Source organism: Schistocerca gregaria, chromosome 5 (assembly GCF_023897955.1).
Source record: "Schistocerca gregaria isolate iqSchGreg1 chromosome 5, iqSchGreg1.2, whole genome shotgun sequence".
Taxonomy (NCBI): Eukaryota; Metazoa; Arthropoda; class Insecta; order Orthoptera; family Acrididae; genus Schistocerca; species Schistocerca gregaria.
Genome location: NC_064924.1, coordinates 74,783,552 through 75,071,909, shown reverse-complemented (window position 1 = coordinate 75,071,909; position 288,358 = coordinate 74,783,552). Strand labels below are relative to the sequence as shown.

The 288,358-nt window shown below is 41.1% G+C and overlaps 1 protein-coding gene across 1 annotated transcript; it reads right to left on the bottom strand.

Moving 5' to 3' along the window:
* Positions 1-110,293: 110,293 nt before the first annotated feature.
* Positions 110,294-245,428, bottom strand: LOC126273022 (coiled-coil domain-containing protein 112-like). The gene is made up of 11 exons (XM_049976399.1): positions 245,418-245,428; positions 235,439-235,693; positions 235,253-235,356; positions 234,784-234,859; positions 227,130-227,292; positions 220,205-220,349; positions 178,910-179,121; positions 134,043-134,138; positions 133,566-133,708; positions 120,112-120,351; positions 110,294-110,634 (listed from the first exon to the last, which is right to left on the bottom strand). Exons 2-11 carry the CDS (start codon positions 235,681-235,683, stop codon positions 110,601-110,603), a joined length of 1,458 nt encoding a protein of 485 aa, XP_049832356.1. The 5' UTR covers positions 235,684-235,693; positions 245,418-245,428; the 3' UTR covers positions 110,294-110,600.
* Positions 245,429-288,358: the final 42,930 nt, after the last annotated feature.

Here is a 288,358-nt window from a genome sequence, read left to right as displayed (position 1 = left end):
GTCCCCGCCCGGAGATCCGAATGGGGAACTATTTTACCTACGGAATATTTTACCCAAGAGGACTCCATCATCATTTAATCATACAGTAAAGCTGTATGCTCTCGGGAATAATTACGGCCGTAGTTTCCCCCACACTGCTGGCCATTAAAATGGCTACACCACAAAGATGGCGTGCTACAGAGGCGAAATTTAAGCGACAGGAAGAAGACGCTGTGATATACAAATGATTAGCTTTTAAGAGCATTCACACAAGGTTGGCGCCGGTGGCAACACCTACAACGTGCTGACATGAGGAAAGTTTCCAACCGATTTCTCATACACAAACAGCAGTTGACCGGCGTTGCCTGGTGAAACGTTGTTGTGATGCCACGTGTAAGGAGGAGAAATGCGTACCATCACGTTTCCGACTTTGATAAAGGTCGGATTGTAGCATATCGCGATTGCGGTTTATCGTATCGCGACATTGCTGTTCGCGTTGGTCGAGATCCAATGACTGTTAGCAGAATATGGAATCGGTGGATTAGGAGGGTAATACGGAACGCCGTGCTGGATCCCAACGACCTCGTATCACTAGCAGTCAAGATGACAGGCATCTTATCCGCATGGCTGTAACGGATCGTGCAGCCACGTCTCCATCCCTGAGTCAACAGATGGGAACGTTTGCAAGACAACAACCATCTGTACGAACAGTTCGACGATGTTTGCCGCAGCATGGACAATCAGCTCGGGGACAATGGCTGCGGTTACCCTTGAAGCTACATCACAGACAGGAGCGCCTGCGATGGTGTACTCGACGACGAACCTGGGTGCACGAATGGCAAAACGTCATTTTTTCTGATGAATGCAGGTTCTGTTTACAGCATCATGATGGTCCCATCAGTGTTTGGCGAGGTCGTGGTGAACGCACATTGAAAGCGCGTATTCGTCATCGCCATACTGACGAATCACCCGGCGTGATGGTAAGGGGTGCCATTGTTTACACGTCTCGGTCACCTCTTGTTCACATTGCCAGCACTTTGAACAGTGGACGTTACATTACAGATGTGTTACGACCCGTGGCTGTACCTTTCATTCGATCCCTGCGAAACCCTACATTTCAGCAGAATAATGCACGACCTCATGTTGCAGGTGCTGTACGGGCCTTTCTGGGTGCAGAAAGTGCTCGACTGCTGCCCTGGCCAGCACATTCTCCAGATCTCTCACCAACTGAAAACATCTGATCAATGGTGGCCGAGCAACTGGCTCATCACAATACGAGAGTCACTACTCTTGATGAACTGTGGTGTCGTGTTGAAGCTGCATGGGCAGCTATACCTGAACACAGCATCCAAGTTCTGTTTGACTCAATGCCCAGGCGCATCAAGGCCGTTATTACGGCCAGAGGTGGTTGTTCTGGGTACTGATTTCTCAGAATCTATGCACCCAAATTGCGTGAAAATATAATCACATGTCAGTTCTAGTGTAATATATTTGTGCAATGAATACCCGTTTATCATCTGCATTTCTTCTTGGTGTAGAAAATGGTTCAAATGGCTGTGAGCACTTTGCTGGTGTAGTAATTTTAATGGTCCGTAGTGTAGTATTGACAATATGGCAGTAAGACCCCTCTGACGTTCGATACATTGACAGTTCGACAATGGATTGAGCGTCCCTTCAGTCGAGTGGTTGGCGCGCATGGTGGATAGAGCTAAGGAGGAGGTTGCGGGAGCTGCGTCCGTCGCAGGTGTGCGCCAACGGGGATGGCCTACGGCGTAGGTTAAGCTGCCTGCCTGAGTAATGTTAAAAGCCCTTCCCGGGCAACGGGGCGGCTGTTTTTTTAAAACAAACTCTCCGCTACACTCCGGTGAGAGAAAGAGACCTCGGCAACGAAGTTAGGACCGGGAATCGGCGAATTTGTGCGAACGCAAAGTTGTCGCACCCGCTGCAGAGCCGTGTCCTCTCTGCTGCTCGCGGAAGAAAGCGCCAGGGAGGGCATTGGGCGGGAGGTTGGCTGGAGGGGGGAGGAGGGGGGAGGCGCATAGGCGTCCCTTGCTCCCCGAGGGGGAGCGGACATCCCGAGTAATGCAGTTAAAGAGGGCGCATGCGCACAATGAGCAGCCACTCGCGCGCTAACCGGGTTACGGCCGCCGCTGCTGACGCGGCAGACGCAGCCGCGCCGTCTGCCGATCTATCAGCACTTCCGGTCACGTCGCCGGCCCCGGGCCACCTGCGCTCCACTCCCGCCGCTCGCCTTTCCTCCTCCCCCCCCCCCCCCCTCCTTTCCCATCCACCTTGCCGTGTCGCTTCTAATGGAGCCGATGTCCACGAACACAGCCAGACGGCACTTTTCAGCGTCCGAACCACATGCCTCTCGGGAGCACAGTAAGTGGGCTGCACCTGTTCTACTTCGTTCATCATAACAATAAACCTGCTGTAAAGAAACACAAACGCTGTGATTCGTCTGCAGCCTTAGCACACATACACTGGTGTTTTTACACTCTTGAAAGTACCGGGTGATCAAAAACTCAGTATAAATTTGAAAACTGAATAAATCACGGAATAATGTAGATAGAGAGGTACAAATTGACACACATGCTTGGAATGACATGTGGTTTTATTAGAACAAAAAAAACAAAAGTTCAAAAAATGTCCGACAGATGCCGCTTCATCTGATCAAATAGCAATAATTAGCATAACAAAGTAAGACAAAGCAACGGTGATGTTCTTTACAGTAAATGCTCAACATGTCCACCATCATTCCTCAACAACAGCTGTGGTCGAGGAATAATGTTGTGAACACCACTGTGTGGTGTGCGTACTGTAAGACCTTCGGTACACACACCAGCAGATTGTTTGACTTGTCGCTCTAGCGAAGTAGGCGAGTGTCAGCAATATGTCTCGTGGTCTTATCTTGGCGGGTTTATCTTCTGCCGTTAGGTCAGACGATGGAAATGCCACTTGCACGCTTAGAATAGCAGATTGACGGTGACCAACTTTAAACAGAACTTGATTAATTTTCACACACATTTATTAAAATAATAACAATCATAAACCTTACTTAACTTGATTGTGGATGCTGTTTATAATTGACAATGTGAAGTTCCTTTGGTCTTGGTACGTTTAATCTTATTCTCACATATCTCTGAGACTTGACAAAGCGTCTATACATTTCTCTTCAAGGCTATGTAAAGGAATATGATAATCGTATTAGGCGCAGACTGAAACTTCACTATAGACTGGTACAGACTAATGCAGACTGACTATTCGGAGGTCTGTACACTCGTTATAATACCTAAAGCATTCAGGTATCACTGCGCGAGTGTGATCCGAGAGGAGAAAAGGTTCTACGTTAGCAGCAATCTCATTGGCTGCGTTACATATTAATACGCGGATCGGCGGAAGCAGAATGTGGTCCGTCTTTATGGCAGCGCCATCTCGTAGAGCGGAGACGGACGAGCGCGGCGCCTGCGCTGTTGTGCTCATCGTGGCGCGCCCTATTGGGAAAGTTGTGTTTGCGCTGACTACGCGGAACTATGTACACAAAACACTGTGAAGCATGTCCGAAGTTATGGTGAGGCATTGGCGCCGGATGTTGTCTTTCAGCATCCCTAGAGATGTCTGTCGATCACGATACACTTGCGATATCAGGTAACTGCAAAGCCAATAATCGCACGGACTGAAGTCTGGGGACCTGGGAGGCCAAGCATGACGAAAGTGACGGCTGAGCAGACGATCATCACCAAACGACGCGCGCAACAGACCTTTCACGCGTGTAGCAATATGGGGTGGGGCGCCATCATGCATAAACATCGTATGTTCCAGCAGGTGTTTATCAGCGAGGCTGGGGATGATGCGATTCTGTAACATATCGCCTTACCTCTCACCCGTCACGGTAGCTGTTACAAAACCAGAATCACGCATTTCCTCGAAGAAAAGGGCCAATAACGGGAGATATGGTAAATCCAACCCATACCGTGACTTTCTCGTCGTGCAATGCAGTTCCCACGACAGTTCTAGGATTTTCGGTAGCCCAAATTCTGCAATTGTGGGCGTTGACAGACCCTCGGAGCGCGAAATGAGCTTCGTCGGTCCACAACACATTACTCAACCAATCGTCATCTTCCACCATCTTTTGAAAAGCCCACACCGCAAATGCCCTCCGCATCACTAAATCTCCAGGTAACAGTTCACGATGGCGATTGATTTTGTACCGATAGCATCGTAGGGTACGCCTCAGTGCCAACCAAACAGTAGTGTATGGAATTCCAGTGCGACGTGCGACTGCACGACCGCTGACTTCCCTGTGCATAGACGAACCCGCTACAGTCTCGATTTCTTCCTGAACTGTCTCAGCAGCATTACGCCTTGCGCTCGGTCGGTCACTATGGGGTCTATCGTCTATACAACCCGTGGCTTCGAACTTCGAAATCATTCTCATCACAGCTGCATTTGTCAACGGACCTTTACCCGTTCGAATCCCCTTCCTATGGCGATAGGATCGTTACGCTGAACTAACACATTCCCCATTCTGATAATACAGTTTCACTAAAAGCGCCTTTTCAGGTAACGTCAACATGCTGCGACTGCTGGCGCATCTGATTCTCTCTTTTTTTGTTCTTTATTGTTATTTTAAAGCCTGTACAACAGGCTGGCTGTCAGCAGCGTTCTATACTGCCCTTCAGCCAGAGGATACACAATGAGAAAATACAGAAAGAAACACGGAGCCGTTCACACTCAACGATAATCCACACTTGAAACTGTTGACACGACGCTCAAACACTGAAGACGGCGATGGCACAGGTGAACGATGGAGTGCGACGGGGAACACTGAACACTAAACACGACGGCACACACGAGACACTGATGGCGATGATCTCCGGCGCGCGAAAGTCCATGTAGCATGTGCGAGTCCGGGGACCTGCCAAGAGGGGAAGAAGGGCGGGGGGGGGGGGTGGAGAGGGGAGAACAAAGACGCCAATGGCTGAGGACATGGGAGGAGGAGTAGAGGGACAAGTGAGGGGAAGCCCGGCGGAGGAGTGGGGAGAAAGGGAGGAGGGAGGGAGGGTGCCCAAAGGAACAGACGCAGGAAGAGGGATGGGGGATCAAAGTTGGTAGGAGGGGTATATGGAGGAGGACATCATCAGGGAGGTGGAGCTGGCGGAAGTCACCTTGGGAGAGGGTAAGGAGGGTGGAGAGATGGAGACCAGGTAAGATGTGGGAATACAGGCGCGGCAGCGGATGGGGGTGGGAGAGGATGGGCGAGACAAGAGGGTGAGGAGGATCGAGTTTGCGGGAGGTGTACAGGATCTGTATCCTCTCAAGGAAAAGGAGGAGGTGGGTGAATGGAATGAGATCGTACAGGACCCGAGTGGGGGAGGGGAGACGGATGCGATAGGCGAGGTGGAGAGCATGGCGTTAGAGGATTTGGAGGGATTTGTAAAAGGTAGGAGGGGTGGAGATCCAGGCCGGATGGGCGTAACATAGGGTAGGGCGGATGAGGGATTTATAGGTGTGGAGTATGGTGGAGGGGTCCAGACCACACGTACGGCCGGAAAGGAGGTTGAGGAGACGGAGTCGGGAGCGTGCCTCGGCTTGGAGATTCTCTCTCTCTTTACAGCTCCTTTTATATGCGATTGTCATGCGCAGTCACTGACGTTTTGCTGTCCAGCGCCATCAGTCGGACATTTTGTGAACTTTGTTTTTTTTAGTTCTAATAAAACCCCATGTCATTCCAAGCATGTGTGTCAATTTTTACCTCTCTATCTACATTATTCCATGGTTTATTAATTTTTCAAATTTATACTGACTTTTTGATCACCCGGTAGATCCTACTCCTGTATTAGATATCTCACTACTACGTTGCGTTAAATGAAACTTTAACATATTCCTACATATCGACAACCATCAACACTTTCTTAATCATGTATTTTTATTACAAAAATCCTATACAGTCGCAGTCTCTGTACTGTTGTGCTCTGACTGTCATGCTGTTAATGTGTGTGTGAAAAACGCTAATGCTGTTTCCGACTCCATAGTGCAACACGCGTGTGGAACACCGTTAAAAAGTGGCGAGAAACAGATAGTTCTCAATGTTATCCACAAATATACAGGAAAAATCGGCTTTGAAGTTGTTTCGCTAAATTTAAAACGTTTTTGTGAATGTGATTTGCGAGGTCACAATTATCAGACTACATGAAATGAAATCGGCATAACTTCTGAACGATTTGAGTTAAGAAGTTCAAATTACACGGTTGGCCGCAGGGCATAATGGGTGTTACTATGGTTTGTTTTAGCGACGAAGCCCACTTTCATGTGGATGGGTTCGTCAATAAACGAAATTGGCGCATGTGGGCCACCGAGAACGTGCATTTCGCGATCGAGAAGTCTCTTCACCCTCAACGGGTCACTGTGTGGTGTGTAATGTCCAGTAACGTAATAATCGGTGCGATATTTCCTGACGCAGTGACTACCGAACGGTACGTGAAGATTTTGGAAGCTGATTTTATCCCCTTAATCCAAAGTGGCGCTGATTTCGACTGGATGTGGTGCATGCAAGACGGAGCTCAATCTCTTCGAAGCAGGAGAGTGTTTGACGCCCTGGAGGAACAATTTGTGGACCGCTTTCTGCCTCTGGGGTACCTCGATTGGCCCCCATATACTCCGGATCTGAACACATCCGACCCCTTCTTGTGGGGCCGTATTAAAGACAAGCTGTACACCAGTAACCCCATAACCGTTGCTCAAATGGAAACAGCCATTCAGAAGGTCATGGACAGCATCGATATTCCGACACTTTAACGAGTCATGGAGAATTTCGATATTCGTTTGGGACACATCATCCGCAGTGATGTCAGGCATAGCCAATACGTCATAACCTAAATTCGAATATCTGTAGTGACGTTTACATGTTGTACGTGTTGAATAAAGTATGTGCGAGCCGTAGTTTGTAACTAATTTACGTTTTTTTTTTCCATATAGGTCAGTAATTGTCACATTGTGAGTCAATCGGTTAATGCGGTACGTCCATGGATCGCTAGATCAAATCTCGCCTTAGTGTATTTTTATTCAAATTGGTATACCTAATAAAGACTGTTTAAATTGAGAAAACAATAAAAAATTAAATTTTAAGAGCAAAAATGGAAAATCCATTACTGTTTATTTCGACTATGCCCACTGTTTTATGTCTGAGCTGTGGTCTCACAAGAGCCATAGCGATAAACATAGTTAGAAATGTGGAAAATAATAATTTTCGCTGCATCGAGCACATCGTACAAATACTGCATTTCTACAGTTGCCACCGTTGCAGTACAATACGAACCGAGTGGAAGTGATCTGGAGCCAAGTCATGAGATTTGTAGCGAGAAATTACAAGACATTTTAACTGCCAGACGTACTGGAACAAATGCCCGCAGCTTCGTCACACGTCGGTGCCGAACGCTTTTGGGATACAGAACGACACGTCGTAAAAGAGGAGAAACAAAGCCGCTTTTGTGGCTTCGTGGATTCTGTTGGTGATAGGCTCGTTATTAACGTACCGCATATTCGAAGAAATCCCAGAAATACGCTTTTAAGTCACACATAGCTCGCGCATAAAAATTACCCAGTGTTCAAGTTACAAGATTTCATCACTCTTGTGTCCGCCCCCGGTAGCTGAATGGTCAGCGTGACGGATTGTCAATCCTCTGGGCTCGGGTTTGATTCCCGGCTGGGTCGGGGAATTTTCTCTGGCCAGGGACTGGATATTGTGCTGTCCTCATCACCATTCATCCTCATTGACTGCGGGACGCTGAAGTGGCGTCAAATTGGAAGAACGGCACCCGGCGAACGGTCTGCCCGACGGGGGGCACTAGCCATACGATGACATCAAAATCATTCTTGTTTTACAATGCTATGCTAGCTAAGAACGAGACCATGTTATGCTTTCCATCTGCTCCCCCAAATAGCGCGCAGTATTGCCGGAGTTTTGCCAAATACACTCCTGGAAATTGAAATAAGAACACCGTGAATTCATTGTCCCAGGAAGGGGAAACTTTATTGACACATTCCTGGGGTCAGATACATCACATGATCACACTGACAGAACCACAGGCACATAGACACAGGCAACAGAGCATGCACAACGTCGGCACTAGTACAGTGTATATCCAGCTTTCGCAGCAATGCAGGCTGCTATTCTCCCCTGGAGACGATCTTAGAGATGCTGGATGTAGTCCTGTGGAACGGCTTGCCGTGCCATTTCCACCTGGCGCCTCAGTTGGACCAGCGTTCGTGCTGGACGTGCAGAACGCGTGAGACGACGCTTCATCCAGTCCCAAACATGCTCAATTGGGGGACAGATCCGGAGATCTTGCTGGCCAGGGTAGTTGACTTACACCTTCTAGAGCACGTTGGGTGGCACGGGATACATGCGGACGTGCATTGTCCTGTTGGAACAGCAAGTTCCCTTGCCGGTCTAGGAATGGTAGAACGATGGGTTCGATGACGGTTTGGATGTACCGTGCACTATTCAGTGTCCCCTCGACGATCACCAGAGGTGTACGGCCAGTGTAGGAGATCGCTCCCCACACCATGATGCCGAGTGTTGGCCGTGTGTGCCTCAGTCGTATGCAGTCCTGATTGTGGCGCTCACCTGCACGGCGCCAAACACGCATACGACCATCATTGGCACCAAGGCAGAAGCGACTCTCATCGCTGAAGACGACACGTCTCCATTCGTCCCTCCATTCACGCCTGTCGCGACACCACTGGAGGCGGGCTGCACGATGTTGGGGCGTGAGCGGAAGACGGCCTAACGGTGTGCGGGACCGTAGCCCATCTTCATGGAGACGGTTGCGAATGGTCCTCGCCGATACCCCAGGAGCAACAGTGTCCCTAATTTGCTGGGAAGTGGCGGTGCGGTCCCCTACGGCACTGCGTAGGATCCTACGGTCTTGGCGTGCATCTGTGCGTCGCTGCGGTCCGGTCCCAGGTCGACGGGCACGTGCATCTTCCGCCGACCACTGGCGACAACATCGATGTACTGTGGAGACCTCACGCCCCACGTGTTGAGCAATTCGGAGGTACGTCCACCCGGCCTCCCGCATGCCCACTATACGCCCTCGCTCAAAGTCCGTCAACTGCACATATGGTTCACGTCCACGCTGTCGCGGCATGCTACCAGTGTTAAAGACTGCGATGGAGCTCCGTATGCCACGGCAAACTGGCTGACACTGACGGCGGCGGTGCACAAATGCTGCGCAGCTAGCGCCATTCGACGGCCAACACCGCGGTTCCTGGTGTGTCCGCTGTGCCGTGCGTGTGATCATTGCTTGTACAGCCCTCTCGCAGTGTCCGGAGCAAGTATGGTGGGTCTGACACACCGGTGTCAATGTGTTCTTTTTTCCATTTCCAGGAGTGTAATATTTCAGTCTGTTTAAAAATTAAATCGCACTCGAAAGTATATTGTTTCTCTGCTCGTCTATTTTTACATCTTAACTGCAGCTGTTCACATAACTGCAGGTTAGTTGGACCAGCTGGCTGAGCATGCCGTTCAAATTAAATGTGCCGGTAAAGTTGGTACCCCGTAATTTTCGCTCACTCGATGTGCACGCAGAGTAAAACGTATCCCTGCTACTATATTTGATTGTACTCGTGACAGCTTGGCTTCCACTCCACGTGAAACGAAATCCAATGAGATCCCAGAAAAGGTGAAATAATGCATGGCCTAGTGTTTGCATCAGGTTTTGTTCTTACGATTTTATTTAATCGTATGGCTAAGTTCCCCCGTCGGGCAGGTCTTTCGCCGGGTGCCGGTCTTTCAATTTGAGGCTACTCCGACGACCTGCAGTCGATGAGGATGATAGGATGGTAATGAGGACAAACCAACACCCAGTCCCTGGGCGGGGAAAATTCCCCGACCCAGCAAGGAATCGAACCCGGGCCCAGTCTGTCACGCTGACCATTCACCTACCGGGGGCGGACGTTCTTGCGATGAGCACAGTATACAGTATTTTGACTTGGTTCAAGACTTCTGGCAGGTAAAACTAAACACGTCCTTCTTAATGGAATGGAAATGGAAATGAGCCCCTAACGGGCAGGTCCGGCCGCTTTGGAGCAGGGCTTATTACAGTCGACGCCACACTGGGAAACCTGCGCGATGAATGGGAATGAAATGATGATGAAGACAACACAACAACCAGTCCCTGAGCGGAAAAAATCCCAGAACCAGCCGGGAATCGAAGCAGGGCCCCTTAGGACGGCAGTTCGCCACTTTGTCTTAATGGAATGAAGTAACCTGATATAAAAATATTTTCGGGAATATCTCAAGGGAGTGTTGTTGTGGTCTTCACACTGAACACCGGTTTGATGCACCTCTCCACGCTACTCTATCCTGTACAAGGCTCCTCATCTCCACTGCGATCTACACCCACCTGAAACTTCTTGCTGTACTGATGCTTAGGTCTTCCTCTACATATTGCCTGTTGGCTTCTGCCTCGGGTTATTCGGCCGACGTTTGTTCGACGAGCGGCTTCATTGTCAAAGCTTGATCCTCTATTACTGGTAGCGGACTTAGATCGAACTAGCGACCAGTGCTTATACACTAACGGGAAAAAAATCGCTACACCAAACAACAATAAATGTAAAGTAATTAAATTTCGGAAATACATTTGTCTAGGCAACATACACTGATCAGCCAGAACATTACGACCACCAACCTACTATCGATATAAGTCCAGGCGATAGCAGCGTCACCTGGCGACGAATGACTGCCAGTCAGGCAGACGCACGGCGCATGAAGTGCCAGTGAGAGTGCTCTCCGTGTTTAAAATGGGGGAGGCGCGCGATCTATCTGAGTTTGACCGAGGGCAGATCGTGATGGCCCGGAGGCTCGGCACGAAAATTTCGGAAATTGCACCAGGTTTCGGGTGTTCGAGAAGTGCTGTGGCGAGTTTTTTCAACACGGTGAAACAAAGTCCAGACGTCGTTTGGTTCGGCGATCACACGTCGTTACAGATAACGGAAGTCGTAGGCTGGGCAGACTAGTAAAATAGGGCAGGTAGAGAAATGTGGTGGAACTACCATCGGACTTTAACGCTGGGCAGATACAAGTGTTCTGAACACGCAGTGCACCGAACACTCCTAACTATGGGCCTCAGAAGCCGACGACCCTGCATGTGCCAATGTTAACACCGCGACATCGGCAACTACGGCTTAAATGGGCACGTGGCCATCGGCACTGGACGCTGGGGCAGTGGCACAGCATTATATGCCCTGATGAATCCCGATATCTTCTTCATCATGCCGATGGGAGGACACGAACCCATCGTCTTCCATGGGAACAGCTCCTTGACACCCTTACTGTGGGACGGAGACAAGTTGGCGGCGGCTCCATTATGCTCTGGGGAAAATTCACGTGCGCATCCATGGGTCCAGTGGAGCTCGTGCAAGACACCGTCACTTCCAAGGAGTATCGCACATTGCTTGCAGAACACGTACAGCCCCTCATGACGACCATGTTTACCGACGGGAGTAGTACCGACGGAAGTAGCATTTTTTAAGAAGATAATGCGCTATGCCACAAGGCCAGGAGTGTGATGGCATGGTTCAGAGGAGACACAGCGGTGAGTTCCAGTCGATGTGCTGGCCCGCCATCTCGCCAGGTCTCAACCCGATCGAACACATCTGGAAAGTGATTAAACGTGACGTCAGAGCTCATTGCCCTCCTCCCTGGAATCTACGAGAATTAGGTGACTTTTGTGTGCAGATGTGGTGCCATTTCCTTCTAGCTACCTACCAGGTTCTCATTGCTTCCATACCATGACGCGTCGCTGCTGTTATCCGTGTCAAATGTGGATATACTGGCTATTAGGCAGGTCATCGTAATGTCCTGGCTGAACAGAATATGTAAGTGATGGACATTGAAATATCAAAGCTTACCGTAAGCGCGAGATAAATTGATCCCCATCGAAAAAGTTTTTTTAGCTATTACGAGTGGGCGTTTTAGCCATATGATATTACACTGACGGGGGAAAAAATCGAAACACGAAGACACAATTAATCTAGAGGAATGAAATTTCTGGAATATATTTGTCTAGGTAGTATACAGGGTGACACAGAAAAATGGGAACATCCAATGAAACTAGAAGTGATGAAGGAAAGAAATTTCATTCATAGACCTTACAACTTTGCCATTTACGAAACACTGATAGCATTTATCAGTTTTTAAAAATTACGTCCTTTAGATTACGTCCTCCTGTACGAATAGATTCGTGAAATCTGCTGTTGAGATTCATCATTGATCGCTGCGACATCTCAGCTGCGATACTGTGTACTGCGTCCCGAATTCTGTTTTAACTCATCCAGGGTTCTTGACCGAGTCGTATAGACTTTGCTCTTGAAGTAGCCGCACAAGAAAAAAGTCACAAGCTGATCAATCTGGCGATCTAGGCGCCAGGGAATGTTACCGAATCGTGAGACCACAGAGTTGCCAAACAATTCTCGCACATATGCCACTGATTGCCGTGCAGTGTGTGATGTCGCTCCGTCCTGTTGAAACCAGGCTTCTTCAACGTTTCAGTAGTTGTTGGATGCAGGTGTAACGAAAGTTCGTAACATCTCCACGTAACGATCGACATTGACAGTTATTGCGTTTCCTTGTTCATTTGCAAAAAAATAAGGCCCGATAATCCCACGTGATGAAGCACCACATCGTACTGTCACTTTACTAGCCCCTAAAGGGCGCTCATGAACGTCATTGGGATTTATGTTTGGCCAGTAACGGTAATTCTGTTTATTCATATAGTCTGTGAGATGAAAATATCCCCCATCTGACATCCACAACTTGTTTAGAAATTCATCGTCATTGTTGACTTTTATCATCATTTGTTGACAGAATCCTAATCGTAACTGGTAATCGTTGTCCTCCAATTGTTGCACCATCTGTAGTTTGTACGCATGAAATTTTAAATCAAGATGAAGAACTCTGCCAACACTCTCCTGGGAGATTCCAACCACTGCTGCTTCCTTACGAATTGAACGAAGTGGGCACCGTGAAACAAACTCGCGTACAAATCAATGTTCTCTGAAGAACGCGCACCTCTTGGTACTCCTGTTGCTTTCTTCTTGAGGGCAGATTCAGTCTCTTCAGAGTTATTAATCCAACATTTTATCGCGTGCTTCGACGGAATGGCATCGTGACGTCCTAAATTATAAAAACGTCGAAACTCCCTCTGTGCCGCTACCAAACAATCATTGTTTTTATAAAATATATTCTTTGGCTTCTACGAAAAAGTGGACATGGTAACTCTTCACCACGAGAACTGCCATGTCGGCGAATTTTGTTCCGGGGTCAGTCTCACACAACGAGAGCTTCGCCACGGCTGATTTCTCCATCAGTCCAACCCCGTAGTACCATTATTGTTCAGTCATCCTGGTATTGATGGGTCATCCACTCACCCTCACACAGACTTTCCCACATGTGCACGGAATGAGGTGCATTCCCGACATTGCGAGCTCGTCCCTTGTGTCACTGCTCATCTGAGATACTCTTCGATCTACTTCGTCTGTTTGTAAATAGTCTTTACGCTGCCTTTTCACAGTACATGACCGATTCCGTCCGGCAGCCTGGTATGGCAGAAAGACTGAACCCGAGAAGAATAAAGCTTCATGGTGAACGGGTCCTGGATTCCCGTGCTGCAGCGAACGGCCATTGCAGGTAGCAAAGGTGAGAACCACAGCGGAATAATGAATGACCAGGGAAAGGCGCTCAGGCGTTGATGCGACAGGTACAGCGAATCGGGAGGGGATGCCTGTATGGGTGAGATGCCCAAAGGTGCCGTTTCCGTCAGGTGGTGACAAATGGCGACACCATTGTGTAGGGCACTAACTAACTGCAGTGTGACGGGAGGGCAGCTGCGTAAGTCGCTGTGCTTATTGTTTCTTCGCTTTTAACCAACAAACACAAGGTAAGAGCTGAAGCGGACTGCTTCTTAATGGTGTACCGATATTTTAAAAGTGCTTACGAGTGTATAAACAGAGTAGAAGAGACAAACATTAGGCATTTTGAGCATAGCGGCTGTAGTGCATGTTACCATCCACATTTCCCATGCGGCGGACATATTGTGAAATGCAGAGAAAGTGGCATCTCACCCCAACCTTCGAGGCAGATGTTACTGCTTTGTTGGGGTAAGATGACGAATTTTGTTCCTTACTTACGCAGGCGTTAATTTTTGTAGGAAATGCCTCGGACGTAAGTAAGAGCATGAAATGGCAATCAGTGGTCTGAAGAATCCCTACAAATAGCTATGGAGCATGTAAGGACTGGTGGAATTAATTGTTTTAGAGTTTCCCAAAGATATGGCATCTCATACAGAACTCTGAAACGACGTCTGGTGAAGAACGATGAAAAGAACCATGCACTGGACCCGCAAAGTAAACAATATTATATTAATCATGTTTTCCGTGATTAGGGAGCAAAATGAGTGTAGTTTTTAACCACAATATTTTATTAAATTAAAAATTAACGATTCAGAGGCAAAATTGTTCGACATTTACTATGGTGCTCTAACTGCACATTTCCAATTTCTGGAAACATTTCTCAGTCTTGAATAACTATCTCGTTATTATTATTATTATTATTATATTTCTATGTAGCCTTGGTGAAACAACGAGAAACTATTGCTCACCTACATAAATAAGTTCCAGATGTGTAGATCTCCGTCAGCCGGAGGAACTCTGCACAGACTGATATTCGAGTTTGCCCAAAAAATTGTAATACATCACAGTTTTCCAAAGAAAATTAAGTCGCTGGTTGCGACTGGTAACAGTCCTTTCTGAAACGTTACCCGCATCTAGCTACGAGGAAGTCTCTATTGACAACGTTATATCAATAAATAGGAAAGCATTTGCAGCTTATTTTTCTTTATTTCTGAACGCATTAACAGCAAATTCTTTACTGGATAAGCCTGGGCGCCTGAACAATATGGACGAAACTGGCTTCTAGATGAATCCTGGGCCAGACAGTGTTAAAACAGGAACAGTTTCTCCTACATTACGTCAAGTAACTACTGGAGAAAAAGGAGAAATCGTATCAGTTAACACTTTTTACAATGCTGCAGGCCACTTCATTCCTCCGGCGTGCGTTTTTAAAGAAGCTTGAATGGGAAGATAGACATCTGAATGGCTCATTCGTATTTATAAATGAGACTCAGAGTATGTCAACTCTCATATATTCACCATATGGATGGAAGACCACTTTTGTCCCAAGAAACAAAGAAAAGTGGTTCTGGTTCTCGGTGTTTGTGCCTCACACTTTGCTGGTCCTGATATGCTACAGCCTGCAATAGATATTGATGTGATCTTTATTTATTTACTTTCTCATTCAACGCACTGTCTTCAGCCTCTTGATAGTTGTGTGTTCATATCAGTGAAATAAGATTTTTTACAGAGCAATGCGCGGATGGACAATATCACAGCCTGGAGGTAAAGTTTCAAGAGTACAGTTCCCGTTCTTCCTCAGTGAAGCATGGAAGAAACCTGCAGTTCCATTCAGTACTCAGTCTGGGTCTGAAGCCTGGGGCTTGTATTTTTTTCAACGTAGTAATAATTCCAGATGAGGCATTTCAAATTTCTGGCATGGTCGCTACTGTTGAAGCAGACAGGAATGATGAAGGCAAGCTCGACAGCAGAGGATGTCTTCGGGCTCTTCTCCCATGGATAGATAACAGCACACTTGAAGCAAAGACTGAGAACGACCCGACGCCAGGAACATCCTTTAAACACATTACTCCTGTGCCGACCTTTGATCCGTTATCATCTAAGCGCAGAAAGAAAACAACTGAAGTTCTCACAGACCACAGCTGAAATGAAGACGCATGAGCTAGGTCACAGCGAATTGGGTCTAAAAGCAGGAAATCCACTGTAAGGCAATCCAGGATGAGAGAACCAGGCAGTGATTATTGTGCCCTGTGTGCCATGAACTACTACGATAAAAGTGGACCACAGTTAGACTTGATTCAGTGTGTCATGTATAAAAAATTGGTCGCATGAAACCTTTACAGAAAAAGAAAATGTATAATATAACTATATAAAAAATGTGATTTAATGTGGAAGCAATCATGTTATTTTCTAGTTTCCTAAATCCACTTGTTTATTTTATAGTTTCGCTATTTTAATGTATTTAATTTGTTTTCCAAATTATGTATTTAGTTGCATTGTATCGTACATCCACAAAACAAGCGCTGGAGTCTGCTTCCGATATAACTGCCATCTCACTCCGACGCTCGGAGTGAGGTGCCCTAAGCTACACTGTTCATAAAAACATTAGAAACATATGTAATTAGTAATGGTAGCATAATACCAACTGGCCTGTACACAGAAAAGGTTCTTCAGTGAACAACAACTTAGTGTCGAATCTACACTCTCAATTCTAATAACGTTTTGATCCTCCACAACTTAAGTTCTGCATCTTCCCCCGATCTACTCTATATGGAAAATTGTACTGAAATGCAGGAGGATCTGCAGCGAATTGACGCATGGTGCAGGGAATGGCAATTTAATCTCAATGTAGACAAGTGTAATGTGATGCGAATACACAGAAAGATAGATCCCTTATCATTTAGCTACAAAATAGCAGGTCAGCAACTGGAAGCAGTTAATTCCATAAATTATCTGGGAGTACGCATTAGGAGTGATTTAAAATGGAATGATCATATAAAGTTGATCGTCGATAAGGCGGATGCCAGACTGAGATTCATTGGAAGAATCCTAAGGAAATGGAATCCGAAAACAAAGGAAGTAGGTTACAGTACGCTTGTTCGCCCACTGCTTGAATACTGATCAGCAGTGTGGGATCCGTACCAGACAGGATTGATAGAAGAGATAGAGAAGATCCAACGGAGAGCAGCGTGCTTCGTTACAGGATCATTTAGCAATCGCGAAAGCGTTACGGAGATGATTGATAAACTCCAGTGGAAGACTCTGCAGGAGAGACGCTCAGTAGCTCGGTACGGGCTTTTGTTTAAGTTTCGAGAACATACCTTCACCGAAGAGTCAAGCAGTATATTGCTCCCTCCTACGTATATCTCGCGAAGATACCATGAGGATAAAATCAGAGAGATTAGAGCCCACACAGAAACATACCGACAATCCTTCTTTCCACGAACAATACGAGACTGGAATAGAAGGGAGAACCGATAGAGGTACTCACGGTACCTTCCTCCACACACCGTCAGGTGGCTTGCGGAGTATGGATTTAGATGTAGATATTATCTCCTGCCGCGAGCTTGAATCAAGCCCACCATCAGCAATGGAGGGTGAAGCTTTGACGATGGTTCAAATGGTTCAAATGGCTCTGAGCACTATGGGACTTAACATCTCAGGTCATCAGTCCCCTAGAACTTAGAACTACTTAAACCTAACTAACCTAAGGCCATCACACACATCCACGTCCGAGGCAGGATTCGAACCTGCGACCGTAGCAGTCGCGCGGTTCCGGACTGCAGCGCCTAGAACCACGTGGCCACCGCGGTCGGCCTTTGACGATGCCAGACATTCGTTTGAAACGTCAGAGAAATCGTCAAACAAACGACGGCTGAAGAACCTGAAACAAAAACCAACTGGAAATTTGTCCCTACAATTCAATTCAGTTAAAAGAGATGCCTGGGTGCATGTAGTAGGATTTTGCTACGATTCGTAATTCAATAAAGCAACTGGCAAAGGTTATGATTCCTTGACAATAACTTTTCATCATAACTGTCGACATTCAGCGGACGGATAAGGAATACTGCCTTCACGGAATGATCTCAACGAATAAATGCATAACTATAATCTTCCAAAAGTAGCATCCTCTTCCACCACATCAAGTGGAATTTTATTTCATGTCTAGCAATATCCTTTACTAGAAGGGACGATGCTTCGCTAGTCTATCGTACGTGCAGTGGTCGGAACGGATCTTCAAAAGTAGAGCCCTGACCTCTAGGTTTAATTTAGCAAAACACCAGCGAAATGTCAAGGAGAGATCCGTGAAGGCCGTATGGAAAGTAAATACTGTGTTTACTAATTTATTTGTTCCGCTTATGGAGATCACGATAGGCTCTTTGAAATAACATGCGTTTCATCTACGGTTTTGTTATGGTTGTATGTCATCAAAAGAAAGAATTTCCAATAGTTTATTACAACAAATCTCAGTGTTGATTACAAACGGGACATGATTAGCCTACAACAGTTTAAATTGTATATGCATGAACACTTACGTCAGCAGTCAAATTTACCAGTAAGGAATCGAGTGGGAAAAAGGAGAGAATATTTTAGCCGGACCGCCTCTATGAGAAAACTACGTTAGTGATTACAAAGAAATGGGGGAAGGTTAAAATGTAGCTACCACTGAGGATAGATAACCCCGGAAACAATTCACTGCAGGGAAGGAAAAGTAGCGAAGCAGGATCCCTTTCGCATGTTATTCACATGATCTGTAACTTACCGCAATGCAAATGATGCTTCCTCAGCCATGAACAAGCCATACTAAAGCCAGTCACTCACCAAGTGGTGCTAGGGTCAGCAACAAAGCAACAAGATCATGTCTCGCGAAAGTTAAGGGTTATAAAAATATTCACTTCACTCGCAAAGTATTCAATCGAATATAAGACAAGCTGAAGGGGAAACAAATCCATGAAAAGAGGATGAATTTACTTGATGTGGTTATCAAGCGCCCCCATGCGCATGAGATCTAACTAACGGACAGAGGCTCAAGTGCTGAGTCCAACTCAGCTCAACATTCGACGAATTTCACAGGCAAAAGGACAAAAAAAATTGGGGTAAGAATAGATAGCAGAACAAGAAAGCGCTGTTGCTTTCAAGTTTACTGAACTCCTGACCTACTACACGCATCACGCCCGAGCCTAAACCTGTGCCCACTAGGAGCACATACTAACCCATCGACGGCACGAACGCATCAGTTCTACCTAGCTTAGTATCTCTCCCTGGTTCATAGTGGAGACGTGACAATGTGGGTGCGGAAGCGTGGCGCACGCCATTCTGACCAATGAAGTCACGCATAATTGCTGCGTTAACTATTTGCTGTTCTGCCAAGTAATCCGAATACAACAGGACGACTCGTGATTCGCCAAAATTTAGACAAGGGGACTTCTTTACTTCACCATACATGCAGGAGAGGAACGGTTTCGAAATTTTGTTACTGCTTCTTGTGATATTAAATAACAAACGCTTTTTTGGCCCAGACATGCCATTCAAATGAACAAGCCATGGTTTCAAAATAATCCCTTTGCGCGGGAAAATGACTCCATTATGGTTATTTGAGAGAGACTGCAGTTTTTAAGAGAATAAAACAGGAATACTTCGCTCTAATCCTCTTTCAAATATTAGTGTGGTTTGAGGTATAGAAAATTAAAGACCAACAGGGCATGATATTGACAGATGAAAAATGGCAAAAATGCCTTGCAGGATTAAATATTATAAAAAATATGTAAGGAGTACGGAATAACGCAAAATCTCACAGTATCACCTTATTAGTTACCAGATCTACCCTTTAAACTGATAGCATTTTTCTCATGCAACACTTGTGAAAACTTTCTGTTTTCTTCTTGCCTGAAGTGTGTATCGTCCACGTTTCAGTTTCATGCAGAGGATATACGCCATAAAAAACGATGACAAAAGACTTCCAACAATTAAATATATATTCGCTTTGATTTTATCCATTATAAATGGTTGGTGAAAGTCAGCACATGCAAATGCAATGGATTTGTTTATAAAATAAATTTGTCTGCTGCCAGTCACGGTGTTTCTTTTATTTATTCTTTTGCACAGCGCGTTTCGTTAAGTTATACTTTAAATAAGAAAAAAGTGATAAAATGATAGATTGCTATTCGCCATATAGCGGAGATGTTGAGTCGCAGACAGGCACAACAGAAAGACTACTAAATCCGTACGTTTTCGGCCAGAAGCCCTTATTCTGGAATAGACGACATATACTCACACTTTCACTGAAACACAGCTCACTCCACATTACCACTGTCTCTGTCTCCCATGACCAGACCTACATAGAAATAAGTACCTTTGTATACATACATACACAAACAATGATCCAAATTATTAAGAGAAATAGCTTCTGTATAAAAGACTAGCATATGATATCCTGTGGAAATCCATTACGCATTCTTTGCTGAGTGTATGTAATAATACCATTACCACTGTTTTGTTTTTGTATATGTTTAATATGCCATGAATTTCTGCATAATTCGGATACTAGAAAGTCATAAGTAATAATTTTTTCCACGTTCGAAATTAACTCTGTACAAGGATCGATCATTAATTACAGAATAGTGCGTGTTTACAGGGAGACAATTACTGACCTACATGAAGAAGAACGTAAATTAGTTATAAACTGCACACATGCACTTTATTCAACATGTAAACGTCACCAGAGATATTCTGATTTTGGTTATAACGTGTTCGATATGCCTGCCATGCTTGGCAATGAAGTGGCGCAGACGAATTACGAAATTCTGCATGACCCGCTGAAAGTGTCGGAACATAGACACTCCCGATGGCTTCCTGTATGTCTGTGTTCAGCTCAGCAATGTTTTGGGGCTTTTGCTGTACACATTTTCTTTAATACAGCTACAGGAGTGTGTTCAGATCCGGAGAATATGGCGGCCAATAGAGGCCTATGCCAGTAGAATGGAATTTATGTTCTAGCTCACTCACTGGCTCAATACCGCAATTTCTGACTAACTCAACAGATTTTTTAGACTCAGTCTATTTAAATCATTCCCACCGATTTCTGAGCTCTAGCTCAATACCTGAGATTCTTACTAACGGCATAGATTTTAGTTATTACCTTATTTTTTTCGTTCCCCAACCTATTTCTGAATTGTTTATTTCATATAAAAGGTGAACGTAAGAAAATATATTTAATGACTTAGTTCCCTAGGTGAAAGTCAGACATTAAATTTAACATCATTTTTTTAGAAAAGGTGAACATAAGAAATTAAGAAAACCTGCTCAGTAGCTTGCTGAGAAATATCATATGCCGCACTGCTTCAATAACGAAAAAAACATAGCCGGTAAAAAATCGTATTATAGGTTTATTAACGATCATCCCACTTTGTCGCAGCGAGCTCTCGAAGCAATATCGATGGCATGAAGGAAGGGATTTAATAAAGGGCGCGTTAATGAGTTTTTTTATAAATATGAGACAGTACGAGATGAACACAACTATACTGCTGATCAAATATATAACGTGGATCAAATTGCGTTATCCACGCTTCACAAACCGCCTCAAGTAATTGTCCGGAAAATCCAAACACCAACTGGACGTAATCACAAACGGAGAAACGGGGCTTACAACGACATGTGTATGTGCAACGAAAGTAGCAAGCGATTTCATACCTCCGACGTTAATACTCGCATTTAAGAGCAAAAGAATGAACTATGTCTGAAAAATAGGGACTCCACCAAACACAGCATTTGGATGCTCGAAAAATGAGTGGGTGACATCAGACTTGTTTTTCCGATGTCCGCAACATTTCATAAAATGTACAAAAGTAGAAAAAACGGGACCAGAAACAAATTTTGTTTTTGCTAGATTGACGTAGCATACACGAAAAATTAAGAGGCAGTTCAGCTCTCTTGTCAATAGGGTATAACCACGCTATCACTTCCTGCTCACACGACTCATCATCTACACCATTGGAGAGGGCGTTCTTTAAAACACTAAAAGACAACTACAATGAAGCTGCATTTCTGTGACTACGTTCAAATCCTGGCAGTGTCATAAAACAAGCTAACACTGCAGAATACTTGGGTAATGCTGTCACCACATCAATTTGTATGGACATAGATAGCACTAAACGGTTTTAAGTCAACTGGCTTGTGAGCATGTGATATAAGCGTCGACAAAGAAAAGGACAGTGTAGCTACTAATGTACATAATGTTGATCAATCAGACCAAGAATCGGCTGACGGAACAGAAGCAACAATGGGAAAATACGGAAGGCCGTCTAACGTTGCAGCACCACTCAATAGTCAGTCTGCGCCTTCTGCATTGTCTCAGGTATGTGGACCCGAAAACAATATTGCAGCACTTGCTGAAATTAACAGTCAATAAATAAACTATTACTTGAACGTTTTATCTCCTATCCCATGTATAAGAACAGTAAGCATCAAGAAAAATACTAAACACCAACAATGAATCTAACATCAAGTCATAACAGGAAGGAAGTAAAGCCAAAGAAAAGGGCAATAAAAAGAAGAAACCTGTGCATAAACCTATAAAAAAGGGACAGATCGATGAAAACGTCAACAAGAAAAACAAAAAATAAAAAATAAGTGAATTAGTTATGTCAACTGTGTAAGGAAGATAGAGAAGAAGATGTGATTCAGTGTATGAAATGTAAAGGCTGGTTACATAAACTATGAGCTGGCGTGGAAAGTAAAATTAGAAAATGTTTCTAACCAACCGGTTTTCGATATGCGAACTGAAGCAATTTAATTTCTTAAGTATTTGTATTTTGTTTCCTACGTGCAATTTCATTAAGTGTAACTACTGAATTAAAGTTACGTTTATAGTGTCTAATTTGTTATTTGGCGTTTTATTACATTATTCTATGGATTTTTTTATCTTGTCGCTAAGTCAAAGTTAAGCTATCAGGGGTACAGATTAGGAAACCACATGCCTTAGTGGTACCAAAGGTACAAATTTGAAAAATAGTTGAAAAGTCACTTTAAGAAAAGATATTTGTATGTGTATGGATACTGGTTAATAGCTTAAAAAAATAAACATTCAATGTACTCAAAACAAATTATGTTATATAAATTACGCTACCGAATAATTCTCCCATAAGGGGTGTGACATTAGCAACCTCGAAACTTCGTGGCAAATTAAAACTGTGTGCCAGACCGAGACTCGAACTCGGGACCTTTGCCTTTCGCGGCTACCGACTTTTTTTTTTTTTTTTACTCATTTTGTTCAATATAGTTCGTTGCGTTTGGTGGGGCCGACGTCACAAGACATCCTTTCAAATTGTTCGTTGGTTCCTTGACTCAGTTTTTTTTTATTACAGAGAGCACACAGCCCTCTGACCGAACACGCTGAACTACCGTGCCGGCTGTGAGTTACCCAAGCATGACTCACGCCCCGTCATCACAGCTTTAATTCCGCTAGTACCTCGCCTCCTACCTTCCAAACCTTACCGCACCTGTCGTTGAAAATATATATAAATGTTTTCTTTTATGGCTTTGCCGTGCAATAAGTTTCCTTTCTTCAATTATGGTTACAAAATAGTAACAAAAATGGTTCAAATGGCTCTGAGCACTATGGGACTTAACTGCTGAGGTCATCAGTCCCCTAGAACTCAGAACTACTTAAACCTAACTAACCTAAGGACATCACACACATTCATGCCCGAGGCAGGATTCGAACCTGCGACCGTAGCGGTCGCGCGGTTCCACTTAGTCCTTCATTTTCGAGCACTGGTTCCTAGCGATCACTGATGACTATCTTCTCTAATTTCCAATAAGTTTTTTGCTGTGATTGTTGTTAAATGTTATCTGACATTTACTATTATTTTTTGTAACACAGTCATTTTCTGGAACATTAATTAAGACTTGAATATCCAGAGCAGACCATCTGACAGCAGACACGACTATTGCAAATCAAGGACATGTATCTGTTGACAAGACATGAGAGAAGACTAATTTCTATTGTAAAATTGTATTACCACAAGCTAGCCATAACTACATCGGCCAGGACTAGGAAACAGCCTGTGGGTCAATGCAAAAGATGATTGGAGAATGATGCGAGGTACATTCAAATTCCCCGTCCAGCAGTAATCGCCTGCTACAATAAAAAGATGGGTGGCATAGACCTGACTGACAGGATAATGAATTTTTACAGCATCTTCACCAGAGCCAGAAAGTGGATGGTAAAAAATATTTTTCACTTCTTAGATGGGTAGATCACGTAACTAATGAAGATGTACTGAACAGAAATGGGGAGAAGAGGAATTTGTGGCACAACTTGACTCGAAGAAGGGATCAGTTGGTAGGACACGTTCTGAAGCATCAACGGATCACCAATTTAGTACTGGAGGGCAGCGCGGAGGGTAAAAATCGTAGAGTGAGACTAAGAAATGAATATAGTAAGCAGATTCAGAAGGATGTAGGTTGCAGTAGTTACTCTGAGATGAAGAGAATGCACAGGATAGAGTAGTATGGAGCGCTGCATCAAACCAGTCTCTGAAACGAAGACTACAACAACAGAATTACAAATAGCCGGATTCAGTACAGGATTGATCGAATTAAGAATTATGAGCCAAAGAAGAGTATCCTGTTGTATCTTGATTTCAAAGTAAGGAATGCAGACCATTTAAATGCCCAAGAGGAACAACATGCTGAAGAAGAAGGTGAGGACTTAAGTCCTAAAAGGCGAAGACTAATGCACATACAATCACCTTCAGCTACTGTAGCCCATTTGCCAGAAATGACTAAGCTGGAGATAGCATGAGGTGTACGAACACCGGCACCACGAAGAAAACCAAAGTAAAGTGCCAAGGCTGTTCATCTTTCCCCCGTGTTTCTCTAGTATCATCAGATATAGAAGTGTCACAATTCATGTTTTTTTTTTTAAAAATATATAATTAGTGTGCAAGCTATATCTTCCCTACACGACTGTATTTTTTAAATAAACCAACAATAAAGTTTTTTTTTTACACTTTTCACTTTCTTTCTAATGCTTACTTAGAAGTCAACAAGACCCATCGTCCACTGTAATGGACACTGCTGAAAACTACGAATTTCATTTTACTCCCTCCTGTTTATAACGTCCATAAAATCTGTTCCATATAAATTCATGACAACTGCCGCCAGATCTCAGGAGAGTCTACACAACAACAACAGTCTGCGGACAGACTCTTCCATGTTCCACACAACAACAACAGTCTGCGGACAGACTCTTCCATGTTCCACTATCTCCTGGGTTTGTATAGCTTGGAACCAAACATTACTCTCCATTTAAGTTGTGTAACAGATGCAGTCGCGACATTACCCCACGTTTTCGTTATACGCCTCGACAATAGCGCTCCCAGCGCACTGTAAACTACACTTCTGGATATGATATCGGACGAATACGAATATTGTCGTAGGTACTGATTTGTAACCCAATTTTTATAAAGAGTTCTTGGTCGCGCAACATCGGGGAACGGTTTTTGTGGATTTTATGTCCGTTTTATTCTTTTGACTCAGAACCTTTGGTTCCGTGGCTAAGTTGGAGAGAGGATGACCTCAAATGGTTAAGTGATTATATTTTTTACATCAGATGATGGAACTTTAAGTGTTTGAAACAGGTCATGTACACAATAAAAGACTATGAATTAAACTGCTGTTGTGCGGTTTCTTAATTTTTCAAAAAAAAGAAGAAAAGTAGTTTTTTCAATGATGGTCGCATGTAATGCGGTAAAAATCGTCAATAACTAAAAAATGATGCTCCATTTGTCGTTCTTTAGTTTCCAAAGGACCATGTGAAGCAGGAAACTGTACATTATACTGTGTATAAATTATTTACCACAGTCTACAGATAATTATTTACTGAAAAATATCGTTTTCGTTTAAGAACAGAAAATGGCTAGTAAACAGCAGAAAATCTTAGTAATATCTACTCCACAAAGTGAAGTTGTGTCCACCACCGTAAACAGAGTGTACTTGGACCCAAAAAGTGAAAAGTTTTGTACATTTAGTACCAAATTATAGTCTACAACAAGAACTTTTTTTGATATTCTAAATCCTTTTATATTTGTGATTCTTTCAGGCAAAATTTAAATTTTTATTTGTGTGAATTAAATAATTGAAAATTGGGTTCAATTAACTCCTGCGTTTGTGTAACTTGAACCCAAGCATTACTCTCCATGTAAAAATCAATTTCAAACTGCATCAGGTGCAAATAGGATTTGTACTCTGGAAATAAATACATTTACAGAGATTTTGATTTGAAGAATGTTCATTTAATTTGACATTAAATTTGAAAACATTCTAAAAATACATAGTAAACTGTGTCTGGTCGAAAGAAACATATTAGCACACGCTTACACTTTGCGCATAATTAAGTAAGTTTATATTACCACTGAGAACAAGACCCCTTCTGTCCGCAGCTCGTGGTCGTCCGGTAGCGTTCTCGCTTCCCGCGCCCGGGTTCGATTCCGGGCGGGGTCAAGGATTTTCTCTGCCTCATGATGACTGGGTGTTGTGTGACGTCGTTAGGTCAGTTAGGTTTAAGTAGTTCTAAGTTCTAGAGGACTGATGACCATAGATGTTAAGTCCCATAGTGCTCACAGCCACTTTGAAACCATTTGAACAAGCCCCTTCTGATTAAAGTGAGTGGGTTAATTTTTGTTTTTATGTCACACCACTTATACAACAAAACGTCCTCTTCTGGAGGTCAGTTCCATGCTTTTCTGGGCGGTGTCGTGCAGTCAACAATGGCACCGTTATCGGAGACGGTCATTATTTGACCTGGAAATAATACATTATTCTAAGCGCCAATATGAAAATCCTGTTCTTGTAAGGAACCTTATAGTATTTCTTCATCTTTTTCATTTTAGTTGTCTCTAAGATTACTATTGGCTGCCCAATAGGGTAATGCTTGCCGGAAAAATAAAACTAATAAAAAGTTCCTGATGTAAACGTCGATAATTTGTGCAATAGTGCTGCATAAGATCCCATATTTCGCTGAAGTTCTCTTGGGACAATGCTACTAGTAACTAGTCCAATCATAGTTACATACTCAACTGATTTTAAGAAAGATTATTAAAGCACCTAGACTAAATAACTTTAGAGTCCCATTCCCACTGAAATTGTCAAATGAGGGTAATAACTAGGTTACCTTCGTCCATGAAGATCGCCTTAAGGAGGGAAGAATGCAAAAGTGAGCAAAATTGTGAAAAAACTTTTATTGGCTCTTATTTATTATATGGTATTTAAATTTAAATTCCTGAATAGTACGTGTCAACTGCACTCCTAAATGTGATAGAAATAATAATTGTCAGAAGCTTTCGTGGGGCCATGCCCCATTCTTTTCCTGTATTTTCTTACATTATTTATTCCTGCGGCGTTTTCTTCCAGTTTTGCACACACAAAATGAAGGGAATGTTTGTATAGTAAATCAAAAAGGCTGTGGAATAGCAGCAGTGCCACCTGTTTTCTATTCTTTGGTTTATGGTGTTTGTTTACAAGTGGCTGCAAAGGATTAAATTTCATCAAAGTTGTGTGAAGCTATGCTATTACAGTCTGCATCATGCTACATTCTAGTTAAGTGTTTAAAAAGGTTAACAAGTCTTATTCTTCTTGATTTCCTAACGGCAAATTGTAAACTAGCTCACTAGTAAAGGATGAAGCAAAAAAGAAGTGCTTCAAAGAGAAAAACTGATAGTGGTATATCACTAGATGATTGTGGCCCAAACACTAAACTGCTAGTGATTTTAGGCTTGTTGATTTCAAAATATTATCCAGTACTATATCAATACCTATGTTTGTGTTGACTGTGTCTTAAGATCTTTGAATCTTGTATGCTGAAAAAGACGGAATAGTGTATAAGGCACCCACTTAGATACAGCTTTTAGGACATCAGTGGCAAGTAACAGGAGATATGAGGCAAATGTGCTACTACTATACTTTATGAGATATAGGCAGCCAAGATACCAGACTTTTTTGTGGGAATATGAACGTACCACAACCCAGAACTATGTATGATTAGCAATGGAAATAAAGAACAGATAAGTGCTATTGAAAACGAAGTGGAAGAAAACTTAAAACACTCTACACAAGGAACTGTGAAGTTAAATAGTGATACGAAGGTAGAAACAGATAATACATGAGATGCGGATTTATGGATCTCATGTGATGGAACATGGATGAAGCGTGGCCATACATCGTTGTCTGAAATGTCATCCATAATTAATGATGGCGCTGGAAAAAGTTCTGATATTCAGGTAAAGAGAAAATATAGTACAAGCAATGCCTGTGCACTCAAAAATCAATCTGATAATGAAGAGAAAGTAAATCAGTGGCACGCTGAAGAAAATAAAATGTGCTGTAGAAATTATTACAGTTCTACAGCTGGAATGGATCTTGCAGGATTAATTTTATGTTTCTTCGAAGCGTGGAAAAGTGTTGGGTACACGCAATACATAGGTGAAACTTCCTGGCAGATTGAAACTGTGTGCCAGACCGAGATTCGAATCCGAGAGATTTGCCTTTCTGAGGAAAGTGCTCTACCAACTGAACCACCCAAGCACGACTGATGCCCCCTACTCACAGCTTTACTTCCGCTAGTACCTCGTCTCCTACCTTCCAAACTTCAGAGACGCTCTCCTGCGAAACTTGCAGAACCAGCATTCTTTTCTTCCCGGAGCGTTACTTCTGCAAGTTTCGCAGGAGAGCTACTGTGAAATTTGGAAGGTAGGAGACGAGATCCTGGCGGAAATAGAGCTGTAAGTGTGGTGCGTCAGTCGTGCTTGGGTAGCTTCGTTGGTAAAGCACTTGCTTGGGAAAGGTAATGCTCCCGAGTTCTAATCTCAGTTTGGCACACAATTTTAATCTGCCAGGAAGTTTCATAAAACCGCTAACTGCGGTACAAAGTAAAAATTTCATTCTGGAAATATCTAGGTGATGGTGAACCAGCACATTCAAAACTTATGGAAAGTAAGCATTACGGTCATAGCTGTACTGTTGAAAAGTTGGATTGCATTGGTCACGCGCAAAAACGAATGGGAGGTGGACTTTTAAAATTAAAAAGTGAATTGAAAAGTAAAAAATATGAGAATGGAAAACCTCTAGGTGGTGCTAACAGACTCAAAGACGAAGATTCCATTCTATACAAGTGTACCATGGGGAGGCCAGAAGGGACAAAAATGGAAATGTGAAGAAAATACAGAACAATGTGCAGTCTATTTATTCTCATAAACTATCTACTGATGACAAATCTGTACATAATTTGTGAGATATGTGATAGTGCAAATTCAAGAAAGCTGACCATGATGGCACCAGCTATTCTCATAAGTACAATTTACCTGAGGCGGTATTAAATACAATAAGACCAATATTTAGCTGTTTAACAGATCTAGAACTTCCACAAGAGTGTGTGCATGGAAAAATTGAAAATCCAAATGAAAGTTAGTACCCTCTGACATGGAAGTGACGTGTCAAGAAAATATTTGTTTCCACAACTGCTATTGCAATTGCAGCATATGACGCTTGTTCAGTTTTTAACTGCGCTTATCTTGGCAGAATACGAACTCTACTGAGGCCAGTGTTTGATTTAGGAGTTTTCGTACTGTCAATATTGAAGGAATTCTATAACAGGAGAATTGTACAGCTGACATTATTGTTACTCATTTATAAAAGCAGGTTAACCAAAGAAGACAAGCAAAGAAATGTCTGCTAGAGGATGAAAAGGAATGTGCATCAGTTCACTCCGGTAAGGTAGGGCCTAACTCAAAAACCGTCAAGTCTTTGATTCAGGTTTGCCGCAAGTTACATTTTGAAAAATTTTACTACCTTTTCCACACAAACAACTGACGTCAGAGTACTTAATGTGGTGTCACCGCCAGACACCACACTTCCTAGGTGGTAGCCTTAAAATAGGCCGCGGTCCGTTTTAGTATACGTCGGACCCGCGTGTCGCCACTATCAGTGATTGCAGACAGAGCGCCGCCACACGGAAGATCTAGTCTAGAGAGACTCCCTAGCACACGCCCCAGTTGTAGAGCCGACTTAGCTAGCGATGATTCACTGACTTCTACGCTCTCATTTACAGAGAGGACAGTTTAGCATAGCCTTCAGCTACGTCATTTGCTGCGACCTAGCAAGGCGCCATATTCAGTTACTATAATTACTTCAAGAATGTATCCTGAACAGATAATATTGTGAATCATGTACCGTCAAGAGCGACGTTCATCAGTAAGGGATTAAAGTTAAGTATCAAACTAATTACGTCCGCTTTCTGAATTCGCATTCCTTGTCATGTTCCAGACCTCACGTCTGTATAGTTCTTCCCTCCTCATGCCAGCCTGCGTGAGCTAAAACGCGTGCATTTCGGCCTCCACTCGTAACACGGTGTTGGCTCTTCTGCCAACACAGTACCTAAATTTGGCATTCAACTAATCAGTACGGTAGTGAAACATGCTGTGTAAAGAATTTTTCAGTCGGTGCAATAGTAAGGCATTTATGCGAGAGAAAAGCCTTAACATTTGGTACATTTTCTTCACAAATAATTGGAAAAGTGTAAAAATTCACCAAAAGAAGACATCAAAATTCTGGCCCACAGAATCCATATTACTAGTTTTCCGGAAAGTCTACGATACGGTGCACCATTGCAGGCTGTTAAAGAAGGCAGGAGCATATGGAATAGGATCACAGATAAGTTGTAAGTAGGCTGTTTAAGATTTCTTATTGGTAACGCCACATAGCGCTCTGTATGAAAAATCACTGGCTGTGCTGCGCGCAGTCTGTGGCTAGTTTGCATTGTTGTCTGCAATTGTAGTGTTGGGCAGATGGATGTTAACAGCGAGTAGCGTTGTGCAGTTGGAGATGAGCCGCCAGCAGTGGTGGATGTGGGGAGAGAGATGGCGGAGTTTTGAAATTTGTAAGACTGGATGTCATGAACTGCTATATACATTATGACTTTTGAACACTGCTAAGGTTAATACATTGTTTGTTCTCTATGAAAATCTTTCATTTGCTAATATGCCTATCAGTAGTTAGTGCCATCAGTAGTTCGAATCTTTTATTTGGCTGGCAGTAGTGGCGCTCGCTGTATTGCAGTAGCTTGAGTAACGAAGATTTTTGTGAGGTAAGTTATTTGTGGAAAGTATAGGTTAATGTTAGTCAGGGCCATTCTTTTGTAGGGATTATTGAAAGTCAGATTGCGTTGCACAGTCTTGTATAACTGTTCAAAGGGGACGTTTCATATGTCGACCCTTAGACGAGGATACCTCACTGGAATCTTCTGATTTTTTCCTGTAGTTTGTGTAATTAGTGTAGCTTTTGTTTATTGCTAGCGCGTAATAATGGAGAGAATTTCCTTTGTAGTTGCAGTCTTTCATTGTTGTACAGTAAAACAGTTATGGCATGCATGTAGTTTTGCACGAAGTATTTCGCAGCTGCGCTTGCAATTAACTAGATATTATTTTCAGTGCTATGTTAATGTTTCTCTTAATTTTGCTCTTCAAATTGTGCTTTTCTGTGTTGTCGTGTGAAATATTGTGACAATAATGGCGTGTGAAAAACGTAAGACTAGGCTCCATAGTAAACTGAGAAATAATAGTGACGACGAGCGTAGCTTATCAGCACCACTGTGTAGTGAATTAACAGACATTCGAAGTAGTAATTTGGTAATTGTGCGTAGGGAAATGGAGCAGGCGGAAAATAATGGTGTAGACAATGAAACAAGTAGTGAACAGGGAACCATTATCGATCGGTCGGTCGGCAACAGCTCGCCTCATGAATCCGAAATGACAGAACACAATATTGCAAATACTGTAGACTTAGGTTATGAGTCCTCATAGTTTTCTCAAATGAGTCAAGACACGTTTTCTGCTTGTCAAAATGTGAATGTTGCCGGTGCAAAATGCACTTCCGAAAAGCATAGAGGAACAGATTCCAGGCACTAATACATTATTATTGCAATTAATGCAACAAATGAAACAAAATCAGAGACAAACACAGCGATAGTTAGACACAATGGAACAAAATCAGAGACAAACACAGCAAAAGCTTCAAAAGTTAGACACAATGGAAAAAAACCAGAGACAAACACAGCAACAGTTAGACACAATGGAACAAAATCTTCGGAAGTTAGACATCACACTTGAACAAACACGTGAATATTTAACTACTGAGTTACATAACATTGAATCGAAATGTCGAAAATCTGTAATGACGTAAAAACACAAATTTGTGAGCATTTTCAACCTATTTTTTCGCGGCATGAAAATGCATTACATAATCACGAAGCAGCCATAAAAGAACTGTAAACTATTGTTCGTGAAAATCACGACACCTTGCAAGCTAAAATGGACTCAGTTGCATCCACCGATTCGGTTACGCAACTTGCAAGAACTCGGAAAAACTTAAAGGACACAGTAGATTCGATTTAAACACAAATGGACACTCTGAAACTTGGTTCGGAAAAACACACTGAGGAAATGTGTTCACTATCTGAGAAAGTAGCCGAACTTTCGGATCAGTTCACTAACTTATCTACAAAGGTAGATGATGATCTGAATGACACAAGCCCCGTAGCCTTCACTGACACAGAAGAGTATGAACAAATTATAAAATTCAAACAAAATCTGAATCAAATCAATACACAGTACAAAAGAGAAATCCGGGAAGTACAAGATCAGTTGACGCAGGTAATACAAAAATTACATATTTCAGAGGACACTCGCGCTCCAACACTGGAAGATGGACTTAGAAATACGGAAAAGCCACAAAATAATAACACAGGGCATTTCGGAAATTATGAAAGAAGTTGGCAAGGTGCACCGAATTTTGAGATGGAACCGCCGACACGACGTAACAATGACCGACATGCGATTAGCCGACACGATGATTTTGAATATAAGCTGTTCATTACTACACGTAAATTCAAAACATTTAAGAATGCTGACAACGACATTCATCCACAAGCATGGCTTCGTCAATTATCTCATTGTTTTCCTCCCAACTGGTCATTGGAGCACAGGTTAGAATTTATGTGTGGCTACTTGGAGAATGAACTAGCTGTAAGAATGCGATCGGTCATTCACGATTGTCACAGTGAAGGAGAATTTTATCATGCCTCCCTCTCAGCGTACTGGTCTCAAGCTACACAAGACCGAGTAAAACATAGCATCATAATGATGAAACATTTCGAACAATCTGAATTTTCCAGTCTTGTAAAATATTTTGAAGACATGTTACATAAGAATCAGTATCTGTCAAACCCATACAGCCCCGCAGAACTCATCCGTATTTGCTTAATCAAATTACCTGAACATTTACGGCATATTATTTTAGCAGTACGTTGCAAAGACGATCTAAACATTCATGGTGGTGTCTGTTTGTTCTATATCGTGTCTCCCTACCACTTTCACGCAACGACACTCTGAGCGTGTTTTTAGGGAATTGACAAGTTTGAACCTGGGACTTGTTGCTGGTAAGGAGACGCATGACATGTAGATTTCAGAAGAGTTCAGTGAGACTAGCGATGATATAACCAAATACTTAATGACCTCAGCGTCAGCTCCACTGCACTCCCCGTAGAAGAATCTTAATGCTTACTAAATTAAATGGAAGGGGTTCAAGGCTTTCCTATTTTTAGTTAGCTGGTAAAATAACGTCGAAAAAGCAGTTAAGTTTACCATTGGAAATTTTATTCTACTCACAAAAATTGTTTATAAATTGCGCTATTGATAAAAGGAAGTGTTTTAATACAGGATGGTAAAAACCAACTGCGTTCAACAAAAATGTGAACGAATATTCCCTGAATGGGTTTCCAAGTTCTACAATGGATCGAAGGGTGACCTATGCCATATCACATCTATAATCTAGGTTTAAATTAAGTTTCACAAAAGAGAAAAACTATCAAATGTTGTATAGTGACCCTCAGATATCTTTAATAACTTATCTAACTTGTCGTAAATTACAGTGGCTGATGTGGCTTCTCAATGACTACAGTATATAACAGAAACATCATCGCGTTTCAGATCTTTACTTCAAGTGGCAATTGTAAACACCGTGAGTTTTAGTTAACGATTGACACTAGTATTACGCAAAAAGGAAGTGTAACAGATGAGACTTCTGCAGTTCTGAGTGAAGCCTTATGCGCTCAAAAATGCGGCATCGCGTGCGTTCATTACCTTGTCGGTGTTTAGGCAGCGACAGGGCAGCGGCGGGCAGCACAGTTCCGCTCACCTCGCCATCTCGGAAGAAACTCCCCACTAACTTCTCCGTACTACAATTTACCGAAGTTGGTTTTAAAAAACTATCTGACTGTGTTTTCATCTGACCAATCAGGGTCTCAATGTTAACCTTAAGCTCCGTCTACAAAAATTCTGTCTATCCAATGAGAAACGTTATACTTTTCGTGGTGGGGCAATGTTTTTAAGGTTTGCAACGTAACAGAGACGCGAAAAAGTCTCACGCTAAAACTTGCAGTTGGTGTGGTCCTTTAAGCGCTATCGTAAGATCTGTACTGTTCTTCTGGAGGGCTCTATCTTTTAACATGGGCTAGGGGGTGGTCCTAACGTAACAGAGACACGAAATGTCTCACTCTAAAACGTGGCGGTGGTGTGGTCTTAGCTGTAGGCTGGCAACGTGGGTGTCCAGTCCGTCCCTTATCGTAGGGCCTTCTAGCTCTCGGCTACTGTTCTCGTTTCTCCGCTCGGAACTGCGTCGGTCTCATGGTGGGAAGGTACGACATGCATTTAGGCATTCTTGTGTTAGTCTGTGGTATTCCATTTGCTCACTCATTACTCGTATTACTTTGGTTAATTTAATGTCACGATTTATTCGGAGCTATGTGACATACTACTGGATTTGCTTATCATGTCAGGGTTTTCATGGAGGGTGTTGGATTTGCTTGACACCTTACAATGACATTGAAGCTTTTCAGGGACTGCTACAAGAACTGGAAATTGACACTGACAATCGCGGAAAGCGAAAACAGGAGAACAACAATTACAGGTCACATCTGTCACAATTCCGCGATGACAGAAATATTAACCAGACACGAAAAGACTATTCTTACAACGCAAATCGTGACCAAAACAGACACCACACGTATGACAACCGTTGGCAGAATAATAGTTACAAAGAAAGATCGCATTTCTGTAGTAATGAATATGACAGAGATAACCATAGAAACAGACAATATAGGAACTAAAATAACTATTATCAAGGGAGACAGAATAACTTCAGACGCAACGGTGCACCGCGCAGTTATGATTCCGGGAGAAATTCTCCACCACATGACCGACAAACAGGAAACTGTGTAAACTACCGACAAAACGACAGACCTGAATTTCATCAGAACTGGCGTGGTTCAAACAGGGCAGGGCCCTCTCGACAAGGTGAATTTGTAGAAGTTAGATCTCCAAATCCCAATAACGACGCGCGCCAACAAAGAGACAGGCAAGGACTCACACCGCAGGCAGCCACGTGCGCCGGCTTGCTCAGCGAAAAACAATATAGACGCTAACCTTGAGAAAATTTTTAGCATTCCTTACCGACGTATACAACATGATAATTGCTGTGAAGTTGAAACTCTGCGTACTAGGAAGAGTAAAGGTTTACACCACATTTCACATGTAAAACCGTTTATTGAAAGATAATCAGCTTTTTAACTTTGTATTTGCCATATAACTTTTCACTTTACATTACTAGTATGCTTTGTCAGATTTATAATCTGTTAACATGCAACAATGTTTGGAGTTAAATATCCAATCAAGAACCAAGAGAAGTTATTTAAACAGAAATTACAAATGCATTGTTATAGTGAACAGACGACACAGTGTAATTGTGTGTGTACTTTCTTACCTGTTAGTGGCACGATTACATAACGACCATAAGGCGCACATAGAACATTTACCAGTACTGCTAATGAGATTTTAATGCAACATTTTGGTTTACTTGAAAATACATTCTGCATTTAAAGTACTTTCTGTGAGATACCAAATGACACAGTGGTTAGTATATGTGACAGGTACACGATTATATCACGACGCTACTAATGAGTGACAATTTACAATGTAGATTTAGCGGTGTATGTTTTATATCTGCATATCTGGAAAGTAAAACATGTTTTACTAGTAAGTTTTGTGGTATAGCTACAATGAGACAGCCTTTTCCGTAGCACAATAATGCGTTACATTATAGTACTTTCTTGATCACGATAAGGTACGTAATAACTACGATATCTATATGCATAACATTTCACTTTTGTTTATCATGAGGTAAGTACATTGACTTCTGCAGAGCTTAGTTTTCGGAGGACGATAACTACAACACTTCCACAGAGATTATCTTACAATAAGATTCACAGTTTAGCGCTACAGTACACGTATTTGAGTGATTAATTTTGTACTTAAAACATTTATTTTTAAAGATATTTGAAATACAATGATACAAAGGTTTTCCGTGATACATTTCATTCCATTGCTCTAATCTGTAACACCTGAAGATATAATTACATTAATCCTCATGGGGGTAGACGCTTACTTTGTGTACCATGTGTTTGGCAAGCACAAGGAGCCCTAGCTAATATGGTATTTGCTTATACAACTTTACACATCGATACCATGTTTCTCTAACACATCAATTACACAGCTATCTGATCATTTAACTGAGAGACAAACATTTTTTACTACATCAGTGAAACATGTTTACACAATTACACAGTTGGATAACTTCAGACTTATGCAGTTGTATTTTGTCTGTACTTTTTGAAATGTTCATATTTTTTTCAGAACCGTTGTGATACTATGAGAGCATTGAATGATGTATTTGGTATGGGAATATGATTTTTAAAGTGAGTTTGAGGTAGATGACACTATTGAAATGAGCAGAGAATTATTTTTAGGTTTTCAAATTATTGCAGAAAGCTACGGCGATTTTGAGAGTTGACTGAGGTGTTATGATGTTATTATTACGATGACTATGTGTATTACGCTGTTGCGGTATGTTTATGATCAATAAGCTGATGCTATATGAGTTATTTGATTAAGCTACGTATCTGTTATTATGAAATATTGAAGAAGTGTCGACGAATAAGGTAAGGAATAATGATTAGTGGTTAGGGACTCGGGTTTGTGAAAAAGGTTGTTGGAAACCAAGAATAGTACTTTAAGAGTTATGAAATGTATGTAAATGCGTGAATGTATTACAATGCCCACAAAAAATTTTTGGCCAGTGTTATATTTATAGGATTTTATTTTCTACGCATTTGTAACGCAAATTCTCAACCTGTGAAAATATTTTTATATGAGACTGTCACTGTAGCGGAAACTGCTGTCGTAAATTTTTCAGTAAGAAAGGTAAGTGACCACCTGCACGTAATACGTCGTAGGCAACCAGCTGCACGACAGTTTCCTGGAAAAAAGCCATTAGTGTGTTCCTTTCAGAGGCACAGCTGGAGAAAACAAAAAGAGACCATTATCCTCGCTATTGACATTCCTTTGTAGAAAGCATCACAAATACGACACGCTCAAACTTGAAAACATATGATTATACTGTGGAGCTCTTAATTTATGATATTTACTAAAATGCCTAATGAAACGATGAGAAATATTTCACGGCTATTGCCTTGCTAGTTGAGAGAAATGCCATATGGCTTACTTTATGTATTTATTTACTCATTTTGTTTAATATCTAGTTTCTAGTTGCACTGCAGCATTGGTTAAAATGAAATTTAATAGATGTACTAATATAGTTATTTTATGCCTACCGATCCAGTCAATAATAAATTTATGATCTACTTCCAAGAAAACAAGGGTACATAAATAGACATTTCCCTTCATAGGAATTGCATAAATAATTGTTTTACGATTTGGCAACTTATCTGCTAGTGTAAGTTCTCGTGATGCGTCACCCTAGTGTTAAGATTTGACATAGGTATTAAACATGGCCATTTTTACTGTAATATTTTTTCTGCTTGAGTTACGTAATGTTTAGATATAAGTTATTGCATTTGCTGCTGCCGTTTGCAAGGCATAATGCTACTAAATTTCACTTTGCATTACTCTGGTAAACCAGTTTTACTACTGATTTATTTTTCTTGTTTGCTGCTCATTGCTTTATATTAGTTGTAATATTGCTGCTTGCTTTGTCAATTTGAATTTTGTCATTGCTGTTTGTGTTAATTATTTTGTGCTGCTGCATTGCCTCATCCCTTAGTTTAGCATCTGAGCTCAGTAGATTTAAGTTAGCTTAAGATGGGGTAGGCCATATAAGAGAACAAGTTATGACGAATTGGAAGAAATGCATTGAAAAGTTATAAGAAAATGGTTTGGCCAAAAAAGTAGTGTACAGTGGAGAAAAACTATTTTTGAAAGAGGATGTGAACAGAATACAGAAAGCAGGCTTAGATAGGACTTTTTGGGAATAATGATGAACGAAGGGAGATCTCTATGCAAAGTACTGCGGTATAACAAACCCTGTCCTTTTCTTTTGTGTTATCCCTCTATGTGATTGTGTACCCTTGTGTATTTGTATTTTTCCTGTCTTTGTGTGTTTAGCTGATACGAGTTATGTTGTAGAATTTTTCTAATACTATGTTATTTACCTTGTAAAGATGCTTAGACATTATTTATTCCGTTTTTTTAATGCTCATGTGTGAAGTTGATGTTTCAAAAGTTATTCTGATCGTTTATGTATTTCCTTATGTCATAATTCCTGTAACACTGATGTATATGTTAATTTCTATTGTTTTGTAAAGCCTGTATTACTACAAATGTTAGCTGTATTGTTATGTTCTTTAATGATGTATTTTGTACCTATGTTATTGTATTCTTATGTTACAAAATTGTAATTGACACCAGTTCATCAAATTAAGTAACTTGTAAGTTACATTTCACTGCACACATTTCTGTTGGTCGTAGTATATGGACAATATGTGAGGAGTTGGGACAGATTGTATTTACATGTGTGTTACTAATTCAGCAAGGGACTGGTTAACAGCATTGCTGGTTCTAAGGACAATTAGAAAAAAAACTTTGTGAGTGCACAAGTGCTGGTTCAAGGACTTGTGATATTGTCTGCAAGACTCTTCGATGGTGATTGTGCACCTGCACAGTCGCAACGGATGACTGCTAGCTATCTCTACAAGAACTACAGTGGGTCTGCGGCTTTGATGGCCCACCAATACCATTATTTCTACAAGGACTGCACTGGGTCTGCACCTCTGGTAGCCCACCAATACCGTAACCTCTAACAAGACTACACTGGTCTGCTCTGTGATGACCTACCTACCAATATTCTTCAAAACTTCGACTGACTCTGCTGTGGGATTGCTCTGTTGTGGCCCATTACCTGTCAGCATGTCAAGAGTCAGCACTATCTTTCCGTTGCAAGGACAACACTACTTCTTCAAGACTGCATGGAAATCCACTACTTCTGTGTGCATTTTCTTTTACTGCTCAGACTTTGAGAAAAAAAAGAAAACTTGCAATTTTACTGTGATGAATGATCAGGACTGTCTTTATGGACTGTGCGAAAATTTTAGTTTTTGACCAACATTGTATTAATAATGTGTGCATTTGATATCTTTCTTACTGTAATTATGAAATTTTTTTTCAAATCTGTATTGGCCAGTGTACAAAACAATTTGTAAAATTTTTTGCTGGGAGCATGGGAGCTATGTAAGTAGGCTGTTTAGGTTTTCTAATTGATAACGCCACATAGCGCTCTGTATGAAAAATCACTGGCTGTGCTGTGCGCAGTCTGTGGCTAGTTTGCATTGTTGTCTGCCATTGTAGTGTTCGGCAGATGGATGTTAACAGCGTGTAGCGTTGCGCAGTTGGAGGTGAGCCGCCAGCAGTGGTGGATGTGGGGAGAGAGATGGCGGAGTTTTGAAATTTGTAAGACTGGACGTCATGAAGTGCTATATACATTATGACTTTTGAACACTACTAAGGTAAATACATTGTTTGTTCTCTATCAAAATCTTTCATTTGCTAACTATGCCTATCAGTAGTTAGTGTCATCAGTAGTTCGAATCTTTTATTTGGCTGCAGTAGTGGCGCTCGCTGTATTGCAGTAGCTTGAGTAACGAAGATTTTTGTGAGGTAAGTGATTTGTGAAAGGTATAGGTTAATGTTAGTCAGGGCCATTCTTTTGTAGGGATTATTGAAAGTCAAATTGCGTAGCGCTAAAAATATTGTGTGTCAGTTTAAGCACAATCTTGTATAATTGTCAAAGGGGATGTTTCAAAATGACTCGAAGAGTTCTTCAGTTATAGAACCAAGTACGTTATTCTCGGTGGCGAGTGTTCCTCAGAGTCAAGAGTATCATCAGGACAGCCCCACGGAAGTGTGATAGGACCGCCGTTATTTTCTATATACATAAATGATCTTGCGCACAGGATGGACAGCAATCTGCGGTTATTTGCTGATTATGCTGCGGCGGATGGGAAGGTGTCGAAGTTGACTGACTGTAGGAGGATACAAGATGACTTAGATAACATTTCTTGTTGTCGTGATGACTGCCAGCTAGCTGTAAATGTAGAAAAATGTAAGTTTATGCTGATGAGATGGAAAAACAAACCCATAATATTCGGATACAGCATTAGTAGTGTCCTGTTTGGCACAGTCACGTCGTTTAAATATCTGGGCGTAACGTCGCGAAGCGATACGAAATGGAACGAGCATGTAAGGATTGTGGTTGGGATGTCGAATGGTCGACTTCGATTTATTGGGAGAATTGTAGGAAAATGTGGTTCATTTGTGAGGGAGACCGCATATAGTATGCTAGTGCGACCTATTCTCGAACTGCTCTACTGCCTGGGTTCCTACCAGGTCGAATTAAAGGAAAACATCGAAGAAATTCAGAGTTGGGCTGCTAGATTCGTTACCAATAGATTCGAACAGCACGCAAGTGTTATGGATATGTTTCGGGGACTCAAATGGGAATCGCTGGAGGGAAGCCGACGTTTCATTTCGATGAAGCTGACTGCAGAACGATTCTGTTGCCGACAACATACACGTAAGGACCACGAAGACAAGATACGAGAAATTAGGGCTCATACAGAGGCATATAGTCAGTCATTTTTCCCTCGCTCTATCTGTGAGTGGAACAGGAAAGGAAATGACAAATAGTTGTACGGGGTACCCTCCACCACGCACCGTACGGGAGATTGTGGAGTTTCTATGTAGATGTAGATATTTGTAATAATGGCACATGAAATTTCGTAAAAAGTGCATTAATTTCTTCCTGATAGAACTTTCAAGAAAGGAACATTCGTACTCACCTTGTTGGAAAAATTTCAATGCTTTACAATTAAAAATGTATAACGTTAATAATCACGAAAACGTACATGTGTAAGCATTTAAAATTTATTAACAACTATGACAAATTTAGATACATTATCTTCAAAACTTTGGACTTGTAAAGGTTTTTTCCAAAGTATTTCCATTGCACATAGTCCCCCCTGTTGCACATTGCCACAGTTTGTAAAACAGTATACATCTTTATACTGGTGCCTCCAAAACCAGTGACTGTCAGAAACGCATAGTACATTCCACGGTTGCATTAGTCTAGGCTTTTCAAATTACCATCAGAGGCAAACGGTAGAATCTGGTGCGGTACTACGATAGCGTGTTGAAAACTAATGCCTCCAAATTTGTATGTAAAATTCTTAAGATGTTTTAAATAAAATAAACTTTATTAACATTCTAAATTTTTACTCTTCATGTGTACCTGCTTGGCTGCCGGTGTGGTCGAGCGGTTCTAGGCGCTTCAGTCTGGACACCGCGCGACCGCTACGGTCGCAGGTTCCAATCCTGCCTGGGGTATGGATGTGTGTGATATCCTTAGGTTAGTTAGGTTTAAGTTGTTCTAAGTTCTAGGGGACTGATGACCTCAGATGTTAAGTCGCATAGTGTTCAGCGCCATTTGAACCAATTGAATCTACCTGTTTATTCCTTCTGACAGTGACTCTGATTATGAACACATATCTCCCAACGAGAGAACAGTTTATTGATATCGTCACTGTAGAATGATTGTTGACGGAGCGTCACAACTTCACCTCTGCTTGCAGCTTCTACATCTACATTGAAGAACCAAAGAAACTGGCACACCAGCCTAATATTGTGTAGGGCCCCTGCGAGCACGCAGAGGTGCCGCTACACGAGGTGGCATGGACTCGACTAATCTCTGAAGTAGTGCTCGAGGGAACTCATTTCATGAATACTGTAAGAGTACGAGGTGGTGGAGATTTCTTCCTAACAGCACGTAGCAAAGTATCCCAAAGATGCTCAGTAACGTTCATGTCTGCGGAATTTGGTGGCCAGCGGAAGTGTTTAAACTCAGAAGAGTGCGTGGGGCATCGCATTGTTCTGTTGGAATTGCCCAAGTCTTTCGGAATTCACAATGGATGTGAATGGATGAAGGTGATGAGATAGGATGCTTACGTACGTGTCACCTGTCAGAGTCGTATATAGACGTATCAGAGGTCCCATATCATTCCAACTGCATACGCCCCACACCATTATAAAACCACGACCATATTGAACAGGTCCCTGCTGACATGCAAGTCCTTGGATTCATGAGGTTATCTCCATACCCTTACACGCCCATCCGCCCGATATTATTTGAAACGAGGCTCGTCCGACCAGGCAACATGTTTCCAGTCATCAATACTCCAAAGTCTGTGCTGACAGGCCCAGGCGAGGCGTAAAGCGTTGTATCATGCAGTAATCACGGGTACACGAGTGTGCCTTTGGCAACGAAAGTCCATATCGATCATGTTTCGTTCAATGGTTCGCATGCTGACACTTGTTGATGGCCCAACATTAAAATCTGGAGCAGTTTGCGGAAGGGTTTCATTTCTGTCACGTTGAACAAATCTTTTTAGTCGTCGCTGGTCCCGTTCTTGCAGGGTCTATTCCGGCCGCAGCCATGTCTGAGATCCCGTGTTTCACCGGATTCCTTATACTGCCGGTACACTCGTGAAATGGTCGAACGGAAAAATCCCACTTCATCGTTACCTCAGACATGCTGCGTCCCATCGCTCGTGCGCGACCATAACATCACGTTGAAACTCACTGAAATCTTGATAACCTGCCATTGTAGCAGCAGTAGCCGATCTAACAACTGTGCCATACACCTGTCGTCCTATATAAGTGTTGCCGTCCACACTGTTTACGTATTTCTGTATTTGAATACGCATGCCTCTACCAGGTTCTTTGGGGGTTCAGTGTACTTACATACTCCTCAAGCTACTGTTCGATTCGTGGCGGAGGGTACCAAGTACGACTACCAGTCACTTCCTTTCATGCTCCACTCGCAAATACAGCGAGTGGAAAACGATTATCTATTTGCCTCCATGAGAGCCCTAATCCCTCCAATTTTATCTTCGTGGTCCTTACGCGAAAAGTCCGTTGTGGGATCAGAATCGTTCTGCAGCCAACCTCAAATGCCGATTTTCTAAATTTTCTCGACATTCCTCCTTGAAAAGAACGTCGTTCACCCTGCAGTGAATCCCATTTGAGTTCGCCAAACGTCTCCATAATATACCGGTAACAAATCTAGCAGCCACCCCTTCCCCTTTTAATCCAACCTGACGCAGGTCCTAAAAACTTACACTACTGGTCGCTAAAAATTGCTACACCACGAACATGACGTGTTGCAGACGTGAAATTTAACCGACAGGCAGAAGATGCTGTGATATGCAAATGTTAGCTTTTCAGGGCATTCACACAAGGTTGGCGCCGGTGGTGGCACCTACGCCGTGTTGACACGAGGAAAGTTTCTAAACGATTTCTCATACACAGCAGTTGACCGGCGTTGCCTGGTGAAACGTTGTTGTGATGCCTCGTGTAAGGAGGAGAAATGCGTACCATCACGTTTCCGCCTTTGGCAAAGGTCGGATTGTAGCCTATCGCGATTGCGGTTTATCGTATCGCGACATTGCTGCTCGCGTTGGTCGAGATCCAGTAACTGTTAGCAGAATATGCAATCGGTGGGTTCAGAAGGGTAATACGGAACGCCGTGCTGGATCTCAACGGCCTTGTATCACTAGCAGTCGAGATGACAGGCATCTTATACGCATGGCTATAACGGATCGTGCAGCCACGTCTCGATCCCTGAGTCAACAGATGGAGACGTTTGCAAGACAACAACCATCTGCACGAACAGTTCGACGACGTTTGCAGCAGCATGGAGACCATGGTTGCGCTTACCCTTGACGCTGCATCACAGACAGGAGCGCCTGCGATGGTGTACTCAACGACGAACGCGGGTGCACGAATGGCAAAACGTAATTTTTTTGTATGACTCCAGAATCACGCCCGACCACATGTTGTAGGATACGGGCCTTTCTGGATACAGAAAGTGTTCGACTGCTGCCTGGCCAGCACATTCTCCAGATCTATCACCAGCTGAAAAGTCTGGTGAATCGTGGCCGCGCAACTGGCTTGTCACAATACGACAGTCACTACTCTTTATGAACTGTGGTATCGTGTTGAATCTGCATGGGCAGCTGTACCTGCACACACCATCCAAGCTCGGTTTGACTCAATTCCCAGGCGTATCAAGGCCGTTATCACGGCCAGAGGTGGTTGTTCTGGGTACTGATTTCTCAGGATCTATGCACCCAAATTGCGTGAATAAGTATTCACATGTCAGTTCTAGTATAATATATTTATCCAATGAATACCCGTTTATCATCTGCATTTCGTCTGGTGTATCAACTTTAATGGCCAGTAGTGTATTTTAATGCGACCTGACGCAGATCCTAAATACTTGAACAGTATTCATCAACCAGTCGCACTATTTACAAGTGAACGACACTCTCCTAAAAATCTTCCAATAAACCGAAGTGAAATCGTTGAAGGTATCTTTCAGCTTTTGAAACAGATGAAAATGGGATGAGGCCGAGTCGGGATAGTAAGGGGAATGATGGATTGTTGCCGACGTATCAATGCTCATGTGCGATCTGGTTCTATCTCGCTGAAGGAGAGGTTGTTCCATGTGTGGACGAACTGTTCGAACTCGTACTTCCAGGTTTGTGAGGGTGTCAGAGTACCTTGCATCGTTTATGGTAGTGTCTTTGAGGGTAAATTCTAAATGCACCACACCTTAAACACCCCAGAACACTGTGAGTAAGACTTTGCCTGCTGATAGCATGGTCTCGAACATTTTGGCATCGGTGATACTTTTGGGCTCAAATGCGTTGATACTTTCTTGTTTTGGTGTTAAAATGGTTAACGCAGCTTTCATTCATCAGAAAGTTGTTAAAGAAACCATCACCCTTAGACTCAAAATGTAAAAGAAATTGTTGATTTCAATTGGAGGCGCGTTTTCTGCAGGTATAAATTGAATTGCAGTCACTGTTTCTTACGAACCGGCATAGGTCTGTACACACCGCCATGATACACACTAAAGTTCAGAGCACTCTAGTGGCTGACGATTCCAACTTCCATCAGCGAAGCAGGAAAGTCAACCGAGTGATAAGTATGATGTGTAATACCTCAACTGGTGATGAGATCAGAATAAAAAATTTGGAGGCGTTAGTTTTCAGCACGCCCTCGTAGAAATTGCGTTTTTGGTTATGGGTGACAACAATAGGGTACCAGTACTGTTTATGGAAAAATTAAGCCACCCAAGGTCAGTTAGTTAAATAAGATTGATATGATTGTAATTAATTTGTCCTTGACATTGATCTTGGCGTCGAGTTTAATTGAAATTTATGACCCTATGGGAGCGAAAGGGAAATCACGTGGCGCCCCATCCCCAATTGGAACCCAAGCCCCCTTGGTAGGACAACCCGTGTAACGATATCGATAGTCGTTTTATATTAGCCTAGAGCGCTTGTGCTACTCTAAGTGCAGCTACTGTATGCGACACGAGTACTTAAGGTATTGCAGCTCTAATTATATTTGTGTGATTCTTATCACAAGACAGAAGCGACCACACAGAACAATATTGATATTCTGGACATTAATGCATGTTTTTTAAGAGCAATACCTTGAGGAACAGGGATGAAACTGGACCCCCTCGTAATGTGAGTAAACATGGATTATTGTGTGTTGCCCTGTTTGTTAATATGAGTTCCTGATTGATGTTCAGTAAGCCTCATTTGTTGTCCTGAAAGAATCCACAAAGCATTTTAAGTGGTACACGTATGGTAAACGTGCTGTTACTGCTGACACTCCACCCAGCATTTTGTAGGCAATTCACGTTCGCTGATGTTGAAGAAACATGTCACCGGGACTGACGTCACCCCTACATTTCTACAGCGGTCTATGTCTGTCATGTTGACCTCACAGTGGAGCTCCTGAAACACAAACAAGAAGACATTGTAGTTCAGTTGTACTGCTGCTTCAGGAAGGCTTCCATCTCTTTTCAAAATTCGACCTTCCAACTAGAGGAAGCTTGCACTTGGAATTGTTAAATCATCTTGATGCTGAATAGGGATTCGTATCTTGTCACTGTTATTAAAAGTTGTGGAAGCAAATGGTTTATGTGAATGATATTCATAACGGCTGATTTCGTCATAAAATCGAACTGACGATTTTATGTCGAGCGCTTCTGATGCCATTGTGTTGTTTCATACCTAACGATTTTAATGACTTGAAATTCTCCCTTGTTGTCAGTACATCACAAGTGATGTACTGACTGCTGTGTGCTTGGTTTTATAGCTAACGTCCATGTTGCTGCTTGAGATGAGGCTTTGTCACAACTTCCTCTCCTCGAGAATCCACAAGACGACCATCCTGGTCAGCCAAGCTCAGCTCAAGAGAATCTCGTGCCTGAACAGTTATGAGGATGTATATAGGATTTGCTGGAGCCTATACGAACTTTTATCCTGGTCCTAATGTTGAAAAAAATCCATAAACTGCATGATTTAATCGATAGTTAAGGTATGAATTCTTGGCAATGCTACACTCTACACAGATAGTGCTAATTGCAAAATCTCAACTGTTTGATCCGACTCGTAAATTTTATCAGCATATTTCTTCAAATTCCTTTTTACTGAACCCCAGCAGCAGACCAGTAGGCTCTACTAGAGTAAAGTCTACTTCATACTTTGTAGTTTCTATTTCGATTTTAAATTTATTAACGTTTGCTCATACTCATATATCATGTCCTTTCACAGTTTGCACTCAAATGATCAATACTGTAAGTTACAGGCGGTATTCTCAAAACTTTGGTTATGCTGTTTATTGTTCTTTTCAGTAATATTAGGTAAATTGGAATACGTCTCCAAGCTTATGAGCGCTATGCTCCAGCCTCCTCTCTTTGTAAAAGCCTATCCTGCGGCATGACTATGGGGCGTTTTTGTACTTACGAACAATCAAAAGGCTGTGATCCATATGAAGTAATTAGGTGCAAGCCCGACGCATTCGGAAATGCAAATGCTGCCGATAATCCTTACGGAATAATTCCCCTGAAAAATAAGGTTAGCGGCCTGATGAAAAACGCGATGGGTGGATCGTTGATGGTGGAGTTTGTGAGGTTGAGGGCAAAGATTTATGTATACCCTAGTGATGAAAGTGCCATCCAAAGATGGGACAAGGGTGTGTATCATATGGCCTCAATGGCTCTCACAATCGATGACTACAAGAAGTGTCTGATCGAAAGTTCTAGTGCACATTCACATTTGGTGCGCCATATAACTGGTCAATTGTGAAAACACGAGGCAGTGCAACAGAAAAAAGCCTTTTGAGCATGACGTCAAGTATTGAATCAGTTCAGAAGTGTAGGGTCTCTGTTGTAAGAACTCTATTTTCTCCCTCCTTAGTGATTAAGCGTAAATACAGGGTGAAGCGAAATTCGCGCAATCGGGCTTCGCAGCGCAACTCCTCACATGCCAGCGATAAAAAAATGTCTCTCACAAAATTTCGTCTGGCGAGTATATCCGGCAGAAAAAGGACGTTAAAGAGAGGCAATCTGGCAACGCTGTAACCACATGTATGGTAACTACTTCTGTCAGCACACAGCCCTTGTGCTGCACAGTTGGTGTAGTGGATAGTTTTTGGTTAGCATGCAGCAGGTCGATGGTTCGATCCTGGGTTGAGGTCTATGTTTCTTACTTGGTAAATGTAGTGCAGGGTATCTGGCGTCTTAATCGTGAACAGCGATTGCAGCGGCTCCTAGAAAACACATGCACTCACATACTACAATCGTAGAAATGGAAAATTGGTCACCTTTCAAAGAAGCCCTTCCTCTTCCAGTTGTCCCAGAGATTAGTAGCAACTATTATTCTTGCCTCGTTCAGGCCCCCACATTTCGTTAGGGCCTTACGTTACCAATAGAACTACCAATGTGCTTTGCGAATAATGTCCAAACTCTGTTACTATTTGTATGTGTTGCCACTACGTTGCCATGCCTTTCAACACTGAGTCTGGTAACCACATGCTGTTTAGTACGCATTTTAATGCACTATTATTGTCATTATTATTAGTCTATTGATGGGATTGTGAAAACATCACCGCTATTATCGTTAGGGACAAAGTGTAATTCGAAACATAACATTTCACAATTAGCTATGTCGGTATGAATCATGCAGAACAATATCTGTCAGACGGGTAATGCGCATTACATGGAACAGGCGCATGTTTAGAATCTCGAAATTTATATTGCTTTTATAGTTATTCTATCCTATGACAGGTCATTTGCTTCAGCTGTCTTTTTCTTATTTGTCTAACCACGTATTTCTTACGTTCATAGTTACAAAATGTTGTAAATTTAGCATACATGTGACCTAAGAAAGAGCGTATATTACAGTATGAAATGTCAGAATGAAATAATCAAATAACAAAAAATGCGCCTCATCCTAGGATCGAACCCACGACCTCCTGCATGTTGACCAAAAAACCTTGTCCATTGCACCAGCTGTGCAGCACAAGAGACATCTACCGACAAAGGTGGTTACCATAAATGTGGTTACAGTGTTGCCAGATTGTCACTCTTTAACGTCCATTTCCTGCCGGATGCACTCGCCGGACGAAATTTTGCTGCAGTCATTTTTTTACCGCTGGCATGTGAGGAGTCACGCTGCCAAACCCGAGTGCGCGAATTTAGCTTCATCTTGTATATACGGGGGAATAGTGAGATGAAACATTTCTCATAGATTTATCTCTCTACCTCTGTATTTCCATCTCTCTATCTATGTATATACATCCCAACCAATGAATCGGTTTAGTGTTCTTCTTCTTCTTCCACCAACTGCTTCACCTGCTGCTGAGGAAGTCATCTAAACAGTACCCAGGAAAAAATGTAATTAATTACTTGCCTAGTATTTAAGACTGTATCTCTGATAGTGAAATATCCTGCAGATTAAAACTGTGTGCCAGACCGAGACTCTATCTCAGTACCTTTGCCTTTCATGAGCGAGTGCTCTACCATCTTTTATTTTTATTTATTTATTTATTGCATTTTGTTCGTTGTGTTTGGTCGCTGCGGACGTCACATGACATCCGTTCTAGTTCGTTTGTTGATCCTTCGAATCAGTTTTATTGCAGAAGCCCCCCTGCTCTCTGACTGAACACGCTGAGCTACCATGCCGGCAAAGCTATCCTGCAGACGTTGCAGAACTAGCACTCCAGGAAAAAAGAAGTTTCATAGCAGCACACAGTCCACTGCAGAGACGAGTTTCATTCTCGATCTCTGCTAATGTTTATGTTTGTGAAATAGTAGTATGTCCTCTGTACATAGTTTGAAAAAAAAATTAATCTCTATTGTACATAGTTCTAAAACAATTTCTATAAAAAAGTGTCACTGTGGTATATAATTCAAAAGAACGGTGAGCCGTGCTCTCTCCCAACCATGCTTTTTCGTGAACTTCGCTGTCTATCTGTGTTTGGTTCTTCTTTCTTCTACGTGTGGCAGCAGTGATGTGTATCGATATTTGCGCCGTGTACCATCTTTGGTTTGGTGCATATGGTTTCCGGCAAGGGGGTCTGGAGTCAGTCGGTCGGTTATTGCGGACGAGGGAAGTTATCTCCGAGCAGTGCATGCGGCTGGGGCCGCTGGCAGCCCCTGCGCAGTGTGGAGCTGTCCGATCGCTACGAGCTTCGTGCTTCACCGACCCAGGACGTCAAAGTTGAGTAGTGGTTTCAACTGCCCGAGCCACGTCAATTCATGTTGTGGTGGTTCGCTTCAGTGGTTTGCTGTTGGGGAGGTTTTCCAGTGAGCAACACCGAGTGGTTCTACGGCTGAGATTTAGCCGCCATGATTTGCAATTAACTATTTTAGTCGACTACGATTTGAGTGCACCAGTGGAATTACCTGCCTTGTGGTCATTAGTGTTCTGGTTAGCTGCCCTGGGCACTGACGTAAATTCAGGCAGTGTTCTTTTGAGCGATGTTAACTATTATCATGTTTTAAATTCAAGTGCACTAGCGGAATTTTCTGCCTAGTAGCCGTTAGTGTTCCAGTTACCTGCCCTGGCCACTAACCTAATTTCAGACAGCGTCCTTTGCTCACTTGTTGTCGGTCCAACATGCTGTGTAATTTTGACAGCTAATACATACTCCATTGCGGATTATCACGTTTGTAACATTGCCGGTTTGAGGTCTCATGTACTGATTGACAGGAAGCAAGTCGTTGTGTCAGTCGGTCCTTGGCTGCCCCCTGATTGGGTTCTGACGGATCAAGAATAGTTCAGCTCACCACCTGTCTCACCTATGTGAACGAGAGCAGACCGACTTCTCTGGAGGCCTTCTGAGTGCCACCGGTGTTTAATTATCTGTTGTCAGCTATTTTAAATTTTAGGCTTATGGTTATTTGTTTTGTTTTCTTAAAATTTTGCAAAATTAATTTTTAAATTTATATTTCAAGCTTAAACACTATGGCCTACTACATTTAAAGATTATGCTAATATATCTTAAAATTTGGAAGTTTAATTGTGGCCCTCAGCCATTGGTATTGCACCTTGCATAAGTTGCTTCTTTAAATTCTTTTATTGTTATCTTAATTTGACTTTTATCTTGTTGATTAATAAGATTTCTTGTTGTTAAACATGCTGGCCTTCTTCATTTAAAGGTCTATGGTAATATATTCTGAAGTTATGAAATTTAATTGTGGCCCTCAGCCATTTGTATTGCACTTTGCGTATGTTGTTTTCTGAATTATTTCATTGCTATCTTAATTGTATTTTATCTTGTTAAGATTTCTTGTTGGAGGCCTCCAGCCAGCAAGAACCCCTGATCGTTTATTCTACAGATACACAGAGCAAGTATGATTATACACACATATAATTGGAGCTACTCCCTCTATTAATACCAGTAAAAACTAATGTCAACTCTTAGAGTAGCACAAGAGCTTTATGGTAATATAAAATGACTGTCGGCATCATCAAGATGGCCGTTCACAAGGCGGTTGGGCCTTCAAGGAAGGTGATGGTGGGTGGGGTGCCTCCCCTTCCTTCCCCTATGGTCATAAACCTCAATTAAAATCGACATCAAGGTCATGGTCAAGGTAAAGGAGAAATGAACTAAAATCACGTTAATCCCCTGCAATTAACCTTTGTTGGCCTCAATTGGCTTAATTGTTCCAGAAGCTGCCCTGGTACTGTACTGATAGTGTCTCTATGCTTCCTTCTCAGTGACTCTTTAGCTTATCTGAAGGCACTTAAAAATTTTAGCTCCTGTTTGACTGATAACCCCATTGAATGCTGGGTTATCTAATACTGGAATAACACTTGAGTAAAAACTGCTGTGACATGGCATACCACCTGGACTGCATTCCCAAGTAAGTAATGTACTACACAGACCAAATGGAAATGGGAGGAACAACAAGACATAAAGGCAAGAAGTACGGACAGTTCATCTGTCGGTCCCCTATTCCACAAAATTTGATACCAATTTAGTGTCTAGGCATCTCACCTCTTAGAAAAAACATCAACGGCTAATGGAAACAACAAGAAATGCAATGTAAACGTGAACCATCAGATGTAAATAAACCTGTCGGTTCGAAAGCAGTAACGGCGCTATTTTTATATCAAATAAGTTGCATTATTACTGTAATGTTATATATATGTAGGTGAGTTCCTCGGCTGCACAGAACTGGAATGAGGTAAGATAAATTTGTGAGGTCGAGTGCTAGCGAGAGGGCACAGGGCGTGGCATGTCCACCCAAACCGTGCAGCCGATGATAGCCCAGGTACCAAGGCAGTCAGTGCATAGCAACAAAGCGATAAATTTCAGAGCAGGGAATTTGGACAGCACCTCCTTGCATGGCCCATGTGCAGTAAGTAGATGCACCAGAAATGGTTAAGTTTAAGGCAATCTGAAATATGACTACTTAAAACTACCAGAAATTCAATAATAAATTACATTTCCATAAAAAACTAAATCTGAATACAGTATCCTAAAAACTACAAAAGAATTTACAGTCAACGAATATTGGCCTAATAAACGTTAGAGTTAACAAGTTTTCAGTGCTTCATGCAATATCAACAAACAACATCTTAGGTGGCAGCATTGCACTATAGATATCATCCCTGAAACCTTCCCATTTCCATAGATTTCAATTATTGACTTATTAAGTCTTTATATCCTTTTCATTATGCAAATGTTTGTCAGAGCATTGTATCCTTCACAATAACACAACAGCACAAATATCTCATAGCTTGCAAAACTTGTATAGTTATTAAAGGAATATATTACTAACTTCCCCAGTGATTTTATTTGAATATGATTACAATCGATATTAAAAAACTAATCCAATTCAAAAATGATTAATCAGATATGTCAGCTGAAAGCAAAATAGCAAAGAGTGCCAAAAGAAGTGCCAAACGATGCTTCTGTCAAGTAGACACAAGCAATTGTTTAAACAATAACTGACTTTTTGTCATTTAATGTGGATGCACATGTGCAAGAATACTGGCTTATTTATTTATTTGTATTCATTGTAAATGGTCTGAATGTGATAGAATGTTTATAATATTTCTTTTATTTAAATATTGTTGTAATATATTAGCATAACACTGAAGTTGGTCAAGTTGAGTCAAATCATGACTGTAGAACATAAGACTGATGTATTTTCGGTGGGGTGGCCTTCAGCCAATGGAGAAATAATCAGGGGTGGACCACTAAAATTAATTTACTGTGTTCTTTTCTTTTCTGTGGTGCCTTCGCTAAGTTTATGTGTTGTGTTTGTATAAGGTCTGTTCATTTATATATTTTCCAGCATAATGCATTCTCCGAAAATTATTTCGAGCAGTTAGTCCACGAACCCACGCGAATTGTAAATGGTTGCGAAAACACACTTGACCTCTTGGCCACAAACAATCCAGAGCTGATAGAGAGCATCATGACTGATACAGGGATTAGTGATCACAAGGTCATTGTAGCTAGGCTCAATACCATTTCTTCCAAATCCATCAGAAACAAACGCAAAATAATTTTATTTAAAAAAGCGGATAAAGTGCCACTAGAAGCCTTCCTAAAAGACAATTTCCATTCCTTCCGAACTGACTATGCGAATGTAGACGAGATGTGGCTCAAATTCAAAGATATAGTAGCAACAGCAATTGAGATATTCATACCTCATAAATTGGTAAGAGATGGAACGGATCCCCCGTGGTACACAAAAAAGGTCCGAACGCTGTTGCAGAGGCAACGGAAAAAGCATGCAAAGTTCAGAAGAACGCGAAATCCTGAAGATGGGCTAAAATTTACAGACGCGCGGAATTTGGCACGTACTTCGATGCGAGATGCCTTTAATAGGTTCCACAGCGAAACATTGTCTCGAAATTTGGTAGAAAATCCGAAGAAATTCTGGTCGTAAAGTACACAAGCGGCAAGACGCAGTCAATACCTTCGCTGCGCAGTGCCGATGGTACTGTTATCGACGACTGTGCCGCTAAAGCGGAGTTCTTGAACGCAGTTTTCCGAAATTCCTTCACCAGGGAAGACGAATGGAATATTCCAGAATTTGAAACACGAACATCTGCTAGCATGAGTTTCTTAGAAGTAGATACCTTAGGGGTTGCGAAGCAACTCAAATCGCTTGATACGGGCAAGTCTTCAGGTCCAGATTGTATACCGATTAGGTTCCTTTCAGATTACGCTGATACTATAGCTCCCTACTTAGCACTCATATACAACCGCTCGCTCACCGATATATCTGTACCTACAGATTGGAAAATTGCGCAGGTCGCACCAGTGTTCAAGAAGGGTAGTAGGAGTAATCCATTTAACTACAGACCTATATCATTGATGTCGGTTTGCAGTAGGGTTTTGGAGCATATACTGTATTCAAACGTTATGAATCACCTCGAAGGGAACGATCTATTGACACGTAATCAGCATGGCTTCAGAAAACATCGCTCTTGTGCAACGCAGCTAGCTCTTTATTCGCACGAAGTAATGGCCGCTATCGACAGGGGATCTCAAGTTGATTCCGTATTTCTAGATTTCCGGAAAGCTATTGACACCGTTCCTCACAAGCGACTTCTAATCAAGCTGCGGAGCTATGGGGTATCGTCTCAGTTGTGCGACTGGATTCGTGATTTCCTGTCAGGAAGGTCGCAGTTCGTAGTAATAGACGGCAAATCATCGAGTAAAACTGAAGTGATATCAGGTGTTCCCCAGGGAAGCGTCCTGGGACCTCTACTGTTCCTGATCTATATAAATGACCTGGGTGACAATCTGAGCAGTTCTCTTAGACTGTTCGCAGATGATGCTGTAATTTACCGTGTAGTAAGGTCATCCGAAGACCAGTATCAGCTGCAAAGCGATTTAGAAAAGATTGCTGTATGGTGTGTCAGGTGGCAGTTGACGCTAAATAACGAAAAGTGTGAGATGATCCACATGAGTTCCAAAAGAAATCCGTTGGAATTCGATTACTCGATAAATAGTACAATTCTCAAGGCTGTCAATTCAACTAAGTACCTGTGTGTTAAAATTACGAACAACTTCAGTTGGAAGGACCACATAGATAATATTGTCGGGAAGGCGAGCCAAAGGTTGCGTTTCATTGACAGGACACTTAGAAGATGCAACAAGTCCACTAAAGAGACAGCTTACACTACACTCGTTCGTCCTCTGTTAGAATATTGCTGCGCGGTGTGGGATCCTTACCAGGTGGGATTGACGGAGGACATCGAGAGGGTGCAAAGAAGGGCAGCTCGTTTTGTATTATCGCGTTATAGGGGAGAGAGTGTGGCAGATATGATACACGAGTTGGGATGGAAGTCATTATAGCATAGACGCTTTTCGTCGCGGCGAGACCTTTTTACGAAATTTCAGTCACCAACTTTCTCTTCCGAATGCGAAAATACTTTGTTGAGCCCAACCTACATAGGTAGGAATGATCATCAAAATAAAATAAGAGAAATCAGAGCTCGAACAGAAAGGTTTAGGTGTTCGTTTTTCCCGCTCGCTGTTCGGGAGTGGAATAGTAGAGAGATAGTATGATTGTGGTTCGATGAACCCTCTGCCAAGCACTTAAATGTGAATTGCAGAGTAGTCATGTAGATGTAGAAATGTTTGTGTAATTTCTGTCTATATTGTACTCCAAATACCGTAATTCAGTCTGTCTACTAACTGTGTATTCTATACATTATCTATTACTATTGTTTTACTATTCTTGTCTCCTCATAATCTCTTCATTTAAAATATGCCTCACAATAGTTTGCTTTCGGTTGTGGGGCTGATTGATAGTGGCACAAAATATTGTATCTATCGCTATGAGTTTCCTGTTTATGTGGAATTGGTGCATCCATTACCATTTGTTACTGCAATGTCAAGGAAATGTATTAACTTTTTGTCTTTTGCGGTATGAGATCGAAATTAAGTCGAAATGCAAATGGTAAACCATAAATTCCATCTATTCATTGTACAAACTGATAACTTCAAAGAGTCATACCCGAGCCACTGAGTGTTGTCAGATCAACAACGTTAAAAAGATATCAGTGTAGCCATTGTGGCTATTCTTGGCAAAACTGACACTGTGAAATCAATGGAAAAATTAATAATAACATCTGTCTATAATGTACTCAGTAGCGTGTCGACTTTGCTGGTGTACATATAGAAGGAGAACTTCATCATCAGAGCTTCAGCTGATTATCGAAGGAACTTCATTGTGATGTCAACTCACGCGAAAACGAGCCTCTGTGAGCATTATAGAGCGTTATTACTGTAATTTGGAATGTTGTGGTGGAAAATATTAAGAATTAAGGAAGAATATGATGTATGTAGTTTCACTGGTGGGCAAGTATACTGTTAAGTTATTACAAAAATCCCTATATATTCTCCTGCAACTCTGCGTATGTTCCACCATAACTTCGAAAGCTGCAGTTAAGGACGCACTATAACTCCAACAGAAAGGCGTTTGTGGCGTGTTACTATCACAGTGAATGCTCTATGACAACTGAACCCTGACAATGAAGCTATGCTTCTAAATGATCACTGTTGAATTAAAAATACTACCAGAAACACAGTAGTACGTTATAAAAATAATTTTCAACCAATTCCTAGATACATGGGTTTTGCCTCTAGCAGAAATGTTGCCAACATTAAAGCATATTTACCGAAATCTTTAATTTGTATTCCCAGGTACACGTTAATTTTATCAGTGTGGCAAAGAAATGCGTTGGATATACTCGGAATGCATGAACCGACCCTAAAAAGTGCAAAAAAAAAATGCAGGATTACCCGTGTCTGCATGCCACAGGGAAGGATGAGGTGAAGGGGCTGCGACAGGGCTCCCCACTCCGGTTCCCTCCCTCCCTCCCATCGCTCAGCTTCATTAACAGAATGCGCGGGGAATCACCTAGAAAATGGGATTCCCAGCGAGCGAGAGAGACAATAAGCTCTAAAATTGAAACCTAATCAGATGTGAACGGCCGAAATTGATACGAAAGCGCCAAGACGGGTGCAGGAACAAAGGGTTTTAACCTGCCGGGAGGGTGCAATGCGGGGATCTTCAGGGGATTCCATCCCTCCACTCCGTCCCCTCCCCTCCCCTCCCCTCCGCTCCCAATGGTGAGGAACTTCTTATAAAGAAGATTACGCTATGACATTGATATTAACGATAAAAGCCTCGTGAACGGTTAAAATTGAATCGACTCCCCGGGGGATTTAAAAAAATTTCCTCTGAGACATCCATCGCCGTCTCCTGCTGCCGCTACAAATAATACGAACTAAATCGTTACAGAAAGAGGAAAATCCTGACCGCATAATCCGTAGCAAGCTCATAATTCAGCTCCTCGTTAACTTCCGCATCACTGCTAAATTGGAACAACATGCTTATCAAAAATTCCTTGCTTAGCAAAATTTAAAATTTTGAGCACTGTAACTTTTAGCACTCGTGTTTACAAAACTCATTGTAGCTCAAAGAAAGAGTCATTTAGATCACACCGTATTACTTATCCACAATAAAATTTATTTATATTTCGGCTAGACCATCGTCGGCCAAAGTAAAAGACAAGACAATCTATATAGCCTCACTGATAGCTTCTAGCTGTACAGTGACTCTTATTTCCTAATATATGAGACGATGTGAGGATTGCGTATCTATGCGAGAAACACAAACAGGAATGCTTCAGTTTGACATGGATACAAAACAGGAAATATTATGTAATAAGGTACACAATGTTTTAAGGTATAAAGATAAAGAGATTAAATCCGTAAACCAACTGATTGTCTAAAGTCTTTAAAATAAAGATGTCATAAGCATTCTGAAATATGCACAAAAAAGGTATGCAGGAGTAAAATTGATGTTACATTGTACTAAAAATTAAATGTTTGTAAACTTATACCAACGTTACACCAAGTGTGTACTGGCACAGGCTATTGTAGTTACATGGACAAAAGTACAAAGGTTGGTGAACGTGATGAACAAAAAGAATGGGGCCATTGGGAGGGGGGGAGGAAAGTGGGGGGGGGGAGTAGAGTCCGTAAATCATGATCTTGCAATACCATATGTATGTTCAAATTCCCAAAGTAGTCAACCGAAGAAAGGAAATATCATTCCCTGTGATACAGGAGAAAGAGAAATTTCAAGGTAGAAATGTTCTCCACTCGAAGGATCGGTACCTTCTCAGTCCACTTCCGTCTCTTTGAATAATGGCTTGTATTACACTTAACCCAAACAACGCATCTGCTTTTATTAGACTCTAATTACGCCAGTCAACTGTGAAAAATAGAAGGCGTGAAAATCGCTCAGTAAATCCACAAACATGATCTTATGTGAAGTACTGTAAGAGAAAGAAGTGTTATATATGCCATCAAAGTTGAATAACCATTTCTAAAATCTATATCCTTTTTGTTGACTTGGAAAAGTATTACTCAGTGACATCTCTGCAGGTGTTTTTATTAACAGCAGTGTTTTCTCAAGTTTTCAGACTTCTTCGTATTTCAGATTTTTAATTTTCACTGTCAAACTAACATTAGTGCTATATGAACAATTATACAGGTAGTGAGTATTTCTGGATTTATTTTCTAACTTTTCGGTGTGCTGTCTTTAATCTAATGGATGATTTCATAGAGTTAAATCGAAAATGTGGAATGCATAATACCAATACATTTAGTATACTTCCTGTCAAATGTGCTGCTGGGGCACACGTTTTCACGCTCAAAGAAGCAGTTATGTCGTAAACGGCTATTCTGGTAATTCGTCCCATTGTGGGTCAATTTCTGTGGACACAGATGGAATGTTATGATTCATTATAAAGGCGAGAACTACCGAAAGGCTTGATTGTGAAAACACTTCACGAGCATGTGCGATTTTATTTTTTTGCTCTTTTCACCGAATCTGGTCATTTACAAAAGGAAGAACATTTATGAGGTTACCAGTCACTATGTAATGTACAATAACAGAGAGAATTCTGTAGCAATGAATACGGGAAAACCACGGATTGAATACTAGCACGTGTAGATATAATACTCTGTTAGTCGCGGTGTTCTGACACATGCAAATGCACTTGTTATCTCAGGAAACCAGAGACCAGCAAGAGTCTCGCTATCCTCTCCCTGTGTCAGGGAGTATGTTTCTTATAGTCCGATTAAAATTACTTGATAGTTGATGTCTATCATTTGCCACTACAGCGTTGCCGCAGGCTACCGCTCTGCTGTAGCTGATACGCAAACACGGCAAGTCATTCTACATTTGCTGTTAACTGGGCCCAATGTTGGTAGCAGCCACTCCGAAGTGTGACGGAAATGCGAGATATTTCGTCAGTAACTATTTATAAGTACCCAATGACTGAACTGTGGCAGATGACCCGTTTTGTAGCCCTGAACTTAACCCTTTCTGCGTCTGCGATTCCAAATGGCATCATTAAGTATTCCTGGCTTTTTTGAGCTTCCCAATGCTTCAATGATACCGATTGATATCGCTTCACGTAGTTCCAAGTTTGGTCAACAGATCACAGTGGCGTTTGCTTTCATGACTCGCCGTGTGTTTGAAGTGCAGAACAGAAAAGTGTCGTGAGTTGTGTTACTGCATTTCTGAGTGAACAATAACTGTTGTGTTTAGTTTTATTCTGTGTATACTGAAATTCTTGGTTATGTGACCAACTTTACTTAGTTCCTCAAGGGCAAGGGAAAGAAATACGGTAAGTTTACAATACAGTTATGTATGCATTTTTTGAGTAATTATGTAATTTCTAATGATGCCATTTGGAATCATTATCTTATTTATTAACCAATAGCTTCAAAAGAACTTTTGCAATGGATATGGCATATGTGCAACATATACAGTAAGTATTCATCACAAAACAATTTCCACAATTTTTTTCTAAATGTGAAGTACAAAGGGTTAAGCTCATGTCCTAATCTAACCACTCAAGATATGCAATGTGTAAGTAATGGGGAGCGGGAATGGTAATTACGACAGTAAAGAATCACTCGCTCTCCCGTCACTTACTATGAATACTTTTAGTCTAGCAGCATATACAGAATGCGTTTAGCAACGAGTTCATACTACAGAGAATTGATCTGGCAAAGGTATAGTTGCTCTTGCAACATTAGAGAAGTGATATTATTGGGGAGGGGGGTAGAACCAGTGGTTCTAAATCCCCATAAATGTATGCGAGAAAACGGCTGTCAATCAGTGGCAGAAATAAAATCATAATCACTTTGTTCACGGCGTTTAAACCTAACCTCTACGAGAAAACTCAAGACAGAAAAATTTCAGTTTCAGCGCTAAAAAACTAATTTATCGCTATTTTTCATTGATTACCTGACACTATCCTCACACTGACTACACGAATTTCCGAGTGTCCAATCAGTGAGCAGGCCTGGTCGGCGCGTGGTAGCAGAGTATAGACGATGCAGGCAAATTCCAAACGAAAAAAGAATGAGCGAAAAAAAAGAAAAAATAAAAATAAATAATAGAGCAACTAAAAAAGTCAATACGATAATGAAAATGACGCAGTAAAGCATAACAAATTTTAAAAAATTGGATTTAAACCATTTAACTGAATAAAAGTAGTAAAGAAAGATTCATACATTTTTTTAAAAAATTACTGCGCTATGCCTCTTAGACACGCGAAGTTATTACAAAAAAATTTGTGGTAAGGTCTTGTGGGACCAAACTGCTGAGGTCATCGGTCCCTAAGCTTACACACTACTTAGTCCAACTTAAACGAACTTACGCTAAGGGCGACACACACATTCATGCCCGAGGGAGGACTCGAACATCCGACGGAGGGAGCCGCGCGGATCGTGACAAGACGCCCTTAGACCATGCGACTACTCCGCGCAGCGAAGTTGTTACATTAATAACCCTGGTGTTCCAGCAGCAACGATGAATTGCAAAAATTTGGCTTCAGGTAATGTCGTGCAAAGCCTATCTAGTGTAAGCCAATTCTCTGTGGTTCTAATAACAGTACATAAGGCGGTGAATCACGTATTGTGCAGAAGGACCCAGTAGTGTCTGGTTAGCGCTGTGTATAAAACGGGTGCATGTCGTTAGCATCGTTGTGCGTCATAGAGTATAAATATCTGGGGAGTGCGCATTTGAATGCGGAGAGAGATAATTTTTTTTATTACGTCGCTGCTACAGCCAGATCACCTTCAGAAGTATAGAGAAACATTGTATTCGCGTTTTCCAAGCATCTTAATTTGATACCAGGAACTGAAGTAGGCTTAAAGAGCTGAAGAGCAATGGTACTGTGCTTTTTCGCCACACTGTCATAGCTCAGATCCCACTTCATTTCCGTTTCTCAATAACAAGGTAAGAAGTGACAGCCAACAATACTTTTTCCGTTCTCTGTCGGGTTTATTCATATTGACGAATCTCTATTCTAATGAATTACGGTACAATGACACTGTAGTCGGCACCAAATGTCACCAAAAAGCAATGTGTCAGGAAATATGAAACTATTTAGGTAAACACGGTAAGCGATTATCATCACCAGCTTGTCTATTATTATTTTCAATTTTTCTTCCTTTACCCTTCTGCTTTTCATATCTATAACGTTTATTTTGCCGACTCATTAGAACAGTAAAACCATGCAATATGCACAAAAAAAAAAAAAATAGAGGATCAATGCTCGAATTTTGAAATGCTAAAAGAAGTAACAGCTGACAATATTTTTTGCGTCTTCTATTGCACTCATTCATATTGTCGAAGCTGTTCTAATTAATTACGTTACAGCGACACTGTATAGGAAACTGCCTCAAGAAAAATACTTAGATACACACAAGATTTTGAGAACCAGCATAAATTCGAGGAAATAAATGAGACTGTCATGTATAAATTTTATCTGCATATGAACATCGTGGACATTTACTTGTTGACGAGTATGAAATGTCTTTAGCTAGCGTTTACCTGTAGATTCTTTGGGTGGCTAAATAGTCCTGTTCATAGATTCTCTCGCAGTAACGACATACCCAGTTGGTGTTGACTGAATGGTGTGACAGGTTTGTTCCTCTCAAAAGCGCTTGTTCTGTTCTGCGATCTCTCTTCCTATTCTACTGTAGTTGTCTCTGCTTTTCAAAATTAAGTTTTCCTTGGTGAACAATTTTTCGCCGTTTGGATCTATCTAGGGCTGTAGTTTCCCAATCATTTGTGTTTATTTGACATTTTGTCATATTTGACTTGATGACATCTTTATATCGTTTCATTTGCCCTCCCTGATTGCGTTGGCCATTCTTCAATTGGAAGAACATGATTTGCTTAGGGAGACTCGAGTTTCGCATGCGGATGATACGACCAGCCAAGCGAAGTCGGTGTATGACAATTTTTCCTTCAATGCTGGTGGAGGTGATTTCTTCCAAAATGCTGTTGTTTGTTCGCCGATCCCGCCACATTACTCGCAGTATTCTCCTTAGGCAGCGTTGGTACTATTTTTGTAAGGACTTTAAGCGACGCCTGTAGGTGGTCCAGGTTCCATATCTATAAAGAAGTGTAGGCATGATAATGGCATATTAGACAGTAAGCTTAATTCTAGCACTCAAATCCTGGTTATCAAACACTCCTTTGAAAAGGCTATCATGTGCAGTACTTGCACACTTTAGTCGGTATAGTATTTCTGCATCTTTATTTGGATTTGCAGAAAGATGGCTTCCCAGGTATGGCACTACTCGACAATTTCAAGAGGTGTTCCATCAACTGTGATAAATGGAGCTGCTGCTGTGAAATTTTGGGCTGTGTTAAGCTCTAGACCAATGGATTTGTTTGCCAGACTGAATGTATTTAGTGTAGTTTGCAAATCCTCCTCCGTGTTCCCGCCAAGATAAAGTTATCATCAGCGAACTGAAATTCGATGACAGATGTTGAGGTTACTTTGCAATTAACTCGGAGTCTGTTGAGGTTGAATAGCTTACCATCAGTCCTATTTCAACATCCAGTGGTAGGTTTTCCTTAACAAGGTGAAGTATGATTCTCACAACTATCGAGAATAAGCTAGTTGCTATAACACATCCCTGCTTGGTAATCTTAAATGTTTATCCAGGTCCACTGCTGGCAAGGACAGCGGCATTAATGTTGTCATGTAGAAGCCGAAGAATTTTGATGTATTTTGCAGGACATCCATTTTATGCCACAATTTTCCAGAGTTGTTGTTGATTAATAGAGTCAAAGGCTTTAACAAGGTCTGTGAATACCAGGTACAGGGGGTTGGTTCTGTTCTTAACAATTTTTTTGCATGTGCCTAGGACTGAAAATCATATCCTCCGTGCCTCGATCTGAACATAGCTGCGATATGTATACTCTGACTGACAGTTTACTGCAATATAAGACTTCAGAATTCCGTTTCTCGATATTTCTCAATATATAAAGTGCCTCATATCAATATAACAATTACAGTATGCATTCTTTGTACATACCTATGAAAAGTAATTTGTCCTCATTTCACATGCTTCTCTTCATATCGGTAACAACGACACTACTGCACCGTAGCTGCTAGTAAAACTCAAAAGTCCAGAAACGTATATGAACCAAGGCGACTACGTGTGATATTCGAATTTCTCTATTACCGCAAATTGTAGACAAGCAGCATCGTTCAAAAAAACCACGAGACCAGCCCTGATAGATGTTGAAAACATGCGCAGCAGACTATGCTCACTCCATAGACATACAATGTGATCAAAAGTATCCCGACACCCCAAAAACATACGTTTTTCATACTAGGTGCATTGTGCTGCCACCTACTGCCAGATATTACATATCAGTGACCTCAGTAGTCATTATCCATCGTGAGTGAGCAGAATGGGGCGCTCCGCGGAACTCACGGACCTCGAACGGGGTCATGTGATTGGGTGTCACTTTGGTCATACCTCTGAACGCGAGATTTCCACATTCCTAAACATCAATAGGCCCCCTTTTTCCGATGTGATAGTGAAGTGCAAAGGTAAAGGGACTCGTACAGCACAAAAGCGTACAGGCCTACGTCTGTTGACCGGCAGAGACAGCCGACAGTTGAAGATGGTCGTAATGTCTAATAGGCAGACACATCTATCCAAGCCATCACACAGGAAATTCCAAACTGTGTCAGGGTCCACTGGAAGTACTATGACAGTTAGGTGGGAGGTGAGATAACTTCGATTTAATGTTCGAGCTGCTGATCATAAATCACACATGACGCCGGTAAATGCCAAACGACGCCTCGCTGGCGTAAGGAGCGTAAACATCGGACGACTGAACAGGAAAAACCGTAGTGCGGAGAGACGAATCACGGTACACAATGTGACGATCCGATCCGATGGCAGGGTATGGGTATGGCGAATGACCGGTGAACGTCATCTGCCAGCGTGTGTAGGGCCAACAATAAAACTAGGAGGCGGTGGTGTTATGGTGTGGTCGTGTTTTTCCTGGAGGGGGCTTGCACCCCTTGTTGTTTTGCGTGGTGCTACCACAGCGCAGCCCTCCATTGATGTTTTAAGCATCTTCTTGCTTCTCACAGTTAAAGAGCAATTCGGGGATGGCGATTGTATCTTTCAACACGATCGACCACCTGTCCATAATGCATGGCCTGTGGCGAAGTGGTTACACGATAATAACATCCCTGTAATGGACTGGCCTGCACAGAGTCCTGACCTGCATCCTACAAGACAACTTTGGGATGTTTTGGAACGCCGACTGCGTGCCAGGCTTCACCGACCGACATCGATACCTTTTCTCAGTGCAGTGAAAAATGGGCTGTCATTCCCCAAGAAACCTTCCAGCACCTGACTAAACGTATGCCTGCCAGAGTGGAAGCTGTCGTCAAGACTACAGTTGGGCCATCACCATATTGAATTCCATCATGTTTTCGTTATGGTTATTATGAGTGGCGAAATACGAAATACAAGGGCCAGACCCAGCATTTTGGATGAAAGCACATCAAGAAAGAAAGTCGGACAAGGTGAACTGATCAATTCTTGTGGCAGTTAGGCAACGGCGAATGGTTCGGACGTTACGCTCAGCTCTCTGATCGTGGAAAAGCAGCTTCAGCGCATGAAGTATGAACTATTAAGTAATTATTTTATTTGGACTATAGCAGTGTTGTAGCTGTTGCGTACCGTGCATTCTTTTTGCTACAAGAGCCGAACTGTATTTGTGAGGTATATCGTGACCAACTACGAAAGTTTCTTTTAGTTACCCATTAGTATTAATTATCACAAGTGTTTTAGCTTACAGTATTATTTAAAAAAGCGAATCAGCTCTCCTTAATGTCCTTAAGTGTCTTCTTCAGACTCCACATATTATTGTCTCCTTAAATTCACTCACATATTCAGTATTACAACCATAGATTACAGGGCCCTAAAAAAAAAAATTGTTGCCAGGGATATCTGAATGTATATTCGGTACGCTGTAACTGAATCTTAAAACAGATTTCCCCAATTGGCTCTAGATTCTTAGATACAGTCAGTTGGTCACACTGCTGCATTGAAGGTCAGAGTCCCCCACCCCCTTGTTTTGAGCTCAGAGCGGCAGTCGAGCGAGGAACGAGCGTGGGAGAGGACGTGATTTGTGTAATAGCTGTTAAAAGTTTTTGTTAGTGAAGAACTTCTCGTTCACTGTGTCAAGAAAAAGGTATGTCACGATTGGTTATTACATTATTGTTAATTAAATTTAAGTTATAGATTATATTGTAATATATATTGTATTATTTGTTCCACCTTATCATATTTATAATAATATATTTTTGCAAATATAAATTTTATTTTAGTTTATTCTTTTCATAGATAAACACGAGTTCTTTGTATAGAGGTTGTTTCAACTCTCCTGATGTGTTCTGCTGTATTAGTGGAGAATATACTTGTAATATTAGTAATTTTCACCTCACAATCAATTAATATGCGCTCAATAGTAGACGCCTGATGGCCTAGAGTTATCGAAAAATTGTAAAGGAAAAGAAATGAACCATCGCATGCCAGCGACAGAATCTTTTACTTTTCATCTTTGGCGTTATTGCGTGGTGCCTGTAAATCTTTATGTACATGTCTTGATTAATGATATAAAAAAGAATTCTGTTGTTTCAAGACAAATGAGGCATTGGGCGCCTCACCTTTTACTGTTTGTATTCCACGAAAGGCGGTCGCGGACTTTATGCATTCCACATCGGTATTTTATATTTTATGTGAAAATATTCAGTAAATACACTAATTGTTATTTTTCCAATCGGAAAACATGTAGTTTCTTGTAATTGATTACGAACAGACCCCATCCAGAGGACATTTTGACTGTTATGTATAAAGTATTTAACCACAATGGTCATCTATTATAATTTAATATGAAAAGGTACATAGAATTAAAAAACGTATGTTAAAGACAAGTGTGCTTATTTTAGTAAATTAACCTTGATGATTTCCATCTCCTTACTTACTTGAATGTTAATTATTTTGTATTAGTTCATCACCAGAAATTACAATCACGCTGATCTGCCGAATGCAGCATGAGGCAGAAGGAACATTATCGTTTTCCTATTATTTCTGAATCAGCTCCTTTTTTAATTGTGTAGTTTTGCATTTCTTTTAAAGTTTATAAATCTTCTGGTCCCTTAGTGTTGTTCCAGGTACGACTACATCGCGACTATAAAAATGCACAGAAATTATAATTTTTCTTCCGAACGATCTCAAATAAATAAATCTGCTGCTCTTCTTCAAAATAATCGAACCAGGTATTTAATGCTCAACGTATATTACTATAATAGTGTAATTAATCCCTGATTCTGTTGCCAAGTGGCCCACCAAAATATACACTTTTTCCGCATTTAAAAAAAAAACAGTTCTTTTTCTTTTCGCTCCCCAAGAGCAACGCTACACACTCTGCAAGAACAATGGAAGAACATCACTGACTTTGTGAAACAGGCCTATCTTGCGTTATGTGAGATTAAACGGGGAGACAAGGATAAACATTCGACTCATAAAGTTTGCAAAAGCTTTGTTGAATCTTTTTTACTGTGGACTAGTGGTAAACTCAGGGGTTTAAACTTTGGAGTGCCAGTGGTGTTGCAAGAGCCAAAAAGCCACCACAATGATTGTTATTTTAGTATTGTCAGTGTAAAAGGTTTCAGTCACTACAAGCAAGGCTAGAATCAGCTAGGCGACCTGTGCCCCATAGTGATGATATTTCTATACCAGTGTTCACCACTCTGCCAAAACTACTTCCTTCAGATGATGACGACCTGCAGGACTTGAAAACTAGTAATAGTGAATCTGCATACGAAGGAAGTGCCACAAGACATTACCTCTTCAGTCAGGAAGAGCTTAACAATTTGATAAGAGAATTATCTACAAACAGGAACTAGAATCACAGCTTACCAGACAAGAGAAGATCTACTTCCATACTTCAGACAAGATGATGCACTTCTTTACTGCAGTGAGATCCCTGGTTTACTACTAAAAATGGGATTATCAAAATATCACCCTCAAGACTTGAGGCTTTTTATCGATTGCTCAACCAGAACCCTAAAATGTGTGTTGCTGCTTAATGGTAACTGCTATGCATCTATTCCGATCGGCCACTCGACGAAACTTCATAAGGTATACGAAAATATCCAGATGATTCTCCAGAAACTGCATTATAGTCAACACCAATGGCCTAGCCTATCTGTGTTGATTTATGAATGGTTAACTTTTTGCAAAGGGCAGCAAAGTGGGTACGCAAAATTCCCTTGCTTTATTTGCATATGGGACAGCAGAGCAAAGCATGATCCTTGGTAAAAAATTTCATAGCCATCAGGAGATAGCTTTACTGTAGTAACAGCTAATATCCTAAAAGAACAATTAGTTGACAGCAACAAAATCACTCTTCCACTATTTCACATCAAGCTTGGTCTAAAGAAGCAATTTGTGAAAGCATAGGACAAAAATCAAATATATAAGCAAATCATTCTCTGCACTCAGTAATAAAAAATTAAATACTGGTATATTTAATGGTTCCCAAATTCGGAAATGATTTGAAATTCATTAAAGTTATGAACTGCATTGAAGCATCTGCCTGGAGCAATTTTATCTCTGTTGTCAAGAATTTCTTGGATAAACACAAAGCACATAATTATGAGGAACTAGTTCAAAACATGCTCAGAAACTTCAAAAGCTTGGGGACTAATATGGGCATTAAGATTCACTACCTCAACAGCCATCTTGATAGATTTCTAGACAATCTTGATGACTCCAGCGAGGAACAAAGTTAAAGATTTCATTCAGATTTTCAAGTGATGGAAGAACGATATCAAGATAGGTGGGACAAGCACATGATGGAAGACTACTGCTGGAATCTTCAGCGTGACAGTCCTGACGATCAACATAACAGAAAATCACACAGGCAGTGTTTTTCCATAAGATAATTGTAACATTTATAAAAGACTGTCTTTTTTCCTTTTTCTCCTATTACATGCTGAATCAACAATGAAATATAAATTTTTGTGAGCCTTTTCATATATTTTTCTCATTTTCATTTGACTGTTTACACAATGTATCTCAATTAATATTTTGAATTTTTGTTTGTTTGTTTATGTACATATGGTATGTTACCTCAATAAATAGAGCCAATCTAGCAAACCGAATGACATATTCGAATTCAGGGCCATAAAGTTAACCTAAATTCATAGTCAATTAATTGGCAACAAAGTCACTGTTGATCAATGTTATCTTTCGTTGGGACGCTTAAAAAAAAATAACAAATCCCAGACGAACCAAAGATCATAACAAATATTCAAATGTTTTCGCTTACTGCAGAAAAGTTTTTCTCTTATGTGCCGAAAGCGAACAACAATGACACGATGTTTCATAGCTTACATTTTGATGGGTCAGTCGAGGGGGAAGCAGCAATTAAAATCAAACCTAAAATGATCACATTGTATAGCAAACAAAACGCGATGCTGACATTATAGACGTGTTCAGAATGTAGTGTCTCCCGAAACACAAAAAAGACGGCCAGTGGTTATATTTTATTCAACACTGAATGTCGCAGCAATAAATCACGAAGTTACATATTTCGGAAGCCGAAACAATGTGACGAGACGTCGATATTTTTTTCGAACTCTAGGATGAAGATAGGAGAATCGACACAAGTGAAGTCAAACAAATAAACAGTAGAGATGTGAATTGTGTCAGAAGGAAAATAAATTTAAAACGAGATACACGTGGAATTCATTTGGGACTCATCTATCCAGCAGATCACTTTAACATCCAAAATGACTGTGATGAATAAATGACTGATTCAGAGAATATGTACGAAAATCACTTGTCTTTGTCACTATGACTAACCAGAACCTATTGTGGACAAAAAATCGCGTCATAACGATTGCTTTTATCAGTTTTGTTTGCTGTACACTTAACTATGTATTTTTAAGAAAGAAAGATTGATAAAATTTAATACAGTTAACAGTATGGTTTTATTCCGTCCAAGACTGCCCTGACATACAGTTCGATTTTATTTAAGCAGAAACAAAAACATTATGACAACGATGCTTCCCAACAACTGTTGGTAGGACACTGCCGCGACTAGCGGAGTGTTAAACAGTATCACACTTCCAGTAGCCAGTACTACATGTGTTGCAAGCGCGGGGATACTATATCGTATAACCGCACCTTGAACCTCGGAAATCTCGCAGTAATACGCTAGAGCAACTGTAGTAGTTGTTAATGTCGGCCTATAATTTCGCTCACTGGATAAAAGTGGATCATTCGGCAACAAGAAAGGCGAAAATGGAATGTAGGCAAAACCAGGGACTAACTTAGCACCCGGTATCCGCAAAAATCCGCTTCCATTGCTCACTGCTGGACAGCGCTTTTAAATCGTCCCTCGCCGCATTTCATTTGTCGCTGACAGACGCGTACAGTTGGTATCCGTGGGGGGATTACCCGCCAGGCGTGACAAACGAATCGGGGCCACCGGACAAGCGGCTACGCCTCATTAAGCGCGTTCTCGAGTTCTCCAGTGCCTACTTGCACAAGAACTGAGATAATTAAATGAAAGAAGCCCACGGGCGGATAATGGACACGCATAAACTCAAATTGCTCTCACGGGGGCCCGAGGGGAGGGCCCGTTATTGCAGCGATATTGCGTCGTTAAGTCTGGTGTGTATTACGGGGGGGAGCGCGAGATGGAACAGAGGTCTCTCTGGCGCGTACTCTGGGCAAGGAAATGGGCTGGCGAGTGGACAGCCTTCGCTGCCCTTTGCAGCGATGGGCCATTTAGCAACGGGTATTTCATCCACAGGCTGTTCCAATACGTTCCGGGTTCGTTATAACGTTTGTAATTTAAACAGCAAAGTACTTGCAGTTTAACTTGTAAACCCTATAATTGTACTACAGCCACGGTTCTCAGTATGTCTACTCTTCAGGGGATACCGTAGCTTTACGGTTGAAATCATGCATAAGGTACAGGAGCCTAAATTATTTCGTAATAATATCTAATAAAGGTATACTATCTTATTGACATTAATAACTTACATTTCATAATAACCACTTAAACTGATAGCACCTGCTCAGTATCACTACTGGACTGTCATTCTCAATGCATTAGTCACAGTGTTCACCGGGAAACTGGGTTCCCAAATCCAGTTTTTGTAAACTGATTTCTCGGAACCTCTTTGGGGTCTGTTCATCACTTCATTTGTAAGCGGCTTCCACAACCAGATTTCCCCATAACAGGGAAAGAACCGATTTTCCCTTATATCGAGATTTTCATCTCCTGTTTAATCTGACTGCTGAAACCGATCAAAATAACCAGTTTCTGTAATAACAGATTTTTCAATTTTTTTATTGCTGTTATTTCCAGTAATAAACGAAGACATCGAACGGAAGATTGAAAAATTCTAAGACTCTCCAGACTGTTGCATTATGCATTTCAGGATAGCTACAAGCAAAAGTCGAATAAAATAGGCAAATAAAAGAAAATCTATGTACTGTTCGTATGAAGGGCACTCTCCTACTGATTCTAATTCTTTGAAACGCTGTCAGAAACTATGCTTTACTCGAGGATCACACACCTATTGGGCATTATGAACAGTCCGAATGAAAATTGAGTTTGGAGAACTCTATTCTTCGTGCTATGTTGTAAGTTTCCAAGAGCTGCAAGTAGATAAAAGCGTACTATGTAGATAGAGACGTGCAGCAGATGAGGTAGCGCCTATTTTTATTATAAACAATGAATTGTTAAGTTTTTAATTTATTGCTGTGGCCTTAATTTTCTTGCTCTTCTATTACTGCATAGAAACTGATAGATTTTTTTGTAAAAGTTATTGCGTTCTTTTCTTTAATTATTTAGAATGGGAAACCTGTTTTGTAGTCAAATACATTTTTTAATGAGAACTTGAATACAACAGTTTTTTCTGACAAACCTATGTTTTTCCAGAACATTAAAATAAACAATTTAGATAGTAGGCAAAATAGAGTATTGCCAGGCACAATTAGTTAACAATAGTAAAATTTAAGTAATGAATTAATCCACTGGCCAATATTTATTGACCAATCTGTTCACATATACTCGTTCTATAACGTCCCTGTCTGTAAGTCGATTCCTTTCATCAAAAAACAACATCATTTAAAGACGACATCAAACCTTCAGAAGCCACAGAACTTCCTATCGGTAATAAATACTCTTGGGTAGCCATATAGTCTACCATCTACCAAAAACGGAAAGGACCACTGCCTCTAGGTACTAGAGGATAATAGTTGCATTATTGTCTCGTTAATGCTGTATCGATTCTTGTGTCATGTGCTTGTTGCTCGTTTCAAACTGTCGGCGTTATTAAATTTACTTCTCCTCTTTTGTATAATAACGCAATAATTCACAATTACGGAAACCTTACGAATAAACATTACTCGTTTTTAACAATGGTTTGTTTAAAAACGAAAAAATTTAGCACCACTGCTATAACAAGCTGTTTTTTACCCTGTTATTAAGCAATGAATAAAGACACTTGTTACAACCGACACCAAGCAAATATGGAAAAATACCGATTATTTTATTTTATTAATAACAAATATCTGGAAATTAGCGGTGCTTTCTTTGCATTTCACGCCTGATGATTAAATACGTGACTTGCGTGCAGCACTTCTTAGTCTGCCACATAGGAAAGAAGCCAGGCGCAGTACCTAATGTAAATATACCAGGAAGTATTCCTAATGCGAGTGCAGAAGATGTAGTTTCCCGCAATCGGGAAGCCAGGTTGCTGGCGAGAAAGACAATGCAGACTGCACTTCAGTACCTGGAGGATGTGTCTCCCAAAAAAAGGAAAATGGACCGCCAAGAGGTACATCGGTGAACTTCGTACATCCATAGAAGAATTAGAACATAGGAAACAACAGACTGACAGCTATGTGTGCAAACCTGAGGTACAGTGCTAACTGACCGAAACTAAAAGTGAAAGCTTGTGTTGAGAAAACAAAACGTGTATAGTGAACGCAGATAAACTGCTTGCTGAGTGGAAAGAAACAAGCAAAGTGGCAAAGAGGAGACATCTGCAAAGCAGTTACTCTTCGTGCTGTATCTAGGAAGTGTTGTTTTTTTAAGAAATCGGGTTGGTTTCCCACTTCCAGGACTATCAACAGTAAAAAGATGGATATCACAGGACATCACACCCTTTCAGATGCTTTCCTGTTGTGCGTACACACATTTTGCAGCTAATGAAAGGCCAGTCATCTGTATTGTCAAAAGCTGGTCTGCTCTCATTCGACGAAATGAATGTAGACAGCAGTGTTGCACACGATTCTGTCGAAGATTTTGTTATAGGGCTGCACAGTAACGTGTTATATGTTATGGAACGTGGTTTGTTTTCAGGATGTTGAAGTTTCGAGAACATACCTTCAGCGAGGAGTCAAGCAGTATATTGTTCCCGCTTACGTATATCTCGTGAACAGACCATGAGGATAAAATCAGAGAGATTAGAGCCCACACAAAGGCATACCGACAATCTTTCTTTCCAAGAACAATACCAGACTGGAATAGAAGGGAGGACCGATAGACGTACTCAAGGTATCTTCCGCCACACACCGTCAGGTGGTTTGCGGAGTATGGATGTAGATCTAGAGACCAGTCTATTATGATCTTGACACACGGATATTTGTATCCCGCCTGGACAGGCGGCGCGTGGGTATGCTCCTGAAAACTGAAGGGTAGGCCGAATGCAAGAAGCTAGGAGGAGCAGGTGAGGTAGAACATTTGGTACTGCAATTGAAAGTGGTTTTACTATGTACTTAACTTTGGCTGAGATGAGCACGTAGGTGCGAAGCTGTACATCGAATTACAAAGTTACAAGTATTGGCTCGCCCACTACGAAACAGAAACAATGAGTCTTGGTCGTCTGCTCGGCATCAAATGGGCAGAAACTGGAGCGGGGCTCTTAGAGCTGCACAGCGCCGGCTAGAGGGCGCTGTCGTCGGTGTCGTAGTGCCAACCTAGCAGAAAAAATGGTTCAAATGGCTCTGAGACTTAGGGACTTAACTGCTGAGGTCATCAGTCCCGTAGAACTTAGAACTACTTAAACCTAACCAACCTAAGGGCATTACACACATCCATGCCCGAGGCAGGATTCGAACCTGCGACGTAGGGGTCGCGCGGTACCAGACTGTTGCGCCTAGAACCGCTCGGCCATTCCGGCCGGCCAACCTAGCAGAGCGCACCTATGTTGTGGCATCGTAGCTATCGATATCACATGGATAACGGCTGATCAGTTAAATACTATCATCTGTTCCCCACAAGATGCTGACTACAATGTTGTTGGTGTAGTGTGTGACCTCGGCACAAAAAAATAGATTCGTGTGGAAAGATCTTAATGTGGCAAATTCCTGCTTCCAAAATTCGCAGTATGAAAATGAATGAATGTGGGTGTTTTCAGATATTCCAGATTTATTGAAGTTAATGAGGAACGACTTTCTGGATGATGGAATAAGACTTCTAGGTGGGAAAATCGTTACCATATCTGTGGTAGAAAGACTGCTCGCGTTAGATAAGATTTCAACGATGTTGTGTCCTAAACTGCGACAAATTCACATCATTGTCAAGGGGAGAAGGCGTCAAAGTGGTTATTTAGGTTCGCAACTTTTTTCGAGTACGACAGCTAAAGCCATAAGGTACCTGATACCCGAAGAAGAGGAAGCACGAATTTTTTTCAGCTTGCAAACGACGCATATGACATCCTGAATGTCAGAAGACTCAACAACAAGAATACGTTATCCTGTGGTTATTGGATGTACAAGGACGTTCAGGTAAGGGAACAGTATACGTGTACCGAAAACGCGCGCGTAGGAAGTACAAATCGTTTGCTCACCTTCCAGAAAGGCATCATTACAGCTGTTCCCTCGTTATTTGAATTGTTTCAGATCTTCAGCCACTGCAGATGAAATACATTTTAACTGCACGATTGAACTAAGACGCACTCGAAATTTTTTTTCTCACAGATAAGAGGACTTGGTCATTTGGACTCGAATCGTTCTCCAACAGCAGTTAAGCATTGATTACGGATGCTGCTCTTGGGTCACAATGCTCATTACATTCCACCACCAAATTAAACCGGTAGAGGCAGATGACAATGACGGACTTTTGACGTCATTTTTGAACAAATATTTTGCCTGCCATAAGAGAAGCACTGGAAATAGTAGATGGTGCACGACAACTGCAAGATGTTAACTTTCCTCTTGAAATTCCACGAGAAGAATCAGGTGTCAGGGAGGGACCTGAATGTTCTACGGAAGAATTCCGATATCTGGCTGGTTACATCGCATATCGTGCAAAGAAGTATTATGACACACTACGAACACCATCTAGTGATATGTTAAGTCCTTCTGTTTCAGGTGTGGAACATTTTGGCTGGACTGAAGTCCTATCTCGTGGTGGGCTTACAGTTCCTACATAAAGTGTCGCAGTTTGAACTTACGTTTAGAGTTTAGGAAGTACACTACTGCCCACTAAAATTGCTACACCACGAAGATGACTTGCTACAGAGGCGAAATTTAACCGACAGGAAGAAGATGCTGTGATATGCAAATGCTTAGTTTTTTAGAGCATTCACACAAGGTTGGCGGCGGGGGCGACACCTACAACGTGCTGATATGAGGAAATTTTCCTACCGATTTCTCACACAAAAACAGCAGTTGACCGACGTTGCCAGGTGAAACGTTGTTGTGATGCCTCGTGTAACGAGGAAAAATGTGTACCGTCATGTTTCCGACTTTGATAAAGGTCGGACTGTAGCCTATCGAGATTGCAATTTTAACGTATCGCGACATTGCTGCTCGCGCTGGTCGTGATCCAATTACCGTTAGCAGAATATGGAATCGATAGGTTGAGGAGGGTAATATGAACCGCCGTGCTGGATCCCAACGACCTCGTATCACTAACAGTCGAGATGGCAGGCATCTTATACGCATGGCTGTAACGGATCGTGCAGCCACGTCTCGATCCCTGAGTCAACAGATGGAAACGTTTGCAAGACAACAACCATATGCACGAACAGTTCGACGACGTTTGCAGCAGCATGGACTATCAGCTCGGAGACCATGGCTGCGGTTACCCTTGACGCTGCATCACAGACAGGAGTGCCTGCGATGGTGTACTCAACGACGAACGTGGGTGCACGAATGGCAAAACGTAATTTTTTTTGTATGACTCCAGATTCTGTTTACAGCATCATGATGGTCGTATCCGTGTTTGGCGACATCCCCGTGAACGCACGTTGGAAGCGTGTATTCGTCATCGCCATACTGGCGTATCACACGGCGCGATCGTGTGGGGTGCCATTGGTTACACTTCTCGGTCACCTCTTGCTCGCATTGGTTGTACTTTGAACAGTGGACGTTACATTTCAGATGTGTTCCGACCCGTGGCTCTGCCCTTCATTCGATCCCTGCGAAACCCTACATTTCAACAGGATAATGCACGACCGCAAGTTGCAGATCCTGTACGGGCCTTTCTGGATACAGAAAATGTTCGACTGCTGCCCTGGCCAGCACATTCCCCAGATATCTCACCAATTGAAAACGTCTGGTCAATGGTGGCCGAGCAACTGGCTCGCCACAATACGCCAGTCACTACTCTTGATGAGCTGTGGTATCCTGTTGAAGCTGCATGGGCAGCTGTACCTGTACACGCCAAGCTCCGTTTGACTCAATGCCCAGTCGTATCTAAGACGTTATTACGGCCAGAGGTGGTTGTTCTGGGTACTGATTTCTCAGGATCTATGCACCCAAATTGCGTGAAAATGTAATCACATGTCAGTTTGTTATTTTGTTATTGTGGTCTTCAGTCGTGAGTCAGGTTTGATGCAGCTCTCCATGCTACTCTATCCTGTGGAAGCTTCTTCATCTCCCAGTACCTACTGCAACCTACATCCTTCTGTATCTGTTTAGAGTATTCATCTCTTGGTCTCCCTCTACGATTTTTACCATCCACGCTGCCCTCCAATACTAAATTGGTGATCCCGTGATGCCTCAGAACATGTCCTACCAACCGATCCCTTAGTCTAGTCAAGTTGTGCCACAAACGTCTCTTCTCCCCAATCCTATTCAATACGTCCTCATTAGTTATGTGCTCTACCATCTAATCTTCAGCATTCTTCTGTAGCACTACATTTCGAAAGCTTCTATTCTCTTCTTGTCCAAACTGGTTATCGTCTATGTTTCACTTCCATACATGGCTACACTCCATACAAATACTTTCAGAAACGAATTCCTGACACTTAAATCTATACTCGATATTAACAAGTTTCTCTTCTTCAGAAACGCTTTCCTTGCCATTGTCAGTCTACATTTTATATCCTCTCTACTTCGACCATTACCAGTTATTTTGTTCCCCAAATAGCAAAACTCCTTTACTACTTTAAGTGTCTCATTTAATAATCTAATTCCCTCAGCATCACTCGACTTAATTCGACTACATTCCATTATCCTCGTTTTGCTTTTGTTGATGTTCATCTTATACCCTCCTTTCAGGACACTGTCCATTCCGTTCAAATGCTCTTTCAAGTCCTTTGCTGTCTCTGACAGAATTACAATGTCATCGACGAACCTCGAAGTTTTTATTTCTTCTCCATGGATTTTAATACCTACTCCAAATTTTTCTTTTGTTTCCTTCACTGCTTGCTCAATATACAGATTGAATAACATCAGGGAGACGCTACAACCCTGTCTCACACCCTTCCCAGTTACTGCTCCCCTTTCATGTCCCTCGACTCTTATATTTGCTATCTGGTTTCTGTACAAACTGTAAATAGCCTTTCGCTCCCTGTATTTTACCTCTGCCACCTTCAGAATTTGAAAGAGAGTTTTCCAGTCAACATTGTCAAAAGCTTTCTCTAAGTCTAAAAATGCAGGAAACGTAAGTTTCCCTTTCCTTAATCTAGCTTCTAAGATGAGTCGTAGGGTTAGTACTGCCTCACGTGTTCCTATATTTCTATGGAAATCAAACTGATCTTCCCCGAGGTCCGCTTCTACCAGTTTTCCACTCGTCTGTAAAGAATTCGCGTTAGTATTTTGCATCCTTGACTTATTAAACTGATTGTTCGGTAATTTTCACATCTGTCAGCACCTGCTTTCTTTGGGATCGGAATTATTATATTCTTCTTGAAGTCTGAGGGTATTTCGCCTGTTTCATACATCTTGCTCACCAGATGGTAGAGTTTTGTCAGGACTGGCTCTCCTAAGGACGTCAGTAGTTCTAATGGAATGTTGTCTACTCCCTAGGCCTTCTTTCGACTCAGGTCTTTCAGTGCTCTGTCAAACTCTTCACGTAGTATCGTATCTCCCATTTCATCTGCATCTACATCCTCTTCCATTTCCATAATATTGTCCTCAAGTACGTCACCCTTGTGTAGACCCTCTAAATACTCATTCCACCTTTCTGCTTTCCCTTCTTTGCTTAGAACTGAGTTTTCATCTGAGCTCTTGATATTCATACAAGTGGTTCTCTTTTCTCCAGAGGTCTCTTTAATTTTCCTGTAGGCACTATCTATCTCACCCCTAGTGAGATAAGCCTCTACATCCTTACATTTGTCCTCTAGCCATCCTGGCTTAGCCATTTTGCACTTCCTGTCGATCTCATTTTTGAGACGTTTGCATTCCTTTTTGCCTGCTTCATTTGCTGCATTTTTATATTTTCTCCTTTCATCAATTAAATTCAATATTTCTTCTGTTGCCCAAGAGTTTCTACTAGCCCTCGTCTTTTTACCTACTTGATCCTCTGCTGACTTCTCTACTTCATCTCTCAAAGCTACCCATTCTTCTTCTACAGTATTTCTTTCCCCCATTCCTGTCAATTGTTCCCTTATGCTCTCCCCGACACTCTGTACAACCTCTAAGTTTAGTCAGTTTATCCAGGTCCCATCTCCTTAAATTCCCACCTTTTTGTAGTTTCTTCAGTTTTAATCGACAGTTCATAACCAATAGATTGTGGTCAGAGTCCACATCTGCCCCTGGGAATGTCTTACAATTTAAAACCTGGCTCCTAAATCTCTGTCTTACCATTATATAATCTATCTGAAACCTGTCAGTATCTCCAGGCTTCTTGAATGCATACAACCTTCTTGTATGATTCTTGAACCAAATGTTAGCTATGATTAAGTTGTGCTCTGTGAAAAAGTCTACCCGGCAGTTTCCTCTTTCATTTCTTAGGCTCAATCCATTTTCAACTACTACGTTTTCTTCTCTCCCTTTTCCTACTACCGAATTCCAGTCACCCATGACTATTAAATTTTCGTCTCCCTTCACTATCTGATTAATTTATATTATTTCATCATACATTTCTTCAATTTCTTCGTCATCTGCAGAGCTGGTTGGCACATAATCTTGTACTACTGTAGTAGGCATGGGCTTCGTGTCTATCTTGGCACAATATTGCGTTCACTGTGCTGTTTGTAGTAGCTTACCCGCACTCCTATCTTTTTATTCATTATAAAAACGACTCCTGCGTTACCTCTATTTGATTTTGTATTTATAACCCTGTATTCGCCTGACCAAAAGTCTTGTTCCTCCTGCCAGCGAACTTCACAAATTCCTACTATATCTTACTTTAACCTATCCATTTCCCTTTTTAAATTTTCTAACCTAACTGCTCGATTAAGGGATGTGACATTCCACGCTCCGATCCGTAGAACGCCAGTTTTCTTTCTCCTGATAACGACGTCCTCCTGACTAGTCCCTGCCCGGAGATCCGAATGGGGGACTATTTTACCTCCGGAATATTTTACCCGAGAGGACGCCATCATGTCAGTTTGTAGTATAATATATTTATCCAATGAATTCCCGTTCATCATCTGTATTTCTTCTTGGTGTAGCAATTTTAATGGCCAGTAGTGTATATGGTTCAAATGGCTCTGAGCACTATGGGACTTAACTGCTGAGGTGATCAGTCCCGTAGAACTTAGAACTACTTGAACCTTACTAACCTAAGGACATCACACACATCCATGCCCGAGGCATGACTGGAACCACCGTAGCGGTCGCGCGGGTCCAAACTGTAGCGCCTAGAGCCGCTCGGCCACTCCGGCCGGCTTACGAAGTATATCGAAGGCAAGAAGTATAGTGGAAACAATATGCGCTGGTGTCGAAACCCAAATGTGCTGATTTTGCATCAGAAACCAGCAAACCGTACATTAGAACAAGACTATATTCGCATGCGCTTCCTCAGTATGAAGCCGAAAATGCAAAAGGTGGCAGCAGTACAAAAGTGAAAATCTCCTCAGTGGCACTCTTCATTCAGTACCAACATCTAAATAGGGAAATCAACTGCTTTAAATAATTAAGTAATTTATGAGAACTTGTTGCAGTTATGAGTAGTCATTTGTGCTTCAAGAGCCGCTCGCTGCGCCAGCCGCTGCCTCACTTTGCTCCTATACTTACGTCACAGCCCCAGCCAATCACAGTCAGAACGGCCCTAGTCTTCATTTTAAGAACCTCAGTCGGCATGGAGACCGTGAACAGACAGGATGCATGAGTGGCAACAGGTCGCCTCGTGTGTGTGTATCAGTAATATGGGGTGATTCAAAAAGAATACTACATCTTTAGGAATTTAAAACTCTGCAACGACAGAAGGCAGAGCTAAGCACTATCTGTCGGCGAATTATTCGTTGTACATTTGTTCGCTTGAGGCGCTGTTGAGTGGGCGTCAGCGTCAGCTGATGCTAAGATGGCGACCGCTGAACAGAAAGTGTGTTATTGAGTACGGCAGAAGTGAATCGACGACAGTTGTTCAGAGTGCATTTCGAACGAAGTATGGTGTCAAACCTCCTGATAGGTGGTGTATTAAACGTTGGTATAAACAGTTTACAGAGAATGGGTGTTTGTGCAAAGGGAAAAGTTCTGGACGGCCGAGAACGAGTGATGAAAATGTTGCACGCAGCCAGCAAGCATTTGTTCGCAGCACAGGAAAATCGACTCGCAGAGCTAGCAGAGAGCTGCAAATTACACAATCAACTGTATGGAGAGTCCTACGAAAAAGGTTAGTTATGAAACCTTATCGTCTGAAATTGGTTCAAGCACTGTCTGCAGCTGATAAGATTAAAAGAATCGATTTCTGTGATTTTATCCTTGCTCAAATGGAAACAAATGAATCTTTCGTTTCAAAGATTGTGTTTAGTGATGAAGCAACTTTCCACACTAACGGGAAAGTCAACCGTCACAATGTCTGTATATGGGGCACTGAGAATCCGCGGGAAAAACCTCAGTATGAACGTGACTCGCCTAAGGTGAACGTTTTCTGTGCCATTTCAGCCAATAAAGTTTTTGCTCCCTTTTTCTTCGAAAGTGCTACTGTAACTGGACTACAGTATCTGGAGATGTTAGAGAATTGGCTGTTCCCTCAGCTCGAACAAGAAGCACAACAATTCATATTTCAGCAGAATGGAGCGCCACCACATTGGCACTTATCTGTCCGTAACTACCTGAACGTCAACTACCCGAGGCGATGGATCGGCCGCCAGGCAGCCCGTGATAGAGCACTTCATCACTGATCTTACCCCCTGCGATTTTTTCTTATGGGGGTATGTTAAAGATATGGTGTTTCGGCCACCTCTCCCAGCCACCATTGATGATTTGAAACGAGAAATAACAGCAGCTATCAAAACTGTTACGCCTGATATGCTAGAGAGTGTGGAACGAGTTGGAGTATCGGGTCGATATTGCTCGAGTGTCTGGAGGGGGCCATATTGAACATCTCTGAACTTGTTTTTGAGTGAAAAAAAAAACCTTTTTAAATACTCTTTGTAATGATGTATAACAGAAGGTTATATTATGTTTCTTTCATTAAATGCACATTTTTAAAGTTGTGGTATTCTTTTTGAATCACCCTGTATTTTCTTTATGTTTGGTCCTGGACTTCTAAAAATTTCACATGTGACGATTACGAAGACTCTGAAACGCTTTTAGCTCGTGAGGTCTTTGAAAAATTCGTGTCGAATGAACTGGTTGCGTTCGAAAGTGCAATATTGTGCATATGTCGGCCGCAAAAACATTGAAACATTTTCAGCGTGAGGAGTCTGAATAATTTCGGATCAGAAGACTTAGTCTGAACTTTTAAGGACTGTACTGCAGGGAACTTTGACAGAGATCTGCAATTAGAATATTGTCAGTTTACGATCATGGAGTTTGAAGTTTAGGATTGCGCAGAAGCAACTTTAAATATTTAGGGCCAATTACTCCACACAACATTATGGACGCAGGCAAAAATAAAGCAGGGTACTAGCAACCTACTCGCATTGCAATTCGCAGAGTATAATACACACAAGAAGTCGTAACCAGGAACACAACGCGATGAAACCACATTCTGTGTTATGCCATGTCAGATGATTCTGTGGTTCCGACATGTGCTAAGGCGAAATTACCACTATTTCCGCTTTGTAATGGCCGCGCTGACGAAATTGCGAAGCTGGATTTTACAAATAAGTAATTTTACAGTCAAAAGGCGATAACGACATGATTTATAAAATTTTACGAGACTGTGAACCCCAGCTACCAGAAGTTAATGTTTTACTGAGATTTCTCACAAGAAGCTTTCAGTTTCCGAGCACACTCTGTAGCAGTAATGAATCAATTAAAAATATCATCCTCTAAATCGCGAGTTTAGAATTAAAAATACTGATTTTGGCGCCATATTACCTCGTATTGAGTTCAATGCCAGCGCACAGGCGGCACTGCTGTTGTTCTCTGCTTCCGTCCTATACAGGGTGAGTCGCTAACTATTGCCACCAAGAATAACTCTGAAAGTATGATAACAGCTGAAAAATTTGTAGGGCAGATGTTGCATCGGACAACGGGGGCCATAATATGACGTCGGTTTTTTGTTGCTAGGTGGGGTCGCTTCAGAAATATGGTCAACTTTCTTTAAATGGGATGCTACAGTTTAATACTTATTTTCTGATAGCGGCTATCGAGACGAATCCAATGATGTATAACGGTAAGGTCTTTGAAGCTCAACGAAAGTCACAAAGGTGGCATGAACGTCCATCTACAGAAGGTTTTCGAAGTGAAGACCATTGGTTTCAGCGCAGTGCTCACCACTGGCTGAAGTGAAAAGGAATACCATTCAATTCATGATAAGAAGTTTGCAGCACTGCATTGATATGGTATTGATATGGTATCGGCGAGCCCAGGAGAGGCGCTGCAGGCGATGTCATGCTGCTGGCAAAAGCACTAACATCGGTCATCCGCTATCATAGCCCGTTAACGGCAACTTTCGCCACGGATACGTTTGTCGCATGTCCCACATTAGTCCAGTGCAACTGTCAGAAAAAAAGCCTGTACCTTGCAAAAGGTGGGCTAGAAGACTTTATTTTTTTAACTCGTTCATATTGTTGGAAATGTTAGAAAACCAACTTTTGACAACAAAATTTCTCTTGGGAAAACATTCTGCAGTCAAACAAATTCGAAAATATAGGACTTTTTTTAAGTTTTTTCAAAATATCTCAGTTTCGTTTGCTCCTATCGCTTTGAAGTCTATTTTTTTAATGAGCACAAAATTCTCTACAAATTTGATGCTTACCATTTTTTTCTACTCCCGGTATCTAATGCGCTACAGCGCGTCAAAAAATACCAATTTTTCAAATTTAGAGCAAAGTGGCAAATTGCCCAGTTTTTGAACACTGTTATTTCAGTTTTTATTTGTGTTGTATAAACATATTACTCATCATGTTATTCATTGGAATTTACTTTCTCACTCTGCTGCAGGGCCAGGACAAACAGCATCATATTCAGTAACTACGAACACTTTCACGTCGGATTGCGTGAAGTTTATTTGTGTTTCAATATGTAATACGATTGCATGCAGGTGCCATACATTTTCTACAGTTGATTGACGTTAATGATCAGTTATAAGAAAAAATATGTAGGAATTGTTCTTTAGTGGAAAAAAGCGTATTTATTCTTTGGCGGGCGGAAGGCGATTATCTCTGGTGATTGTTCACAGCTCGCTGACAGCTATTAGCACACAACACTCGCTGACAGCTATTAGCACACAACAATAAGGGTCCTACAGTTTGGAGTCGCTTCCATTCAGTATATGTTGTGGTGCTGAAAATAAGTATGTCTGACATGAATTTGTGTTTCATTTGCGAAAAAACTGTGGTGAGTGGTGGACGCAATGTGAAAAAGGAAGGACTGAGCACACTTATCGATTGTAGTGCTAAACGCAGGGAGTCTGCTCACACCCGTTTTTCGAAAACGCTCAGTTAAGTGATGGTGCCTGAAGCATGCTCCAAGAAGTACATTAATGAGAGAATGATAGCAGCTACCCGACATCCTCAGGAACCAACAGGCGTGCTACGTTGGTAGCAGGAAAAAGGTCATTTCAGTTTCAAAGAGAAATGCTTCTTATATGCAGAAAGGAATTCTGATGACTCTTTAACCAAGCAGTTAAGATTGCCATATGCCAAACGAAATTTTGTTTACAAAGTAATGAAATTGGAAGTGCAATCGACAGTATTAGAACAGGCTAAACGACATGGTGATGAATTTGGTCAACAAGTGATAGAGCGGATTCAAAATGTAAATGATTTGGTTGCTGCAGATGGGTGGTACCACAGATTTTGCTACAGAAAGTTCTTTCTCCGTGTTTCAGCTACTGGACAGAAACGAGACGTTACCGACCTGCAACACAAGTAGATAAAGGCATGGAGGCTACATTTGCCTACCTGGAAACCAATACGGAAGAATGTCAGTTTTCTATGGACGATCTGGTAGACCAAATACCCACATCACCTCGTCCTGATATTCGAACTGTTAAGGCTCGCCTTTTCCAGAAATATGGTGACGATGTGGTCATAGCCGAAACAGCTTCAAAGCCAGCAGTTGTATGTTTCAAGAATGTTGGGCACCAACTACTCCGTGAAAATTGGTACACGAAAAGAAATTCAGATCCTGAGCAAGAAAGACTACGAATCGTCAAAGCAGCTGCAATATATAAGATCAGTAGTGTACGATGTAAAACAGTACCCTCCCTATGATAATTTTTACGTGATGTAGAGTCTGTCATACCAGAATCTATAAGATTGCTCTTTGAAACTATAATTTTGAAACACAAGCGGTCTCCCAGAGAATGTAGAAAAATATGTGTTTCTCTTGCTCATGCACTCATAAGTGCTGCGAGGCCACGTTCATTTATTTCATCACTTTTGACTGCTATTAGTGCACACTTCTTCCGGAAGTTTGGCTCAAAACATCTCATCCAGGTTTTGTCTTCCCTTGGCTTTGCAGCATCTTATACGGAAGCTGCCCTACTGGAAGTGTCTTCAATTCTTCAGCTTGACAACGGAAGACAACAAAGTGACGCATTTTGCCAAATTGTGTTTGATAATGCAGATTTCAACGTAAACAGCCTAGATGGAACTGGTACTTTTCATGCTTTTATACACAATAATAATTACTTACCTAATTAGGTTTCCTATTGCAGCTAATAATAGTTCAAGTTCCTGAGAAAATTTATTTTGTGAGTGTGTGTGGGTGTGTGTGTGTGTGTGTGTGTGTGTGTGCGTGCGTGCGTGTGTGTCTATGTCTCTTAATGATGTATTTCTATATTTATAGTTTTACAAATACCAGGGCTGAGGTGGACCAACATATAACATGATGTATAATGTACACTCCTGGAAATGGAAAAAAGAACACATTGACACCGGTGTGTCAGACCCACCATACTTGCTCCAGACACTGCGAGAGGGCTGTACAAGCAATGATCACACGCACGGCACAGCGAACACACCAGGAACCGCGGTGTTGGCCGTCGAATGGCGCTAGCTGCACAGCATTTGTGCACCGTCGCCGTCAGTGTCAGCCAGTTTGCCGTGGCATACGGAGCTCCATCGCAGTCTTTAACACTGGTAGCAAGCCGCGACAGCGTGGACGTGAACCGTATGTGCAGTTGACGGACTCTGAGCGAGGGCGTATAGTGGGCATGCGGGAGGCCGGGTGGACGTACCGCCGAATTGCTCAACACGTGGGGCGTGAGGTCTCCCCAGTACATCGATGTTGTCGCCAGTGGTCGGCGGAAGGTGCACGTGCCCGTCGACCTGGGACCGGACCGCAGCGACGCACGGATGCACGCCAAGACCGTAGGATGCTACACAGTGCCGTAGGGGACCGCACCGCCACTTCCCAGCAAATTAGGGACACTGTTGCTCCTGGGGTATCGGCGAGGACCATTCGCAACCGTCTCCATGAAGCTAGGCTACGGTCCCGCACACCGTTAGCCCGTCTTCCGCTCACGCCCCAACATCGTGCAGCCCACCTCCAGTGGTGTCGCGACAGGCGTGAATGGAGGGACGAATGGAGACGTGTCGTCTTCAGCGATGAGAGTCGCTTCTGCCTTGGTGCCAATGATGGTCGTATGCGTGTTTGGCGCCGTGCAGGTGAGCGCCACAATCAGGACTGCATACGACCGAGGCACCCAGGGCCAACACCAGGCATCATGGTGTGGGGAGCCGTCTCCTACACTGGCCGTACACCTCTGGTGATCGTCGAGGGGACACTGAATAGTGCACGGTACATCCAAACCGTCATCGAACCCCTCGTTCTACCATTCCTAGACCGGCAAGGGAACTTGCTGTTCCAACAGGACAATGCACGTCCGCATGTATCCCGTGCCACCCAACGTGCTCTAGAAGGTGTAAGTCAACTACCCGGGTCAGCAAGATCTCCGGATCTGTCCCCCATTGAGCATGTTTGGGACTGGATGAAGCGTCGTCTCACGCGGTCTGCACGTCCAGCATGAACGCTGTTCCAACTGAGGCGCCAGGTGGAAATGACATGGCAAGCCGTTCCACAGGACTACATCCAGCATCTCTACGACCGTCTCCATGGGAGAATAGCAGCCTGCATTGCTGCGAAAGGTGGATATACACTGTACTAGTGCCGACATTGTGCATGCTCTGTTGCCTGTGTTTATGTGCCTGTGGTTCTCTCAGTGTGATCATGTGATGTATCTGACCCCTGGAATGTGTCAATAAAGTTTTCCCTTCCTGGGACAATGAATTCACGGTGTTCTTATTTCAATTTCCAGGAGTGTATTTATACTACACAAACAGAAACAGAAAAAATAGTGTTCAAAAATAAGGTATCTTGCCACTATTTTCAAAATTTGAAAAATTGGTATTTTTTTGAGGCACTGTAGCGCCTTAGATATTGGGAGTAGGAAAAAATGGCAAGAGCCAAATTTGTAGAGAATTTTGTGCTCTTTAAAAAAGAAATAGACGTTAAAGCGATAGGAGCAAAAAAACTGAGATATTTTGAAAACACTGAAAAAGCCAAAATTTTCCAAGTTTTTTGACTGCAGAAAGTTTTTCCAAGCGAAATTTTGTTGGCAAAACTCGGTTTTCTAATCTTTTCAACCATATGAAAGAGTTGAAAAAATAAACTCTTCTACCCCACCTTTTGCAAGGTACATCTGCTATTTGACTGGACTACATTGATTTTTGCTGTTATTTCATGCAGTGTTGTCTGTTAATACTGACAACTCTACACAAACGCCGCTGTTCTCTGTCGTAGAGCGAAGGCCGCCAGCCTGTGCGTTATTCATGGTTAGAGGTAACGCCTGCAATTTGAGATTCTCGGCACACTCTTCACACTGTGGATCTCGGAATTTTGAATGCCCTGTAGATTTCCGAAATAGTGTAAGGCACTTATTTAGGGATAAGTTGGCTTCAGAAAGTGCTTCATATAATTTCTGATGTAATGTTTCTCCATCTGCTTTGCTGACAAAGAAAGTTCTTAGGTGACACGTTGTTATCCAATATTTGCTCTCTGGCCAAAATAAAATGGTTGTTTATAATCCTTTTTTTTATTTTTGACATGTGTATTTTTATCAAAACTCAATGTGCAACATCATGAACAATCTTCTTCTAACGTATGTTCCCAGAAATATGGTGCCAGTCTACCAGTTTCTAGATGTCTCGCCGCGCGGGATTAGCCGAGCGGTCTATGCGCTGCAGTCATAGACTGTGCGGCTGATCCCGGCGGAGGTTGGAGTGTGTGTATGTGTGTGTGTGTGTGTGTGTGTGTGTGTGTGTGTGTGTGTGTGTGTGTGTGTGTGTGTCCTTAGGATAACTTAGGTTAAATAGTGTGTAAGCTTAGGGACTGATGACCTTAGCAGTCCCATAAGATTTCACATACATTTTTGAACTAGATGTCTCATTTACTTAGACCAAATGAAAAATGTTCTGGAACACTGTCAGGGAACATCACCTTAAAAACGTTACAAATATCATTTGACGAATTCATACAATAATTGAAAGTCAGCGATTTCACTGACCAAAAATTCAGCGGTGCTGGAACTACCTGTATCTTTGATTATTGGCGTCTGTACTGCTGGTGCACGTACCACAGCTGAAGGCTGTGTCCAATCTGAAAATTCTAAACCCAACTGATGCGGTCCAAATTTACTGCCAAAGTTCCACTTGTCTTTTGTTGAAAGTGATTGGTGAAAAATGAGATGAAAACCTTTACTCTCAAAAGTAATAGAGCAAGAACACACACTGCAAAATAGATCACTTTCACTAACTTTTCCCCATGCAAAGGCTTTACTCTTCAAACTATCTGTGTTTTCAAACGAGCCACTAAGAAACTTGCATTTTCTTGCCTCGAAAAGTTCATCACAGACTAGCACAGCAGCAGTAACTCGTTGCCAAGCGCCACGCCTCACAAAGTCACACACAACACATTGATATTAGCAGTGGCGGATCCATGATTTTGTTTTGGAAGGCGATGGACCCAACTAAGCGTATAGACTTCCTCAAGGTAAACATTAATATGCTAAAAAGCAGACAAAATTTTATTTTGCTCACTTAACGTATAGTGAGTCTCCTCGGATAACGCTTTGCAAATTCTTAAATGACTTCGACAGGTTGTAGACTGCCGGATATATCTCTGTAAATACACATGGCAGCCAAACGATTCAACCTGTCATCCGTCACTGTCGTATGAAAGCACAACTTTATCAGTTTAACTGAAGAGAAGCTACGCTCCACACTGTAGGTAGATACTGGTGGTAATGTGGCGGGAACCTGTGAAAGAATTTTTATACTAGGGAAAAATTAATTTGTTTCTTGATGTGCCTCTGCTGCTGTTTGGGGGGGGGGGGTGTTCCCTCTCCCTCTAGAGCTCCTTCCAAAGAGTTAATATCTCCTGATAAGGTGAGAGGGTGAGGCAAGTCGCTGCTGTAAATACGTGCAGCTGCAACTAAGGAGTTCAGGTTTTCTGTTTTTACGATGGCTCTTGGTACAAGGGTGAACAGATAGAGAAGAGTGCTCTACTCTCGAAAAGTCAAAATCGCAAAAAATCAGCTGCCCGAGTCCTCAACTGTGCCGATAGAGAATCGATGAAAGGAAGGAATACATTCAATATGAAACAAAACATGACGTCATTATTTTCGAACTCGTATTCTCGACGTTTAGCCAGATGAGCTTTAAAAACTAAATCGAGAAATAAAATGAAATCCGAAATGATGAATTGGCATTTGCTAATTCGAGCAGGAATCAGAAGGAAGAATCAATGTTACCAGAATAATGAACTGCCAACAGGAGTGCTGACGCAAGTAGGAACTTAAAGTCGCTTCTTCCGCATTCGACGATTATGACATTAGTCGTGACAGCGCAAAAGTTGTCAATTCGTGAAATGGGTTGACGGCATTTGCATCTCTGTGTTGAAGCATTTCACACCAGAAATTAACAGCGTCTGTTTCGGATCTTTGACAAGAGGTGAATTTCGTCTTTAAAAATAAATGTCGTGCGATTAGGGCCTCCCGTTGGGTGACCTTTCGCCTGGTGCAAGTCTTTCGATTTGACGCCACTTCGGCGACTTGCGCGTCGATAGGGATGAAATGATGATTAGGACAACACAACACCCAATCCCTGAGCGGAGAAAATCTCCGACCCAGCTGGGAATCAAACCCGGGCCCCCAGGATTGACATTCTGTCACACTAACCATTTCTTTTTTTAAATCTCATTTTGTTAGCTTTAGTTCGTTGCATCTGCTCGGGGCGGACGTCGTAAGACATCCGTTTAAGTTCGTTGTTGATCTATTAACTCAGATTTTTTATTACAGAGGGCAGCTAACCCTCTGACCGAACACGCTGAGCTACCGTGCCGGCATCCACTGAGCTACCGGGGGCGGACATTTTGTCACTGAAAATCAGTTTTTGTTATTGTGCCAGGATCAATATCACACGCTTCAAGGGGGGAACCAATGACTCTTTAACGACTCGAAGAGCTTTGGACACTGAAAGTGAAATTCTCCTCAAAATTTCATTATCGTTTGGAAGCCGTTGAAACAACTGAATTATTAATTTGTACACAAATTGGATGCATTTCAAACGTAGGACATATTCTTATTCTGGGTGTCATTAAGATTTTCTCAATTCATTAATCTTATTTTCGTACTAATTTCCTAGATATGTTTTGGCATCTAACAGGTTTTCAAAGTCTAAATTTTATTTTCTTTGCACAGAATATGTAGGGACAAAAACTTTTTTTATTAATGATTGTGTTAGCACAACGTGGTTATTTAGCAGCTTACGCGGATCCTCTGGGTTTGCTTCAAAATGTTATTAATCACTTGCAAATTTGAAAGAATCGTCTTGGAAAATATTTAAATGCGCCTAACTGGATTCATCAGAAAATACTGAATAAAGCATCTTGGCAGTGAAACAGCTGTCTTTGATTCGCGTTATTTCAACGTGCATTCTAAGCTCTAACCGCTGGCTTTATGGACGACCATCACGTATCGCATGCGCGTGGAATTATAAGGGGTTCAGATCCTTTCACAGTCTGATAAATATCACTATTCAATTGTTGGCGAGTTGAAGAATGCGAACCAATTATATGTTTCCCTAACTAAGAAGTCCAGATTTCCTGGAGCGTCTCGCTTGCAGCAGCAGTAGCAAGTTGAACTGAATGGCTTACACGTTTTATAACAATTAAATCCAGAATTACATTTTTCAAAATTTGATTGACACCATTGTCAACACCTACAATTACATTCGTATTGTCTGCAGCTAGTTTAAATCTAATTTCAATTCTTGAGGCGTGCCTTTAATTTCTGTTGTACTGGACTGTGTATTATAATGTTCGAGATAGTGTAATTTTAAAAACGTTGAAATGATCGCATTGGTTGTAGCACTGCTGTCACCGATATCTTGCCGCAAATTTGCCACAAAATACCGCCTTATTACATGTTTTATAGCTGAACTACATTTTGTTCTACGTATTTTAAGTTTCCTGGCAATATTACTGTCTTTGAATTTACTCTTGCACAAATCAGTTAAGTGATGACATGACATAATCGGACAATAGGTGGAAACAAATAACGAAAGGGATCCTTTAGCTTGATTCACTTCGGAATACTCTTTCACGGTTTTGAAAGGAATTTTTGTTAGTTGGCAATGGTGCTGCCGCTGTCTTGTGATTTTTTTTTTTTTTTTTTTTTTTTTTGGCGCTGTGGCTTATTATTGCGGCAGAACACGATAACAAAATATGCAAAAGTTACAATATGCTCTTGTGTCATCGCCTTGAATTCTTTCTAGCCATTCTACAAATTTACTATTGCTTAGCGATTCTGCACGAAATTTCTGGGTAAACTGTCCCTTTACTTTACACATGTTTAGCACAAAAACAACAGCAAGTGATTTAAGAAACACCACATTACCACCAGCACTTACAGATATGTATTGTGCATGCAACTGTAGATTTATTAATGCTAGAGCGCATAACAAAACGGGTGCATAACAATACGGCCACAAAACAACACGGAAACGAAGACAAAATACCGTGTATTATAAATATTTAGGTGATATAAATTTAAGAGCCACTAGACGTTAGTAAATTAATTTGTGCTCTTTGCTGTGTGTAGAATGGATCAAGTGATCTTAAAAAATAATTTTACCATAAACCACCCAAATCTTTTTAAAATGTACCATAATTCACACCGGCCAGAAGACGCTTAATCTGCACACTAGGCAGGTGCTCAAAAACACAAAATTTAGTGCAAAAAATCACTGAAATGAAATGATCGTAAACATTGTTGGCCGGGAGGCCCCATGCGGGGAAGTCCGGCCTCCGTATTGCAAGTCCTTTTTAGTTGACGCCACTTCGGCGACTTGCGAATCAATGATGATGAAATGATTATGATGAATACACAACACCCAGTCACCACGAGGCAGAGAAAATTACATGAACCGGTTTTCGAACCATTTCAGGTTCATCTTCAGATGGTTTTGGGAGGATCCGGGAAGTTACATCATTACTGGTAGTAGCATAATGCTTTGAAGATCTACTAGTTCAAAACAAGTAACCACCCAACGAACCCTACAACGGCTCCCCAACCCCTCCCCCCTCCCTCCCCTTACATCCTAACCACACCGGTGTCAATGTAATATACTACCACAGAACAAGACATGTACCATATCTCTAAATGTTAAAGCCCTCCATAAATCAGCACTTTATACACATTAATTCTAGGTGAAAGAAACAGAAGCTGCCCTTACCAATATCCCAGACCACTCTAATGTTAGAATAAAAATAAGTCAACAGTTAAAGAATTTTTGTTCATGATTTTTTAAATATTAAATGTACAGCCATACAAACAGCTTTAATCCATTACAATCACTATAACTCTTATACATATACCTTTAGCTAAAATAAACAGAATCTGCTCTTGATAATACCCCAGATCATGTTAACGTAACAACAGAAATAAGCCAACAGTTCATCTGAAGATTTGTTATTAATTTAAATATACAGGTCCTAGTCACACAGACAGCTGCACCTCACTGCAGATACAATAACTCTGCATTATTGATTCCTTGGGATTTTTTTAAATGCCAAACATGATAATTGCTACTAAAGAAAAAAAATAAAAAAAACACTGCCTGTAACATAGAAGTAGAAATAAGATATCGAATCACCTGAAATTTGTTCTTGTAGTAATTTATTTATTATTTTATCTTGTGCTCTCATGTTATCGCCATTCTTATTAAAATACTTGCCCTCATATCGACTTTAACACAAGTAAAGAACACCAAATTACATCCCTGTACAAAGTAGGCTTATGCCATATCTCTCTGTCAAGACATTTGTTACAAGCAACAGTTGTAAAGCGCATGCTGTTAAAGTGTCACTGTCAAAGTGTAAACTAATATAGTTCGCGTGAAAGTAATTTTCATCAGAGTACAGATTTTATCTAAATTCATCATTGGAGTATTCCAAAAAGTTAAGTAAAATAACTTGGAAACAAAAGTAAATAACTTATTTTCTTCCAAAAAAAAAAAGAGTGAAAAAGATGACAAAGGTGAAAAAATGAAAAAGATGACAAAATTTAAAAAAAATGGTAACTAAACGTGAAAAAGTTAATTGATCCCTAACCCCACTCAGTTATCAATGAGAATGTAGCAGCCAGTCTTTTTGAAACATAAAAATGGTGGTTGACAATGCAAGTCAGCAAACAATGCATCATCTCGATATTTGTTTTCGAAGTCTTGCTTTTAAGGGTCTAATGTATAGACAAAACTCCCCTTGTGGTTGGTTAACCAAGTCTTTAAATGGAAACCGACACACTTCAGAATTCTCTTCCAAACCAGAGAAACTGAATTCCATGGCTTCATCGACGTTACTTGCTGGGTGGTGCCCTCAATTCATTCCTGTAGTTACTCATCTGCATAATTTTTTGTGGCGTGGTAGATGGTAAGACAGTTCCCTCCACTAAAGAGGAAATGCACGGAAGAATTTTCTGCTCCCATTGGTATGCTCGTGCACTGAAAATATTCAGAACTGATTCTTTCATGGACAGTTTTCCACGATAGAACACTGAGTTATGACTTGCCAAAGGGAGCCTTTTCTGTTTCTCCTCAAAATCCTTGGGACTTCGTTGCTGTAGAAGCAGCAGTGATCTTTGAAACTCAAACCGTATTCACTCAACGATCTAAGGGATGGTCAAGGTGAAGACTTGGAAGCCTCTCTTTGGAGGTAGGCTGCTATTAGCTTGTCATCGTTATACCTCGTTTAGCATGAAGAATAAACCTGTTTATAAAACTGTTTAGGAAATGAGCATCTGCTTTAAGTTTCCGCTTTGCACTCGCCTCACGTAGTCTACTATAACCTTCACTCAGACTTTCCGAACACATAAGGTGCACAGTTCGATGTAAATTCGACATTTCGGATAAACAGCACGAACATGCATACACAGTTGTTAAACAGTAACTGATGGAAACTTTGCAAGACTCCAAGGGTTGTCCAGTGGAAGAGGATATAGTGTAAAGGGAAGGGAGTGAGGGAAGAAGGGGAAGTCACGTCAACAATAGGCCAACAATGAAAATGAAATAAGATCTGTTTTTAAACTGTATTTTGTTGAAGTAAATGCAACAGTGTTGAAAATTCGTGTCCCTCTTTTTCAAAAATTCTCATTCCCCAGAAACTGCATGAATCTCTACCTAATGACTTAAAGATGATGTTACATTCACGTATACAATTTTTGACTGAGGTCGGTATTTTTAGTTTCGAATCCACTTTCACTAAAGCTGTTAATCCAACATGTCTTGGCGTTCGTAGGGAGCAATTAAACATTTTGTATGAGTCTTCGTGGAAATTAAATCCTCTTCTACACTATTTATTATGCATTGCGCGCAAAACTGCACTAAAAAAGTTCTTAAGGCGAAACCACTGACATATCTAACTTTTTGCAATTTCTTGACATTTTTGGGATTTTCACAGCCTCGTATCTCAATACCTGTTCGGAATTCTCTAACATGTTATACAGTTTGTTAAGTAAGATCGCGGTCAGGTTAATCAGTAGGAAAATGTATCTGACAACAAACTAAAACATATACATACATACATCATAATGACCAAAAGAAAAATGCAGTGGCAATTAATAATATGTCCAGTCACAGGCGGCGTCAATAATTACGTGGCATCGCCGAAGCATGTTTTAAAGTTTTCCACATATTCACGTGGAAGAGACCTCCGAATACGTCGAATTTGCGTTGACAACTGTTTCAAAGTCAAGATGGTTTTTCCTTGGAACTTATTTTTTATGTAAGACCATACATTTTCAAGAGGATTAGCGTCAGGCAAGTGTGAGGGCCAATTCAGTACCTGCACACGTTTCTGCTTTTTCCAATCGCTGCGAAGCCTGCTGCACTACTTCGGATAATCGTCCTCCTGCAGTATCCAATCTTCATTTTGTCGGTGTACCAACATTTGGCAGTCGGCATCAAACATCTTTGATAAATGAGAGGCAAAGCTGCACTCGTGTCTCTTCTTGTGTATCTCAGTCAAGAATGAATTAACGCTTTATGGACATTGCACGAGGGACAAAGGATCCCTCTGCTGGGTTGTGAATGAACTAAAGTGATATCTTTGATCATCTGTTTATAATGCCGGGTTTGCGCTTACTTAACAGGCTGTATTTGAAACGTGCAGGAAATTTAATCCTCTTTAATGTTGATAATGCATATGTTTGCCTAAAATGCACTGGAAGCGAATTACTAAGGAAGGGAAAAGGTCTAAAACTTGGGTTTTTCACGAGAGGGCTAATAAATACAACATAACTAAAAATCAAAATTACCCCACCTTTTGCACCCTTTTTTTTCAGAGTTATCTCTACTGGGCTACAAGTGTCTCTATAAGATTCAAAAAAATGTCCCTAAAGGCGAGGGTATAAAAATCCTAGTGATTAACTGCCGAAACATTCGCAACAGTGTTGGACTTTGAAGTGCTCCACACAAAAACCTGGTTAACACTCCAAATTGATGACAGTGAGCTTTTTGGAGAACATTTACAAATTTCTCTTGTTGTCATGTTAAATCTGCTTCTTTTGCCAAAACATAGTGGAGTTTACAAAACGTCACCTCACTAACATGTTGTATTGCGAGACAATTCTGAAACAGTGGTTTATTAAGTTCATTACGTGAGAAACTGAGGAAAAGTAAGATCAGTAGCTTATGTGAAAGCACATCCTCCGTACAAAAGGAACAAGTAATGTTTTCAATTATCTTGTTCCCAAACCCATAGTGTTTCTCATTTCGCTAGCTATCAATGGCCCTCAAAAAATTGAAAAAGTCTGTAGTTAGTGAAATAACACTGTAGACAATGAAGTTCTGCATGATAAACATAAGGCAAAATACTATTCTCTTTGTGTGATAGCACTTGCCAAAATATCTTTTCGATACCTCAAATCGTTTATGAAATATGAAGAACGTTGGATCTTTCACTCTGGTTTTTTATCACTGGTGAGGCGCAATTGCAAGCGAGTAGACTACGTCAGATCACTTTTCTTGAGACTGATGACAGAGACCTCCACCCAGTTCTAAAGAGAAATTTTATATGTTAGCTAAATTTCATACACAGCAAAAATTATGTAATATGAACTAAACGCAAAATCATTGTTGTTGTTGTGGTATTCAGTCCAGATACTGGTTTGATACAGCTCGCCATGCTACTCTGTCCTGTGCAAGCTTTTCATATCCAAGTACCCACTTACCCACTGCAACCTTCTCCCTAATTCTATTCAGTACCTCCTCATTAGTTACATGATATACCCATCTAATCTTCAGCATTCTTCTGTAGCACCACATTTCAAAAGCTTCTATTCTCTTCTTGTCTAAACTATTTATCGTCCATGTTTCACTTCCGTGCATGGCTACACTCCATACAAATACTATCAGAAGAAACTTCCTGCCACTGAAATCTATACTCGATGTTAACAAACTTCTCTTCTTCAGAAATGCTTTCCTTGCCATTGCCAGTCTACATTTTATATCCTCCCTACTTCGGCCACCCTTATATTTGTGCTCTAAGCCATCCCTGATTGGTCATATTGCACTACCTGTCGATCTCTTTTTGAGACGTTTGTACTCCTTTTTGCCTGCTTCATTTATTGCATTTTAATAATTTGTCCTTTCATCAATTAAATTCAATATCTCTTCTATTACCGAAGTATTTCTTCTAGCCCTCGTCTTTTTATCTACTTGATCCTCTGCTGCCTTCACTGTTTCATCATAGCGACCCCCGTTTTTCATTGAAAACTTATTCGAATTTCTCACCGTGTCCAATTTTTACGTAAATATCGCAAAAACTATGACCATTAACGAAACAACTGTCACATCATCATGAACCAGACACATAAAGCTGTAAGTAACGCAAAAATTAATTTTTTTTTGCCGTATAGTTTTCGTAAAATCGTTTCAGAAAGATTGCAGGGCATGCACCTCGATTCTGTCATGGCTGAAACACTGTCTGCCTCCCCTTCTGAACCAACGAATGAACTCGCCCAGCGCTTTGAACGAAAACTGGTCACTGGGCATAGGCCACTGTATCCTGCTCTAGCTCTACGTAAGTTCCGCAGTCACATTGTCATCATCGAAAGACACTTTAATGACCCAACAAGCAATCGGAAAAATTACAGTTTTGTAAGCGACTGAGATGACAAAACGGCCTCCAAAACATTCCTAAATGCATTCTCTGGGCCCACCTAGAGGGGACAGTTGGGAATCCCACTCATGATTGAAATGTACTGGATGTAATGGCAACATTATAGATCTCATCCCTTTCAGGATATCCACATTGAAACTGGTACCAGTGACGAAGGGGAATCTCAAGCAACAATTTTTACATAAGTACAAAGGGCAATTAAAACAAGCAGAATTTGAACGTTCAGAAAACTATATAAAGAGGCAGTAGTTGCAAATCTTAATACGGAACTCGAAACATTTAGCTCCAGAGAGAAGTAAGTAGAAAAACTGAGTCTCAGACTTAAAAGAATAGTTGACCATATCCGGCGCGCGGGGATTTTTGGTGATTCGCGAACAAATAAAATGTCCACTCACCTTTCGATGATTTCTCCTTTTTCTTCTGCAGCATTCACACATGCCGCGTCAAAAAACGAGGAACGTTTCTCAACTTGATAAGCTTAGCAGAATCAATCGCACATATATCTAAAGGGTGCAACAAATGCATTTCTAGCATCAGATTTAACTAGCTGTTGAATGAAAGGAAGGTCTTCGAATGAAAATTTAGATATATTGTCACTTTTCTGTTAAAAGTCAACAGCCAAGTCTGTACCGTCTGACGTTACAGTTCAAACATTCACAATACAGTCGCAGTCACACTCAATAGTCAGCTATTGTTATGCACCTAAACAGTCACTGGAAAATTTAAAAATGTATTGTCTGAAATGGAAACTTGCTCTATATCACACAAATTGGTCACTACAAATATCCAGCAGTCGGTCACGACTCATATAAGACGCCACGCGGATTTTATTCAATAAGTCACTGTTCAAACAAATAATACAGAAATTTCACAGTCTGTTTCATCGTTCGTCCGTTAACACTTAGCAGCACTCACGATTTTTGTAAAGCCATAACACCACAGAACTAAAAGATTATGTAAACGTGTCCGATAGTGATGATAGCTGAGCCCCGACTGTCCTTCTAGACTGCACAAAGCATTTCTCAAACCCACAAATGTGTGTGAATTTCTTCTCTCCCGACTAGCCGATAAATTTCATAGCCAATCAGCGATTAGCTATAAACTGCGCCATCCTGCGTTTTTTACTTTGGACCAATCACGATATAATATTTTTCGAGAACAATTTATTAAATGAACAAACTTAGATATCCATAAGTAGCAAAATATTCCCTTCCTTAAGTACCTGAATTTTCTGACTATGTTTCTTGTTTCCCAAATGTCATTAATTCGCGAATTACACATTAAAATTTTCTCACGAGCATGTAACTCTCACGCTGTCCAGTCACAATTCTCACGCTACCATTTATTCTACTCATAGACATGCCAGAATTAACATATCGCGTTACTCCTCATTTACACCTTCATTTACTCTAACAATTAAATACATTAAAACAACAATAATTAAAAAACAATATGATAGTAACAGGAGATAAAAATTATATAGGACGGTACACTGTTTTGACTGCTTAGGATTTCACTGCCTAGTGACGTCTCTCTGCAGAAGACCCGCTAGGTAGAGAACACATCTGTCACGAAGTGGCCATGAGTCATTACGGTCTGTATGAAGCTACTTGCTACCGACAGACTTCCGTGGTAGCGATACATGGGCACACGTCACACATGTATTTCCTACACTGACGGAAAAATATCGCAACATAAACGAAAGTTGGTATGCGTGTTTCTAACTCTGGAAGACGATGTCTATTCAAATTTTGCACGAATCGCGTAAGAGTATCCGCTATGAGCATGCAAATCAGATTTGCTTTAAATTCACACTGTAACGGTCGTGAGCGTTAGTTACCATTGAAACTGGAGGTGTTGAGTTGATGTTAGGCCGGTATTACAGCATCAAATTTCTTTGTCAAAGATTTGATCAAAGATGTGATCAAATATTCCGTCAAATATATTTGACAAAGATCTTTGACGGAGCGCCAGAAGGGGTATTACACTGTCATCATATTTTTCGTCAAAGTTCAAGATAGCTGACAACAACAACTTGTTATTAACCGCAGCAGTTGCATTTACCACAATTGTACTGTGTGCACATGCGGAAGAGAAGCGGGGGAAAAAAAATGAAACATACCTGGGTGAAGCCGTGGGTTTTACGACACAATAAAAGCATTCAACAAAACTTTGTCATGTGAGCTTATAGTGGAAGATGTCAAGTCGTACATCAATTACTTAAGAATGGATGAGCATACATTTCTATATGTGCTCAGTGAAGTGTATCCTCATGTCATAAAAACAATATTCACTTAAGAACTGCTACATCTGCAGAAGACAGGCTCACTGTAACACTCTGATTATTTGCTTAATCAATTTTTGTATTCAGGGTGCTTCACATTATAGAGCGACTCATCAGCTTCATACATCTCTATTAATTTTGTAGTTGTCGGCCCACACCAATTGTATTTACCGGAAATGTTTATAAAAACACTACAGACGACAGAACGCTGCAGCGATGCTAGCGCTCCATGTGGTAACATGTCTTTCACAAAAAAATTTGATAGTGTACTACCGGCCTTAGTCAAGAATGCCTTTAAGGCGACAAACACCTCTCTGAATTTGAACAAGGTCGTGTAACAGAGTTACGAGAAGCTGGATGTACCTTCTGCGATATTGCAGAAATGAATATAGCGCACTGTACATGATTGCTAGCAGTGGTGGTTACGAGGATTTACGCTCGCAAGATGATGCGACTCCGGACGGGCTTGTGGCACTACCCAGAGGGAAGACCATCGTATTTGGCGCATGGCCCTTGTGCATTGTACTGCATCTGTAGCTGTAATTTGGGCAGCAATTGGCACCACAGTAACACAAGGAACTGTTACAAATCGGTTACTTTGAGGACAGCCCCGAGACAGAAGCCATGCCGCGTGCATTCCATAGAACTCAAACCACCGTCATTTGCGACTTCATTGGTATCAAGCAATTGCTAGCTGGAAGGCAGGGTGGAGGTCTGTTGTGTTTTGTGATGAAAGTGAGTTCCGCTCGGTACCATGTGTTGGTTGTGAGAAGGCCAGGTGAGCACCTCCAACCAACCAGTCTGTGTGCTGCACTGTCATTCATGAACAGCATTCCAAGGGGTGTTATTCAACAGGATAACGCTCGCTCACATACTGCTGATGTAACCCAACATGCTCTACAGAATGTTGACATGCTGACTTGGCCTGTTCAGTCACCAAATCTGTCTCCAGTCGAGCATATATAGGACATCTTTGGACAACAACTGCAGTGACATCCAGAACCAGCATTAAGCATTGACCAACGGAGTGCAACAGGCATGGAACTCCATCCCACAAAAAGACGTCCAGCACCTGTGCAACACAATACATGCATGTTTCCATTCAACATTCTGGTGGTTACACCAGTTATAAATGTACCAGGCTTTCACATTTGCAATGGCTTATCTCGCACTTACATTAACCTTTGATCTTTCAATGTTTGTCATTAAACACTCTGATCAACCAGAGCATTATGACCACCTACCTAACAGACAGCATGTCCACCTTTGGCACGGATAACAGCGGCAATGCATCGTGGCATGGAAGCAGTGAGCCTGGGTAGGTCACTGGAGGAAGTTGGCACCACATCTGCACACAGAAGTCACCTAATTCTCGAACACAATGTATGCACGTTTGCATGCATGCATTCAACATCCTGGCAGCTACATCAGTTATTAATGTACAGGCATTTCACATTTGCAATTGCAAAAGACTTTTAAATTCTAAATAAATTGAGAGTACTGCACAGTACGTGCAAAATGAGGTTGAGGGCTATCAATACAGTGAAGGTAAATAAAACACCTGTGGCTATTGAGAAGGTAATGCATGAAGCTTTCAACGACTACCGCAACAGAATATGATCGAAACAGCACCCACAAAACATACAGAAATTCTGCTCTCATGTAAAGACTGTTACTGATAACAAAGTTAGCACCCATTCTAATGGAACAACCCTTAACTTCATATAGAAGTGTGCAATACACAGTCTTCAGCATATTACTCTATAAACTGTGTAAATAACTGTATTACCATATGAATAAATTAATGTTTATTCATTTCACATTTATTGTTAACTAACTAATATTATTTGGACAACTGAGGATTGTCTAAGTTTTGAAGTTAAACACACCATTTCACTAACAAAATTACAAATCTGAATAAAATGCAATAATGTATTTGTGTGTTCCCATTCAGTTAAAATTGTCACATTCAAAGGAATAGTAACGTAATTCATGTATAGTCTGAAATTCTTATTTAGAAAGATGGTATAGAAAAATAAAGACTAATTCATAATGTATAAAATAACGAACAAAATAAATTGTATAAAAATGTAACTTTGTTCTGGCATAACCATAAGCACCAGAATGAAGATGAAGAATACAAGGCCATAGAAGGCGGTGTAACGACGTCGGTCAATGGTACGCGGTATTGGACTGCACCATGACAGGAGCATCCTCAAGCTGAAGTGAATATATGTGCCGCTCCTGCCAACCTCGGCTGTTCAGATTGGCTCAGTATACAGACATTAGTGGACAGTACTGCACAGCCTAGCAGAGAGAGCTACGATATAAGTTAGTAGTGATCCATGAACTGTGTGTCAACTTGCAGGAACATTGCATATAGCCAAGGACTCTGGAATATATTGCATGTCACCCATCACTTGCAACTACATTTTGTGCATTCAAGTTAAGTATTGACAAATCTGCTTTATAGAAATAAAGCTACTAATGTTATTTGCTTGAACTGTTGCATAGCATTCCAAGAATGCAGCATACCTTAGGCACCATATACAACACGAGAGGGCAAGACCCAACAAATTTCATAATTGAAAATGTTAGTAATAAAGAAAATGAAGTAATTAACAGAATTTGACATATTTTAAAAGTAACTGTTTAAAGTTCATATTTAACAAAATTTTTGTATAAAAAGGAATGTAATATTTTATCCATGTTCAGTGATTGTAGTTGCATATAATGAAATAATAAGCAACTAGTTGCATAAAAGAAATTTAATTTCTTTACCAGTTTCGGGCACCTAGTGACATTCTTCAGAAGGTTATGCCTATTGCTGTATGCACTTTATTACTGACAACTGCAAATAATGTGATAGGCATAACCTTCTGAAGACAGGCACTAAGTGCCCAAGACCAGTAAAGAAATTAAATTTCTTTGATGAAACTGGTTGCTTATTATTTCATTATAAAAAAGTAATTTTATAAGGAAATGAATAATTTCAAACATTTACTTCTTGGTTGTAAAACTTATTGACACAGTCAGGTTTTTGTTAAAATATAATTTCTCATTATACTTTTGTAAAAGTATAAATTCTAATAATTTATAAGTATAAATTCTAATAATGCATAAGCACTGGTGCAAGACCAAGCAAAGAGAATTATTTGCTAGTTGTTGCCATGTCAGAAGTAGTTAGTGTTAGCATTAAGTTGTTGACCACCTATGCATATAATGACTTAAGTTCAAATCAACAGTTAAAGTGAATACAACTTTGAAATCTATGGAAACCAGAGATCTACTGGTGCTTCTAGTAAGTGTTTCATTAATGCAGTTTTGAAAATATGACCTTAGACCTTTCAGAAAACCCCTACATTATACATAATCAGATAAGTAAAATTTGTATGATAATTCACCATAATCTTCTTGACATAACATTACGTGATTAACATGTTTACTTTCGTTAAACCACAGCACTGCTGCAGTCATGTATAAGAGTGTAGACGCATGGAATTATACAAATAATAGGCAACACACTTGTGGGTGAGACGGGAACAGGTCCCGAGTGTAGCAAAGCAAAAGCAGAAAGACTGAACTCTATTTTCAGCTATTCCTTTACAAAGCAAAACCCAGGAGAGTCACAACTGGAATTGGTCAACTAATAACAATGCCTGGGAGTAGCAATTTGTAGGAATATGAAATGGAATGATCAAAATAAAACAGAAAGAAACTTCCACATGGGAAAAATATATTAAGAACAAAGATTCCAAGACTTACCAAGCGGGAAAGCGCCGGCAGACAGGCACATGAACAAAACACACAAACACACACACAGAATTACGAGCTTTCGCAACTGGCAGTTGCTTCGTCAGGAAGGAAGGAAGGAGAGGGAAAAATGAAAGGATGTGGGTTTTAAGGGAGAGGGTAAGGAGTCATTCCAATCCCGGGAGCGGAAAGACTTCCCTTAGGGGAAAAAAAGGACAGGTGTACACTCGCACACACACACACACACACACATATCCATCTGCACATACACAGACACCTGTCCTTTTTTTCCCCTAAGGGAAGTCTTTCCGCTCCCGGGATTGGAATGACTCCTTACCCTCTCCCTTAAAACCCACATCCTTTCATTTTTCCCTCTCCTTCCTTCCTTCCTGACGAAGCAACTGCCAGTTGCGAAAGCTCGTAATTCTGTGTGTGTGTTTGTGTGTTTTGTTCATGTGCCTGTCTGCCGGCGCTTTCCCGCTTGGTAAGTCTTGGAATCTTTGTTTTTAATAAATGGAATGATCATGTATATAACACGTCGCATACACTGGTTCACTGGTAAAACAATAGGAGAATGCAATTAGTCAACAGTCCATTTTCTTCATCCCTCTTCTTTCCCTTCAACTCTTCTGCCAGAGGAAGGACCCACTGGCTCCAAAAGCTAACGAACTGTAGTATCTTTTACCATGTGTTCACCTGCCACCACTTGGTGAGTAGTTTTTTTTTTTTTATCTATCCAATTACTAACATTGGAGACTGAGCTTACAAGACAATTGTGTGACCCACCCCAGAATACTAGAACTGGCAAACATTTTAAGACATACGCAAACTATGAAAAGATAACCTACTTACAAAATTTCAAGAACCAGCTTCAAGTGATTAGTCTACAAAAGTACACCACAGAGACTGTGAGAACAAGATTTGACTCAGTGCAGTGCACATAGAGATGTTTAAACAGACATTCTTCCCATATTCCACATGTGAATGGAACAAGAAACAGCTCTTAATACCTGGTACAATGGGGAGGGATGCTCTGCTATGTGCCTAACTGCAGTTTGTAGATTATCGATGTAGAAGTAGATAACATAAGGGTAAATTATCACAATGGAAGATTCTTGAAGAGCTGAGGAACATGACATATTTGATTAAAAGCTAATGTCTGCTTGTCACTTTCTGTAACACTATGGTATTATTCACTTTTAATTCTTATCCTCAGATGTTTCAGCAAATTAGTCATCCTCTTGAAACATTTTTGCATGTTCACAGTATGATTTTGGGTTGGGGGGGGGGGGGGGTGAAGAGATTATGAGGGGCTGCTCACAGGTTTTACATTACTTCTGCATTCTAAAATTACACTTTGCTCTAGCGATAATTCTCATCCTCATCTGTACTAGCCTCTTTGTTTTTTCTTCATAGCTGCCCTTTATCCCTTTTTATATACATTCTATGGTACCACTCCATATCTTGCTATCTTCTGTCAGTGTTTCAATGTGTGGAATCCATATTTCTTTTTCATTTGTGTTATTTTTTCTCCTATGAAACCACCTATGCAGTGAAGTAATACTGCTGAAATTACTGCATCAAAAAAGTCTCTATCTGAATACAAGAAAAAGACACGGGACTAGGAAGAAAACCTGTCTGCCGCAAAGGACAAGTTAGAACAGTAACAATGCAGAATAGTCTGTGGCTGTTTAGTATAGCACAAGATGAGGCAGAAAACACAGACAATCTGCTTATACAGGTTGTACATGAAAAATTAGGTACTGAAGAAAGGCAGATATTGACAGGAGCCATAAGGTGGGATGAATACTGTGAGATGCTATGAAACCTTGTCCAAAAATTGTGAAGTTTGTCTCATACTAAAAATGGAAAACGATGTTTAGCCTCAAGAAAAAATGAGCAAAGACAGCTCTTACAATAAGATAAGAGCATCTAGGAATGGCTAGAGATTTGTAACAATGCCATGTCCCATTTTGGCCTTCAGAATGTGTGGACTCAGGGTGGCTGAGTAATATTAAAGCTCACAGCTGGAAGAGGGCAGTTACAAACATGACAGAACTGAATAACGTTAAATGAAACTATGTGAGCCAAAGTGAAAACTTAACACTTCTTGTCTTGGTCTGATACTAATTTAGTGTAACATCTCTTATACCCTAAACACTATCTTGAAATTGTATTAACTCTGTAACTATGTTTGTATTTGCATTTCAATGTATTGTTCTTGTAATTGCAACACTGTAATTAACTTTGTATTAATGGCCTCACTAATTATCCTGATATAACTGTAGTATTACTTAATGTTAGTTATTGCTGGCACAAACTATTTACCTGAGAATTCTCTACCTTTTTTTTGCAGCAGCAGCTCTGTAATAACTACTATTCCTTGATTACATTACTCACTCACCTTCTTGGTTTAAACTGCCAAAAACAAAATTACAACTAGTATTATTTTAGTAACTTCTAATTTAATTGTCAGCTTTCTGTGTTAATCTAGTAGTTATTAAACCTGCTTTTCTCTGCTGGCAGCATTGGCCTTGTAAATCATACCCCTCTCTCTTCCCACCCTGAACTGTAGAATATACTAACTAATTCTCATTGTTTAATACATAGGATTAATCGTTTTCACAGGTGTCACTATTCTCAGTCACATTTCCTCACAATGAATACTCTCTCCTTCCTACTCCTCTGAATTCATTGTGTTTTTCTGCATAACTCATGCATCTTTGACTCCCACATTTTGTGCGAGGCAAGTTTGCACATGATCTTGAACCTCCCCACTTTCTCCAGTCCCCTATCTACCTATTTCACTCTGTGAGACACCCCCCTCCCCGGGATGTCGCCGTCACATACATTTAGGCACTGCCCATGCCAGTTGTCAGGGCAGCTGTTCTCCCTATCCGCCTGATTTTTGTGGGAATGATTCACTATGACTGTAAATATGTGCGAACATGGTCTTTACCAGCTCCTTCACTGAGTTCAGATGCATATTTCAGCACCTTGGCTCTCACAGCATACTCCTATTGGAGATGTGGCTGAGGCTGAATTTCCCTTACAGCTCTAGTCTTGATGGCTGTATCTCTCTGAGACATAACAGATGAGGTGGCAGTGTAGTAACATATGTTCACACAAACATGATCCCCAAGGTAAAAAAAAGGACAAACAGCCCAAATACATGTTCATGGGAATTAAATCTGTGAACAGAGAGCATCTTATCCATGTAATATACAATCCACCCAAAGCCAGACAGCACTCTAGCTGTGAATCCGCATTCTCATGTCTTATAGCTGGGTATATGAACATAAATTTTCTAAGTAACGGTCCTTCCATATCAAAATTCACGTGTATAATTTCCTGCTCAATTCTTACACTGCTTCCACTTGGCCCAACTCATCATACTGCAGACACTTGTACATCTATTGTCATAATTGCAACCAAGTCTCCAAATAGAGTAAATCACGCTGCTCATAAGGTATTATTCATAACTTACTCACTGCAATGGCCAAAGAACAAACTGCAAGTTGTGACTTTTAGAGATTTTAAGCTCTTGAATATTTCTGAGCTTACAGTTGATGTCTATCGCATATCTTGGCAGGTAGTGGCAGGAAATAACTTTGAAATAAATGAAGAAGTATCTAATTTCACTGAGAGATTCAATAATTTATACGATGAACATGCTCCTATACAAACTGTAAGTGTCAGCAGAAAACCTGCACCATATCTTACCGATCAATGCAAATACCTTACAAGTATCAGAGACACAGCACACAGGAATTACAAATGGCACCCAACCTATGAGAATTATCACAGCCACAAGCAACCACACAACTGAGTTAGGCAGTCTGTGAGAAGGTACACCTGCTAATTAACTGAGGACTTTCAAAGTCCTCTGTCTTGTGGGAAAAAATCTTCAAGGCTAGGAATAGGCATACCCAAATCCATAGCTGAACCCCCCTAGTTACTACTGAGGATCTAAATGAATATTTTGCCACACCAACATCTTCACTTGATAAACCCACATGAGTGCAAACTATCAATTCCCTTAAAGAATCGCCAATTAGTGCAAAAGAATATTTTTTTCTGCACCCCGTAAGCTTTAATATGGCAAGGAAGTCAATTGCACCAATACATTTGGCAGCTGCAGGACACAATATTACACTGGAAATAACAAGTTTCCTCATTAACCTACAATGCCCAAAATAACAGACCTTAGTAACCACTCTCTGACCTCCAGCATATTCCCAATAACCTGGAAGCAGAGACTCATAAAACCTCTACCCAAAAAGGAATCTACAAAAGAACCCTCTCACTACAGGTTCTTTTTCAATAAACCAGGCTTTATAGTACAAACATTGTAATCAGTTGACAAATTACTTACCATCCAAATAACCTTCTAGATGAATATCAGTCTGGTTTCCAGAAAAATCACAGCATCATGACTGGTCCTATAAAATTAACTGATGAACTCAAACATGCTATGAACAAACAGGAGGTGACTTTTATTTACTTTTTTGGATTACAGCAATGTCAAATCTAATTAACTACTTGCTAAACTCAAAATTTTTCTTAATGTTCTGTACAATGGTTCCACTCATACCTTACATCTCACTAATGGTGTGTAATGACTGGGTGAAAGATGTCACAATTTATCAGGGGTCCCACAAGGATCAGTATTGCAGCAATTAGTCTTCTCACTATATGAGGGTCACTCAAAAAGAAATGCACACTATTTTTTTTAAACCCATCTTTTATTCTACATGTTTGAAAGTTTTACAGTGTGTAGATACATCCTTTAGGAACAATATTTTCATTTCTCCACATAATTTCCAGCCCTCTCAACTGCCTTACGCCATCTTGGAACCAGTGCCTGTATACCCACACGGTAAAATTCTGGACCAACCTGTTGGCGCCACTGTTTGGCAGCGTGCACAAGGGAGTCATAATCTTCAAACCTTGTTCCACAAAGAGAATCTTTCAGTTTCCCAAAGAGATGATAGTCACATGGAGCCAGGTCAGGACTGTAATCCGGGTGTTTCAACGTTGTCCATCCGAGTTTTGTGATCGCTTCCACAGTTTTTTGACTGACGTGGTCATGCATTGCCGTGCAACAGCAAAACATCCTGCTTTTGCCGATGTGGTCGAACACAACTCAGTCGAGCTTGAAGTTTCTTCAGCGCCATCACATATGCATCAGAATTTATGGTGGTTCCACTTGGCATTATGTCCACAAGCAGGAGTCCTTCGGAATCGAAAAACACCTTAGCCATAACTTTTCCAGCAGAAGGTGTGGTTTTGAATTTTCTTTTCTTGGGTGGATTTGCATGATGCCATTCCATTGATTGCCTCTTTATCTCTGGTGGAAAATGATGGAGCCATGTTTCATCACCTTCACAGTTCTTCCAAGAAATTCATCTCCACCATTCTCATACTGTTCCAAAAGTTCGCTGCATACTGTTTTTCTTGGTTCTTTGTGAGCCACTATCAACATCCTGGGAATCCTCCTGGCACAAACCTTTTCTAACAACAACACTTTCAGTATTCTGCAAACACTTCCTTCCCCTATCCCAACATAGCACGACAATTCGCTCACTGTGATGCATCTGTCAGCAGTCACCAATTCATTAACTCTCTGCACATTGTCTGGAGTGTGTGCAGTACGAGGCCTGCTGCTGTGAGGACAATGCTCAATATTGCCGTGCCCGCTTTCATCACGTAACCTGCCTGCTCACCGACTAACTGTACTGCGATCAACAGCAGCATCTCCATACACCTTTTTCAGCCTCTTGTGGATGTTTCCCACTGTCTTGTTTTCACAGCACAGGAATTCTATGACAGCACATTGCTTCTGACGAATGTCAAGTGTAGCAGCCATCTTGAAGACATGCTGTGACGGCGCCACTCACGGGAACAGGTTGACGTTTGAAACCAAATGGGAAGGATGTATTTACACTCTGTAAAACTTTCACACATGCAGAATGAAAACTATATTTTTACAAAAACAGTGTCCATTTCTTTTGGAGTGACCCTCGTATATTACTGAAGTGTTTAGTATTATCTCCCATTAGAAATGTCATTTATATAATGTTGAACTTCAGTTATACCTAAATGCAAGTCCAACAAGCCTGTTCACAGCCTTTCAGCACATAAATGCTGACTTACATGCTTTATTAGAGTGGACACAGAATGTAGGTTTTTTTCTATTGAGTGTCGGATGAAACTGGCAATGAATGTTTGCGTGTAATCCATTAGTGACTTCCAGAATTTCAGCCGTATCACTACTGCCTATCAGCAGTTGTCAAGGCTACATGTCAATACCCTTACACTGCTATCTGATCAGCATAGCAAAATACTTGTTCTCAACAAAGTAAACTCCTCACTGTACCACTACACAATGCTGCCATGGTCTCTAAATCATTTTCTGTATCAGGAACACTCTTTCTCAAAATATTAGTGAAATTAAAATCCTTTCAAACTTCTATCACAACAGCTATATCTTCCATATAGTTCTCTGCAGCACTCTCTCATCAATTCTCTCTGCCCCCACTACTTTTCCCTCCCCCTTGTCTACAGACTCCTGTTTTGATATTCCGTACTTTCTTGTCATTGCTCCTGGTCAGATGTAAGAGAATACCTTAAGGCCCTAATCTGGTCAGGCTGAATAAGCATTTAATAAACATGTTAGCAGTAGTATAAAGTCTGTTCTAGAATAAATATTTGCACTGCAGTCCAATGGCGAGCCAACTGAAACCTCCTCAATGGTAAAATAAATTGTTATAAATGGGACCTTGAAGATTATCACAGGATTTTGTGACAATCTCACAAATTCCAACCATGCCTCAACTATTGACCTAAAAGATCATTCCTCCATCATGTGTATTTGGTACTCCATACCTGGCAAGTAGCATGCATATTCAACTAGGAGCGATGGGTAAATCTAATGACATTTGTAGTATAGCAGCAAATAATCTACTAGTTATAATAAAATGTGATAATATTTTACTTCTACATAATAAAACCATCATCTAAGAATTTAGGATCTTCATAATCATTTGAATTGCATCTACAATTGCCCTGTGTTAGCAGCGCACTGTTGGCGAACTCTAAGGTGCTGCAGAATCTGTATAGTATCACTCAGGAATTTATTGTTTTGTAACTCTTTCTGTTCATATAATACTCACTCGGAATTGTAGCTAAGATGGTCGTAAATTTCCATGGTATTAGATAAATACTGAATACTAATGATACTTGTGTAGCATTTTTGTAAACATGCAGTGCACCATTGGCACAAATTCTTTGTAATAATATCTTCCACTGAACTGATAATATCTGTCATCACAAACATTTTGATGATCAAACATAAATTGTTACAAATGAGACATTGAAGATGATCACAGGATTCTGTGACAATCTCATGAATTCCAATCATGCCTCAACTATTGACCTAAAAGATCATGTATCTAGTAAGTTCATATATCTAGCAATACTTACATTCTGTTTAGTCACTTTTTTTTTTTTTTTTTTTGCTTTGACGAAAAAATGATGTACTGAAGACGTAATTTTGTTTTATAAAAATTATTTTAACAGTGTGCTTGAACTGGCCAAAGGCTCAAGTATTATAACAGTATGAAAATAAGCTCAAGATTAACAGCTGCAAAAATCATTCAAAAATTCATAACAGTGGACTCAGATCCATGGAAAATACACATTATTCTTGAGATGCTGCTACAAAGACCTGCTTTTATCACTGGAAATGTACTGCTATAAAATATCACAAGGAAATAACCAACAGGAAAAAAGACATTATGAAAGATCATTTGAAACAGATTTATGAAAGTATAAATAGGACATTAAACTATTACAAATATGGAGTGAGTTGGCTTTTACACAAAACACACTACTGAACACAAATATCACACATTGACTCAAACAATTTGCTTGAGTATCATATATTGCAGCAACTGCACAAAAACAATTGAATGTGCACTGGATATTGTCTTCATCACATGCACTAATAACTTATCACATTACAAAAATATTTCAGATGAAATGTCATTGCAGGTGGTCTTTACTTGAGGAAGAACTTGCAACACCAGCAACATCTTCAGTTGCACTAGTCTTCACTGCAGTGTTTTCCTCCAGCTTGGAACAGCCCTGAAAATTCACATATTTCTGTAACTTTAATCCAAGGCATGCACAAACTTTAAAAATTATTGGACAATGAAGGATTAAATACTATCATGATAACTTAATGTGGCACTACTCGAAAACCACTTTCATACTAGATTATGAGCATAACTCAATGAAAGTTCTGACAATTTTTGAACTTATCATCTAAGAACAGTGCTTTAATACTCCAGAATACATCCTTGTCACATGCAAAACGATACACTCCACTCTCCCCCCCACTGAACCCTTTCAGTCATCTTCTCCACAGCTGCACTGTGTTAGTTAAAAATAAATATTTCGCAACTTATTTGTTTTAATTTACTGCACTATCTCCTTACACCCCTCAACAAAAAAAGAGGACAAATCATGAAAAATCTGAGTTCTGGAATGACTTACAAGCTCTATTGCAAATTTTTATTCTTCTGAAAATAAGATAACTGCAGGTGACTGTAATGGAAACATGGGTAAACATGCTTGTCTCATTGCATACAATAGTGGCATATCTGCATCCCAAACAGATTACATAAAGAGCAACAGCTCCTTGCGTAAGAGCGTCAGGGACTGTACGGAGAGTTCAAGTGAGCCATGAAACCATTAACACTGACTCTTGATAGTATGCTTAAAATGCCACTTTGGAACAAAGAACACAAAAAGAAAAGCACACAAATAAAATGGTTTAATCTTCAAAGCCCAAAAATGCCAAAGCCAAAAGGCCTTGGAAAGACCAAAAGTACCGAATGACCGCTGTGTAATCCTCAGCCGACAGGCATCACTAAATGCGGGTATGGAGTAACCTGCCAATGAACTAATGTCTGGCACCCGATTCAACTACAGCCAAACCTACTTGATTTTGGCCACAATTTTCAACGTTTTAGAATCTGGTGTGTGGAAAATGGACAGTGTGGTGTTTTGTGACCAGTGATTAAAGATTTGTGAAATATATGATACTGTTGGCACATCAGAAGAAAGGGTATGGTACTTTTTGCATCTCAAATTAAGTTTGGGTAAGCTGAAGGTGGATGCCATGCTTGTTCATGGGAAAATGAATTTCTCTGCTATGTTTGTAATTAGTTGAAGGGAATACAACTTCTTTTGTGAGGAAAATTGTTCCTGTGGAAAACAAATGGGTTGGCCACTTCATACCAGGCATGAAACAGTGGGATTTTCACCAAAAAGATTGTCCATCCACAAAGAATTTGATCAGTTGAGAGTAGACACTCACAAAGTTAAAACAGCACATGAATAAAAATAAGTTCATATGGAGAATGATAGTACAGTTTTAAAAATTCCGTAATGTTTATCAGCTGTTTTGAGTCCGACATTGCTTTTGAGACAATCACCAGCCACTTAATTTCTTTTTTGACATTTATGTGAGCAAAGCAATCAGATCCTGCATTTGAAATATTTTTTTCTGTTGCACATTGTTTTTTGATGTTGTTTTACCAGCTTGGGTCTTTGTCTGACAGTCGCTTACCTTTGGTAACACCTAGTACTTCCTTAATGCCAACGGTCTTGCTACAGTGGTAACACTGATTCCTGTCAGATCACCGAACCTAAGCACTGTTGAGGTTGCTAATCCTTGGATGGGTGAGCATCCTGGTCTGCTCTGCACCGTTGGCAAGTGGTATGCACTCAGCACGTATGAGGCCTACTGAGAAGCTATTTGATTGAGAAGCAGAAGTCCAGTCATGAAAACTGACAACAGCTGGGAGAGCAGTGTGCAGACATCATGCCCCTCCATATTCGTATTCAGTGATGCCTGTTGGCTGAGGATTACACAACGGTCGGTCAGTACTTTTGGTCTTTCCAAGGTCTTTTTGGACAGAGTACTTCCTTAGCTGTAGCTATTATGTAGCTGTAGAAATCACCCCAGACATGGTTAGTGTATTTCCCACTAACGTCATACATTCCCATGTATACCTTTGGTATTCCTTGTCAGTTTTGAAGATTAAACCATTTCATTTGTGTGCTTTTCTTTTTGTGTTCTGTGTTCCAAAGTGGCATTTGAAGCATACTATCAAGAGTGGGTGTTGTATGGTTTAATGGCTCACTTGGACTCTCCGTACAGTCCCTGGAGCTCTTATGCAATGAGCTGTTGCACTTTATGTAATCTGTTTGGATGCAGATATGCCACTATTGTATGTGATGAGAAAAGCGCAAGCATTGACCTGTTGATAGGAACAATCAAAACCAAGGAAAATCGCTAGCTTCCAGACCCAAAGTGATCCACGACCACACTGGTCGGCATGGGCAAAGCAAGTGCGCGACATAGGCAGGCAGGAAAATGTCAGAAAATACAGAAGAGACAAACAGGATGTATATTATAGATTGTAACAAACACTCCCACATTTCATTTTAGAAAAATGCTCAAGTCTGTGGGACTGATTTCAAGTAGGAGTAACTGGATGTATTGACGTGTTCAAAGGAGGGCAGCACGAATGGTCAGAATCCGTTTGACTCATAGGTGAGTATCATGACAAATCTGAAAAACCTGAAATGGCAGATACTCAAAGATAGACACCAAATGTCCAATGACAGAATATTTACAAAGTTTCTTGAAATGGTATTAAACGAGGAATTTACAAATACTCTTCAGCCCTCTGTGTGTCTTTGCAGTTGGGAACACGAAGACAAGATTAGATTAATTACAGCACAAACAGAAGCTTTTAAGCAGTCATTCTTTCCAAACTGACACTTGGTTTTTGTCACTGCAAAATATGAAACAACATAAGAAAAAGAAAATACCATTTATATCAGTGCTATAACCTTGGACCTAGAGAAACATTTTGGCAATGTAAGATAACTACAGGGTTATAAACACACAATCAAATAGGGGTAATGCAGGAGTAGGTTTAATAATGAATAGGAAAATAGGAATGCGGGTAAGCTACTACAAACAGCATAGTGAACGCATTATTGTGGCCAAGATAGATACGAAGCCCACACCTACTACAGTAGTACAAGTTTATATGCCAACTAGCTCTGCAGATGATGAAGAAATTGAAGAAATGTATGATGAAATAAAAGAAATTATTCAGATAGTGAAGGGAGACGAAAATTTAATAGTAATGGGTGACTGGAATTCGAGTGTAGGAAAAGGGAGAGAAGGAAACATAGTAGGTGAATATGGATTGGGGCTAAGAAATGAAAGAGGAAGCCGCCTAGTAGAATTTTGCACAGAGCACAGCTTAATCATAGCTAACACTTGGTTTAAAAATCATGAAAGAAGGTTGTATACGTGGAAGACCCCTGGAGATACTAAAAGGTATCAGATAGATTATATAATGGTAAGACAGAGATTTAGGAACCAGGTTTTAAGTTTTAAGACATTTCCAGGGGCAGATGTGGACTCTGACCACAATCTATTGGTTATGACCTGTAGATTAAAACTGAAGAAACTGCAAAAATGTGGGAAATTAAGGAGTTGGGACCTGGATAAACTGAAAGAACCAGAGGTTGTACAGAGTTTCAGGGAGAGCATAGGGGAACAATTGACAGGAATAGGGGAAAGAAATACAGTAGAAGAAGAATGGGTAGCTCTGAGGGATGTAGTAGTGAAGGCAGCAGAGGATAAAGTAGGTACAAAGACGAGGGCTGCTAGAAATCCTTGGGTAACAGTAGAAATATTGAATTTAATTGATGAAAGGAGAAAATATAAAAATGCAGTAAATGAAGCAGGCAAAAAGGAATACAAACGTCTCAAAAATGAGATCGACAGGAAGTGCAAAATGGCTAAGCAGGGATGGCTAGAGGACAAATGTAAGGATGTAGAAGCTTATCTCACTAGGGGTAAGATAGATACTGCCTACAGGAAAATCAAAGAGACCTTTGGAGAGAAGAGAACCAAGTGTATGAATATCAAGAGCTCAGATGGCAGCCCAGTTCTAAGCAAAGAAGGGAAGGCAGAAAGGTGGAAGGAGTATATAGAAGGTCTATACAAGGGTGATGTACTTGAGGACAATATTATGGAAATGGAAGAGGATGTAGATGAAGACGAAATGGGAGATACGATACTGCGTGAAGAGTTTGACAGAGCACTGAAAGACCTGAGTCGAAACAAGGCCCCCGGAGTAGACAACATTCCATTAGAACTACTGACGGCCTTGGGAGAGCCAGTCCTGACTACACTCTTCCATCTGGTGAGCAAGATGTATGAGACAGGCGAAATACCCTCAGACTTCAAGAAGAATATAATAATTCCAATCCCAAAGAAAGCAGGTGCTGACAGATGTGAAAATTACCGAACTATCAGTTTAATAAGCCACGGCTGCAAAATACTAACGCGAATTCTTTACAGACGAATGGAAAAACTGGTAGATGCAGACCTCGGGGAGGATCAGTTTGGATTCCGTCGAAATGTTGGAACACGTGAGGCAATACTGACCTTACGACTTATCTTAGAAGAAAGATTAAGAAAAGGCAAACCTACGTTTCTAGCAGTTGTAGACTTAGAGAAAGCTTTTGACAATGTTGACTGGAATACTCTTTTTCAAATTCTAAAGGTGGCAGGGGTAAAATACAGGGAGCGAAAGGCTATTTATAATTTGTACAGAAACCAGATGGCAGTCATAAGAGTCGAGGGGCATGAAAGGGAAGCAGTGGTTGGGAAAGGAGTGAGACAGGGTTGTAGCCTCTCCCCGATGTTATTCAATCTGTATATTGAGCAAGCAGTAAAGGAAACAAAAGAAAAATTTGGAGTAGGTATTAAAATTCATGGAGACGAAGTAAAAACTTTGAGGTTCGCCGATGACATTGTAATTCTGTCAGAGACGGCAAAGGACTTGGAAGAGCAGTTGAACGGAATGGACAGTGTCTTGAAAGGAGGATATAAGATGAACATTAACAAAAGCAAAACGAGGATAATGGAATGTAGTCAAATTAAATCGGGTGATGCTGAGGGAATTAGATTAGGAAATGAGACACTTAAAGTAGTAAAGGAGTTTTGCTATTTAGGAAGTAAAATAACTGATGATGGTCGAAGTAGAGAGGATATAAAATGTAGACTGGCAATGGCAAGGAAAGCGTTTCTGAAGAAGAGAAATTTGTTAACATCGAATATAGATTTATGTATCAGGAAGTCGTTTCTGAAAGTATTTGTTTGGAGTGTAGCCATGTATGGAAGTGAAACATGGACGATAACTAGTTTGGACAAGAAGAGAATAGAAGCTTTCGAAATGTGGTGCTACAGAAGAACACTGAAGATAAGGTGGATGGATCACGTAACTAATGAGGAGGTATTGAATAGGATTGGGGAGAAGAGAAGTTTGTGGCACAACTTGACTAGAAGAAGGGATCGGTTGGTAGGACATGTTTTGAGGCATCAAGGGATCACAAATTTAGCATTGGAGGGCAGCGTGGAGGGTAAAAATCGTAGAGGGAGACCGAGAGATGAGTACACTAAGCAGATTCAGAAGGATGTAGGTTGCAGTAGGTACTGGGAGATGAAGCAGCTTGCACAGGATAGAGTAGCATGGAGAGCTGCATCAAACCAGTCTCAGGACTGAAGACAACAACAACAACAACAAGATGGAATTAGATGTTCACAATGCTTGGAAGATTTTGGCTAAACTACAGAGAGAGATGAATACAAAATCTAAGTGGGAAGTTGAAAAGATAAGTTCGTGGTAAGAAGGATTTGCAGCATATTTGCAACTTTTGTTCAGCCTGTAAGTCAAAGAAGCAACGAAGGAACTGAAGAAAAATTTTATAAAGTGCATGGGGCAAAGTTTCCAATGCTTAAGTTCACAGGAAATTGTGTCCTTCTGGCCTGAGCCAAGAAAGCCTTAGGAAATCAAATAAGAGCAGTAGATGGCACATTTAGTGCAGAAAATGGTCTGATGATTAACAAAGCAAACCTGAAGGCAATTAAGAGTCGTAGGGAGTAAAATAACGACTTGACTGACACCAAAATTCAGCATGATACAATACTTTCTATCTAGGAAGCAAGAACTGGTCAAGAAAACTTTGTTTATTTAAAGAGCTCTAATGGTATCATTGTCATGGAGATGAGTGAGAAACTTCTTAAACCTGGAGTAGACCATTTTATGGCAGGGAAACATGGACCATCAGAAACCCAGCAAAGAAGAAACTGCAAGCATATGAAAAGTGATGCTATAGAAGAATGTAAAAAAACTATGTGGACAGGCAGAGCACAAAATTAAGTACTCCAAAGGATAAATGGGCAAAATGAATGGGAAATCCTTACCAGAAATGGATAGGTTAGTGGTATATCTCCTATAGTGTTCAAAATTAGTTAACTTGGCACTGGAAGGAGAATAGGAACAAACAAAGATTATAATATGCAAAATAGGTTAAAAGATACTGAGTGCGGTAGAAACATAGTGATAAAAATATTAGCACAAGACAGAAAAATAATTATCATGGAAATCCATGCCTGGTCTGTTCTCGGCCAAGAACTTTTGATCTTGAGATTGTATATCCCCTCTCCTCCACTCTGTCCAAAAGCATTTATCCCAATCACAGAGGTGTGGGGAAAGACAACATGGGAAGAGTGATACCGTCAGCACAGATAAGAAACATTGGCCAGATTATATTTGAACCGCATTTGGAAGCAGCTGTTAGGTATCAGAAAAGATTGCAAATCCAGTAACTCACACACTATTTATATCTTATAACAATGAAGAGGGTGGGTTTGCCCTATGCACACTCCTACCACTACCTATAGCAGCCCTGTAACTGTCAAAACATATACTATCAAACATTGAGAAACAACCCATGTCATATACCAGTTGTAATGTAAACACTGCTCGCCTTTTACTTTGGCATGACTGTAACCAAATTATCAGTTACGATGTATGGGCATAGGTAGAGGGTGAATACTGGCAACATACAACGTCCTGTTGCAGAGTGCTGTGGTCACCTATTTCAGACATCATAGCGTGTACTGCATTGGCATCCCACTTCACATCCAATCAACATTGGATGCCTGAATCACAGGGCGTATATTCACCAGAAAACCTATTTATCTGTGTTGTCAACAGAAATATTTACTAGTGGCCGCAGAACAACACAACTCTAGGTCTCCACCAACGGCTGCCAGGAACCATTACCCGTTCGTGGAACCTGCAGAACAGCTTCACCAGAGGTCGCAGCTGGCCCAGGAACTACTTTCCTACACCAGGCATGTGATCGCAAATAGTTCTGGCAGATACATCCACCAAACAGACTTTATAAGGTGGCACACTGTCGGCAAAGGGCAGTTCAACACACTACTTGGAAGTATACCAGAGGCTGCACTTCAGCAGCCATGGCCAGATGCCTCTTCTAGCTGGCCGATCTCTTACAGATGGACTTGGTATATTCAACGAAGCTCTTGACATTGTAGAATTGTTTGACTGTGATCTCTCTCCATAAAGAGTTGAGTCTTTACTATTATTATTTATTATTTTGAATTTGCGATGATCTGCAGTTGGGATCAAGTCTGTTGTTCTTTTGGAGATTGTATTAATGTTTCATTTTGATGAGTTCAATAAATTGTTTCAAACTTGTGTTTTCCTCATTTCTATTCTGCTAGCGCAGATGCTTCACAGAGCATCCTCTACAACATGACAATTGTGACCTCGGTGCCTGTTGCACCACACATGCCACTGGATTCTTCCTCCAGACACCAGTTTCTCAGATCTCTGTAGGTGGGAACTAGCACTACAACATGTCCTTGATTCTTGCCACCCACCTTGCCTTACGTTACGTTAATTTCTTCTGCTTCAGCATTCTTCACATTATACTTCTTTATTCACTCCATAATAGTTTTCTACATTTTTGATTGTCTTAACTGTCTATTTTTCACTGGCCTCCTTCCTCCTCTGTTACATACAATGCACTTAGCTTTCCACTCTTATTAACTTGTTTAAGCAATAATCTCTGTCTTGCATATTACCCTGTCTTCCACCTCTACGCTCTCAGGTTTTCAAATCTATTCTGGTGCAGTCCCAACAAGCAGTCTTTCCTTCTCATCCCAACCAATAAGTCTCCCCTGACCCATGGCTCAGGGTGACTTTCCCAAAATCTACCCCTCTTCTTAGACCTCTCCAGTCCTTTTCCTACACCCATCTTCTTTTCCCTTCAGTCCTACTGGCTGAAGAAGAAGCCACTGGCTCTGTAAGCTTGCCTAATTACAATCTTTTATGCGTGCATTCTGCTGCTGCTTTGTGAGTAGATTTTTTTATCTATCCAATTACTGTTTGTCTCTTGCATTATGACACACAGTTTTTAAACAAACTCTGTTCTTAGAATGGAGGCATTGTTGTTTTAAATGATTATATAAGTACAGTCACTCATTACTGATATTTAACAGTTTTAAGCATAATTTCCCAGCAAAGTGACCCCCCCCCCCCCCCTATGATTGTGTGTGTGTGTGGGGGGGGGAGGGAGGGGGGGGTGGCAAGTGAGAAGTGAGTGTTCCTGAAGAAGAATGCAAGTCACGTGTAAACTGAGTCGCACTTTTTTCCAACTTCCTATTCCACTGACAACACACATTACCGCATTTTTTGTTAATTAGTACTCAATAAATGAAATGTCATGTGATAGTGCAATCTGTCAGTGAGAGAAGTAGTTTGCTGGAACAGTATATGTTGATCTTGACCTTGCTTCTACTTGTAATGTATGAAAGCAAATAGATGATAAGATTGTTCCATTCCATGTTTCAGCAATTTTAAAAAACTTTCTCATGAACGCAGAAGTGACCAATAATAGCCATCCTCTGCAGGGGCAAGCACACACCAGGATTAACATAATTTGCTCTTTAAGCTTTGCCTATGTCTGAGTGAGGTGGGTCAGTGGTAAGACACTGGACTCTCATTTGGGAGCATGGCAGTTCAAAGTTAAAGCCTGGGATGGTTCCACTGAAAAGGATGCTGTGAATATCTAACATGCCTTCTTCCCCAATTTGAGCTTGTGCTCCATCTCTAATGACTAAGACACTGAAGAGATGGAAAATTCTAATCCCCCCCCATATTTTCTTCTCAGACATTTGACATTAGTGGCCTTACAGCATGAAGCTTTTATAAATTATGAACTGTATAAACTGAAGTGAAGCTTCAAGCCAAAATAGTGAGACTTGTATAATTATTAAATATGCCACAAATGAAAAGTAATGTGCTAGATAACAGTTTCCGAGAAACTAAAAAGTAAGCACAACTAAAACTTTAATGAGTCAGTTCTTACAACAAATAAATTACAATAGTACTTTATGCTCATATAAAAGTCAGAAGAGATTAAAATTTGTGTGGCATGATGCACCATGGTTATAGTGTTCTAGATTCCTTTCTGTGAATTGTTATTAGAATAACTGTAAGCTTCAACGATGAAAATAAAGTACACTTTCTTTGAATGTGCTGAGTGAAAGGCTCAGATTAGCAATTAAATAAAGGATATTCTATAAGACTAGCACTAAATTATCATTAAATTTCAGTTAAGCTAAATAGTAAGTTATAAGATACTCACAAATGTGGCATGTTGCGGAGGTGTAAAGGTGGTGCACTTTTTGGAGGGCGGTCCAGGTCCTTGCAGGCAAGTCGATTGCGCCAGCCCTCTGTCAGTGTCAGCAGACGTTGTGGGTCACGTTCTGCACTCACTGATACCTGACGCTTCAGCCTCTCCTGCCTCTCAATACAATCTTCTTTGCGGTCCCTCTCTCGCTGTTTCCAACTCAAGTGACGCAACACGTATTCTTGGTCTTGCTGCCTGCAGTAAATATGTTTTTTTTTTGGGTTAGGTTCAGTCAGCAAGGAACTTATTATTTGCAACAGTATCAGCAGTTACAATTTATAGCAATAGTACTCCAGTATTACAAATGTCTTAATTACATTAACTATATTTATTGGCTGCACTGCTAAAACATGCAATAAGAAATGAAAAATAAAGGATCGTGAGATCTCAGTAGTTGTACTGACATATTATATTAAGATAACTAATGCTGAATTCATCTTCCACAGCTTCGCACTCATCCCTCCCCACCCTGTGCCCCATAAATTCCTCGACCGTTCCAGCCTGCAAGTAAAATTTAGAAAGTCATGTTACACTAAGGATGGTTGAACATTGAGCTGTTTATCATAGCAATTCCATATTTTCACAATATTAGTTCTCACACTGGACTTACTGAGTTGCAGATCATACTGCTTCACCTCAACAAACTCTTCAGCTTTATGCTTTCCAATCACTTTGAGCACAGACTCCCTCATGTACATAGTTACAGCTTTGCTGTAGTGATATGACAGTGAAAAGTGTGGGGGACGTGATGGACAAACATGCAGCATTACTGTTCCTGTTCATTGACATACTTGACACACTTTGTGAAATAAATTTATAAACATTTAAAACATGGATAAACAAAGTGTCTTACGAAACTTCTTGGCAGATTAAAACTGTGTTGTTGACAGGGACTTGAACTCGGGACCTTTGCCTTTGGCAGGTAAGCACTCTAAGGACTGAGTTGTCAAAGTGTGACTCACAACCCGCCCTCTCACCTATACTACCTCTGTATCTCACCTCCCATCTTCCATACACCACAGTTCTCCTGTGTATCTTGCAGAACTAGCACTCCTTTGTCCAGTTTTGTTTCATTCTGCCAGGAATTTTCAACATCAGTATCATCTATACATGACAAGGAAACATACCTACTGAGGCATAGTAATATACGTCACCAACAAGGAGTCTGTCAGAATCTTTCTTGCTATCCTTAGTGACTCAGTGCCCTCTGGATCAGAGTGTAGTTGTGGTACTGGTAGAAATAAAGCTGTGAGGAGGGGGAGGGAGGTTCATGAGTCATGCTTGGATAGCTCAGTCAGTAGATCACTTGCCCAGGAATGGCAAAGGTCCCAGGTTTGAGTCCTGGTCCAGCACACAGTTTTACGCAGCCAGGAAGTATCAAATAGCACACACTCAGCTGCAGAGTGAAAATTCACTCTGAAAAGTGTCTTATGTTTGATGAAACTGGATTCTGACTATTGGCCAAACTGTGGCCAAGAGCAAAGTAGACTGTGACACAACATGCAGTAGAGCTCTTGCACACGAAAGGCAAGGTTCAGATTGTCACTATTGATTACATACAAATTCTGACATCAATCTTTAAGCAAAATTCAGTGTAGGAGATACTACTTAACTGCTTAGCTAAAATTTGAAATTGACAGAAATGTGCAGTGGCTGCCCGAAACTATTAATTACTGAAGAAACCCTTCAGCTCACTGCACAGGCATTTGTTCTGCCACACAAAACAATCTACTGGAAGAGTTTTTAAGGAAATACAATTTTTTGACAGAAATTTATGGAGAATATTAAAAACATTACCTTTGAAGCCTTACAAGCTAATATTACCTACACACTCAGGAATGAGGATAATCCTGATCGAAGCAATCCTATGGTCTGATGAAGCAAGTTTTAAGTTAAATGAAAGAGTTAACAAACACAGTTGCTTGTGTTGATCTTCTGAAAATTAATGATTTGTTACTGAGGAGTAGTTAAACATTCCTGGAGTAACAATTTGTGCTGGTAGATGCAGCAAAGGAGTGATATGCCATTACTTTTTTGATGAGTCAGTGACTGCAGAAAGGTATCCTGAAAAGTTGAGGGAAGTTGTCCCTCTCCTTCCCTCTTTCCTGACGAAGCAACTGCCAGTTGCGAAAGCTCGTAATTCTGTGTGTGTGTTTGTGTGTTTTGTTCATGTGCCTGTCTGCCGGCGCTTTCCCGCTTGGTAAGTCTTGGAATCTTTGTTTTTAATATATTTTTCCCATGTGGAAGTTTCTTTCTATTTTATTTACACCATCATTGTTTACTTATTTATTTATTTTGTCATTAGCCAACATATGCTGAAACACACAATGAAAATTTTACTATCCTTCAATTTTGCATCACAATTAATATTTCTCTATCTTATAGCTAGAATTTTGCCTTATATCAAAGTGTTTTACATCATATTTTATGTTTCAATTTACATGAGTAATTGTCGAATTGCACTTGGAACTGATATGTATGTTTAACTATACACACTCTATGTTGTAGGAAAGTTCTGGTAGAATGTAAATACTTTTGGATTACAGGAGACCACTCACAGAAAAGAAGAAACGTTCAGTCATTGATAGGCACACAGAAATGTGAATTGAGAAGAGGTGACAGGATGGAGGAAGGGAAACTCTTGGGTGGAGGCTGTGCGGACAGTGGGTTACCGGAGAATGAGATCATTATGATTACAGGAGCAAAGGATGTGTTGCAAGGACAGCTCTCATCTGCGTAGTTCAGAGAAGCTAGTGGCAGAAGAAGGATCCAGATGGACCTGGTCGTGAAGCAGGCACTGAAATTGAGTATGTTAAGTTCAGCTGCATGTCGTGCCACCATGTGGTCAACTTTGTTCCTGGCAACAGTTTGGTGGTGGCCATTCATCCTGGTGGATGGCTGCTTTGTAGTAGTCATATAAAAAGCTTTTCTGCTGTAGGACAAGTCTGTGATAGGACTGAAGTAGGGAGTGCAGGGTAGGTGGACTGGGCAGGTCTTGCACCTTGGTCTGCTTTGGTGTTGGGAGTGGCACAGGGATGAACTAGGATATTACATCCATGTTGTGGGGAATGGAACACCATTTAGGTGGGGTGGGAAGGATCTTGAGTAGGATGTCCCTCATTTCAGGATGTAATGAGTGATAAACAAAGCGCTGATGAAGAATATGGTGCAACGGTTCCAGTCCATAGTGAAACAAGATGATGAGGGGCGTGCTTATTTGCAGCTGATTCTTTGGAGTGGTTGAATGATTTGAGATGTATGAGGATCTGGCACAGGAAATCTGTTTGTGGGTAAGGTTTGGGTTGTAGTGCCTTTCTATGTGAAGTATCATAATTTATCAACACTGCTGGAGCTGCCGCCTTGAATATTCCTGTTGGTATTGCGAGCAGCATTTTGAATATTGCCACCAATGAAGAGCTTTCAGATCGCTGACCAATGAAGACCACCAGTAGAGTGTTATAAGAACCTGTGCACCAGTCTTTTAGTCAAGATTACTTTCATGTTGCTTGTTGGTGGCAAACATTGCACCAAGTTGTTAATAATTAGCTCTACTGGCAAACACTCAGTAAACTTCTCAGGCCTTTGTTTATATCTAACCATGCCTGCCACAAGTTGTCAACTGTGTAGCAGTTCTTTCATACAAATTGAGTAATATGTATTTATTTAAAGTGCAATTATGTCAACTAATCTTCTCCTTGCCTGTACAGATTCCTGCTGCAACATATCACTTTGGCCACATTCCGTCCATTTATCATTAGCAACGAGGGCATAACATTTGGCTCCTCAGAACATAGCAGCTGTCGACTCAAACCATAACACTGTGAAGGCCTTTGTGAGACCTTCAGCACACTGGGCAAGGGTGTTCTCATCACTGGAGATGGGAGTTATCCTTGCAACGCATCCTTGCTCTCATAATTGTCCCAATCTCAATCTCCGGAAACCCACTGTCCTCACACCTTCCATGCAACAGTCTCTCCTTGTGCCATCTTGTCAACCCCTTCCAATTCGATCCCCACTGCTTCCCACCATCTTTGATAAGCGTGCTATCACATGCCTAACCCATGTACTTGCCACCCTCCCGACTTCACACCCCCTCCTTTATTTCTAAGTGACAAATCAGTTGACTCCTTCTGAGCCACTTGTCATCTACCCCTAATCCCACTTCCTTCCTCCCACCTGTTTCTCCCTCTACACAAGCAACCTGACACAGGCCCCATCACAACCTAGTCCACCAGCCAAAATGCAGCACTGGTACTGTTCGTCCAGCCAATACCATGCGGTAGGGTAGAGACATAGGCACACATGCACACACGCGCGTGTGTGTGTGTGTGTGTGTGTGTGTGTGTGTGTTTTAATCTAGCTTGAAATGAATTGCTCCAAAAGCTAGCAACTTTTCTTTCTGTTTGTGTGTGCCTATCAATGACTTAATGGTTCTTCTTTTCAAAGAGGGGTCTCCTGTAAACCAAAAGTATATACACAATCTACACCATACAACACTGAAGTATTCTGCTTACACTATAACAGTTTGAGAAATACCAAGTAACAAAGTTTTATGTCCTCCTTAATTTAATTTTTTATGGTTAATGACAAATTTGAACAATACAAGTGAATGTAAAGTTAAAATTCACTATGCACATTCAGAAACCTTAACATTGTAAACACTCTTATCAATTAACAATTTATGAAGGTGCTTCTCAAAAACATCACTAGGTAAGACTCTCACTGATGGTGGTAGCTTGTTATATACAGTCAAACCTTCTTATACCGACATCATTTATGATGTAATCTTGGCTATAACATCGTGATTTCTGCGGCATGGCCATATTCCTCATCCTTGCTTAATATGACAAATATATATGCATATACCTCATATGTAACATCATTTTCTGCCTCAGTTAACAGCAAGATTTTCCAAGAATTACTGTATGTAGAAGGAATTTGTGTAATACGGGAACAGAGCATATTCTTCTCTTTGCCGTTCCATCATGTGAGGGTCTTCAACTATCTTGTATCTTCAACTATCCTGTATCAGTGGAGCAAACAGCAAACACTGACTGACTCTTGACAAAACCCTTTTTTGTTTCATATCAGACTACTCTACTAAAGAAGTAGCAACATTCCTCAAATACAGAATAACAGTTTGATGTAACCTGCCATGACCATGACCGGAACGGTCGCGGGGTGGCCGAGAAAGCGCGGCGGGACCAGATGGAGAGCGACCCATACACAAACAAACAAACGGAAAGGACAGACAAGAAACAACAACGGATTATGGAGAAAGACCTTATGACGACAACACACAAGATGCAACAGAGTGACAGAGACAACCAAATGAATCCAAGACGTCCACGATTAACAAGATCAAAGTACGATAAAGACGCTATCTTGTTGAGGTGATGTGTCGAGACTCATGCAACGATTAGATTTGCTGGCAGAGCAAGAAGCCAGCTCTTAAATACTCTATCGGGGGTGCCACTACTGGCCGCTGGAACCACGTGTTCCTGTACATCCTGTTTGACTACTGTTGGTCCTATACGTAGTTTGAAAGGAATACCTCGGACAAGAATACAAAAACTACAGACTACGAAAATGAAACAATTCTAAAACTGAAATAAAGATAATTATCTCCTTAACAAGAAACACTCTAATTCTCAACTTGTTCTGCTAGTTCATTTATATGAAACTACACAACATGGATATAAAAACAATACTCTAAGAGAGATTTTGTACCCTTACAACCAGCAACAGGTGTAGTATAGACTCCTCACTTCATTGTTACCCTAGCACTTTCATACTACAATAGTGGTGACGATCACAGAACTCGTCAACAGTACATGTGATGTGTCCTTATGCTGCAAGCAGTTAGCAAGAAATTAAAAAAAAACAAGGAATTTGCTGAAATAAGATGTTGGGATCAGGAGCTTAGAAGTCATAAAAGGAAGATACTGGTTCATTTTTAGAACTGTCCAGAACATCCTGCACTCACTGGTCTGGAGAATACCAATATTGTATTTCTTCCTGAAAATACAATAAACTTATGGTAGCCCATCGACAATGGAGTAATTAAGAGTCTGAAATGCCACTGTCGTAAGCTTATATTACTGAAAATGATGCACTGAGAAAAACTAGGGTTATTCTACTACACTGATGGATGCGATCAGATATATTACTAAAGCTTGGACCCAGGTCAGACTAAAGAACTGTTTCCGCCATGTGGAAATCACAACTTGCGAAATAAATGCTACCACAACTGAAGAAACATTTGATGATACTGATGATCTGCTGGAATCTGCATTGCTGCCAGAAATCAACTGTGATATTCTCAATCAGTGCAACTATGAAATGTGTGCAACAATAAATGAAGATGTTGTTACAACTGAAGTGCAAACTGAAGACAAAACTGCAAATGAAATGAAGAATCGGGGCCACAGTGACCACAAAGTGAGTGTGGCAGATGAGGAAGAAGAGGAAGAAGAAAGAAATAAAGTGCCTATCCCTGCTCTGAATGAGGCTGTAGAAGCCATTAAATTGTGAACATGTTCTATGACGCTAGTGGACGGAGCAGAGAAATTTCAAAAGAAATAATCAACATAAAATGTAATTTAGATACTGTGTGTTGGATAAGTAGAAAGCAGAGTAAAATAACTGATTACTTCACTCTAGGTAAAGAAGTTTGGTGAGTACTGCTGTATACACTTTATTCATGTAAGCTTAAGAGTGAATACTGTACGTAAAATAAAACAATGCTCAGTGAATTTGTTCTTTTCCATTTGCCACCACAATAGACTGAAAATACAAATCACAGATACCACAGCACTCATTTATAAAATCAAAATGTTCAAGGTTCTTTGAATGCTGTTATAGCCAGATTCCACTGTACTTTCATTTCTGTGTGTTTAAAACTAATTTGAATTAATAGTGCTGTATTTTGTGTGTGTGTGTGTGTGTGTGTGTGTGTGTGTGTGTGTGTGTGTGTGGAAAGACGACATGGTTTAACATAACGAGAACATACAGTATGATGTCGAGATATTTACAGTAATTTCTGAATGATTCTCAGAATGTAATTCCTGTAATTGCTCTTATAGCTTTCTTCTGCCACATGGACACTGAGCACCAGGAGTGTTACACCACTGTATTATTGCATATTGTAGACGAGACTGAAAGAATGCATAATGATAAGGTAATAGTATCTGTTCATTTGTTCGCTAACCACTGCTTTTAATTTGATTAACAAAGAGAGAGAGAGAGAGAGAGAGAGAGAGAGAGAGAAGAAAGAAATACCTACTGATGATAGTTTAGTTCATAATTGTTCAGTGTGGGTGTCCAAAGTCAGTGGATACCTAGAAGTCTGTATTAGACTTATTTACTTTTTCATTTAGATTGTGCAGGAAGAAATACATAGTTCCTGCCATGCTACTGTTTAGAGTAAGGTGGTTATTGTTGAGTCATATGGCAGACTTTTCAAGGTTTTCTCACCTTCTCCAAGTTGTTATCTATGATGATCAGGATAGTATCAACAGCATATATCATGGCCTTGTGAAGCAAGGAAGTAGGCAAGTCATTCATATATACCAGAGAAAGGAAATGTTCAAACTGTGAACCTCGTGGCACACCTCTAACAACTGATAGGGCATTTCATTCAATTATTTCCCATAAACACCTGAGTTCTGTTAGTCAAGTATGATCTATGCCAGTGTCAGCCACAACATGCAAAACTCCATGCATTCATAACCTGCTGCAAGCGCATGACCTGGAGCTCAGCCTGATTCTGCACTACTCAGTGAATCTCAGATTCACTCAGTCCTTCTCAGAACTGATACAGCATGGCATTTAATTTAGCAAAGGGACACTGTGTGGTTCATGGTGTGGGTTTCTGTAGTCATGTCCTAGTTCATGAACCACGGGCAACGTATGAGTGGCCAAGTAAGTGGTCCCAACAGTCGGGATACCAGTTACTTTGGAATAAGGCTGGGCATCTCGGACATATTCTGAGTCATGGTCACCTTTGTGCTCATACGGCAAAGACTACCAAATCCACCGGTTAGTCCCTCAGCCGTTAGGGGTAAAACCCAATGGGACTCGGGGCAAGAAAGGCTAGCAACCTGCTTCCCTGGTACTTTAAATATGATGCTGGCAACAATCAGAGCAAAATGCCTTGGACCTTTGGAGGTGATGGAGTCCCACCTCTAACTGACAAACCAGGGACTCCTAAGATACGACTTGGCAAACAAATGGCAATGAGATGGGGAGCTATTAATATCAATAGGGGCTACTCTGGGAAGAAGGTAGAGCTGGCAGAGGCTGCAAGTAAGATGGGGCTGGACGTTTTAGCTGTTAGTGACATTCGGGTAAGGGGTGAGAAAGAAGAAGAAGTGGGAGAATACAAGGTCTACCTGTCAGGAGTCAAAGCAGGAATAGCACAATGGGGTGTAGGGCTTTACGTCAGGAAAGAAATGGAACCCAGCATAGTTGCAATAAGGTATGTAAACGAACGACTGATGTGGATAGATTTGACAGTGTCCAGCAAGAAAATTAGGATTGTGTCAGTTTATTTGCATTATGAAGGGACAGATCAAGATAAGATGGATAGTTTTTATGAGGCACTCAGTGATGTAGTTGTTAGAGTAAAGGACACGGACAGTGTTCTGCTCATGGGTGATTTTAATGCCAGGACTGGAAATCGAACAGAAGGGTACGAAAAGGTTATGGGTAAATTTGGAGAGGATATGGAGGCCAACAGGAACAGGAAACAACTCTTGGATTTCTGTGCCAGTATGGGCTTATTAATCACAAACTCCTTTTTTAAACATAAGAACATTCACTGGTATACTTGGGAAAGCAGGAGAACCAGATCTGTCACTGATTATATAATAACAGATCAGGAATTCAGGAAGGCTGTGAGGGACACATGTGTATTCAAGGGATTCTTTGATGACACTAATCATTATTTAATCTGCAGTGAAATTGGGATTGTGAGGCCAAAAGTGCAGGAGATCAGGTCCATATGTAGGAGGATTAGAGTGGAGAAACTTCAGGATTAGGAAATCAGGCACAAATACATAAAAGCGATCTCAGAAAGTTACCAGTTAGTGGAATGTAATCAATTACAGTCATTGGAAAAGGAATGGACAAGGTACAGGGACACAGTACTAGAAGTGGCTAAAGAATGTCTTGGAACAGTAGTGTGTAAAAGTAGGATGAAGCAAAGAGCTTGGTGGAATGACACAGTCAAGGCAGCCTGTAAAAGGAAAAAGAAGGCGTATCAAAAATGGCTACATACTAGAACTCAGTTAGACAGAGAAGGTTATGTTGAAGAAAGAAACAAAGCCAAACAGTTAATTGCAGCATCCAAGAAGAAAACTTGGGAAGACTTTGGAAACAGGTTGGAGACTCTGGGTCAAGCTGCTGGAAAACCATTCTGGAGTGTAATTATCAGTCTTCGAAAGGGAGGTAAGAAGGACATGACAAGTCTTTTGGACAGGTCAGGAAAACTGCTGGTGAATCCTGTGGATGCCTTCGGCAGATGGAGGGAATATTTTGAAGAGTTGCTCAATGTGGGTGAAAATACAATCAGTCATGTTTCAGATTTCGAGGTAGAATGGGATAGGAATGATGATGGAAATAAGATCACATTTGAGGAAGTGGAGAAAATGGTCAATAGATTGCAGTGCAATAAAGCAGCTGGGGTGGATGAAATTAAGTCGGAACTCATCAAATACAGTGGAATGTCAGGTCTTAAATGGCTACACAGGATAATTGAAATGGCATGGGACCAGATCTTTAGCTTACGGCAAATAATGGAGAAGTGTTATGAGTGTAACAGGGAATTGCATCTATTCTCTATTCTTTATAGATCTAGAAAAGGCACATGACCGGGTTCCTAGGAGGAGGTTATTGTCTGTTGTATGAGATTATGGAATAGGAGGCAAACTTTTGCAAGCAATTAAAGGTCTTTACATGGATAGTCAGGCAGCAGTTAGAGTTGACGGTAAATTGAGTTTATGGTTCAGAGTAGTTTCAGGGGTAAGACAAGGCTGCAACCTGTCTCCACTGTTGTTCATTTTATTTATGGATCATATGTTGAAAACAATAGACTGGCTGGGGGTCATGTTATAAGCATGGTAGAAGCAAGGTTACCCAAGAGACTCATGGGTTCAGCAGTAGAGGGTAGGAGGAGTCGGGGCAGACCAAGGAGAAGGTACCTGGATTCGGTTAAGAATGATTTTGAAGTAATAGGTTTAACATCAGAAGAGGCAGCAATGTTAGCACTGAATAGGGGATCATGGAGGAATTTTATAAGGGGGGCTATGCTCCAGACTGAACGCTGAAAGGCATAATCAGTCTTAAATTATGATGATGATGATGATTATGATGATGATGATGATGATGATGATGATGAAAGGGACACTGTTTCTTTCAGTATTTGGTGCAGCATTTTTTGGCCAACATGACTTTCTTCCGTTTGGCAAAATCATAGGATAAACAATGTTTATCCTTTGCTATTTGCTCATAGTATGAAGGAAGTTCTGAAGTCAAATGGCAGCTTGCACAAAAGGAGGCAGTCTAGTGATCTACTGTCACAAGTGTTTAAAAATGAGTGAGAATCACAGTTCTGTTTTGAAGAGAATTCGCAATATCTATGATGAAGTCAAAAAATCGATGATTACTGCAAATTTGCTACGGAACAGCATTGTAACACCATGTAAAAATTATTTGAAGATTTATTTGCCTACGAAAGAGCAGAAAATTACCATGATCAACAGATGATTTGTATGGGTTTCATTGTTCAGTGTCAAGGAACATTTTGTGCTAGATTTGCAGACATGAAGCTTGTGATGAAGTTGGTGATAGAAACTGTAAATTATCTTAAGTTGCATGTATTATTACACCATCAGTTTCAACAGTTTTCAATGTAACCAAATGAACAATGTAGAGACGTTACATATTAACGTGAAGGGGCATGACCTGGATGGTTTTTCGATTTAAGACCTGCTATTGTTGAATTTCTGAAGCAGAAACCAAAGTTAGAAGATCCACAATGGATTGCTGACCTCGTATTTTAAGTGGACTTGACTGTGCATTGCCTTCAATAAGACACTGCAAGGTGAAAAGTGACTTATTTGTGATTTGATGGGGAACGAGGACACATTTAAAGAGAAAAGCACATTGTGGAAGGGACAACGTCTGATGAAAAACACTGTCCATTTCCCCAAGCTCAATGGTGTTAATTCTGAAGAATTCAGTGTGTCAATAAAAAAATTACAGGAACAGTTTTCTAAACTTTTCAGGACACTGCCAATCCCCCATCAGTTTTTCAGCTTTTTTCAAGACTATTTGCCATTTCTGCTGAATGTACATGCATGTGCTGATGTAATTGATTGATCTGCAATGTAATTCACATTTAAAAGACAAATTATTTCATGATAAAAATTTCCAGGAGTTTTACAAAGGTTTCCTTGGTAAGAGTTCTCATGTCTCCATAACTGCAAATATGATGTCAATGTTTTGATTGACATACGCGACTGAAAGGATTTTTTGTTGTTGTTATGAAACTAAGCAATTCATGTTTATGTGGTAATGTGAGTGACAAAAATCTACAAAACTATTTGCATCTATTAGCACGTTGACAGTTTGTGCAAGATATAAATTTTATTGTGTCTTTAGTGAGCCAAAGGTAATTAAATAATACTGAAAATTTATAATATAAGCAAGCTATTTTAAGTCGAAACACACAAAATGAAAGTACATTTACACATTAACTTTTCACCAAAACCTTCGTGAGAAAAGGAAACACAAACACATTCATTCATACAGGCAAGCACATCTCGTGCACACATGACCACAATCTCCAGGAGCGTGGACCGGAATGCACCTGTCATGTAGAAAAGTAGCAGGAATGTGGACGGGGTGAGGAAGAGGACAGGATTGCAGGGTATGGGTGGGGATAGAGGAGAGTACTGAATGCTGCCTGGTGGACCATGGCAGGACTAAACTGCCAACAGGCACAGCGTTGGGAGGTTGTGGGGCAGGGAAAGGTGGAGTGGGAAAATGAGGAGTAAAACAGGAGAGGAGAAGGGAAGGGGAAAGACAGGTGGGTGCATCAGAAGAGGGTGGCACACAAAGAAGGTGGAAGATGAAAATAGGGAAGAGGTGACACGGCAGAGGAGTTGGAAATTGTTGGGTGCAGGGTGTGGGGACAGTATGTTACTGTAGGTAAAATTTTGGGAGTGGAGAATGTGTTCTAAGGATAAATGCACCATCAGAAAAGCTGGTGATAGAAGGGGGGATCTGCTCTCCTCCCACCCTCAACCTGCTATCCTTTCCCTTTCCCCTCCCCCTCATACCCAACCTGGAGTTTCCATTATTTAATACCAATAATTTGTTTTGTTTGTGATCTCTATTGCCGAGAAATGTGAAACCTAGACATATGCAAGCCTTTCAAAACTCCTTGCACAACTGCATTGCAAATCAAATGCTGTGGGTACACTTTCGCTATCATCCCACTTGGGCTGGCAGGCATGCTAGGGGGGAAAAATTGCAGCCCTGCAAGTGAGATTCACACACACATCAAAGAGCTCAGCAGATGTGCATAGTTCTTGGCCATCCCTGATCTTTATAGTGTCATTTCATTATTCTTGATACCGTACCACACTAGCTAAATTATGAGAATTTAATGTGATACAGTATCAAATGCTTTACTCAGATCTAATAGTAAGACACAAATACAGGAACTGTTCTCAAAATCATAAAGAATATTAGTAAGAGGAGTTTCTGCTGCATTTACTGTAGACAAACGTGGCCTAGAACCAAAGAGAGAAGAAGAAAGTAAATTGCAATCAAAAAAATAGTTGCAAAGTTATAATTTAATACATTCATGATTCATCTTATCTGCTTTAGTTCAAAGAAATGTTATTCAAACACTACTGCCACATCAAATGACAGAAAACACTAAAATGTTAAGGTTCATGCAGGTGCTGGTGGGAACTACTTAAAGGATGTTGTACTTTGCTTATGGTTGCAGAAGTATTTATTCTGCAATCACTTGTACTATGGGTCTGCAGCTTGTTTGACCCTTTCAAAGGAATAAATAACTTCTACAGCCCTGAGTGGAATATGACATCCCAAATCAACTTTTTACTACTATAGTACAAACTAACATCAGTTATGAGACATATCAGATAGATAAGGCATCTCTTGAAATTTCATTAGTTGTTGACAACAATGAAAAAAAAAATGAGACTACAGGAGATTGTCAATGCATATTTGAAATCAATATGTGAAATATTTTACCATTTATAGATCTTATTGCCCAATGATGATTTGTTCTCCATCTGAAGGGAAATTGTAGACCATTAACACTAATAGGGAAATTGTATACCATTAACCTCTAATTATAGACATCACCTCACCTGAAAGCTTTGAGCATCTTGTTAGCTACTGCTGCCCGTTGTTCTATTTCAAACAACTCCCGTAACTGCCGTTCAAGAACTGCTTCTCTCTGTTTTTCCACTCTTTCTTCTTTCTGTTGCTCAATTTTTGCTTTTTGTTGAGCCTGAGAGAGAGAGAGAGAGAGAGAGAGAGAGAGAGAGAGAGAGAGAGAGAGAGAGAGAGCAAGTTAGTTTATAAAACTGAAAGCAGATATAAAAAACTACAGCAAAAATTTAACTTATCTAGTGGTTAGAACATGGAAGAAAAAAATGTACCTTCTTGATACATTTCAACATATTTCTTAAACACATCTTCAGCATTTCTTCCCATGTTAGGAATGTAGTGAAATTCTACTAAGACCAACTTACATTATCAGTAATTTTGTGATCTAAAAAGGAAACACATTTATAGTTTCGAGAAAACTGACAAACTTGTCTTTGGCTGTGGCTTAGCAGTACCTGTCTTTCCTTCTTTCTTTTCCATTCTTGAAGCTGTCTCTCCTTCTCCACCCTCTTCCTCTCTTCGTCTAACTGCTGTTGAAGTTCTTTTGCTTTCTGGAAACAAGACAATCTCACAGTCACTCAGAACACTGATTTAAGATTTAATAATTTTTGCCATGACAATACACAGTAGCCAAAGTGGTGGAAAACATGTGTAGTACACAATCTCACTTGCACAGAATAATTTTTGAACAAACAGCTTCAGGTGTCAAGCAGCAATTTTCAATTAACTAACCAGTTTCAACACATACTGACATCCACTTACCTTTTATTTAATGACCTGTTCTATTACCAGACAAATGGAAAACATTGAAACCTGCATGCTGTTTTGGATATGTAGATGATAATTTTGTTATTTGGCTTCATGGCATTGAGAATTGGCAATAGCTTTTTACAACATCTCAATTTTATCTACCTAAATATTTGTTTCACATGGATTGCTGTCTTCCTTTCCTTGATGTGTTGGTCAAGAGGAGGCATGATGTTATGTTGGAGTATGCCATTTACAGAAAGCCAACTCACACTGGTTTTTATCTTCTAAATCGACATCCATACTCAGCAAACCACTGTAAAATGTATGGCACGGGGCACTTCCCACTGTGCAAATTATTAGAAAGTCTTCTTGTTCCATTCGTGTATGGAGCAGGGGAAGAATTGCTTTTTAAATTCCTCTGAGCACACACTAATTAGCTAATCTTCACCTCACAGTACCCATGGGAGCAAGATGCAGTGAGCAGTAGTTTATTCCTAGGTTTATCATTTAAAGCTGATTCCTGATATTTCGCAAGCAGGGTTTCTCACGATAGTTTGTGTCTATCTTCATGTGTGTACTAGTTCAGTTCCTTCAGTAATTCTGTGTCACTCTCCCATGGGTCAAAGAAACCTGTGACCATTCATGCTGACTTCTCTGTGTTTATTCAATATCCCCAATTCATCCTATTTGGTATGGGTCCCACACATTTGAGCAATATTCTAGGGTGGATTGAATGAGTAATTTGTAAGCAATTTCTTTTGCTGACTGTTGCAGTTCCCTTGTATTCTACCAATGAACCAAAGTGTGCCACCTGCTTTATCTACAACTAATCCTAAGCAGTCATTCCATTTCATATCTCTACAAAGAGTTACAACTAATATTTAGACAATATTATGAAAATAATATTTGCGACTCACCTAGCAGAGATGCTGAGTTGCAGATATGTATAACAAAAAGACTGTCAGCAAGTTAACTTTTGGCCAAACAGGCCTACATCAAAAACAGGCAACATACGCACACGCACACATACACTCATGCAGATGCAACTCACACCACACACATGACAACAGTCTCTGGCTGGCCTGATCTAGCCTCAGCAGCCAGAGATTGTGGGCATGTCCATCTGAGTTGCATTTGTGTGAAAACTGAAATCTTATTTGAGGGCCTTTTTGGCTGAAACCTTATTTGCTGACAGTCTTTTTGTTGTGCCTATCTCTGACTCAGGATCTCTGCTATAAGGTGAGTAGCAACTATCCTTTTCTAATACTTCATTATTCCATTCAGGATTTTCCACTGTTTGATACAATCAGTATTTGTATGAGCTGACCAATTACAACTGTGATTCATGGTTACTGTAGCCATAGGATACTACATTTTTTCATTTTGTGAAGTGCACAATTCTACATTCCTGAACATTTAAAGCAAAGTTATTACCCTTTGAACCACTTTGAGATCTTGTCAAGATCTGACTGAATACTTGGCCAGTTTTTTCTAAGTGAGCATTTCACTATAGATTTTCATCTATGGAAAGTTTACGGTTGCTATTTTTCTGCTTGGTCATTAACATACAAGATGAACAACAAGTGTCCCAACATACTTCCCTGGGACAGGCCTGAACTTATTTCTACAATTTCAAATTTAATTCACACCCTGAATGATCATATTTTTGATTAGTGTAGATGTGCTATTGAATGAAATTCTTTTAAGAAATCAAGAAATCCTGCATTTACCTGACTACTTTGATCCATGGCTTGTATGATGTAATGTGAGAAAAGTGCCATTTATGTTACACACAATCAACGTTTTTGGAATCCAAGGCATGAAGGTCATTCTGTTCAAAATGTCTCATTAGGTTTGAGCTCAGAATATGGTTTAAGATTCTACAACAAATGGATGTCAAGGATCTTGTATTTGCTGGTCACTTCTGCTTGTGGCACAATGCCCCTGATAGTTTGCTAAGGTGTTTCTCCGGAGACAGTCGTCCACCAAGCATCACACATTATTGAAAAGTTTTGGAAACATTATTGCTGACAAGCAATAATATCTGTTGACATATTAACCTCTAGCAGACGCCACCAGAGGCACCAGTCTCACCCACAAGCAATGCTCACATCAGTGACAGAGGTGCTGCAGCCACAGGGACTATGTTGTGTCTGCAAGTAGTGACATGCCTAGCACCATATTATGTCCCTCCACCTGCTGCCTACGTAAGCTGTGACTTGATCACTAGAAACAGCATACTCTCACACTCTGGGCTTTATGCGGGCTGCAGAGTGGCCCCCCAAATTGGAGTTTTTAGTGAGACTGGGCCAGGGACCACATCTACATTACACCACACCACTACGTCATGCCAGCAGCTGCTGGGGTTACATTCCACATCAGCCTCATCGATCCACCAGGCATCTTCATTTGAGCCTTTGCCTCTTCCGATGCTAGCCTTCTCAGTGCACTTTTCTTCAGTAGTGACCGCCATAACTGATTCTACTACGGGATTTGGTTGTTCAACTAATATCAGCTCAAAATGATTTTTTCTTGTGTTATTCAGACTGTGCAATATTTTGAACTTTGCTTTTATGTGTTTTGCAAAAAAAAAAAAAAGAGTTTAATTAAATGGTACCTGGCAATCATCCCTCCCGCACCAGTTGTGTGCATGCCACTAAGGGTATATAAGTTAGCGACAATGGTACAGTCTGCATTCCCCAACCTAAACCAGCTGCTGCCATGTCTTGTCTGGACACTGAGCTTGTATTGGTGAGCTGGTGCTGCCCTCACAACTTTATGCCTTCACCAATCAGCTGCAGCCACAGTCGGTCTTCAAAATGAGGGTGTCAGAGGGATTTGTTTCTCTTCTCCTCTGGGAGACCTGTACAACATGTTGTTTCCTTCAATTCCCTTAGTACTACATCTTCCTCTTCCACATTTCATTTCCTGTGCTGTAGATCTTTTTCATGACCCTACACATGCATTATACCTTTGGGATTCCATTCCTGCAATGTAGAGCCTTCCTATGCTCCTACACATGGCCATCTTCCATGATGTCTTTGTTTATGTTTCTTGAGGACTTCCTGCCGGTCTTTTGCTATTCACGTGTTTCTAAGCACAGTATACTTTCTGGGCCACTGTTCCCATATCCCAAGACACACTAGTAGTCCTCCTTTGTGATCCTCACACACAGTTTTGTAGCTTATAGCATTTCTGCTGGTTGGCCCCACTGTCCACACTCCAGGTGCAAAGCACACTCACATAATAGCTTCCTTTTGTTTTGGGCCTTCAGGCCATTCTTCCTCTCAGTGTCCATAGCTCTGACCAGCATTGTCTTTGGTCTAAGAATGTGCCCCTTTTCCCTTTTTCTGCTGCTTTCACACTTTTTCCAGTGACCACTGCCCCATTGAATTTGCAGTCTGTCACACCTACAGCTGCATTCGTCAAGCCCTTTCTCCCAGTGCTGCCGGCACCCCACCAACCCTACATCTGCCATTGGCACTATCGCTTCCCTGACGGCTGCATTGGTTAAGCCATGGTTGCCAGGGCTGCCAGCACCCCGATGATGCCACCCACCCTCTGGCACCATCATGCCTTCAGTGGTCACACTGGTCAAGCTTCGCCTCCCTGTGTCACTGTCTCCCTGCTGACACCTCACCAGGTTGTTGGTATCTTTGCTTCATTAGCATCTCCTGTGGATTTCCCTTGCCTGTTCCTTTCTGCCTTCAGAGGAATGAACATTAGTTACATTTGGCACAGCCTTGGATGTGAACATACGTACTTACAGTGATGTGCTTGAAGTGGAGAGTACTTTTTTTTTTTTTAATAATTGACGAAAAGTTGATGATGGCCAGGTTGAGAACTTCAAAGGAAAGGTCAGACACACCAACACAATTTTAACATTTAAATAAAATTTTAATGAAAAGTAAGTTTGTTAATTTAACTTTTGCCCTAAGACATCATTCATCATAAGACAGCATCAATTGCAACAAATATCATGTCTTGTACTTAGCCACCCCATATCTTCACTTCATCAAAATATTAAAGGAGATGTTTCATTTCATTGTCCTTTCTCGTTAACACACGCTTAGAAAATAAATTTGCCACAAAACGCATTAAACATCCATCATGCACAATGCATCTCCATATAACTGCACGTTCTTGCTCATACAAAATAAAACTTGTTGTGAAGTAATTTTGCCCCCCCCCCCTTTCCCTTACCTTACCCTCATCCCTTCTTTCCCCACCATATGTCACTGTGAGCCAGCTAGTTGCTCACTGCTGTGCCATGTGCGCAAGCCACATCACACAGGCAGAACGGTTAACGAGCCTCCTCAAGCTTATGGTACATGTCCAGGGAGGCAGGGTCTAGTTCTTCACAGAACTTTTGAAGTCTCTGGTTCAGTCCTTCTACTTGACTTAGAACCAGGGGGCCAAAATCAGTTTGAGGACAATGCTGCAAATTGAGTTTCACTGATTCTCTGTGAGCAAGGCTGATTTTCTCAACCTTATCTGCCAGTAGCTGGCAGGACTCAAGTATGGCCTCTGAGCCCAGATGACAGGCATTATTTGTTCCAATGAGCACCAAACCCAGACAACCATCATTTGTTCCAACGTACACTACAATCTGCAGTTATTTGCAACCTGTTCCCTCAAAGGCTGCCAGGATAGTCTCTTTAACATGCTGAATAAGGCCAATGAGAATACTCACTGAGTCATTATGGTTCCTTCCCATCCCTTGCTGTCATTTCTCTAAGGGACACCATTATTTGCCATATCTTTCAGCTGCCTTTTATGTCTGTCTCCTCCTAGTACAGGGCAAAGTGGTATCTCTGGTACATGACTCTTGGGAGCCCTCCCAACATGCACATTTGCAGCAGCTTCTAATCATCTGATGTAGTCAGGGTGATTTCCAGCACTTCATGAACATCAACTACCTCATCTTGTAAGAGAACAGCAATCACAGAGGGGCTGCACTGTGGCTATACAATGTCTTATAGAAGAATAAACAAATTATGAGATATATCCCACAACTATGGTCTATTTCATCATAGAAAAGAAAGTAAGCTTATCAGAAAAGGTTTTTATTGACAGTAATATTTTACTATATATCTACTTTATTTTTTCACATAACACTGGGGAACAATTTGTAACTTAATTTCTGTTGACTTTGATTCTTAGGCTGTTTTAGAGGAAAATGGACATGCTGATTCCAAAACTGTAATTAGTTTTTTTCCTATCATGTCAAGTTTTGTTTCTACAGTTGTTGCACATGTGATGACACTTCTGACAGGTAAATCGTTTGTTATAGAAAGCAGTGCTGCACTCTGTCGGCAAACTTTAAACTAGTGACGACTGGAGGGGATAGTGACGCTGCGTGACAGGTTTAGATTCATATTGTCTAGACTAATGTGGTCAGTTACGCATGAGACACTGTAGTAAACAGGTGTACTTGTTGCTCTGATATAATGAAGCCAGTTTCTGATGCATAGTGCAAGAATTTGTGTTAACACAGGATCAGCAGTATTTAGATCTTATTTATATATAATTGAAAAAGTTTCTTTAGGTCTGCTGCTGGTAGTTCACGTTGTAAGTGCTTAAACAGACCCGATTCACTTTGTAATATATGTGGCAGTTTTACCATTCCCAGTCAATGGACGAACATCAGTAATTTTGTCAGGGAAGCCTATTTTGCTTATTTTAAAGTAAAAATTGGCGACCAAGATAAATCATGGGCCCCTCACAAAGTCTACAAGCAGCATATGGAGGGTTTGAGAATGTGGATAAAAGGAACACGTGATAAACTTCCATTTGGTATACCAATGATTTGGTGAGATGCGTCGGGCAAAGATTGAAGTGACCGCAGCGACGAAGATTTTAAAGGTGACAGTGATTCTGTTCGTAAAGGATTTAATCAGCATGAGTTAAATGACTTGATACGGGATTTAGGACTATCCAAAAAAAAGCATCAGAACTTCTGGCATCAAGACTGCACAAAAAAACTTGTTAGAAAAAGGAGCTAAAATCACCTACTTCTGATCGAGGGAAAGTGCATTTTTGCAGATCTTTCGGAGCACTGATGGATTTGTGTATTGCCACAACATGCCTGGTTTAATGAAGAAATTGGGAATTTCAGACTATAACGCAACCGTAGGGTGATTGTTTATAGATAGCTCAAAACGTAGGTTCTCCTCCACAATGGAAATTTGTATGGTTCAGTCCCAATAGGCCATTCAGTTTTCTTGCATGAAAAATACGAAGACATTAAGGAGGTCATTGACGTGTTGCAATAAAACTTGCACCAATGGATCATCTGTGTTGATCTTAAAATGGTTTCTTTCCTTCTTGGCCAGCAACGCGGATATACCAAGTATCCGTGTTTTCTGTGTATGTGACACAGCAGAGCTCGTGAGAAGCATTGGGTGCAGTCAAAGTGCCTGCCAAAAACTGACCTGAAACCTGGTGATCCAAACACTGTAAATCATCCACTTGTCGACAGGAAAAAAACATTATACTTCTGCCTTTGCAAATAAAACTAGGTCTCATGAAGCAATTTGTTAGAGCTCTGTCAACTGAAGGGGACTATCATTTCGGCATTTCCTAGCTTGTCATATGAGATGATGAATGCTGGTGTCTTTGATGGGCCACAGATTCGGCAACTAATTAAAGATGAACATTTCATAGCAACAATGCCCAGCATTCAAAAGTATTGTGAAGGACTTTCTAGGAAATAAATGAGCCCAGAATTACGTCAAAATTGTTCAACAACTCTTAGGGAGCTTTAAAAAGCTTGACCATAACATGAGTATCAAACTGCATTTCTTTAATAGCCATCTTGCTAACTTTCCAGAAAATCTTGGTGCTGTTAGCGATGAACAGGGTGAGCGATTCCACCAAGATTTGAACATCATGGAAGCAAAGTATCAAGGTAGATGGGATGTCAGTACGATAGCTGACTACTGTTGGAGCATCAAGCGAGAATGTCCCCAGATGGAACATTGTAGGAAAAGTTATAAGCAAAAATTTGGACCCTAATATCTTTGATTTTATTATTTGTAGAAACAAAATGTAACTTTGAATATTATAATAACCTTTGAATGAATAAAATATTCTAATATTCTACTACATTTGGTTAGTACCCACTTTATTTTCCTTTGTATGTCCAGTTTTAATGACTTTTAGGGTAAAGAGAGAGTATCCTGTAGTTTAAGAACTTGACATGATAGAGAAAAACTGCTAACAGTTTTGAATTCAGAGATCAAAAATTAGTTAAGAACAAGTCACAGATCTAGGACAACAAAATGGCTATTCCCCAGTGTAATCGGTATTCACATCTGTACACTTACTGTGATGTTGCGCCAGCTTCTGCATAGAAGTCTGGGAATTGAACCAGCTGGTAACGCCAGTTTTGAGTTCATCGTCATTTTGAAATGGATGTCCACCTAACCACTTTTTCATATGCAAGATGAGGAAACAGTCACTTGGTGGAAGGTCAGGACTGTATGGAAGATGCTCAAAATTTCCCAGTGAAAATCTTGAATCTTCTCCTTGGTTTTAGCAGCAGTGTGCAGGTGCGCATTGTCATGAAGGAAGATTATGCCAGATCACAGTTTCTCATGGTGCCAGTTTTGGATAGCGTGTCTGAGTTTGGTTAGTGTTTCACAGTATACATCAGCTGTAATTGTTGATCCACAGTTCATGAAATAAATCAAACGGACACCCATTTCATACCAGAATACGGCAGCCATAATTTTTCGATTGGAGAACAGAGATGGCTCAAACTTTTTTTGGTTTGGATACACTTGAATGATGCCACTGCATTGACTGATGTTCCAGTTTGGCATTGATGTACAATATCCACATCTCTTCACCCGTAACATCTACATCTACATGCGCAAACAAATAATCTCCATTTTGTCTATAGTGCTCTAAAATCTATCACACACTAAGCACTCTACATCTACATCTACATCTACATCCATACTCCGCAAGCCACCTGACGGTGTGTGGCGGAGGGTACCCTGAGTACCTCTATCGGTTCTCCCTTCTATTCCAGTCTCGTATTGTACGTGGAAAGAAGGATTGTCGGTATGCTTCTGTGTGGGCTCTAATCTCTCTGATTTTATCCTCATGGTCTCTTCGCGAGATATATGTAGGAGGGACCAATATACTGCTTGACTCTTCGGTGAAGGTATGTTCTCGAAACTTTAACAAAAGCCCGTACCGAGCTACTGAGCGTCTCTCCTGCAGAGTCTTCCACTGGAGTTTATCTATCATCTCCGTAACGCCTTCCCCCCATGAACCATGGACCTTGCCGTTGGTGGGGAGGCTTGCGTGCCTCAGCGATACAGATGGCCGTACCGTAGGTGCAACCACAACGGAGGGGTATCTGTTGAGAGGCCAGACAAACGTGTGGTTCCTGAAGAGGGGCAGCAGCCTTTTCAGTAGTTGCAGGGGCAACAGTCTGGATGATTGACTGATCTGGCCTTGCAATATTAACCAAAACGGCCTTGCTGTAATGGTACTGCGAACGGCTGAAAGCAAGGGGAAACTACAGCCGTAATTTTTCCCGAGGACATGCAGCTTTACTGTATGATTAAATGATGATGGCATCCTCTTGGGTAAAATATTCCGGAGGTAAAATAGTCCCCCATTCGGATCTCCGGGCGGGGACTACTCAGGAGGATGTCGTTATCAGGAGAAAGAAAACTGGCGTTCTACGGATCGGAGCGTGGAATGTCAGATCCCTTAATCGGGCAGGTAGGTTAGAAAATTTAAAAAGGGAAATGGATAGGTTAAAGTTAGATATAGTGGGAATTAGTGAAGTTCGGTGGCAGGAGGAACAAGACTTCTGGTCAGGTGACTACAGGGTTATAAACACAAAATCAAATAGGGGTAATGCAGGAGTAGGTTTAATAATGAATAGGAAAATAGGAATGCGGGTAAGCTACTACAAACAGCATAGTGAACGCATTATTGTGGCCAAGATAGATACGAAGCCCACACCTACTACAGTAGTACAAGTTTATATGCCAACCAGCTCTGCAGATGATGAAGAAATTGAAAAAATGTACGATGAAATAAAAGAAATTATTCAGATAGTGAAGGGAGACGAAAATTTAATAGTAATGGGTGACTGGAATTCGAGTGTAGGAAAAGGGAGAGAAGGAAACATAGTAGGTGAATATGGATTGGGGCTAAGAAATGAAAGAGGAAGCCGCCTAGTAGAATTTTGCACGGAGCACAGCTTAATCATAGCTAACACTTGGTTTAAAAATCATGAAAGAAGGTTGTATACGTGGAAGACCCCTGGAGATACTAAAAGGTATCAGATAGATTATATAATGGTAAGACAGAGATTTAGGAACCAGGTTTTAAGTTGTAAGACATTTCCAGGGGCAGATGTGGACTCTGACCACAATCTATTGGTTATGACCTGTAGATTAAAACTGAAGAAACTGCAAAAATGTGGGAAATTAAGGAGATGGGACCTGGATAAACTGAAAGAACCAGAGGTTGTACAGAGTTTCAGAGAGAGCATAAGGGAACAATTGACAGGAATAGGGGAAAGAAGTACAGTAGAAGAAGAATGGGTAGCTCTGAGGGATGTAGTAGTGAAGGCAGCAGAGGATAAAGTAGGTACAAAGACGAGGGCTGCTAAAAATCCTTGGGTAACAGAAGAAATATTGAATTTAATTGATGAAAGGAGAAAATATAAAAATGCAGTAAATGAAGCAGGCAAAAAGGAATACAAACGTCTGAAAAATGAGATCGACAGGAAGTGCAAAATGGCTAAACAGGGATGGCTAGAGGACAAATGTAAGGATGTAGAAGCTTATCTCACTAGGGGTAAGATAGATACTGCCTACAGGAAAATTAAAGAGACCTTTGGAGAGAAGAGAACCACGTGTATGAATATCAAGAGCTCAGATGGCAGCCCAGTTCTAAGCAAAGAAGGGAAGGCAGAAAGGTGGAAGGAGTATATAGAAGGTTTATACAAGGGCGATGTACTTGAGGACAATATTATGGAAATAGAAGAGGATGTAGATGAAGACGAAATGGGAGATACGATACTGCGTGAAGAGTTTGACAGAGCACTGAAAGACCTGAGTCGAAACAAGGCCCCCGGAGTAGACAACATTCCATTAGAACTACTGACGGCCTTGGGAGAGCCAGTCCTGACTACACTCTTCCATCTGGTGAGCAAGATGTATGAGACAGGTGAAATACCCTCAGACTTCAAGAAGAATATAATAATTCCAATCCCAAAGAAAGCAGGTGCTGACAGATGTGAAAATTACCGAACTATCAGTTTAATAAGCCACGGCTGCAAAATACTAACGCGAATTCTTTACAGACGAATGGAAAAACTGGTAGATGCAGACCTCGGGGAGGATCAGTTTGGATTCCGTCGAAATGTTGGAACACGTGAGGCAATACTGACCTTACGACTTATCTTAGAAGAAAGATTAAGAAAAGGCAAACCTATGTTTCTAGCATTTGTAGACTTAGAGAAAGCTTTTGACAATGTTGACTGGAATACTCTTTTTCAAATTCTAAAGGTGGCAGGGGTAAAATACAGGGAGCGAAAGGCTATTTATAATTTGTACAGAAACCAGATGGCAGTAATAAGAGTCGAGGGGCATGAAAGGGAAGCAGTGGTTGGGAAAGGAGTGAGACAGGGTTGTAGCCTCTCCCTGATGTTATTCAATCTGTATATTGAGCAAGCAGTAAAGGAAACAAAAGAAAAATTTGGAGTAGGTATTAAAATTCATGGAGACGAAGTAAAAACTTTGAGGTTCGCCGATGACATTGTAATTCTGTCAGAGACGGCAAAGGACTTGGAAGAGCAGTTGAACGGAATGGACAGTGTCTTGAAAGGAGGATATAAGATGAACATTAACAAAAGCAAAACGAGGATAATGGAATGTAGTCAAATTAAATCGGGTGATGCTGAGGAAATTAGATTAGGAAATGAGACACTTAAAGTAGTAAAGGAGTTTTGCTATTTAGGAAGTAAAATAACTGATGATGGTCGAAGTAGAGAGGATATAAAATGTAGACTGGCAATGGCAAGGAAAGCGTTTCTGAAGAAGAGAAATTTGTTAACATCGAATATAGATTTATGTATCAGGAAGTCGTTTCTGAAAGTATTTGTTTGGAGTGTAGCCATGTATGGAAGTGAAACATGGACGATAACTAGTTTGGACAAGAAGAGAATAGAAGCTTTCGAAATGTGGTGCTACAGAAGAATACTGAAGATAAGGTGGATAGATCACGTATCTAATGAGGAGGTATTGAATAGGATTGGGGAGAAGAGAAGTTTGTGGCACAACTTGACTAGAAGAAGGGATCGGTTGGTAGGACATGTTTTGAGGCATCAAGGGATCACAAATTTAGCATTGGAGGGCAGCGTGGAGGGTAAAAATCGTAGAGGGAGACCGAGAGATGAGTACACTAAGCAGATTCAGAAGGATGTAGGTTGCAGTAGGTACTGGGAGATGAAGCAGCTTGCGCAGGATAGAGTAGCATGGAGAGCTGCATCAAACCAGTCTCAGGACTGAAGACAACAACAACAACTCCGTAACGCTTTCGCAATTACTAAATGATCCTGTAACGAAGCGCGCTGCTCTTTGTGCTGATCAGTTGACAATTTTGGAGCCTACCTCACATACAGTTGTGATATCCAAGCCATTTGGAGACAATTGTGTAAATTGAGGTTTGAACAACTTTTGGAATTCACTGGGCAGACTACCTACTGTCAACAGCCAATCATTTTGAACTTTATCATTCACTTGATCAACAATGCCATCAGTCTGAATACTGGATCTGCCACCCTGCTGTTCATCATGAACATCTGTGCAGCCATTTTGAAATTCTCAACACTATTTTTGAACTCATTGTCACTCATTATTTGAGGTCCATACACTAGGCATAACTCATGATGGATTTCTGCAGCTGAAGATCCTTTTGCTAGCAAAAATCTAATCACACCGCCCACTTCACAACTTGTGAAAACTATGACTGTCTCAGCCATCACGATCTGCTCTCACTGACTGGCAAACAACTACTGAATCAAACCAACACTGCAGTAATTTCCCAGAGAGTTGGTAGACATTGCTGCACACATGAAACTTCATTCAGGACTACCATCAGTTAAAGATTGGTCACTGGATCTTAGTTTTAGCATGCGCCTTCTACTTTAAGACAAGCATGCTGGTTTTGTTTTAACTTTTTATCTATTAATTACCTTTAGGAACTGAAGCAGCTGATACACAAAACTAGACTTTTGTAATGGTTATAGAAAAGGATGAGATGAAAGTTGCTAATTTCCTTGCAGTTTTTTTTTAAGCTATAGATGCTAACAATCTCACAAATATTGGTAATTCAGGTTAAAGGCTGTTACCATGTGGCTCACTGTGAAGGGGTACTTTGTATCTTGATTCATAGGGGCCATGTTAGTTTGGTCTCTGACAGTTTTCCAGCAGAATTGCTCAGCTTGAAGTTACCTATCATCACAATGGTGATAGTGAAAGACATTTCAGACACATGTTGTGCTACTGATCAATTAACAATCAGAAGAATAATGACAGTAATTAGGTTCCACTTGTGTTTATGATATTTTTGGCTTACAGAGATAATGTTTCCTACAGCATTGGTCATATTCTGAGGAAACATAGCAAGAAGTGTGTTTATTGATGACCACCTAAGATTATGGCCCTTTCAGGGGCTGTACAGGGTGATCTGAATTTATGTAAGATTGGTGTCTATTGTATTATAAGCACATATGACATGTCATACATGGTCAGATGATCAGGATAGTGGAGGACTGGAGAACAGCTGAGCTAATCTGTGGATGCAGAACACAGCCTTGTTATCTGTCATCTGATGAAATATAACACTACACAGTTCTGGAGTGTACTTGGAGTTATTGGGTAATGTTCTCATGGAAGCTGTTGAGATTAAATCAGCAAGTGAACTTATTAATACTGTTCTCTGCCAAGTCAAACAAAAGGGGGGCAGAGTTGGTGTTACTTACTCTCCTGTTGCTAGTTAACATTTCACTACTGATAACATCTGGTGTTGGTTAGATTTGTTTGTGAAGTGACATTAGTTGTTTATAGAGTGTGTGTGTGTGTGTGTGTGTGTGTGTGTTTCTCTGCAGAAGCCATATTTTGTTCCTGGTTGATGTAGGCCCAGGCACCAAAGGTTTAAGTTGTCATGCACAACTGTCTCATTTCATTTGTGCATTGAAAACGACAGGGTGTTCACTTGCTGAAATATCAGCAGTTGTCAAGAACATTATTCTGCTGTATTCCTGTACATTATTAAAATATAAATTTTCATACAATAAGATGAAACATTATAGTCAGTCAGTAGTCTTAGGTCTTATTGTAAGGTAACAGGGGATAATATGGAGCCCTTCCAAGTCATTCATAATTTAAATTTAAAGCACAGCAGCAGAAATAATAAATGTTTCATAGAAGATTTAAGTTATAAAGATGTTTAGAACAACTGCAAAGTAAGTCGTTATTTTATTATGAAGACACCATTTAGTTATGATCTTTGTAGTGCCAGTATGTATGTCTCATATTTCATGCAAAGACATCGTTAAATGAAGGGAGAGGGTGAAACTGTGCCAAAACATGGAGTTATTTCTAATTATGTAAATCTGATGCATGTCATAAATTAGTTCTGATTTTAATATTCTGTGCTTAAGGATAAAATTATGTATTAAATGCAGAGTGAAAACAGAGTAATGCAAAATGGACATGAAAATACTTTTTTTGTGTTTTGATGAGCATCTTAGTTCTGTTGCATAGTGTTTTCTTTTTTTTAATTTCAACAAATTATAAAATTATGTGATGATAAATGTGTGTAAAATTATATAACACACTTAGGTTTAAGTATTTAAATCTTATAAAAATTGTGAACGAATTGTGGCCATCTTTAGGAATTATTTTTATTAATGTAGTGTCATGTGACCCGACTCAGGACTGAGGATATAAGTGAGAAAAGGAGATCTTTGTCCGTTGTCCGTGGTGGTAAGTTCAGAGCGGCAAAGTGCTGCGGGTGTAAGTGTGGACACCAGTGTATGCGAATAAACTGTGAAGGAACCACATGAAAGTGTGTAGGCGCGAGGCAATAAACCATGTGTATGAATTGCACCGATTAATAATTATCCAGATCAGATTTATTGTGAACTTTAATATGCATGGCCACAAAGTTAGAAGTGGTTTTTCAAATAAATAGGTTTCAATCTGAACTTGTCTAGTGTACCTCATTTTGCGCGCAAGGTTGTGGTATGGGCAATTGTGTATTAATTAACTACTGTCCAAAGGTTAGCCAATATGACCCAGTATTAGGGGCACAAATGCAACTGTTCACTACCAACCCCTTTGCAGATGAGCCACGTGAAAATATAGGTACTGAATGAGCCCGAGTACAGTTGCATTATATTATTGCACAAAACTTGAAAACGGATGGTTGGCATATAAAACCAGTCATTTACTAAATTTCATTGTGCAAGTGAGAGTGTACACAGCATAGTATAAGGTTTAATAGACAGTGGAAACAGAAATTACTTCTTAGACAGCCACCACTGTTTGGCATGTGATGCACAACTGTTGAATAAACACTTGTGACATAAATACTAATGTAACAAACAACCATATTATACAGTTTAAGACTAATAAAAATGGCATACTGATATCGAAACAAGACTTTACTGGAAAGAAATAGCATGCCAGTAAAAATTCCTTTGTATTCTGTATTGAAGTTAAAGTACATATATTCCACAAAAAAATAGAAAAATCATGATTAATATTTTACGAGCATTTTAAAAGTTGGCAGGATACACAGACAGGGTCATGAAATGACAACAGGGGGCAAGAGACCTAGACGAAACTGGAGAGATTGAACTGATGTATCACTGGAGTGAAGGAGTGCCTGAAGAACAGTGGAGGAGAAAGTGAGACAGGGTGGAAAGAGAGACATGCTGGAAGGATAGGAAAATATGGTGAGACGTGTTCTAAAGAGACTCATCCAGGGTGTAAAAACTATAGAAGATGTGATGATGAGTATGAAAAGGAAATGCTTACAGTCAGTGTGTATGACGCTTTCTGACTTATGGTAGTGACTGACTTGTAGTGACACATCAACTATTAATGAGAAAACATCAGTGAGCAATGGAGAGATTCATGTTGGTAATTAGTAGCATAGGCAGGTCGTTTTTTATTCAATTTGTTTTAAAGAAAAAAGCAAAAAAAATGATAAAGGTGCAGAATTGCATAAAAGACATAAGCACAATGAAAATGGAAAATGAAGATGAGTGGGACAGGATGACAGAATGTAGATAGATCACGGAAGTTCTTTGCTGGATTCAAGAGACAAGAAAACACCAAGATGGTAGCCTAATGGAAACATGCAGGGTGAACTGGACGTGTATAACTGACAACTGTGGTGCATAAAAAAGTCTAGAGGAATCCTTTTCCAATATCAGGTGTCAAAAGACTAATGGTGATGGTGGTGGTGATGATGATGCTGATGATGATGATGAATGATGATGATGATGGTAACGTTATTGTTCACTTTTGTGGAATAATTGTCTTCTATAATTTCCACCTCCTGGGTGAGTCTGCTTAGAACACAGGTTTCACCACATTTTTCTGTCTCTCTCTCTCTCTCTCTCTCTCTCTCTCTCTCTCCCTCTCTCTCTCTGTCCTATACCACTCTTCTCCTCCTCTCTTCTGTTTGACATGTGGAGGAAGTACAGGATGAAATACACCATACATTTACAAGAGCTGTTTCACCAATGCCAAACCTCTTTGAGGAAGAAAGGAAAGTGCACAAATGCTTCGTGAAAATATTGAGACAGTTATCTTCCCAGCAGACAAAGGAAAGCCCTCTTGTACTACCACTTCACGCATACACATAGAAAATGTATGACCAACTAAGGAACAGTATAAGAAAAAGTCATGAGCTGATCTGAAATGTGCTTGTGCAGAAAAATACTAAAAGTGAAATGGGCTTGCAGAATGGTGAATAGGTTGGTAGAGGTTGTGGGAGAAACAATGACTGGTTTTAAATTGTGCTTCCCTAGAGAGCTGATCTTGGTACCAGTGCACAGCAAGGTTCAAAGCACTAACAGTTGGTAAGAGTTACTGGCCAAATGAACATCATTGGCTTGCAACTGAAAGAGTCTTCAAATGTGATAACAGTGTTGTACAAACAGCAACTTTTTGACACTGATTGAATCATCACATTTCACCACAGAAGTCAGTTATGAAATAGGTTCAGAGCTTCAGCATCAGCAAATATCAGCAACATCACAAAAGTAACAGCTAAGTAACAGCTACTTTTCAGCAAAGTACAGTATAATCTTTTTGTCAGCATTCACAAGTCCTCAACAGCTTGGACAGAACTCTGCAACAGATTTTGTGCCTGGATATTAATTTACATCTCTACAAGCTCCAAGTGGAGGAACAATTATAGCCCTGAAATTAAAAAGGATGTCACAAGTTCTGTACATAGGTTCTGCAGATGATCAACACTCAACCCAATTTTCTCAGCAATTTTATTAGGTGTGACAAGGCCCACTTTCATTTATTGGATTATATGATCAAATGCTTTAGATATAAGTTCTCATTCTACACAATATCACATCATAGTGCAAAAGTTAATATGTCATGTGGCAAGTCTGCACACGTTGTTACTGGTCCGTACCTTTTTAAGAATGATGCAGGCGACACTGCTGCAGTAACATCAGACTGATATGTTATGGTGCAACAGTTAATAATGCTGGAAATATGTTGACAGAATTTCCATGTACAGTCATTGTGGGTCCAGCAGAATGGTGCAACTGCTTGCACAGCCTAAATGTCCATGATCGCCGTACATAGATTGTTTCCAGTATTTATAAACATAACAAGTGACACACTTCACAAGCTTAAAATGAATGTACATGTCAGTGTCAAAAATTGCATCAACAGTTGTGAACACATAAAGGACATAATTTATGAAAAGTAGTGTCTAATAATGCACGCTAATGATGTGTAAATGTTTAAAATATAAGTGGTGACCAAAATTTTCCATTTGAGGACATTATTGCAGCATGTATATAACCCAGCATGACTCCAATGTGGGTATATAGGCACTGACATGAATGCAAGGTGATAGCGTGACATTCATGTCTTTCTGATGTGCGTGCAGGAAACGTGAACTATGGCAATGTTATTACCAAAAGCATTCAAACAGGACCAATGTGCTATTATTCTTTTCTTAGATGCCAGAGGGCAAACACTAGCAGAAATCCATCAGAGAATGAAGAATGTGTACTGGGCAGCATGTCTGCTGAAGATCACCACTGTGGAATGGTCTGACAAGTTTCGTGCTGATCACAATTCGACATAAGATACTAGTCAATCTGGAAGACCAGCCCCATCCATTATGTCCAACAACAAATGAACAGTTGATGATGTGACTACAGCGCACTAGCGCATAATTATTCATGATTTAGCAAATGGTCTAGGCACCAGCTTCAGAAATGTGCAACACATTATGTAGCAAGAGTTAGGGTGCTTTAATGTCTACAGCCAGTGGATACCTGGGCACTGAATGCCAAACGAATAGCAAACTGGATGGCTGTTTGCCTGAAGCACCTGACGCATTTCTATGTTGAAGGCAACACATTCCTCAAGCACATCATTGCAGTTATAAAAGCTGGTGTCACCATTGGGAATCGGAGATGAGAGCATCGACAATGCAGTGGTGCCATCCATCATCGCCTTGTCCCAAGAGCCAACAATCAGCAGGAAAGGTGATGCTCACCGTCTTCTTTGATTATCTGGGCCAACTGCTTATTGATTTCAAGGAACCTGGTGTCTCCTTCATTGGGGTACAATACTGTGCAACACTGGAGAAATTATGATGTGCAACTAATACAAAATATCTGGGAGAACTGGAACAAAGGGCGCTGCTGCTTCATAATAACACATGCCCCATATTGAAAATATTGTAATACAGAAGTTATGCCAGCTCAAGTGGGACACACTCAAGCACCTGCCTTATAGTCCTGATCTCTCCCCATTCAATTATCACAACTTAGATCAATTGAAAAAGGCCTTGAACAATTGATGACCCCTGTCATATGAGGATATACAGCAAGCAGTTATGGACTTTTACACGTAGCAGGACACTGTGTTTTATCAACCATCAAATGGATACTTTTTGATCTCCCCCCCCCATGAACCATGGACCTTGCCGTTGGTGGGGAGGCTTGCGTGCCTCAGCGATACAGATGGCCGTACCGTAGGTGCAACCACAACGGAGGGGTATCTGTTGAGAGGCCAGACAAACGTGTGGTTCCTGAAGAGGGGCAGCAGCCTTTTCAGTAGTTGCAGGGGCAACAGTCTGGATGATTGACTGATCTGGCCTTGCAACATTAACCAAAACGGCCTTGCTGTGCTGGTACTGCGAACGGCTGAAAGCAAGGGGAAACTACAGCCGTAATTTTTCCCGAGGACATGCAGCTTTACTGTATGATTAAATGATGATGGCATCCTCTTGGGTAAAATATTCCGGAGGTAAAATAGTCCCCCATTCGGATCTCCGGGCGGGGACTACTCAGGAGGATGTCGTTATCAGGAGAAAGAAAACTGGCGTTCTACGGATCGGAGCGTGGAATGTCAGATCCCTTAATCGGGCAGGTAGGTTAGAAAATTTAAAAAGGGAAATGGATAGGTTAAAGTTAGATATAGTGGGAATTAGTGAAGTCCGGTGGCAGGAGGAACAAGACTTCTGGTCAGGTGACTACAGGGTTATAAACACAAAATCAAATAGGGGTAATGCAGGAGTAGGTTTAATAATGAATAGGAAAATAGGAATGCGGGTAAGCTACTACAAACAGCATAGTGAACGCATTATTGTGGCCAAGATAGATACAAAGCCCACACCTACTACAGTAGTACAAGTGTATATGCCAACTAGCTCTGCAGATGATGAAGAAATTGAAGAAATGTACGATGAAATAAAAGAAATTATTCAGATAGTGAAGGGAGACGAAAATTTAATAGTAATGGGTGACTGGAATTCGAGTGTAGGAAAAGGGAGAGAAGGAAACATAGTAGGTGAATATGGATTGGGGCTAAGAAATGAAAGAGGAAGCCGCCTAGTAGAATTTTGCACAGAGCACAACTTAATCATAGCTAACACTTGGTTTAAGAATCATGAAAGAAGGTTGTATACGTGGAAGAACCCTGGAGATACTAAAAGGTATCAGATAGATTATATAATGGTAAGACAGAGATTTAGGAACCAGGTTTTAAGTTGTAAGACATTTCCAGGGGCAGATGTGGACTCTGACCACAATCTATTGGTTATGACCTGTAGATTAAAACTGAAGAAACTGCAAAAATGTGAGAAATTAAGGAGATGGGACCTGGATAAACTGAAAGAACCAGAGGTTGTACAGAGTTTCAGAGAGAGCATAAGGGAACAATTGACAGGAATAGGGGAAAGAAATACAGTAGAAGAAGAATGGGTAGCTCTGAGGGATGTAGTAGTGAAGGCAGCAGAGGATAAAGTAGGTACAAAGACGAGGGCTGCTAGAAATCCTTGGGTAACAGAAGAAATATTGAATTTAATTGATGAAAGGAGAAAATATAAAAATGCAGTAAATGAAGCAGGCAAAAAGGAATACAAACGTCTCAAAAATGAGATCGACAGGAAGTGCAAAATGGCTAAACAGGGATGGCTAGAGGACAAATGTAAGGATGTAGAAGCTTATCTCACTAGGGGTAAGATAGATACTGCCTACAGGAAAATTAAAGAGACCTTTGGAGAGAAGAGAACCACGTGTATGAATATCAAGAGCTCAGATGGCAGCCCAGTTCTAAGCAAAGAAGGGAAGGCAGAAAGGTGGAAGGAGTATATAGAAGGTTTATACAAGGGCGATGTACTTGAGGACAATATTATGGAAATAGAAGAGGATGTAGATGAAGACGAAATGGGAGATACAATACTGCGTGAAGAGTTTGACAGAGCACTGAAAGACCTGAGTCGAAACAAGGCCCCCGGAGTAGACAACATTCCATTAGAACTACTGACGGCCTTGGGAGAGCCAGTCATGACAAAACTCTACCAGCTGGTGAGCACGATGTATGAGACAGGCGAAATACCCTCAGACTTCAAGAAGAATATAATAATTCCAATCCCAAAGAAAGCAGGTGCTGACAGATGTGAAAATTACCGAACTATCAGTTTAATAAGCCACGGCTGCAAAATACTAACGCGAATTCTTTACAGACGAATGGAAAAACTGGTAGATGCAGACCTCGGGGAGGATCAGTTTGGATTCCGTCGAAATGTTGGAACACGTGAGGCAATACTGACCTTACGACTTATCTTAGAAGAAAGATTAAGAAAAGGCAAACCTACGTTTCTAGCATTTGTAGACTTAGAGAAAGCTTTTGACAATGTTGACTGGAATACTCTTTTTCAAATTCTAAAGGTGGCAGGGGTAAAATACAGGGAGCGAAAGGCTATTTATAATTTGTACAGAAACCAGATGGCAGTAATAAGAGTCGAGGGGCATGAAAGGGAAGCAGTGGTTGGGAAAGGAGTGAGACAGGGTTGTAGCCTCTCCCCAATGTTATTCAATCTGTATATTGAGCAAGCAGTAAAGGAAACAAAAGAAAAATTTGGAGTAGGTATTAAAATTCATGGAGACGAAGTAAAAACTTTGAGGTTCGCCGATGACATTGTAATTCTGTCAGAGACGGCAAAGGACTTGGAAGAGCAGTTGAACGGAATGGACAGTGTCTTGAAAGGAGGATATAAGATGAACATTAACAAAAGCAAAACGAGGATAATGGAATGTAGTCAAATTAAATCGGGTGATGCTGAGGGAATTAGATTAGGAAATGAGACACTTAAAGTAGTAAAGGAGTTTTGCTATTTAGGAAGTAAAATAACTGATGATGGTCGAAGTAGAGAGGATGTAAAATGTAGACTGGGAATGGCAAGGAAAGCGTTTCTGAAGAAGAGAAATTTGTTAACATCAAATATAGATTTATGTATCAGGAAGTCGTTTCTGAAAGTATTTGTTTGGAGTGTAGCCATGTATGGAAGTGAAACATGGACGATAACTAGTTTGGACAAGAAGAGAATAGAAGCTTTCGAAATGTGGTGCTACAGAAGAATACTGAAGATAAGGTGGATAGATCACGTAACTAATGAGGAGGTATTGAATAGGATTGGGGAGAAGAGAAGTTTGTGGCACAACTTGACTAGAAGAAGGGATCGGTTGGTAGGACATGTTTTGAGGCATCAAGGGATCACAAATTTAGCATTGGAGGGCAGCGTGGAGGGTAAAAATCGTAGAGGGAGACCGAGAGATCAGTACACTAAGCAGATTCAGAAGGATGTAGGTTGCAGTAGGTACTGGGAGATGAAGCAGCTTGCACAGGATAGAGTAGCATGGAGAGCTGCATCAAACCAGTCTCAGGACTGAAGACAACAACAACAACAACAGTGAAGGGAGACGAAATGGGTGACTGGAATTCGAGTGTAGGAAAAGGGAGAGAAGGAAACATAGTAGGTGAATATGGATTGGGGCTAAGAAATGAAAGAGGGAGCCGCCTAGTAGAATTTTGCACAGAGCACAACTTAATCATAGCTAACACTTGGTTTAAGAATCATGAAAGAAGGTTGTATACATGGAAGAACCCTGGAGATACTAAAAGGTATCAGATAGTTTATATAATGGTAAGACAGAGATTTAGGAACCAGGTTTTAAATTGTGAGACATTTCCAGGGGCAGATGTGGACTCTGACCACAATCTATTGGTTATGACCTGTAGATTAAAACTGAAGAAACTGCAAAAATGTGGGAAATTAAGGAGATGGGACCTGGATAAACTGAAAGAACCAGAGGTTGTACAGAGTTTCAGGGAGAGTATAAGGGAACAATTGACAGGAATAGGGGAAAGAAATACAGTAGAAGAAGGATGGGTAGCTCTGAGGGATGAAGTAGTGAAGGCAGCAGAGGATAAAGTAGGTAAAAAGACGAGGGCTGCTAAAAATCCTTGGGTAACAGAAGAAATATTGAATTTAATTGATGAAAGGAGAAAACATAAAAATGCAGTAAATGAAGCAGGCAAAAAGGAATACAAACGTCTCAAAAATGAGATCGACAGGAAGCGCAAAATGTCTAAGCAGGGATGGCTAGAGGACAAATGTAAGGATGTAGAAGCTTATCTCACTAGGGGTAAGATAGATACTGCCTACAGAAAAATTAAAGAGACCTTTGGAGAGAAGAGTACTTGTATGAACATCAAGAGCTCTGATGGAAACCCAGTTCTAAGCAAAGAAGGGAAGGCAGAAAGGTGGAACGAGAGGGATTATACAAGGGCGATGTAATTGAGGACAATATTATGGAAATGGAAGATGATATAGATGAAGACGAAATGGGAGATACGATACTGCGTGAAGAGTTTGACAGAGATCTGAAAGACCTGAGGCGATCAAGGCCCCCGGAGTAGACAACATTCCATTAGAACTACTGACGGCCTTGGGAGAGCCAGTCATGACAAAACTCTACCAGCTGGTGAGCAAGATGTATGAGACAGGTGAAATACCCTCAGACTTCCAATCCCAAAGAAAGCAGGTGCTGACAGATGTGAAAATTACCGAATTGTCAGTTTAATAAGTCACAGCTGCAAAATACTATCGCGAATTCCTTACAGACGAATGGAAAAACTGGTAGATGCGGACCTCGGGGAGGATCAGTTTGGATTCCGTAGAAATGTTGGAACTCGTGAGGCAATACTGGCCTTACGACTTATCTTAGAAGAAAGATTAAGAAAAGGCAAACCTACGTTTCTAGCATTTGTAGACTTAGAGAAAGCTTTTGACAATGTTGACTGGAATACTTTCTCTCAAATTCTGAAGGTGGCAGGGGTAAAATACAGGGAGCGAAAGGCTATTTACAATTTGTACAGAAACCAGATGGCAGTTATTAGAGTCGAGGGGCATGAAAGGGAAGCAGTTTTTGGGAAAGGAGTGAGACAGGGTTGTAGCCTCTCCCCGATGTTATTCAATCTGTATATTGAGCAAGCAGTAAAGGAAACAAAAGAAAAATTAGGAGTAGGTATTAACATTCATGGAGAAGAAGTAAAAACTTTTGAGGTTCGCCGATGACATTGTAATTCTGTCAGAGACGGCAAAGGACTTGGAAGAGCAGTTGAACGGAATGGACAGTGTCTTGAAAGGAGAATATAAGATGAACATCAACAAAAGCAAAACGAGGATAATGGAATGTAGTCAAATTAAATCGGGTGATGCTGAGGGAATTAGATTAGGAAATGAGACACTTAAAGTAGTAAAGGAGTTTTGCTATTTAGGAAGTAAAATAACTGATGATGGTCGAAGTAGAAAGGATACAAAATGTAGACTGGCAATGACAAGGAAAGCGTTTCTGAAGAAGAGAAATTTGTTAACATCGAATATAGATTTATGTATCAGGAAGTCGTTTCTGAAAGTGTTTATTTGGAGTGTAGCCTTGTATGGAAGTGAAACATGGACGATAACTAGTTTGGACAAGAAGAGAATAGAAGCTTTCGAAATGTGGTGCTACAGAAGAATACTGAAGATAAGGTGGATAGATCACGTAACTAATGAGGAGGTATTGAATAGGATTGGGGAGAAGAGAAGTTTGTGGCTCAACTTGACTAGAAGAAGGGATCGGTTGGTAGGACATGTTTTGAGGCATCAAGGGATCACAAATTTAGCAATGGAGGGCAGCGTGGAGGGTAAAAATCGTAGAGGGAGACCGAGAGATGAGTACACTAAGCAGATTCAATAGGATGTAGGTTGCAGTAGGTACTGGGAGATGAAGAAGATTGAACAGGATAGAGTAGCATGGAGAGCTGCATCAAACCAGTCTCAGGACTGAGGACAACAACAACAACAGGTCATTATTTCTGCAGTACTCTGTACTTCTGAGAATGGGAGAGGAAGGTAAACTAGTGGAAATGATAAGAATGAAGGAAACATCTTGTTTGGGACAAATATATATTGTGAGGAAACTGACTGCAATGAAGACTCTTCAGTGGGAAGATAGGAGGGAAGAGGACTGAGCAGAAGAAGCAGCCTAAGAATGCTGGAATACATTAAAAATGTATGAAATTGCCAACAGACAAAGGAAAGAGGACAGGACAGAGGAAAGTGGAAAGTGTTGAGTCAACACCTGCCTTGAGACAGGTATACCAGAGAAGCATAGATTTGGAAGATAATGCCTACAGGTGGACAGAATATGATCTAGTCATCCAACTGAAGCAGAAGACCATCAAAAAGTTCCTCAACACTTTCTAATATAAGACAGTGATAAGACTTATTTCACAAGCAGGTGAACCTGCTAGACTTTATGGACTACCTTCAAGTGTATGGACTCACAAAACACCTGACAGCATTCCTCAGCCCCAGCAGGTATCATGTTTGCCATATGTTTAAGTCATCTGTATATTGAAGTTTAGGTTATATGATTACTGATCAGCACTTGATGTCTTAGTTGTATAACAAAATTTAAAATTGTGGCCGTTTGTCAATACTATTCTCCTTCAGAAATTAACAGATATATGTTCATCTAACTTCATATATTGTATATTAAAAACAAAGATTCCAAGACTTACCAAGCGGGAAAGCGCCGGCAGACAGGCACATGAACAAAACACACAAACACACACACAGAATTACGAGCTTTCGCAACTGGCAGTTGCTTCGTTAGGAAAGAGGGAAGGAGAGGGAAAAATGAAAGGATGTGGGTTTTAAGGGAGAGGGTAAGGAGTCATTCCAATCCCGGGAGCGGAAAGACTTCCCTTAGGGGAAAAAAAGGACAGGTGTACACTCGCGCACACACACACACACACACACACACACACACACACACACACACACACACACACACACATATCCATCCGCACATACACAGACACAAGCAGACATATTTTCATATATTGTATTACACACAACATATGATTAAATTATCTCGTACTTAACAAGTGGGCCAAGCTCTTCTTTTTTTTATTTTTGACATAACTTCATAGTTGCAAGTCATATGCATATAGTATTTTTTTAATGTCTATGCTAGTGATTACTAACTGATTCTCTGCTAATGTTTTGCCTAGACATTTATGGTATATAAGCTAGTATATTATGCTTTATGCAGTCCATTCAAGTACCAGTCTTTGTCATAATTTCATAACATTTCCAAGAATATTGCGCATATTCACACTGTTGACAATACAGATAAGAGGGTCATAAGTAAGAACTGATTTGTAACGGAGTAAGAGAACTTTATTTATGGATGTAAATTGCATCACAAACATTTAAACATTTGTCAAGTCGAGGCACCAGATTTTGGATCCCAGCATTAAAAAACTCTGTTGCCCAACCATTAAACCAGTTAGTAACAGTTTCTATTAGCATGTCATCATTTTCCAAATGCTTTCCACCAAGAAATTCCTTCAGTTTTGGAAACAGATGAAGTCTGATGGGGCTAAGTAAGGGCTCTGTGGTGGAGGATCCAGTAATTCCCAACGAAACTTGTCCCATTTAGTCTTTCTTCTTGCCCCATTGTTAGGCCAAGCATTGTCATGAAGCAGAAGGATGCCACTATAGAGCTGTCCCCACTGACAATTTTGAATAGCGTGCCTAAGTTTTAAAAACATTTCACAGTACCCAGCATACTCTGCCAGTGCTCTTGGCAAAAAATCTAACAGTTAAATGCCTTTCAAGTTAAAAAAAAAAAAAAAAGGACCTTTGTTTTCCATGTTGAAGGTTCTTGTCTGAATTTTCATGGTTTCATCGGGGAGTCTGAATGATGCCACTCACTGGATTGATGCTTATTCTCTGGAGTGTACACAATCCATGACTCATCACCAGTCACAATGCGACTGAAGAACTTGTCACCATCCTTGTGATAGTGTTTTAGAATGGGCAGAGAATGTGCCATTTGCTTTGTTTTGTGTTCTGCTGTTAACATTTTCAGCATACATCTTGCACACTTTTTTTTTGTAGAGAAGTTTGTCAGTAACAACGTGAAACACTACTGTTCTTGAAGCTAGTGGAAATTTCAGATGCTGCTTGTCAATAGTGAAACGTCTATTCTCGTGGATTGCCTCATCAACTTTTTGTGTCAAGTCTTCATTCATAACAGTGGGCTGTCCAGGTCATTCTTCATCATGAACATCTGCTCTTCCTTCATTAAACAGTACATCACTTACAAATATTCCCATCATTCATAACACTTGCACCATAAATTTCAACAAGCTGTTGGTGAATTTCAGCAGGATGAAGTGGTTTTGCATTTAAGAATCGCATACCGAGCGCACTTCACTATTAGCGGGATTATTGATTGACACAGCTACAAATAAAGCAGTACCACCATATTAACAACACCGACAGAGACATCAAACATAATGGCGGTATAGTGAAAGACTGGCCAAGAGCGGCCAACTGTGAATGGACGTGACAAGACAGGATGCACAGACACGATGCTCTATTAGTTCTTACTTTAAAAATAACTCTCGTATGTCATAATATGGCATCCTGAGATGGAACTATGTTGTTTTCACCTCTCTCCTGAAAATGTATACTTTTGTTTGTAACCTATATCAAAAATGACGGGATGTGCTTTGGATTGTATTCTTTGAAGTTCTTATGTATGCATGTGTTAACTGATGTTCTACGTTTAAGTGAAATTTGTCTTCTAGGTACTTCTTTCATACTTGGTTGCGAGTTACTTTGAGACCAATATTATGCCATTTACACTCGTTGTATATTATGTATGGGTTTGTAATCATGAAGTAACTTTAACAATTTTCAGTTCATGTAAAGAAAGATGAATGGCTTTCCCACCTGATGTACCGCTGTACATATACATTGCACATTTCATATTTGTTGATAGTCTTCCCGTGATGATGGTTCATATGAACAAAACTAATACAGAGTAATTTGTACAGGTGATGGCTAAAATGCAGTTCAAGTTCCTGGTAGCTCTAGCAAGTTACCTTACTAAAGTGTAAGAAGAAGAGAAATCTGTTGTGATGACCTTTAATCCATACAAATGAATGAAAATTTGAAGAAAACTCTGGAAATGAAACGTCAAGTGTGTATTTCATCTGCCACCAATGATAAAAGCCTTGTTAGTGTCTGTTAAGCAAGATCTATGACGCCAGAAAGCGAAGGTCTACCACATCCCATACCAATTAAGAAAAATGTACATAGATCAGACAACACTGATGGTCTAGGAGATGCAGAGAGCATGAATAATGCACAATCAGCAAAGAACACTGGTTCTCTTACGGAAATATAAGGAATTATGATGGGATTAAGTTGTTATGACATTCTGGGATTATGTCTTAAAAGAATCAGTAGTGATCTGGCTACACGATGAACTGATAAATAAAGACTGGGTTTTCCAACCAAGTAAGGCATGGGGCCCAGTCTTGTGTGTGTTCAAAGCAGAACAGCAGTCTGTGGGGAGATCCACTCATGCTGCATCAACTAAAGAACTGAGACTATGCCACACAGACACACCTCTTCTGCATCACCAGCATCCAGACATCAGTGGCACAGCACAGGGTCTGCGAATGCATTTGCTCCACCATATCACCAGCAACGCCATGTGTGGGCACTCCCAACATATAACTGACAGCAAGGTACCCAGCAAAATACAATCAGGATTAACTGAGGACGGCACTCAGTCAGATTGCCAACATATCACATCATCACCATGATTCCATCTGGCATAGTACCCAAGACAAGTTCAAAATGGCGTATCTCAATTTGAATGTATGTGTCTGCAGCTGTATTAGAATTCATGAGTATTTTTAATGAGCGTTTCCCCTTCACAAATGTACATGACAAATACAGTAAAACAAACTCACAGATAACTGGAGATTTCAGTGTCTCTAGTATTTGGAAGAGGGAACTGAGCATGTGATGCAGAGTTTCTCATGTATGGAAATAAAACAAAAGAATATTTGGCAGAGTTGTTAAACAGGCAAAATAAATGGCAAACAGTAAATTCATCTCAAATGGCATTAATAAATCAAAAGCTATATGGCAGATTGTCACGACTGAAGTATGCGGCGAGAACACAAATCATTTAATCCCTAAATTAGAAACTGACCAGGAAAATGTTACAAACTCCACGCAGATCTGTGAATAATTCAAAAGGTACTTTATAACCTCAAATAAGGTTGATGATTGCTCTCCTCCTCAAATGAATTCTAGTATAATGCAACACAGATATGGAGAATTGAAATTTACTCATGCATTCTTCCACAGGGCGGCTTGCATTACTAAATCCTTAAAATATCTTGAATCTGTGGACTGAGGTGAATTTGCAACATTATGATGTTGCATCCTGACTCTGCCTTATAAGAAATCAGTCATCTGATGAAGGCTGCTTTCCTGACAGGATGAAATACGCAGATGTTCGACCTGTCCACAAGGAAGGCAGACAAGATGAGATAGGAAATTTCTGCATCGTATCAATATTAACAACATAAATTTGGGCAAATGGTTGTAATCAATTATAAAAGTATAATAAATAAAAACTAGCCCTATGGGAGGGACTCGTGCACTGACTGTTCCGTGCAAACTTAATTATGTTTATATATTTCATCCATCCTGGGGACTGAGAACATCAACAATTTTTGCCTGTTTCCAATATAGATACTGGCAAGATATCAATCACAGGAACTCCAAGACTATATCAAAATCTCTGCAGCAGTTCCTCATATTAGCCCACATGTACAAAAAGAAGCGAGCAGGAGACTTCAGTTCATGTTATATATGTAGACACGGAAGATCTAATAAAAAAATTTTATTTATTTACTAGAACACAAATACAACTTACATTTTATGTTCGTATGCAGCAATGTTCATCTATTATGCTATTGACAGATGATGAATGCATTATACACTACTGGCCATTAAAATTGCTAAACCACGAAGATGACGTGTTACAGACGCGAAATTTAACCGACAGGAAGAAGATGCTGTGATATGCAAATGATTAGCTTTTCAGAGCATTCACACAAGGTTGACGCTGATAGTGACACCTACAACATGCAGACATAAGGAAAGTTTCCAACTGATTTCTCATACACAAACAGCAGTTGACTGGTGTTGCCTGCTGAAACATTGTTGTGGTGCCTCGTGTAAGGAGGAGAAATGCGTACCATCATGTTTCCAACTTTGACAAAGGTCGGATTGTAGCCTATCATGATTGCGGTTTATCATATCATGACATTGCTGCTCGTGTTGGTCGATATCCAATGACTTAGCAGAATATGGAATCAGTGGGTTCAGGAGGGTAATAAGGAACACTGTGCTGGATCCCAATGACCTTGTATCACTAGCAGTCGAGATGACAGGCATCTTACCTGCATGGCTGTAACAGATCATGCAGCCATGTCTCGATCCCTGAGTCAACAGATGGGGATGTTTGCAAGATAACAACCATCTGCACGAACAGTTCGATGACGTTTGCAGCTGAATGGACTAACAGCTCGGAGACCATGGCTGCAGTTACCCTTGACGCTTCATCACAGACAAGAGTGCCTGCGATGGTGTACTCAACGACGAACCTGGGTGCACAAATGGCAAAACATCATTTTTTTGGATGAATCCAGGTTCTGTTTACAGCATCATGATGGTCGCATCCATGTTTGGTGACATCGCAGTGACCGCACATTGGAAGCATGTATTTGTCATCGCCATACTGGCGTATCACCTGGCGTGATTGGAATGGGGTGCCATTGGTTACACATCTCGGTCACCTCGTTTGCATTGATGGCACTTTGATCCCTCCAAAACTCTACATTTCAGCAGGATAATGCATGACCACATGTTGCATGTCCTGTACGGGCCTTTCTGGATACAGAAAATGTTCAACTGCTGCCCTGGCCAGCACATTCTCCAGATCCCTCACCAATTGAAAACTTCTGGTCAATGGTGGCCGAGCAACTAGCTCGTCACAATATGCCTGAACTGTGATATCGTGTTGAAGCTGTACATGCCATCCACACTCTATTTGACTCAATGCCCAAGGCATTGTACTTGTACTTGTACTGTGAAATCTTGCTTGTTGTTAAATTTTGTGATTCTAAGTCGACAGAAAATAACGTTCGGTTTTGATGAGTAGGTTTGTGAGTTTCAAAATATCTGACACAAACAGCTGAATTTTTGACTGAATTGGCTTAGAAGCTTACATGCTTAACCCCCCCTTTCCATAAAGGGATCAAGACCTTAGTATGTGACATAAATCTGAACCTGATGTTCCAAATTGTTCAACCGAAAAAGAGGTTGCAACAGACAGGCATGGACGAGAAAGAACAAGAAATGAAAATTGAGGATGGAATAATGACAGTATTATGAAAAGGATAGACTACTACTCATCACATAACAGAGATGCTGAGTTGCAGATAGGCGCAACGAAATGACTGCAAAAAGATGTAAGCTTTTGGCTGAAAGGCCCTCATCATCTGAATCAGATAGCTTACAAACACACATTCATGCAATGTAAAGGTGAGTTGCGTCAGTGTGGATATGTGTGTCTATGTTGTTTGGTTCAGAAGAAGGCCTTTTGGCCGAAAGCTTACTTGTTTAGCAGTATTTCTGTTGTGCCTGTCTGTGAATCAGCATCTCTGCTATATTGTGAGTAGCGATCTATCTTTATCATGATATTGCAAAAAAATTTCATGTCATATAATCACAAATTAACCATTTTCAGGTTGTTTCCATTACTTGTACTGTGAAACCTTGCATCTTGTCAAATTTCATGATTCTAGGACAACGGGAGCTACCCTAAAGATTTTGACAAGTGAATTTTCGAGTATCAAATTATGTGACATAAATGGCTGTATCTTTTGACTGAACTGACTTAGAAGCTTAAAGTTTTTACACTGCCAAGGGACCATGGACTTAAATACGTGACATAAATTTTAACCCCATGAACCATGGACTTTGCCGTTGGTGGGGAGGCTTGCGTGCCTCAGTGATACAGATGGCCGTACCATAGGTGCAACCACAACGGAGGGGTATCTGTTGAGAGGCCAGACAATTGTGTGGTTCCTGAAGAGGGGCAGCAGCCTTTTCAGTACTTGCAGGGGCAACAGTCTGGATGATTGACGGATCTGGCCTTGCAACACTAACCAAAACGATCTTGCTGTGCTGGTACTGCGAACAGCTGAAAGCAAGGGGAAACTACAGCCGTAATTTTTCCCGAGGGCATGCACCTTTACTGTATGGTTAAATGACAATGGCGTTCTCTTGGGTAAAATATTCCGGAGGTAAAATAGCTCCCATTCGGATCTCCGGGCAGGGACTCCTCAAGTGGACGTCATTATCAGGAGAAAGAAAACTGGCGTTCTACGAATCGGAGCGTGGAATGTCAGATCCCTTAATCGGCAGGTAGGTTAGAAAATTTAAAAAGGGAAATGGATAGGTTGAAGTTAGATATAGTGGGAATTAGTGAAGTTCGGTGGCAAGAGGAATAAGACTTTTTGGTCAGGTGAATACAGTGTCATAAATACAAAAAAATAGGGGTAATGCAGGAGTAGGTTTAATAATGAATAAAAAATAGGAGTGCAGGTAAGCTACTACCAACAGCATAGTGAGCGCATTATTGTGGCCAAGATAGACGCGAAGCCCATGCCTACTACAGTAGTGCAAGTTTATATGCCAATTAGCTCTGCAGATGATGAAGAAATTGATGAGAGGTATGATGAGATAAAAGAAATTATTCAGGTAGCGAAGGGAGACGAAAATTTAATAGTCATGGGTGACTGGAATTCGAGAGTAGGAAAAGGAGAGGAGGAAACATAGTGGGTGTAATGGGTGAATGTGGATTGGGGGAGAGAAAAGAAAGAGAAAGCCGTCTCATAGAATTTTGCACAGACCATAAATTAGTCATAGCTAAAACTTGGTTCAAGAAACATAAAAGAAGGTTGTATACATGGAAGAATCCTGGAGATACTAGAAGTTATCAGATAGATTATATAATGGTAAGACAGAGATTTAGGAACCAGGTTTTAAATTGTAAGACATTTCCAGAGGCAGATGGGGACTCTAACCACAATCTATTGGTTATGAACTGTAGATTAAAATTGAAGAAACTGCAAAAAGGTGGGAATTTAAGGAGATGGTACCTGGATAAATTGAAAAAGCCAGAGGTTGTACAGAGTTTCAAGGACAGCATAAGGGAACAATTGACAGGAATGGGGGAAAGAAATACAGGAGAAGAAGGATGGCTAGCTCTGAGGGATGAAGTAGTGAAGGCAGCAGAGGATAAAGTAGGTAAAAAAGACAAGGGCTAGTAGAAATCCTTGGGTAACAGAAGAAATATTGAATTTAATTGATGAAAGGAGAAAATATAAAATCGCAGTAAATGAAGCAGACAAAAGGGAATACAAACGTCTCAAAAATGAGATCGACAGGATGTGCAAAATGGATAAGCAGGGATGGCTAGAGGACAAACGTAAGGATGTAGAGGCTTATCTCACTAGGGGTAAGATAGATACTGCCTACAGGAAAATTAAAGAGACCTTTGGAGAAAAGAGAGCCACTTGTATGAATATCAAGAGCTCAGATGGAAACCCAGTTCTAAGCAAAGAAGAGAAGGCGGAAAGGTGGAAGGAGTATATAGAAGGTTTACACAAGGGCGATGTACTGGAAATGGAAGAGGATGCAGATGAAGGTGAAATGGGAGATACGATACTGCGGGAAGAGTTTGACAGAGCACTGAAAGACCTGAGTCGAAACAAGGCCGCAGGAGTAGACAACATTCCATTAGAATTACTGACGGCCTTGGGAGAGCCAGTCCTGACAAAGCTCTACCATCTGGTGAGCAAGATTTATGAGACAGGCAAAATACCCTCAGACTTGAAGAAGAATATAATAATTCCAATCCCAAAGAAAGCAGGTGTTAGATGTGAAAATTACCGAACTATCAGTTTTATAAGTCACAGCTGCAAAATACTAACGCGAATTCTTCACAGATGAATGGAAAACCTGGTAGAAGCTGACCTCGGCGAAGATCAGTTTGAATTCCGCAGAAATGTTGGAACACGTTAGGCAATACTGACCGTACGACTTATCTTAGAAAATAGATTAAGGAAAGGCAAACCTACATTTCTAGCATTTGTAGACTTAGAGAAAGCTTTTGACAATGTTGACTAGAATAATCTCTTTCAAATTCTAAACATGGCAGCGGTAAAATACAGGGAGCGAAAGGCTATATACAATTTGTACAGAAACCAGATGACAGTTATAAGAGTCGAGGGGCATGAAAAGGGAGCAGCGGTTGGGAAGGGAGTGAGACAGGGTTGTAGCCTGTCCCCGATGTTATTCAATTTGTATATTGAGCAAGCAGTAAAGGAAACAAAAGCAAAATTTGGAGTAGGTATTAAAATTCATGGAGAAGAAATAAAAACGTTGAAATTGGCCGATGACATTGTAATTCTGTCAAAGACTGCAAAGGACTTGGAAGAGCAGTTGAACGGAATAGACAATGTCTTGAAAGGAGGATATAAGATGAACATCAACAAAAGCAAAACGAGGATAATGGAATGTAATCAATTAAGTCGGGTGATGCTCAGGGAATTAGAGTCTTTGCCTTTAAATATGTCTGCTTGTGTCTGTGTATGTGTGGATGGATATGTGTGTGTGTGCGAGTGTACACCTGTCCTTTTTTCCCCCCTAAAGGAAGTCTTTCCGCTCCCGGGATTGGAATGACTCCTTATCCTCTCCCTTAAAACCCACATCCTTTCGTCTTTCCCTCTCCTTCCCTCTTTCCTGAAGAACCAACCATCGGTTGCGAAAGCTAGTAGTTCTGTGTGTGTGTTTTGTTCATTGTGCCTGTCTGCCGGCGCTTTTCCGCTTGGTAAGTCTTGGAATCTTTGTTTTTAATATACTTAAGAGATTTTGGTCATACGTAAAATCAGTAAGTAGGTCAACATCATTTATTCATTCTATCAGCTACCACATGGCACCAAAATGGAAGATAACAGGTAGAAGGTCAAAGTACTGAATTCGGTCTTCCGAAGTTGTTTCACTTGGAAGATCATAACACTCTCCCTCCTTTCAATTGTCATGTGAATGTTGAAATGGCAGATATTGAGATAACCGATCGCGGAATCAAGAAGCAGCTGCAATTGCTTAGTAGTGGAAAGGCATCAGGACCAGATGAGGTACCTATAAGATTCTATAAAGATTATGCGAAAGAACTAGCTTCGCTTCTAGCAGTAAATTATTGTAGATCACTTGAGCAATGAAAGGTACCCAATGACTGGAAAAAAAGTGTAGGTTATTCCCGTTTTTAAGAAAAGCCATAAGACAGATCCACACAATTATAGACACATATCATTGACGTCAATCTGTTGTAGAATTATGGAATGTGCTTTACGCCCAAGATTTATGATGTTTTTGGAAAATGAACATCTCCTCTATAAAAATCAACATGTATTCCACAAACAGAGATCCTGCGAAACTCAGCCACCTCTGTTCCTACATAAGATCTACAGCACAGTGGACGACGGCGCTCAGGTTGAAGCTGTGTTCCTTGATTTCAGTAAGGCATTTGACACAATCCCACATTGCCATTTAATGAAGGGGGGAAAAAAAGAAAGAAAGAAAGAGAAAGAAGAGAGAGAGAGAGAGAGAGAGAGAGAGAGAGAGAGAGAGAGAGAGAGAGCTTACGGAGTATCAGAGCAAACTTGTGATTGGATTCAAGACTTTCTTGCAAATAGAACTCAACACATCGCTCTTAACGGAAAAAAAATTGACAGATATAAAAGTAATATTCGGAGTACCACAGGGAAGGGTGACAGGACCATTTCTGTTTACAATATACACTCCTGGAAATTGAAATAAGAACACCGTGAATTCATTGTCCCAGGAAGGGGAAACTTTATTCACACATTCCTGGGGTCAGATACATCACATGATCACACTGACAGAACCACAGGCACATAGACACAGGCAACAGAGCATGCACAATGTCGGCACTAGTACAATGTATATCCACCTTTCGCAGCAATGCAGGCTGCTATTCTCCCATGGAGATGATCGTAGAGATGCTGGATGTAGTCCTGTGGAACGGCTTGCCATGCCATTTCCACCTGGCTCCTCAGTTGGACCAGCGTTCGTGCTGGACGTGCAGACCGCGTGAGACGACGCTTCATCCAGTCCCAAACATGCTCAATGGGGGACAGATCCGGAGATCTTGCTGGCCAGGGTAGTTGACTTACACCTTCTAGAGCACGTTGGGTGGCACGGGATACATGCGGACGTGCATTGTCCTGTTGGAACAGCAAGTTCCCTTGCCGGTCTAGGAATGGTAGAACGATGGGTTCGATGACGGTTTGGATGTACCATGCACTATTCAGTGTCCCCTCGACGATCACCAGAGGTGTACGGCCAGTGTAGGAGATCGCTCCCCACACCATGATGCCGGGTGTTGGCCCTGTGTGCCTCGGTCGTATGCAGTCCTGATTGTGGCGCTCACCTGCACGGCGCCAAACACGCATACGACCATCATTGGCACCAAGGCAGAAGCGACTCTCATCGCTGAAGACGACATGTCTCCATTCGTCCCTCCATTCACGCCTGTCGCGACACCACTGGAGGCGGGCTGCACGATGTTGGGGCGTGAGTGGAAGACGGCCTAACGGTGTGCGAGACCGTAGCCCAGCTTCATGGAGACGGTTGCGAATGGTCCTCGCCGATACCCCAGGAGCAACAGTGTCCCTAATTTGCTGGGAAGTGGCGGTGCGGTCCCCTACGGCACTGCGTAGGATCCTACGGTCTTGGCGTGCATCCGTGCGTCGCTGCGGTCCGGTCCCAATTCGACCGGCACGTGCACCTTCCGCCGACCACTGGCGACAACATCGATGTACTGTGGAGACCTCACGCCCCACGTGTTGAGCAATTCGGCGGTACGTCCACCCGGCCTCCCGCATGCCCACTATACCCCCTCGCTCAAAGTCCGTCAACTGCACATACGGTTCACGTCCACGCTGTCGCGGCATGCTACCAGTGTTAAAGACTGCGATGGAGCTCCGCATGCCACGGCAAACTGGCTGACACTGACGGCGGCGGTGCACAAATGCTCCGCAGCTTGCGCCATTCGACGGCCAACACCGCGGTTCCTGGTGTGTCCGCTGTGCCGTGCGTGTGATCATTGCTTGTACAGCCCTTTCGCAGTGTCCGGAGCAAGTATGGTGGGTCTGACACACCGGTGTCAATGTGTTCTTTTTTCCATTTCCAGGAGTGTATATAAATGATCTAGTAGAAAGTGTCAGATGCTATTTAAGGCTATTCGCAGATGATGCAGTTGTCTATACCAAAGTAGCAACGCCAGAAGGTAGTAAGAATTTGCAGAATGACCTGGAGAGAATTGATGGTTGGTGCAGGCTCTGGCAGTTGACTCCGAATGTAAATAAATGTAACATATTGCGCATACATAGGAAAAGAAATCCACTACTGTACAGCTACACTATTGATGACAAACAGCTGGAGACAGCTCTGTCATAAAATATCTAGGTGTAACTATCCAGAGCGACCTTAAACGGAATGACCATACAAAACAGATAGTGGAAAAAGCAAACACCAGACTCAGAGGAAATGTCACTCATTCATGAAAGAAGTGGCTTATAAGGTGCTTGTTCGTCCAATTCTTGAGTATTGTTCATCTATCTGGAATCCCTATCAGGTAGGACTGATAGAGGAGATGGATAAGATCCAAAGAAGGGCAGCGCGTTTGATCATGGGATCGTTTAACTGGTGAGAGAGCATTACGGAGACACTAAACAAACTCCACTGGCAGATGTTACAAGAGAGGCATTGTGCATCGCAGAGAGAGTTACTATTGAAATTTTGGGATAGCACTTTTCAGGGGGAGTCAGACAACGTATTACTTCCCTCCACATACATCTTGCATATTGATCACAAGGAGAAAATTTGAGAAATTAGAGCCAATACAAAGGCTTACCGACAATCATTCTTCTCAGGCACTTTTCACAAGTGGAACAGCATTGGAGGGATAATATAGTGGTACCGAACGTACCATCCACCACACACCATTAGGTGGCATGCAGAGTATGATGTAAAAGTAGATGTAGAATTAAGGTAACACAGTTAACAGAGGCAAAAAATATAGTGATAAGTGCTGATATTAATTTCAGATTAACCCTCTGGAACTCAGATAGGGGATACATAATCAGCGACCTAATACAAAAAACACAATTACATGTAATGAGTACAGAGGGTACTATACCAACATATGCAGAGGTACATGGTATCAGCAATAATAGTGAGTTTAAGCTAGCAAATAACGTAACAAACTGAACCATACACGACAATATAACTAGTAGTGATCGCAATGTCTGACATACACACCAACTCACACTCAGAACACAACGAACATATCACACACCAGACACTTACACTCCTGGAAATGGAAAAAAGAACACTTTGACACCGGTGTGTCAGACCCACCATACTTGCTCCGGACACTGCGAGAGGGCTGTACAAGCAATGATCACACGCACGGCACAGCCGACACACCAGGAACCGCGGTGTTGGCCGTCGAATGGCGCTAGCTGCGCAGCATTTGTGCACCGCCGCCGTCAGTGTCAGCCAGTTTGCCGTGGCATACGGAGCTCCATCGCAGTCTTTAACACTGGTAGCATGCCGCGACAACGTGGACGTGAACCGTATGTGCAGTTGACGAACTTTGAGTGAGGGCGTATAGTGGGCATGCGGGAGGCCGGGTGGACGTACCGCCGAATTGCTCAACACGTGGGGCGTGAGGTCTCCACAGTACATTGATGTTGTTGCCAGTGGTCGGCGGAAGGTGCACGTGCCCGTCGACCTGGGACCGGACCGCAACGACGCACGGATGCACGCCAAGACCGTAGGATGCTACACAGTGCCGTAGGGGACCGCACCGCCACTTCCCAGCAAATTAGGGACACTGTTGCTCCTGGGGTATCGGCGAGGACCATTCGCAACCGTCTCCATGAAGCTGGGCTACGGTCTCGCACACCGTTAGGTCGTCTTCCACTCATGCCCCAACATCGTGCAGTCCGCCTCCAGTGGTGTCGCGACATGCGTGAATGGAGGGACGAATGGAGACGTGTCATCTTCAGTGATGAGAGTCGCTTCTGCCTTGGTGCCAATGATGGTCGTATGCGTGTTTGGCGCTGTGCAGGTGAGCGCCACAATCAGGACTGCATACGACCGAGGCACACAGGGCCAACGCCCGGCATCATGGTGTGGGGAGCGATCTCCTACACTGGCCGTACACCTCTGGTGATCGTCGAGGGGACACTGAATAGTGCACGGTACATCCAAACCGTCATCGAACCCCTCGTTCTACCATTCCTAGACCGGCAAGGGAACGTGCTGTTCCAACAGGACAATGCACGTCCGCATGTATCCCGTGCCACCCAACGTGCTCTAGAAGGTGTAAGTCAACTACCCTGGCCAGCAAGATCTCCGGATCTGTCCCGCATTGAGCATGTTTGGGACTGGATGAAGCGTCGTCTCACACGGTCTGCACGTCCAGCACGAACGCTGGTCCAACTGAGGCGCCAGGTGGAAATAGCATGGCAAGCCGTTCCACAGGACTACATCCAGCATCTCTACGATTGTCTCCATGGGAGAATAGCAGCCTGCATTGCTGCGAAAGGTGGATATACACTGTACTAGTGCCGACATTGTGCATGCTCTGTTGCCTGTGTCTATGTGCCTGTGGTTCTGTCAGTGTGATCATGTGATGTATCTGACCCCAGGAATGTGTCAATAAAGTTTCCCCTTTCTGGGACAATGAATTCACGGTGTTCTTATTTCAATTTCCAGGAGTGTATTTAACAATAAAAACACTCACTTTTTGACAAAATAATTTAATTGTATAGATAAAAAAATCTACTCACCAAGTGGTGGCAGAACATACACATAAAAGAAGGTTGTGATTAGGAAAGCTTTCGGAGTCAGTCGTTCTTCTTAAGGCAGAAGGGTTGAAGAGGGGTGAAGGAAAAGAATTGGAGAGGTGTAGGAAAAGGGATAGATTTTGGGAATGTCACCAAAAACTGCGGCTCAGGGACACTTACCCCTTGGTATAAGAAGAAAAGACTGATTGTTGGGGATTGCATCGGATGAGATTTGAAAACCTGAGAGCTTAAAGGAGAAGACATGGTAATATGCAAGATAGAGATTACTGCTTAAACATCGTGCATGAGTTAATAAGAGTAAAAAGTTAAGTGCATTGTGCGTAATGGAGGTGGAAGTGCTGTGATTAAAAATAGATGGGTAAGACAATGAAAGATGTAGAAAACTAAAACAGAGAGAAGAAAAGGGTAGTTACCATCAATAAATGCTGAGACGGAAGAAATTAACATAAATTAAGACCAGATGGGTGACAAGAATCAAGGATATGTTGTAGCACTAGTTCCCACCTGCAGAGTTCTGAGAAATTGATGTCTGGAGGAAAAATCGAGGTGGTGCATGTGGTGAAACAGGCACCGATGTCCTGCTGTAGAGCATGCTCTGCAACAGGATATTGTGTGCTGCTTGTATACACCCTCTGCCTATGCCCATTCATCCTAATTGATGTAAAAGGCCAAACAGTGTTTACATAACAGCTGGTATATGACATACATAGTTTCACTGGTGGCTCTCCCTTTGATAGTACCGATATATGTTTTGAAAGTTATAGGTGGTGGTAGGAGAGTGCATAGGACAATTCTTGCACCATGGTCAGTTACAGGGGTAGGAGCCATGGGGTAGGGAGATGATTGCATAAGCAGCATAGGGTCTGACAAGAATGTTGCAGAGATTGGGAGGGAGATGACAAGCTACTCTAGGTGTGGTGGGCAAAATTTCAGACAGAATGGATCTCATTTCAGGGCGCAATTTTAGGAACTCATGGCCCTGACAAAGTAGCTGATTAATACATTCCAGACCAAGATAATACTAAGTCACCAGTGGTGTGCTCTGAAGTTGTTTCTTGGAAGAATCAGTGGTATCAGGATTGGATGTGATGGCCCGGGAAATCTGCTTTTGAACTAGGTTGGTGAGGTAATTATGTGCAGTGAAGGCTGAAATGAGAATGGTGGTGTACTGCTGTAAAGAGTCTGCATCCGAACAAATACATTTGCCTCAATGCCAAAGCTGAATGGGAGGGAAAGTTTGACATGGAAAGGATGGAAACTGTCAAAATGTAAGGACTATTGTTTGTTGATAGGTTTAATGTGGATGGAAGCATGTACCTGGCCTTCAGTGAGGATGAGATCACACCAAGGGTGGCATGAGATTCGGAATAAGACCATGCGAAATTTAATTGAGAGAAGGTACTCAGAGATTCCAGAAATTTTAACAGGTTAGACTTACAATGAGTCCATATGGCAAAGATGTTATCAATATATCTAAACCAAACCAGGGGCTGAAGACATATGGATCCCCAGAAAATCCCCTCCAAGCGACCCATGAAAAGGTTGGCACAGGAAGGAGCCATCCTGGTTCCCATGACAGTACCTCACATCTGTTTGTAAGTCTGTCCCTCAAAGATGAAGTAGTTGTTGGTAAAAAGTTGATTAAGGTGAGTAGGAACGATGTCATAGGTTTGTAATCAGGTGGGCGCTGAATGAGGAAATGTTCAGCAGCAGACAGACCATGTATGTGGGGGATGTTGGTATAGAAGGGCGTGACATCAATGCTGACAAGCAAGGTGTGTGGTGGGAGTGCAACGGGCATGGATTTCAGATGATCTAGGAAATAGTTGGTATCTTTCAAATTTATACACAGTGGTATCACAACAATAAACTCAGGATCCCCAAAAACAAAACAACATACACATTACTGAAAGGATCACTCCAAAGGAATCCTTCAGTTAAAATTGGGGACACAGACATCAAACGAGCGCATGTTATGCACTATCTTGGGGCACACATAGATGAGAAACTGAATTTCTATGAGCACATAAGGCTAACAACAGACAAAGCAGAAAAAATACTACATAAACTGGTGAGGCTAAATTCAAAACAGTACAGACTGCCTCTACTAGTCATATCGACATACAACTGAGTGTTCTTCGAACCATTACTCAGCTTCGCAGCTAGCACTTGGGCATACAGACTGAACCTGGTCACCAACAAAGCATCAGTCAGATGAGGGCAGAGAAGGGTCCTACTTAGGTTATCCGGAGCCTTCAGCACAACCTCTGTGTGTTGTGTTACGAATATGCCCCATAGATATCACGATCAAATACAGAACTGTTGCCTCAGTTGCCTGAGACTGTGGACATGTGTGTGAGAGTTGCATTTGTGTATGTGTGTTGTCTATTTTTTAGGAAGGCCTTATTGGCTGAAAGCTTTATTTGTGACAGTTTTTTTGTTGTGCCTATCTGCGACTCAGCATCTCCGCTATATGGTGAGTGGCAACTTTCCTTCTCATAATATGGTTACATTCCATCTTGGATTTTCCATCTTATTGACAAACAATATTTCAAAAACAACACATGAAGAGTACCTGCAGACACGATATAACAGACATGCCTACATGCAATGTAACAACAATCTCCAGAGGGTGGACAGTGATACTCACAGAGATAGCAGAAACAGTGACAATGGAGAGGAACAGGAGGCAGAAGATGAGACGTGACAGTGAATAAGCATAAGATGCTGGTGATCTAGCCAAATCACCAAATCCTGTACATGGATGAGCACCTAAAGTTAATACATACAATGTTTTGTGGACCATCCACCTCAAGTTACGCCTTCCAACAAACCATTTTGGTTGGGTCTATCACTCATCAGTCTATGGGATCTCACATGCTTCTATTGTCATCCCAATCTCCTTGTTCTGGAAAGGACTATTTCTCTACTACTAACTAATATTTCTTTTTCTGACTGTCAATCAACAGCTCGAAGGAACCATTCTGAGGCATACACTGTCAGTCACAATCGGTCATGGCACAAACAAATCTTTCCTCTGTCTTATCATCTTATTATACTCTTCATAAAAACCTCAAAATTTTAATTATATTTCAAGCTTAAATTATTGTTATTTTGAAAAGTATTATTCTTTGTAAAATGTTGCAGATAAAACAAAGGAAAAGAAAACTGCAAAAAATATGAGAAATGAAAAGTGTAAGATAACAACAAAAACAATCAATTATTGACAAAATTATTTAATTGGATAGATAAAATATCTGCTCACCAAGTGGCAGCAGAACACACACATAAAAGACTGTTGTACTGGCTTCCGAAAGATTGCCAATAGAACAGTATTTTATGTGCATTCTGCCACCGCTTGATGAGTAGATTTTTTATCTATCGAATTAGAAAAGTGTAAGATGTATGACCTGTTTTCAAATATCAGGTAAGAGGTCGATAATTTGGCTGAAAACAGTAAATAAATTTCCTTTGATATGTGGGTTTCACATCATGAGAATAAAGCACGTTTAGCACTCCTGGTCTCCCTCCATCAGACTTTTCTCTAAGGCCTTGCTACACTGAACGTGAGGACTGAGGTTCTTCAACAGCAGTCTCCAGACCTCCCAACCCATTCATTCTCATTCCAATCCCCTTCTTCTGGAAAGGACACATGTTCTTCCATTGTTTTCAGGCAAGTGCCATCATAAGAGAGCATGTTGTCTAACACCACTGGCACCACCTAAGGCTAAAGGTGCCTCTTATCACTCAGAGCTATAGTCCTCATCTGCATACCCTCCTCAGGCCACCAGCTGGACTTACTCGGCCTCTGATGGTGCACCCCTGGATGTTTTGATGCAAACCCAGATTACGCTGGATCTTACCCCTGTCTCCAACTTTGGCAACCAGATTGATCTTCCATGATAACAGCTTCGTGTCTCCACTGTCTGTGGAGATCAACTTATTGCCATCTCTAATGGATGGGTCAACTATCCCAGATGATGATACTGAATGCCTCTCTTTTTCAGGTTCGCACCTCCCAATTCTCATCCAACCCAGATACATCTATTGTAGCCACATCTGAGTTCTCTGTCTTTAGCCAACACTCCCTGGGTGTAGATCTACTATCACGAGCAATCATCATCCCATGGACTGTGTCCCTTACCTTTTGGCATCTCTTCTCTTCAGAAGCCACATCTCCTTTGAGATGATTGTACGATCTCTTCCTTGGGGGAAGAGATGCTGCGTAAGCATACAGTCATGTACCACAGATTGCCAAAACTCTGGCTCACTAAATACACTGCCCCTAGAGATCAGACAAAAGCAATTGGACTATCACACAGAAATACCAGACTGTTTACAACTGAACCTTCATCATCCGCCAAGGTACCGTTCAGTTCCAGCCTCACCACCAGAGGCATAAACATTGCTGTAAAGAGTGCTGCCATTATGGCACTACCTCACTTCTGCAAGTCACATGCCTCCACCAGTATCTTTCCATTGAACGAGTATTTAGGTCACCGCCTGACCGCTCTGTAATCAGTGCACACTCCAGGCTTACACCAACTGTGCCTAGTGGTTCACTCAGAGTTTCTTCATTGACTGCACTCTATGCTCCAGGACCGGGTCTAGTGGTTCATCAACCGGAGCACACCGCACTGAGCTGACTGAGGAGCACCTCACAGTTGTGTCCAAAACGCCAGCCCACTGTGCTCATCAGACACCCTGAACTGCCAGCTTTATCTACATATGAACATTCCAGTGCAACATCAGCTGTTACCCACAAGGACATTCCAGTCACAGGTCAGAGCTCACCTCCTAGGACATTCCATTACATGAGTGATTAGCCATCAGTCTGAAATGAGCATTCCTAAAAACTGTTGTTATATTTTGTTTATCGGAGGCAATGAAGTACTCTTGTTCTTGACTACCTTGGGCACATCAGTCATAGTGTGATGTGCCTCTCAGTAACGAACACTATATTTAGCTTTTTTGAAAACACACCATAATACACGGCTTTACAGCTTAGCAATAAAATATGGTCCAAGCTCAAGAACTACAAGCTAGAAACCACAGAAGAAATCATTGAAAAATACTTGAAAAGTAACTGTTATTACAATGTGAAAGATTTTTTAAATGAAGAAGACAAGTGACAATAGCAGATATTTTATTTTTATATTATGGTATACAAGTGTGTGTGCGCAGGTGTGTGTGTGTGTGTGTGTATGTATGGGTGAGTTAGAGAGAGAGAGAGAGAGAGAGAGAGAGAGAGAGAGAGAGAGAGAGAGGTAATAACACTAACGATAATGACACTGCATCCACATCACATAACAAATCTTTGAAATGTTGAAAAAGTATCTACCATTACTGAACCAGAACAGCATGTCCTACTATTGCCAACCAATACCTTAGCAAAATTTAAAAAGAACATATGTTCCATCAGTTCCCTTCTAAGTGATGTTTGCAATATTTCTGTACATTTTTTCAAGTACTTTCTTTTGAAACTAAGTTCTGATTCGACAGCTACCGCTGCTTGTGTTACACATTATTGTAATTTTATGTTTTGAACATTATACGAAACAACTTACCTTCCATTCTTCTATCTTCTGCTTTTTATCAGCAGCATCCTCTGGGTTTCTATGTAGTATCTGAGGCTGAGGTGGTTGCTCAATACATTTTTGTGAAGATCTCTGTGACTTTTCATTACGCCACATTTCAATTGCTTGTCTTTGTTCGTTTCTAAGTTTTTCATATTGGCAGTACCATTCCTCATGTTTCATAATATCCTCTCTTGAAATATCTGTTCAAAATACATCTGCTATCAAGAAACATGAAAACAGCAGTCACAATGCATTACAGAAATTCACAAGTCTGAATGCACCACTGACATGTTCTGATTGCATGTAGCAGATATGCTGCAAAGAGTAGAGATAACATAAAACTCAAATAACGCTAAACTTTTACACACACACTTATCACAGCCAAAACACATTAATGTAGAAGTTAGTTACAGTAACATATAAGGATCAACACTATTCCTAACACGCATAATGTCATTTGGGAAACATTATCTTTACTAATAACAGCAACATTATAGCCACTGGAGAGGAAAAAATAGTGTACTTGCAGAGAAAAAAATGAAACATCAAGGAAGTATACAGTTGGTCAATATACAATAAAATTACATTGAATGCAAAGATAACAAATACTAACAAAACTAGGAATTTCAATCCCAGAAAGCGAAGTGACAATGTTAAATTAAATGTACACAGTACTTCCACAGACTGTGTACCAAACACAAAATTTCTAGGAATGAAAACTGACGGTCAGTTCAAGTGGTGTGAATGCATCTACATATTTGTAAACAGAATGTTATCTGCATATTATGCCCTTCACGCCCTTAGTGTCCTGTCATGCAGTGTAATAGTCAGAGCCTTCAGTGCAAAGTCTGTTTTGAAATAGCTCTCCATGCTACTCTATCCTGTGCAAGCCTCTTCACCTCTGAATAACTATTGCAATCTACATCCTTCTGAGAGCAGAATGAGATTTTCACTCTGCAGCGGAGTGTGCGCTGATATGAAACTTCATGGCAGATTAAAACTGTGTGCCCGACCAAGATACAAACTCAGGACCTTTGCCTTTCGCGGGCAAGTGCTCGACCTCTGAGCTACCGAAGCACGACTCACACCCGGTCCTCACAGCTTCACTTCTGCCAGTATCTCGTCTCCTACCTTCCAAACTTTACAGAAGCTCTCCTGCGAACCTTGCAGAACTAGCACTCCTGAAAGAAAGGATACTGCGGAGACATGGCTTAGCCACAGCCTGGGGGATGTTTCCAGAATGTTTTCACTTTGCAGCGGAGTGTGCGCTGATATGAAACTTCCTTCTGAATCTGCAATCTGTATTAATATCTTGGTCTCCCTCTAAAATTTTTAACCCCCCCCCCCCCCCCCACTCACACATACACTCACACTCTTCCCTCCAGTACTAAAATGGTCATCCACTGACGTCTCAGAATGTGCCATATCAACCGATCCCTTCTTCTATTCAGGTGGTGCCATATATTTCTTTTCTCCCAAATTCTATTCAGTGTCTCCTTATGGGTGAAGCTTACAACTACCACCATCATACCTTAGCAAAATATTTTGCCAAGGACCTGAGATAATTATGATCCTACGTAAAATCACTAAGTGGGTCTAAGGCTTCTATGTAATCACTTGTTCACCAGTCTGGTTTGGCAGTAGAGTGTACTTACTTACTTACTCACTGGTCATACAGGACTTGAGAGTCCATTACCGCAGCAACGTATTTTCACCATCTGTCCTTGTCTTGGACTATTTCCTTCCATTCCCCTTCAATACCTGGGCTCCTCAAATCAGCCTTCACATTGTCCTCCCATCTGCGCCTCAGTCTCCCCACAGGATGCCCTACCAGTACTCTGCGCGCTGCCCTGCCCTCACCCATTCGAGCTACTTGACCCGCCCATTGCAGCCTACGTGATTTAATAATACTGATTATGTCAGGGCTTGAATAGAGTTCGTGAACCTCTTTGTTATGCAGTTTTCGCCACTCTCCGCTAATTTCATCCCTTTTTGCTCTGAAAATTTTCCTCAAAATTTTTTTTTCAGATACTCGAAATGGCTTTTCATTTTGCACAGTGAGAGACCAAGCCTTACACCCATACAGCGTAACTGGTAGAATAATAATTTTGTATATTCTAATCTTTAAATCCCCCCCACGAACCATGGACCTTGCTGTTGGTGGGGAGGCTTGGGTGCCTCAGCGATACAGATAGCCGTACCGTAGGTACAACCACAACGGAGGGGTATCTGTTAAGAGGCCAGACAAACGTGTGGTTGCTGAAGAGGGGCAGCAGCCTTTTCAGTAGTTGCAAGGGCAACAGTCTGGATGATTGACGGATCTGGACTTGTAACAATAACCAAAGCGTGGAATGTCAGATCCCTTAATCGGGCAAGTAGGTTAGAAAATTTAAAAAGGGAAATGGATAGGTTAAAGTTAGATATAGTGGGAATTAGCGAAGTTCGGTGGCAGGAGGAACAAGACTTTTGGTCAGGTGAATACAGGGTTATAAATACAAAATCAAATAGGGGTAATGCAGGAGTAGGTTTAATAATGAATAAAAAAAATGGAGTGTGGGTAAGCTACTACAAACAGCAAAGTGAACACATTATTGTGGCCAAGATAGACACGCATACTACAGTCATACAAGTTTATATGCCAACTAGCTCTGCAGATCATGAAGAAATTGAGGAGATGTATGATGAGATAAAAGAAATTGTTCAGGTAGTGAAGGGAGACGAAAATTTAATAGTCATGGATGACTGGAATTCGTCAGTAGGAAAAGGGAGAGAAGGAAACATAGTAAGTGAATATGGATTGGGGGAAAGAAATGAAAGAGGAAGCCGTCTGGTAGAATTTTGCACAGAGCATAAATTAGTCATAGCTAACACTTGGTTCAAGAATCATAAAAGAAGGTTGTATACAGAAATTGAATAAATGTATGATGAAATAAAAGAAATTATTCAGATAGTGACGGGTGACGAAAATTTAATAGTCATGGGTGACGGGAATTCGGTAGTAGGAAAAGGGAGAAAAGGAAACGTAGTAGGTGAATATGGACTGGGGCAAAGAAATGAAAGAGGAAGCCGCCTGGTAGAATTTTGCACAGAGCACAACTTAATCATAGGTAACACTTGGTTCAAGAATCATAAAAGAAGGCTGTATACATGGAAGAAGCCTGGAGATACTGACAGGTTTCAGATAGATTATATAATGGTATGACAGAGATTTAGGAACCAAGTTTTAAATTGTAAGACATTTCCAGGGTCAGATGTGGACTCTGACCACAATCTGTTGGTTATGACCTGTAGATTAAAACTGAAGAAACTGCAAAAAGGTGGGAATTAAAGGAGATGGGACCTGGATAAACTAAAAGAAACAAATTTTGTACGGAGTTTCAAGGAGAGCATAAGGGAGCAATTGACAGGAATGGAGGAAGGAAATACAATAGAAGAAGAATGGGTAGCTTTGAGGGATGAAGTAGTGAAGGCAGCAGAGGATAAAGTAGGTAAAAAGACAAGGGCTAGTAGAAATCCTTGGGTAACAGAAGAAATATTGAATTTAATTGATGAAAGGAGAAAATATAAAATCGCAGTAAATGAAGCAGACAAAAGGGAATACAAACGTCTCAAAAACGAGATCGACAGGATGTGCAAAATGGATAAGCAGGGATGGCTAGAGGACAAACGTAAGGATGTAGAGGTTTATCTCACTATGGGTAAGATAGATACTGCCTACAGGAAAATTAAAAGAGACCTTTGGAGAAAAGAGGACCACTTGTATGAATATTAAGAGCTCAGATGGAAACCCAGTTCTAACCAAAGAAGGGAAAGCAGAAAGGTGGAAGGAGTATATAGAGGGTCTATACAAGGGCGATGTACTTGAGGACAATATTATGGAAATGGAAGAGGATGTAGATGAAGATGAAATGGGAGATATGATACTGCGTGAAGAGTTTGACAGAGCACTGAAAGACCTGAGTCGAAACAAGGCCCCTGGAGTACACAACATTCCATTGGAACTACTGACGGCCTTGGCAGAGCCAGTCCTGACAAAACTCTACCATCTGGTGAGCAAGATGTATGAGACAGGCGAAATACCCTCAGACTTCAAGAAGAATATAATAATTCCAATCTCAAAGAAAGCAGGTGTTGACAGATGTGAAAATTACCGAACTATCAGTTTAATAAGTCACAGCTGCAAAATACTAACGCGAATTCTTTACAGACGAATGGAAAAACTGGTAGAAGCCGACCTCGGCGAAGAACAGTTTGGATTTCGTCGAAATGTTGGAACACGTGAGGCAATACTGACCCTACGAAATATCTTAGAAAATAGATTAAGGAAACGCAAACCTAATTTCTAGCTTTTGACAATGTTGACTGGAATACTCTCTTTCAAATTCTAAAGGTGGCAGGGGTAAAATACCGCGAGCGAAAGGTTATTTACAATTTGTACAGAAACCAGATGGCAGTTATAAGAGTTGATGGGCATGAAAGGAAGCAGCGGTTGGGAAGGGAGTGAGACGGCTGTAGTCTATCCCCGATGTTATTCAGTCTGAATATTGAGCAAGCAGTGAAGGAAACAAAAGAAAAATTCGGAGTAGGTATTAAAGTCCATGGAGAAGAAATAAAAACTTTGAGGTTCGCCAATGACATTGTAATTCTGTCAGACAGCAAAGGACTTGGAAGAGCAGTTGAATGGAATGGACAGTGTCTTGAAAGGAGGATATAAGATGACCATCAACAAAAGCAAAACGAGGATAATGGAATGTAGTCGAATTAAGTCGGGTGATGCTGAGGGAAATAGATTAGGAAGTGAGACACTTAAAGTAGTAAAGGAGTTTTGCTATTTGGGGAGCAAAATAACTGATGATGGTCGAAGTAGAGAGGATATAAAATGTAGACTGGCAATGGCAAGGAAAGCGTTTCTGAAGAAGAGAAATTTGTTAACATCGAGTATAGATTTAAGTGTCATGAAGTCGTTTCTCAAAGTATTTAGATGGAGTGTAGCCATGTATGGAAGTGAAACATGGACGATGAATAGTTTGGACAAGAAGAGAATAGAAGATTTCAAAATGTGGTGCTACAGAAGAATGCTGAAGATTAGATGGGTAGATCACATAACTAATGAGGAGGTATTAAATAAAATTGGGGAGAAGAGGAGTTTGTGGCACAACTTGACAAGAAGAAGGGACCGGTTGGTAGAACATATTCTGAGGCATCAAGGGACCACAAATTTAGCATTGGAGGGCAGCGTGGGTTGCAGTAGGTACAGGGAGATGAAGAAGCTTGCACAGGATAGAGTAGCATGGAGAGCTGCATCAAACCAGTCTCAGGACTCAAGACGACAACAACAACAACAACAACAACAGGAAAAACAAATCCATAATGTTTGAATACAGCATTAGTAGTTCACTGCTTGGCACAGTTACATTGATTAAATACATAGGTATAATATTGAAAAGCAATATGAAATACAATGGGCATGTAAGGATAGAAATAGAGAAGGGGAATGGTTGACTTCGATTTATTAGGAGAATTTTAAAAAAAGGTGATTTATCTGTAAAGGAGACCACAAAGAGGACACTAGTGCAACCCACTATTGAGTACTGTTCAAGTGCTTGGGATCCACACCAGATCAGATCAAAGGAAGACTTGAAAGCAATTCATAAGTGGGCTGCTAGATTTGTTAGCAGCATGTTCAAACAACAGCCAAGTATTACGGAGATGCTTTGAGAACAGAAATGGGAATCACTGGATGTAAGGCAACATTATTTTTGAACAGCATTATTGAGAAAATTTCATATAGGGGCCATGAAGATAAATTAGTGAGATCAGGGCTCCAATGGAGGCATAGAGACAGTTTTTACCTCACTCTATTTGCAAGCACAACAGGAAAGTTAATGACTTATTGTGGTACAGGGACATCTCTAACATTCACTATACAGTGGATTGTGAAGTGTGGATGTGGATGTAGATGTAGATGTAGTTACATGATCTACATATCTAATCTTCACCATTCTTCTGCAGCACCAGATTTCAAATGCTTCTCTTCTCTTCTCATCTAAATTCTTTAGTGACTGTGCTTCACTTCCATACATGGCTACAAATACTTGCAGAACAGCCTTTCTGACATTTAAATCTATATTTGATGTCAACAAATTTATCTTCTTCACAAACTACAGAAGCTACGCACTATTTGTAACTACAGGAGCTACGCACTATTTGTATATACACTTAGTTATTAACTGTGGAATTCTTTTCTGGGGAAAAATGCACAAAATATGAACAAGTCTTCAAACAATAGATGAGGACCATAAGAATAATAACCAAAAATAATAATCAGGCTCTTTGTAAAGAACTACTAAAAAGATTATCGATTTTAAGTACTCCCGGTGAGTACATTCACGAACATGTTATGCATATAAAAGATTCCTTTATTGTTCCTGTACAAACAGCTTTATCCATGGCAATGGAAAAATATTCAGGCTGAAATTACATTCAGTAAGCAAGCAAAACAGAAACCCAAAAGAACATTTGCTATCAGGGTATAAGATTGTAGAGTAAATTATCTAAGAAGACTGAAGAGATTACTAAAAGAAACTAGAAGTTGTTTTACTCAAAATGGAAACCAAACATCATCTTCATGATCCTGATGTCAGCTCAAAGTATGGACAGTGTGTGCAGTAGATGGTGCGAGTGTACACCTGTCCTTTTTTTCCCCTAAGGGAAGTCTTTCTGCTCCCGGGATTGGAATGACTCCTTACCCTCTCCCTTAAAACCCACATCCTTTCATTTTTCCCTCTCCTTCCCTCCTTCCTGACGAAGCAACTGCCAGTTGCGAAAGCTCGTAATTCTGTGTGTGTGTTTTGTTCATGTGCCTGTCTGCCGGCGCTTTCCCGCTTGGTAAGTCTTGGAATCTTTAATCTTTGTTTTTAATATATTTTTCCCATGTGGAAGTTTCTTTCTATTTTATATATATATATATATATATATATATATATATATATATATATATATATATATATATATATACAATATGCTTATTAAAGTGATCCTTGATGAATAAAATTTAAAATTTCTTCAGTTTGGTAAACTCCTAGTGTCAACATTGTTTATATTTCACTGTAGGCTCATGGCATAAAGAAAGAAATTAAATTCGCTGTCCCATGCAGTATGGTCTAAGTGAGTTAGGGGGACTGACATGGGAGAAGAAAGGGAGAAAATAGAGATGAAGAGAAAAGAGTGATGGCTCCTGAGGTAGAAGAGTCAGCAGGAGAAAAGAATAGGAAAACAGTGCTACAAAAAACATGCTCTTAATCCCACTGCAGGGTCAGCCACAGTGCAGTAAAGAGGGCTGCAGACATATCGTTTGGGCTCAGCCTGAGTCAGTAGATCTCAGCTTCATTAGGCCCATCTCAGCTAGGATTGGTCCCTCTTAGAACTAATTAGTATGGCAACAGATGATTTAGCAGCATGATGTGACACTGTTTCTTCAGGTATTTCTCAGTTGACACGACTTTCTTCAGTTCAGGAGACTCACAGAATCAATGTTGTTTATCTTTCATTATTTGCAGATTGTATAAAGAAAGTTGACACAGTGGCTGTTTGCACTGAAAGAAGCAGCTAGCAATCTGTTGTCACAAACCTCTAAAAATTAATGGGAATCACAGTTCTTTTTGAAGAGAAGCACAAGAATTCTGAATATCTGCAGTTGCATAATTGAAAGTACCACACATTTTCTGTAGAATGACATTACAGCACCATGCACAAAGAATTTAAAGATTTAGTTTGTGATGAAAGAGCAAAAGATTACAATGTTCAACAGTTCTGTATGGGGTTGATTGTTCCGTATATCAAGAAGCCCTTTGCTCTAAATTTGTAGGCATGGACCTGTGACGAAATTGGTGGTATGAACAGTAAATTTTCTGAAGTCAGACATTTTATTATACAGCCAGTTTCAACAGTTTTTGATGAAATCGAACAAAGAGTACAGACATTATATATTAGTGTGAAGTGCAATGATTAAGTCAAGAGACAAGCCTGGAATGATTTTTCAAAAAATGGCTCTGAGCACTATGGGACTCGACTGCTGTGGTCATTAGTCCCCTAGAACTTAGAACTACTTAAACCTAAGGACATCACACACATCCATGCCCGAGGCAGGATTCGAACCTGCGACCGTAGCAGTCGCACGGTTCCGGACTGCGCGCCTAGAACCGCGAGACCACCGCGGCCAGCATGATTTTTCAATTTATGACCCAGTATTAACAAATTTCTGAAGGAAAGCAAAGCAATAACCAAAATTAGTAGATCCTGAATGGAGTGCAGACCTCACATTTTAAACATAACTGAACATCGTCCACAGTAAGACAGTGCCAGGTGAGAAGCAACTTTTTTCTGATCTGATACGGAAAGCAATCCATAAAAAAAAACTGCATTTTGTAAGGGACATCACCCAACAAAGAACTCCATCCACTTCTCTAAGCTCGCTGAAGTAAAGAAAATGCGAATTTTGATGAATTAATTTTGGTATTGAAAAAATTACAAGAACTGTTTTCTAAACATTTTCAGGACACTACTATTCTCACGTACGTTTTATTAGATGTTTTCAACATAGTTTGCTATCACTGTTGAAAGTCTGGGATTTCTATGAACTTTTGCTTGGGAAGAGTTCAACACCTCTATAATGAAGTTGCAAATTTGATATCAATGTTTCAAGCAACATAAGCGCATCAAAAGTTTGTTTTCTATTATGAAGATAAATAACTCAAAATTATGTGACAATCTGAATGATGAAAACTTGCAGAACTGTCTGTGTCAGTCTACATCTACATCTATACTCTACAAACCAATCTGAAGTGCATGGCAGAGAATACACTCCACTGTGCAAATGATCTGGGCTTTTTCCCATCCCCTTCATGTATAGACTATCGGAAAAATGACTGTTTAAATGTCTCTGTGTTTGCTGTAATTAACCTATTCTTATCCTTACAATCCCTTTGGGAGCAACATGTATGGGCTTGTAGTATATTCCTAGAGTCATAATTTGAAGCAACTTTTGTCTGTAGGCTTCCTCAGGATAGTTTCCATCTATCTTGAAGAGTCTGTCAGTTCAGTTCTTTCATGTCTCAGTGGCAACGTCATATGTGTCAAACACACCTGTGACCATTCATGCCCAATATGCTCTTCTAGTTCTGTTTAGCACCCATGTGTCCCATCCTAGAATATTGATCAAGTGTGGGGCCCTTCTTTGCAGATTGTTCCTAGTATTCTACAAATAAACTGAGGTCTGCAACCTGCTTTGACCACAACTGTGCATATATGATCATTCAACTTATGTATCTACTAACTGTTACATACAAGTATTTGTATGAGTTTACAGATTCCAAATGTGACTCGCTAATATTATCTTCAAACAATAGAAAATGGAGGATTCAATACTGACAATATTATGAAAAGGATAGTTGCTACTCACCATACAGCAGAGATGTTGAGAAACAAAACTTTCAGCCAAACAGGCCTTCATCAGAATTCGACATCACACACACACACTAACACACACACACACACACACACACACAGAAATGCAACTCATACGCTAATAGACTGACATGGCAGCCAGAGACTGTGGCCGTGTGTGTGTGTGTGTGTGTGTGTGTGTGTGTGTGTGTGTGTGTGTGTCTGTCTAACTCTGACGAATGCCTGTTTGGTTAAAAGCTTTGTCTGACAGTTTTTTTGTTGTGGCTATCTGTGATTCAGCACCTCTGCTATATGGTAATATTATGTTCATAAGATACCACATTTCTCCATTTTGTGAAGTGTACAATTAGACGTTTTTTAATATTTAAAGCAAATCGCCAATCACTGCACCACTTGAACTCTTATAAAAATCTGACTGAATATTTCATCTTTGCCAGCTATAAATTACGAATTATTTAGGAATAAAGGAGACAACTCACCGTAAGGCAGAAGTGCTGCATCGTCGATAAGTACACAAATGAAAGGCAAAGAACTTTGCGAGCTTTAGGAATGAAGTTCCTTTTACAAGTTTTAGGAAAAACAGGCACGCGAGCATGTATGCATGCACGCGCCTGTCCACACACACGCACAAACTTATTTACACATGCCAGTCTCCCTCCATTGTGTTCAGTCGACTGTCAGCTCTTTCCTGGCCTATGGTGAATGTACTGTGGTGAAGTGGGAGTGCAGGGTGGGGTGGGGTGAGGGACAGAGAGAGGTTGTGCCTGTGAGCTCGTGCACGTACACACACACACACACACACACACACACACACACACACACACACACACACGTCATTGGGTGGGGGGGGCAGTGAGTTACCTTAGGTTTAGGGTAGAGAGTATAGGCTGTAAGGGTAAGTCCCATCTGCACAGCTCAAAAAAAGCTGGTGGTGGTGGGGAGGCTTTGCCTTTCACTGGGTCGTCTCCTTTATTCCTAAATAATCTGTAATTCTCACTAGAACTTTCTGCGCATTATCATCTGCCTGCTATAAATTTTATTAAGTCTTCAACAAGCCAGAAATAATTAAATAATACTGATAATTTATTTTCTTTGTGATCTATGTTGTTGAGAAAAATGAAACTAATCTACAGTCAATGCATTCATTCATTGTTCCTTGCGTGATTGTATTGCCATCTAATGCTGTGTGTTTGCAGTTTACTGATCTTACTGCTCAGACAGCATGATGTAGTAGTAGGGGAAGTATGCATTCGGGTGAGAGAGATCTGCGCCCATGCTAGAGGTCCATGTGTATGCAGAGTTCTTATCTGTCCCTGTTTCTACCCCCTATAGTACCACCCTCTTCCTACAATATGTTAACATTTTGTTTCTGCTGTACACTTTAATTAAGTTTACACGTATACAGGCCCTCATATGCACATATGTATCTCTCCCTACCCCAGTGTATCAATCTAACTTCTAAATAATGCTGTCTTTATTTGGATGAGCAACATACAAATAACAGAATTAAGCAAATTTGCAAGCTCAGGAAGACTGATTAGTTTTTGAGAGAGAGAGAGGTAGAATTCTATAGACCACCAATGCAACATTTTAAATTCACAGGGGTTCCGATATTTTTAGTTATGTTGTTCTCTTATTAACCTAGCCAAATCATTTTAGTTCCAAAAGTGGAATATTGGTATATAGTGCTCAATACATTCTATCATCAAGGAGAATCTTTGGGATTGTATGACAAGTAAACTGAGAGAAGGAAAATTCATTTTAAATGCACAGTTAGGGACAAAGATGCAGTCTGAATCATAATGAAAAACAACCAAGCTTAACTTTCTAAAGTGCTAACAATATGTAACCAGACATTAGGAAGTAGCATCCTTGAATGAAATCTAGAACCAAAGGAATGCATAGATGGTTGCGGGAAAATAAAAAGATAACAGGAAAAATTTGGAATCTTAGAGAAAATATTAGTATGAAAGATACACCATGACAGACAGAGAGAGAATTCAGATACAAATACAAAGGAGGAAAAGGAAAGACAATGAAGGCGAACAGAGAGGAAAAGTAGCAAAGAACCAGTATAATTTATTGTCCAGCATGTGGAACAAAATGGCACACTGCACACAACTGTAATAATTACTTGAAATTAAATAATAGCAGTAGCTGCACTTTTATTTTTGATCACCACAACCTGCTTCAGCCCCCAAGGCCATTTTCAAGTGGTTATAATCTAGCATTATGCGAGTACACAGGCAGACTATTAACAGCTTGAAAATGTCCTTGGCAGCCAAAACTGACCAAGGTAATAAAAAAAAAGGTCAATTGGCACTGTTATTTGATTCCAAGGAACTAGCATAAATTAAGACTAAGTGAATGACAAGAGTCATGTAGGTACTGAAGAACCACAGTTTGGAAGTGCTAGAGGAGGAGAGTCAAATAGAAGCAAGGTAAGATGATTTGCATACTCTCTCTGTTCATTCTTCCCTGACTATGTTTTGTCAGATGTCATGCTGAAATTTACAGTTCTGGTAGCATACATAAAATAGAATATACAGCGGGGTTACTTGCATTAACTAAAGATTTAGGGTAATAAGATATGTAATAGATCCCAAGTACATTAGATCGATTAGATGCAGAGCAGATTATTCTTGTGGGAGCTGTTGACAAGAATTTAAAATATTTCAGTCCTAAGAGATTAGCCTTACCTTTCACAAAGCACTTTGTTTCCGACCTCTAATGCAGTTAAATTTGAATGTACAATCTGTTGTTGAGAACTTATTATGGAAGCAGATTTACCCCACCTTGATGACTATCTCATTAGTTAAGTGTCAACAAAGAGCATGCCCAGTACTTGAACCATAGCAAAACACCATGTTTCTACTGTAACTGATGCATCTATGGAAGATTTAATTTGTCTCAGACACTGAAATTCAGTGATTTTTGTCATTGGTAAATCCACTCAAAACATTTAATTACTACTAATACTTTTAAACAGCTGAGTTAGCAAATCACAACTGTCCGCACTACACTCACACAAATAATGAGCTGGATAACATGTTCAGAAGAGGCAACTTTTGGAATCTCTAGTACATACCAAAAACAATGTGCCTGTTTTTCAATTAAACATTTTGTCAAAGTACTTATTTGTTGAAGTAAAATTGACTAATGTGTCAATTCAGCAGTGATTTTAGAAGAATAAAATCCTATTTACATGACTCAATATTCCATAGTGTTGTGAATTGAGGAAGGCCAGAGTTTAATATCTCATCAATGACAAGCTCATTTAGAGACAGTGCACAAATCTGAGTTGAAGAAACATAGGGAATGAAACTGTAACCTTTCAAAGAAATCAATGCATTATTTGCCATCAGTAATACAGGGAAACAATGGAAAACTTGAACATGAATGGTGAATTGAAATCCTCTCCTCCCAGATCTGACAGATGTTTCAGAAAGCTTCTATTCTATTTATTCTTAACTGTTTATTATCCACATTTAACTTCCATCTCAATGGAAGGCTATACTCCAGTCAAATACCTAATGTTTAAATTTATATTCAATGATACTAAATTTCTCTTTTTCAAAAACGTTTTCCTTACTACTGCCAGTCTGCGTTCTCATCCTCTCTGCTTTGACCACCATCACTTATTACGCTGCCCAAATAACAAACCTCATCTACTACTTTTAGTATCTCATTTCCTAATATAATACTCTCACCATCCCAACACATTCCATTCACCCACCTTGTTTTACTTTTGTTGCACCAATCTGAACTTAAATGCCTTTTCAAGACATTATCCCTGCTCTTCCAATTCCTTTGCCATCTGTGACAGAATGACAGTGTCACTATAAAACATCAGAATTTTAATTTTTCCCCCTGAAATTAAATTCCCTTTCCTAATGACTCTTCTGTTTCCTTTACATCTTGCTCAGTGTACTGCCTAAATAACATCATCTGCCACAGTCCTCCTCAACTACTGTTTCTCTTTTATGTGCAACAACTCTTGTAACTACAGACTAGTTCCTCTACAAGTTGTAGATCGCGTTTTGCTTCCTGTACTTTACCACTGTTATCTTCACAACCTCAAAGAGTGTATTCCAGTCAACACTGTCAAAAGCGTTCTTTAAACCTGCAGATCCTATAAACATAGATTTGTCTTTCTTTAACCTATCTTCTAAGATAATCTGTATGGTCAGTATTGTCTCATGTGTCCCAACATTTCTCTTCCTCTTCTGCCTACAATATCTCCCCTGAGGTTGGCTTCCGTCAGTTTTTCCATTCTTCTGTAAATAGTCTGTGTTAGTATTTTGCAACCACGACTTACTGGTTGTTACCAAAATGTAGCCAAAAATTTCAGAGAAAACCCTAGTTGACTAGTATATAGTTATGTTCCTTCAATCATACTGTCATCATCAGAGGAGGCTTTAATCATCCAATAATAAACTGGGATAATTATAGTTTTGTAAGTGATAGCATGACAGGACATTCAGTAAACCAATACTACATGCATTCTCTGAAAACTACATAGTATAGATAGTTCGAAAGCCCACTTATGGCAACAATATATTGGATCTAATGGTAACAAAGAGACCTGACCTCTTTGAGAGTGCACACACTGAAACCTGTATCAATAAGAGTGAGGTGGTTACATAATAAAAAGAGCAACAAAACAAGTAGAAAGATATATTTGTTCAGTAAACTACATAAAAAGGCAGTAGTGTCTTATCTCAATGAGGAACTTGAAATATTTACCTATGGACAGTTGAAGTTGAAGAACTGTGGCACAAGTTTAAAAGAATGGTTGACCATGCACTGGATATATGTGTACCAAGTAGAACTGTTTATGGTGGGAATACTCCATGATATAGAGTCACTGTAGACCAACTTCTAAATAAACAAACACTACTGTATAACAGATGAAAAACAAAGCATGCAGCTATAAATAGATTCTGAATGAAATGAGTCTGACTGTCAAGAGGACAAGGTGTGAAGACTTCGATGATTAGCTTATCAACATGTTATCAAAAGATCTCTAACAAAACTCGAAGGAATTCTGGTCATATGTCAAGGACGTTAGTGGCATCAAAGTTAGTGTCTGCACACTGATGGACTAGTCAAGAACTGAAACTGACAGTAGCAAAGCCAAAGTTGAAAGGTTGAACTCTATTCTGAAGTGTTCTTTTACAAAGGAAAATCCATGAGTATTGTCCCAATCTAACTCTTGCACCACTGCAAAGATGAGTGATATAAATACTAATGTCAATTGCTAAATTGCTAATACTGAACAAAGTTCCACGCCCTGAAGGAATCCCCACCAGGTTCTGTATAGAATTTGTGACTGAGTTAGCTCTCCTTGCAACCAAAGTATAGTGTAGATCCCTTACACAAAAAACTATGCCTAGCAGTTGGAGGAAAGTGCATGACTCTACAAGAAGGGTAACCAAAGTGAACCACAAAATTACTGTCCAGTATCCTTGGCTTGCATCTGTTGCAGAATGTTATAACATATCTTGAGCTCAACATGTAACGAGGGAAGAATGAGATTTTCACTCTGCAGCAGAGTGTGCGCTGATAGCAAACTTCCTGGCAGATCAAAGCTGTGTGAAGGAAGGAGACTCGAACTAGGGACCTCTGCCTTTCACGAGCAGGTGCTCCACCACCTGAGCTACCCAAGCACGACTCACACCCTATCCTCACAGCTTTACTTCTGCCAGTACCTGAGTAGCTCAGATGGTAGAGCACCTGTTCACAGAAGGCATAGGTCCCGAGTTTGAGTCATGGTCCGGCACACAGTTTTGATCTGTCAGGAAATTTCATATCAGCACTCCGCATTATCCTTTCTTCCAAGAGTGTTAGTTCTGCAAGGTTCACAGGAGAGCTTCTGTAAAGTTTGGAAAGTAGCAGAAGAGGTAATGGCAGAAGTAAAACTGTGAGGACGGGACATGAGTCGTGCTTGGGTAGTTCAGATAGTAGAGCACATCTGCCCGTGAATGTTTCATGTAACAAGGGGTCTCAAACAGAATGACCTCCCCCATACCATCCAGCCTTGATTCCAAAAAATTCCATACCCAACCCACATGACATCCTGAAAGCCACTGATCAAAGTAGTTAGTTAGATACAGTATTTGTTGACTACTGGAAAGTGTTTGAAACAGTAGTACAGCCAAGTTAATTACATGGAGTAATATGTGAAATTTGTGTGTTGGTGGGGTGGACACAGCAAATTATTATGGATGGAGACTCATCGATCAATGCAGAAATAACTTCAGAGCTGTCTCAGGGACATGTGTTGGGACTCGTGCTGTTATGTGTATGTTAATGACTCTGCTCATAACATAAATAGTAACCTTAGACTTTTCATCGATGATGCAGTTACATATAATGAAGTACTGTCTGATAAAAGCTACACAAATATTGTTAGATCTTGATAATATATCAAAGTGGTGCAAAGGTTGGCAACTAGCCTCAAATGTTCAGAAATGTAAAAGTGTGTATTTTTCACTAAATAAAAATGTAGTGTGTTTGACAATAATGTAAATTAGTCACAATTGGAATCACTGATTCGCACAAATACCTGGGTGTAACAGTTTGCAGTAATATGAAATGGAATGACAACATAGGCTCTCATAGGTAAAGCGGAGGGCAGATTTCACTTCAGAGGTAGAATACTAAGAAAATATCTCATCTTAAAATACTGCTCAAGAGAGTGGCACCAGCACTTTATAGTACCAACTGGGGATATTGAATGTCTAAATGTCTTACCTCTTCTCCGCCGACGTGCCTGCCGCTGCCTTGACACAGAAGCGGCGGGATCAGTGGACGTAGACAGTGCTGCCAACATATCCACTGTCCACGTCCACTGACCCGGTCGTCTCTGGGAGCTTGATGGCTGTGAATCTGATGTGTTACGCCACTCAGCATGCATGATCGATGAGCATTAAAGAGATACTGAAAAAAACTGAACAGGAAGACGATTGTAGATACACACAAACTGTCCCATGATTCTTCAACTTCTCGCATCATAATTCATGGCAAAATTGCTTACATGTCCAGATATCAGCATCTATTGGCCACATTACTTCTATTAGGTGCACTGATGATATGATTGCCTAGGAGCTGGTGCAAAGCTTTTATCTCCTTCCCCCTCCCTTCGACATTGCACTATGCGTGTAGCCCAGTGCGAGCACGCCTCTAGTGCCTCCTACCTCTTCTCTGCCCACTTTGTCATTCTCACCAAGGAATGCATGCTGGCAATGGCATGTGAAGAGTGTTTTCTGTCCACACAGCTACAACAAGGGTACTACTTGGTAGAGTCAAAAATGACCTCAGACAATGGACTTCCTGGGTCTATCTGATACCCTGCCAATGTGGCTTGACATACGTGGGTCTGCAATGATACATCCTAATTCCTCAAATGAGAGGCATCACGACCTTAGATATATCTGTCAGAAAAAAGATGTTTGTGACAGAGTAGTTGATAAGTGGTGAGCACCCCACTGATGACAGGTGTTTCACATTGTGGATGCTGATACCAGACCTAATGATCCAGTTACTGTAAGGAAGTGGGTAGCAGTCAGATAACCCTACCTGCCGAGGCAGAGATAGGAGTTCCATGGAGTGGGCGGTGAGGAAGAAAGAGCTGCATGAAATCTAACAATGCAAAATGTCAAAGATAATGAATGGACTGCACTTGTTAACTGTCAAGTTGAATATCAGATCTAAATAAAATAGAAAGAAACTTCCACATGGGAAAAATACATTAAAAACAAAGATTCCAAGACTTACCAAGTGGGAAAGCGCCGGTAGACAGGCACAATAAAATAACACACAAACATAAAATTTCGAGCTTTCGCAACCGGCGGCTGCTTCATCAGGAAAGACATGTATGGATGGATATGGATGGATATGTGTGTGTGTGTGTGTGTGTGTGTGTGTGTGTGTGTGTGTGTGTGTGTGTGCACGAGTATATACCTATCCTTTTTTCCCCCTAAGGTAAGTCTTTCCGCTCCCAGGATTGGAATGACTCCTTACCCTCTCCCTTAAAACCCACATCCTTTCATCTTTCCTTTTCCTTCCCTCTTTCCTGACGAAGCAGCCGCCGGTTGCGAAAGCTCGAAATTTTGTGTGTGTGTGTTTGTGTGTTATTTTATTGTACCTATCTACCGGTGCTTTCCTGCTTGGTAAGTCTTGGAATCTTTGAATATCTGATCTGTTATGTAAGTAGTACAGAGGGGCAGCACAAGTTGATAACTGTCATCTTTTACCATGTACTGAGTTGTAATTTTGGAGATAATATGAGAAGGTGAATTGCGTCTCACTTCTTATTTATGTGGCGAACAAGAAGTTAATTTTCAGCAGCTTCTTTATCTGCAGCCTATAAGGAGGCAAAGTCTGAGCCGAGTTGGAGGAAGAAGGCACAAGGATTCAGAGCACAGATTAGCTGGACCTTGATTAATAATATTTAAATGCAATTGAGTATTCAGTAAGCAACATTCATTATATTAAAAGGAGTGTTTAGGTTGCAACTTATTCAAGTGTTTGGTGCATGCAGTGAAGTATAAAAAAAAATAAAAAAATAAATAAAAAAAATAAAACATGCAGCCCAAGCCAACCTGAAACACTTTATATAGTGACATTAGCAGCTAAGAGAGAGATAGAGTTAACAAAAAATCCAAAACTCAAGAAAATTTCATGAGAAAGCACCAAGGAGAAGGGCAATGGGAATAAAACAACAAGACATTCTATACAGTACAGACATCAAACTAAATCAGTAAAAAATAATAAAATTGAGTGAAAAAGGAAGAAGAACGCTGTTGGGGAGAAACAAACCAGTATTCACCCAACAACAGTACACAATCTACAAGCAGTCGTCAAAAGATTGCAGCACACATGCAGTCATCGGCACATTGCAGCCTACATGAAGTTCATTGGAAGCATGCAGCTGTCTGCAGATTGCAGACCACATGCAACACTTCAGTAGCACACAGCTATGAGCAACCAGCAGACAGTGCACAGCCTGTCAGTAGCACACAGTATAAAGTAAATGGTGAGCACTGCTTGTGACAAATTTAAAAAGTTGTATACAATAAGACAATGGTAGAATACAATTAATTTTAAAATTAAAAACATCAATATTATGATAAGCATTTTGAGATGAAAATTACAATATTTGTTTATGTATGTCATCACAAGAAAGATGATCATATTAGGAGAAATGAATTGAGACATCATTTTGGAAAAATTCAATGAATCTACTAATTAGATACAAACACTTAGTGAGGAAAATAATATGAAGATACAAAAATCAATACATAAAATACAGTCGTCTGAGGGAGGAGGTACTTAACAGTAATAATGACAAATTTGCTCAATTTGATGAGAAACTTGAGGTTTGGAGGAGCATTTAGTGAATACACTAGATCACAAATTAAATGATTTTTAAAATGAAATTCATACTGAAATGCTTCAACAATGTGACCTTATTAGGGAAATTCATACTGGTGTGTGTACTTTACGAGAATTTGCAGTAAAGGAGTGTAAAGTTGCAAAGGATCAGATCTCAGAAGTGCAAAATCATATTGAACTTTTAGAGGAAAGGAGCAAGAATGTAGATTTAATTTCTTCACATGATATCTTCACGGGTTTGGAAAAAAGAGCACAGGTCTTAGTGGATCAAAAATTTCAAGAGAGTGGATGTATTTTAAATAGTGCATAGCTTTCCAGGGACGAAGTAAAGCATCAAAATAATGAATTTAAATGATTGTGGGACGAGTTAGCTAAAATGAGATAAGAAATCACAGAAATTTAGTGTAGAGGGAAATCTTTAGATACAAATACTTTATTAGAAGACCTACAACTAAGCAGTAGCATGAACCTATACAAGCATTTTCCAAAGTTTAAACCTAACAGAGATGTACACCCAAGATACTTCTTACTAGATTTTTTTTTAGTTCTTTACCTCAAACATAGGCGTATTCTCAGAAAATAGATTTTGGATTAATCAAACAATGGAAAAAATCCAAGATGGAATGTAACACCTCGTCCTTCTGCACTCCCCAGCATCACTTCACTGTCACCCACCCTTCCCCTGCTATTCCTCCCTCTCCCTGCTCCAGCCTCCTCCTCACCCACACCCAGTCGCCACAGCCTCTCCCATCATGCACTACTGCTGTAGCTCGCAGTGTGGCTTCAGCTGCCAGAGGCTGCAGTCAAGTGTGTGAGAGTTGTGTTTGTGTTTGTGTTTGCGTGTGTCTGTGTGTATTTGTTTGTTTGTTTTTGTGTGTGTTCTATTTTCGACAAAGGCCTTGGTGGCAGAAAGCTCATATTGTGACAGCCTTTTCGTTATGCCTATCTGTGACTCAACATTTCCACTATATGGTGAGTAACAAGATTTTGCATTAACTTATCTAAAGGGGGATGCTGCTGAGTGGGGGAATGCTCACTCAGAAGAATTTATTTCATGGAAGGATTTTCAAGAGAAATGTAGATGAAAATACTGGTCATTTACTTCATGGAAGGATTGTCAATAGGAATTTAGACAAAAATCCTGGTTACAAATGACACAAGAAAAATTAACTTTAGAGTTACTTGAACCAAAGCAATACAACAGTCCATGAGGAAATTTATAAAAGTATATTGAGTAACATTTAACACAAATTAAATATAAAGACAACCCACTGGGCGAAGTTCATTTAGCTAAAGTATAAGTGAGACAGTTACCCTTTTATCTACATAAAGAAATGTAAATGAAGTAATATCATTTGTAGAAAAACTAGATACCATGAACAATGAAAAGAATAGTCCAAATCAGGAAGATATGAGCCACGAAAATAGTAAGTTTAATAACAAGTTTCAAAAGAAATGAGAATTAAATTATTGCCACGTGACCAAATATCTGGGAGTAAAGTTGAAACGATGACAACATCACTTAATAAATCCGGACACACAAACATTTAATAATAATAATAATAAAATAATAATAATACAGAAGGGGCTACGATCGTACAACCCTTTACATCAACCCAAACAATTTTAGGGATGGAAAATGATCGACATCCTGGTCAAAGGATCGTGATCTAGGATATAATAAATTGAATAGACCCATAAAGGAAAAAAGAAAATAGCTTTTAGCGATGATGATGATGTTTGGTATGTGGGGTGCTCAACTGTGCGGTTATCAGTGCTCGTACAAATTGCCAACCTTTGCTCAATCCAATATTGCCACTTTCTTGGATGATGATGAAATGATGAGGACAACACAAACACCCAGTCATCTCGAGGCAGGTGAAAATCCCCGACCCCGCCGGGAATCGAACCCGGGACCCGTGCACGGGAAGCGAGAACGCGATCGCAAGACCACGAGCAACGGACAGCTTTTAGCGAAATCACATAATTAAAAAGTGGCTATTAGCAGATGATGAGCGACAGAGATGTCCCAAAATTACAAAACCAATTATTGTAGGCACTTCCATTATATCAGAATCATCATTTGATTTTGTAAGACAGAGAAAAGTTTATCTGATACTTCCTGTATATGGTGTATATGTAGTAGGCATTACAGGAGTTAAAGCTAGACAGATTAAACAATAAATACGATTACTAATAACAGTGAAGAATTTTATGTTTATGCAGAACTGTTAATAGTACCTAACATGAATCTGCAATTGCTATTGGGGGGTGGACTGGCTGATGACATACAAAGTTTTCCCTCTGCACAGCTTTTAATGTCTAATTGTAGAGACAAAGCATACATAATACCATTTAGAGAAAACAGTAGTGGTGGAACAGACAGAGAAAACATCTGCTTAATAGCAACTAGTACTTTTATAAATGAAGAGAGTACAATTGGAATGTGAGGTGAACTACAAGAACACTTAAAGCTAAAGCTTATGAGTCTGAATTACTGAACAATTTATAAAAAGATGAGGTCTGCAAAATATTTCTAATATACGTTACAGTATTTTCAGATAAGCCTGGAGTACTGGATGATTATATTTGTAGTTTTACGATCAAGGATGAAACTACTTTCTTTTGTAAACCGTATCCCGTACCCTTGTGTGTACATCCAGCAGTGCAAGAAGAAACATATAAGATGTTGGATGAAGGAGTAATAGAACATAGTTCAAGTGTACGTAACAATTCATTACTGGTCATGCGTAAAGCCACAGGGGGAGTACCTCTGGTATTGGATGCAACACACTGATCTATTTTTTCACTTTCTTACTTCTAAACTTTGAGGACAAACTTCGAATTCCCTCTTTCCATTTTCAATGTCTCTATCTTTGAGACTCTTCCCTGTTTTCCATGTCATTAGTGACAGTCATCACAGAGTGACACGCGTGCGAGCGCGCGCGCGCGCACACACACACACACACACACACACACACACACACACACACACACAGTGTACAGTCATGGATATGATCTCAAGCAGATGTGAGAAAGATTATAGGAACAAAAATAGTTTTTTTTTAGGAGTTAGTTTTGTTACTTTTTTGAGGAGAGGAATAAAGAGGTCAGGTGTCGGAATAACCAAAAGATAAGAGTGACAAGGTAACATGTAGAAGGAAAAGGGGTTTGGAGGAGAGTAGTGACAGGAAGAACAGTCTGGCAGGAGAACTGTCTGGAGAAAATTAAGAGCATTTAAGAGTCTGGTGGGGATGTAGAGATAGGAAAAGGAAAACAAAAGGGAGAAGTACTGGAATATTCAAAATAATAGTAAAGAAGCTATGTGATGTTTATGGGTAAGTTGCCCCAAAGAAGGAAACTTATACCAGATTTGGGTGGACACAAGAAAGGGAGGATCCCAACCTCTTTATAGGAAGAGAGGTATATCACGTTGGCAGAGATATGAAGATAGAGAAAAAGAGTACTTAATCCCTGGAAGGACAGTGTTCAGAAATGTTTATGAGTATTATTATTTGCACAAGGGTTGAGACCCTTGATAAGGGAGCATTCCCTCCAGACTGATTACATAAAATTATTAAAGTTAACTAATTTACTTGCTTCTGAGGACACAATGTAATCTCAGTGCTCTGACATTTGATCATAGAATTATAGACAAAATTTACCTTCTCCAAAAAAAAGTTTCATGATAAGGTATAATGAAATATGCATTAAAGGTGAAAACAAACACAAAGAAAAATTTACTGCAATGATAAACTTACACAAAAACTGAACCTGATATCAAAGCTATTGTGTCTATGTATGTAAAACTTGTATAATAATTAAAGTTGAATGTGTGATCACAACATCTTTCCTCTTACATTAGTGGAAAGATACGTAGTATACATCCCATTCCTTGAATGAGAAGTATCACATCCTTACATACATATTTCAGAGAAAAGATGTTTGTGACACAGTAGTTGATAAGTGCTGAGCACCCCACTGTTGGGAAGCATTTTAAATCGTAGGTGCTGATACCAGAGATAACGATCCAGTGACTGTATGGAAGTGGGTAGTAGTCAGACAACCACACCTTCTGAGGTGGAGACAGGAGTCCCATAGAGTAGGCGGTGCGGAAGAAAGAGCTCCATGAAATCTAAGAATGTGAAATGTCAAAGATAATAAAGATATTGTAATTGATAATTATCAAGTTCAATATCAGGTCTGTTATGTACATAGCACAGAGAGGCAGTATATGAATTGGCAACTGTCCTCAATTATCATGTATCGAGTTGTAATTTTGAAGATAATACAAGAAGGTGAATTGAGCCTCACTTCCAATTTATGTGGTGGAGTGAATGAGAACTAGAAGTTAATTTTCAGCAGCTTTATCTGCAGCCTGTAAAGAGGTCAAGTCTAAGTCAAGTTGGAGGAAGAATACACATAGATTTAGGTCACAGACTAGCTGGACCCTGATTAATAATACGTAACAGTGACTGATTATTCAGTAAGCAAAACTCATTGTATGTTCATGTGGCAACTTATTTAAGTGTTTGATGTAAGAGGAAGTGTAACAAACCACCACACAGTCCAAGCCAATCTCAAATGCTTCAGGTAAGACAGTGCATACTGCTGAAGATCATTGCTGCGGACATCATGGCAAACCAGACTGCAGCAGCCTAACAAGTCAGTAATGGAACATTACCTAATAAAATTACACATAATGGATTATGACCATAGTAATGTTCCTACGTTCCCGTAACCCTCCTGGCCTCAACCTACATTTGTCACTGTCCTCACCCATCCACCACTTCCCTGTTCCCATTCCAGCACTTCACAGCTGTCATTCCACCATCACACCCAGTCGTTTTACTTCTCTCCTTCTCCGCTAGTCCCCCAGCCCCCTCCCCACCTCTCCCCAGCCCTGTGTCTAACCTGCAGCACTTCACTGTCCACCACCCGCACCATATTCCCCCTCCTCGTCCCAGCCTCCTCCTTACCCCCACCCAGGTGTACTCCCATCATGCACTCTCCACTATATGGTGAGTAGCAACTTTCCTTTTCATAATATAGTTATATATTAATATTCTGATACACAAATCCGTCTTCTGAGACTGAGTCATAAAAGAACCTATCGAAATTTGAGTAAGAGAACCACTGATTAATCATGATGGTGACTGCATACTTAGTAAGGCTTGGGAACATGCACTTAGTCTGATTAGGAGAAGGAAGGAGATATCCCACAATGAACTGACTTCAAGGGCTAGCGGAGCAAGAGCTGAGACGTCACCACCACATCTCTGGGCATGAACTGCAAATGGAAGAATGGCAGCGGGAAGAGTGGGGAAGGGGACACATAATGTGAGTCCGTGACTGGGCACGGACAGCAGACAGAGCACCAGGCTGGAGGGAGAGGCTGGCATCCGTGTCCGTGTGTGTGTGCGTGTGTGTGTGTGTGTGTGTGTGTGTGTGTGTGTGTGTGTGTGTACTTATGTGAATGTGCATGTGTTTTCTGCTTTACAAGAAGACCTTTCGGCTAAAAGCTTAAATGTGTAGCAGCATTTTTGTTGTGCCTGTCTGTGACTCAACATCTCCTCTATATAGTGAGTAGAAATCTATTCTTTTCATATTACTGTCATTATTCCATCCTGGATTTTCCATTGTTTCGTGTTTACTTGAAGTTAGCTGACTTATGTATTTCATGATACCTTTTTTGTGTTTCTTTGTATTAATGCTTCTAATACAAATAAATTAAAAAAGAATTTGTATTCTTCTTTGGAGTGTGCACATTTGTCTGCCACCTCCATGTTTTCAATCGAGCTGCTACTTCTTTGTACATCCCCCCTCTACTTTAGATGAATTTGTATTTCTATGGATCCTCATTCACACTGTTTTCTCAGCACCCTCCTCCGTCTTTGTTTCTGTTGTATCCTACACCTCCCTTACAAATCCCTGTCTTGCATGATAATGTGCAACATGCAACTACCTACCTTTGCCTGCAGCAGTGTGAACTTTCTCTGGCATCATACTACAGCCTTTTCCCAGCTATGTCTCCCTCATCATCCCTTGTCCCTTCCTTCCTCTCACCCATATCTTCATTTCATCTTCTCTGCCTGTGACAACAGCTCACCCCTGTCGGGCGACAGATCAGGACAATGCAATTGACAATGAGTGTGCTTACTTTGAATAAAGACATATGGTCATAAGCTGACCTACCAAGTACAAGACTTTTTTATATGGCAATCCATCACTCATTACTTTCACAGTATGGTGAGTAAGGTCTTTATGCTTACTTAAGTTTGCATTCTTCTATGATTCTCCAGTATCATATAAACAACAATCGAATAAATATATTTAGCAGGCAGCATCAGATTAATATATAAACAAAAGTTAATACAAAAACTAATTTTCAGAACAAAACTGTTCAAAGGCACCATTCTATTCAGGAAATTGGGGTAACAGCATGTACGAAACAGTGAAACAGACCTCTACATGAGAGGAAATTAGCATGATTTAAAAAAGAATGAAAATTTTAGAAGTTCTTTTAAGTATTTTGTATTTACATATTCTTTAATGACCACCATGTTATGTGAATTACCAGTTATGACTTTACTAGCCACCTATGATGTTGGAATTGGTTGTTGATTGTACCCGAGGCGAAACTTGGGTCTCATCTCAAAAAACTATCTTTGCCTACCTACTATTCATCAGCTGGTTGTGGGCCTCACACATCTCCATTTCATTTTAATTTCAACCACAATTATGGCTTCCACTCCAGATTGTTAAATCTACAACAACCATTTTCTACAAACCATTGTGAAATGGTTGGTGGAGAGTATTTCCCATTTACAATACATTAGGATTTCTTCCCAGTTCATTGACATATGGACTGCAGGAGGAATGACTGTTTAAAAGGCTCTGTGAACAATGTAATCAGTGTAATCTCCTGATCATGTCTCCTAAGCAAGTCACTTGTGGGAAACAGTAGTATACTCCTACATCCCTCACTTAATACTCATTCTTGAAGCTCTGTAAGGAGATTTTTGTCAGATAAGTGGAATCTATCTTCAGGTGTCTTCCAGTTATGGTTCTTCCACATTCCAATGAAGCTCTCTCACTGGTCACATGCGCCTGACACAATTGGTGGAGCCCTACTTTGTATACATTCACCTTGTACTTCCTAATACTCATCTCTGTTTCTCTTATTGGACAACCCTCAGTTTTGAATGGCTCTTTATATTAAAAGTTCATATCTCATAAGTAAAAACTGGTAGTATACGCTGACTGTAAATTTTTCTTTTCAGGGTACATTAAAAAAAACTATGTATTTAAGACACAGGGCAATTACAATATGTAGCTGCAACTGGGTATTGACTTACATCAATGGGAAAAGTTGAAAATTTGTGCTGGACCAGGATTCTAAGCTCGATCTTCTGTTTACTAGACACATGCTCTGACCACTGTGCCATCCAGACACCGTAGTCATTGCAGTGGCATGGTCTACTCTAGCACACCTCCTGTCAAACCAAAATTTTCAACATATTCACACATTACTGATGCAGTGCCCCTTCCCATTTTCCTCATTAAGTGTGATAGGGTAATCTGTGCAACTGCAATGACCACTGTGTCCAGATGGCTCAGTGGTCAGAGCATTTGCCTAGTAAACAGAAGAATTGGGTTAGAATCCTGGTCTAGCAAAAATGTTCAACTTTTCCCATTGATGTAAATCAATGACCACTAACAGCTACGTAATTTCTTTGCGTCTTGATCAATAATGGCTACATGATCAAAATGGTGTCTGCTCTTTCAGACATGTCTGAAAGAACAGACACCACACATATAACTATGTACGAGGTATTTCCACAAAGTAAGTTCCATTTGATTATATAAAACAAATATGTACAGATACAGAAAAAATATTTATTGTACAAAAATCTACAACTGTTAAACTACTTTTCTACATAACTTACAAAATTTTGTAGGCACTTGTCATAGCGTAGCACAAGTTTTTGTATACCTTCTTCATAGAAGGTTGCCACCTGTGTATTCAACCATGTGGTACCATGTTCTTTCTGCTCATCATCATCATTGAAATGTTGCCCACGAAGGACAGATTTTAGGTGTAAAAAGAGATTAAAGTCACTAGGAGCGAGGTCTGGGCTGTACGGAGGGTGATGAAATGCGTCCCAGGGAAATGCGTCCCAGGGAAATTCCCTAAGAGTTGTTTGGTCACATTCGCCCTGTGAGGTCAGGCATTATTGCGGAAAAAAACAACATCTTTTGATAGTAATCCTCAGCACTTGTTCTGTATTGCATGGCGCAATTTCTTAATGGTCTCGCAGTAACCATGTGAATTGATTGTATGGCCTTGTGGTAAGAAATCAGTCGGCAAAATACCTTTTCTGTCCCAAAAAACAATGCACATGACTTTTTGAGGTGTCAAGATTTGCTCAGGCTTAACCTTAACTGGGGATGAAGTGTGCCTCCATTCCACTGATTGACGTTTTATTTCAGGGGTGTTGGATGATACGCAAGTTTCATCCCCAGTGACTATCCGAAAGATAAAACCATCGCCAACTTCATTGTAGTGTGTCAAAAACTGATGTGCACTGCCCATCCGTTGTTTTGTTGTGTTGTTTAGTAAGAAGTTCGGGTACCCAACATGAGCAAAGTTTTTGAAATTTCAATTTTTCAGTAACAATTTCATGAATTGGCGATCGTGAGATTTGCGGAAATTCCACAGCAAAGGCATTAAGTGTACAGTTATGGTTGTACTTCATCTTCTCTTCAGTTGTGTGAACCAATTCATGAGTAACCATAGACGGGCATCCACTTCATTCTTCATCGTGCACATGTCTGACCTGACCCATCTTCTAACCATTGAATCACTTGTAGCATTTTGTCCGTAAACCTCACAGATTTGCCAATGAATTTCCTTTGGTTTAACTTTCTTTGCATTTAGAAAACGATCACAGATCTGATTTCACACACAGTGGCATTTTCAACTGCGGCTGACATTATAAAGAAGCACTACATAGCACATGTCTGCAGCAGCAATCTGAAAATGTCGTACATTTCTTCTCCTTGAGCCAGAGTAACTCCCGTCCATGCTTGGAACTGCGATCGTAGCACGGAACTTACTTTGTACACGACCTTCATATTTGTTTTATTAATAGCATTCCAATCTATTTTTACTTTTACATTTATTTATGTAGCTGTCTATCCAGTCATTGGCTTCATCTGCTGTAAATACAAAAACTAATCAACTGAGTCTGACTTCACTGTTAATTTTATAACTTTCTCTTTCATGAGTTGTTAACATAATATTTAGTGTTATCAGAATTAATTTTTAGTCACATTTTCAAACTATCTTTATAAAGGTCTCCCAATCACTGTTTAACTTTATCTGCTCTATAGGCAAACACAGCATTAGGTGGTTTAAAAAAGCGTCAATGGTCAAAGGGTCAAGGTGGCTGCTCTGAAAGGCAGAGAGCCAATGCAAAGGAGTTTTACTACCAGATGTGATGGAATTGCCTGGACCATTGCCAAAAGCTAACACATATTTCTGTTACATCATAATGGCAGCAGACATTTTTGCAAAAGTCGTGAAGTTCTATACAAGGTGATTCAAAATTAAGTGGACAAAAAGTACATATTCCTGTGACTAGAGTAATGACTTTATTTCAGAAATACACCTACAGACTGAAAGGTTAAATCTCTCAGTTCCTATGGACATTCACAGGTGTTTGATGATGTGGGCTCCATTTGTGACACAGCTAATGTCCAACATCGTTCAAATGTAGCCTGATCAACGAAGTTAACCGTACTGACTATCCATTGCATTAGCTGCTGTAAGTCCTGGGGAAATTAAGGTACATAAAACATGCCTCCCCTCCCCCCCACCCCATGAACCATGGACCTAGCCATTGGTGGGGAGGCTTGCGTGCCTCAGCGATACAGATAGCTGTACCGTAGGTGCAACCACGACGGAGGGGTATCTGTTGAGAGGCCACACAAATGTGTGGTTCCTGAAGAGGGGCAGCAGCCTTTTCAGTAGTTGCAGGGGCAACAGTCTGGATGATTGACTGATCTGGCCTTGTAACACTAACCAAAACAGCCTTGCTGTGCTGGTACTGCGAACGGCTGAAAGCAAGGGGAAACTACGGCCATAATTTTTCCAGAGGGCATGCAGCTTTACTGTATGGTTAAATGATGATGGCGTCTTCTTGGGTAAAACATTCCAGAGGTCAAATAGTCCCTCATTCGGATCTTCAGGCGGGGACTGCTCAAGAGGATGTCGTTATCAGAAGAAAGAAAATTGGCGTTCTACGGATCGGAGCGTGGAATGTCAGAGCCCTTAATCGGGCAGATAGGTTAGAAAATTTAAAAAGGGAAATGGATAGGTTGAAGTTAGATATAGTGGGAATTAGTGAAGTTCGGTGGCAGGAGGAACAAGACTTCTGGTCAGGTGACTACAGGGTTATAACGCAGGAGTAGGTCTAATAATGAATAGTAAAATAGGAATGCGGGTAAGCTACTACAAACAGCATAGCGAACACATTATTGTGGCCAAAATAGATACGAAGACCACACCTACCACAGTAGTACAAGTTTATATGTCTACTAGTTCTGCAGATGAAGAAGAAATTGAAGAAATGTATGATGAAATAAAAGAAATTATTCAGATAGTGAAGGGAGATGAAAATTTAATAGTCAAGGGTGACTGGAATTCGGTAGTAGGAAAAGGGTGAGAAGGAAACGTAGTAGGTGAATATGGATTAGGGGGAAGAAATAAAAGAGGAAGCCACCTGGTAGAATTTTGTATAGAGCACAACCTAATCATAGCTAACACTTGGTTCAAGAATCATAAAAGAAGATTGTATACATGGAAGAAGCCTGGAGATACTGACAGGTTTAAGATAGATTACATAATGGTAAGACAGAGATTTAGGAACAAGGTTTTAAATTGTAAGACATTTCCAGGGGCAGACGTGGACTCTGACCACAATCTATTAGTTATGGACTGTAGATTAAAACTGAAGAAACTGCAAAAAGGTGGGAATTTAAGGAGATGAGACCTGGATAAACTGACTAAACCAGAGGTTGTACAGTGTTTCAGGGAGAGCATTAGGGAACAATTGGCAGGAATGGAGGAAAGAAATACAGTAGAAGAAGAATGGGTAGCTTTGAGGGATGAAGTAGTGAAGGCAGCAGAGGATCAAGTAGGTAAAAAGACAAGGGCTAGTAGAAATCCTTGGGTAACAGACACAACATGAACGGCACATCATTTGACTCAGAATGAAAAACCTAGCATGTGGAAGATGTTCACTGAGGTGATTACCTATCAGATTTGCCAATGTGGCACAGCTTTGTCCTGCTGCAAAATAAAGTTGGGTACATTATCTGTCAACAGAGGTGACAACCAGAAAGCGTAGTAAGATAGGTTAAGCCCGAACGGTAGACTCTGTGAAAAAGAAAAGAATAAGGCAGAATACGTTAGTTAAGTTTCGGAGAATCTCATTTACGTTCCAGAGAGGCATAAGGGTTTTATGTACCCCCATATTCTCAAATTATGCTCGGTCACTTTTTCTGCCATTTCAGTGAAGTGTGGCTTTGTCGGAGAACACAAGCCTGACTCTGAAACCATTCACTTTGCTATGTCACCTGAACAAAAGCACCACAGGCGCAAAGATGCGAGCTGGTGCCAGTGCCATAAAGACTCACCATTTACATGAGTTCCACCAGTGCCGCAGGCAGTGCTAAGGATAGAGCTATAGACTTCGCCTCAGCCAATTGCTGACTAAGTACAATCCGTCAATGACTGAACGACAAAAGACAGAAGCCTGCTTGGAACATAGAAGAGCAGCTCTCACCCACTTGGTTATAGATCATCATCCAGGGCTGACTTAGACAGGGAACATTATTTAGTGAACTCTTAGAAGTGAACAGACAGTTGTAGACTACATTTGCTATATACTGTGAAGTTTACCTATGATTATTAGCACTTCGCAATCGAGGGTGTTTCTGTGTTATATTACACACAGTGTTGCATACTTCATTATTCAACAAGTCACAAAGATAAGCACATCTTTTTAAATCACTTGTGGGACGGGACTTCACTACTAATTTGCTGAAGTGCGGTAGAACTTTCATTCTCCTATCCTGTTACCTGACCCTGGGGCATAGCTGTGCAATTGTGGCAGGAAGACATTGTCTTAGTGCTGTACTGCACCACAAATTGTTTCACAAATTCACAAGCTTGGCCTACCGGAACAGCAGTGCCAACTCAGACTCCACAACAATAGTGAGAAGACCTTTCCAAAACTGGTGATGAGGGTTTACACAACTCTTCTCTGCTGGCATGACTTGTGAATTTTCTGGGGCTTCTTTTGTAGATCGTATGAGTGTTTTTCACTATTTCATCCACAACAGATGGCTGTCATGTGGTTCTCTTCTTGCATATGCATCCTGGTTCCTCAAACTGTTAGCAATGCTGTGATAATGTATTGTATTGTGAATTTAAACCGAGGACCTAGAAATGACGGAGATGCATCATCCCACCTTAGCCCTCAGTGGTTCACAACCCCACAACAGGTCACAGTAGTCCACCCACCCCAACAACACCCAACACCGCACCACACCCAGGATTAATGTGCCATTCGGCCCCCATTGGCGCCGCCGCAAACCCCCCCCCCAGGAACCCTCTCAGGTGCCCACCTACACAGGTAGAAATTATCATCATAATAAAATAAGAGAAATCAGAGCTCGCACAGAAGGCTTTAAGTGTTCCTTTTCCTGCGCGCTGCTCGACAAAGGAATGGGAGAGAAGTAGATTAAAGATGGTTCTATGAACCCTCAGCCAGGCACTTAATTGTGAACTGCAGAGTAATCTTGTAGATACAGAGGTAGACATACTAGTATTTGCACACTGCTAACTGCATATTCTTTATGTAAACTCCCTCACAACAGGGACAAATAAATTGTGTACACACTCTCACACACACACACACACACACACACACACACACACACACACACACAACGACTGTCTCCAGGTGCTAGAACCCAACTGGGTCTGATGAGAGCTGCAGTCTGCTTGGGTGGGCAGTGAGGGTAAGGAGGAGTCAAGCACGGGCTGAAGGAGGGAGAGGGGAAGGACAGCGAAGTAGGGATGAGGGAATATGCTGTGCTGCCTGTTGGAAAGTACAGGGAATGGGATAAAGCAAATTCGTGAAGTGTCTGGGTGCTATGGCATGGGGAAGGGTAAGAGACGGGCAAAGGGAGGGGAATAGGAGAGGAGAGATTGGTGGGACAGAAGGTGCGTATAATGCTGGAATGGAAGCAAGGAAAGGGGTAGATGTGTGCAGGACAGGGACCAGTGAAGGTTGAGGTAGGGTGAGTTACAGGATCAAAGGATATGCTTTAGGGAGGGTTCCCTCCTGCGCAGCTCAGAAAAGCTGGTTTTGGTGAGAAGAATTCAGATGGCACAGGCTGCAAAGCAGTCATTAAAGTGAAGCACATCATGCTGGGCAGCATGTTCAGCAAATGGGTGGTCTACTAGGCCACAGTTTGGTGGTGGACATTCATGTGGACAGACAACTTGTTAGTTGTCATGCCTACACAGAAAGAGGCACAAGGATCTGTAAACAAAGCAGCAACCATTGTGCTGCTTTCTACATGGGCATGACAACTAAGAAGTTATCTGTCAGCATGAATGGCCACTGACACAAGTGTGGCCAAGAATCAGCTGGACCACCCACTTGCTGATCATGCTGCTCAACACAATGTACTTCACTTTAATGAATGCTTTACAGCCTGCACTTTCTATATTCTGCAGCAGCAGCTACATTTATACTCTGCAAACACTGCGGAAGTGCATAGCATAGGGTATGCCCATTGTACTAGTTATCAGGGTTTCTTCCTGTTCGATTCACATATGGAGCATGGGAGAATGACTGTTTGAATGCCTCTGCGGGTGCTTTAATTATTCGAATCTTATCCTCATTATCCCTATGTGACTGATACATAGGGGGTTGCAGTATATTCCTAGAGTTGTCATTTATAGCCAGTTCTTCTTTGTTAGTAGACCTTCTCAGGATATTTTACATCTATCATCAAAAGTCTGCCAGTTCATTTCTTCTGTATTTCTGTGACACTCTCCCATGGATCAAATAACCTGTGACCATTAGAGCTGCCCTTCTCTGTATATGTTCAAGTTGTATCTGGTACAGGTCCCACAAACTTCAGCAATATTTTAGAACAGGTCACATGAGTGATTTATAAGCAATCTCACTGTAGACTGATTACTTCCCCAGTTTTACACACGACTGAGCCTATGTGATTATTCTACTTCACATTCCTGCAAAGCATTATACAGGTATTTGTATGGGTTGGCCAATTCCAACAGTGACTCACCAATATTAGAGTCATAGGATATCACATTTTGTTTTATGAAGTGCATAATTTTACGTTTTTGAACATTTAAGGCAAGTTTCCAATCTTTGCACCACTTTAAAATCTTACCAAGATCTGAGCTTCTTTCAGACAGTACTTCACTACAGATAACTGTATCAACTGCAAAACGTCTGAGGTTACTATTAAGATTGTCTGCAAGATCATTATTACACAACATGAACAGTAAGGGTCTCAGCACACTTCTCTGGGATACACTCAAAGTTACTTCTGCATCTGACAATGACTCTCCAATGCAAGACAACACGCTGTATCCAAAAAGTCCTCAATCCCTTCACAAATTTCACTTGATACCCCATAATCGTACTTTTGACAATAAGTGTAGATGTGGTATTGTGTTGAATGCTTTTTGGAAATCAAGAAATAAAACTTCCTGGCAGATTAAAACTGTGTGCCCGACCGAGACTCGAACTCGGGACCTTTGCCTTTCGCGGGCAAGTGCTCTACCAACTGAGCTACCGAAGCCCGACTCACGTCCGGTACTCACAGCTTTACTTCTGCCAGTACCTCGTCTCCTACCTTCCAAACTTTACAGAAGCTCTTCTGCGAAACTTGCAGAACTAGCACTCCTGAAAGAAAGGATATCGCGGAGACATGGCTTAGCCACAGCGTGGGGGATGTTCCCAGAATGAGATTTTCACTCTGCAGCGGAGTGTGCGCTGATATGAAACTTCCTGGCAGATTAAAATAGTGTGCCCGACCGATACTCGAACTCGCGAAAGGCAAAGGTCCCGAGTTCGAGTCTCGGTCGGGCACACAGTTTTAATCTGCCAGGAAGTTTCATATCAGCGCACACTCCGCTGCAGAGTGAAAATCTCATTCTGGAAACATCCCCCAGGCTGTGGCTAAGCCATGTCTCCGCAGTATCCTTCCGTTCAGGAGTGCTAGTTCTGCAAGTTTCGCAGAAGAGCTTCTGTAAAGTTTGGAAGGTAGGAGACGAGGTACTGGCAGAAGTAAAGCTGTGAGTATCGGACGTGAGTCGTGCTTCGGTAGCTCAGTTGGTAGAGAACTTGCCCGCGAAAGGCAAAGGTCCCGAGTTCGAGTCTCAGTCGGGCACACAGTTTTAATCTGCCAGGAAGTTTCGTATCAGCGCACACTCCGCTGCAGAGTGAAAATCTCATTCTGGAAACATCCCCCAGGCTGTGGCTAAGCCATGTCTCCGCAATATCCTTTCTTTCAGGAGTGCTAGTTCTGCAAGTTTCGCAGAAGAGCTTCTGTAAAGTTTGGAAGGTAGGAGACGAGGTACTGGCAGAAGTAAAGCTGTGAGTACCGGACGTGAGTCGTGCTTCGGTAGCTCAGTTGGTAGAGCACTTGCCCGCGAAAGGCAAAGGTCCCGAGTTCGAGTCTCGGTCGGGCACACAGTTTTAATCTGCCAGGAAGTTTCATATCAGCGCACACTCCGCTGCAGAGTGAAAATCTCATTCTGGAAACATCCCCCAGGCTGTGGCTAAGCCATGTCTCCGCAATATCCTTCCTTTCAGGAATGCTAGTTCTGCAAGTTTCGCAGAAGAGCTTCTGTAAAGTTTGGAAGGTAGGAGACGAGGTACTGGAAGAAGTAAAGCTGTGAGTACCGGACGTGAGTCATGCTTCGGTAGCTCAGTTGGTAGAGCACTTGCCCGCGAAAGGCAAAGGTCCCGAGTTCGAGTCTCGGTCGGGCACACAGTTTTAATCTGCCAGGAAGTTTCATATCAGCGCACACTCCGCTGCAGAGTGAAAATCTCATTCTGGAATCAAGAAATACTTCACCTACGTGACCACCTTGATACAATGCTTTCATTATGTCATGTGAGAAAAGTGCAAGTTGGGTTCCACACAATCAATGTTTTCGGAATCCTTGCTGGTTGGCATAAAGGAGATCATTCTGTTCAAGATACATCATTATATTTGAACTCTGAATATGTTCTAAGATTATACAACAAATCCATGTCAAGGATATTGGATAGTAGCTTTGTGGATCCCTTCTACCACCCTCCTTGCAGAGGGGTGTGACCTGTATTTTTTCCCCAAGAACTGGGTATGGTTTTCTGTTTGTGGGATCTACATTAGATTATACTTACTAGGGAACCTCCCCATCGCACCCCCCTCAGATTTAGTTATAAGTTGGCACAGTGGATAGGCCTTGAAAAACTGAACACAGATCAATCGAGAAAACAGGAAGAAGTTGTGTGGAACTATGAAAAAATAAGCAAAATATACAAACTGAGTAGTCCATGGCAAGATAGGCAACATCATGGATAGTGTGAGCTCAGGAGTGCCATGGTGCCGTGGTGCCGTGGTTAGCGTGAGCAGCTGCGGAACGAGAGGTCCTTAGTTCAAGTCTTCCCTCGAGTGAAAAGTTTAATTTTTTATTTTCAGATAATTGTTATCAGACAAACTCTTATGTTTTCATCACTTTTTTGGGAGTGATAATCACATCTACAAGAAAAGCTAAATCGGGTAAAGTAGAAGAATCTTTTTACCCATTCGTCAAGTGTACAAGTTAGGTGGGTCGACAACATATTCCTGTCTTGTGACGCACATGCCGTCACCAGTGACGTATAGAATATATCAGAGGCGTTTACAGTGTAGGAATTGGTTGACCTATGACTTTGCGATCAAATGTTTTCGGTTTCCATTGGAGAGGCATGTCCTTTCATCTACACAGTTTTGCGGTGCGGTTGCAAAACACAGACACTAAACTTATTACAGTGAACGGAGACGTCAATGAACAAACGGACAGATCATAACTCTGCGAAAATAAAAAAAGTAAAATTTTCACTTGAAGGAAGACTTGAACCAAGGACCTCTCATTCCGCAGGTGCTCACGCTAACCACGGCACTCCTGAGCTCACATTATTCATGATGTTGCCTATCTTGCGCATGGACTACTCAGTTTGTATATTTTGCTTATTTTTTTCATAGTTCCACACAACTTCTAATGTGTGCTGTGTGCATACCGGGGGGAGTCATTCCAGATGTGGAAAGGGTCCTTCTGGATGCCATGAAGGGTACAGGGTGCACCCATCTGCAGATGGTCGCTCATGTCGGCACCAATGATGTGTGTCGCTATGGATCGGAGGAAATCCTCTCTGGCTTCCGGCAGCTATCTGATTTGGTGAAGACTGCCAGTCTCGCTAGCGGGATGAATGCAGAGCTCACCATCTGCAGCATCGTCGACAGGACTGACTGCACACCTTTGGTACAGAGCCGAGTGGAGGGTCTGAATCAGAGGCTGAGATGGTTCTGCGACCGTGTGGGTTGCAGATTCCTCGACTTGTGCCATGGGGCAGTGGGGTTTTGGGTTCCGCTGGATAGGTCAGGAGTCCACTACACGCATCAAGCGGCTACACGGGTAGCAGGGGTTGTGTGGCGTGGGCTGGGCAGTTTTTTAGGTTAGATAGCCTCGGGCAACTACAGAAAGGGCAACAGCCTCAAAGGGTGCGGGGCAAAGTCAGGACATGCGGGGACCAAGCAGCAATCGGTATTGTAATTGTAAACTGTCGAAGCTGCATTGGTAAAGTACCAGAACTTCAAATGCTGGTAGAAAGCACCGAAGCTGAAATTGTTATAGGTACAGAAAGCTGGCTGAAGCCAGAGTTAAATTCTGCCGAAATGTTTACAAAGGCACAGACGGTGTTTAGAAAGGATAGATTGCATGCAACCGGTGGTGGAGTGTTTGTCACTGTTAGTAGTAGTTTATCGTGTAGTGAAGTAGAAGTGGATAGTTCCTGTGAATCATTATGGGTGGAGGTTACACTCAACAACCGAGCTAGGTTAATAATTGTCTCCTTTTACTGACCTCCTGACTCAGCAGCATCAGTGGCAGAACAATAGAGAAAATTTGGAATACATTTCACATAAATTTTCTCAGCATGTTATAGTCTTAGGTGGAGATTTCAATTTCCCAGATATAGACTGGGACACTCAGTTGTTTAGGACGGGTGGTAGGGACAGAGCATCGAGTGACATTATACTGAGTGCACTATCCGAAAATTACCTCGAGCAATTAAACAGAGAACCGACTCGTGGAGATAACATCTAGGACCTACTGATAACAAACAGACCCGAACTTTTCGACTCTGTATGTGCAGAACAGGGAATCAGTGATCATAAGGCCGTTGCAGCATCCCTGAATACGGAAGTTAATAGGAATATAAAAAAAGGGAGGAAGGTTTATCTGTTTAGCAAGAGTAATAGAAGGAAGCTTCCAGACTACCTAACAGATCAAAACGAAAATTTAAGTTCCGACACTGACAATATTAAGTGTTAATGGAAAAAGTTCAAGGCAATCGTAAAATGCGTTTTAGACAGGTACGTGCTGAGTAAAACTGTGAGGGACGGGAAAAACCCACCATGGTACAACAACAAAGTTAGGTAACTACTGCGAAAGCAAAGAGAGCTTCACTCCAAGTTTAAACACAGCAAAAACCTCTCAGACAAACAGAAGCTAAATGATGTCAAAGTTAGCGTAAGGAGGGCTATGCTTGAAGCATTCAGTGAATTCGAAAGTAAAATTCAATGTACCGACTTGACAGAAAATCCTAGGAAGTTCTGGTCTTGCCTTAAATCAGTAAGTGGCTCGAAACAGCATATCCAGACACTCCGGGATGATGATGGCATTGAAACAGAGGATGACACGCGTAAAGCTGAAATACTAAACACCTTTTTCCAAATCTGTTTCACAGAGGAAGACCGCACTGCAGTTCCTTCTCTAAATCCTCGCACAAACAAAAAAATGGCTGACATCGAAATAGGTGTCCAAGGAATAGAAAAGCAACTGGAATCACTCAACAGAGGAAAGTCCACTGGACCTGACGGGATAGCAATTTGATTCTACACAGAGTACGCGAAAGAACTTGCCCCCTACTAACAGCCGTGTACTGCAAGTCTCTAGAGGAACAGAAGGTTCCAAATGATTGGAAAAGAGCACAGGTAGGCCCAAACCTATATCTCTGACGTCGATCTGTTGTAAAATTTTAGAACATGTTTTTTCCTCGAGTATCATGTCGTTTTTGGAAACCCAGAATCTACTCTGTAGGAATCAGCATGGATTCTGGAAACAGCGATCATGTGAGACTGAACTCGCTTTATTTGTTCATGAGACCCAGAAAATATTAGATACAGGCTCCCGGGTAGATGCTATTTTCCTTGACTTCCAGAAGGCATTCGATACAGTTCCGCACTGTCGCCTGATAAACAAAGTAAGAGCCTATGGAATATCGGATCAGCTGTGTGGCTGGATTGAAGAATTTTTAGTAAACAGAACACAGCATGTTGTTATCAATGGAGAGACGTCTGCAGACGTTAAAGTAACCTCTGGTGTGCCACAGGGGAGTGTTACGGGACCATTGCTTTTCACAATATATATAAATGACCTAGTAGATAGTGTTGGAAGTTCCATGCGGCTTTTTGCGGATGATGCTGTAGTACACAGAAGTTGCAGCATTGGAAAATTGTAGCGAAATGCAGGAAGATCTGCAGCGGATAGGCACTTGGTGCAGGAAGTGGCAACTGACCCTTAACATAGACAAATGTAAATGTACTGCAAATACATAGAAAGAAGGATCCTTTATTGTATGATTATATGATAGCGGAACAAACACTGGTAGCAGTTACTTCTGTAAAATATCTGGGAGTATGCGTGCAGAACGATTTGAAGTGGAATGATCATATAAAATTAATTGTTGGTAAGGTGGGTACCACGTTGAGATTCATTGGGAGAGTCCTTAGAAAATGTAGTCCATCAACAAAGGAGGTGGCTTGCAAAACACTTGTTCAACCTTTACTTGAGTATTGCTCATCAGTGTTGGATCCGTACTAGATCGGGTTGACGGAGGAGATAGAGAAGATCCAAAGAAGAGCGGCGCAATTCGTCACAGGGTTATTTGGTAACCGTGATAGCGTTACGGAGACGTTTAGCAAACTCAAGTGGCAGACTCTGCAAGAGAGGCGCTCTACATTGCGGTTCAGCTTGCTCGCCAGGTTTCGAGAGGGTGCGTTTCTGGATGAGGTATCGAATATATTGCTTCCCCCTACTTGTACCTCCCGAGGAGATCACGAATGTAAAATTAGAGAGATTAGAGCATGCACGGTGGCTTTCAGACAGTCGTTCTTCCCGCGAACCATACGTGACTGGAACAGGAAAGGGAGGTAATGACAGTGGCACGTAAAGTGCCTTCCGCCACAGAAAATGTAGATGTAGATGTAGAACTTCTTCCTGTTTTCTCGACTGATCTGTGTTCAGTTTTTCATGGCCTATCCACTGTGCCAACTTATAACTAAATCTGAGGGGGGTACGATGGGGAGGTTCCCTTGTTAGAAGAGAGGCTAACTCAGTTGCAACGTCACTCATCTTTTCAGTGGTATGAAGACTATATTAGTGCAATTCTCCTGAGTTTTCCTTTGTAAAGGTCCATTTGGAAACAGAGTCAAGCATTTCAAATTTTGATTTTCTACCTTCAATTTCAATTCCTGCCTCACCCACTACGGACTGGACACTAACTTTGGTGCCTTCATATATGACCAGAATTTCTTCCAGTTTTGTGAAAAATCATTTGGCTGTATTCTGCTATGGTAATCACTAAAGGTTTCAAGTATTGCTCCCTTCACAGCCAAATGTGTTTCATTCAGCATCTCTCTATCTACAGCCCTCTGCTTTGTTTTACATCTATTATGGAATAATCTCTGTTTGTGTAGAAGTTTCTTTACAGTGATTGTATATCCAGTTTACTTAACATATATATATCTTTCTGCTTGTTATAGTTGTCCTTTGTACATTGGTATCACTGTTGCAACAACTACGTCATGGTCACTGATACCAGTTTCAGTGTGAACATCCTCAAAGTTGTCAGGTCTGTTTGCTGCCATTAGATGCAATATATTTCCATCATGAGTGGGATTTCAAAATATCAACTCAATTTAGTTTTCAGAGAAGCCATTTTGTAATGTTTCACAGGATGTCTCATCACCCCCACCACTGACACAGCTGTAATTTTCCCAATTGATTGTTGGATGATTAAAGTCACCACTGATGATTACACTATGACTGGGGAACTTAACATAGAAGAGAAGTGTGGTTAGTTTTCTCTAAAGTTTTTGGTTACATCAGGATATGAGTATGGTGGGTGACTGAAAGATCCATCTATCATTTGGCGCCCACCCCTTTTACTGAGTCTTGCTCCAACAATCTCACATGCAGTTTCAATTTCTATCTTTATGGATTTGAGTTTCTTGTCTATTGCGACAAATACACCAATTCCATTTCCTGTTTGCCTATCCTTTCGATACACACTTAAATTTTTCCAAAAATCTCAGTGCTATTAGTTTCAGGTTTCAACCACCTTCCTGTATCTAGGATTATTTGAGCTTCACTGCTTTTCAGGAGTGGCTCAAACTATGCTACTTTCTTGCAAATGCTTCGGCAGTTAACCATTAGGATTTTAATTCTCTCACCTGTGAGAGGCATTTATTTTGATCTTACACTGATACTTTCGGGTCGCCTATTGTTATCTGGATTGTATCCCACACAGTCAGCTGACTGAGTAGCAGCCTTCAATGTGTAGCACAAAGCTGACCCGTGTGTGTGTGTGTGTGTGTGTGTGTGTGTGTGTTTCTATTTTGGAAGGAGGACTTTGTCTGAAAGCTTAATATTTTAGCAGTCTATCTCATTGTGCATGTATGCACCTCACTGCCTCCTCTATGTGGTAATTAACACATACTTTTATTTTCAGTGTCACTCATGTATCCAAGAACATTGAAGATTACAAATGCGTAATTCAACAATAGAGAAAGCTATTGAAGACAGGCACAGTATTCTTGGTTACTCTTATAATTTTGTGTAGCTTTATATCTCGTCTCAGGTTATGGACGAGGAAATAAATAACATTAATTAAGATGGCTGGAGCAATATCCAAATCAAGCTCCTCCAAATTAAAAGTCCACCAATTTAACAACTGCATCACATTTATTCCACAATAATAACTATCATACCTGGCATTAAGTCATGCACTTCTTCCATGAATGCTTGCTTTCCTTGATGTTTCGTACGTATCCTCAGAAATGCCAAATGATCATCTTCATCCCAACCTCCAGAATGTCCGCCCGTTTTAGCCAGAAACTTGTGAAATGCTCGAACCTAGAATACATTACAATGGTTGCAATAAAGATTACATTCATAAGCTTCATATACTGATGTAGCAAAAAACATATTGTTAGCAAACTGAGCCTCATACTTACGTCTCTTTATCTTGAAAGGCTTTTCTTGGCAAAATATACTAAGGAAACAAAGCAATGACAAAAAGGTATTTATCACATTCTCCCCCACTCCTGTCTGAGTGGTTTGATGCAGTTGACCAAGACTTCCTTTCCTATGCCAACCTCTTCATTTCAGTGAAGCACTTACACCCACAATTGACAGTTATGTGCTGGATATATTCCAATTTCCGTTTTCATCTACAATTTTTTCTTTTCTATGGCTCTTTCTAATACTATGGAACTATTCCCTGATGTCTTAATGCATTGTGTTATCTTCGCCCTTCATCTATTTTATGTTTTCCACACATTCCTTCCCTTGTCAACTCTGCAGAGAACCTTCTCATTTCTTATCTGATTCAGCGTGCACTTAAATTTCTAATCCTTCTGTGATATCACATTTAAAAAGTTTTGATTCCTTTCCTTTCTGGTTTTCCCATTGTCAGTGATTTATTTCCATATTGGGCTCCAAACATACATTCTCAGAAATTTGTTTCTCAAATTAAGGTCATTTGTCATTAATAAACTTATTTTAGTGGTGAATGTCCTATTTGCACGTACTAAACTGCTTTCTTATGTCCTCCTTGCTTCATCCACTATGAGTTATTTTGCTCCCAGGATGAAAGAATTTCTTCACCTCAGCTGCTACACAGTTGCTAGTTTTGATGTTAAGTTTATTGCTAATCTCATTTCTGCTAATTCTCATTACTTTTATCTTTCAATCAATGGAAAGTCTAGCATGGAATAACAACAATATGGGAAGGACAGATTGCTACTCACCACATAGAAGAGACATTAAATTGCATGACGGAAAAAAAACAACACTAGCAATATTTTGAGCTTTCAGACTAAAGACTTCTTCAGAAGTAGAACTCACACACACTCAGACTAGAACACACAACACATGGCCACCGTCTTAGGCATTAAGGCCCAAATGTGACTGTCTCTGACTTGAGTAGCCTGTCCTCCTCCTCCCTATCCCCTTCCTTGCTACCACCCTAGTACTCACATGCCTTCCAATGCACCAATGCACCTACAACTCCTTTCCACTTCTCTACTTGCTTCCCCAGCCCCCAGTATAGCCTCTTGATGCTGGACCTATCAGCCCTATCGTGTCCCCAACACATTCCTGCACACTCCCACAGGTAGCAGTAGCACATTACTCCACCTGTTCCCTGCTATCCCTCCCTGTCAGTGCCCCATGCCTCCTACAAACCCCTACTACCCACTCCCGCTACTTGCTGCTTACATATGACATGGTCACAGTTGGGCTTTAGTGCCCAGAGATAGTGGCCACATGCATGTGTGTAATTTGTGTGGATTTATAAGAGTTCTAATTCTGAAGAAGGACTTTATCTGAAATCAGAAAATATTTCTAGTGTTATTTTTCATTTTTCCTGTCTGTCTCTCGATGACTCCTTTATCTAATGAGTAGCAATATATTCCTTCTATATTATTTTTACTTTCACCTTTCTTTGGTTCACTCTCAGTCCATATTCTGTGCCCATTAGACTGTTCATTCAGTTCAACAGATCTGGAAGTTCCTCTTCACTTTCCTTGAGAATAAAATATCATCAGCAAATCTTATCATAGATAGATATCCTTTCACCATGAATTTTAATCCCATTCATGAACATATCTTTTATTTACTCTGTTGCTTCTTTGATGTACAGATTGAATAGAGGGAGAGAATTACTGCATCCCTGCCATTGGTCATTTTCAACCCAAGGCATCCTTTCTTGGCATTTCAATCTTATGTTTCTTTTGTACTTATTGTATACTTATCATCTTTGTACCTCTCTGTAGTGGTCAATCCACGGATTGGTTTGCAACAGCTACAATGGCAGCTTGTCTCCATTCTGTGCATCTTTCAGCTTTTCTCTTCATTTCTTTATAGGTGTTACATCCCACATCTTTCACGATTTGATCCCTGTACCTCAGTCGTGGTCTTCCTCTTGGTCTTTTTCCCTCAACATATCCCTCTATGATTGTGTTCAGGAGTCCTTTATGTCTTAATAGATGGACTGTAAATTGCACTCTTCTTTTAACAATGAAACTCCAGAAGCTTCTCTTCTCACCTGCTCTTTCCAGAACCACTTCGTTTGTGACATTGTCGATACATTTTATTTTGAGCATCTGTCTATAGGACCACATTTCAAAAGAATTTAGCTTCTGGTCTTCCTCTGTGCCGAGAGTCCATGTTTCACACCCATAGCATGCCACGATCCACACATATGATTTCAAAAATCTTTTCCTGATTTCAAGACTGATGCTCTTGGATGTTAATATGTTTTTCCTTCTTGTTAAAAGCAGCCTTTGCTTGAGCTATTCTACTTCTCACTTCTGCCTTGCTCCTTCCATCCCTGGTAATATTACTGCCCAGATAAGTAAATTTATCAACTTGTTCAAGCAGTTCATTGCCTCCATGAACTTGGACTTTCACTTGATCTTCTTTGTCACATGACATTACTTTTGTTTTTGCTTTATTAATTCTTATATTATATTCTTCACCCATATCTTTACCCATTCTATTCAGTAGGACTACAAGATCTTCTTCACTTTCAGCCAGGACAGCTATATCATCGGCATATCTTATCATATCTATTCGTTGGCCATGAATTACTACACCTGTCTGTGAATTTTCCCTTACTTTTCTCAGCGCCTCTTCAATGTATATGTTAAAGATAACAGGGGATAGTGCGCAACTTTGTCAGACACCTTTCCGTATCTGCACCTCTTCTTGTTTTGTCCGTCCACGGATAACTGCTGTCTCGTTTTTGTACAGGTTCCATATCATTTTTCTATCTTTATGGTCTATTCCTATTCCTATTTTTGAGAATTTCAAACATTTTGCACCAGTAACCATATATACACTGACCAGCCAGAACATTATGACTACTGACCTACTATTGATGCAAACCTCTCCAGGTGATAGCAGCATCGTATGGCAAGGAATAATTGCTGGTCAGATACATGCTTGATACATGCAGACACATACATGGTGCATGTAATATTGGTGAGTGTGCTGTCTGTGTGTAGAATGGGGAAGTCACACAATCTACCTGAGTTTCACCAAGAGCAGATTGTGATGGCCCAGAGGGTTAGCAAGAGCACTTCGGAAACTGCACAACATGTTGGGTGTTTGAGGAATGCTGTGGCGAGTGTCTTCCACACGTGGTGAAACTAAGTTGAAATCATGTCCAGACATGGTGGGGTTGTCCAGCCACCTCTCATTACAGATGTTTGGTGTCATAGGGTGGACACACTGGTAAAACACGGCAGGCACTGAACTGTGACAGAACGTGGGGGAACCAACATCAGACTTTAATGCTGGGCAGAGCACAAGTGTTTCTGAACACACAGAGCACCAAACACTCCTAATGTTGGACATCCACAGCCGACAACCCGTGTAAGTGCCAATGTTAACACAATGACATTGGCTACTATGACTGAAATGGGCACATGATCATTAACAATGGGTGTTGGTGCAGTGTCAGATTGTTGCACTGTCTGATGAATCCCAATACCTTCTTGATCTTACCAATGGGAGGGTGCGAACCTGTCATATTCTGGGGGAACCACTTGACACCCGTACTGCAGGGTGGAGACTAGCAGGTGATGGCTCTGGGGAACAAGGGTCCAGTGAAGCTCATGCAATGCGTCATGATGGCCAAGGAGTATCGTACACTGGTTGCAGACCATGTACACCCATTCATGATCTTGTTTCATGATGGACGTATCATTTTTCAACGAGATAATGCACCATGTCACAATATCAGGAGTGTGATAGAGTGGTAAGAGGAATGCAGTGGTGGGTTCCAATTGATGTGCTGGCCTCCAACTCACCGAATCAGAACTCGATCGAACACATCTGGGATGTGATTGAATGTGGCGTAAGAGCTCATTGCCCCCTCCTCTGAATTTATCATTTGTGTGTGTGTAGGTGCGGTGCCAAGTACCTCCAATGACCAACCAAGGCTTCATTGCTTTCATGCCACAATGTGCCACTGTTATTATCCGTGCCAAAGGTGGACATCCAGCTGTTACGTAGGTGGTCATAATGTTCTGGCTGATCAGCGTAAATAAAATGCTAAAGTTAAAGAAAGCATAAAATCAAAAAACTGGTGACAAGATTAGTATAGAAAGAAAATATGTTAAAATCACAGAATGAAAGATTTTGCTTCCTCGTCATAATATCACTCTGAAGTTGTACCACCATTTAAATAAATCTGAGACAGCCCAAAATACAGGGTTATTCTAAAAAATGGACCCATTTTCAAAAATTCATATGTTTGAAAAAGCTTTATACCATTGAAAAGAGGAAATTTTAAGTTTTTGGTGGGTGGCACCAGACAGGTGATGATGGTTTCAGAAGTGGCCTGTAGAGTTCACATGGCAATAGGGTCATCATTCCGTTTCCCTGTCAGTTGTGAGTGAGATAGTGACTATGGAGCACAAGGTTTCCTACATTCTTGAGTTCGCGAAAAGTGAGTTGCAAATTGCGGTGCAGTGGGCATTGCATACCAAATTCGGTAGTCAACCACCAACTAGCACACCTACATCTACATGGTTACTCTGCAATTCACACTTAAGTGCCTGGCAGAGGGTTCATCAAACCATTTTCAAACTGCTTCTCTACCATTCCACTCTCGAATGGCGCGTGGGAAAAAGAAACACCTAAACCTTTCTGTTTGAGCTCTGATTTTTCTTATTTTATTACGATGATCATTTCTCCCTATGTAGGAGGGTGTCAACAAAATATTTTCGAATTCGGAAGAGAAAGTTGGTGACTGAAATTTTGTAAATAGATCTCGCTGCAAAGAAAACTGCCTTTGTTTCCGTGATTGCCTTCCCAACTCGCGTATCATATCAGTGACACTCTCACCATTATTGCGCGATTACACGAAACAATCTGCCCTTCTTTGCACCTTTTCGATGTCCCCTGTCAATCCTACCTGGTGAGGATTCCACACAGCGCAGCAATATTCCAGCAGAGGACGAACAAGTGAAATGTAAGCTGTCTCTTTAGTGGGTTTGTCACATCTTCTAAGTGTTCTGCCAACAAAGCGCAGTCTTTGTTTAACCTTCCCCACAATATTGTCTATGTGGTCTTTCCGATTTAAGTTGCTCATAATTGTAATTCCTAGGTATTTAGTCGAACTGACAGCCCTTAGATTTGTGCAATTTATTGTATACCCAAAATTTATCGGATTTCTATTAGTACCCATGTGGATGACCTCACACTTTTCCTTGTTTAGTGCCAATTGCCACTTTCTGCACCATAAAGAAAGTCTCTCTAGATCATTTTGTAATTGGAATTGATCATCTGATGATTTTAATAGATGGTAAATTACAGTGTCATCTGCAAACAATCCACTGGGGCTGCTCAGATTATCACCTAGATCACTTATGTAATTCAGGAACAGCAGAGCCATTGATTTAAGCAATTTAAACAGACTGGGAGTGAGTCCAAAGGAAAAAGCACAGGCCGACCATGTGTATCAGAAGATGATGTTTGACAGATTCAATAAAGTTTTACGCAAAGCCCCAGTAAGTCTACCAATAGAGCCAGCCGAGAACTTGGAATATCCCAACCATCAGTATGGTAAGTTCTGAGAGAGTGTTGGCCATACCAGCCCTACCTATTACTACTTGTGCAGGATTTCAACCCCAGTGACAAAGAGAAGCGTCTCGCATTTTGTGGTTATGTGCAGCAAAGATGGAGGATGACGCATTTCTAGAGCATGTAATTTTTAGCGACGAAGCAACATTCCATCTTAGTGGAAAAGTCAACAGACACAATGTTCGCATATGGGGTTTGGAAAATCCACATTCACCACTTCAACACAAAAGAGACTAGCCAAAGATCAACATGTTCTGTGCCGTTTCCTGTACAGATGTTTTAGACCATTTTTCTTCGCAGGAAGAACTGTAACTGGAAACACATAGATCACGTAGCTCGATACATTGGAACAATGGCTGTTCCTTCAATTTATGGAAGATTCCCAGGACTTCATGTTCCAGCAGTATGGATCTCCACACCACTGGCACCATGATGTACTTGGCTTTCTGAATGACTCCCTTCCTCAGTGCTGGATCGGTTGCAGGAGACTTGAGGACCTGGCTCTGCACTTCTGGTCACCGACATCTCCTCACACCCTGTGATTATTTCTTATGGGGTTATGTGAAGGAAGCTGTTAATGTCCCGCCTCAACCAACCACTCTAAATGATCTGCGGAACTGGATCACTGCTGCTGTGCACCCAGTAACAGCAGATACACTTTCGCACGTGTGGGACGAGTTTGGCTAGCCCGTCGATGTTTGCTGTGCGGCCAATGGTGGCCACATTGAACATTTAGAACATTTGTAATTGTTAAATAATTATTAAAAACAATTTAAATACAAATTATTAAATTTATTAAATTGATATCAAACACTGTGAAAAAAAAAACTTTGAAACTTCCTCTTTTCATTGGCATAAAGCTTGTTCATTTTGGATTTGTACTTGAATAAATACAAAGTTTTGAAAATAGGTCTATCATTTAGAATAACCCAGTAGATTACATATGTTAATAATGCACTTTATGAAGGTATCACTACATCATAAGTCTGTTAAATAATGGTTGCCTATACACAATTAACTTTAAAAAAAATGAAAATTCACCTCTGGTTGCACTCCACTCCCTGGTATGCTTAACATAGATGAGACTTTAGATGCAGCATGCACATGTGGTATATCAAGAGGTTTGGACCATTCGTCGATCTTCAAATCTGCATCCTGCAGTTCATTCCAAAGTTTCTTCTCTTCCTCAACCAAGCATTCTAACCTGCAAGTGGTGGAGACATTGTGTACTGACATAAGGTTTCGATTTCGAGCATTAAACACAGCTCATATTGCCACATCAAAATGCTCTTACTCAATATATAAAGTTGTGCTGTTACGGACAACAATGCCACCAAATTTTACAACAAAGTATCGGGATTGTAATCCACAGAATCATTTACTGATTTTTGAAGTAGCTTATGTTTCTGGTTGTTTAATATTTTACTGGCATCAATGAGCAGCATTGTCATTATCAGACTGATATGCCACAAATGGAAAAACAACTGTTTTTAACACTGGGATGGAAGAAAGGTTTTGATGCACTGTTCTGCTTACGGAGAAGTAGTTAGCTATGAAGTCAATCTTGGGTTGGTCATGCAGAGAGCAGTAAATTACCTGCAACCTTTTTAAAGGAATCTTGCCAGCATTCACCAAAATTTATTTAGAATAACTGTACAAACTGTGCAACAGGATGACTGGATGGGGATTTAAATATAAGTTTAGTGATTTAGTACCAGCTCATATGGAAGGGCCAACCTTAGCCAGAACTTGTGTACTATCTAACTGGGCAACATGATTGCCATCAATTAGTGCATGTTTGGTAATGGCTCAATTTTTGTGTCTCCCACTCTACAACTTCTGTTGTTTTATGTTTCCAGTCTTTAGAGTGTGCCTTCTCATTTTGGTATACATTTCTTATCACCTACCTGAGACATTTATAAACAGAACTTGTTCCAATTTATAGTGGTGAGATAAAGAAACCAGTGGTAACAACACTAAGAAAAAAAGTCTTGGTTGCAAAACTGGCATTTACAAATTCAATATAATGCAGGTTGATCTTGCTTGTCTTCAGTCAATCCATGGTACAGACTTCTTTAGCAACTTTTACACTTTATTGTCAAGACAATTTGGCCATAAAGTACTACATAATTAGAATGAGTTTTCACTCTGCAGTGTAGTGTGCGCTGATATGAAACTTCCTGGCAGATTAAAACTATGTGCCAGACAGAGACTCGAACTCGGGATCTTTGCTTTCGTGGGTAAATACCCTACCATCTGGACTCCCCAAACACGACTCACACACCATCATCACAGCTTTACTTCTGCCAGTACCTCGTATCCTACCTTCCAAACTTTACTTAAGTTCTCAGCAGGAGAGCTTCTGCAAAGTCTAGAAGGTAGGAGATGAGATACTGGCAGAAGTAAAGCTGTGATGACGGGGTTTGAGTCATGCTTGGGTAGCTCAAATGGTAGAGCACTTGCCCGCAAAAGGCAAAGGTCCCGAGTTCGAGTTTCGGTCCGGCACACAGTTTTAATCTGCCAGGAAGTTTCATACTACATAATTAGTTCAAAAAATAATTTGTGATGCAGGCAAAAGTTTGGACACTTAGTGAATTTCTGTGAGACAAATGGAGCTGGAAGTTTGAAGTATGAGACCAAAACTTTAAGCCGTAAAATTATAAAGACAGCTGACTGAGATAACAAACCAATGTTAGTTGTGAATCCTTTTTGTGGTACAAGATATTGTACAAGGAATGCACATAAGATACATAAGAGGTCTGTCCACAAATTCCAGGGCTTCGTCCACAAAATTTTTCTACACATATTTTTAACTTATTATGCATGGTCTCCATTGAAACACTCTTCTCCACAACTGATATGCTACTCCAAACACCTTTCCACTTCCAGAATGAGTCTTGGTACACCTCTCGCTGGATCGTGCAAAGTGTCATCTGTGAATTGTCTTTTATCTTGTTTATCGTTACAAATCTTCATCCTTTCATTGGGATTTTCAACTTTGGAAATAAATAAAAAGTCTGCAGTGGACTTCATTTTTTGTGCAATAGTTACACACCAACAGGGATGAATATGCAGGTGCATTATCGTGATGCAAGAACCATGAACTGTCTCACCACATTTCAGGCCATTTCCTTTTCACATTTTCTCACAGGTGTCGCAACATATCCCGATAGTACCATCGATTAACAGTTTGTCCCCATGGCATGAATTCATGATGAACTAATTCTTCAAAGTGAAAGAAAACTATCAGCACCGCTTTGACATTTGACCTGACCTGACCTGACCTGACAAGCTTATTTTGGTCTTGGAGAATCTTTCCCAGCCCGTTGTAAAGATTGAATCTTGGTCTCAGTATCATAACTGTGATGATGTTTGGATTGTGGGGCACTCAACTGCACGGTTATCAGGACCTGTCCATATTTCCAACCTTTTCTCAGTCCAATCTTTCCATGTGGATGAATGATGATGAAATGATGAGGACAACACAAATAAACAGTCATCTCGAGGCAGGTGAAAATCCCTGACCCTGCTGGGAATCGAACCCGGGACCTAATGCTCAGAAAGCGAGGACGCGACTGCGAGACCACAAGCTGCGGACTCATAACTGTAGACCCACATCTTATCACCAATTATGATTCTCTTAAGAAACATCTCATTCTCATTTGCGCGATCCAAAAGCTCTTTACAGATTGCGAGGTGAATGTCTTTCTGGTTTTGACTAATGACCCATGGTATGAATTTAGCAGCAACATGACGCATTCCAAGATGCTGTGTCAAGATTACATGACATCATCCAATTGAAATGTTGCAGACGTTCCAGACATGAGTGCCATCAGTAGACACTGAAGGGTGTACTGAACGATGGTCATCTTTAAGTTCCATCCAGCCATTTTTAAACTGTGTGAATCATTTGTAACACTAAGTATGGCTTACGCACTCAACACGGTAGGCTTTCTACATCATTTGGTATCTCTCTGCAAAGGTTTTCTTGAGTTTCATGCAAAATTTAATGAAGACACATTGCTCCTCTAACTCTGACATATTGAAATTCACAAACTGTGTGACACAATGTTCTACTCAATATAGCACTGAACAATAACTAACAGACATACAATGAAACTTCTGGCAGTTACACATTAAACAAAGGCGTGTGCAGGGATGCCAACCAATTTTGCTCCAACATACCACTGGCACAAAATTATGAATGTTCTGGAATTTTCTGAATAGAGCTTATATTTAGGAACTGCTCATGTTTCATACCTGCTCATGTTTCATAACCCATCTACAGCATCAGTGTTAGCAGCACTAACTTTGAGCATACAATAAGCAAGTAAACATACATGAGGCCAAGCATCTGGCATTCCGGGATTATATTGGGCTGTTGTGGACACGGCATAGCGCTAGATGTGCCATCTATCCTTGTTGCGAGCTACCTCACTAGGCTGGGAGTGGAGGCACTTGCATCCCATGCTGTTTGACTATGCGGGCTTATAGTAGTGGGTTACATTTGATTGTATGACTGGCAGTCATCACTTTTGGACAGCTGTTGTGAGTTTAAGTTACTATTAGGTAAGTTGTTTGTGTCAATAAAAGACTAAATATTCATTTCCGAACATGATTTTCTCGTTGTAAGCACTCAGTTTAGGATTCTCTATTATCTGTACAAGTTTGACCCCCATGTTTTGGGACATTGTGTATATACTAGACACAATGTTAACTTCAAAGCTGAAGAAGGAAACAACTACAGATCTGTGATGGTATGAGGCGGTTATTTTTTAAAAGCCATATACTTTCAAATTATTTACAAAACAACCTTATCCCCTTCAAAATACCCTCCATTACAGCTAATACATTTGTCCCACCGGTGCTCCTCTGTTCAAAACATTTGTAGTCACCTTTAGAAGTGGCTGACAGCTCCCCCCTCATTTTTTTATTGACTTCTTCAGTGGTGTCAAATCGGTGTCCTTCCATGCCCTTTTTCATGTGTGAAAATAAGAAACAGTCGCACACAGAAACTCAGGCAAGTAAGGTGTGTGGAGCAGTGGAATCATGCCATTTTAGCCAAAACATGTCTAACAGAGATGGTTGTGTGTGCAAGTGCATTGTCGCGGTGGAAGAACCAGTCTCCTGTCTGCCTCAAATTGGGTCTTTTTTGATGAACACTGTTGTGCAATCTTCCTAAAACTACCAAATAAAAGGTGTGATTGATGGTTTGACGGGGGAGAACAAACTCTGGATGATTCGGGCAGTTGATGGACATCCATAACAATGATTGTCATCAATCGACATGTAGCTATATTTAAATAAAGCAAACCACTCACACACTTGAGTTTTTCCCACAGAATTATCTTGGTAAGCTGTTTGCAACACTAAAACAGTTTCACCAACATTTTTACTGAGTAGAAAAAAAAATTTCTACAGCTGCACATTGTTCACTTAAACTTGCCATTATAAAAAATGAAACAAATAAATGAGGGTGTTTTAACTCAGATTTTAAAAATCTCTCACAATTATCACTTCTTACTGAAAATAACTGCCTATAGAACAGTGTGCATCTTTAAACACAATGGTTAATAAAGTCTTACCTATGTCCAGAGAGGTTTCATTTGTTGTTCATTGAATGAATGCTTTAGTTCCTTTTGTTTTGTTTTGTTTTTAACTAAAAATTTCATTGGTGTACTTCGACACTAGATTTGTAGATGCTCGACCATCGGCCTATGTGAAGTTTGCATGCTGGTACTGGACACTCTTTTCATTGCCTTTTTCTACATTTAAAGCATCATTTGAGAATTCACAAAGGTAACACAGAGGATTAAACCATACGGAATAATGGGAGTGATAATCAAGCATCCATGAGTCAGCTGCTAAATCTGTTCAACATGATACATAAAAAAGTAAATACCTTTTTCCTAAAAATTAGAAATGTTCTACTTAAACCATTACCAGATAATACTGTAGTGCTTTTATGTACGGTTTGTGTCAGAAACTGAATGCAAAATGTTTTGTTGAAGCTGCATGTCAATCTGTTGCTGTAGTTAATCACTGCCTTACTTGCTAAATCAGTGACAAAAACACTCATGAACACACTGATGTCTTCAACAAAGAAAACTATTTTTTAACCATCTCTCATGTTTACACATGCTCACAGGTATATATCACGAAAAAAACTACCATCCACTTTAAACCATCACCGTCTGATTAATGTTGCACCACATTTGTTGATATTGGAGAATAAGTTTCTGCTGCATGTTTTCTGTACACATACAAGCCATTGATAAACTTTCTTCTAATTCTATAAAATTTCAATGCAACAGTATGGCTTTGGTTAAATCAAGACATATGCATATTGGCTTGCCTCACAGACAACAGCACATATTGTTTTTATTTTGACATGCCTGTCCCACAACTAAACCAAATACAACAGAAAAATCACACATTACCTATCCACCTTCCTGCATATCCTCATCAGCTCTTTCTAGTGCAATGACTCTCTATGCCAACATACTTGAGAAGAAGAGTTCAGGAGAAGTACTCTGTGATGCCATTTCAAAGATATTACAACTGCCTGGTACATGCGATCGACTGCACACATACCACCACCACTGTCACAAAATATTTATTGAGATCTTGCAGCTCCTCTGAAGTCCAAGGCTACACAGTCCTCTCTTTGCATCACTACTCCAAACTCATTGTCCATTCCAGCCACCATCTACGTGATCTTTTGTGTGGCCTAGTAAAGTGATGGAGACAAGAGTCAGCCATCGTCCCAAATGCACCTAGTCATTGATCAGACTTCTATCATATATCTGTGTTGTTCTTCATTAAGTAGCAAGGCTGGTTCCTGGATTTTTCATCTGTTTTCATCTGTAGTTCCTGTGTTATACTGTTTGTGAACTTCACCTGTATTTGGATCTGATCACAGTTTATTTACTACTCGCCAAAAGGAAGAGCATTTTTGTGCAAATAAACATGGACTGACAACACTTCAGTGGTGGCAAGGAAGTGTCGTATTCCATGCATGTCAGTAGAACAAAACTGATCTTATAATATGACAAATCATTCAACAGCAGCAAATTCTAATTAATTTGCTCCTTCAGCTGCTAACACATGCCACCCACTTCCATCCATCACATTCACAATAGCATGTCGAGGTATTCCACATACATAACAAAACCTGAAGGAAAACTTCTTTCATATCATAGATAAAGGCAAAACCATTCCATACGTTGAGAAGGTTGGTATCATTAACTGAATTTTTCTTCTTATTTTTCATTGTGATTTGGAAGCTTATTGACTCAATATACAACAAGACAACTGGACAGTATTATTAGGCTATAACCTAGTTTAGATACCAAGTGCTATTTCTCATGTGCAAATTTCAAATTTCATTGAGCCTGTGCAGACTGCAATCAATGGTATTTCAGTTTCACTCCAGATACAGTGGCTCAAGACACTGCATTATCATCATTTTCAGACTCATAGTAGAAGTCATAGCTTTACTGAAAATAATTGAAACTAATAATAAGAAAGAATGAACATCAGCTTGTCATTCCTCAGGCCAGCTGGATAGAAATGTTCATATTCGTTCACAAGGATGACTGGGAAATGACACATATGAAGGGCTTTGTCAAGCATTATGTATACTCGTGGGGCATGGGTTCAGAATTACAGCACCACATATACCCTTGTAGATAGTGTGCAGAATGCCATTTGACACTATCTGAAAGATTTAACATTTGGACTACCACAGAGCAGACTTATAATGACATTCACTATGACTTCCCGAAAAACCACTTTCTAAATTATATGTGTAAAGAACACATTGATCACCATCACAGAGGCCACTCTACAGGCCCTCGCCAATGACCCCTGGTTTACTCTGCTCTGTATGAGGATGGCTGCATGGGAGGTAGTGTGCACCTAATTTCCTTTAATTCACAAGTGCACCTCCCATTATTGGCAGAGAAGAGTGCACTGGGCTGCCTGAACTTATTTGTTGGGTACATTTGACAGACGGCATGGAAGATATTTATGCAATCAGTAAGTGAGAAATTTAGTGCCTTGATTATTTCTCATTTCTTTCACTGCATTAAATATCATATATTATTTGCCATCAAAAAAATCCAAATTCTCTGGGCAAGTGTATCTTCAGGATGCATGCAGGAAATGTCATAAAAGAGAAAACTGACTTACTAACAATATCTGTGATACAATTCTTTCTGTACTTCTATAAATGTAAAATGATTGTAGGCCTCTGTATCAACCAAGATGGTGAATGACTCCACCATGTGCTATGAATTGATACATTTGCTGGGCTTATAACTTTGAAATTTACATCCTTAACTGTGAAACAACCATGTAAACTTCTCATTGAGTGAGAGAAACCCACAAGTTTTTAAAACTGAGAAGACCCCACATTCTGAGAAAGAAGAACTTTAAAAGGCGAAACACACAATTAAAACTGATCCATACACATGCCTCTAACAAAAATTTCATGCTCATCCTATCTGTCCACTCTCCCAATCCCTAGATCATCAGTTGCAACTGTAATATAGTGAAACAATTCACAAACAACAAATGTTGGACAGGAAACAATTGTGGATGTAATACTTCTGTCAGCTGTAACACATCTGTGTTTTCAGCACATACAATTTTTTTACTCATCTTAAGTTAATCTGGAACCATATATACATACTCTTTATCAGTGTGCTCCTTGAGTCTGGTAAGCTGTTTCTCCAATTCAAGCAAAGCTGTTCGGAAATGACTGAGATCTGAAAAACAAGGAAAAGAAAAATTAATTTCCTGTTGATAATTTTGTCTGGAAACATGTGCCCCAAAATTAATTTACCACTGAGTCAACAGAAAATTCATTTTGGTACATAAAAATCAATTTGAGATAGATCATAATTCACTGGATGGAAGATATGTTAAGCTGAAAGGACGCACACACAAATGCACAAATGTATGATGTAAACACATTTCATCCCCCCCCCCCCTCCCCCCCGCTCTTTACCTACAAACACGCGACACAACACTCCTTGATGACTGTATTTTCTACTTGCTTCACTGGTCTTCACTGCCAGTTCATCTGGTGAGGTAGTGACTGATCCTCATTTATAAGAATGCAACATTGACATGATTATATTAAAAAAATGTACTCGTACCAATACTTCGTATTCTGTCTTCAGTGCTGATATCAAACTTAAGTTGGACCAAAGTGTCCATAGCTGCTAGCAAGGAATTCTGAAATGCTTCCAAATCTTCCAGCCTGAGAGAGGAAAATAAAATACTATGTAATGCCTTTTCATTACCACAATATAGAAACATAATTTCAAAATATCAAATATTACCTTTTCGTTTCCCTTCCACTGACATATGCTTGTAACTCAGTAGCAACATCCCTATCAATTATTTTCATGTTATTGAGAATGGACTGTACAGATTTTTGTAAGAAATCATGCTGAACTTTTAATCGCACTGCTTCACAGATGAAATCAGTGTTTGACATTTCATTTTCAGCTTCCTTCTCTTTAGCCGGTTTCACAGCCATTACAGGTGTTAATTTAAAATGCAACAGCAATAAATTATTCTTCATTTTCTTCTTGCTGGAAAAAAGACATTATCATGAAAAAGCCTTCAGGTTTGTGAAGTAAATGATGAAATGTGTAAGCAGATATATGAAGATATTATTAACTGCTGAACTAATAATACCATTAATGATAGTATGCTTGGGTTGTTAGTAAAAGACATTAGCTGTGCTCAATGTGCATGTAAAATAGATGCAAACCAATACCTCCCTAGCGAATTGGAAAAAGCTTCTGCACTGAAAAAATACAATAAGAAATAAAACTACTGTTCTTCCAGTTATTTTATTCACTGTAGACGAAATAGAGATAAGGGAAATGTACGCACAGATGACAAGAAGTACTAGTAAAAGTAAATGGATTATTTGTTTTAATGTCTTTTTTTTAGTCTACTGTAACATGTTTCCCACACTGATAACTAATTTTGTTCTGGTACAGAATATATTCTATTGGTCCAAAGCTGTTCTCTATTGGAACAAAATTGGTTACCAGTGTGCAATAAGGGCAAAAATGGGAATTGTAATATTTTTGTTCCTCTTGCCTCCACCTCCCCCAAACATTAAGCATACTTTCTAGTAAGGAAATAAAAACACTTTTTTCCATCTGTTTGTTATGTTTATTATTTCACAATTACCGGTTTCAGGCACTGTCACCAATCTCCCAATGCATTGAAAAATATATAAACAAATGTCAACTGGAGAGGTAATCCTTATCAGGATTGGGTGTATTGTTGTCATTTGCTTTTACATTTTTCAACACAACTGAAGGTGTGTGACCTTCGCCCTATAGTATTAGAGTATAATGCACTAGTTCAGTCGGTAAGAGCCAGACTATGGATCCATAGGGCCCATGTCTGATTCCCAGCAGATCTTAGGATTGCTAACCTTTTGAAATGATTTGTTAATGGAAATACTGTCTAACAACATTATCATTCAGAGTCTATGATATGGTGTAGCTCCCCCAATAACAAGCTCAGTGAGCCAGTTCAAAAGTCAGAGGAAGGCAACAGTATACTACCTCCACTGTGAAACCAAACTTTGGGTTGAGGAGTGATTTACTTTTTACTAATACTTATCTGATAACCATCACCCATGGATGTCACTATTATTAAAGAGAAGTAGAGAATAGTAAACATTTATGCACTGAAATACAATTGTCAACTGAAATAAGGTTTAGGATAGGATGTTCCAGCTCACATGCCCATCCAGAGCCAGTTGTGGGCAAATGGCTGACACATGGACAATCTTGCAGCAGGACACCAGTGTGTGTGTTCATACTCCACTGGCTGATTGCCCATGGACAGTGTTGGCAAAACTGGAGTGGCCGAGCATGCACAATAATGCCATCTAATGACTAGCCTACATTACCTGCATCTGCTCTCGAGTGCGATGAGAGGTGGACAAGGGCATCCTTGCCCCACAGAGTAGCCTACTTTAAGAGACTACTGGCATATTACAGCAATTCTTAATTAATCACATAGAGTATTTATGATTATTAATTCAGCAGTTCTGAGAGCACACATCATCACTACCAAATTAATCATCAGCAGCTGCACCAGAATCCACAGATGCCATCTGCCGTGCAGTCCTGAACGAAGTTATCCTCCACACCCCTAGATGCATTACATTTCTCAGCTATAGTCATTCATGTTGCCCTTTAGATTATCTAATGTCATTTCTTGGCATAAAGAAGACATCCTTGGATCATTACCCATCTATTTGCTTGGCTATATGTCCAATCCATTTAATTTTCACTCTGGTCCTCATTATGTCTTCCAATCCTGTCCTGTTTACTGACCGATTTCTTGGCTCCCCTATAATCACGTGCAAGTAAAAAGACATCTGTGTGAAGAATTCTGCACCGATGAAATACTTTGCAGCATTGCTAGTGTGTTATCTGTCTTTGTTCATGTAGAGCACTCCAGCCATTGTCTACCATGGTAACTGGCAATGCTGGGATCAGTGCCACATCAGACCAGAGTTCCTGCTTCCGATTTTCCTTCAAAAATTTATAAATCTGTAAAACTCTCGCTCTCACTTTTTAACATACTACTTCTCGTGTTTGTTTTATGCCATTTCTAACAAACATTAAAGTAGCAAAGTACCCTTAACCATATTTAAATGAATATCAAAGTGTTCTGTGCACTCCCCAAACATCATGCTACAGACAAACAAGGCATATTGACACTATTGGTTGGTGCATCATGTGGTACACTGCCCTTGCCACAATGCACTGTATCACAATCTGCCTTCTAATGTGCACATCACGACAGTAATTCCCATCATGGAAGATAATTTAAAAGTATTAACTGCTTTATTACAGATAATGAGAGCAGGAAGGAAATTTAAAAATATAGGCCTACTGTAAACAAGAATTTTAAACACAGTGTTGTGTACACAGTTCCACATAGTCAGCGCATACCCAACTTTCCCACTAGAGCGCGCCCCGCTAAGCACAACAGCGCAGGCGCAGCGCTCGTTCGTCTCCGCACTACGAGATGGCGCTGTGTTAGAGACGGACCAAATCTGCTTCCGCCGATCTGCGTATTAATATGTAACGCAGCCAATGAGATTGTTGCTAACGTAGAACCTTTTCTCCTCACGGATCACAGTCGTACAGTGAAACCTGAATGCGCGAGGTATTATAACGAGTGTACAGACCTCCGATTAGTCAGTCTGCATTTGTCTGCATTAGTGGGACATGGTCAAATGGGCGGTTCCCCAGAAATCAGTGTTGATGACATTCCTCTTCTTTATTTATATACACTGATCAGGCAGAACATTATGGCCACCTACCTAATAGCCAGTATGTCCAACTTAGCATGGATAAAGGTGTTGACACAGCGTGGCATGAAAGCAATGAGGCCTAAGTAGGTCACTGGAGGGAAGACATGTGCACATGCATGTCACCTAATTCCTGTAAATTGCGAGGAGGTGGAGGGGGTATGAGCTATGATGCCATGTTCATCACATCCCAGATGTGTTCGATTGTGTTCAGATCTGGTGAGTTGGGGGGGGGGGGGGGGCGGCAGCACATCAACTGTACCTCACCACTGCATCACACTCCTGGTCTTGTGACATGGTGCATCATTGTGTTGAGAAATGACACTGCCTTCGAGAAACATGAAAGGGTACACACAGTCTGCAACCAGTGTACAATACTCTTTGGCTATCACGACCCCTTGCATGAGCTCCACTGTATGTTCCCCAGACTATAATGGAGCCACTACCTGCTCACCTCCATCCTGCAGTACAGGTATCGAGAAGCTGTTCCCCTGGAAGATGACAGATTCGCACCCTCCTGTCAGCATGATGAAGGTATCGGGATTCATCAGACAATGCAAAGGCCTGCCACTGTGTCAACATCCAATGCTAATGGTCACACGCCAATTTCAATTGTAGCTGCCGATGTCATGGTGACACACACATGGGACGTTGGCTGCAGAGGCTCATCGTTAGGAGTGTTTGGTGCACTGTGCGGTCAGACACCCTTGTGCTCTGCCTAGCAATAAAGTCTGATGTTAGTTCCGCCACCTGTCCTATTTTACCAGTCTGCCCAGTCTACAACGTCCAACATCCGTAATGCAGGGTGGGTGTCCACCTCACGACATCTGGCCATCATTTCACCTCGGCTTCACAATGTCTGAAGACACTCATCACAGAACTCCTCAAACACCCAATAAGTCATGTAGTTTCCAAAATGCTCGTGCTGAGCCTCCAGGTCATCACAACCTGCCTTTGGTAAAACTGAAATGGAGCAAGCACCTTCCCCTTTGTCCTCGGCTTCACAATGTCTGAAGACACTCACTACAGAACTCCTCAAACACCCAATAAGTCATGTAGTTTCCAAAATGCTCATTCTGAGCCTCCAGGCCCTTTGATAAAACTGAAATGGAGCAAGCACCTTCCCCTTTCTACACATGGACAGCATGCTGACTGATCTCACTGATACTACATGTGCTGTGTATGATTCTGAATAGCAATCACTCCTTGCCAAGTGACACTGCACTAACTGGGCAGGATTGGGGACACCAGAACACAGAATGGCAAAGTGTGTGATAATTTTCATATTTAATCAGTATGGTTTTGTATGCCTTTGCAAGCAGACACTCATGTGTACTCGTTTGATTTAAGAGCAATAAAAACAGTTTTCACAGTTTATATCAGTTAGTGCTTCATTCTAAATGAATCCTGCAAGGGATTGCCTACACACTTATCACTGGTGTAATACCTCTATATGTGCAGAATTGAATGTATCGTGTGTATTTAAAATTGAGAGGGAGAAAATTTGCAGAAGACAAGTCTAATGACAATTCTAAAAATTGTACAAAATTAATGATGAAGGAAACATTCAACATATGATGATGCCCAGTGAGCAATAGAGATATATGTATTTTTAGAATTGCTAGGACAGACTGGGTAATATGAACAAGTTTATCAGGGGCAAAAATGAGTGGAAAACAGAAACCTGAGTGTAACAAAATTGAAATGTTGTTGGGTAGAACATTGATGGTACATTGAAAACTCTGGGCTGGAAGAACAACAACGTGGAAATGATACACTGCTACTCACCGCATAGAGGTGTTTAGCTGTAGACAGGTACAATGAAAAGAATACCACAAATATATAAGGTTTTGACCAAAGTCCTTCCTCACACTCTCATACAACAACTCAGCAGATATATGGATGTACATTGCTGAACACTGTAAAGCACCGAGAACTCTGCTTTAAACCACAGAGACTGTCCCATGGCCAGTGATAATGACAGAGTGGTAAAAGTGCACTACAGTTTCAGTGGCTCTTCCACTACATGCTGCTGTTGGCAATTTGTTTTTGTTTGTCATAGCCACTAACATGATAATATACAGCAGGCAATGAGAATCATTGAATATAATCACTCAGTAGTAGGTATGAATTGATGGGATAATGGAAGCACCCGATTCCACCTCTCTGCTTTGACCAATGACATCACCAATATGGCGTGAACGACTATTCACAACAACACCCATACCGCTCCTATGACGTCATCATGTAAACATGACAACAAACATAAAAACAGATCGAAAAACCACCAAACACATTTTCCTCCAAAAATATAATGAAACTAAAAGGACAAGTGAGGGAAATTGGGGATTTTTGGGTGGGGACAAACTAAATTCAAACAAACTCCACTACACCAAACGACAAAAGCCACTAAAATAACAAGACCCCACAACCTTCCCGAATCCCCACTACACACAAAATCCACTGGAATCGACTACTTCCCTTGACCTATACAGGTCAACAGAAACAACCGATACCACACTATAAATCTAAAAAACTTCACCACTACCACATTTAATCTTACCACAAAAGAAAAAACAAACCTAGAAAATAAAAATTGCAATCAAACACTTCCTTGAACTTTATAGGTCTAACAGTACCAAATGAGCCACAGTCACAATCACACCTTGCAATCAAACACTTCCCTAAAGTCATTTAAGACAACAGCAAACCAAAATACCAAATCACCACAACCAAATAAAACTCCCCCCCCCCCCCAACCCATGACCCAATCCCCTCTCCCCCCCCCCCCCAAAAAAAATCAAAAACAAAAAAAATCACAATCACACTCTACAACTCCACAACTGTAGCAAAAAAGAAAAAAGTTTTCTGCACAAAATAAAAAAACCACCCCCACATCCCTCTACAAACTTCAGTCACCACCCCCACCCAACACCTAACTAACCCACAATCTTTGGTCTATACATCCTACTAACCGCCCTTAAACAAACCCTAAAAATACAATAGCCTTCAGGGATGTTCTTCCGACAACAGTACTCATCTAGATGAGACTGAAGGTTAGAAGAGCGCCTCTTCCCCCTCCCAATAACTGACTTAACTGCCGACCAAAACCCCTCTATAATATTCGTACAGGCCCACGTGTCATAATTCTTAAACTCAACACTGTGGTTCACTACTAAATGATTGTACTCCTACTGACCCAACCCCCTATAACAAGAAAATGCATCTGAAACTATAGTGGTACCCTCTTCAACAAAATCCTCAATCAATCCCGCTAATTCCCTTTTTGTCTGACCCTACAAAACACTAAATACACATTCTGAAAACCCACCCCTGAAATACCACAGCCACCCCCCCACACCCATAATCCAACCAATGACTTACCCCTCCCATACTTTCTCTTCCCAAACTGCGACTCATCAATCTCCACAACATCAGGCCCACCCAACCTACCCCTGTACTTAATGTATTCAGAACACACCTCACGACAATAAGAATACCAATCAAGCACCATTCTCTCACTCACACCCACCTCATGCACACAGAAACTGTAAAAGGATTTATAACAAAAACGATACGTCATTAACACAATTTCTTGCATGCCCAACCAAGACTTCTCGAACCAGGAACCTCGCCTAACGGAGCTCCATAAGTTATCCTTACGACATCTCCACACATAGCCGTCCCTGGTCCGAGATGCCGGAACTTGAGTAAGCCTCATTTCTTCATGACACACTCAACACTTCACGACTTCAGTCAACAGCCTGATTAGCTGAAGAAATTTTATTAGAGACAACGCACTGTCCCCCATCATCGCCGACAACCGTGAACTGTTGACCTTGTCAGTCATATCCATACCTACCAAAGACATAAACAAAGCAATTTAATAAAATTCAGACACGATGAACAGAAAAAATCTACAATAACGTCGACATAACAAACCAAAATCGTTAAGTAACTGAAAAATATTCCACTGAAAGCACAGCCACCACCGATAGCACATACATGCAATGCTACCACGCAAATGAACCCCATACGCCACCCAACATGCTACCAATAAACACACCACCAGAGAGAACCACTGACGGCAACAATATGCCACCTATAAACATACCATACATGCAAACTAAACCAAAAACATCATCTAACACACAACGCATAAACACACCACCAGAGAGCACCAACAATCACATCAAAATGACACCTACAAACACGCCACTCTCACATACTAAACATCGCACCGTCGTGATGTCACACACCACAACAGCCTTATGTCACGGGTCAAAGCCGACAGGTGGATCAGACACTTCCATTGACCAGAATTGATTGCTCCTGTTTTTGATACGGATAGCTTGAGACTGATGATTATTGATCTAGCTACCATGGATTAGGCCTATAAAGTTCATTCCTGTTTTTTTTTTTTTTTGTATTTCTTGCATAGTGTTAATTGGAATATGCCAGAATTTCTTGGGATATCATTTCATACTCCAATGTTATAGTTTCATGTGAGATGGCGAAGGCAACTAATGTGACTAGAAGAAAACTGGGCGTGGTAACAGATTGATCTGTAGCATAACCTCAATCTAGCTTATTTGAAATGTTGGCTCATTATGAGTTGGCAAAGCCAACAAATGTGAGTGTAAGAAAACTGATTGTGGTGATGGATTGATATGTATCATAACACAAGGTATAGGTTAGGATGAAATGTTACAGTTTAGTTATGAGATGGCTTGTGAGGAGGAAAACTGGCTATTGTGATGGACTGATCTGTAACGTAGCCCAACAATCTTTTTGAAAACTTTATCAGGTATTTTCAATATTTCTAAGGTTGTGGTTACGCAGTAACATAACAGTACAGTTTGAAGTTTGTGGAATATTGTCTTATATGTCAACATTCTGCACAATATAGTGTGTTATGCTGTCATATAATTTTATACACTCAGCATCATGACAATGTTTATGGAACACTATTTTCTCATTGGTTGTGTCTCCTTACCCAATCACCTGACTCAACATTCATCATTTTCACTTCTCATCATTCACAGTGCAGACAGTTACCAACTGCAATATGCAACACAAAAGTGCCAAAACAGTATGTGCATTTTTACCATTATTATAATGTTTATCACACTGTTGAAAATCAAAGATTCTCCATTCGGTCAGCAAAGTTGTACCACAGGTGAAAATAATCTACATCTATGATATTTATTCTGGTCAGCATATTCCCCAGTCCTCCTCCTTTTCACTTCCTGTCTTCACAATTTTTCTGTGTGTATGTGTGTGTGTCACCAATTACAATGGCATCCAATAAAATGTAAATAAATAGCCACAGATAAACATTATAATAATGGTAAAAATGCACATACTGTTTTGGCACTTTTGTGTTGCATATTGCAGTTGGTAACTGTCTGCACTGTGAATGATGAGAAGTGAAAATGATGAATGATGAGTCAGGTGATTGGGTAAGGAGACACAACCAATGAGAAAATAGTGTTCCATAAACATTGTCATGATGCTGAGTGTATAAAATTAGTCATCAAGTATGGTACTATCCTGTCTCCAATCAGTACTAAATGAACTTCTCATTTATGTCGTCAAGGCCCAATGGATGTCTACTGGCTCCTGTGTCATTCTGTGCCTTCAAGTGTTTTGCGGATGTGGTATGAAGAGGATTGTGGGCAGCACACTGCTCTCCTGGCTGTTTTGCAGACTTTACTGACCGTCAAATAATTCCTCAGTTGGCATCACAAAGCTGCGTGCACCCTATACCAGACCTCCAACCACGGAAACGTCCTTGGCAGTACCCAGGTAATCTGCACAGCAGTCAGTTACACTCACCACTCAGCTAATGAGACATACCTCCACTCAGTACTAAGGGTCAAAAACATTTAATCTAAAACAATATCATTTTCAGAAAACCAGATAAAATTGTCAGCAATGCTAATATTGAATTGGATTTTCTTATTAATTCTATTTTATGCTGAACAGTCTCCTCACATCTCTGTATTTTAATCTCTTACCAATATTTCCATTTCTTCTGTAAACTGAAAAGTGGCAAATGGGCACTTTTGAACTAGTTAAAATGACCACACAGTGTGCTTTACTGAGTGAATCAATTTTTATGAGGAAGAGCATTCGTGATGAATACTATAGTACATGTATTTACAGAATCTTATGTTTTTAAACTCAGCTAAAATGTAGCACAAGATATCCTGAAATTTTTGGGGAGAAAGTCTTGTCTATGACAGTGGGAGTATAGCTCAGTATTTGTGACAGGAAGAACATAAGAGTTGTTCTGTTCACAAAGACACATCGAAATGGGAGGGGGGGGGGCGGCAAAATACTTAAATAGATTCTGTTGATGACAGAAAGGTCCAATCGAATGTCTTGACACCGGTATTCATGTGAAGCGGCTGCTGGTACCCGCAAAGTATCTCTACAGCTTTGTGGATGTGCTGCTCACCGACTCACATTAAAGAAAATGTGGTGAGCCAAAATCTCCAAGATGCAGTGGTAGCTATGGAGGCCTACATATCGCAGTTTTAAGCTGTAAAAATGTATTGCTCTCATGGTACGACACAACCATTTGTCTCATGTGGGCAATTCGTAATATTTAAATCGCACGTTCGACAGATTTAGTCTGCTGACCAAATTTTCCCTTGATACGTGTCGTGGAAGTCGTACTGTTACTCGCGTAACACAACTCGTACTACACAATGAAACTGTTACTGTGAACGAGTCTGTCGTCGTAGTTTGATGGCTGTATGGCTTCTAATTGGGATGCTTATGTTCTAAGCATCAAATGAACCACTAAAATCAATATATACGGCGTCAGCAATTGATTCCTGCGTACTCCACAGTGTAGATTTTTCATTTCACGAAACTGTTACACTGACGAGAATGCAATATGTAATCGTTTACATCATTTGTGCTTAACAGTGGATTTCTGTTAGTAATCTCACATTAATTTCAACAAAATTAAATTACCGGCATTTTTCAAAGTACAACAAAACAAGACACAGTAAACATTACAAAGATTATAAGATATGAAGATATACGGGAAGACATACGCTGCTAACATCTTAGAGATGCATTCAATTAAGTATAAATGACTGTCAATATTAATTACAGCCGTTGATGCATTGATTTTAAGGAGCACTCTGTCAATACATACAGTTTTCCAAAAGTAATTTACCCCAATATGAATACAGGCAAAGGATTTAACTTAGTAGCATCTTGCAGCTCATGTAGTTACAAAAGTTACCGTTGATCAAGGTGATACAACGGAGTGAAGAGACAAAGCGCAGCATTTTTATAATATGACTGTGTATTGGTAATTCCAAGTAAATATTGGCAACTATGCCAGTCAGTTGATTTACCCTTTCGACCATAGATACTTTATGGTCGAAGATTTACCCCGTCAACTTTGCTGCTCAGTTGTACTGTTTTCTTGGATGGATTTCATCGTGCAGTTTTTAAGGAACTGGAAACTTTACTAGCCGAAGTCATATCCTGCATTTGAATAAAGATGAATTTCTTGTCAAAGGTAAGGAAAGTATCTGTGAACAATAACTTGTCATTGTTGTTTCACATTTCAAAAAGATTTTTTAAGATATAAAAATTTAAAAAAAAATGCTTCTGCTTGTGGTGCAGTGATGCATGTTCATTCACCCCATTCAACCTGAATTCTACTGATTTTTTGTTTTTTCGGTTACAGCAGGTTTTACAAGAGGGCCCCTTGTGCCAAAACCTTTGAATCAGTACAATGCTATTGGTTTAGATAAAGCTGTGACTGAAGCAGAAAGAGGAAAATTAATTCTGCATGATGTTTAAGAAAAGTAACACACTAACAAGATGAAGATAAACCAAAAGTCTCCTGGGGGCAGGCAAGTTTGAGAGCCGTCGAAGAGTCTGTTTTGAAAGGTAGGCTTATTAATTTTCCCACAAAAGTTTGTATAGTATCTGTACCTAGCCCATTCCAGTAACTGAATAAGCATTTTCTTTCTAAGTTGTTAAACAGTTACTGCAGGTAATTACCATACTGGCACCAGAATCAATAGTGCGACTACCATATGTAGGCAGAATCGATCCAGGCTTACTGTATCATACTATAATCAAATTATTTAATAATTTTAGATGAAATCATCCTTCTTGGAGAATGAAGTTTCTGTTATCATGCATGGATTTGTTAAAGGATATTTGGGCAAGCAGTGGCCGACCATAAAGAAGCTCAAATATAATCTATCATGAGGGGATTGGGTATTTTCTTTCTGATGAGACACAAAGGGAAACTTAAGAATGAACCAAAATATCGAAAGGGCCAGAGTGGGTATTTCTGCACAAACTTTAATGATAGTGACATAAAATAAACAGTCAAATGGTGGAAGTACCATTCAAATGGCGGAAATACCATTCAAGCATTATTATATGACTGTTGCTCAAAAATATTAAAAGAATATCAATAAATGATTATTTTGCTAATCTTGAAGGAACTCATATATAACCTTGCAACATTATAAGTCATAATGAAACAATTTTGAGCTATGATACAGAAAGCAAAATAATTATTTGTATAAACACCAAAAACACCCTGAAAAGGTAAACGATATTACAAATCAGCAACAAGCTTGATGTTTGCTTGCAGTCGTGATAATAAGCTGTTACCGATTATACTGTGTACAGAGCCGAAAATCTATATGACTCATGACAAATTGGAGGGTCCAAGGACACGTTATGGGTGCACCAAGAGTGGCTGGTTTGACCAAAAACATTTTGAAGACTGATGTTTTAAAATAGCTTTGCCTTACCTTCAGTAAGAGCCGCACTTAAGATATCTCATTGGTTAAAAACACTCAAGCCATTTTTCTGAAGCTGTTTTGACATCTTATGCAGATAATGGACCCACGTTTACAATGCTTTCAAAACACTCAACTTATCTAGCCCAACCTCTGGATGAGGCCTTTTTACCCTCTGAAAAGTAAGTTGATGTTTCTCTTTCAAAAGTGGTTGAATCAGGGTAATTCGAAACTCTCTGGCTAAGATCCACTTTCCACAAATGAAAAAAAGTCATTGAAGAGCTGAGTGAAAGTTCTGGAGACAATAGTGTGACTGGTATCAGAAAAATGGGTATTGTTCTGTTGGTCCACCAAGAAATCTTGAATATGCTGCCCAACAAAGGAGTCCATGCAAATCGAGTTGGAACTGAAGAAAACATAGACGAATCTGTAAAAAGTGTGCTTCAGGAGCTCTGCCATGGGAAAGAAAAGCCAAGATCAAGAGATAGCTGGAAGGAGTTCCAAGAATGTTTGAGAGAATGAACTAGAAGAAGACTTGGAAATGCTGCATGATAGCAATGAAGAAGATAAGGAGAGAAACCGAAATAGTTGATCATTGTTGTTGTTGTCTTCAGTCCTGAGACTGGTTTGATGCAGCTCTCCATGCTACTCTATCCTGCGCAAGCTGCTTCATCTCCCAGTACCTACTGCAACCTACATCCTTCTGAATCTGCTTAGTGTACTCATCTCTCGGTCTCCCTCTACGATTTTTACCCTCCACGCTGCCCTCCAATGCTAAATTTGTGATCCCTTGATGCCTCAAAACATGTCCTACCAACCGATCCCTTCTTCTAGTCAAGTTGTGCCACAAACTTCTCTTCTCCCCAATCCTATTCAATACCTCCTCATTAGTTACGTGATCTATCCACCTTATCTTCAGTATTCTTCTGTAGCACCACATTTCAAAAGCTTCTATTCTCTTCTTGTCCAAACTAGTTATCGTCCATGTTTCACTTCCATACATGGCTACACTCCAAACAAATACTTTCAGAAACGACTTCCTGATACATAAATCTATATTCGATGTTAACAAATTTCTCTTCTTCAGAAACGCTTTCCTTGCCATTGCCAGTCTACATTTTATATCCTCTCTACTTCGACCATCATCAGTTATTTTACTTCCTAAATAGCAAAACTCCTTTACTACTTTAAGTGTCTCATTTCCTAATCTAATTCCCTCAGCATCACCCGATTTAATTTGACTACATTCCATTATCCTCGTTTTGCTTTTGTTAATTTTCATCTTATATCCTCCTTTCAAGACACTGTCCATTCCGTTCAACTGCTCTTCCAAGTCCTTTGCCGTCTCTGACAGAATTACAATGTCATCGGCGAACCTCAAAGTTTTTACTTCGTCTCCATGAATTTTAATACCTACTCCAAATTTTTCTTTTGTTTCCTTTACTGCTTGCTCAATATACAGATTGAATAACATCGGGGAGAGGCTACAACCCTGTCTCACTCCTTTCCCAACCACTGCTTCCCTTTCATGCCCCTCGACTCTTATTACTGCCATCTGGTTTCTGTACAAATTATAAATAGCCTTTCGCTCCCTGTATTTTACCCCTGCCACCTTTAGAATTTGAAAAAGAGTATTCCAGTCAACATTGTCAAAAGCTTTCTCTAAGTCTACAAATGCTAGAAACGTAGGTTTGCCTTTTCTTAATCTTTCTTCTAAGATAAGTCGTAAGGTCAGTATTGCCTCATGTGTTCCAACATTTCGACAGAATCCAAACTGATCCTCCCCGAGGTCTGCATCTACCAGTTTTTCCATTCGTCTGTAAAGAATTCGCGTTAGTATTTTGCAGCTGTGACTTATTAAACTGATAGTTCGGTAATTTTCACATCTGTCAACACCTGCTTTCTTTGGGATTGGAATTATTATATTCTTCTTGAAGTCTGAGGGTATTTCGCCTGTCTCATACATCTTGCTGACCAGCTGGTAGAGTTTGGTCATGACTGGCTCTCCCAAGGCCGTCAGTAGTTCTAATGGAATGTTGTCTACTCCGGGGGCCTTGTTTCGACTCAGGTCTTTCAGTGCTCTGTCAAACTCTTCACGCAGTATCGTATCTCCCATTTCGTCTTCATCTACATCCTCTTCTATTTCCATAATATTGTCCTCAAGTACATCGCCCTTGTATAAACCTTCTATATACTCCTTCCACCTTTCTGCCTTCCCTTCTTTGCTTAGAACTGGGTTTCCATCTGAGCTCTTGATATTCATACACGTGGTTCTCTTCTCTCCAAAGGTCTCTTTAATTTTCCTGTAGGCAGTATCTATCTTACCCCTAGTGAGATAAGCTTCTACATCCTTACATTTGTCCTCTAGCCATCCCTGTTTAGCCATTTTGCACTTCCTGTCGATCTCATTTTTCAGACGTTTGTATTCCTTTTTGCCTGCTTCATTTACTGCATTTTTATATTTTCTCCTTTCATCAATTAAATTCAATATTTCTTCTGTTACCCAAGGATTTTTAGCAGCCCTCGTCTTTGTACCTACTTTATCCTCTGCTGCCTTCACTACTACATCCCTCAGAGCTACCCATTCTTCTTCTACTGTACTTCTTTCCCCTATTCCTGTCAATTGTTCCCTTATGCTCTCTCTGAAACTCTGTACAACCTCTGGTTCTTTCAGTTTATCCAGGTCCCATCTCCTTAATTTCCCACATTTTTGCAGTTTCTTCAGTTTTAATCTACAGGTCATAACCAATAGATTGTGGTCAGAGTCCACATCTGCCCCTGGAAATGTCTTACAACTTAAAACCTGGTTCCTAAATCTCTGTCTTACCATTATATAATCTATCTGATACCTTTTAGTATCTCCAGGGTTCTTCCACGTATACAACCTTCTTTCATGATTCTTAAACCAAGTGTTAGCTATGATTAAGTTGTGCTCCGTGCAAAATTCTACTAGGCGGCTTCCTCTTTCATTTCTTAGCCCCAATCCATATTCACCTACTATGTTTCCTTCTCTCCCTTTTCCTACACTCGAATTCCAGTCACCCATTACTATTAAATTTTCGTCTCCCTTCACTATCTGATCAGTAGATCAGTAGAACAAAAAACCAGTCTAAGTTGCAAATTTTTAATTTTTATTCATTCAGTGACTACATTTAGGCCAAGACCCATTTTCAAATCATCCTGAAAGGTAGAAAACAATACCTACTCTCACGTATAATACAGTTATTACGACATTTTTAAGCATATGCCAAAGATACAGAACATATCGTTTCAAAACGTACATAACATAGTCGAAAATGGCATTTCCAAAGCAGTCAAAATTATACAGCAAGCATTTACAATGCATACAGGTAACTGTCAGTTTACTCCTTCTAGTGTTATAAGGAAACCTTAGGAAGGGGGCACCCTATGAGGAAACCTTTTTTAGTTATTAAAATGTTCTCCAACCATCAAGAATACAACATTGCTACAATAACCATACAAGTCAACAATAAAACAAATACTTTTTAAATATTTACCAAAAAACAGTCAAATACTTAAAATCACTCACCAGTAATACACATCAGCACCACATACGACATGTATTACAAAGTTGTATGCCATGCTGGTATGTAAGACTCATTAAATGTGGAATTGTACATGTCAATAATAAAATTATTACTTTTTAAATCCTTTTCCACTGATTATTAAAAGCCGGCAGCACAAAGTTGTACACCATGTTGGTACATAAAAATCGTTAAATGTGAACAGCAACATTAGAATTAAAAGAAACCAAAGCAATAGATTAAAAATCGTCATCATTTCTGACCATTTATAAGCATAAAAACTTTACCACATTAAACTTAAGAAATACACATTATGTGAAGATAAGACAACTTTTTCTTAATGTGTATCCACAGTGTTATCCTTTTTACAAAGTAGCATAAATCTACTTGCCATCCAGAGGAAGACATAACATAACCATAGCCATGTGTATGTAGGGTGGTAGTGTGGTTGTAGTATAAGGGTGAGGGGAGAGGGATGATGGCTAGAGGGCTGGAAAATGGCGAGGAAGGAGGAGCCTGAAAATGAAGCAGCTAAAGAAGGGGAAGGTCAAGTGGACAACAGTAGTAATAAAAGAATATCACTGAAAATTGGACGAAAACAACTATTCGCCATTTCTTTCTACAGGGAAACCACTTGTTACTCAGGAGTAATCGTACAGGTAATAGATGTGAACAAAAATAAATCCAAACATTTTTTTAAAAAAATTATTTAATGGTGAAGACCACATACTCAACCAGTAAACCGAGCTTCATAATCTGCCATATGCATCGTACCACATAAGCAGCATAACGACACAACCATCACAGGAACCTTATTATCTAACCAGCCATAGCTCCATAGACACCATGGACAATAATGCATATTTAAATCAAGAGTTGCACTCCTCAGTGTATCAGCCCAGGAACGTAATGATGGTGTAAAAACCAAACAAAGTACCATAAAATATGCACTGTACTTTTATGAAATGAGAAAGGGTGGTGGAATGGGCGAAGGGGCAGGGGGGAGCACAAGTTGCATGCGTTAGCCTTTAGTAAGCAACATGTGACATTAATGTTACATATGATATGTTAGATCAGTCATTTGCTGCTTGTCAGTAACAGGCTATTTATATAATATACACATAGATTTACTTATGAACATTTTTATGCCTATTCTTTAAGTGTTATTTTTTCGAAATGTTCTTTACTATAACACTTTTATCGGTTTTCGAAACGCTTGTAAACGACCAACCAGAAATATTTATTTGAAATTCTTTTGTTTTCATGATAATGTTGGCCTTGACACTACTAAAATCATAGAACTGATGTTTATAGACACCGCAATTATCAGTGTGAGAAATATAAATCCTAAGAGAAATATGTTACATTAAGGATTTTGTAAACTTTAATTCGAAGGAACTGGTCTAACAACATTTTATAAGTACCGAGCACTGGTTGGTGTATTCTCCAAAAGCACCAGAGGTATATGAGAGTGATAGCTTATAGCATCCAGACCATGATGTTTGGTGTGGTGCAGTGTGTCTTGGACAAATGTGCCCCACGAGACAGCGCTCACTGGGTCTACATTATATGCACAAATGACTATCATTGGCATGCAGACAGAATCTGCTTTCGTCACTCGTGTGCCATTCATCTTCAAAGTGATCCTCTGACGGTACATGTCGAACCGTGCACGTCGATGCTGTGGCGTGAGTGGAAGATAGGCTAGATGTGTGTGTGCCCATAGTCCCGCTGCTAATAACCGGTTTGCAACAGTTCATGTTGACACATTCGGGTTCACTAGCTCTCTTGGTAGCTGTATGATCTGCCACTGCTGCCCTTACAGTACGATGGTCCTGGCGGTAGTCTGTGCTGTGTGAACATCCAGATCCTTGTCTACAGGTATGAAAATCTTCATGTGCTGTGTCAACTTGTACGACAGTTCTCCGAAAGGACCATTCCACCTCTCGGAAGGCTACAATCTGAGCCCTTACAATTTCACTCAGTTGACTGTAGGAGGCACGAGTGCATCTCTGTGGCATGGTTGCCTGCTTGCTTCACGTGTTCCAACGCAGGCCCTCTGATCGTGAGCATTCCCTATTAAAGGGTAGACACTAATTTCGCTCTGGTAGCTATGTCGCTATTCTATCTGTTGACAGACGACATAGAAACTATTATCGGTACATCTGCTATCCCCTAGGTAGTGGTGGATCATAATCAGATCACAATGGATGTTGTCTTCACATTTGTACTAATTTTTCTGGCAGTGTATAAAAATATTATTGTTTCAAAAAACCATCATCAGCCTGTGAATGTTATCAATGAGTACTCTTTTTGTGTAAAGCCTTTTGGCAGTTGATTTTTGGGTAGACTTCAGGCTGTTTGGAAGCTTTGCAAAAGTACTGTGTGTTCACTGTATTGAGATGATGTTAAAAACATAAAAATGAATAAAACACGAAGCAATGCTGATGGCCTATGACAATTCATTTGCAAACAAGAATGGTCAATTAAACACCTGTTGCAAAAAAAACAACAACGAAGAGTGATGGAAACACAACAGCATATCACTGGAAAGAATATTTTCTTATTATAACGACCATGCCGCCGTGGTAACACCGATTCCCATTAGATCACCGAAGTTGAGAACCGTTGGACTTGACTAGCACTTGGACGGGAGACCATTCATGTCTGCTGACAACTATTGGCAAATGGGCAGCTCTTGTGAGGCCAATTGAGGAGCTACTTGATTGAGAAGTAGCAGCTTCAGTCACGAAAGTTGACAACGACAGGAGAGCAGTGTGCTAACCACACGTCCCTCCATATCTGCATCCAGTGATGCCTTCGTCTGAGGATGACACGGCTGTCGATCGGCACCGTTGGGCCTTCCAAGACCTCTCTGGACGGAGATTAGTTTTTTTAGTATAATATGGATTTCAATATAATTTCTAACTTTACTCCCATTTTACCTCAAGTTCTGAGAGAGTTGAAGGTAACATATTTCTGATATTTGCAAATTAATACACTGTCCACCAAAGAAATTGAAGCACTTAAAAGAAATGGTAAGATGTTGCTCTCTCATCCTAACAGACAGTTTGGTCTGTCTCTTTTCTGTAGCTAAGTTTGTTGAAAGTTGTTCCTGCTGCTTCTTCAAAATGTGGTCATTTTATGTCTAATGGATGTGATTTTTTCTCAGTAGTATGAGCTTGTTGACAAGTTGTCGTTGATGTATCGTCACTGCAGTAAAAAGTCGGGCCATCTAGTGGTCCTTGTTTTGTATTGGTGGCTTCCCATACTTGCAGCCAGCCTATTGTCATACTGTTATGATGTTTCATAGAACTGTCGGGCTGTCTGTTTCATTCGTTCCCTAATCACGGGGATGCTTCTTTCATGATGAAGTTCTCGGATAGCGTACACTCGCGGTAGGTGAATGGCGAAAGGCTCTACCCTGCACACCTTGGAACCGGCGAATTTAGCAATCGGCTGCTTTTCCCCACACTCTCATCGCGTGTATTAGCGTTGGTTGGATCAGTGCTCGATATAGTGTAAAACCAGTGTGGCGAAAGCGTGGACTCTGGATTTAGCAGCGGGTAAGGCGTCTTCAGATAGGCAAAGGCTTTACTCCACACCTCACGGATATGTGGTTTCCAAGTGAGGTGCCTATCTAGAATTACCCAGAGGCACTTTGCCATCCGAGACCATGGAATGGGGACTCACATTATCTTCAGTGGCTGACGGTCCACTGGCACTCTGAATCTCGTAATTATGACGTCGTAGCTTTCGTGGCGTTTAACTTTAAACACCACTTCGTGGCCATTTCCCTAGAATGTTGCATGCCGTCTGCAGACAGGGATGCAGGCCATCGATTTTCATAGAGCGAGCATAGAGTGCGTCGTCGTCTATATAAAGCGCTAAGGATACCCTCCGTCTTTGGCATGTCAATGGTCTTCCTGCTTGTATTTGCCTAGTTGTCGAAATGCCGTCTTCGGAACGAATGTTGCAAGTCTAGTCACGCAGGTAAGATGTGAAGAGTCTGACATGCAGTGTCGGAGCCCCCAACACAAAAAGTTTGTAGAGGAGGTCCCTGTGTCAAAGGCCTTGGAGAAGTCCAGGTGTAGCATCCCTGGTGTAACTTTGAACGTATACATACCATTAGCAGGTATGTAAATAGTTAGAGTTCCAATATTCTGTGAGAAGTAGAGCTGCAACCACAGAGCATAAGTGTCGTTCGTATTTAGTATTGGTTCAAATGGTTCAAATGGCTCTGAGCAGTATGGGACTTAACATCTGAGGTCATCAGTCCTCTAGAACTTAGAACTACTTAAACCTAACTAACCTAAGAACATCACACACATCCATGCCCGAGGCAGTATTCGAACCTGCGACGTAGCGGTCGCGCGGTTCCAGACTGAAGCGCCTAGAACCGCTCGGCCACATCGGCCGGCCTATTTAGTATTTCTACCAGGCCTGGTGGGGTATTTAACGGGCGTGAAGCCTGTCAGATGTTGAGTGATCACTTTGAAGGAGGTTGAAATGGCAATATACTCATGTGACACAGCGTTATCAGCTCCTCACAGACTTTGAAAGAGGTGTCATTTGTGGGACTCCATTTCGATGGATGGTCAAATCGTACAGTACTCAAAATTTGTGGGGCATACAGATATGACAGTGAGGTGATGTTGGACTGAATAGGACCGTGAAGGTAGACATATTCATTGTCAAGGCTCTGGTCAGCGAAGTCTGTCTACTACAGGAGAGGACCGTCATACTGCCGAGCGGTTGTAGGCGCTTGAGTCTGGAACCGCGCGACCGCTACGGTCGCAGGTTTTAATCCTGCTTCGGGCATGGATGTGTGTGATGTTCTTTAGGTTATGTTTAAGTAGTTCTAAGTCTAGGGGACTGATGATCTCAGATGTTAAGACCCATAGTGCTTAGAGCCATTAGAACCACTTGAAACACGGACTGTCGATGAATGGCGTCGCAATGTTTTAAGTGAAGAATCGCATTTGTGCACTACCTGGGTGAGCATCGTCGGCGAGTGTAGCAACGACCTGGGAAGGGCTCCCATTCTTCCCATGTTTTGGAGAGATGCAGACGTGTTACTCCTGTCTTCATGGTGTAGGAGACCATCAGGTACGACTTCAGGTCGTGGCTGTTAGTGACTGAGGAAACTCCAACGGCGCAATGGTATCTGAGGGATATCTGGCATCCTCATGTGTTACCTCTCACGTGGAAGTGTCGTGATGCCATATTTCAACAGTACAATGGTCTTCCACACGTGGCATGTGTCTCTAAGAACTGTCTGGATGATGTTGGAGTACTCCCGTGGAGAGCAAGATCCCCAGATTTGTCCCCAATAGAACGGGTAGGATCAGCTCAGACATGAACTTCCTCCCAGTACCATTATCCAGGACATCGAGGACCAGTCACAACAGTTGTGAGCCAGCTTGCCTCAGGAGAGGATGCAATGGCTTTGTGACACCCTTCCCAGTTGAATCAGACAGTGCACACATCCAGGCCAGAATGGCTGCAACATCATACTGTAAGTGGGCTCATATTGATAAGTCTGCTCATAATGCCATCTTCCTCGTAATGGCTATTGATCCTGCAATCACTGAAATAACATTACATACCCTCTCAAATCGTGATGTTTTATTTTGTTTTCTTCTCGCCTTCTGGGTGGTTTACTTCTTTTGCCAGGAAGTGTAATTTTATCAATAGCCAACACAGTAGAGGTAATAAGGGGTTAGAGAGTCTACGGAGTTAGTCTGATACAGACAGTCAACTCTCTTCTGATGCGTGGTAGTTATGCAACATAATGACAGTTACTTAGAACTGTCTCCTGCCGATGGGCAGCAACAGTGGTGGGAGGGCGTGGAAGTCAGCTGGTGTGACTGATTCTCCAAGATATATATTGTGGGGAGTTAGGCTGTGAGGTGATACCGAACAATGCTTCCTTAGTATCACAGTTGCCGGTGTGTAGGAAAATCAATTGATGTTGACAGTAACAATTTGCGTGACATTCAATACAACCTGTGTTTGCGTTAGAAGTAGCAGACTGCACTGTAATAAATAAATTATAAGAAGAAGAAGAAGAAGAAGAAGAAGAAGAAGGAGAGAGAGAGAGAGAGAGAGAGAGAGAGAGAGAGAGAGAAGGAGTGGCTGCATCACGAAGGAATATCCGAATGTGATGGAAATCAGTAGATGTGATGTACATGTACCGACAAACAAATTATTAATGATTACAGTTCCAGAAAAACTCAGTGATTTACTAGAGAGGAAAGGCTTCACAAACTGAGCAAGTCAATAACTCGTCCTCCCAAATGCTTCAAATGACTCTGAGCACTACGGGACTTAACTTCTGAGGTCATCAGTCCCCTAGAACTTAGAACTAGTTAAACCTAAGTAACCTAAGGACATCACACACACCCATGCCCAAGACAGGATTCGAATCTGCGACCGTAGCGGTCGCGCGGTTCCAGACTGTAGCGCCTAGAGCCGCTCGGCCACCCCGGCCGGTGCGCCTGTCCAACTCTGGCCTTGATGCAAGCAGTTATTCGGCTTGGCACTGATTGATAGAGTGGTTGGGTATCCTCCTGAGGAGTATCGTGCCAAATTCTGACCATTTATCGCGTTAGATCGTCGACCTCCAGAGATGGTCGGAAGATCCTGCCCATAATGTCCCAAACACTCTCAGCTCTGGGGGTATCCGGCGTCCTTGCTGGTCAAGGTAGGATTTGGCAACCACAAATGAGTAGTAGAAGCCCTCCCCATGTGAGGGTGGACATTGTTTTGCTGAAATGTAAGCCCACGATTGCTCTCCATGGAGGGCTACAAAACTAGATGTAGAATATCGTCGACGCTCCACTGTGCTCTAAGGGTGCAGCAGATGACAACCAAAGGAGTCATGCTATGGAATGAACGGCACCTCAGACCATCACTCCTGGTTATCGGCAAGTGTGGCGGGCGACAGTAAAGTTGGTATGGCAATGCTGACTGCGGCGTCTCCAGACACGTCTTCACTGGTCATGGGGGGCTCAGTTCGAAGCAGGATGCATCACGAAAGACAAGTATACCCCAATCATTGAGATTCTAGGCCAAAGACATGTGTGGAGACGCCCCGGATAGCAATGAGATATCAACTTGTCATACCGAGCGAGGTGGCGCAGTGGTTAGCACACTGGACTCGTATTCAATCCCGCTTCCGGCCACCCTGATTTAGGTTTTCCAAGATTTCTCTAAATCGCTTCAGGTAAATGCTAGGATGGCTGCTTTGAAAGGGCACGGCCGACTTCCTTCCCCATCCTTTCCTAATCGGATGAGACCGATGACCCTGCTGTTTGGTTTCATCCCCCAAACAACCCAACCCCAACCCAACCTGATGGCCACACATCATACGGCACGACAGCCAGGAGTGGTGGAGTGCCCTTTCTTTTCAAGGGGTCCTCTTTGGTTGTCATCAGCGGCACCCTTACAGTGCAGCGGTACGTCGATTATATTCTACTCCTCTCTTTGTTGGCTCTTAATGGCAACCATTGCTTATATATTTGGAAGATAATGCCCGCCCTTACATGGCGAGAGTTTCTACTGCTTGTCTTCCTGCTTTACAAACCTTACGTTGGCCAGCAAGGTCACTTTATCTCTCTTGAACTGACAACTTTCGGAACAGTGCGATCAAAGCCCTCCAACTGTCTCGGGATTTTGACGATCTAACGAAACAAATGGATAGAGTGTGGCACGACACCTCTCAGGAGCGCATCCGAAAACTCTGTCAATAACTGCTTGTATAAAGGCCTGAGGTGATAGCGCGTTATTTACTTGTTCAGCTTGTGAAGCTCTTTGTCTTGAATAAATAATCCAGTTTATTCTGAAATTGCAATCATTTGTTTTTCTGTACATGTACATCACGTCTACCGATTGCCGTCCCGTTAGGTTAATTCCTTCCTTCCTTTTTTATTTTTTTTCCCCACAGCGTAAATAAATACCAAATGTTCAAATGTGTGTGAAATCTTATGGGACTTAACTTCTAAGGTCATCAGTCCCTAAGCTTACACATTACTTAACCTAAATTATCCTAAGGACAAACTCACACACCCATGCCCGAGGGAGAACTCGAAACTCCGCCGGGACCAGTCACACGTATATAAATAAATAAATAATAAATACTTCACTAGCGTTGCAAGAATAAACTGTCATTCGGCACGTTTGACTCTGATTTCAGACACAAATTGTTTCGCTGGACGTTTCGCCAGTTTAGTGCACACTCTTAATGAATGAATGTCACGTCTGCAAGAATACCAAGTTAGTATCTTTTTAGACTGATGTCAGAATTCCGAGAAGGGCTTGTCGTACCCCCATATTTTTACCCTTTTACTACTGCTGTGGTTAGAGGAAAGCATTCCCTCCCGCCTTCCCGAGCAGAACGTCCTATCTGCCTAGTCCCGGATGTAAATACTGATGCGAGTCAACATTCGTCGAGTAGACCGTAGACCAATGCAGGTAAAACCTCTGGATATTCAGTTCGTGTGCCAGCAGAGCATTTCCAGGATACAACAAGATATGTCACATGCCTTCCTACTTTTGCTTCCTGACTGCAGTGTGCTGCAGGGACATTTTCTCTCTGTTTGTCTGCTTCAACGTTCGTTCACATTTGAACATGGAGGATAACGTTTTATCCTATTTGATGTAAGTCGTCATTACAGTCGACAAGGTACTTCCCGGAACACCAATAAATGTGAAGGTTTTGGTTTCTCAGCATACAGAAAAACGTGCACCAATAATCATGACCATTTAAAAATACCGGAGATCGGCCACAACCATGTTTTAACAGCGCGATATCTTCCGCATCCAAGTGCTAGTAATAGATTGATGTATACACAAGGTACCCACAAATCATCGTTACAGCTTTAGATATTAGTAACTTTAAATCTATACTAATTAATAACAATTGTATTTAGCACGTCATAAGATAACTCCTAAAGTTCTGTTTCTTCATTCAGACGCCCGTAGGGGCGTGGAAAACGTTCAGTTCTCACCATAAACATTGTACGAACGATACGACGACAAATTCAAATGAACTGAGAATGCATATCTCCAACTTTTGTTCAGTGTAACTGGTCCATTACGAAACTGCATAGAAAAAACTCTAATGGCGTGAGATACCATTTTTTTATCTCATTTTGTTCGCTTTGGTTCGTTGTATCTGCTCGGGGCGGACGTCGTAAGACGTCCGGTTAAGTTCGTTGTTTTGATCGATTAACTCAGTTTTTCAGTTTTTTTTTTTTTTTTTTTTTTTTTTTTTTTTTTTTTTTTTTTTTTTTTTTACAGAGGGCAGCTAACCCTCTGGCCGAACACGCTGAGCTACCGTGCCGGCGGTCACTCTGACCGAACACGCTGAGCTACCTTGCCAGCATACCTCGTCCAGCACATCTATCCGGAAACTTTTCAGCCATAATTTGACGGACGTTTAGGAAGCAGCGAAGTGGTGCTCACCCTGCTGGAATATGACGTCAGGCTGCAGGTGCTTCAATTGTGGAACAGTACACGCATGAAAGTGAACCCTGACGTTGTCAGGAAGGAGACAGAACTCTTAAAATAATTTATTGAATGGTTCAAATGGCTCTGAGCAGCATGGGGCTTAACATCTATGGTCATCAGTCCCCTAGAACTTAGAACTTCTTAAACCTAACTAACCTAAGGACATCACACAACACCCAGTCATCACGAGGAAGAGAATAATTTATTGAATCAATAATATTAATACCAAAAACTTTTACTGCCTAGACCACAATTTATATTGCACAACTACAACATGATGACTAGTTTAGGTCGCTTTCAACATCCGCCTTCAGATTGTTGAAATCGTAAAAACGGGTTGAATATGCATTGAAAAACATCGTCATTAGCAGCAGCCATGCAATGATAGACATTCGTATTACAGGTTACCAAAAGTTGGGCAAGATTCTGTCAAAAGCATCGTCAAGAGCGAGCAAGTTGTAAAGCATAATCTCGCAAGATGAAGGTAACAAAGAAGGAAAATCGCCAGTTCCATAGGTAAAAATTGTACCAAATGTCTATTATATTCAACTGTAGAGCAGCTATTATAGTGAGAAGAATATGTGCAACGGTGACAAGAATTGTCCGCTGTTCCGTAGCCTGCGTTACAAAGAAATGACCAGTCATGGTGTATGAAACAGTCAACAACTGCGCCTTGTAGGCTTTGTGCAAAGCTGATTGTGGCGTCTCCAACCCTCTATTTTGACGTGTCAAGGCCAGGATGGCTGGGCTTGTGGAATTTTACTTTTAATCTTCAGCTTGTGCACATTTGGTGAGGATGACTGTTTTATAGACAATAATGGATCATATCTTAGTCAGCCAGGCTAAGGAACAGCTGACAATTCTTGTTGGCGGTAGCGTTCTCGCTTCCCGCGCCCGGGTTCCCGGGTTCGATTCCGGCGGGGTCAGGGATTTTCTCTGCCTCGTGATGGCTGGGTGTTGTGTGATGTCCTTAGGTTAGTTAGGTTTAAGTAGTTCTAAGTTATAGGGGACTGAAGACCGTAGATGTTAAGTACCATAGTGCTCGGAACCATTTGAACCATTTGACAATTCTTGTTGTCGTTGTATATGTACGTCTCACTACAATACGTATCTGCTATACAATTCCATATAATGGGCTGGTTCAAATGGCTCTGAGCACTATGGGACTGTGGTCATCAGTCCCCTAGAACTTAGAACTACTTAAACCTAACTAACCTAAGGGCATCACACACATCCATGCCCGAGGCAGGATTCGAACCTGCGACCGTAGCACTCGCACGGTTCCAGACTGCGCGCCTAGAACCGCTAGACCACCGCGGCCGGCAGTAGTGGAGATAGCCACAAACATTTGAGCCCTCTATGAGGATAATGCCACTGGACAGAGCACAGAAAAAATTTAAAAAAAATATGGTTTTCTCGTTTTAAGGAGGATCATCTTGACATTAGCGACTCTCCTTCGAGGTTTGATGAAGGTCGTTTAAATGAATTAATCCACAGTGATCAACGTCTTTGTAATCAAGAACTGGCAAACATGATGAACTGTGATCTTTCCACCATCTTGCGACATTTATGTACAATAAGGAAGCTTCAAAAGTCGGGTGTATGGGTACCACATGCTCGAAGGCAAATCACAAAAACCGGAAGGTGTCCAATCTGCGTGTCTGCTTGCTTGTCATCAGTTGGCTGGTGAAGAACACCGACCACTCCTATCATATATCGCTCCTGAGGACGAGAAACGTGCCTTTATGCTAACACAAGGGAAAGAAGGGGAAGGTTGAGCGCAAACAAAGCAGCAGCTACCCGTACAAAGACCTGCACACATCCACAAAAGATAACGTTATGCATCTGATGGAACAGCGACGATGTGGTTTACTACGAATTGGCTTCCTGATGTATAACCATCACTGGCGACATTTATTCTCAACAACTGACACGTCTTGCGGACACAATCCAAGAGCAACTGGCAGAAAGACAGCGGGCTGTAAGTGATGCCGCCCGCATTCAGCTGGACTGACGAAAAACACTATACAGGAGTTAGGTTGGGAGGTCATTCCGCACCCACCTCACTCACGTAATCTTGCGCCCGTAGAGATTTTCACCTTTTCCGGTGTCCATCGAACAAACTTCAATGGCCTTCGTCACCGGATGAAAATGCGCTCCGAACATGGCTCAATTAGTTCTTTGCCTCAAAACCTCGCGATTTCTATAGTCGCGAAGTCGAAAAGTTACCCCCAGCGTTCCAAGACTGTTGTACATAGTGAAGGAGAATCTATTATTGATGACTTAACTCTCTGTTATGTGTATCTGCTGTGTTTATTAAAGTTACGATGAAACGCTACAAACTTATGCACTAATCTAATAAATTGTGATCTAGGCAGTAAAAGTAATTTATAATAAATTTTTATTCGATAAACTCATGTACCATGTCGAGGTAAACATTGCTGTAGACGGGAGACTTGCTGAAAAAGAACGAACCAATAATGCAACTGCGGAAATGTCCGCACCACACATTGACGCTCGCGCTGTGTCTTTCCATTTAAAGTGCAACATAAGGACATTCTGATCCCCTTAGAAGAACGCTATATGGTCCTGTTTGCTGCACACATGAAGAGTTGACTTATGAGAGAAACTATTTTTTCCCAAAAAGTAATTATTCAAATCAGTTTTTACGAGCATATCCACTACAAATTCTCCGAGCTGAGGTTTGCCCTGTCGGCTTTAGTGCATGGAGAGACTGCACCTTGTAGGCATAAAAGACATACCGCTGTCCTCTTATGCAAGATTTTGGGCACTGTTGGTCATAGCATTTCCAACTCTCTGGCGCCAATTTTGTCATACTCTTTGAAGACGACTGTCACAGTCTGAAACACATGGGAGATCGGTCCCCCGTTTGTACAGGCCACTACTTGTTTCCATAACTAATGTACATACCTGTACAGCCCTTATAACTAACTGGTCTGGATGGAGGTTCTCAATCACACTGTGTCCGACAGTTTCGTTGTACTTAGGTATCGGATATAGTCTCAAAGAACGAGGCTACACACACTCCGACATCTACATTTTTCGCCAAATCTGGAAAATAAAAAAATTAAAACCATATAAATTACCTTACCGCAAACTGAAAACCAATTGTTATTATGGAACACTAAGGTAAAAAAAATGGGAGAGCGACATGCACATATACAGATGGCGGTAGTATCGCGTACAGAAAGTGTAAAAAGCAAGTGCATCGGCGAAGCTTTCATTTGTACTCAGGTGATTCATGTGAAAAGGTTTCCGACGTGACTATGGTCGCAAGACGGGAATTAACAGACTTTGAACGTCGAATGGTAGTTGGAGTTAGACACATGGGATGTTTCATTTCGGAAATCGTGAGGGAATTCAGTATTCCGAGATCTACAGTGTCAAGAGTGTACCGAAAATAGCAATTTCCAGGCATTACCTCTCACCGTGGACAAAGCAGTGGCTGACGGCATTCACCTAACGACCGAGAGCAGCGGCGTTTATGCAGAGTTGTCTGAGCTAACAGACCAGCAACGCTGCGTGAAGTAACCGCAGAAATCAATGTAGGGCCTATTACGAAGGCATCCGTTAGGATAGTGGGGGAAAATTTGGCGTTATGGGCTGTGGCAACAGACGCAACTGCCTCTGCCAGCAGGACGACGTGACCTGCAGCGCCTCTTCGGGGCTCGCGACCGTATCGGTTGGACGCTAGCGGACTGGAAAACCGTGGGCTGGTCAGGTGAATCCCGATTTCAGTTGGTAAGGGTTCAAGTGTGGCGCAGACCTCATGAACCCATGGACGCAATCAATTTGTCAACAAGGCACTGTACAAGTTTATGGTGGGGCCATAGTTGCGTGGACTGTGTGGACATTGTACGGAGTGAGTCCTGAGCCGATCATTGACTGCAAATGGTTATGATCGGCTACTTGAAGACAATTTGCAGCCATTGATGTACTTCAAGTTCCGAAACAACGATGGAATTTGTATGGGTGACAGTGTACCATGTCGCCGAGACACAATTGTTTGCTAATGGTCTGAAGAACATCCTGAACAGTTCGACCGAATGATTTGGCCATCCAGATTGCCTAACATGAATCCCATCGAACGTTTATGGGACATAATCGAGAGGTCAGTTCGTGCACAAAATCCTGCACTGGCAACACTTTCAAATTATGGACAGCATGGCTCAACATTTCTGCAGGGGACTTCTGTAGACTTGTTGAACCCATGCCATGTCGAGTTGCTGCAATACGCCGGGCAGCAGGAGGTCTGACACGATGTCAGGAGGTATCCCATGACTTTTGTCACCTCAGACTAAGTTACGTTTTATAGTTAGTACAGTCTAAAGTTATGAACACCGTGCAAGTTATCACCTGCTAGTTGTCACACTCCAACAGCAAAGGAATGTACGGCAGGTGTCCTTTGAACTGTGTTATTACACAGGCGCTCGTATTACTTCTCTTTTTCTACCCCTTGTACTGTGCTGTTTCTATGTTGACTCTCACGCCTTCTCTCTGCGACGCCAGAACTGGGTTCCGCCGCAGCGCTCCGTTCGCCCTCTGCCACCAAACTTCCTGCGGTGCCTCCCGGAGACTCTCATTACCATGCGAGTATGCATATTTGCTCGAATGTCGCCTTAGTGAGCCCGGCCGCCGCGTCGGAGTGGTGTGTGTATGTATAACTTAACGTCGGCGGCACGCCCAACAGAGCCGAGCCGCCTCCTTATAACGGGTCGCGGCCTTGAGCAGCCGACACTCCTCGGCAGGTGGGTCTACCACTACCTGTTCGCGGCTCTGCAATTACATCCAGCGCGCCGGTCAACGGCAGCCCGGAAGCGGCCTTGAATATAATAGCGGCTGTCACGTTGGATGCGCAGCCGAGAAGGTTCAGCGGCTACTTTCCTAGTTCCCCTCCCAGCTCAGCCCCTACAAATGTTTGCCTGCGTGGGCTTTTTGACCGGGTAACCTCTACAGTCCACAAGACGCCTTGCACACGCCCAGTTAACCGAGGGCGTGGCGCGCAGGTCACGGCACGTGACATCGCAGGTCTCACGTGTACTAGAAGCTGTCTCCGGCGGGAAGCGAATAATTACACTGAAGAGCCAAAGAAACTGGTACACCCGCCTAATATCGTGTAGGGGCACAGCGAGCACGTAGGACTGAAGCAACACGACGTGTCATGGATTCGACTAACGTCTGAGGTGATGCTGGAGGAAACTGACTCCATGAATCCTCAGGGCTGTCCATAAATTTGTAAGAGTACGAGAGGGTGGAGATCTCTTCTAAACAGAACGTTGTAAGGCATCCCAGATATGCTCGATAATGTTCATGTCTGGAGAGTCTGGTAGGCAGTGGAAATATTTAAACCCAGAAGAGTGTTCCTGGAGCCACCCTATAGCAATTATGAACCTGCGGACTGTCACATTGTCCTGCTGGAATTGTCCAAGTCCGTCGGAATGCAAAATGGACATGAATGGATGCAGGTGATCAGACAGGACGCTTACTTACGTGTCACCTGTCAAAGTCTTATCTAGACGTATCAGGGGCCCCATATCACTCCAACTGCACATGCCCCACACTGTTTCGCATTCGGTAGGACGACGGTTCAATCCCGCGTCCGGCCATCCTGATTTAGGTTTTCCGTGATTTCTCTACATCGCTTCAGGCAAATGCCGGGATGGTTCCTTTGAAAGGGCACGGCCGATTTCCTTCTCCATCCTTCCCATGACCACGCTGTATGGTCCCCTTCCCAGAACCAACCAACCAACCCACACTGTTATAGAGCCTCCATCGTTGAATAGCCCCTGCTGACATGCTGCGTCCATGTATTCAAACCTGTACACGTCCATCCGCTCGATACAACCTGAAACGAGACTCATCCGACAAGACATGTTTGCAGTCGTCTACAGTCCATTGTCGGTGTTGACGGGCCCAGGCGAAGTGTAAAGGTTTGTGTCGTGCAGTCATCCTGGGTGGGCCTTCGGCTCCGAGAGTCAATATCGTTGATATTTCGTTGATTGGTTCGCACGCTGACACTTGTTAATGGCCCAGCATTGAAATTTGCAGCTATTTGTGGAAGGTTTGCACTTCTGTCACATTCAACGATTCTTTTCAGTCGCCGTTGGTCCGTTCTTGCAGGATCTTTTACCGGCCGCAGGGATGTCAAAGACTTGATGTTTTACCGGTTCCCTGATATTCACGGTACACTCGTGAAATGGTGGTACGGGAAAGTCCCCACTTCATCGCTACTTCGGAGATGCTGTGTCCCATCGCTCGTGCACGGACTATTACAGCACGTTCAAACCCACTGAAATCTTGATAATCTGCCACTGTAGCAGCAGTAACCTATCTAAAAACTGGGCCAGGCACTTGTTGTCTTATATAGGCGTTGCCAACCGCAGCGGCGTGTTCTGCCTGTTTACATATCTCTGTGTTTGAATACGCATGACCATACTAGTTTCTCTGGCGCTTCAGTGTATTTCAGACGAGTTTCATTCTTGACTGCGCCTTTAAATGCAGGCAAGCTCTCGACAGCACACGAAAAAGTGAAGACTTCTAGTGGGCAGCTTTCCCATTACCTATTGATTTCCGTGGGTCCTGCACAAAGCCGGGCCGTTCGCGATGTGTGGCGGTCAAGCAGACTAGTGTGACGTCACAATTTCGTTGCATGGCCCGTATTTCTCGTGAGCTCCACAGTCATCGAAGGCCGCAGTAGCAGCTGTCGATTTTCTTTATCGTTCCGTTCGATGTGGGGTGCTTGGAAAAAACCTTATTGGATTCCTTAGTTGATGGTTCTCTTATTGTATAACTTGTGCATTATGAAAATATGACGTTTCTAGACAACAGAGTATTGAACATTTCTAAAAACTCGTTATTCTTGGTGCGATTTGTTATAAATAAATGTCAGATAATGATGTATCGGCTGTTAAAGGCTTCATGAGATGAAACTTACAGTACAAAGGCCTAAATTTAGGATGTTCATCGTGGTGTAGTGGTTATGATCATGGAGTTACGATAAGTAATGTTGGTAAAAATCTGATTCATTTGCTGACATATCTTTCTTCTGCCTTCGCGTTTTTAATGGTTCTGGAACTTAATTACTAACTTAACAGAAGTACGTTCTGTAATATATACACTCCTGGAAATGAAAACAAGAACACATTGACACCGGTGTGTCAGACCCACCATACTTGCTCCGGACACTGCGAGAGGGCTGTACAAGCAATGATCACACGCACGGCACAGCTGGCACACCAGGAACCGCGGTGTTGGCCGTCGAATGGCGCTAGCTGCGCAGCATTTGTGCACCGCCGCCGTCAGTGTCAGCCAGTTTGCCGTGGCATACGGAGCTCCATCGCAGTCTTTAACACTGGTAGCATGCCGCGACAGCGTGGACGTGAACCGTATGTGCAGTTGAAGGACTTTGAGCGAGGGCGTATAATGGGCATGCGGGAGGCCGGGTGGACGTACCGCCGAATTGCTCAACACGTGGGGCGTGAGGTCTCCTCAGTACATCGATGTTGTCGCCAGTGGTCGGCGGCAGGTGCACGTGCCCATCGACCTGGGACCGGACCGCAGCGACGCACGGATGCACTCCAAGACCGTAGGATCCTACGCAGTGCCGTAGGGGACCGCACCGCCACTTTCCAGCAAATTAGGGACACTGTTGCTCCTGGGGTATCGGCGAGGACCATTCGCAACCGTCTCCATGAAGCTGGGCTACGGTCCCGCACACCGTTAGGCCGTCTTCCGCTCACGCCCCAACATCGTGCAGCCCGCCTCCAGTGGTGTCGCGACAGGCGTGCATGGAGAGACGAATGGAGACGTGTCGTCTTCAGCGATGAGAGTCGCTTCTGCCTTGGTGCCAATGATGGTGGTATGCGTGTTTGGCGCCGTGCAGGTGAGCGCCACAATCAGGACTGCATACGACCAAGGCACACAGGGCCAACAGCCGGCATCATGGTGTGGGGAGCGATCTCCTACACTGGCCGTACACCTCTGGTGATCGTCGAGGGGACACTGAATAGTACACGGTACATCCAAACCGTCTTCGAACCCATCGTTCTACCATTCCTAGACCGGCAAGGGACAATGCACATCTGTATGTATCCCGTGCCACCCAACGTGCTCTAGAAGGTGTAAGTCAACTACCCTGGCCAGCAAGATCTCCGGATCTGTCCCCCATTTAGCATGTTTGGGACTGGATGAAGCGTCGTCTCACGCGGTCTGCACGTCCAGCACGAACGCTGGTCCAACTGAGGCGCCAGGTGTAAATGGACTACATCCAGCATCTCTACGATCGTCTCCACGGGAGAATAGCAGCCTGTATTGCTGCGAAAGGTGGATATACACTGTACTAGTGCCGACATTGTGCATGCTCTGTTGCCTGTGTCTATGTGCCTGTGGTTCTGTCAGTGTGATCATGTGATGTATCTGACCCCAGGAATGTGTCAATAAAGTTTCTCCTTCCTGGGACAATGAATTCACGGTGTTCTTATTTCAATTTCCAGGAGTGTATATAAGAGTGCTCTCTCTCTCTCTCTCTCTCTCTCACGCTCTCTCTCTCTCTCTCTCTCTCTCTCTCTCTCTCTCTCTCTCTCTCTCTCAGGGGTGAGTTATCATTACGAATAATTTATAAATTAAGTATCAAACACACAAATGCGAATAAATATTCTAAACACATCGATCATCTGCTGAAACCAAATATCACTTAGAATAAAAGGCATAAAAAGGCTGACATATTTGCAAAACAATTAAAAGGCAACTTACTTTCTGCCTTCTATAAAATATAAAAGACAATTTACTAACTAACTCATTTGGACACGTCTTCTTCAACCAATAACGTCTTCAATTAAATCTTTATCCACTAATATTACGTTTCTCGTCATATCATTTCAAAAATTTTTACCAACATTAATGCGTGGCATTTTGAATGGCTCTGAGCAGTATGGGACTTTACACATGAGGTCATCAGTCCCCTAGAACTTACAACTAGTTAAACCTAACTGACCTAAAGACATCACACGCCCAAAGCAGGATTCGAACCAGCGGTCGCGCGGTTCCAGACTGAAGCCCCTAGAACCGCTCGGCCACTCCGGCCGGCCTGCCATTTTGAGACAGCATTTATTCAAAGGACATAAGAAGAATGAGCTGCTGTCTTAGTTAGTCTGCTAGAATGGCCACCCACCATTTGTACACTCTTGTTAAGAAATAACAGAACACCTCAAACGCCTAGAAATGAGATATTCATATTCATAGGGCATGTACATTAGTATGTTCTGTAGAAATGATCAGCATTTCAGTCACCTCGGTTTAGGATGTGTCCTGTTGCCTATCAGGCACAGGGTCCGTCATGGGCCCTGATAGCTTGTTCCATGCATGATGGCATCGACGCGTATAAGGCGCAAGTGGCGTCCTGTGGTATAACCATCCATGATGCATTCACTTGGTTCAGCTGTGGTGGATGGCACTTGGCCACAGCGCTGCACCTGTCATTTCACCATATCCGACACATTTCTAATTGATGACGAGTCTGGTGATGTGGCGGGCCAGTGCAAATGGTTAACATCCTGCGACATCGAAAATGCACGTCATCGCGCAGCATTACCTTGCTGAAAAATGGCTTCTGGAATGTTGTGCAGAAAGTGTATGGCTATGGATCGCAGGTTGTCATTGACATTAGGTCACACTGGTCACAATGCCCTGGACACGCACCAACTGTGGTTTGTGGTTGTACTCAATAGCACCCCACACCATTTGGCCTCGATTTGACGCTGTATGTCTTGTGCGAATGGAGTCACTGTGATGCTGCCCCCACTGTCTACGGCGAACCAAAATGCAGCCATCATTTTCAAACAGAGCCTGGAGTCGTCCGGAAACGCTATCTGATACCATTCGTGTCACCAGTGACGTCGTTCCATACACCATTGCCGTCTAGCGTGTTTCTGCGCATTTGTCAAAGATAGACAGAGATGTGGACGACGCGCACGCAACCCATCTCTTCATCAACGGTGACAGACTGTCATCCGTGGTAGTGTAGGATGTGTTTGTTCCACTGTTCCACTGGAGCCGAGGAGGACGCAGGTCTGTTGGGCAATGACATTGGGATGAGTTGCTGATCTTCTCGGGAGTGTGGCCTGCGTGGTGCGATCTACCGTGACCCATTCTGCACACATCCGTTGCACTGCCGAAACACTTCGTTCCACACGAGCAGCAATTTTCCGGATGGATGCATCACATTCTCTCACGCCAATAACGCGCCCTCAATCAAACTCACTGATTTGACGGCACGGTTCGCGCATACGTCTGCGAGGCATCCTGCACGTCCACTCAAGTCTACCTGATCCATTACCTTCGGCTTTTAGCGACAACGAGAGCCGCAGGGAAATTTTACTGGTTGTTGGTGTTGCGCCGCGATGTCGATGTTGACCTTGTAGCCGCTTGCCGACATGGTTCAAATTCTAATCATTTCTTCAGAACATATTAACGCGCCTGTCCTGTGAGAATCAACGTCCTATCTCTACTCGTTCAAAGTCTTCTATTTTTTTTCTGAACGTGAGTGTAATTACAGTTCAATCCTGAAAATGGTTTAGAGTTTCAAAAATAAACTTAATGAACGCCGTTGACTATATACTTTATTAGGTTCAATGGTAACTGACTTACAGCTTGTTTTTTGCTTGTAAGCCAGCAAGTCGTCTCACTTGCGGGGTTGATGAAGGCGTCTTATGGAAAATAACAGAATTTTTTCAGTGAGTTTCGGAGTTGATTCTTGCAAGCACTTTAATCTGTCCCTTATTCAGATACTAGTCTGTATGAATGCAGAACTTTACACGTCTTATTAACAAAGTAGCATCCAGGTTAACGAACCCTTCAGTAAAGAAAAATTGTACTCTCCGGTTCACTCTCCCTGAGATGAACTTTAATTGTTTTGAGCGCCATGTTCGCCTTACGTGCTGCAAACTGAACGATCACGAAAGTCGATAGACAGCTGTTTTCGTCTTGGGCACAGTGTGTGAGGCCAAAATGTATTTTCGCTTTTACATGTAGACTTGTGATCTGTAGGCTATCCTTTCCGACTTTGGTGTTTCCGATTCTTTTGCGGGTGCCGTAGGTGCCATGGGACTTGCGACCAAGCATTTTCGCACCGTGGGTTTTCCGACCAGAGCTTTATGCTAATGTACACCAGTTGTCCACCAACAGCGGAAGTGTTGTCACCATCAGTGTGGCAGTGCCCTCGTCGACAGCCTTTGTTCCCATGTAGTTTCGTAGGCCTAAGCTACTTAAACTCTACACTGGAGAGCCAATGAAACTCGTACGCAGAAGTGCCGCAGCACGACGTGTTATGGACTCTACTAATGTCAGAAGTAGTGCTGGAGGGAAATGACGCCGTGAATCCTGCAGGGCTGTCCATGAGGGGTAAACATTTCTTCTGAACAGCACGTTGCAAGGCATTCCAGATATGCTCAATATGTTCATGTCTGGGGAGTTTGGAGGCGAGGGGAAGTGTTTAAACTCAGAAGAGTGTTCTTGGAGCCACTCTGTAGCAATTCTGCATGTGTGGTGTGTCGTATTGTCCTGTTGGAAGTGTCCAAGTTCGTCGGAATGCACAATGGACACGAATGGATGTAGGTGATCAAATAGGATGCTTATGTACGTGTCACCTCTCAGAGTCGTATCTAGACGTATCAGGCTTCCACATCACTCCAACTGCAAACGCCCCAAGCCATTACAGAGCCTCCGCCAGCTTGAACAGTCCTCTGCTGACTTTCAGGGCCCATGGATTCATGAGGGTGTCTCCATACTCCTACACGTCCATCCGCTCGATACTATTTGAAGCGAAACCCGTCCGACATGGAAACATGGTTCCAGTCGTCATCAGTCCAATGTCGGTGTTGACGGGCCCAGGCGAAGCGTAAAGCTTCGTGTTGTGCACTCATCAGGGTTACTCGAGTGGGCCTTCGTCTCCGGAATCCCACATCGATGATGCTTCGTTGAATGGTTCGCACACTGACACTTGTTGATGGCAGAAAATTGAAATCTGTAGAAATTTGCGGAAGTGTTGCACTCTGTCACGTTGAAAGATTCCCTTGTCGTTGGTCCCGTTCTTGCAAGATCTTTCTCTGGAGCATCGATGTCGGAGAGTTGATGTTTTACCGGATTCCTGATATTCACAGTACACTTGTGAAATCCCCACTTCATCGCTACCTCGGAGACGCTGTGTCTCACCGCTCTTGCGCCAACTGTAACGCCACGTTCAAAATCACTGAAATCTTGATAACCTGCCACTGTAGCGGCAGTAACCGATCCGACAACTTCGCCAGATACTTGTTGTGAGATATAGGCATTGCCAACCGCAGCGCCGTATTCTGCCTGTTTACATATCTCTTTATTTGAATACGCATGCCTATACGAGTTTCTTTGACGCTTCGGTGTATATACGGCGAGTAATGAAAATAACTGCGACGGAAGGGAAGGTATGTCTTCTGAAGGTTAATTGTCGCTACCGGTTACACAGAACATGTGGTACTTATAAGAACTGCTTGTGCATGAATTCCGAACGGGGCGAGTGTCGAGTCAGAATGCTGGCTGAACGGCGACGTCCTTGCCCATCTGAGGAAGCAGATGTACAGATTGAGATACGAATGCGTAATTCCAGCAAAAGAGTCCACGACAGTGCCGGTTTTCCAAATTTTTAAGGAGGTATTTCAATACTTGAAAGACAAAGGTTTAGATGTAGACGCAAGTAGCTTAAATTATGAGAACACCGAGACTGCATTGTGTAAAGCAAGAAGGGAAGCTATTGGGACGAACTAAAAGCCTGGCACTAGCTCGGAGATTCAATTGAGCGAAGACAATTAGAAACTGACTGAAGGTAATATTGTAGTTTTTTGAAAATGACAATGGCTCTGTTTCTGAAAAAAATAATCCTGGTGTTCGACTGTGAAGAAGCAGAGAAATTTCTGTGTGAAAAGGGAACTATTCTTGCAGGGGGTGGGGCTAGGAGGGAGGGAGGGGGGGGGGGAAACGATTCAAACAGCTGTACACGTTACACGTTGAAATCGAATCACAGAAGAAGAGAGGAACGGGTTTCCTGTTTTATTTATTTTGCTCCCAGACAAAAGACAAAATACATAGGAAAAATTTTTCTGGACTGGAAAATAAGATGTCTGGGCGTTAGAGTTTGAAATAACTACATCAAACCTTTGAAAAAATCCCCTTCTGGTTGCAATGTTCACTTAAACCAATCTCTGTGGAAGACAATTGGGCTTAATGGAGGAACGCAGGGATAGAGAAGAAGTCGGGTTCTTCCGCTGCTTATATGCTGCAGTAGCACATCTTCCCCCAAACAGTATTGATGAAATGTGGTTACTGTACAAAATTTTAAAATTCCTAACGGATTAAACTGCTGAGGTCATCCGTCCCTAGACTTACACACTACTGTAAACTAACTTATGCTAAGAACAGCACACATACCCATGCCCGAGGGAGGACTCGCAACTCCGGCGGGAGGCGCCGCGCAATCCGTGACGTAGCGCCTCAAACCGCGTGGTCACTCCACGCAGCTGTTGTTAATAACGGAGGTAATGAAGTTAGCTGACTATATGGTTGTAAGTAGGCTGTTTAAGTTTTTTATTGGCAACGCCACGTAGCGCTCTGTATGAAAATCACTGGCTGTGCTGTGTGCAGTCTGTGGCTCGTTTGCATTGTTGTCTGCCATTGTAGCGTTGGGCGGTTGGACGTGAACAGCGCGTAGCGTTGCGCAGTTGGAGGTGAGCCGCCAGCAGTGGTGGACATGGGGAGAGAGATGGCGGAGTTTTGAAATTTGTAAGAATTGGTGTCATGAACTGATATATATACATTATGACTATTAAGGTAAATACAGTGTTATTTCTCTATTAAAATCTTTCATTTGCTAACTATGCCTATCAGTAGTTAGTGCCTTCCATAGTTTGAATCTTTTAGTTAGCTGGCAGTAGTGGCGCTCGCTGTATTGCAGTAGTTCGAGTAACGAAGATTTTTGCGAGGTAAGTGATTTGTGAAACGTATAGGTTAGTCAGGGCCATTCTCTTGTAGGGATTACTGAAAGTCAGATTGCGTTGAGCTAAAAAAATATTGTGTGTCAGTTTAAGCACAGTCTTGTATAATTTTTCTAAGGGGACGTTTCATATTCGACCCTTAGCCGAGGATACCTCACTGGAATCTTCTAATTTTTTTTCTTGTAGTTTGTGTAATTAGTGTAGCTTTTGTTTATTGCTAGCGCGTAATCATAGAGAGAATTTCCTTTGTAGTTGCAGTCTTTCATTGTTGTACAGTAAAACAGTTGTGGAATGCATGTAATTTTGCACGAAGTATTTCGCAGCTGTGCTTGCAATTAACTAGATATTATTTTCAGTGCTATGTTAATGTGTTCTCTTATTTTTGGCTCTTCAAATTGTGCTTTTCTGTGTTATCGTGTGAAATATTGTGACAATAATGGAGTGTGAAAAACGTAATACTAGGCTCCAAAGTAAACTGAGAAATGACAGTGAAGACGAAAGCAGTGTGTTAGCGCCACCATGTAATGAATTAACTAATGTTCAAAGTAGTGATTTGGTAATAGTGCATAGGGAAATAGAGCAGGCTGCAAATAATGGTGTAAGCAGTGAAACAATTAGTGAACAGGTAAGCATTATCGATAGATCGGTCGGCAACAGCTCGCGTCAGGAATCCGAAATGACAGGACACAAACTAGGAAATACTGTAGATTCAGGTTTTGCGTCCTCACCGTTTTCTCAAATAAGTAAAGACACATTTTCTGCTTGTCAAAATGTGAATGTTGCCGGCGCAAATGCACTGCCGAAAAGCATAGAGGAACAGATTCCAGACACTAATACATTATTATTGCAACTAATGCAACAAATGAAACAAAATCGGAGACAAACACAGCAACAGTTAGACACAATGGAACAAAATCAGAGACAAACACAGCAGAAGCTTCAAAAGTTAGACACAATGGAACAACACCAGAGACAAACACAGCAACAGTTAGACACAATGGAACAAAATCTTCAAAAGTTAGACACAATGGAACAAAAGCTTCAAAAGTTAGACTCAGTGGAACATACGCTTGAACAAACACATGAAGCTTTAACTACTGAGTTGCATAAATGGAATCGAAATGTCAAAAAGTCTGTAATGATGTTAAAACACAAATTTGTGTGCATTTCCTACCTATTTTTTCGCGGCATGAAAATACATTACAGAATCACGAATCAGCCATAAAAGAACTGCAAACTATTGTTCGTGAAAATCATGAGACGTTGCAAGCTAAAATTGACTCAGTTGCATCTACCGATTCGGTTACGCAACTTGCAAAAACTCAGCAAAACTTAAAGGACACAGTAGATACGATTTCAACACAAATGGACACTCTGAAATTTGGTTCAGAAAAACACACTGAGGAAATAAGTACACTATCGGAGAAAGTGGCTGAACTTTCGGATCAGTTCATTAACTTATCTGCAAAGGTAGATGATGATCTGAATGATACAGAAGAGTGCGAACAAATTAGGAAATTAAAACAAAATCAGAATCAAATTAATACGCAACACCAAAGAGAAATCCGGGAGGTACAAGATCAGCTGACACAGGTAATACAAAAATTACGTATTTCAGAGGACACTCGCGCTCCAACACGGGAAGAGGGACTTAGAAAAACGGTGGTGGTGGTGGTTAGTGTTTAACGTCCCGTCGACAACGAGATCATTAGAGACGGAGCGCAAGCTCGGGTTAGGGGAGGATTGGGAAGGAAATCGGCCGTGCCCTTTCAAAGGAACCATCCCGGCATTTGCCTGAAACGATTTAGGGAAATCACGGAAAACCTAAATCCGGATGGTAGAAATACGGAAAAGCCACAAAATAATAACACAGGGCATTTCGGAAATTATGAAAGAAATTGGCAAGGTGCACCGAATTTTGAGATGGAACCGCCGACACGACGTAACAATGACCGATATGCTACCTGCCGACACGATGATTTTCACTATAAGCTGTTCATTACTGCACGTAAATTCAAAACATTTAAGAATTCTGGCAACGACATTCATCCACAAGCGTGGCTCCATCAATTCTCTCATTGTTTTCCTCCCAACTGGTCGTTAGAGCACAGATTAGAACTTATGTGTGGCTACTAGGAGAATGAACCAGTTGTAAGAATGCGATCGGTCATACACGATTGTCACAGTGAAGGAGAATTTTATCATGCCTTCCTCTCAGCATATTGGTCTCAAGCTACACAAGACCGAGTAAAACATAGCATCATTATTATGAAACATTTCGAACAATCTGAATTTTCCAGTCTTGTGAAATATTTTGAAGACATGTTACATAAGAATCAGTATCTTTCAAACCCATACAGCCCCTCAGAACTCATCCGTATTCGCTTAATCAAATTTCCTGAACATTTACGACATATTATTTTGGCAGGACGTTGCAAAGATGACATTGAAGCTTTTCAGGGACTGTTACAAGAATTGGAAATTGACACTGACAATCGCGGAACGCGAAAACAGGAGCACAACAATTACAGGTCACACCTGTCACAATTCCGCGATGACAGAAATAATACACGACATGGCTATTCGTACAACGTAAATCGTGACCATAACAGACACCACCCGTATGAAAACTGTTGGCAGAGTAGTAATAATTACAGGGAAAGATCACCTCTCCGCGGTAGTGATTATAACAGAGACAATCATAGAAACAGACAATATGGAAACCAAAACAATTATTATCAAGGGAGACAGAATAACTTCAGACGCAACAGTTCAGCGCGCAGTTACGATTCAGGGAAAAATTCTCCACCACTTAACCGACAAGAAAGAAATTACAGAAACTACCGACAAAACGACAGACCTGAATTCCATCACAACTGGGGAGCTTCAAACAGGGCAGGGCCCCCTCGTCAAGGTGAATTTGTAGTAGTTAGGTCTACTAATCCCAATAACGGCGCTCGCCAACAAAGAGACAGACAATGACTCTCACCGCAGGCAGCCGCGTGCGCCGGCTGGCTCAGAGAAAAATAACATAGACGCTAACCTTGACAAACATTCCAGTATTCTTTACCGACGGATACCGCATGATAATTGCATTCAAGTTAACTCTGAGCATTAGGAAGAGTAAAGGATTGTACTACATTTCACATGTAAAACCGTTTATTGAAAGATAATCTGCTTTTTAACTTTGCCTTTGCCATATAACTTTTCACTTTACATTACTAGTATGCTTTGTCAGACTTAAGAAATTGTTAACGTGCAACAATAATTGAAGTTAAATATCCAGTCAAGAACCAAGAGAACTTATTCAAACAGAAATTACCAATGCATTGTTATTGTGAACAGAGGACACAGTGTTACTGTGTGTGTACATTCTTGCTTGATAGTTGCACGATTACTAACGACTATAAGGCTTACATACTTAGAACATTTACCAGTACTGCTAATGAGGTTTTAATGCAAAATTTTGGTTTACTTTAAAATATATTCTTTATTTGAAGTACATTCGGCGAGATTAAAGATGACTTAGCATTTGGTTTCTCTGATAGCTACGTGATTATATCACGACGCTACTAACATGTGACACGATTTACATTGTTGCTTTTGCGGTGTATCTGTTTTATATCTGCACAGTTTTTCTGTACTATTTTGCAAAGTAAAACGTGTTTTAGTAGTAACTTTTGTGGTATAGCTACAATGAGACAACCTTTATCGTAGCACAACAATACGTTACATTATAGTACTTTCTTGATCACAGTAAGGTACGTAATAACTACGATATCTATACGGAAAGCATTTCACTTTCGTTTATGATGAGGTAAGTACATTGACTTCAGCAGAACTTTGCTTACAGAGGACGATAACTACGACAGTTCCACAGAATTATCTTACAGCAAAACGCACATTTAACACTACAGGGCACGCATTTGAGTGATTAATTTGGTACTTGAACCATTTATTTTTCAAGATTTTTGAATTACAAAGAAAGTTTTCCACGATACATTTCATTCCATAGCTGTAATCTGTAACACCTGAGGATATAATTATATCAATCCTCAGGGGGGTACACTCTTACTTTGTGTATCATGTGTTTGGCAAACACAAGGAGCCTTAGCTAATATGGTATTTGCTTATACAATTTTACACATCGGTACCATATTTCTCTAACACAGAATTACGCAGCTATCTGATTATTTAACAGAGAAACAATTTTGTTTTTTACTATGTCAGTGACAGATGTTTACGTAATTACACAGTTGGATAACTTCACACTTATCAAATTGTATTTTGTCTGTACTTTGTGAAATGTTCATATTTTTTCGGAACTATTGTGATACTATGAGAGCTCTGAATGATGTATTTGGTATGAGATCATGATTTTTAAAGTACGTTTGAGGCAGATGACACTTTTGACATGAGCAGAGAAAATTTTTTTAGGTTTTGAAATTATTGGAGGAAGCTACGACGATTAAGAGAGTTGACTGAGGTGTTATGATGTTATTAATACGATAACTATGTGTATTATGCTGTTGCGGTATGTTTATGATCAATAAGCTGATGCTATATGAGTTATTTGATTATGCTACGTATCTGTTATGATGAAATATTGAAGAAGTGTCGACGAATAAGATAAGGAATAATGAGTAGTGGTTAGGGACTCTGGTTTGTGAAAAAGGTGGTTGGAAACCAAGAATCGTACTTTAAAAGCTATGAGCTGTATGTAAATGCGTGAACGTATTACAATGCCGACGAAAATTTTTTGGACACTTGTTATATCAATAGGATTTTGTTTCTGCAGATGTGTAACGCAAATTCTTGACCTGTTAATTTTTTTTATATGAGACTGCCACTGTAGCGGAAACTGGTGTCGTAAATATTTCGGTAAGAAAGTTAAGTGACCACCTGCACGTAATGCGTCGTGGGCACCCAGCTGGGCGACAGCCACCTGGAAACAAGCCATTAGTGTGTGCCTTTCAGAGGCACAGGTGGAGAAAAAAAAGGAGGCTATTATCCTCGCTATTGACATTCCTTTGCAGAAAGCATCGCAAAAACGACACGCTCATTACTTGGAAAGATACTTTCTTACATCTGCACACCTGATAATGACAAGCGTCTTTCTACGAGAGTCGAGAGAATTTGTACTAACTTATGAAATGTCACATTACTATTGAATCATATTTTTATGCTTTGCCTTTCATAGTTGCTTATTTCATTTGATATCTGGTTTCCAGCTGTGTTGCAGCATTGGTTTTATAAAATAAAATTAAATGCATATGCTAATGTGAACACTTTCCGTCAACAGATTTATTAAATAATCATTTTATGATCCACGTTCTTCGAAAAAGGAGCACTTGGAAAGGAAAGAACAATAAGAAGGGATTAATAACAGTTACTGCATACTTAAATTTTTTTTCAAGTAATGGTAATATTTTTTTACAATACGTTTTTGTGGTGCACCACTTTAATTTCATAGACATTAAGATGTGAATAGGCATTTCCCTTCTCTGCGTTGTTGTCTTTGTGTACTATTTTTTTCTGCTTGTGGGTCTGTCATGTTTAGATATAAGTTATTACATTTATTGCTGCTTGCTTTTCTTACTTGAACTTTTTTTGTCATTGCTGTTTGTATTAATTGTTTTGTGCTGCTGCATTGCATCGTCCCTTAGTTTAACATCTGAGCTCAGTAGGTTTAAGTTAGCTTAAGAGGGGGTAGACTATATAAGAAACTAACTATGATGAATTGGAAGAAAAGCATTGAGAAGCTATAAGAAAATGGTTTGGCCAAAAAAGTAGTGTACAGTGGAGAAAAACTATTTTTGAAAGAGGAGGTGAACAGAATACAGGAAGCATGCTTGGATGGTATTTTTTTTCTTTGCTGGAGCAAATGTTGAAATAAGAGGGACGGTCTATGGAATGATGTTTTGGGTTGGACTGCAGTACTAAATGTTACCCTGAAAACGAACCCTGTCCTTTCCTTTTGTGATATCCCACTATGTGTTTGTGTACCCTTGTGTATTTATTTTCTTCCTGTCTCTGTGTACTGTTTCATAGAATTTTTTCTCTTCTAATACTAAGCTACATTCACTATGATGAGGAATACTGTTATCCTCAAATATAATTTGCATTAATAATATGTTATTTACTTCGCAAAGATGTTTACACATTATTCATTCTGCTTTGTTCTAATGCTCATGTGTGAAGTTGATGTTTCAAAAGTTATTCTGATCTTTTATGTATGTACTTATGTCATTATTTTTGTAACACTGATGTATTTGTTATTTCGATTCTTTTGTAAAGCCTGTATTACTGTAAATGTTATCTGTACTATTATGTTCTCTCATGATATATTTTGTACCTTTGTTACCGTATTCTCATGTTATAAAATTGTAATTGATACCAGTTCATCAAATTAAGTAACTTGTAAATTACATTTCACTGCACATGTTTTGTTGGTTATAGTATATGGACAATATGTGAGAAGTAGGGACTGATAGTGTTTCCACGTGTGTTAATAATTCAGCAAGGGACTGGATAACAGCATTGCTGGTTCTAAGGACATTTCAAACAAATTCTTTGTGAGTGGACAAGTGGTGGATTATGGACTTGCTATATTGTCCACAAGACTCTTCGATGGTGATTGTGCACCTGCACAGTTTCAACAGTTGGCTGCTAGCCATCTCTACAAGGACTACAGTGGGTCTACACCTTTGATGACTCACCAATACCATTATTTCTACAAGGACTGCAGTGGGTCTGCACCTCTGGATGCCCACCAATACCATAATCTCTACTAGGACTACAGTGAGTCTGCTCTGTGAAGACCAACCTTCCAATATTCTTCAAAACTTCGACTGACTCTGCTGTGGGTTTGCTCTGTTGTGCCCCATTACCTGTCAGCATGTCAAGAGTCAGCACTGTCTTTCTGTTGGAAGGACAACACTACTTCTTCAAGACTGCATGGAAATCCACTACTTCCGTGTGCATTTTCTTTTATTGCTCAGTCTTTGAGAAAAACACTGATATTTTACTGTGATGAATGATCAGGACTGTCTATATGGACTGTGAGAAAATTTTAGCTTTTGACCAACATTGTATCAATAAGTGTGTGCATTTGATTTCTTTGTTATTGTAATCATAATTATGAAAAAAATTTTCAAATCTGTATTGGCCACTGCCCAAAACAATTTGTAAATTTTTTTGTGGGGAGCATGGGGGCTATACAAGTAGGCTGTTTAGGTTTTTTATTGGTAACGCCATGTAGCGCTCTGTATGAAAATCACTGGCTGTGCTGTGTGCAGTCTGTGGCTCGTTTGCATTGTTGTCTGCCATTATAGCGTTGGGCAGCTGGATGTGAACAGCGCGTAGCGTTGCGCAGATGGAGGTGAGCGGCCAGCAGTGGTGGACGTGGGGAGAGAGATGGCGGAGTGTTGAAATTTGTAAGAATTGGTGTCATGAACTGAGATATATATATATATATATATATATATATATATATATATATATATATATATATATATAATGACTATTAAGGTAAATACAGTGTTATTTCTCTATTAAAATCTTTCATTTGCTAACTATGCCTATCAGTAGTTAGTGCCTTCCGTAGTTTGAATCTTTTAGTTAGCTGGGAGTAGTGGCGCTCGCTGTATTGCAGTAGTTCGAGTAACGAAGATTTTTGCGAGGTAAGTGATTTGTGAAACGTATAGGCTAATGTTAGTCAGGGCCATTCTCTTGTAGGGATTACTGAAAGTCAGATTGCGTTGCGCTAAAAAAATTTTGTGTCAGTTTAAGCACAGTCTTGTATAATTTTTCAAAGAGGACGTTTCATGGTCAATAAGTACACGGAAAATCCTAGTATACCAATTGAAATGTAGAATGTTTTCAACCAGAGACACAAGACCATCAATTCTGTTGATGGTTGGCGTACAGCAACAAACGAAACTCCACAATAAACCTAAAACATCAAAACATACGAAGGAGGAAGCTGTAAATGGTAAATTTGAAATTAAAAAAGGATTTCATTGTCCTGCCCCTTAAAAAAAGTTATTTCAATAACGAATTTAACGAAATGGATCAATAAGGGGATGTTGAAATGATTGCTTCGTTATAAAAAATTGAGTGAGAATTTAAAGTGGATAAAATGATAAGATTATCCATCAATGTTGACCTACCACGTTAGCCGAGGGCGCTAATGCGGTGCTTCCTGGACTAGGGTAGGAGCGCCAGACCTGGATCGAATCCCCCTGGCGGATCAAGGACGAGGGCCGGTATGCTGGCCAGCTTGGATGTGTTTTTTAGGCGGTTTTCTACATCCCACTAGATGAATACCGAGCTGGTCCCCACTGCCCGCCTCAGTTACACGACTCACAGACATGTGAAAGTATTTGCACTGTTTCATGGCTTACACTAGACGCAGACCACTGGGGTACACTAATTCCGTCCTGGGGGGCTCGTGGTGAGACAGAAGGGCCTCCGCCCACTCTCCAACACTAACATTGCCAAATCCATAGTGACAAGGCAGACGCCATGTTGGTGTGAGACAAAGGCCCAAATGAAATGATGATGATGTTTTTATCGTGTAATGCTGTAGAAAGGAACAAAGGTGAAGGTAAAAAGGAAATAAAAAGTCACAGACAAAGAAATAAAATTAAAAAAATTAAATATTGAGAATGCCTCCTAAGCCTGGATAAATTGTGAAAGGGACTGTTCTTATTGAAAAAGGTCAGCAGAGGCTCGACCACTATAGCGGCTTTCATTGAAGATCGGTATAATCACGCCTATAATATTTGTCCTCGGAAACTCCACATTGACGTAAGAAGTCGCAAAGCCCAGGGTCGGGAAGTCCATGAGACTGAATGCTTTCCTAACAGTCTTGGGTTGCAGCATCTATGAAGCCGAAGACAACATGGGAATAGATGTGTTGGTTAACAAATTACACGTGACACTTCAAAAATGATTCAAACGAGCACTATGGGACTTAACATCTGAGGTCATCAGTCCCCTAGAACTTAGAACTACTTTAACCTAACTAACCTAAGGACATCACACACATCCATGCCCGAGGCAGGATTCGAACCTGCGACCGTAGCAGTCGCACGGTTCCGGGCTGAAGTGCCTAGAACCGTTTGACCACCGCCGCCATCACGTGATAGTTATTCCAGGCTTTATTACCGAAAAGCTTAACTATTTTCTTCAAAATCATGTTTATTCACTAGACTTATTGACAAAACCTAACACTCACCACAGGTGGTATAGCAGCCTCCTACAAGGATCTGTGTTGAGTCCCCTTTTGTATACGGTAAATACAGGATACTTGCAACGACATTAAGCATGTTTCTAAAAGTACTAATGTGTGCCTGTATACTTACTCGATTAATCTGAGGATGACACTTCTGTGACCGAATCGAGGGTTAAACAGTCTCTTTGTCTGAAAGTACAAAACCGCTCATAGTCAATCTGTTATTAACTGTCCAGTTCTACTTTCAGAAGGAAGTACTGGACTATAACAACATCAACAGGTCAACTAGGCCCTTTCACAGTTTCGCCTAGAGCTCGGCTAAATTGCTGGAGCCGTTTGCTGACTGAGAACCGACGAGGCGCTTACGTCTTGAATGCTTAGCAAGCGACGTTGGACGGTTGCTCGTCACAGTAAGTGCAGCATCCCAGGTGTCGAGGTGTTGGTTTTATTTACGCTTTACCGTGGCATTATACAATCGTCGTCCAGTTATCGATGCATTTACGTATATGGTAGAGTCTTGAACTATTTACTAAGCGAGACAGAGAACTCACACACCGTACTGTAAGATCTTGCCATAAAATCGATCTTTACCGATGAGATACATGACCATGCATTAAGTAAATGAAGCTGTAAACCTAGGTTTACCTAGGATTGTGAAGCTGTTGTCGTACTACTAGGTCTTTTCTATCAGCGTGGAGGACAGTCTACACCAACAACCTCAGCTGTTAATACGTTTCACCTCGTTCCGTCCACGAGAACAAAAAGGCTCACAGTTCTTTCCTGTCGTGAGACTTGTATTGCGGAGGTATGCAAGCCATGAAAAAGAACGAACTCCTGGCGGAAACCAGCATCTGTATTGGGGAAGTGTAAGCGACGAAGAAGGCCTCATTATGCGTCTAAACTGTCGCCGACGTTGTTTTTATAGTGACTGATACTAGAAGTACTGTAGATTTACTAGAAGATAAGGAATGGACCTCAAAGTGTAAGCGGTATTTCTCTACAGTATAGACGACCACAATAACTTTGAGTCAAAGGACACGCCGCTATCATCCGGGCACGGTGGCGGAGCGCTTCTAGGCACTACAGTCTGGAACCGCGCGACCGCTACGGTCGCAGGATCGAATCCTGCCTCGAGTCTGGATGTGTGAGATGTCCTTATGTTAGTTACGTTTAAGTTATTCTGATGACCTCAGAAGTTACGTCCCATAGTGCTCATAGCCATTTGAACCATATGGACACCGCTATCACACAGTATGAGATAATAGACCATGTGGAAAAGCCGTGTGTGACAGGAGGTCACCGTTTATTGATTTTAATACCACTGACGACGTCTCTGCCTTGAAGTAGCAGACATTACTGCAATGGAAAGAAATGTGGTAGTCGCTTCAATTGCAAGGACACGACTCTATAGAATAGTACAGCCTCCTGCATCTAGAAACCAGGTATCTCTCAAGCTAGGTGATTGTGTGTCACAGACGAACTTTCCGGCCTCAACCACTTGATAAGCGGAAAATGCTTGATACATTTTTAGTCACTGCAGGAATTTGTCTTCGTACGTCTATTACGATAATGCTCTGGTAGGCAGCCACAGCGGAGCACGTCATCCTACCTAGACTTTGGATCCCGCTGGGAGGATACCAAAAGATAACCGAAAGAGGAACCTCGGTACATCTGCGTAGTTCCTATAAAAACCAACGTTTTTAAATCAAGTCTCGGCATTTTCACATTAACTTTATGCCACGGTTACGGATATATGAAGAACAACCTTTAAACTATTATAATACTGTAATGTAAACTATGTCGGTCAGTGCAACAATCATTAAATATGTTTTGTTATCACGCAGCGGCGAAATAAATATATGAATTGAAATAGTGATTCGTTGAGCAGTTTTTTCAAGCGGCATTCGTGAGTGGTGAGACTCCCTTGTCTCCTGTGTCGACAATGGAGCTACAGCCGGGATAACCGCGGAATCACTAATTTGGTGCTAAGCAATGCTTAGCTTGTTCTCTTGCTTATCACTGCGCTAGACAGCGTCGCATTCGCGATTCCGTGCTGGTAAGTCGTCGCCAGCTTTCGCATCCTCGCACACTCGTTACTCTAAAAGCTATAGGCCGGAATCGCTGCGTCAGTCGCTCTTTTTGATCGCAGGCGAGCTGTCATGTGACTGACAAGGCATTAAGGCAACAATTGCTCTCGCGTCTCGAAGTTCTTACAAAGTTTCACTCCGAAATACATGTTTCGAAGAACCTTTCGCTCCTTTGTGCTCTTAGTATTGCTTAATGTTAGTAAACCTAACTACTTACTCTTTGTAAATCGTAATTAAAATGCATGTTCTTCTCTTTTCTATTTCAGGCTTTTATGGCAACTCATACTCTCTACTGAAATGTAAGTACCAAGTCTTTCTGAATAAAAGAAGATAAGTTCTTTTAGTTATATATGTTACGTATAATGGTTTACGATAACCCGTCAGTGCTTGCAAAGAGGGGAGGTACAGATAAGGTCGCCAACCACAGTGCTCAGGGTGGACACAGCGCAGAGGTAGAGGGAGGGTGGGGCTGGTCGTCTCACTGGTGACGTGACTGACGTAGAAGCAGTCCGTAACTGACTCTGACATTGTGGTGTGACACGCGGCAATATCTGTCTTCTTGGTGATGATAGCAAATTAAAACACGGCCGATTTCAGTCCCCTTAGCATACGTCATGTAATGATCAATGTGGGGAGCACGGTCGTATAGGGTAGCAACATGCATTCCACGAGATATGCCGGTTGTGTCACAATACACATGCAGCTAATCACTTTAGTAGTAGTTAACTACCAGCATGAGAGACCGACGTACCTCCTTAAATTGTGTTGAAGCATCGTTTTAACATATGTTCAATGTCGGTTGTGGCAGAGTAAGTAGAACATGACAAATTCACACATGCGGTATGTTGTAGTATACCTGTGTGTCGCACGTTTATTTGTAGTCTGCAAACTCTTAGTGGAAGATCATCAGCTAATGTGTTTTAGAAAAGTTGGTGCTTGTTTTGTTGTATGTACTCCTTACAAGAACGTGCCATGATACATTCATAGATTATTGTAAGTTTCACAAACCTCTTCACTCAAGAATGACAATGTTTAAGGATAATATATTTTTGGATAGTTATCCACAGAATATCTTCCAAAAAATCAATTTTGTCTTCGTTTTTTGTTTTTAGATGGCTATCGGAAATGGACTTGCTGGAAGCTTATTTGGAGGAATACGTACTGGACATCGAGGCTGACCTGGCAGAAGAGCTGCAACTCTTCGAGGTTTACCCGGACGAGATGGATTATTCAGATACAGATCTATGGTGGATTGACGAACTGATGCCAGAAGAAGATTGGTTAGCCGATGTGAGGGAGATGGTGGAGGACGAAGACGCTTCTCCTGAGGGAGAAGTCGTTGTCATACGAATACATTTCATTGGTGTAAAGGAATTTGTAATTCCAAAACGTAAAGTAATGACTTTTATTGAGACTTTACTAGGTCAAGAAATAAATAGCGTTTCTTGATTATTTGTTACTGGTTTTATACTTCCATGGACGAATAGCTGTAATTGTAACGTAAGTATTGCCTGTTCAGCCTCCAGAAAATTTAATTTTAAAGCAAAATAATGGAATAACATTTTGACAATATTCACTACAAAATATTCTGAGATTACATTAAATACATGGTGCGAAGCTTGTGTACATCTTGGTTGGAAAACAGACTTTACTTGTAAAGTTTAAATAGTACAAAATACATGCATGGGCTAAAAGAAGGGTAACACATGTTTCTAATCTATCTTTGCCCGTGTTATTCAACCTACTTATGGAGAAAGAAATAAAGCAAACCAAAGATAATTTGGAATGCGAATTAAAGATGGGGACAAGAAAGAAAAACTTTAAAGCTTGCCTATAACATTGTCACTCTGTCAGAGACGGCAGTGAACTTGAGGAAGATAACTTGAACCGAATGCATAGTGTGTAGGAAACGGGTTAAGAGATGAAGTTCAGTATAAGTGAACATGGGTACTAAGGTGATAAACTAAGGCACTAAAATATTATTCGTGTTTACTGTTTTCTCAGAAATGCCTTGCAACGTGCTGTTCAGACGAGATCTCCACCTTCTCGTCCTCTTACGGATTTATGGACAGGATTCATGGTGTCACTCCCCTCCAGCACCACTTCAGACAGTAGTCTGCCCTATGCCACGTCGTGTTATAGCAATTCTGCATGTTCGCGTACGCCCTACACGATATTACGCATGTGTATCTGTTTTGCTCTCTGGTGTGGGTGGGTCGAGTAACCATTGAAGATGTGTTCAGCGATTGGGGATTCGAAGAGCTCTAAGCCACAACGTGACCAAAAGAAGCTACATTCGAAGGGCGACCGTCAATAATGGGCCAGAAATGCGCTATATGACAGAGGGAACCGACACTTTACAGCCAGAGCTCCACCATATCGGCAGTAGAATAGCCCTGTAGAGCTCGACAATGCAGGGCTATCGTCAGTCCATTACCAATATATGGTACCAGAAAAGACACAGAGAGAAGGGGCTGGCAAGACGAGGCCGACGGCAAACTTGTCCCAAGCATACTGGGCTGGGGTGAAGGTGATCCGCTGACGTTAGTAACAGGCAACCGAGCAGATTCGGCGCCCCTTTAAGTTACAACTATAACCAACGCCAGCAGACACGACACAGCCACACAATGTGCCAAAACAAATTCAAATGACATAAGCTTCCATATGCGATAGATACGTAGGCATA

Coding starts and splice junctions, on each gene's coding strand:
- LOC126273022 (XM_049976399.1), bottom strand. CDS start 235,683: ATGAAGAATAATTTATTGCTGTTGCATTTTAAATTAACACCTGTAATG. Junction 234,860..235,252: donor AGACAGAATACGAAGTATTG/GTACGAGTACAT, acceptor CTTGTTTTTCAG/ATCTCAGTCATTTCCGAACA. Junction 134,139..178,909: donor AGAAGATAGAAGAATGGAAG/GTAAGTTGTTTC, acceptor TCTTGTTTCCAG/AAAGCAAAAGAACTTCAACA.